This window comes from Bufo gargarizans, chromosome 10 (assembly GCF_014858855.1).
Source record: "Bufo gargarizans isolate SCDJY-AF-19 chromosome 10, ASM1485885v1, whole genome shotgun sequence".
Taxonomy (NCBI): Eukaryota; Metazoa; Chordata; class Amphibia; order Anura; family Bufonidae; genus Bufo; species Bufo gargarizans.
Genome location: NC_058089.1, coordinates 89,084,314 through 89,314,552, shown reverse-complemented (window position 1 = coordinate 89,314,552; position 230,239 = coordinate 89,084,314). Strand labels below are relative to the sequence as shown.

Genomic DNA, 230,239 nt, shown 5'->3' with positions numbered 1-230,239 from the left:
AATATAATAAGTTTCCTATGCAGCAGCTCCATTTTCCTACCTGCGCTGCTTACCAGGAGAAATTCAGAGGCTGACCATACATATTTATAGTCATAAGCAGAGGAGGATAAGCAGCAACAAGATCAACATGGCAACGTTTATCTCCTGCTGAAGGAAGAATCAAACCTAAGTCATAATGCTCAATCAATAGTTCCTACTTCAGTGCCCAACAACAGTGCCAGTGGCACTGCCTCCTAATCTCAAATACACCACATGGTGGTGGAGTGACTCGTGGGAGAGTGTGTAGAGAAAGATGGGAGTGGTAGTTATGGCGCTGAGGGTACAACCACACAGTCAGGTTTCTGCATGCAGTTTTGGAAGCCAGGACTAGGAGTGAATTCAGAAAAGCGAAGAAGTCATATCTGTCCTTTATACTTTCTCTCCTTTTATGATCCACTTCTCATTTTGGCTTCCAAAACGGCATCAAGAAACCTCACTGTGTAGTCATACCCTAAGGGTACTTGTAGTACTCACAGTACATAGTGGTAATTAACCCCCTCTGGCTCTCACTGGAGCGGAGTAGTGACAGGAGGGAACACCCCTTCTTCCCCCTGGGCGCTCCCAGCAGTTGGGGCTAGTTGGGGGTGCCCTTGATGTTAGATGTTTGGCAGGGTGTGCAAGGTAGGAGTGCCGATGCAGGCGCCGGTGGATGATGGAGTCAATAACCAGGCCCATTGCTTGCAATAAATAAAGTCTCTTTATTAAGGTTGAAGATAGGGCTTGTAGTACAAGTAGCAGCCAGGCCCAGTTCCAAAATATATCACAGAGCAATATTCTCTCAAAAGCAGTGTGTGGACAGCGCCAATGATGGAGGTTGTAGTACACCTCTCTTTTTTCTATCTAAAGTCACTTAGCAGAACCTCAGACATGCAATGAGGTTCTTGTTAAATCTTTGTGCAATTCCCAGACTTAGGGGTGCAGAAAACTTTAGATACGTGTGGTCAATCCCTCTCAAAGTGTGGGGGATGATTTAGCAATGTTCCTTCCACAGCAGTAAGGTCTTTCTACCATAAAGCAGGTAATGTGGATGAATGAAGTGGTGGGTCTTGCCAAAGCATGGCATGCATTAGGTAGGTGTCTGGTAGTGGCGTATTTCCTTCTCCCCATGCATGCTTGCCCCAAGTGTGCATGTGTATGGCGGAGTCAGGATGGATAGTCAGCGTGTTCAGTGTTAGGTCAACAGCTATCTAATATGGCTGCTTTAGGCTACTTTCACACTTGCGGCAGAGTGATCCGGCAAGCAGTTCCATCAAAACGTATGCCAACTGATGGCATTAGTAAGACTGATCAGGATTCTGATCAGTCTTAAAAATGCCCGATCAGTCAAAAAAATGCATTGAAATTCCGGATTCGTCTTTCCGGTCTCATCTGGCAAAACGGATCCAGCATTTATTTTTTTTCACCTTTTTTTTTCGTCTGCGCATGTGCAGACCAGAAGGACGGATCCGGCCTTACGGTATTTTGAATGCCGCATCCGGCGCTAATACATTCCGGCATTCAGGCAAGTCTTCCGTTTTTTTCGGTGGAGATAAAACCGGTTTTATCTTTTGCCTGATCAGTCAAAATGACTGAACTGAAGACATCCTGATGCATCCTGAACCGATTACTCTCTATTCAGAATGCATGGGGATCAAACTGATCAGCTATTTTCTGGCATTGAGCCCTTTTGACGGAACTCAGTGCCGGAAAAGAAAAACGCTAGTGTGAAAGTACCCTTAGCCTGATTCATCAATAAAGGCGGGAGCACTAAAAGTGCCTAGGGCAGCATGAACTCTGAATACCGCCCTGCTACTAAGCAGAGCAGGGAAAAACCTGCCTTGTAAGAAGACACCTGCCTCCTGAGGCCACAAATACTGGCCAGGTGGCAACTCTAGACACAGATGTCTCAGCTTTATCTTTAAAAGGAATCAGTCACCTGCGGCAAGCCCTGATAAGTACCAAAGAAGACCACAGACTCCAGATCAATAATTTGTATGTCAATACTTACCCCCATTCTCTGGCTATGCACCTACAAACAAGCCATGGAATGCATTGAGAGGGCTTCTACTGGAGCGTGTACATGCACAGTAGTCCTCTCAATGAACTTCATCGCTGGTTTGTAGGGGAATGAAGGTGAGCATCTCCATACAAATTACTTATCCGCAGTCAGTAGCAGGTGTTCGATACATGTATGACTCTACTCATTAGGACTTGATTGAGGTGACAGACAAGTCCCATTAAAGAAATCAACTTTGACAGTATTTATCTCAGTGTAGTAAGGCCCTTATACAAGAACCTTCTTGTACCCATCTTGGCCCATGCAGAGAAGACGCCGATCACCCCACAAACGAGTAAAAGGCTTGTCTGTCAGGTGATCACATCTTTTAGGTGACACATCATGTTTCTCCCTCACATCAAAAGGTATAAAAAAAGGATGTGCTGCCAACAATAAGCTAAGTGAATGGGGGGCAAATGATTGTAATTCATTGGGTAGTCTGAAAGGCACTTTCCAAGAGCGCCGATTGACTTGTTAATCACCAATTGGTGTTCATTATTGCCCCAGCATCGGCCCATGTAAGAGGACCTTAAATAGTGTAGGGTAATCTGATGAAAGTATTAACGTGATATTTATTTTACATGTATGGTGGAACACCTGCCAGATAACCCTCCCAGTAGTTATCCTGCAGATTAGCCACCTCTCCCAACACACAGGGACAACCGGGGAGGAAACCATAATAACCATTTTACCTGCAAATGCTACCAAAGATTCCAACATAAGCATGGAGGCTTCCATCACTGAACTGGAGAAGGACTCCTGCACGGACAACACCATCTACAATAATTTTGGGTGAAATTCTCCATATGTGGAATGTCATATTCAGTGGCCGGGTTTGGGACGCTGGGTCACCTGGACACCGTCAGGTTTTCACCACATGTTGCAGCTCTCCAGAAGGGATAGTAAGGTGTGGTGCACCCCAATGGGAAATATGTACATAGAGTAAAGGTCTGCAGTTAACCAGTGTGCTTCTTTACTGAAGGAACTCAAGTGCAAAGCACTGGGCTGGCTTCTCCAGTCTCCTTCCTGGTTCAGGGTTCAGTGCTGAGAAAAGGCCGCAGCTAGCTGTCCCTCTCTCTGTCTCAGAAGGTTGGTGCCCTGGCTAAAGGCTGGAGTCCCATGGTTTGTGGCTCAGCATCCTAATCTCTTCTTCACAGTCTTTTTCTGCTCACTCAAGCAGTCTGGCAGAGTCTCTTCTTTTAAGCACTGTTCCCCCTAACTGCAGAACACTAGGGCCTCTGACCGCTCTCCCTATATACAGTTTGTGGCTGAACTAGAACCTTCTAGTGGGAGGGGTGGAGTGGAGAAACGCAGCACAAACAGTTACAATTCTGGTCTCTCATAGACTTGCATTAGAGCTTCAAAGATACTCAATGGCAATGACACACCAATTGTTCCAGACAAAAACAGGTTTCCATACATAATAACAGAGCTAAACCAGACATTCAAAAGGTTGGTCTGTATGGTTTTGGTGGTAAACAAGTCTGTTTTTTTCCCTCCAAAACATTCTCTTCTACAACTCTTAAGGTAACTTTGGAAAATTACCAGCTTCTCATTATTAGCTAGAAAGTCCCAAAAGTCTCTCAGCATTCATTAACCCTTTACATAGTGTTGTGCAAATACAGTGCAAATGAACAGGATATATATCACAACATACATATAAAATGCAGTTACAGTATTAAACAGTATAACTCAGAGCAAGTTAACCCTTTAAAGTGAAATAAAGTAAGGAGTTGCATAGGGGAAACAGAGATGTCCACAAATGTCCAGACTTCATATACCCCTGCTCCAGGGCACTACACATATACAATAAACCTCTCCAGGCAACCACATTATAAAGAAGATAACCTCAAAATGCTACTGTGCCAATATGGATACCAGTGATGGGGGAAATAGTTTGTGCTGTCAATCAGGGCAAAGGAGGAGGAGCTGCTGAACTTGGGTAGAGCGCTTAGCTATCTCTGGAACTTACATAAAACTGAATAGAGTGGCCACAAGCATGTGCAACTGGAAGCTTTGATTATTTCAGGAGAGCAGCAGAGGGCCTGCAGGAGGTATGGGGCCCCTGTTATCGTGATCGGGCCCCCACCGATCTGGTAGTTATGTCCTATCCTATCGGAATAGCCCTTTAAGTAGGCATAAATCTTCTGACAGACTCCATAAAAAGAGGACCTGTCTATGCTCCTGACTTGTCTGGTTTAGTAACCACAGGCATTCTCCATGACAATTCTGAAGCATCTGTTCTTATAAATCTGCTTTGTTCCGTTCATTAGTTGTTTCTCCTAGCAATTTATGAACAAATTGACAACTAGGTGTTGCCGTTCCTCTTGTCATATGACTGTGTCCCTACACACTGACAATGTCAGCACTGATTGGACAGTGTCAGAGCGTGCAGGGACACACCCCAAACAGGTAACACCCAGTTGTACATTAATACATTTTCAGAGGGAAGAACAGAGACATGGCACAATGCAGACTTCTAGATAATGATGTTCTAGAATAGTTATATTGAGGGAAACATATATTTACTAGAACAGAAATGTAAGGAGAACTGGCAGCTCCTCTTGGAGCACAACCACAAACACGTGAGAACTAACAACTGAATGTTACCAATCACCTTGGCAAAAATGGCATGGCCCTTCACAGAACAATATTGTCAGTATTGGACATTGTCAGTCAGTTTAACAAAATCTTTATACCAAATGGAGCCAAAAAGGGAAAAAGTAGGACTGGTCCACCAAGTTCCAAGTGCACACTATCAAGCTCCACGGGAAACGAGGCGCAGTATAAAGACCAGGAAGAGGCTCTTGCATAGATCGCCGCTTCCTAGTCCTGCCTGGAGTCAGACCACCGCCGATCAGATATTGAAGACCTATCCTTATGATACGAGTGCTCGCACTGTGGGGAAGCACACCACGCATTATGCTGCTTTAAAAAAGTGAAATTGGCTGTACAAAAACTTGCTAGTGCTGCCAGTAGAGAGGAGAACAGCATGAAGCTGTGGCTCGCTCAATACCCCAGTAGATAGGAAGTGGCCATATTGTGCGACGATTTTTGTTGGGTTTTTGGATCCCCTTCAATCCTAGTGATTAAAAAACAAATATGTGAAAAATATAAAATCAGCCAACGAGCTACTCAAAGTGATAGCTGCAAAATTGGAACAGGAAATAATAACACAATGGCGGGACCCTCCATTCCATGATCTTAGAGTCTCTCTGCCTTTGGTGGCCATTCCCAAAAAAGAATGTAACAAACTATACTTGATCCACCCCCCGTCAGCTCCTAATGGTATTCAGTGAACGATGGGCTTGACAGGGTTCTCTACTCCTCCTTCGACAAGGTCTGAGTCCTATTAAGGGAGGCGGGCTTTTCACTTCTTCAAGTGCACCACAAATGTTTTCACGTGCTAGGCTGTTTTTTTGCAGGGTCACTACTACTACAATATGAATCTCCCCAAGGGTTGCTCCATATTTTGCTCCTGCTTTGAGCTTTTTAGCTTGTACCTCTATGGGGGTAGTGGTAGAATTAGGAGTTGTTTCGATACTGCATTACTTCGACATCTTCTTCTTCATGGGTCCAGCACACAAGGACTTACCCTGCATACACTTACCACCTTTCATAGCATTGTGGAAGAAAAAAAACACAGGGCCTGATCTCAGTTATGTCATTCCTTGGTATTGGAATGAAGCAGAATAGGAATATTGTAAACAGCAGGGAGTAACCACTTGATACAGCCACAGTCAGTCTTTGCCACAGAACCCTTCAATGCTGTGAACCCGGAAAATCCCTTTAAACCTTTTGGAAGCGAAATGCTTTCTAGTATGATCTTTTTCCCTTTGTGGTCATGCTAAGCTGCAATACAAAACTTTACCACTATGGGGCAGCAGCATCTCAATCATTCTTTAGTATGACTACCTAGTGCAGGGATCAGCAACCTTTGGCACTCCAGCTGCTGTGAAACTACAACTCCCAACATGCAAACTTACTGGGCTGTTCTTTTAACTCCCACAAAAGTGAAAGGAGGATTCTGGGAGTTGTACTTGTACAACAGCTGGAGTGCCGGAGGTTGCTGATCCCTGACCTAGTGTTTCATCCCATGCTCACAGTTCTGTGTGTGGACTGATAACACTCATAGATAAAATAGCTCAGGTCATCTTCACACAAACGTACTCAGTCCGGGAAACACTCTCCGTGTGGCGTTGCATTTCCTGGACCGAACACTGCTCACATTATCATAATAATTTATGATGCTCTGAATTCCCATCTGACCACGGTTCTACTGAGCTGTAGTCACAGCATTAGGGCTCATGCACACAAACATATTTGTCTTCCATTCCGGTTTTTGGGGTCCACAAAAAAATGGAAATTACTCAGTGTGTATTCCGTTTCCGTATGTCCGCATGTTCGTTCTGCAAAAAAATACATCATGTCCTATTCTTGTCCATTTTGCGGACAAGGACAGGCATTGTTACAATGGATGTGCAAAAAAACGGATGCAATACGGATGTCATCTGCTTTTTTTGCAGATCCGTGTTTTGCAGACCGCAAAATACAAACGGTGGTGTGCATATGCCCTTATGAATATAGTTGTATAAAACTTGCCTTAGGCCGCTTTCAGACGAGTGAATTGTACACTCCAGACTCGAAACGTGAGTATAACACAACTCCCGTCCTGAACTTCTAGCACTGCCAGGGTCGCATTGCATTATACTGATTTATGATGCTATGTAACCCTTAGGCCTCTTTCACACCGGCTTCCTGGATTTGCTCCGGATGCGTAGCGTGTGCATTGTGGGAAATCTACATGAGTGCGCACGCAATTTCAGTCAGTTTTGACTGCGATTGCGTTGGGTGGTTCAGTTTTTTCCATGCGAGTGCAGCGCATTTTGCACGCGCGTGATAAAAAACTGAATGTGGTACCCAGACCCGAACCTTGACTTCTTCACAGAATTTCGGGTTTGGGTTAGGTGTTCTATATATTTTATTATTTTCCCTTATAACATGGTTATAAAGGAAAATAATAGCATTCTTAATACAGAATGCTTACTAAAATGCTGCTTGAGGGGTTAAAAAATAAATAAATTAACTCACCTCATCCACTTGATCGCGCATCCGGTATCGTCTTCTTTCTTCTTCCTCTTTCAGGACCTGCAAAAGGACCTTTGATGATGTCAGCGCAGGTCCTGCTGAATAAAGATAGAAGATCCTGTGGTGGGTGTGCGACTCAGCTGATCCCATAGGTTTTCAATGGGATTCAGGTCTGGAGAAAGTGCAGGCCGCTCCATTTGAGGTACCCCAGCCTCCAGCAGCCGTTCCCTAATGATGTGACCTCGATGAGCTGGCGCATTGTCGTCCATGAAGATGAAATTAGGCCTGTGTTGTTCATGCAGAGGCACAATGACTGGACTAAAGGGAACCTGTCACCTAAAAAATGCACATTAAACTGCCAGCAGTACCTTATTGCAGCCTGTAGCATGTTTATAAAGGTGTTTGTGTCTTTTCTGTGCAATGCGGCAAAGGTCTAACTTTTATTCAACTGGCCACGCTATGTAAACGATTGTCTTGAAGTCAAGGGGACAGCGGCTTTCTCGCCTTAAGTCAAGCGCACCCTGCCCCCTTTACCTCCCCAAAGAGTTTGATTGATAGGATGCCCGATTCCTCTTGTGTGCCTGAGCATTGAGATCATAGAGGAGTGGAACAGGCACAGTGCAGGCTCCGGTATTGCAGTAGCACGGCGCACGCGCAAGACTAGGTTCATGCGTCCAGTAGTGAAGGAAATCCTATCAATCAAATGCTAAGGGGAGCAAAAGGGGGCGGGCGCACTTTACTTTAGGCGAGAAGGCCGCTGCCCCCTTGACTTCAAGACTATCGTTTACATAGCGTGGCCAGTTGAATAAAAGTCTTTTTTCAGACTTTTGGCGCATTATACAGAAAAGACACAAGACACCTGTATAGTCATGCTACAGGCGGCAATAAGGTACTTCTGGCGGTTTAATATGCATTTTCTAGGTGACAGGTTCCCTTTAATGATGTTATTCAAGTAGTATGGGCTTTTCACTGATTCCTCGTCCAGGGTAGATGCTCCCTGACCCATGCAAGACGATGACGTGGTTTGGTCAGGTACCGTTGCAGAACATCTAGCACGCAGACCACGCTGATGCAAACAGTTTGGAATGGTCTGAGGTGACACTTGGGTGCCTCTCACTTCCCTTAAATGTGCCTGGAGTTGTGTGGCATTCATCATCCGGTTCCACAGGGCATTGTTCACAATGAAGCGGTCATCAGTGTGGGATGTGGCTATAAGACATCCACTTCTATGCCTTTGTGTGACTCTTCCAGTCTTTCTGTTGCAACCTGCTGATGATACTCTGTCAGTGGCCACTTCTGTCTGAGAACATCCTGCTTGAAGCCTTGGTCTCATGATGTCAAAATGTGAACAGCATGATGAGGACTGTTTAAATACCAATTCTAACTTTTAGTGAATAGTTATATATACACATACAGTATATATATATATATATATATATAATTATATATTTTTTTACAGTAGTATGGACTGTGGCTGGTATTGCAGCTCTGTCTCATTTACATTAAGCATTTTGTCCCATTACAAGAACTTGTCCCCTATCCTCAGGATAGGGGATAAATGTCTGATCCATGTGGGTCCGACTGCTGGGGCCCAACAATGTCGTCCCGTGCTCCATTCAACTCTGTGTGGATTAGGATGCTCAGAAGATGTTTTTTTTTTAATAAAATAAAAACATGATTTATTTTTGATAAAACATTTTATACCAGTCCCCAGTGCAGCACCGTTGTTTTCCTGTTCTTCAGAGCGTTTTTCTCCACGTGTCTCATTCAGCGTCTACTGAGATGTTTCCGGCTAACGAGCGCAGCAGCCTGGCATTCTTCCTGTCCAGGGAGTCACTTTGCTTTCAACTAGTGTTGTGCCTAGCTATCTGCTAAGGTATACTTACCTACATACTGTAAGCAGTACACTAGTTCAGTATTCGGCGCAGGCGCGGTGAGGGAAGGACGCTGGCCGGCTGCCAGCTTCCTCACCGCGCCTGTGCCGAATACTGAACGGAGCGAGATTTCCCCAGCGTACAGGGTCGGCAGGAGGAGGCGAACGCTGCCTGGCCCTGTCAATCAAGAGTAGAAAAGCGTTGAAAGAGATGGGCAAATGGAGCCTCTAGGTCTAGAAGCAGGTGCAAAAAGATGAAACATTGAAGTCACATGGATATTATCCGTTTTATTTATTTTTTCAGATGTTTTGCAGACCACAAAATACATAAGGTCATGTGCATGAGCCCTAAGGACTCCTGCACACGACCGTAGGTGTCCCGTTGCCGTATTGCGGACCCACAATACATGAGCACCGTCCCGTGTGCATTCCGCATCACGGATGCGGACCCATTCACTTTAACGGGTCCGCAAATCCGGAGATGCGGAACGGAACCCTACGGAAGCACTACGGAGTGCTTCCGTGGGGTTTCGTCCCGTACATCCGTTCCGCAAAAAGATAAAACGCGTCCTATCTTTTGGCGATCGGCTGAGGCTGCCCCACGGACGGTGTTCGTGCACTGCAGCACGCATTTTGCAGGCCACAGCATGGCCACGGGTGCTAATAAAGCCTAAGGCCTGATGGAACAGTGTGATTTTTTTTTTTCCCTTTCTTCTGTCAGCTTTACAGTATATGATATCCAACGCGCTAAATCTCCATATTGAATCTGAGGCACACGATGGTAAAGATACCATGGGACAGATTTATCATAACCCAGTGTACGCCTCGCCATAAATTAGGTGCAGCATCTGGCAGTCCGTGCGCCTGAACTAAAAACTGGGGGCGTGAAACGTTTGCACCAGTGCCGTTGAAAAAACATCCCGTGCAGTTGTGACTATGATAAATCTGCTCCTATACCTTTCTACTGGCACCCAGGTATGTCTCCGTAAAAATGTATTCACTTTGCAGAATTAGGCCGTTTTCATGCCTCAGTATTTCAAATCCGTCCAGGAATGGGAGCTGCAGAGAAAAAAAATACGAGGCCTCTTGCACACAAGCTTATTCCGGTCTGCAAAACGCAGATCCCTTCAGTTTGCATTCCGTAGAAATGACTATTCTCATCTACAATGAGGACCAGAATAGGACATGTTCTATCATTTGCGGAACGGTTGCACTGAGCCACAAAAAATACGGATTATGTGCATGGCCCTATAGAAAGGAGTCAGTGCGTTCTCCTTGAAAAATATTGTCGTGAGGACTAAAAGAAATACTCGTACCTCTGCCAGGGCCTGGAATCACTCCTAGATGTGGGTTACAATTACTGGCCGGAATACTCCCATGGGAGAGCGGACTGAAGGGACAGCCACGCGTAGCAAGTCCGCAGTGGAAAATCTGCAGTTTTTCTGGACCAAAATCCACAGAGGCAAAATTTGAACCAAGCAGTGTGGCTTTTGATACAGAAATACTGTAGGTCTTCATTGCGAAGGGTGTAATACGCAACATAAACTGAAATGCTGCGGGTGTCAAGTTATGTCAGGATTTCTACACGGACGCATTTCGGAGCACATGGATGATATTTGCTAAAATTTCCTCTACTTTCCGCTGCAGAAAAGCTCAGCATTTACGCCATGTGACTGTATCCTAAAGGGTTTTTAGAGTTTATGAATAATACAGAAAAGTAGCTTTGACTGCTCGCCATGTCACCAGCACTCAGAGGCACAGTAGTTCTTTATCTTGCTTAGGTCTTGGCAGCACTGTTGTTCTGAGGTCATCAGGGATTGCTGTGGGTAGGATTACTAACATAAAGGACTATAATTCCCATGATTATTCTCATCCGCTAACCCCAGAGACATTGCTCATGCTCAACCATCGTTCAATCTCCTCCTCTCTGCAGTCACACAGCGAGGGCTCGGTAACGCTGTTCTAGTGATGAGTGAAGTCCCCCGTGATCAGACACGTATCACCGATCCTTGGGAGAAAACCTCTTTAAACGATTTGCACAAAACCTTGTTCTGATGTCCCAAAGTGCAGAACCTTAAAGGGGTTCTGCACTTTCAAATAACTGATGATCTATCCTCTGGATAGATCATCAGCTTCTGATCGGCTGGGTCCGACACCCGGGACCCCCGCCGATCAGCTGTTTGAGAAAGCAGCGGTGCCGCGGCCTTCTCACTGTTTACCGCCAGGCCGCCCGCCCACTGACATCACGACTTGTATCAACTAGAGTGGGTGCGGCTAAGCTCTGTTCACTTGAGTTCACGTTAGCCGCGCCCACTCTAGTTGATACAAGTCGTGACGTCAGTGGGCGGGCGGCCTGGCGGTAAACAGTGAGAAGGCCGCGGCGCTGCTGCCTTCTCAAACAGCTGATCGGCGGGGGTCCCGGGTGTCGGACCCCGGCCGATCAGAAGCTGATGATCTATCCAGAGGATAGATCATCAGTTAATTGAAAGTGCAGAACCCCTTTAACCCTAAGTTCACACCTGAGCGTTTTACAGCGCGTTCAAACGCGCTGTAAAACGCTCAACACATGAAAACCAATGCTTCCCTATGGGAATGGTTCTCACCTGGGCGTTTTACAGCGCGTACGATCGCGCTGTAAAACGCCCGACGCATAATCAAGTACTTGAGCTTCTTTGGGGCGTTTTGACGCGCGTTTGTGGCCATAGGACACTGCAGTCAATCACACAAACGCGCGTTTATTATTACAAAAAACGTGCACAAATCACAAAAACACGCGTTTGAGAAACGCTCAGGTGTGAAAGCAGGGTTAGGCCTCTTTCACACAGGCGTCATGTTTTTTTGCCCGGATAAGATGCGGGTGTGTTGCCGAAAATCACACCTCATGTGCACAGCCCCATAGAAATGAATGGGTCCGGATTCAGTGCGGGTGCAATGCGTTCACCTCACGCATTGCACCCGCGCGGAAAACTTGCCCGTGTGAAAGGGGCCTAAGGGAATCATGCACACAACCGTATGCATTTTGCAGTACACAAAACACGGATCCGTAAAAAAAAAAAAGATGACAACCGCGTGACATCCATTTTTTTTTTTTTTTGCAGATCCATTGTAACAATGCCTGCTCTTGTCCGCAAAACGGACAAGAATAGGGCATCTTATAATTTTTTTGTTTTGTGGAACAGACATGCAGACATAGGGACACGGACTTGTTTCCTTTTATTTTCAAGCCCCATTGAAATAAAAGGTTCCGCATACGGCCCTGTAAAAAAAAAAAACGGTGCGGAAACGGGAGAAAATTGCGTTCGTGTGCATGAGCCCTAAAGGAAATGTAAAAAAAAATATATAATATGTATGGAGATAGAGATATATATATATATATATACACACACACTGGTGGATCCGCACAATTGGGTAACCAATATACAAGAGTGGTGTTTTATATTTAAGAAAGCTCCCACCATCAAGGATAAGACGGTACATAGTTGTCTGCGTAAAGAACCGGACTTACTGCACGAAGCATTTACATGGTGCGGTTTTTGTAATGCATGTAAAAACAGGTCAAAAGAAGAAAAGAAACTCCATAAAAAAGAAACAGTCAAATCTAATGTTGGAGAGAAAGAATGTAAAATAAAAGGACATATTTCCTGTGAAAGTGCAGGTGTTATATACCTACAGTATGTGGGTAGGACTTTGAGAAAGTTTAAAAGTAAGAGTTGGAGAGCATATTCGTAACATAAAAAAAAAAAAAAAGGACTGGAAACCCATAGCTTATCAGCCCATTTCCAGAATCATCATCATCAGCGGAATCCAACAGGCCTAACCCTGGGTTCAGACCTGAGCGTTCTGAAACGAGCGCTCTGTATGCGCGATTGTACAGGCGTTTACAATCGCGCATACAGAGACAGGCGTGCACACATTGTCGCGCGTTCCCGAATATCTATGTGCGGGAACGCGCGACAAACCCCCCCAAAAAAAGCTCAAGAACTTGTTTGAGCGTCGGGCGTTTTACAGCGCGATCGTACGCGCTGTAAAACGCCCAGGTGAGAACCATTCCCATAGGGAAGCATTGGTTTCTCCTTGTTGAGCGTTTTACAGCGCGTAGGAACGCGCTGTAAAACGCTCAGGTGTGAACTTAGGGTTAAGTTTATGGGTGTTGAGCTTGTTCTCTACAGGTGGCGGGGGGGATCTAGTAGAGCACATCAATAAGAAGGAATCGGAGAGGATATACAAAATGCGTACCCTACCTACAACCTTCTGGTAAGAACATTGATTGGGACGTGAAAGCAGTGTCCATGTATTAATCCACTCCGCAATTTCTAAATATAGGGACGTTACCGCGATAGTTGTCCATACCTTATTAGCATCAGAGAATAGGACCTTTTTACATAGAAATCTAGCTTACACTCTACTACTAGCGATTTTCGTGCTAAACATACTGCAGCAGGAGGAGACATTTAAAGGCTGTATCTGCCGTGGGATAACAATTACATTATAGGATGGGAAGATAGTGCAGATAGAGACTGGGGGCGAGGTAGTGGGACTGGGGGAGGAATGGAAGGAGGGACTAGAACAGTTCAGAAGGAAAGGTGTAGGGTAAAAAATATACATAAACATCTTAATTGTACAGTCGTGGCCAAAAGTTTTGAGAATGACACAAATATTAGTTTTCACAAAGTTTGCTGCTAAACTGCTTTTAGATCTTTGTTTCTGTGATGTAGTGAAATATAATTACACGCACTGCTGCCATTCCTGAGCAAGCTCTGCACTGGTGGCACTCCGATCCCGCAGCTGAATCATCTTTAGGAGACGATCCTGGCGCTTGCTGGACTTTCTTGGACGCCCTGAAGCCTTTGTAACAAGAATTGAACCTTTTTCCTTGAAGTTCTTGATGATCCTATAAATTGTTGATTGAGGTGCAATCTTAGTAGCCACAATATCCTTGCCTGTGAAGCCATTTTTATGCAATGCAATGATGGCTGCACGCGTTTCTTTGCAGGTCACCATGGTTAACAATGGAAGAACAACGATTTCAAGCATCACCCTCCTTTTAACAGGTCAAGTCTGCCATTTTAACCCAATCAGCCTGACATAATGATCTCCAGCCTTGTGCTAGTCAACATTCTCACCTGAGTTAACAAGACGATTACTGAAATGATCTCAGCAGGTCCTTTAATAACAGCAATTAAAACAGTGGAAAGATTTTTTTGGGATTAAGTTAATTTTCATGGCAAAGAAGTACTATGCAATTCATCTTATCATTCTTCATAACATTCTGGAGTATATGCAAATTGCTATTAATAAAACTTAATCAGCAACTTTTCCAATTTTCAATATTTATGTAATTCTCAAAACTTTTGGCCACGACTGTATGTATACTAATGCCAGGAGCCTGACTAATAAAACTGGGGAGCTGGAATTAGTGATGTGTGAGGACGACTATGACATAGTGGGAATAACTGAGACATGGCTGGATGATAGCTATGACTGGGCAGATAATGTACAAGGTTACAGTCTGTTTAGAAAGAATCGCCAAAACCGGAGAGGGGGAGGGGTCTGCCTTTATGTAAAGTCCTGTCTAAAGCCCACAGTCCGAGAAGATATAAGTGAGGGACATGAACATGTGGAGTCACTGTGGGTAGAAATACATGGAGGCAAAAATAATAATAAAAATACTAATAGGAGTTTATTATAAACCACCTAATATACCACAGTCCACAGAAAATCTACTACTAAACGAGATAGACGAGGCGGCAAATCATAATGAGGTGGTTATTATGGGGGACTTCAACTACCCAGATATAGACTGGGAAACTGAAACTTGTATATCTCATAAGGGAAACAGGTTCTTGGCAATAACCAAAGACAATTACCTTTCCCAACTGGTTCAGGACCCGACTAGAGGGACGGCCATACTGGACTTAGTATTAACCAATAGGCCTGACAGAGCAACAGATGTGCAGGTTGGGGGACACCTGGGAAATGGTGACCACAAAGTAATAACCTTCCTATTACCCTTCAAACAAGCGTTTCTACAGGGAGGAACAAAAATACCAAACTTGAAAAAAGCAAACTTTAGCCAACTAAGAGGCCATATGCGTAACTAACTGGGACAAAGTCCTCAAAAATAAAAATACAGCCACAAAATGGGATATTTTTAAAAGCATCCTAAAATCTAATTGTGAGAGGTACATACCGTATGGGAAAAAAAGGTTAAGGAACAAGAAGAAACCAATGTGGATAAATAGAACTGTAAAGAAGGCCATAAATGACAAAAATAAATCATTTAAATCACTAAAACAGGAAAAAAATAGAATATGTAAAAAACAAATAAAAGACCGAGAGATTAATTGCCAAAGAGCAAAACTAACCCTAACATGTTCTTCAATTATATAAATGGCAAAAAGTATAAATCTGAAGGTGTCGGAGGGGGGAGTTGCAGAGAGCGACGAGGAGAAAGCAAAGCTATTAAATATTTTTTTCTCCACTGTATTCACAGAGGAAAATAAACTGTCAGATGAAATGCAGAATGTAAAAGTAAATTCCCCATTAAAAAAGTGCCCTGCCTGACCCAGGAAGAAGTACATCAGCGATTTAAAAAGATTTAAATAGACAAATCGCCAGGACCGGATGGCATACACCCCCGTATCCTAAGAGAATTAAGTAATGTCATAGCCAGACCCATATTTCTGATATTTACAGACTCTATACTGACAGGGAGTGTTCCACAGGATTGGCGCATAGCAAATGTGGTGCCAATATTCAAAAAGGGTGCAAAAACAGACCCCGGAAACTATAGGCCGGTAAGTTTAACATCTGTTGTGGGTAAACTGTTTGAAGGTTTTCTAAGAGATGCTATCTTGGAGGATCTCAATGAAAACAAGCAAATAACCTCAGGGGTCAGTATTGGGCCCTATTCTCTTCAATATATTTATTAATGATCTTGTAGAAGGCTTGCACAGTAAAATATAATTTTTTGCAGATGACACTAAACTGTGTAAAGTAATTAACACGGAAGAGGACAGTATACTACTACAGAGGGATCTGGATAGACTGGAGGCTTGGGCAGATAAGTGGCAGATGAGGTTTAACACTGACAAATGTAAGGTTATGCACATGGGAAGGAATAATGCAAGTCACCCGTACATACTAAATGGTAAAACACTGGGTAACACTGACATGGAAAAGGATCTAGGAATTTTAATCAACAGCAAACTAAGCAGTAAAAACCAGTGTCAGGCAGCTTCTGCCAAGGCCAATAAGCTAAAGGGTTGCATCAAAAGGGGTATAGATGCCAGTCATGAGAACATAGTCCTACCACTTTACAAATCGCTAGTCAGACCACACATGGAGTACTGTGTACAGTTCTGGGCTCCTGTGAACAAGGCAGACATAGCAGAGCTGGAGAGGGTTCAGAGGAGGGCAACTAAAGTAATAACTGGAATGGGGCAACTACAGTACCCTGAAAGATTATCAACATTAGGGTTATTCACTTTAGAAAAAAGACGACTGAGGGGAGATCTAATTACTATGAATAAATATATCAGGGGACAGTACAGAGATCTCTCCCATCATCTATTTATCCCCAGGACTGTGACTGTGACGAGGGGACATCCTCTGCGTCTGGAGGAAAGAAGGTTTGTACACAAACATAGAAGAGGATTCTTTACGGTAAGAGCAGTGAGAATATGGAACTCTCTGCCTGAGGAGGTGGTGATGGTGAGAACAATAAAGGAATTCAAGAGGGGCCTGGATGTATTTCTGGAGTGTAATAATATTACAGGCTATAGCTACTAGAGAGGAGTCGTTGATCCAGGGAGTTATCTGATTGCCTGAATGGAGTCGGGAAGGAATTTTTCCCCCATTAAGTGGGGAAAATTGGCTTCTACCTCACAGTTTTTTTTTTTTGCCTTCCTCTGGATCAACTTGCAGGATAATAGGTTGAACTGGATGGACAAATGTATTTTTTTCGGCCTTGTGTACTATGTTACTATGTGTATATATTCCTTTTTATGTAGTCGGACATTGTATTTTAGCAATAAGACTTTTAGTATGCAAATATGACATCCTATGACGGATCTCAATAGCAGAAAGGGAAAGCGTAAGTGTTTTTTTTTTTTTTTTTTTTAACAGAGTGGGCACAATGGGCATTTCGACTCTGGAGGGGGCACAGTACACTGAGGGCATTATTACTATAAAGTGGGCACAATGGGGATTATTACTATGAAGTGGGCACAATGGGGATTATTACTATGAAGTGGGCACAGAGAGGGCATTACAACTGTGAAGGGGCACTTAGGGCATTCATACTCTGTGGGGAGGAACTAAGGAGGCATCGCAATGCGGCAGGTGCATTAAGGAATCACCCTGCTGTGAGGATGCACTTAGGGATATACTCTGTGGAGCACTAAAGGGATATCATACTATTACACTGTCTGAGAGGCATCAATATTGTTAGGGGCACTGAAAGGACATTCTTACGATTTGATTACACACACACACATATATATATTATATTATATACACACACACCTATACACACACACATACATACAGCACTACACGACAATGGTGTTGTCCCTCCTTATTTTGCAGGTCAGACCTTCATTGTACAGCAGACTCGGGTATGTGGACCTTTACAAAAAGTACTTGAGTACCCCTGCTACAGACTGTCCCCTAACATGTGGATTTGGTGGACACAAAAAAAATTAAATAAAAAGCCATTAATAAATAGTGAGCCTTACTGCCACATTTAGCTTCACATTCTCAAAGGGCCCTATTACACCGCTGTTTATTCGGTCAGGATAAGAGACAATGGACAATAAACACATCTACTCTGCTCGTTTGCATCAGCCTATTACACAGTCCGACGCTAAGCGAGTATGAGAGGTTGCTCACATCTGTGCTTTTAAAAAGGTTTTCAAAGCCTTTACAACTGGTTATCTATCCTCAGGATAGGTAATCAGAATCTGACTGGTGGGGGTCTGACACCCAGGAACGATCAGCTGTTTGAGAAGGCACCAGCACACTCAGTAGCGCCATGGCCTATACAACGTACGGCGCCGTGGCCTTATCTGAGCTCACCAAGCACAGCTTGGTCCAATGTATAGCGGCTATGCTTGGTATCGCAGCTCAGTCACATTCACTTGAGTGCAGTGAGCTCCTATTCATTTCTATGGGGATTTTGAAATTGCCAAGTGTACCGCTCGGCTCTTTTCGGATGGCCAATAGGAAGGCTTGGCGGTGGCCGCAACCGGCACCGCCAGCCACCACTTTGCCAGCCTCGTGTAAGAGGCTTCATTTTAGAGATAGGTGCGGGTCCCACCTCTGGGACCCGCACCTATTAGACAGGGGGGCATATTCTAGTTTACATCTTTTAACTGTTCATCCACCGAAACAGACTGGCAGAGTTCACTGTATCTGGTATAGCTGGATACAACCGTGCACTGCTAGATCCCCATTCACTGTAATGTGACGCAGCCACTGTCCGGCACAGATGTCGGCTTTTGGCCGGACAAAAAAATGCTTCTGGATACAGTGAATTCTGTCAGTCTGGTCCTCCACTGGAACAGACTGCCGGAGTTATAAGTGCAGATGTGACCCCGGCCTAAGTCAGTTCTATTAATTATCGGCAGCACTTCCCTGACTACACAGGGACATGTGCTGCCTGATTATCTTTCATCCTTATGAAAGATGCAAATCAGCCGTCAAACAAGCGTTCGCTTATTCATTGGCTAATGGGCGACACAATTATATAGGCCAATTATCGGGAATGAGCGTTCCTGTGAACATTTGTTCCCAATAATTGGCCCAAAAATAAATAAATTAAAAAATATCAGAAATCACCAACCAATTCCCATAAAGCAGCCGTTTTACCACTAGTGAGATTTTAGTGCAGATCTACTGTCTGCACAGACAGCATCGTTGACGTGAATGGAAGAGATGACATCAACCCTTTCTTCACTGACAAAGAATAATTCGCACTAAAATAAGACTTGGTGTGGAAACGGCCTTTGTCGATCCATTGGAACTTAAGGAATATAAAAAAAATATATAAAATGCACCGACAAGCCGAGTCAATGGGGCCTTTTTTCTTTTATTTCCAATTTCTTTGGATCACTAAGTAAATGAACTTACATAAAAAGCAATCCAATTCAAAAGCCAAATGCTTGGACACTGGTAAATGCAAAACAACTCCGAAGGTCAGGCGTATGTGGCCAGTATACAATTAACAGCCGCTCTCCAGTAACTAGGCTGCATCAGGCTTAATACTTTCATGCCCAGTTGTAAAAGCTTTCAACTGCTAAACAGTGTATGGTGTTTGTATAGTTCTGTGGATATGGCAAATCCTTTGTAGACGTGAAAGAAAAAGGAAAAAAATTAAATAAAATGATAAAAAAAAAAAAAAAAAAAAAAAGGGCAAATAAGTATTATTCCGTCTCTTCTTGAGGTAATTCAGCCAAAGTTATGCAGCGCTAGCCGGAACATATCGTTTGTGCAGACCCAGGAATCTTGTACGTTCTTTAGTAGAAACATTTGATGAAATCCAATAACTGGGTCGTCATCGGCCTGCAAGAAAAGACAACAGATTAAGCATTGAAATGCGGGAGCCTACTGACGAGACAGAGGGGATATGATAGAAACTTTTAAATACATAAAGGGAATCAACAAGGTAAAAGAGGAAAGAATATTTAAAAGAAGAAAAACTGCTACAAGAGGACATAGTTTTAAATTAGAGGGGAAAAGGTTTAAAAGTAATATCAGGAAGTATTACTTTACTGAGAGAGTAGTGGATGCATGGAATAGCCTTCCTGCAGAAGTGGTAGCTGCAAATACAGTGAAGGAGTTTAAGCATGCATGGGATAGGCATAAGGCCATCCTTCATATAAGATAGGGCCAGGGGCTATCCATAGTATTCAGTATATTGGGCAGACTAGATGGGCCAAATGGTTCTCATCTGCCGACACATTCTATGTTTCTATGCGTCTTTGAAAGCAATAAGTCTTTTTCGGTTCTGTTATGCAAATCATTTTCCCACCTTTTTTGGTTATTTTTTTCATTTTAACACACACACTATATAGAGAGATAGATATATATATAATTTTTTAATAACCTGAAGGAAGAGAGCCATCTCGCTAGCGCCACCTCTTGGAAGTGGCTCCCTATGATTATAGCTAGGGTTGAACAAATCGGATTCGGATTGCTGTATCTTTCCAGACCCAATTCTTTTAAAAACTAGGTTAAGAATATTGGCTCTGTCCTACTGTAAAATGTATTGCCTTCACGGAGGTCTTTCTGAAGTTTCGGCAAATACCACAAGACTTATGTCGTATCGCCTCCATCACGTATAACTTTGCTTAATCGCATAAATTACCAATTAAAAAATACGAAGCGGAAATCGGCTTCCTTGAGGCCCGAAGCAGAGTTCGGCTTAGTATTTTGAATCAGTAATTTATGTGAATATACAAAGTGACACGTGATAGAGGCGAAGTAAGTCTCTCGATGTTTGCTGAAACTTTGGAAAGACCTCCTTGGAGGACATATATTTTAAAGGGGTTCTGCAGTTTGTTTAAACTGATGGTCTATCCTCTGGATAGATCATCAGCATCTGATCGGCGGGGGTCCGACACATGGGACCCCCACCAATCAGCTGTTTGAGAAGGAAGCGGCGCTCCAGCGACTAATATCAGTGGCCTGGGCGTGGCCAAGCTCCATTCACGTGAACAGAGCTTAGCCCCACCCAGGCCAGTGATACTAGTCATGATGTCACTGGGCCAGCAGTAAACAGTGAGAAGGCCGCGGCGCTGCCTTCTCAAACAGCTTATCGCCGGGGGGCCCGGGTGTCGGACCCCCACCGATCAGATGCTGATGATCTATCCAGAGGATAGACCATCAGTTTAAACAGGGAGCCACTTCCATGAGGTGGTGCCAGCGAGATGGTCCTCTTCCTTAGCAGATACCTCTTTGCATTTACGCTCCCCCATGGAACATTGCCAATCCTATGGAGTATTTCCAGTAAGTCTCCATACAAGACTGGTCACCTTAAGGAGAGTAACCACCCTACCCAAGCCTTTACAACCAGAAAATATGTAAAAGGCGAAAAAGTGTTTGCATGTCTTTATTTTTCGTTGCTTCCACAACAGTCTTTTTGATATATGGTATGAATGAGTTATGTTGGCTGGGGATGGGGCTAGAATATGCGGTGGCGTGGCTTTTATAATTTTTTTATTTTTTATTTTCTTCATTTTACACTTTGTACCCACCATTCAGTCAATTTCCCCTGTAACTGGGGCTGACATAGTAGACCGACCAGCTTGTGAAGACGCTAGGAACGGAGCAGGATGCAGGATTGCCGCTTACTGATCTGTATACACAGCGCTCAATGAGTGCTGTGTACAGGTCCTTCTAAAAAAATTAGCATATTGTGATAAAGTTCATTATTTTCTGTAATGTACTGATAAACATTAGACTTTCATATATTTTAGATGCATCACACACCAACTGAAGTAGTTCAAGCCTTTTATTGTTTTAATATTGATGATTTTGACATACAGCTCATGAAAATCAAAATTTCATATCTCAAAAAATTTGCATATTTCATCCGACCAATAAAAGAAAAGTGTTTTTAATGCAAAAAAGTCAACCTTCAAATAATTATGTTCAGTTATGCACTCAATACTTGGTCGGGAATCCTTTTGCAGAAATGACTGCTTCAATGCGGCGTGGCATGGAGGCAATCAGCCTGTGGCACTGCTGAGGTGTTATGGAGGCCCAGGATGCTTCGATAGCGGCCTTAAGCTCATCCAGAGTGTTGGGTCTTGCGTCTCTCAACTTTCTCTTCCCAATATCCCACAGATTCTCTATGGGGTTCAGGTCAGGAGAGTTGGCAGGCCAATTGAGCACAGTAATACCATGGTCAGTAAACCATTTACCAGTGGTTTTGGCACTGTGAGCAGGTGCCAGGTCGTGCTGAAAAATGAAATCTTCATCTCCATAAAGCTTTTCAGCAGATTGAAGCATGAAGTGCTCCAAAATCTCCTGATAGCTAGCTGCATTGACCCTGCCCTTGATAAAACACAGTGGACCAACACCAGCAGCTGACATGGCACCCCAGACCATCACTGACTGTGGGTACTTGACACTGGACTTCAGGCATTTTGGCATTTCCCTCTCCCCAGTCTTCCTCCAGACTCTGGCACCTTGATTTCCGAATGACATGCAACAGTCCAGTGCTGCTTCTCTGTAGCCCAGGTCAGGCGCTTCTGCCGCTGTTTCTGGTTCAAAAGTGGCTTGACCTGGGGAATGCGGCACCTGTAGCCCATTTCCTGCACACGCCTGTACACGGTGGCTCTGGATGTTTCTACTCCAGACTCAGTCCACTGCTTCCGCAGGTCCCCCAAGGTCTGGAATCGGTCCTTCTCCACATTCTTCCTCAGGGCCCGGTCGCCTCTTCTCGTTGTGCAGTGTTTTCTGCCACACTTTTTCCTTCCCACAGACTTCCCACTGAGGTGCCTTGATACAGCACTCTGGGAACAGCCTATTCGTTCAGAAATTTCTTTCTGTGTCTTACCCTCTTGCTTGAGGATGTCAATGATGGCCTTCTGGACAGCAGTCAGGTCGGCAGTCTTACCCATGATTGCGGTTTTGAGTAATGAACCAGGCTGGGAGTTTTTAAAAGCCTCAGGAATCTTTTGCAGGTGTTTAGAGTTAATTAGTTGATTCAGATGATTAGGTTAATAGCTCGTTTAGAGAACCTTTTCATGATATGCTAATTCTTTTAGATAGGAATTTTGGGTTTTCATGAGCTGTATGCCAAAATCATCAATATTAAAACAATAAAAGGCTTGAACTACTTCAGTTGGTGTGTAATGAATCTAAAATATATGAAAGTCTAATGTTTATCAGTACATTACAGAAAATAATGAACTTTATCACAATATGCTAATTTTTTTTTAGAAGGACCTGTATACTGTGACAGGGAAGGCAAGGATTGTCCCCGCTTTCCCTATGGCATGCTCCGAAGTCGCTGACAGCGGGGTCCCTGCCGCTGTGTGATCAGCATGCAGCTGCTGACTCTGCAAGGGTGTGCCTAAAGCGATGAGACTCCCGCTGGGTCCGGGCAGGAAGCGGCATGGCCACTTCCTGATCTCTATACACAGAATGTGCTGACCTCTTGGACGCATACAGTCAACGGGCAGTCGGCAAGAGATCAATCAATACGTGTATCATGTGAACACATGAAAATACAGCACTCCGGTTTATACAACTCTTTATCCATTACCTGCAAGAAGAGTTGAGCAAATCCATCTCCCACAGAATCCCTTCACCAGTCACCACACTGAACCAGTTCTCACTAACCAGCATTTATTCTGTAATGTCTTAAGGTGCTGCCACGTGCAGCAGATTGTGTTCTAGTAATTTCTGAAACTAAAAATCAGCTTCATTGATCTGCATGGGGCTCTCTGGGAGGCAGGCACAAGGATTTCTGCAAACCCCATTCAGATGAATGGAACCGGTTATCAGACATTTCTGCAACAAAATTTGCCTCATGTGAAGTAACCCTTAAAAGGCATCTGTCAGCAGATCTGTCCCTATGACACCAGCTGACCTGTTACATGTGCGCTTGGCAGCTGAAGGCATCTGTGTTGGTCCCATGTTCATGTGTGTCCGCATTGCTGAGAAAAGTGATGTTTTAGTGTATGCAAATGAGCCTCTAGGAGCAACGTGGGCGTTACCGTTACACCTAGAGACTCTGAGGCCCAGCCGCTGACTTTTTTACTGCCTTTCCCTATCAAAGGGCAGAGGATGTGACAAATGCAGAGAGCAAAGTCCCTAGGTGTAACGGTAACGCCCCCATTGCTCCTAGAGGCTCATTTGCATATATTAAAACATCATTTTTCTCAGCAATGCGGACACATAGGAACATGGGACCAACACAGATGCCTTCAGCTGCCAAGCACACATTTAACAGGTCAGTGTCATGGGTACAAATCTGCTGACAGATGCCCTTTAACTGTCCGCCTTGTTTTTTTGTTGCTTTTTCTTTTTCAGTTCCCTTAAAAGAATTACTTACATCCACTTCTGGGAAAAATAGATTTAAAGTGTTCCTCCAATGAAAACTAAAGGTTTTACAATGCTCTTAGAGACACTATCAATGTGGAGGCTTAGCCTTTTAAGCAGAGCTGTTTGTGCTACAGACCTCTCCTCCTTCCCTGTGTCTGCCTTCTTACAGATGCAGTGGAGCTGCCTCCCCGGTAACTGGTCCTCTAAACCTGCCAGCACATTATCCCTGCCGCCAGCTCTCCTCCTGCTCCCTGCCGCCAGCTCTCCTCCTGCTCCCTGCCGCCAGCTCTCCTCCTGCTCCCTGCCGCCAGCTCTCCTCCTGCTCCCTGCCGCCAGCTCTCCTCCTGCTCCCTGCCGCCAGCTCTCCTCCTGCTCCCTGCCGCCAGCTCTCCTCCTGCTCCCTGCCGCCAGCTCTCCTCCTGCTCCATGCCGCCAGCTCTCCTCCTGCTCCCTGCCGCCAGCTCTCCTCCTGCTCCCTGCCGCCAGCTCTCCTCCTGCTCCCTGGCAGGCTTTGTGGGTATAAATGTGGATATTTTGACACCAGTATGTATGCTTGAGAAAGACTGCAATGAGCAGTTGAAACGTTGCAGAGGGGAATAAAGTGGGCCACATCACCTTTACATTGGAGTGCTGCCTCTTTTTTGGAAAAATAATATATATATTTATTCTCCATCTATCTCTCTCTATATGTACTTCTATCAGTCTAGCCCTAGTCACTAGTACCCAGTACCGACAGACTGATCATAGGGTCAAAAGTCTAAAAGGCAGGTTACTTTTTTTATAAAAATAAAAAATGAGTTACAAAGTACATGAACATGAAGTTGTTCTCATCTCATACATTAAAGCGGTTATCCGGGACAAAAAAATGCCCCCCATATGCCTGGGCCCCTCACACTGAATCTACTTACCCGGCTCCCCGCGCCACTCCTGTTCCCCGCACTGACGCTTCTCCCTGTGCGCGGATTAAAAGATCCGGTGTCGGCACAAGGGGAGAAGCAGCAGCGGCAGTGCGGGGAGACGGGGGAGAAGCAGCAGCGGCAGTGCGGGGAGACAGGGGGAGAAGCAGCAGCGGCAGTGCGGGGAGACAGGGGGAGAAGCAGCAGCGGCAGTGCGGGGAGACAGGGGGAGAAGCAGCAGCGGCAGTGCGGGGAGACAGGGGGAGAAGCAGCAGCGGCAGTGCGGGGAGACAGGGGGAGAAGCAGCAGCGGCAGTGCGGGGAGACAGGTTAGTAGATTCAGTGTGAGGGGCCCAGGCATATGGGGGGGCATTTTTTTGTCTCAGATAACCCTTTTAAGCTACACCGTGGACATCTTAAAGGGCATCTGTCTGCAGATTTGCACCTATGAAACTGGCTGACCTGTTACATGTGCAATTTAGCAGCTGAAGACATCTGTGTTGGTCCCATGTTCATATGTGCCCGCATTGCTGAGAAAAATGATGTTTTAATGTATGCAAATGAGCCTCTAGGAGCAACGGGGGCGTTACCATTACACCTAGAGACTCTTCTCTCTCTGCAACTGCCGCACCCTCTGCACTCTGACAGGACCAGGTGTGATGACGTTTACATTGCCAGGCCCTGCCAATCTAGAAAGAGAAACAACCCCAACAGAAGTATTTTTTTAAAGTAAAGTAAAGTATAAAATAACATACTTCTCTCTTTTGTATCCACCCTGTGTTTGGCTCCAAAAACTGCATGAATCCAGTCATAAAAAGGGAACAGCCATCTTTGCAAACATTGCGTTTCATCGTTCCAATGCACTGAATACATTTTACTTCAGTTTGCAAAGCTGCTGTGTGTATACAGCTCCTGTGCAGACCTATTTCTCCTTGGGAACAAGCAAACCCTGCGTAGACAGTCCGCCTTAGGCCACATTCACATATGCGCTGTGAACTCCGGCAGTCTCTGCTGGTGGAGGAACAGACGGCTGGCTGCATACCAACATGCACCACCAGATCTCCATTCACTGTAACAGGATTCGGCCACTTTCTGGTATATATGCCAGCCTTAAAGAAAAAAATAAATGCTGCGTGTAGTATTTTTCATCTGGCTGAAAGCTGGCAGGTATGCCGGATACAGTAAATTCCGGCAGACTGTTTCACCGCCAGAGTTCAAAGTGCATATGTGAACCCAGCCTTACCTCTTCCCTCCACTTCACTCTAACCTACCAATCATATTTTAGTAGGGGACAGACATATAGCAGGATCAGGCAGGGTATGTTTTTGGACCGTTACCGCAGAGACATCTAGGCTTGCATAGCAGCTGTAGACAAAAAGCAATATAATATTATTAAGATTATGTGCAATTTCACTTATTTTATATATTTTTTTATTTCAGATACACTGAAGCCAGACAAATTAGATGCGGAGGTGGCTACAGCCTTAAGCCTCTTGCACACGAACGTATTTACTTTTCGTGTCCATTCAAGGTTTTTTTACGGACAGTATGTGGAACCATTCACTTCAACGGGCCCGCAAAAATAAAAAATGAAGTTACTCCGTGTGCATTCAGTTTCCGTATTTCCATTCCGAAAAAAAAAAGAGAACATGTCCTATTATTGTCCGCATTACTGTTCTATTAGCGGCCAGCTGTTCCATTCCGCGAAATACGGAATGCACGCGGATGTCATCTGTATTTTTTGTGGATCCATTTTTTTTTGCAGACCGCAAAATACATACGGTCGTGTGCAAGAGGCCTCAAACTAATGTTATCCCCTCAAGGCAAGTCACAAATCAACCAAAGCAAGCACACACCTCTCATCTGGAACAGGAATCACTTAAAGGTTGTGAAGGGCTAGCCTGAAGACCTCATTGGTACACACCCAAGCACCATTAAAACATTTCAATAAAAAGATTTGCTGAAATCCCAGGATTTGGTCATCATCTGCCTGAGCAGAAGGTATGAATGAAAAAAATACAAATAAAAAAAATACATTAAACAGAAATGAGAGAAGCAACAGGACAGAAGAAAAGAATGAAACGTTCATGTAAAGGGTAGTGGCTTCAATCAGCAGGACACAAGCAGTTGTACAGCCAAGACAGACGAGGGTTAATGTCCCACCACAAAAGCTGTAGATAAAAAAACTAGACAAATTCAGAAACATGCACGTACCAGTGATCCCTCAAGATACAATGGCCTCAGAATAACACATTTTCCATATACAATGGTCTTTTTTGACCCATCGTAAGTTGAAACCAGACTCTAGGGTTGTTTTGGGTATTAAATTTTTGATACCCAATCGATACTTTTTGTCTGGTATCGACCTCAATACCGGGATTTGTCTCTTTCCGGTACTAGGCTTCGCTATTGCGCAGTCTAGTATCAGAACATGGCGCGCGCTGCTCTCAGCACGCTCCATGTTCTCCTCAGCAGCACAGAGAAGGAAGCACTCTCTCCCTCCCCCCTGTGCCACTGCCACCAGTGAGGAGAGGGGGTGGCGCACTGCGCCACCAATGAAAGAAAACATTTAATACAAATCCAGGAGGCGGGTGCTGGAAGGGAGCTGTGATTAGCAGAAGGTAACCCCTCAGGTGCCGCACCGGCCTCCTGTATTAAATGTTAATTATCATTGGTGGTGCAGTGCACCCTCCCCCCTCCCCTCAACCCCCCAGTATTAAAATCATTGGTGGCAGTAGCAACAGGGACCCCTCCCCTCATCCTCATTGGTGGTACAGTGGAAGATTCTGATCGGAGCCCCAGCAGTGTAATCCTGGGGCTCCGATCGGTTACCATGGCAGCTAGGATGCTACTGAAGTACTGAAGCCCTGGCTGCCATGGTAATCTCTGCTGCTGTGTGTACTATGCACAGGGCAGCAGGGAGAGTGCGAAGTCCTATTCACCCTGATAGATCTCTGTCAGGGTGAATAGGACAAGGGATTAAAAGATCCAGGTTCTGGTTTTACTTTAACTAAATAAAAAGTAAAAATAAATAAAATTAAAAAAAAGTATAAATCCCCCCCCCCCTCTCCCAATGTTACATATAAAATATATAAATAAACATATTACATATCGCTACGTCCGAAAAGAAATGTCTTATGCGGTGAACAGAAAAATAAAATCGCGCAATTCGACATTTTTTTTAGTCACCTTGTGTCTCTCCTGATGCGTGGTATCAAATGGTTATCGAGTATCGCAACCAAATCAAAATGTTGGTATCAAAACAACCCTACCAGACTCAACATACAATTACTCAGTCAGATCCAACCAATCAAGGCCACTTCTCTGGTAAAATAGCTGTATTAACAGTCAGCTATTATATGTAAGGACTAGTTTTATCTGTTTTAGTTATCTGCTTATTTTTCTTAAATCTTCATTTTCTCTCATCTTTGATGACATTACGAGGCTTTGGAACAGATTAGATTAATACAGTATCTTGAGGGACCACTGTATATGTATAGTAAATGTATATGTATAGTAAAAGACAACTGCACCTCCTAGAGCTTCCCTCTATTCCAGCAAAATGCTGGTTTGAGAACAAAAACATAGTAGTCCCACGTACGGCCATGTTCACACCTGCCTCGAAGGGTCCTTTAGGGGCCTCAGTTACAGCTTTCAGCGGTCTGTCACAGCTGTGATGGCCAGCCAGTACTTTTAGGCCCCTTTCACACGGGTGAATTTTCCACGCGGGTGCAATGCGCGAGTTGAACGCATTGCACCCGCACTGAATCCAGACCCATTCATTTCTATGATGACGTCACTACGCTCATCACATGTGACATCAAAAGTCCTTTTCCTCAAAGATGAAGACAGAAGAGATGCCGGCTGTGTGAATAAGTGGATTAAGGAGAGTTCCCGCAATTTGACGTAATAAAACGTCATAGTGATCGCGCGGGCACCGGAGCGGTGCGTGCGCGATCACTGCAGGAGCTCAGCAGTCCATGGTAGCCGGGCCCCTGCTGTATCCGCCTCCATCGCTGTAAAAGCCGATGCCGGCAGATTAACCCCTTCTATGTCGCAGTCAGTGCGGACCGCGGCATAGAAGAGGTTTGTGTCGGGTGAAATTTAATCTCCATTTTCCATCAATTCTTGTGGAACACCTAAAGGGTTAAGAAAGTTAGTAAAAACGAGATTTTGTGAAACTCGCCTGTAAAATCTGTTTCTCGCTTGATTCATTGGGGGGACACAGACTATGGGTATAGCTGCTTGCTGCCACTAGGAGGCGACACTAGGCTGAAAACTGTTAGCTCCTCCCCCGCCAGCTATACCCCTCCGGCCAGGAGAGAGCCCTCAGTTTGTGCAAAAGCAGTAGGAGAAGCAGAAGATATGACAACATCAACAAACTCCACGGTCAACGGACCGGGGGTGGGTGCTGTGTCCCCCAAGAATTAAGCGAGAAACAGATTTTACAGGCGAGTTTCACAAAATCTCGTTTTCTCGCTTATATCATTGGGGGACACAGACCATGGGACGTCCCAAAGCAGTTCCTTGGGAGGAAATACAAGACAGAGTGAAGAAGGTAGAGAACCTCATGACAGTCATCACACTGCGGCCTGCAAGACCCAAGTGCCCTGGTAGAGCGGGCCGTGATCCCCGGAGGGGGCGTCCTGTCCCGAAAGCGGTAACATTCCCAAAATAGTGGAGCGAATCCACCGGGAGATCATCACCTTCGAAGCTGCCAATCCCTTCCTAGAACCCTCCGGAAGGACGAACAAGGCGTCCGAGTGCCGAAAAGGGGCCACGGCCAAAAGGTAAATCCGCAGAGGCCACACCACATCCAAATGGTGTAACGACACCTCTCTCGGATGGAAGGGCCCAGGACAAAAGGACGGCAGGACAATGTCCTTAGTGACGTGAAAAGAAGACACTACCTTGGGCAAAAAAGGAAGGGACCGGGCGGAGGACCACCTTGTCCTGATGAAAGACTAGGAATGGTTCACGGCATGACAGAGCTGTCAGCTCTGAAACTCTTCGTATGGATGTGATGGCCACCAGGAAGGCCACCTTCCAGGACAGCAGGCGGAGGGAAGCTTCCCGCAGTGGCTCGAAGGGAGAAGCTTGAAGAACCCCCAATACCAAGTTGAGGTCCCACGGATGTAGCGGGGGACGGTAGGGCAGAGCAGGGTGTGCAACGCCCTGAAGGAAGGTCTTAACAGGACCCATTCCCGCCAAAGATCGTTGAAAGAAAATAGAAAGGGCTGAGACCTGGCCCTTCAAGGAGCTGAGCGCCATGCCCAGTTCCAGACCGGACTGAAGGAAGGCCAGAACGACTGGCAGGGAGAAGTATCTGGGAGACAGGTCCTGCTCTTCACAGAACCGAAGGAAGGACTTCGAGGTTCTATAATAGATCCTGGAAGAGGTAGGTTTTCTAGCCCGAATGAGCGTCCGAACCACCGCATCGGAAAAACCCCGCTGCTTTAAAAGGAAGGTTTCAAGAGCCATGCCGTCAAACGTAGAGTATCTAAACTCAGGTGGAAGCCTGGCCCTTGCGACAGAAGATCGGGTCTGAGAGGGAGCGGGTACGGAGCGTCCCCTAGTAGGACAAGATCCGAATACCATGCTCAGCGCGGCCAGTCCGGAGCAACAGCAGGGTCTGAACGCCCTCCCGGCAACCTGCGGGATCCCTTGCGCGGGCGAAGTAGCACGGAAGCTTGTGATTGAGGCGGGAGGCCATCAGATCCACGTCCGGCCGTCCCCAGCGACGACAGAGGGCGTTGGATACTTCCGGATGGGGAGACCATTCCCTGGGGTCTATCATCGTCTGGCTCAGGAAGTCTGCCGTCCAATTGACAATGCTGGGAATGCGGACCGCCGACAGAGCCGAGACATGGGCCTCCGCCCACCTGAGGATCCTTGCCGCTTCCTACATGACTGTCAAGCTGCGAGTCCCTCCTGATGGTTGACATACGCCACAGCTGTGCTGTGGCATTGCCCGACTGGACCCGGAAATAAAGGAAAAAAAAAATAATAATAATAATCTCACGAAGCTCCAAGGACATTGATGGACAGTCTGGACTCCGGAGACCATACGCCCTGGATGTTCGAGTGCCGAAGACCCCTTCCCAACCCTGAAGACTGGCGTAGGTCGTAATGACCATCCACCTGATCAGAAGGAAGGACCTCTCCGCCTCCAGGTGAGTTGCAGAAGACAAAAAGGAAAAAATAGGAATGAGCAAGACATGGAGGGGCGCCAAAGAATGCCTGGGGGAAGGGGAAGGAGGAGATTCCGGGGGAGTTACAGAGTGGTGAATTGGATAAGTGTGGCTGCTTCACACCGAACAAGTATGCAAGATTGGCGAAGAGAAAAAAGGAAGAGTGGTGGAATGCAAAAGGTAAGTTGGAGAAGTAAAAGCTGTATAGATTGGACCAGTCAAAAAAAAAAAATAATAATAAAAAAAAATAAATAAAAAAAAGGGGGATCCCAAGTGTTAGAGAGAAACCATTAGAATTCCCAGGTTATACAATTATACTGGTAGGCGGTGCTTCTTATTATATGGTTATCAGATATCCACTATATAGTGATCATTTGTAAAATATTATCAATGATTAAATAAAGCGTATCAAATAAAGTGCATCAAATGAACAAATCAAAGTTGTTTGTGTATATAGACCCATACGGATCCCATACACTATCACAGGTACTCACTTCACCAGGGGGGGACGCAAGATAAGCTCAAGACATTTGACGCCGTACCCTCCCTGGCCGAGATCGTATGTAGATTTAAACTCCTTGGTGTCATCCAAACAGATGACCCGGTGGACTCAAGTTCTAACAAGGTAGTTCTTTTATTGTGTAGCTCAATGCGTTTCGGGGTGTTAAACCTCCATCAGGAGCAATGTATATCCAGGTGAGTTGGGGAGAGCCACCAATGGAGGTCCGACCGAACCTGTGGAGGAAGGGAAAACCGACGATCTAAGGACTCCTGGGACTTGTCGCTCGCTGAAAGGACCTGGTGTAAAATTGAGCGAATGCCACCGCCTCGAACGAGGCCACCATAACACCTAACACCCGCATACAAGCCCGGATGGAGACTGTGCGCTGCCGAATCAACCGGAGCACCGCGCTGCGAAGGTCCTTCACCTTGTCCGCTGGAAGGCGCACCTGGGCTGCCCTGGAGTCCAGAATAATACAGAGGAACCGAATCCGAATGGACGGGACCAGGGAGGACTTCCGAAGGTTCACAATCCACCCAAAGTGGGCGAGAGCGTCCAAGGTGATCTGCAGACTCTCCTCGCACTGCCGGAACGACGACGCTTTGATGAGAATGTCGTCCAGGTACGGAAGCCTCTGGAGCGAAGAAGGCCCATAAGCGGAGCGAGCACCTTGGTAAACACACGCGGCGCAGTCGCCAGACCGAACGGCAGGGCGACGAACTGGTAGTGGTCCGAGTGGACCGCGAAGTGCAAAAAACGCTGGTGGACGACCGCGATGGGGACGTGTAGGTAGGCGTTCTGGATATCCACGGAAGTAAGCCATTCCCCTTGCGCCAAGGAAGCTATCACTGAGCAAAGAGACTCAATGCGAAAACGGCGCACTCAAAGGTAACTGTTTACCATCTTGAGGTCCAACACCGGGCAGACCGCTCCCTCCTTCTTGGGCAGAATTAAGAGGTTGGAGTAAAAAAACGGATAACTGATCCCTCGCCGGAACCAGGGAGATAACTCCTCTAACCAGCAGATCGTGAACCGCCTGAAAGAAGGCCCTCGTCCGAGACGGCTCCCTAGGGGGACGGGACAAAAAAAAAAAAAAAACGGTTTGGAGGCATGGATTTGAACTCCAACTTGAAGGCCGAAGTGACCACCTCGAGCGCCCAGGCGTCTGAGATGTGGGCCTGCCAAAACCTCCCTGAAAATGAAGGAGCCGACCCCCCACCCAGGAAGGTGGGGGGCGCACCTTCATGCCGGGGACTGCTTGCCAGAGAAAGAGCGCTGAGGCTGCACTCGGGAACGCCAGGCGGGCTGTTGCTTGAACGAAGGCTTCCGCCTTTGTTCCTGGGTGGGCTGCCTCGCGGTCGAGGGAGCCGCCAGGCGGGTGCCATTGAGGCGAAAGGACTGGAGTTGCGCGGAAGGACGTAGGTCGAGAAGAACGCTTTGGTTTGGGCTGCAGGAAGATGGGTGCTTTTGCTACCCGTGGCCTCAGAAATTATTTAGTCAAGTTTGGGCCCAAAGAGACGAGAGCCAGCGAAAGGAAGAGATAGAAGGGAGCGCTTGGAAGAAGAATCGGCCTGCCAGGCCTTTAGCCAGAGTTCCCGCCGAATCGAGACGGCCATATAGTGCGCGTCCAGAGCCGCCTCGCAAAGGTACTTCCTCGCCTGGGATATCTGGACCGCCAGAGCCTGGAGTTCTGTGCAGGAAAGGGCTGAGTCCAAGTCCTGATGTAAGCGCAGGGCCCATTCAGAAACCGCCTTAGCCACCCACACCGAAGCGAAAATGGGATGGAGTGCCGAACCGGTGGCTGAAAAGACCAACTTCGCAAGCGATTTAACCCGTCGGTCCACCGGGTCCTGCAGAGAGGAGCCGTCCGCAACCAGAATAGTGGTATTCTTGGCCAAGCGAGCCACCGGCGGGTCCACCTTTGGAGGGGAAGACCACTTACCCACGCAATCCGGGGGGGAACGGATAAAAAAGATCCAGCTGCTTGGGGATCAGGAAACGTGAACCTGGCTGTTCCCATGCTTTAGTGGTGAGAAGGGAAAGGTTGTCGTGGACCGGGAAAGATTTGGGAGTCTGCTTGGTACGCAGGAAAGAAACTGCCTGGTGACTGGAGGCGAGGTCCTCCTCTTGAAGTTGGAAGGTGTCCCGGACTGCCGAGACCAGACTGTCCACCAAGGCAGCCATCAGGGACGAGCGGTCCGGATCCAGATCCGTATCAGACTCTGCGAGTTCCACTTCGGACAAAGGGTCCCCAACCAACGAGGACGCCTAAGACAGCGAACCAGGGGTAGGTGGCGAAGGCGATGCATCCGAGGAGGAGAGGCGTTCCTGCCTGGGACGCTTGCTGGGGTGTCTACTCCTGGATGGTGCGCCGTGAGAGAGCGCAGGTTGTGCAGGTGACGACGTCTCTACCAAGCGACCCACTAAGGAAAGGGTGGACTGGGAGATCTTGGATAGGTCAGTCACCGGCCGGGACAGGGATTTGGCCCATTTCGGTTCCATACTTCCAGCAGAAGGGTGCACGTCAGTGAGCTGCGACTGAGGCAGCACGCTCTGGGTGGCCTGGCATGAGGCACAGAGGGGGTTCATCTGACCCCTAGGAAACCACATTACATGAAGTGCAGGCATAATGGGTAGCCCTACTGAGGACCTGGGGCGCGGGATCTGCTGGGTCAGACATGACAGGAGTCAGGGAGCAGCGCTGGTCCTACCTAAGTGGAGCAGAGTTAACCCTTGCTGGACGTGTCCCCAGGAGCAGGATGCAGCGGGTTGAGGTGGTCTGCGGCGAGCTGGACAGTGTGGAGAGGAAGTCGACACTACCTTGGAGGGCTTTACACAACTGAGCCGCCGAGAAGATTCTCCTCAGGCTGGGAAACCACATGCACGGCCGGGCGCATGCAGATAGAGAGCAGGCAGGAAGAGAAGCACGGCGGGAAAAGAAGGCTCCGCTCCCCTCCAGCCACCCGACGGAAGAATCCCAGCACTGCCGGGATTCCGGAGAAGAAGGGGTCCCTATGTATATACGGGAGAACTCTCCCAAGACCGGAAAAAAAAGAGGGGAGGGCGGCGGTAAGCGCGGCACTGCCGCCCGCGAATCGCTGAGGCTGTAGAGGAAAACAGCCAAACATGCAGAGTTAACCCCCGCAACCCCGTGCCAGCGGTGCCTTGCAGACAGGAAGAGAGTCCAGCCCCTTGGCCCTGATCTTGACACACAGACATACTCACCTGCCTTCATCTGTGTTCTTCACCCTTCTAACATGGACCAGCAGAGCCACCTCTTCAGTCCCTGGCACAAGTGACAGGGACCGGGTTGAAGGGCAGAAACAGGTGGCCCTATGGCTGGGGCCCTCCTGGTCCACTTTGTCTTCTTGTGGGAGGCAGAGCGGTGGAATAAGCGTCCCCGGTCAGCCCCCCCCCCCCCCCCCTTCCCGGGATGCAGAGCTCTTAGAAGCCCTGGACCCCCAACCTAAAAGGAAAAATAAAAATAAAAAAATTAAGAAATAAAAAAAACAACAACCACCCTGCAAGCAGGGGGTCTGCCTCCTACGACACTAAGCTAAAAACTGAGGGCTCTCTCCTGGCCGGAGGGGGGAGCTAACAGTTTTCAGCCTAGTGTCGCCTCCTAGTGGCAGCAAGCAGCTATACCTATGGTCTGTGTCCCCCAATGATATAAGCGAGAAATCAGTTTTGTATACCTTGAGGGTGTAGTTTCTAAAATGGGTCATTTTTGGGTGGTTTCTATTATGTAAGCCTCACAAAGTGACTTCAGACCTGAACTGGTCCTTAAAAAGTGGGTTTTATAAACTACACCCCTCAAGGTATTAAAAACTGATTTTACAAACTTTGTTAACCCTTTAGGAAATCTACAAGATTAGGCAGAAAGAGGCCAAGCAAGTTATAAGAACTTCTAAAGCGCAGGCAGAAGAAAAACTAGCTCAGTCTTTGAAAAAAGGGGATAAGACATTCTTCAGATATATAAATGAAAAAAGGAAATTAAAACAAGGAATAACTAAATTAAAAACAAAGGACGGAAGGTATATAGAAGAGAATAAAAGGGCTAGCCGACTGCCTTAATGAATACTTCTGTTCAGTTTTTACAAAAGAAAAAGAAGGACCTCCACTAGAAAGGATGACTAATAAATCGTAACCAATCATTAGTAACAGCAGCCGTCCCGGAAGATTGGAAATTGGCAAATGTCGTGCCCATTCACAAGAAAGGTAGTAGGGAGGAATCGAGCAACTATAGACCAGTGAGTCTGACATCAATAGTAGGCAAATTAATGGAAACCCTATTAAAGGATAGGATTGTGGAACATCTAAAATCCCATGGATTGCAAGATGAAAAACAACATGGGTTTACTTCAGGGAGATCATGTCAAACAAATCTTATAGATTTTTTTGACTGGGTGACTAAAATAATAGACGGTGGAGGTGCAGTAGACATCGCATATCTAGATTTTAGTAAGGCTTTTGACACTGTCCCACACAGAAGACTTATCAATAAACTGCAGTCATTGAGCATGGACTCCCATATTGTTGAGTGGATTAGGCAGTGGCTGAGGGACAGACAACAGAGGGTTGTAGTCAATGGAGAACATTCAAAACAAGGTCATGTTACCAGTGGGGTTCCACAGGGATCTGTACTGGGACCAATTTTGTTTAATATCTTCATAAGTGATATTGCAAAAGGCCTTGATGGTAAGGTTTGTCTTTTTGCTGATGACACAAAGATATGTAACAGGGTTGATGTTCCTGGAAGGAAACGCCAAATGGAAAAGGATTTAGGAAAACTAGAAGAATGGTCAGAACTCTGGCAACTGAAATTTAATGTGGATAAGTGCAAGATAATGCACCTGTGGCGTAAAAACCCAAGGGCAGAATATAGAATATTTGACACAGTCCTGACCTCAGTATCTGAGGAAAGGGATTTAGGAGTAATTATTTCAGAAGACTTAAAGGTGGGAAGACAATGTAATAGAGCAGCACGAAATGCCAGCAGAATGCTTGGAGGTATAGGGAGAGGTATAAGCAGTAGAAAGAGTGAAGTGCTTATGCCGCTGTACAGAACATTGGTGAGACCTCACTTGGAGTATTGTGCGCAGTACTGGAGGCCATATCTCCACAAGGATATAAATACTCTAGAGAGTTCAGAGAAGAGCTACTAAACTAGTACATGGATTGCAGGATAAAACTTACCAGGAAAGGTTAAAGGACCTTAATATGTATAGCTTGGAAGAAAGAAGAGACAGAGGGGATATGATAGAAACTTTTAAATACATAAAGGGAATCAACTCGGTAAAGGAGGAGAGAATATTTAAAAGAAGAAGTTTTAAATTAGAGGGGCAAAGGTTTAAAAGTAATATCAGGAAGTATTACTTTACTGAGAGAGTAGTGGATGCATGGAATAGCCTTCCTGCAGAAGTGGTAGCTGCTAATACAGTGAAGGAGTTTAAGCATGCATGGGATAGGCATAAGGCCATCCTTCATATAAGATAGGGCCAGGGGCTATTCATAAGATTTAGATATATTGGGCAGACTAGATGGGCCAAATGGTTCTTATCTGCCGACACATTCTATGTTTCTATGTTTAGGTGTTCCACAAGAATTAAAGTAAAATGGAGATGGATTTTTTGCCAGATTTTCCATTTTAATCAATTTTTTTCATTAACAAAGAAAGGGTTAACAGCCAAACAAAACTAAATATTTATTGCCCCGATTCTGTAGTTTACAGTAACACCCCATATGCGGTCGTAAACTGCTGTTTGGGCACACGGCAGAAGAAGGAAAAGAACGCTATATGGCTTTTGGAGGGCAGATTTCGCTGGAATGATTTTCAGGTGCCATGTCACATTTTTAGCCACCCTCTGAGGTACCCCTACAGTGGAAAACCCCAAGAAGTGACCCCATTTTGGAAACTACACCCCCCCCCCAAGGAATTTTTCAAGAAAATGTCTCTTTAGGCCCACATTATTTTCACAAGGGGTAAGAGTAAATTACACCCACAATTTGTTACCCGTTTTCTCCTGAATCTGGCAACACTTCACGTGTGGTCGTAAACTGCTGTATGGGCACACTGTAAAGTTCAGTGTACTGATAAGCAATAGCTTAGGTAGTCGGTATCCTACAAAAATAAAAATATTTCCCAGCCTGCATTTGTGGGAGGGGCGTAGGGTATTTAGCCGGCTCACGCCCTCCCTCTGGTGTCGGCATCGCGCAGTGCCCGCTTGACGTTCGGGTCAAAGAGCAGTCCCTGGCTCTTTGACCAGTTCGCCCAAGCGCTCCATTGGCTCCTGGTCAACCATGCCCACTGCCTGAGGGTCATCCAGCTCATCGAGCAGGCCGAACACGCCCCGGACAGGTTGGACAGCCTCCTCAGCCTGTTCAGCCGTCTGAACGTTCCAGTGGCTCCAGCTAAAGTCGAGGACCCCTCCAGGGTGATCACCTTCCTGGGCATCACCCTGGACACCATCAGGATGGAGGCCAGCCTCCCCCTGGACAAACTAAACAGGTTAAAGGACTCTGTGGCCAGGCTCGTGGGCACCCGCACGGTGTCAAAGTTGGAACTCCAGTCACTATTGGGGTCCTTCAACTTTGCCGCCAGGATCATGCCCCAAGGCAGGTCTTTTACCGCCGGCTTGCTCAGACTCCTCCCAGCAGCCTCAGATCAACATGCCCTCATCCACCTCGGGCGCGATGCGCTGGCGGATCTGGCCATGTGGTCTCTATTTTTGTCCAGCTGGAATGGCATCTCTCTCTTTGTTCCTCAGTGGGACGAGGCCTCCCCCTTGGTGTTCTCCGATGCTGCTGCTTCCCTCGGTTTCGGGGCCATCTGCGGGGATCAATGGTTTGCGGGTCCTTGGCCCGCGCAGGTCTCCTCAGACCAGGAGGCTGCCAGGTCCTCCCCCCTGCTCGAGGTTTATCCCATCGTCGCAGCCGCTCTTGTCTGGGGGCAGTCATGGAGTAACAGGCCAGTGTGCTTCATGACTGACAACCAGGCGGTTGTTGACATCCTCGCCAGGGGCAGGTCCAGCTCCCCCAAGGTCATGCGTCTGGTGCGCAGGCTCACCTGGCTGTCTCTTCTAAATAACTTCCGTGTCATCTGCAGGCACATAGAGGGCAAGAAGAATACCGCAGCCGATGCTCTGTCCCGGTTAAACTTTAATTTGTTTTTTCAGGTCATGCCGGGAGCACGGAGAGTCGGGATCAACCCTCCGGGGTTCGAAGCCCTGATCATGGACTAGAGGAGTACATTTCCGCAGCCCACGGTCTCATCCGCAAGTCTCTCTCGGCTAATTCTGCCCGGAACTATTTAACAGGGTGGAACACCTTCAGGCGGTTTGCCCGCCTTCACCCCAGGGGGGACAGAGTCTCCTTCGTCCTGGCCTTCCTGGCATACTGCCACAAGGAGCTCCATTTGTCCCACAACACCATCAGACTTTATTTAGCGGGCATCCAGCACCACCACATGATCAGTCATCCCAGTCATACCTCCTTTTCCTCCCAGGCGGTCAAGGCGGTTCTGAGAGGCATCCAGAAGATCTCTTCCCCTTCCATCCCCACCCGACAACCAGTCACAGGGGAATTATTCCAAAACATTTCTGCCGCCCTAGATGGTAATCCCTTTGGCCCTTTCAGAAGTTTGATCCTCAAAGCCGCTCTCTACCTCAGCTTCTATGGGTTTCTCAGGCCGGGGGAATTCTGCTGCACCTCAGCCCGGAATCCAGGGCCAGTCATCAGCCAGCTCCACCATAGTTCAGACCACTTCACCTTCTCTCTACCTTCCTCCAAAACCTCCCAGGTCGGTCCACCGGTACAGATCGAATACTTTAATTTGTGCAATCTTTGGTGCCCAGTGTCCGTGTTCAGTCAGCTGCTCTCCTCTCTCCATGACAGTACTCCCGACAGCCCCCTACTGCCATTTCCCGTGCTGTCACTGACATCCGCGCAGTTCATCAGGCACATTCGTTCCATAGCTTCGGGTCTGGGGTTCCACGCTGCTTCCATTTCCGGACACTCCTTCCGAATCGGGGCCGCATCGGCAGCCTCCAAACATGGTGTCCCCGCTCACGTCATACGGAAGATGGGACGATGGCAATCTTCCTGTTTTTCCCGTTACATCCCTCATCCACAGGTCGAAATTGCCAAAGCCTTTTCCAGTCTGGTTCTGGAAACTCCCAACAATAAACTGCCTAAAATTCATGTTTTGCCCCCTTTTTTGGCTACCCGCGTCACGTGGCTAAAGGCACACCACTAGCCAAGTTCACACCACTAGCCAAGTCAGGTCCCACCGTGTCCGTTCACACTCCTCCCGGAGCCTTGACCACAAGTATAGCAGGCTGGATTCCCAGCCTGCATTTGTGGGAGGGGCGTAGGGTATTTAGCCGGCTCACGCCCTCCCTCTGGTGTCGGCATCGCGCAGTGCCCCACCCGACCCTCCCTCTTTTCCAGCTTCATTCAGCTCAGACTCCCTGGGTTAGCCCCCTTTTTTGGCTACCCGCGTCACGTGGCTAAAGGCACACCACTAGCCAAGTTCACACCACTAGCCAAGTCAGGTCCCACCGTGTCCGTTAACACCCTCTTCCCACACGCCTCCCGGAGCCTTGACCACAAAGTACCGTATTTTTCGCCGTATAAGACGCACCGGCGTATAAGACGCACCTAGGTTTTTGGGGAGGAAAATAAGAAAAAAAATATTTTTAACCAAAAGGTGTGCTGTGGGTTTGGAACTAGGTGGTCTGTGGATGGCACTATTACTGGGGATCTGTGGATGACGGACACTGTTATGGGGGGATCTGTGGATGACGGACACTGTTATGGGGGGATCTGTAGATGACGGACACTGTTATGGGGGGATCTGTGGATGACTGACACTGTTATGGGGGGATCTGTGGATGACGGACACTTATGGGGGGATCTGTGGATGATGGACACTGTTAGGGGGGAACTGTGGATGATGGACACTGTTAGGGGGGGAACTGTGGATGACAGACACTGTTATGGGGGGATCTGTGGCTTTCACTGTTACAGGGGGATCTGTGGCTGGCACTGTTACAGGGGGGGATCTGTGGATGGCACTGTTATACATGTGTCATCCACAGACCCTCCCAGCCCATAACTGTGCCATCCACAGATCCCCCGCCGCTCCTGTATACTAATATAATATGTCTTATTCAATTAATAGTTATTAAATATGCCTCTTTATTCCTAAAAGTACCTTAAATCCGAAGCGCTTCAGTACAATGCCGGCAGGCCGGGCAGCCGGAGCGGCGCGTCACTCACTGACGTCACTTGCCTGCGCCGCCTGCTTCATTCATAAAGTAGGCGGCGCAGGCACGTGACATCAGGGAGTTACGCTGCCGCCCGCCCAGCCTGCATACTACTGAAGCGCTAAGGATTTAAGGTACTATTAGGCATAAAGGGGCATATTTAATAACCATTCATTGAATATGACATATTTTATTAGTACACCGGAGCGGCGGGGCGGGCCTTTAGTACAGTGACTGCACCGCCCCGCCGCTATTGCCGGCCCCAGCTCCTCCTCCCAGTCCCTCCCCGAGTCCTCGCTCTCTTTACATCGCTGCCAGCGATGTAAAACTGACTGCATTCGCCGTATAAGACGCAGGGGCATTTCTCCCCCATTTTGGGGGAAGAAAAAGTGCGTCTTATACGGCGAAAAATACGGTATATATATTATATATATAAATCCAGAAAAAGGACGGCATTCCGGTCTTCGTAAGAAACGCCTTGATTTACCTGTTTCTAAACATTTTTCTGAGGCTGGGCACAGGGAGTGTGATCTGATGGTTTGGATCATCGACCATGTACCCCAGCCCAGACGTGGCGGTGACAGGTCTAAATTACTGAAATATAGGGAACTCCGCTGGATACATAGGCTTAATAGCCTTAAACCCAATGGACTGAACATTGAGTTTAATTTTGGGGAGGTGTTGTGAGGAGTGGCTTGCCCTCTGTGTCATGTGGATTATGCCTAGGTGTGTCTGTGTACACACAGAATGTACATTTATTCAAAAACTGTTGAATCAACAGTAAATTTGATTCTTCCTCTCATTTTTTTCTCTTCTTTTTTCACAGATCACCAGCACTTACCATGCGGAGGGGTTGAGTCTGAGAATGAAATTGACACGATTTTATACACAGGAGGTTAACACCTCTGAGAGCTATGCTTTTTTTCTTCTTCTTTTTCTTTTTTTGGTATTTCTCACTGTCCGATCAGGCACACACCAGGGGCACTACAATTGGGCCGATATGGTGTCACGGCTGTTCCCTCATCTATCTGGTTCAGATTTGCCCCCTGCAACACCTGGGTACAGACTGGAGGAGAACCCTCGTGGGTATGTAAGCGACCGGACACCAGTGATGGTAAACCCCCTACATACAACGGTTTTCGTTGTGATGGTGGGCTCCTATCCAGGCATGGCATGAGGACAATCTGTTTTCCGGGCTGTCTGTGTCGGTCTGGTTCGCTATACCCTGAAGTACCACAATATGTGTTAAGGGCGTCTTTCCAGTTTCCAAGATGGCGTCCCGGCATGAGACGTGAATGGGACATGCGCCGTGAAGCACCTAGGCCGGTTGTGATGATGCAGTGATGACGCAGCAGAGGGCGGCCTCTGATGACGCAAGGCGATTGACAACAGGCGATATCCCCTTCCTGGTGCCGGACCGGGATAACAGTGAGTCGGTAATGGGACCCAGCGATCGTACAGCTGCGGCGTTCAACTTATATAGGATCAAGTAATTGCATAGCCATAAGTTTTTGAAAGTGTCCTTTGATTCATTTCTCAGCTCCTCCCTCAGTATGTTTACACGCTTTGGACACATCCACCGGCTGTATACTAGTACAAGTACAGCCGATGGGTCTGCCCTCTTTTTTCTCTTATTCACCATAAGTTCACAAATGTCTGATACATGCACTTGAATGATGTTTCACATTGTAATAACATCAGATATATGTAACTGATGACATTTGTTTTTGCACTTGTATTTTTTGTAATTATGTTTATGCATTGGCTAGTTTCGAACACGCCCCTTGGGGTGGGACGTGTAGTGATCACATGATTTGTAACTTAATTGATTCACCTATTTAACTGCTCACACTTGATTTGTATTTGTGCTTGAGAAAGGCTCAGTATTGGAGCCGAAACGTTGTACCGCAAGGTTGATTAAAAACCACTTTCACCTTTTCAAGACCGGAGTGCCGTCCTTTTTCTGGATTTATTGATTGGGGTAAGAAGTCGATTCCCCTGGAACGTGCACCCTATTTTTCCTTCTTTGTAGTCAGTGCCGCCATTTTTCATATCTATATCTATATCTATATATATATATATATATATATATATATATATATATATATATATATATATATATATATATATATATATATATATATACACACACACACACACACATACACACACACACATACTGTAGGTAAACCTTTTTATGGTATGACATAGTCGCTAAATATAGCAGCTAAAAGAAACAAGGGTCTCAAATTATATCAAAAGAAATATGTTGTATAATATAGGTTACCACATTGCAGAGACTCTGAGCTACCAGAACATACAAAGTTCTAGTCCCTTTTATAAAACAACACCCGTCAAGGTATTAATCTAGGGGTGTAATGAGAATTTTTAGCTTCGTTATGGGTTTTATTAGAATGCCAATTGAAATGTGGAGAAAAGGGAAATTAGAATTTTTACCAGCATACAGTTTCAAGAGGGTGTTTTATAAAATGATCAAAGGGGGTTTAGTTAAAACTTTTAAAGTTAACAGAGGTGTGGTAGATTCTAAAACAATCTTTTATGCAAAGACCCGGCTTTGAGGGGCTCGTCTCACAATGATGAATTGTGTCTTTCCCGATTCCATTTCTGGAGCATAGCCGACACCTTTTTTTAATGCAGTCCTTATATTATTCTGCTCTCCCTTCCTGTTCCCCAAATAAAAAAGGTCTTTATGACTTTTTCTTGAAAGTGCAGGAATTTTCCTCTGTTTCCTGCACTTCTGTATATTACAAAAGCATTATAGAGGGCAATTTGCGTCAGGTGCAATGCCAATTTTTTATACCATGCCAGAGTTTTGCGGAGGGCAGTGTATGGTTGCAGTACCTGGTCTGACAGATCCACTCCTCCCATAAACTTATTATAGGATGCACACAGGTTTGGGGACTGAGTCTGTGGATTCATGAACTGGAACTGAGGTGGATCTGTCAGCATGTATGGTAGTAAGTACAGACATCATGTTGTTATCACTGCAAACCGCCCTGCTTCCCCTCACTCTTAGGCCTCTATGCACACGACCATATGGCTTTTTCAGTATTTTGCGTTGCGCAAAAAATACGGATGACGTCCGTGTGCATTCCATGCGCAGAAAAGAACAGCTGGCCCCTGATAGAACAGTACTATCCTTGTCCGCTATGCGGACAATAATAGGACATGTTCTTTGAACGGAACGGAAATACGGAAACGGAAGGCATACGGAGTACCTTCCATTTTATTTTATTTTTTGTGGATCCATTGAAATGAATGGTTCTGTATACGGAACGCAAAAAACGGAACGTAAACGATTGTGTGCAAGAGGCCTAATTTTTAGGCAGATGTTTTTGGTTTCGTCTGATAGCTCCTCATGCAACAGTGTCTCTGGGAAAACAGGTATGTCACTAGTGGGACACTTGTGTAGAAGTTGTACCCTTGACCTAGCAGGGGGTGAATCAAGTCTCATACTATTTTGCCTGCTATTCCAAGAACTGCTTTTCCCTCGTGAACTCTGAATTTATGTGTATAGCCACTTTGGCTTTCACATAGTTTGTAGATTTTGATGTCATATCTGGCCAGTTTGTTGGGCAGGTATTGGTGAAAATGCAGCCTGCCCTTGAAGTGCACAAGGGATTCATCAATGGCCAGATGCCTTTGGGGGGGGGGGGGTGTATACCTGGCAAAACTTTAATGGGACGAATTTTGCATAAACGATCATATCCAGGATGATGTGATTTAAAAGGTCATTACTCCAATATGACCGTAGTGATGTTTTTTTTTTAATTATCGGATAGCACACGGTGTTCTGTCCACATCTTTTACAGCTCCATTGATATAAATGGGTCCACAAAAAACACGTATCGGATTTGGACCAAACATTTGCTCGTGTGAATGTAGCCTAATCCCAATAGCTCCTATATCCCTGTCCTGATACATGCTTGCCAGGAAATAGCCCAGTTGTGTCACATCAAGAATAAAAACACGCTCATAAGTCACATGACCTAGGCGCAGCTCAGCCCCATAAAAGTGAACGAGGCCGAGCTGCAATATCAAGCACAGCCACTACACAATGTAAGGCGCTGTTCTTGGTGAACAGAGAAGGCTGTGGTGCTACTGCGAGTTCCGGTGCCTTCTTAAACAGCTGATCAGCGGGGGTCCTGAATATTATTATTGTTATTATTATTATTATGTGGGAAAACCCATTTAAAGGAATTAAGAAAAAAAACGTACAGCTCTTCTTCTGTAAATTAGAATTATTATTATTATAGGGGTTGTTCTAGCACTCACTGGGTGTCGGACCCAGGCAGTAGGACAAAGTGTTGTTATCCTACAGACATGCCTCCAGTGTTTCCGATGAGACAATACTTTAACCTTTTAAAATAGGTACTAAAATGTACTGAGTGTTTAAAGGGGCAACATTTATTGGAAAAGGTTTCAATGTGGGATAAAAATAAATAAAACATTAAATTAAAATAAGCCATACTCGCCTATCTCCCATGTTCAGAAATGGGAGATGGGAGTGACCATGGCTTTTTATTTTTTCTTTCCCACTTGTAGGCCTTTCCGAATAATTTTTACTCCCCATCCAACTTTTTTACCCAAGAAATGGCCACCACCCTACTATGTGCACTAGAGAGTCATTTGTCCATTAGCTCTCTGCATCGCTTCTGGTGGTCATATGTATACAAGTACTACTATCCAGTCGGCCCATATCCGTGCAGACTGCTGTTCTAGATGCCACCATCAGAGCGTGTACTTACACCATTTTCATAGAATCTTATAGCTGCCATTATGTTAGTTCCCTCTAACACCACAATTCCAGCAAGTGTTATAACCCACTTCACATCTGTACACAACCGTACGGCTGAAGTGACAACCACGAGTCATGCACAAAAAACACCACACTGCATGGACCACAATCTAGGTCTTGGAGGATTACCTTGAGCTGACCTACAACCATACTGATAATACAGTTGTCAGGTGTCGGCTGATGATCTTGTGAAGTAATGCTATGTTGGATCTTCTGAAAAGGAAGAGTCTAGAAAGAAAAAATAACTACAGTAAGATGTAACCAAGTTATTAGCCAAATGTCATGAAGATTCACAAGCTACTTACCATTGTAATTATAAATATGCAAATATATAAGAACACAAGCAAATGAACACGTGCAGCCTGGGAAGTACGGCCCATCTGACCCCAACACATGAAGATGTGAGTAAAGTACAGCAGACCCGCAAAGAGGAACTGACTGCATCACAAATCACTATGATCAAGTGAGTTTGCGTCAAATGAGCTGCTGTCAGTCCAGGAGAAACAGCCGACTCCCAGGCTGCACATGGTCGTGTGTATGGCCCCTAAACCATTTTTATTCCCACATCCAGAGGACTTGCTTGCCATTCTGTGGAGGAGCAGTAGCTCATCAGGTATCGGCATCTCTCAGGAAGCACTGCCGTTAGCTCTTGTTAACCCATCCCACCAGGCACAGAAAATATTTCCTCCCATATAGCCTCCGAGATGCAGATGGTATGTAATGCTCTCCAGCAGACCCATAGCAATGAATGAAGCATTGGAGCGTAGGGTTCGGAGATATATCAAAAATATTCCTATGATAATGATTTTAAGAAATGTACCGCATTAACAATATATATTGCGATAAATACTTATTTAGAAGTAAAAACACTTGGGACCCCTCAAGACATTATACTCTTTGGGGCATATACACATATACATATATGCACACACACACACACACTCTCCCCCTCTAGTTTAATGCCCCAACATATAATGCTCTTCTCCTGTAGTATAATGCCCCCACATATAATGCTCTCCCTCTCTAAAATAATGCCATATGTAATGCTCTATCCCCCTGGTATTTCTCCCAGTTGTGCCATGGATAAATGACAAAAAATAAAATAAAATAAAAATAAATAAATAAAAAACACACACGCACACACTATACTCGCCTGTGTCCGTCAATGCAGGCCACAGGTTTCTTCAGCCCACAGGGCCCGAGTTGCCTCTTCCCTGCACAAGCAGTTGCAATGACCTCATCGTAACCTCCTGCATCGGGTCACAGACGGCACATGAACATATCATGCCACCCGGGACCTGATGCAGGAGGTCGCAATGATGTCACCGCAACCGCCTGCGCTGTTCTACTGCCACAGCCTATGGGGCTCAAAGGCAGGGATGGGAGCCTGGGGCTACGGTGCTCCACGGCATATCTGCCGCACACCCCCACCCCATGGTAGAAGCGGGCATGATGTCACAAAAATGCCGAAGAAACGGTATATCACATATACTGGTATATTGCCCAGCACTATCAGTGCACATCAGTTAAATAAAGCTAAAAATACAAATTATACGGTTGCGATTACAGCCGTCACATGGATTACAATCCAGTTTACTTACATTCCTGAATGCTAAACGGTTATCCCAGGAAAATGTATTTATTATCCTCCCTTAGGCTCCATTCACACGTCCGCAATGTGTTTTGCGGATGCACGGAGACACGGATCCGCAAAACACGGAAAGCGGCAATTTTGCGGACCGCACATTGCAGACATAATAGAATATGCCTGTTCTTGTCCGCAATTGCGGACAAGAATAGGACATGTTCTATTTTTTTGCGGAAACGGAAGCATGGATGCGGAAGTGCGGATCCGCAAATGTGGATGCGGACAGCACATTCCGTCCCCATAGAGAATGAATGGGTCCGCACCCCTTCCGCAAAATTGCGGAAAGGATGCAGACCCATTTTGCGGACGTGTGAATGGAGCCTTATATAGCTCTATATTATATTCCAGCGCTTTACAATCTAACTATCAGTATATGTCTTTGCAGTGTGGGAGAAAACTGGAGAACCCGGAGGAAACCCACACAAACACGGGGAGAACATACATACTCCATGCAGATGTTGTCCTTAGCCAGATTTGAACCTAGGACGCCAGCGCTGGAAGAAATTGATTACTATGCAAAGAATAGGGAATTCTAATAAAGCATTATTGCAATATACACCCAATAAAAATACTGTAAGTTTTTTTTAATGTACATTTCTTCCCTGGTAGCGCCCCCTGCTGTTTCACCAGTGGCTGAAATTCTGGTTCAACTCCTACATTCAGAAGTGGACTAAAATGCTCAGCAACTTTCCTGCTCCCTTCCTCCACTCAGTGTCAAGGTTCGTTTACACTGCACGATGTTCGGGAAGATTATCGCTAACGAGCGTTAGTACAGACGCTCTCAGCAAAAGTCTGCCGGTGTAAAAGTGCCATCAATTACCCAATGAATGAATGAATGGTCCGTTATCATCGTGTAATAGAATAGTTAGTGCGGTCACCTAAAATAATCATTTGCCGTCAGCAGATCGTTCTGTTCAAACAGCCTCAGCTGCCGACAAACAATGATTCTGTACAGGGACGAGCAATGGCAGTGGTGATCACTGCTCCCCACACCGCAGAGGAGATCGCTGGGTATAAATGCAGTTGTCTCCTTAACGCTGGGTTCACACCTGAGCGTTCACGATGGAGCGCTCTGTATGTGCGATTGTACGGTCTTTTGCAATCGCGCATACAGAGACAAGCGAACGCCCATTGTCGCGCGTTCCCGAAAGTCTATGTACGGGAACGCGCGACAAGACGCCCCAAAGAAGCTCATGTACTTCTTGGGGCGTCGGGCGTTTTACAGCGCAATCGTACACGCTGTAAAACACCCAGGTGAGAACCATTCCCATAGGGAATCATTGGTTTCTCCTTGTTGAGCGTTTTACAGCGCGTAGAAACGCGCTGTAAAACGCTCAGGTGTGAACCCACAATTGTCTGCCTCCTCTGTCAGTGTAAAGGGGCCTTTATTGAGAAACTGCAGAAGTCCACTGCATCATACACTACTAAGGCCGGGTTCACATCTGTGTTGTCAACTCCAGCACTGTAATCCGGTCACTGAATCCAGCGAATATGTCGGAAAACAGACGGATCCCATTACATTGAATGGGGATCCTGCGGTATACGGTTGTATCCGGCCATGCCGGACACAGGGAACTCCAGCAATCTGTTCCTCCACCGGAACAGACTGCCGGAGTTTACAGCACAGATGTGAATGCGGCCTAATCCGTGGAAGCACACCCTTGAGCTATACTATTATTTACTTCCAGGTGAGTCAGTTTCAGGCAAAGATTGAATCAAGAGATGGCCGTGCATTCCCATAATTCCCTCTATTTAGGCCTACAGGAGCTATAGATACACAGTCTGACTCCCATAGACCTGGATAGAGAGCCAGAGACATATGCACCCACCCCAGGGCTCCAGATGGCGACCAAAATGGTCGCCAATGCGCCTTAAAATTTGCAGATGGCGACAAGACTTTTTAGTCTTGTCGCCATTTGCGACTGTACCGCCGCGATCCTGCGCAGCCCAAGTTCTCTTCAGTAGCACAGTCAGTGGAGAAGGAAGGAGTCCCTCCCTCTCCACTGTGACGCGGCCGCCACTACCACCAATGGGGAGATAGCAGGGAGGAGGAGGGGAGGAGCTGTCGCCACTGCGCCACCAATGAATGTAAAACATAAGTATAGGCAGCGGTATCACAGACCCGGCCTCCATAACAGGGCATGACGCGGCACCCCTCAGGTGCCACAGATCACATGCCCTGTTATTGAGGCCGGGTGCCGGGTCTGTGATATTGCTGCAGACAATTGTATAAAGGAGTTAAAGAGGACCAGGTTCTAGTCCCTAAGGGTAGAAATGGTTATTAAATACAAAGTTAAAAAAAACCTAAAAAATACCAAAATACTAAAAAGTTTAAATGGCCCCCTTCCCAGTTTTACATATAAAATTTACAAACAATAAAGAATAAACATATTACATATCGCCATGTCCCAAAAAGTGTGAGCTATTAAAATATAAAAAAATATTTCCGCTCGGTAAAGGCCGTAACAGAAAAAACAAAAAAAATAAACTCTAAACCACGCAATTCGCCATTTTTAGTCACCTTGTCCCCTAGAAGATGTCCCTGGATGTGAGAGCTCTGTGGTTTTCTCCTATATGTAGTGCTGGCTCACTACTGTGACCTGCGTCTCATCTTCTCAAAGTCCTTTTTTTTTAAAAAATTATATGCATTTTAAATTTGGCGACTAAAAAATGTAATTTGGCTCCTAAATTTTTAAGTTTAGGAGCCAATGGCTCCTGGTCATTTTTTTTTGTCTGGAGCACTGCACCCATCTGTTCAGTCTCCACCGTCGCCCACCATGCAGATCAGGAAACAAGAGATCCTAGGGGGTGTACTTACTGACAACTTCTCAATAATCATATCTTTGCCTTGATATTGCTGGCCTTCCCAGGTTAGACATGAAGCATCAGTCTGAAGAAGAAAAAAAGGGAAAATTCCTAAGTACCCAAGCACTTTTCTGCAAAACAGTACAGTATAGACAAAGCTTCTGCTCCAAATGTGCTTGTGTAATTAATAAAATACGTTTAAAGAATATTAAAGGGGTTGTGTCACTTCAGCTAGTGGCATTTATCATGTAGAGAAAGTGAATACAAGGCACTTGCTAATGTATCGTGATTGTCCATATTGCTTTCTTTACTGGCTGGATTCATTTTTCCCATCACAGTGCTCCAGACAAAAAAAAAAAAAATACCTAGTAGCCATTGGCTCCTGAACTGAAAAATTTAGAAGCCAAATTAAATTTTTAGTCGCCAAATCGAACAGTGCATAATGTGAAGGAACAATGAATCCAGCCAGTAATAGGAAGCAATATGGACAATCACAATACATTAGCAAGTGCCTGGTATTAACTTTCTGTACAGGATAAATGCAACTCGCTGATGGGAGACAACCCCGTAAACTGTGTAAGAAGATTTCAGCCATGAAGCTTAAGGGGACAAGCGGTGATCCCATAGGAATGAATAGGATTTCTTGCGACTGCGCGGCGAATCCATTCATTTCTATGGGATCACCGCTACTCTGCGATCCTAGCTGCTGCGTGTAGTCATGCCCTGAAAGGGTATTCCCACCTTGTTACGTTAGCCAGAAGATTTATGATGAGTGGACATCTAAGCTTTGGTACCCCCATCTCCGGTGAATTCAGGGGTGCCATCTGCATTTCAGATCGTCATGCAGGGCCTGACTGACACCCATCAGGAGGAGAGGGCAGGTTATGGCTATAAGCCATCATTTTCTGCTGTGGAAAACCCCTTTACAGATACCGCCCCTCTGTGCACATACTCACATATATAGCTTTTAATTGTGTTCTATCGCAGTCAAAGAGCCGATAATAATGTTCTACAAAGCTGCAGCCAATCTGTTCCCAAATCCGCTTGTCAGCCATTCTGAACGCTTACACAACTAAACCTGGAATGAAGAACACAAAGCAGTGAGTGACCACCTCACATGTACACAGCTCCCAAATATCACCACTCACCTGGAAAACCTGCAAAGGCTTCATGCACACGACCATTGTTTAAATCCCTGATCCGCATTTTTGGCAGATCGCACATGGACCCATTCTTTTCTATGGGGCCCCAAAAAACACAGACAGCACATGGAGGTCATCCGTGTGGCGGTTCCACAAATTATAAGACGTGTCCTGTTCTTGTGCATTTTGCAGACAGGAACAGGCAGTTCTATTAGGAACATGCGGCACGCACACGGCCGGTATCCTTACTTTGTGGAATGCAAAATACATACGGTCGTCTGCGCGACCCCTACGTCCAGAGCGTCGTTTTACAATATTAGGGCTCATGAACACAACAGTATTTTGCGGAATGAAGCAGCCGACCCCTAATAGAACAGTCCTGTCCTTGTCCGTAACGCAGAGAGTAATAGGACATGTTCTAATTTTTGGCGGAATGGACATACGGAAACGGAATGCACATGGAGTAATTTCCGGGGTTTTTTTGCGGACCCCTTGAAATGAATGGTTCTGCATACAATCCACAAAAAAAATAAAAATTATGGAAACGGAAAGAAAACACGTTCGTGTGCATGAGCCCCGAGTCATGTAGACGGATCACTTTTATTCCAGGATTTCCTCAGGATAGGCGATCGATACCAGACTGGCGAGGGTCAGACACCCCCAAAGATCGGCTGTTTAGTTTTGTTTTAGCTCCAGCGCAGCAACTACACAGCTCTGCCTGTAGCAGATGGAGCTTGTAACTGCAGCACTGCTCCCATTCACTTCAAAGGGGACAGTGCTGCAGTAAATAGCTCTGACCTCACAAAATGGACAAACTGTGTAGTTTCAGCACCGGATCGTGGGGGTGCAGTGTGTCGGACCCCTGCCAGCCTGATATGGATGGCCTATCCTCACGAAAGACCAGCCATCAATCTTAAAATCCTCAAATACCTCTTTAACCCCTAGGAGCCTTCTTTGCCCAGTGTCAAGGGGTTATCCCGAGATCTTAACATCCCCTACCTGCAGGACAGGTAGGTTCTGACCGCTGGGACCCCCCTCAATCTGTAGAACAGGGGTCCTGTGCCCCCACCCATACCAACCAGTGGTAGTCGTGCTGCTGCTCCGGCCATCTCAATCGGTATCCACGTGCTGTCTCCCGCAGAGGAGCGCATGCTGGGCCACGGCTTCATTCATAAATGCGGACACAGGACACCGTTCTGCCACTGCACGGACCGCGCAGTATAAAGAATATTAAACTTTTATCCAACAGTTATGGCGATATCAAAGATACACGTTTTAGTACTTTTGCTGAATAAAAACGCATTTTTTCGGAAAATTTTGGCACCACATCCTCTCCACTTTCTTTTGCAGCATTTTGGGGCAGATATAATATTTAGGCCATTTGCACACAAATGTTTTTTTTTCCCCCTTTTACATTCCGTTTTTTGTGTTCGGTGTATGGACCGTATACGGAACCATTCATTTTAATGGATCCGCAAAAAAAACAGGAAGGTACTCCGTATGCTTTCCTTTTTCGTATTTCCGGTTTCCCGTTCAAAGATAGAACATGTCCTATTATTTTCCGCATAACGGACTAGGATAGTACTGTTCTATCAGGGGCCAGCTGTTCCGTTCCGCAAAAAACGGAATGCACACGGACATCATCCGTATGTTTTGTGAATCCGTTTTTTGCAAACCGCTAAATACTGAAAACACCAGACGGTCGTGTGCGAGAGGCTTTACTGTTTGACTTTAATTTGCCTTCCCCTAAACCCCTCTAACAAAAATCCTGATTCACTCTAGAACAGTGATGCTCAACCTGCGGCCCTCCAGCTGTTGTAAAACTACAACTCCCAGCATGCCTGAACAGCCTACAGCAGGGCATGGTGGGAGTGGTAGTTTTACAACAGCTGGAGGGCCGCAGGTTGAGCACCCCTCCAGTGAGCCCCGTCCTGGGGTATTAGCAGCTGTACCCGTCCATCAACGTATCATCAAGGAGGCTAAATTTAAAAAGGTGATGTCACCACTTGACAACCCCTTTAATTGGGCGGCAACTGAAGCTGCATTCACAAGGGCTGATTCACAAGCAAGTATGGAGAAGGAAGCCAACATCCCCGGAAGCCTGGAGGTGAGAGCGGCCTTTACCTGACGCAAACACCCCCCAGGACGAGCGATGCCCCGCCATTGTCACAAGTCTGCATGAAAACACCCAAAGGGCTTCTAAACAGAAGAAGGTACATTTCTTAAAGGGGCTGAGCCATGACGGAAATGTAACCCCTATCCACAGGATCTGCGGTTGTCTGACTACTGGGGCCCCCACTTATCCTTAGATTGAGGGAGGGGGGTTCCTGTTTGACTGGCGTGTCCAACATATCCATCCCCCCTCCCTTTACTTCTGGCAGTCCCACAGAGTTGAACGCAGCACGCATGTCTGCCGCACCATTCTAACAGGGCCCCCCCATTCTAGTGATCGGCAGTGGCCCTCCGCTGATCACTCATCTCCTTGGGCAGGGATCAGCAGCCTTCAGCTGCTGTGAAACTACAATTCCCAGCATGCTCTACTCACTTCTATGGTAGTTTGGAGAAGTTGGGAGTTGTAGTTCCACAACAGCTGGAGTGCCGTAGGTTGCCCACCCCTGTCCTAGGGTATAAGTATCTGTCACGGGACAATCCCTTTAACCGCGCAGGTTGGGAGAAAATAAAACGCTTAACATATAACGTCTGCCACGGCCTTGGTCACTATTCACACCCCGTACGGCGCTAATCCCACGCGTGTCCATAAACGCAGTTTATACAGCGACTCCGGCTACGCGACGCCATTGTTTTTACGTTACAGCGCTCAAAAGTGAAAGCAACAAGAAAAATACAAATCCGACGCAGACCGCAAACGACTTCTCCATCATGGCGGCAGTTTATTCTTTTTAAGGCCTCGTGCACATGACTGTATTTTCAGATCCGCGGTTTTTTTTTGCAGACTGCACACGATGGACCCATTCATTTCTACGAGTTGGCAAAAAAAAACTGACCCCACACAGATGTCACCCGCAAAGGGCTAAAAAGGGTCCTATGAGGGCCACGAACCTATTGAATTCAATAGGACTGCCAAAAACGGACGTCACCGACCCGTGTATCCGCAAAACGGAGACTATGGTGGGCATGAGGCCTTAGCAGACAACGCGACCGCCCTGCGCCTACCAACGGTCACATGGCCGGCGCGGCAGCCAGTGATTGGTCAGAGAGGTGAAGCCCTTTGCAGGTAAAGCTGCCATTTTCCTGAAGCCCAGACAACCCCTCCTGACTCGTGCAGCCTCTAAGACGCAGGGCTGGAAAAAGTTTTTTTTTTTTTTTTTTAAATTTGTGAAAGCCATTCATTGACTTCCAGCCTCCCATCCCCCACACAGACAGCCCTGACAGGGGAAGTTCACTGCAGCGCCCCCCGTGACAGCGCGGCCGGGCCCAGAAACTTCCGTAGGACGCGCCGCTCTACTCGCCGGCTGCAAATTAAAAAAAAACTTTAAATTCCGGTCTGACACAGTAACCGGGGCACTGAGCTCCCCGCCCTCCACCGGCGCAGGCCCCGCCATGCTCTCCATACAATGACAGGAGACTGGCCTGGGGCCACACACGCGCCTACCGGGGGGGGGAGGGGGGGTACAGCTGTACGGGAGAAAGGCAGGCCTGAAGACCGGGAGCTGAGTTTCCGCTTACCCCTCACGAGGTCCTGCTCTGCAAGGTCCCGACGAGCGCGCTGCTCCCGCCACCACCCTCCTCCTCAGCGAGCAGCCGCCCCTCCCAGCACTGAGGGATGCCGGGACTTGTAGTCTCTTCCCACTGCTGGACGGACTCTGGGCAATACAGCAAGAGACGTCTGCTCACCGAGTGCACAGGAGAGACTGACCTCCTGACTGCGGTCACGTGACACGGCTCCTCATAGTAAAGGGGCGCTGCTAGGGAGTTACAATTGTATGTGCATACAAATGTCAGAGCGCTCCCTTAACCACTTCAGCCCCGCTAGGTGAAACCCCCTTCATGACCAGAGCACTTTTTACACTTCGGCATTACACTCCTTTCACCGTTTATCGCTCGGTCATGCAACTTACCACCCAAATGAATTTTACCTCCTTTTCTTCTCACTAATGGAGCTTTCATTTGGTGGTATTTCATTGCTGCTGACATTTTTACTTTTTTTGTTATTAATCAAAATGTAACGATTTTTTTGCAAAAAAAATGACATTTTTCACTTTCAGCTGTGAAATTTTGCAAAAAAAAACGACATCCATATATAAATTTTTCGCTAAATTTATAGTTCTACATGTCTTTGATAAAAAAAAAATGTTTGGGCAAAAAAAAAATGGTTTGGGTAAAAGTTATAGCATTTACAAACTATGGTACAAAAATGTGAATTTCCGCTTTTTGAAACGGCTCTGACTTTCTGAGCACCTGTCATGTTTCCTGAGGTTCTACAATACCCAGACAGTAGAAAACCCCCACAAATGACCCCATTTCGGAAAGTAGACACCCTAAGGTATTCGCTGATGGGCATAGTGAGTTCATAGAACTTTTTATTTTTTGTCACAAGTTAGCGGAAAATGATGATGTTTTTTTCTTTTTTTTTTTTTTCTTACAAAGTCTCATATTCCACTAACTTGCGACAAAAAATAAAAAATTCTAGGAACTCGCCATGCCCCTTACGGAATACCTTGGGGTGTCTTCTTTCCAAAATGGGGTCACTTGTGGCGTAGTTATACTGCCCTGGCAATCTAGGGGCCCATATGTGTGAGAAGTACTTTGCAATCAAAATGTGTAAGAAATGACCGGTGAAATCCGAAAGGTGCACTTTGGAATATGCGCCCCTTTGCCCACCTTGGCAGCAAAAAAGTGTCACACATCTGGTATCGCCGTACTCAGGAGAAGTTGGGGAATGTGTTTTGGGGTGTCATTTTACATATACCCATGCTGGGTGAGAGAAATATCTTGGCAAAAGATAACTTTTCCCATTTTTTTATACAAAGTTGGCATTTGACCAAGATATTTTTCTCACCCAGCATGGGTATATGTAAAATGACACCCCAAAACACATTCCCCAACTTTTCCTGAGTACGGCGATACCAGATGTGTCACACTTTTTTGCTGCCAAGGTGGGCAAAGGGGCACATATTCCAAAGTGCACCTTTCGGATTTTGCAGGGCATTTTTTACACATTTTGATTGCAAAGTTCTTCTCACACATTTGGGCCCCTAAATTGCCAGGGCAGTATAACTACGCCACAAGTGACCCCATTTTGGAAAGAAGACACCCCAAGGTATTCTGTGAGGGGCATGGCGAGTTCCTAGAATTTTTTATTTTTTGTCACAAGTTAGCGGAAAATGATGATTTTTTTTTTTTTCTCTTTTTTCCTTACAAAGTCTCATATTCCACTAACTTGCGACAAAAAATAAAAAATTCTAGGAACTCGCCATGCCCCTCACGGAATACCTTGGGGTGTCTTCTTTCCAAAATGGGGTCACTTGTGGCGTAGTTATACTGCCCTGGCAATTTAGGGGCCCAAATGTGTGAGAAGTACTTTGCAATCAAAATCTGTAAAAAATGACCGGTGAAATCCGAAAGGTGCACTTTGGAATATGTGCCCCTTTGCCCACCTTGGCATCAAAAAAGTGTGACACATCTGGTATCGCCGTACTCAGGAGAAGTTGGGGAATGTGTTTTGGGCTGTCATTTTACATATACCCATGCTGGGTGAGAGAAATATCTTGGCAAAAGACAACTTTTCCAATTTTTTTATACAAAGTTGGCATTTGACCAAGATATTTTTCTCACCCAGCATGGGTATATGTAAAATGACACCCCAAAACACATTGCCCAACTTCTCCTGAGTACGGCGATACCAGATGTGTCACACTTTTTTGCTGCCAAGGTGGGCAAAGGGGCACATATTCCAAAGTGCACCTTTCGGATTTTGCAGGGCATTTTTTACACATTTTGATTGCAAAGTACTTCTCACACATATGGGCCCCTAAATTGCCAGGGCAGTATAACTACGCCACAAGTGACCCCATTTTGGAAAGAAGACACCCCAAGGTATTCCGTGAGGGGCATGGCGAGTTCCTAGAATTTTTTATTTTTTGTCGCAAGTTAGTGGAATATGAGACTTTGTAAGGAAAAAAGAAAAAAAAAGAAAAATCATCATTTTCCGCTAAATTGTGACAAAAAATAAAAAATTCTAGGAACTCGCCGTGCCCCCCACGGAATACCTTGGGGTGTCTTCTTTCCAAAATGGGGTCACTTGTGGCGTAGTTATACTGCCCTGGCAATTTAGGGGCCCAAATGTGTAAGAAGTACCTTGAAATCAAAATGTGTAAAAAATGGCCGGTGAAATCCGAAAGGTGCACTTTGGAATATGTGCCCCTTTGCCCACCTTGGCTGCAAAAAAGTGTCACACATCTGGTATCGCCGTACTCAGGAGAAGTTGGGCAATGTGTTTTGGGGGGTCATTTTACATATACCCATGCTGGGTGAGAGAAATATCTTGGCAAAAGACAACTTTTCCCATTTTTTTATACAAAGTTGGCATTTGACCAAGATATTTCTCTCACCCAGCATGGGTATATGTAGAAAGACACCCCAAAACACATTCCCCAACTTCTCCTGAGTACGGCGATACCACATGTGTGACACTTTTTTGCAGCCTAGATGCGCAAAGGGCCCCAAATTCCTTTTAGGAGGGCATTTTTAGACATTTGGATCCCAGACTTCTTCTCACACTTTCGGGCCCCTAAAAAGCCAGGGCAGTATAAATACCCCACATGTGACCCCACTTTGGAAAGAAGACACCCCGAGGTATTCAATGAGGGGCATGGCGAGTTCCTAGAATTTTTTTTTTTTTTGCATAAGTTAGCGGATATTGATTTTTTTTTTTTTTTTCTCACAAAGTCTCACTTTCCGCTAACTTAGGACAAAAATTTCAATCTTTCATGGACTCAATATGCCCCTCACGGAATACCTTGGGGTGTCTTCTTTCCGAAATGGGGTCACATGTGGGGTATTTATACTGCCCTGGCTTTTTAGGGGCCCTAAAGCGTGAGAAGAAGTCTGGAATATAAATGTCTAAAAAATTTTACGCATTTGGATTCCGTGAGGGGTATGGTGCGTCCATGTGAGATTTTATTTTTTGACACAAGTTAGTGGAATATGAGACTTTGTAAGAAAAAACAAAAACAAACAAAAAATGTCCGCTAACGTGCCAAAAAAAATGGCTGAATGGAGCCTTACCAGGGGGCGAGTGATCAATGACAGGGGGGTGATCAATGACAGGGGAGTGATCAATGACAGGGGGGTGATCACCCATATAGACTCCCTGATCACCCCCCTGTCATTGATCACCCCCCCTGTAAGGCTCCATTCAGACGTCCGCATGATTTTTACGGATCCATGGATACATGGATCGGATCCACAGAACGCATGCGGACGTCTGAATGGAGCCTTACAGGGGGGTTATCAATGACAGGGGGTGATCACCCATATAGACTCCCTGATCACCCCCCTGTCACTGATCACCCCCCCTGTAAGGCTCCATTCAGACATCCGCATGATTTTTTACGGATCCATGGATACATGGATCGGATCCACAGAACGCATGCGGACGTCTGAATGGAGCCTTACAGGGGGGTTATCAATGACAGGGGGTGATCAGGGTAATCAGGGTGATCACCCCCCTGTCACTGATCACCCCCCCTGTAAGGCTCCATTCAGACATCCGCATGATTTTTTACGGATCCATGGATACATGGATCGGATCCACAGAACGCATGCGGACGTCTGAATGGAGCCTTACAGGGGGGTTATCAATGACAGGGGGTGATCAGGGTAATCAGGGTGATGACCCCCCTGTCACTGATCACCCCCCCTGTAAGGCTCCATTCAGACGTCCGCATGATTTTTTACGGATCCATGGATACATGGATCGGATCCACAGAACGCATGCGGACGTCTGAATGGAGCCTTACAGGGGGGTTATCAATGACAGGGGGTGATCAGGGTAATCAGGGTGATCACCCCCCTGTCACTGATCACCCCCCCCTGTAAGGCTCCATTCAGACATCCGCATGATTTTTTACGGATCCATGGATACATGGATCGGATCCACAGAACGCATGCGGACGTCTGAATGGAGCCTTACAGGGGGGTTATCAATGACAGGGGGTGATCAGGGTAATCAGGGTGATCACCCCCCTGTCACTGATCACCCCCCCTGTAAGGCTCCATTCAGACATCCGCATGATTTTTTACGGATCCATGGATACATGGATCGGATCCACAGAACGCATGCGGACGTCTGAATGGAGCCTTACAGGGGGGTGATCAATGACAGGGGGTGATCAGGGTAATCAGGGTGATCACCCCCCTGTCACTGATCACCCCCCCTGTAAGGCTCCATTCAGACGTCCGCATGATTTTTACGGATCCATGGATACATGGATCGGATCCGTAAAAATCATGCGGACGTCTGAATGGAGCCTGACAGGGGGGTGATCAATGACAGGGGGTGATCAGGGAGTGTATATGGGTGATCACCCGCCTGTCATTGATCACCCCCCTGTAAGGCTCCATTCAGACGTCCGCATGATTTTTACGGATCCATGGATACATGGATCGGATCCGTAAAAATCATGCAGACGTCTGAACGGAGCCTGACAGGGGGGTGATCAATGACAGGGCGGTGATCAATGACAGGGGGGTGATCAGGGAGTTTATATGGGGTGATCAGGGGTTTATAAGGGGTTAATAAGTGACGGGGGGGGGGTGTAGTGTAGTGTAGTGTGGTGTTTGGTGGGACTGTACTGACCTACCTGAGTCCTCTGGTGGTCGATCCTAACAAAAGGGACCACCAGAGGACCAGGTAGGAGGTATATTAGACGCTGTTATGAAAACAGCGTCTAATATACCTGTTAGGGGTTAAAAAATTCGGATCTCCAGCCTGCCAGCGAGCGATCGCCGCTGGCAGGCTGGAGATCCACTCGCTTACCTTCCGTTCCTGTGAGCGCGCGCGCCTGTGTGCGCGCGTTCACAGGAAATCCCGGCCCTTCGCGAGATGACGCGTATATGCGTCGTCGTGCGCAGGGCTGCCACCTCCGGACCGCACATCTGCGTTAGGCGGTCCGGAGGTGGTTAAAAAGGATTGAACCGCAAAAAATATTCTACATTTTTTTTAAAAACAGCGCCTGGATCTGAATACTTTTGTAATTGCATGTCATTAAAAATTAAAGGGAACCTGTCACCTGGATTTTGTGTACAGAGCTGAGGACATGGGTTGCTAGATGGCCGCTAGCACATCTGCAATATCCAGTCCCCATAGCTCTGTGTGCTATTATTGTGTCAAAAAAACGATTTGATACATATGCAAATTAACCAGAGATGAGTCCTGTCCCTGAGATGAGTCAAGGACAGGACTCATCTCAGGTTAATTTGCATATGTATCAAATCCCTTTTTTGACACAATAAAAGCACACAGAGCTATGGGAACTGGATATTGCGGATGTGCTAGCGGCGCTCTAGCAATCCATGTCCTCAGCTCTATACACAAAATCCAGGTGACAGGTTCCCTTTAAGTATAGGCACAGAGTTATAAAAAAAAAAAAATAATGTATCTGTATAGCGCCACCTGCTGTTTGTCCTTTTCTTTATTTCTCCGTCCCCTCAGTAAGGTGGTCGCACACGCTCAGATTAAATCTTCAACTGCCACCAGCTGTATCTTCTGTTAGAGCTATGGCTGTTACAGGGAGAGAGCTGCAGCAGTAAGGACACACACCCTGAGCTGTGATAGGGAGAGAGCTGCAGCAGAAAGGACACACACCCTGAGCTGTGATAGGGAAAGAGCTGCAGCAGAAAGGACACACACCCTGAGCTGTGATAGGGAGAGAGCTGCAGCAGAAAGGACACACCCCCTGAGCTGTGATAGGAAGAGAGCTGCAGCAGGAAGGACACACCCCCTGAGCTGTGATGGGGAGAGAGCTGCAGCAGAAAGGACACACACCCTTAGCTGTGACAGGGAGAGAGCTGCAGCAGAAAGGACACCCCCCCTGAGCTGTGATAGGGAGAGAGCTGCAACAGAAAGGACACACCCCCTGAGCTGTGATAGGGAGAGAGCTGCAGCAGAAAGGACACGCTTAATAAGCTGTCAGTTTAATATAAATCTAGCAGAGCAATGAGTGTGGAGCTCTCTGGATCTATGTGAGGTACAGGGCTGGTTCTAGCTTTGTTAGGAAGAGGTTGTCATGTACTCTATGATGTCTTTTCATTCTTTACATCAGTCAGGGGATAACCCGTTTAGGGGACCTGCACACAGTGCATGCTTACAGAGTTTCTGTGCGGATTTCTCTGCATCTCCAAGTCCACCCTAATATCCGCATGTGTTACTTGCGCATTTTGGTGCGGATTTGCCCCCTGAACTCATCTTTGGCATTGCAAAGGGTTAAATCCGCACTAAAAATCCATAGAAACAAGCGACACGCTTTGGAAATTTCCGCAGGTAATAAGAAGCGATATGTACATGAGATCTGGCCAATCCATGTCTGTAATTCGCTCAGGTGTTTCTGCATGAAAAACCCCCGCACATAATCTACATTGTGTGCATTTACCCATAAGAAGTTTTCCCGTTTTAACCATTTATGGCGTATCCACAGAATATAGCAAAAATGCCTGATGGGTTCTGGTCCCGCCTCTGGAGCTCTCACCTACCAGGACCCCCATTGGTTAATTGCCTTTCCAAGGCTTCTCCAGGAGTTTTTTAAATTCTTCCATCCCCAGCAACACCTGTGACCTATCTGATCCCCGCCTGTAACAGGGAGCCTGCGACGCCCTTCCTCTTCGCAGCGCCGCCGACATCCAGTGCATGTAGTGGAGCAGATCCCCTAAACAACGATCTGCAGGGGAGCTGAGCGCCGATATTGGTGAGTCAGCGCTCAGCTGTATTGAATTGTGTAACATGAGTCATGTGACGCTGGCCATGTCATGTGACTCACCTCTTAGGGCTATTTAAACAGGCAGCCTGCTGGCCAGAGGTTGCCTGTGATTGGCCTTGCTATGCTCACCAGCATTTTCGTATTGCCTTCTGTGTGTTTTTGACCTCGACCTTGTGAGGCTTCTGACTCCGGATCGTGTTTTGGCTTCTGACTCCGGATCGTGTTTTGGCTTCTGACTCCGGATCGTGTTTTGGCTTCTGACTCCGGATCGTGTTTTGGCTTCTGACTCCGGATCGTGTTTTGGCTTCTGACTCCGGATCGTGTTTTGGCTTCTGACTCCGGATCGTGTTTTGGCTTCTGACTCCGGATCGTGTTTTGGCTTCTGACTCCGGATCGTGTTTTGGCTTCTGACTCCGGATTATGTTTTGACTTCGTTATTGGCTTATTCTCTCCCCACGGATTCCCCATGCCTAGTTACCGTGAAGGCGTTTTTCCAGGCCTTAGGAGTACTCTATGATGAACCCGATAAGTCGGCTGTAGCAGAGAGTCAATTAAAGTCTCTTTGTCAGGGAGACAGACCGGTGGAGGAATATTGGACCAAATTCTGGAAATGGTGCGTCTACTCTGGTTGGAATGATCCCGCGCTTAGGTGTCAGTTCAGGTTAGGGCTCTTTGAAGACTTGAAAGATATGTTAGTCAATAGTAATGTTCGCGAACCGCGTGTTCGCAGCTGGCCCCATTGACTTTAATGGCAGGCAAACCTGAAAAACCTTCAGGTCATATTTGCAGCCTCCAAATACTTACTGGAAGTGCACCAATAGTCCCACAACATGGATAGTGGAACATACCAGAGGGGGATCACTGGCAAAAATTTCTACAAAAAATATGTATTTTAATCAGGGGCCATTTTTATGCGTCTTAAAGGGAAACTCTCAAAAATGTGCCCTGCTGGAGACTAGAAAGATTTTATTTTCAGTACACAAGGAATAGCAAGGATGGGTCAGAGTACAAGCCAAGGGTCAAACCTGGAGGTCACGTCAGTACACAAGGAATAGCAAGGACGGGTCAGAGTACAAGCCAAGGGTCAAACCTGGAGGTCACGTCAGTACACAAGGAATAGAAAGGACGGGTCAGAGTACAAGCCAGGGTCAAACCTGGAGGTCACGTCAGTACACAAGGGCAGGCGAGGTTGGGTCAGGAACAAAAGCCAAGGGTCCAAATCCAGAGTAGCAGAAGCACTGAGTAATAGCAGTAGGCACAGGACCAAAATCACAGGCAACCTGTGGCCAGCAGGCTGCCTGTATAAATAGTGAAAGGCTAAGGTCATGTGATGTGGCCACATGACCCGCTCAGACACAGAAGCCGAGCACCGAGTGGCCAGCTCGGTGCTCAGTCTGATACTGTTGCCAGGGGAACGGAGGATGCCGAACACACAGACAGCAGGAGCGCGGTCGGGTCCGCTCTGCCCCATGTTACCTGGGAGACGGGGACGCCGCATGCGTCGCCGCTCAGGGAGAGAGGCAGGACGCCGGCGGCGCAGTGTAGGAAGATCGTGTTGCCGGCGTCTTGTGACAGCTGGAATGAGAAAATTCAATTACACGTAGTAGTGTTGAATTCCTCGGAGATCCATGCCTCATTCATTTTTAGAAATGTGAGGTAGTACACACTGTCGTGAGCTAGGCGAGGGCGCCCACCAGTTTATATGGCAGTAGTTGGTGGGCTAGCAGTTCCGACAAGCCAGCGGTCAGCCATTGGGCAAGAGGGTTAACCGGCGCCATCAACTTTTTACACTCGGACATTTGGGCCACAGAAGCCTGCCTTTTGCCAGATGAATGCAACAACGGCACGGTGGAGTGGAGGAGAAGGAGAAGAGACAGGATGTGGAGCGCCAGGAGTGTGACTTTGTGGGTTCTGATGGCGTTGCTCCCACTGGGCTCGGTGATAGGAGGCCAGGTGCCTTCTTAATACATATAAAAGATACCTACAAACTTTTCTTCTAATACTCTTTAAAGCGATGCGTCCATAATTTTATCAGCAACCCCCGTTCCTAATATTTGGCCCCCAGAACGCTTTCCCGCTGTAATCCTCATTAGCATAATGCTTTCGATTTCATCAGAATGTCATAGCCTATTCCCCGCCCCCTATTCATAGAATCTTCAGTAGATCTCGCTGTTTCTTCTTAAATCTCACGCATGCTCTCTCCTCTCTTTTCCTTCCACCAATAAAATAGCTTTTATGTGTCCTACCCCTCACGCCACAACATCCTAGAAAGGTCCGAACAATACTGTCCCCCAGCCATAGTAGATACAGCGCTAGAGTTCTTACCTCACAGCGATCCACTGACTACTATTGGGCATGGGGAGTCAGGAAGGAATTTGAGACTGTGCAATTACGTTGGCCTTGACGTATATGACAAGGTTGCGCTCCCAAACCAGCACAACCTTATTTTCAGTATGCAGAGTAATGCGATTGCGCGGGATTACATGGCTGTGGGCGTTTCTAAGGCGGAGATGAAGAAGATGACTCTGGAAAGATATGACTCCTCTTGTCTGTGAGAGGTAAAATATGACTCTTTTGGGCACATTAGCATACAGTCATGTGAAAAAATTAGGACACCCTTTGAAAGCATGTGGTTTTTTGTAACATTTTTAATAAAAGGTTATTTCATCTCCGTTTCAACAATACAGAGAGATTAAAGTAATCCGACTAAACAAAGAAAACTGAAGAAAAGTCTTTTCAAGATCTTCTGTAAATGTCATTCTACAAAAATGCCTATTCTAACTGAGGAAAAAGATAGGACACCCTTGCCCCTAATAGCGAGTGTTACCTCCTTTGGCTGAAATAACTGCAGTGAGACGGTTCTTGTAGCCATCTACCAGTCTTCGACATCGGTCTGAGGAAATTTTACCCCACTCCTCAATGCAGAACTTTTTCAGCTGTGAGATGTTTGAGGGGTTTCTTGCACGTACAGCCCTTTTCAAGTCACCCCACAGCATCTCAATGGGATTCAAATCTGGACTTTGACTTGGCCATTCCAGGACTCTCCATTTCTTCTTTTTCAGCCAATCTTTGGTTGATTTACTAGTATGTTTTGGGTCATTGTCATGTTGCATGGTCCAGTTCCGCTTCAGCTTTAATTTTCTAACTGATGGTCTCACATGTTCTTCAAGCACCTTCTGATACACAGTAGAATTCATCGTGGATTCTATGATGGTGAGCTGACCAGGTCCTGCTGCAGCAAAGCAGCCCCAAACCATGACACTTCCACCTCCATGCTTCACAGTTGGTATGAGGTTCTTTTCTTGGAATGCTGTGTTTGGTTTACGCCAAACATGTCCTCTGCTGTTGTGTCCAAATAATTCAATTTTGGACTCATCTGTCCAAAGAACATTATTCCAGAAGTCCTGGTCTTTGTCAACTTTATCTCTGGCAAATGTCAGTCTGGCCTCGATGTTTCTCTTGGAAAGCAAAGGTTTCCTCCTTGCACACCTCCCATGCAAGTTAAACTTGTACAGTCTCTTTCTGATTGTAGAGGCATGTACTTCTACATCAACAGTAGCCAGAGCCTGCTGTAGTTCTCGAGATGACACTTTAGGGTTTTTGGAGACCTCTTTTAGCATCTTGCGGTCTGCTCTTGGGGTGAACTTGCTGGGGCGACCAGTCCTGGGCATGTTGGCAGTTGTTTTGAAAGCCCTCCACTTGTAGACTATCTTCCGGACAGTGGAATGGCTGATTTCAAAATCTTTTGAGATCTTTTTAAATCCCTTCCCAGACTCATAGGCTGCTACAATCTTTTTTCTGAAGTCCTCTGACAGCTCTTTTGCTCTCACCATGGTGCTCACTCTCACTTCAACAGTCAGGAGCACACCAAACTAAATGTCTGAGGTTTAAATAGGGCAAGCCTCATTCAACATGCAGAGTAACGATCTACTAATTATGTGCACCTGGTGTGATATACCTGTGTGAGATCTGAGCCAATTTAAGAGGGAATACATGTGAGGGTGTCCTATCTTTTTCCTCAGTTAGAATAGGCATTTTTGTAGAATGACATTTACAGAAGATCTTGAAAAGACTTTTCTTCAGTTTTCTTTGTTTAGTTGGATTACTTTAATCTCTCTGTATTGTTGAAACGGAGATGAAATAACCTTTTATTAAAAATGTTACAAAAAACCACATGCTTTCAAAGGGTGTCCTAATTTTTTCACATGACTGTATATGGCGGGAAATTTTAAAAAGATGATTAGATGGTCAAAAAGGCTGCAGATTGGAGTCTGGATAAGATATATATGACTGTGGAAACGCATTTATTAATTCTTAGGGCTGAGTTTAATAGGTCAATTAGAGATGATAGGTTCCCTTTAAGGCCGGACGTCCCTAGGTGAGTTTTGAGCTTACCGTGACTTATGTATTGACAGCACAGGCTGCAGATGTCAACACTATTGTCAGCAGCTGACATGTAAAAAAAAGCCCACACTGCAGAGCCATGTGCCGGCGTCCTGGGAGAACCAGAAGTGACCGTGCATGGTGGATGGCTCGCTCCAGATACATTTGCAGTCTGCTTTTTGCCTGCTGTGCCCTGCGACCTCTGCCTGCTTCTCCTCCCTCTCTGCTGCTCCATCTCTCCCTCTGAACTCCCCTCATCTTCCTCTCTTGTGGACATGATGTCCATCGACACGTCATCATCGTCACCTTGACCACCAATGACATTTAAGATCTCGGAGTAGGCAGCAACAGTGGGACCTCCCTCCATGGGCTGATCTTGGTACTGTTATCAGACCGCTGGGTGGCGGTGGCTCGTTGCTACCTACTCTTCCTCATCTGATGTCAAGAATGGCTGCGCATTGTTAAGGTCTGGGAATGGATGGGAAAATAATTCCTCTGACTCAAGTGGAGGGGATATGGTGGTGGTGTAATTGGGGGTGCACACAGCAGAGAGTGAGGAGGGTGCAGATAGAGAGGATGAGGAGGGTGCAGAAGCGGAAGGCTGAGTGACCCACTCAACCAACTCTGGTGCGCCCTTTGAAGTAATCGCACGCTCCTTCTCCAACTTCCCACTTAGGCACCCGCCTGGTGCACCTGCCCGACCCCTACCACCCCTGCGGAACTGCCTGCCTCTTCCTCTGCCTATCATTTAAAAAATTACCCTGTGCTTAAGTCCCTAGAGAAGAGCAGTATTTGTGGAAGCAGGTATATAGCAGGCTTTAATCAATATATGGTGGAAACCCTCCTCTCTTAAAGTGATACAACGCTGCTTAGGCTTTGCAAATTATTATCAGAAGTTTATTAAGAACTTCTCTACTATTGCCAAACCTCTTACTGATCTAAACAAGAAGGGGGCAGATCTAGTGAATTGGTCGCCAGAGGCCTTAGAGGCTTTTGAAACACTCAAGAGGTGCTTTGTTAACGCTGCAATATTAATTCAACTAGACCAAGAGAGGCCTTTTGTGGTGGAGGTTGATGCTTCTGAGGATGGGGTAGGAGCAGTACGCTCCTAGGGGTCATCAACTATCACTAACCTGAGGCCCTGTGCGTTCTTTTATCATAAGTTCTCTCCTACTGAGAGAAATTATGACATTGGTAATCGAGAGTTACTTGCTATTAAATGGGCTTTTGAGGAATGGCGTAATTTTTTTGGAGGGGGCTCAACATCATGTTTTAGTAATTACTGATCATAAGAATGTAATGTTTTTGGAATCTGCTAAACGTTTGAATCCCAGACAGGCTAGGTGGGCGTTATTCTTTACACACTTTAACTTTTGCATTACTTTCAGGCCAGGAAGTAAAAATGTCAAAGCGGATGCCCTATCCCGGAGTTTTTTTTGTGCCTTTCAGTCTCCTGATACTCCAGCAGAACCTATTTTGCCGGCAGGTATTATTGTGGCTTCAGTCTCCTCCGACTTGACGACCAAAATTACTGAAGAACAACATTTGGCTCCAGTACAGTCCCCTAAAGATAAGTTATTTGTTCCTGGTCATTTGCATCTCCGACTGCTAGGTGAGTGCCACAATTCTGTTTTTAGTGGGCATCCGGGCATTAACGCCACCAAGGAACTAGTGTCCAGATTCTATTGGTGGCCCACCTTGTCTAGAGATGTCAAGGCGTATGTATCCACGTGTGAGGTTTGCGCCAGGTCTAAGACTCCTACGTCTCGTCCTGCGGGTGAGTTGCAACCGCTGCCCATCCCTAATAGATCGTGGTCCCATATTTCCATGGACTTTATTACTCACCTACCAATGTCGTAGGGTAAGTCGGTGGTGTGGGTAGTTGTTGACAGATTTAGCAAAATGGTTCATTTCATCCCTCTGTCAAAATTGCCCAATGCTAAGACTTTGGCTTCCCTTTTTATGGATCATGGTATATGTCTACATGGTATTCCGCAGAATATAGTTTCGGATAGAGACGTTCAATTCATCTAAAAATTTTGGAGGGCTTTTTGTCTTAAATGTAACATCTCTGTCTTTTTCTTCGGCCTTTCATCTGGAAACCTCTAGAACAATATTTAAGGTGTTACGTCTCTGATAACCAACATCTTTGGGTGAAACATTTGTCCCTGGCTGAATTCGCCATTAATAATCAAGTGAACTCGTCTACTGGTATGTCTCCTTTCTTTTGTAATGTGGGATTTCATCCGCGGTTCAATTCATTTTCGCCATCTTCTTCTCAGATTCCTGAAGCTGATTCTGTAGTTAAAGAACTGTGCACAGTCTGGGCCCAGGTTCAGTCGAACCTGAAAAAAGCCCAGGAGGTTCAGAAAATTTATGCTGACAAAAGACTCTCTCTAGGGGTAGATTTTAGGTTGGGAGACAAAATGTGGTTATCTACAAAAGTGCCTTCGGGTAAATTTGCACCTAGATTCATTGAACCTTATGAAATTGTTGATATTATTAACCCAGTGTCTTTTAAGTTACGGTTACCCGACTCTTTTCGTATTCATAATGTTTTTCACAAGACTTTACTCAAAAAGTATGTGTCACCTGTATTTCCTGCACAGGAACCTCCGCCGCCAGTGGAGAATGCCGGTCAGCTTGAATTCGAATTTCTAGAATCCTAAAACTTCGGATGCCAGTTTTAAAGGATTTATTTCACCAGAATTAACCCTATTAAACTAGCTGACATTAGCGATGTGCTAATGTCAGCTGAACCTAACTAGCCCATTCCTACTTTTATCTATTCCCCTGTCACTCCAGAAATATAACTTTTATAATATGATAATTAGCCTCTAGGTGCAGGGAGGGGCGTTGCCCCTGCTCCTAGAGACTCCGTTCTCCCACCTCTTTCCACGCCCTGCTACACTAGATTGACAGGGCTAGGCAGCGTTGGTCACCTCCTGCCGGCCCTGTGCGCTGGAAAAATCTTGCGCCGTTCAGGCGCAGGTGCAGTAAGGAACCTGGCAGCCGGCAAGTGCCTTTCACTCACTGCGCCTGTGCCGAATACTGAACGGGACAGCGCAGATGCGAGATTTACACGGCAGACAGGGCCGGCAGTAGGAGACCAACGCTGCCTGGCCCTGTCAATCTAGTGTAGCAGGGCGTGGCCAGAGGTGGGAGAACGGAGCCTCTAGGAGCAGGGGAAACGCCCCCCTGCACCTAGAAGCTAATTAGCATATTATAAAAGTTTTATTTCTGGAGTAACTAGGGCATCGATAAAAGTAGGAATAAGCTAGTTAGGTTCAGCTGATATTAGCACATCGCTAATGTCAGCTAGTTTAATAGGGTTAATTCTGGTGACCCTTTAAAACTGGGATCCGAAGTTTTAGAATTGAAGACCGAAGTTCTTCACGACTTAACGAATTTCACCTCTTTTTTGCAGGACAAGTTCTTGTTTTTAATGTACCATTTTGGGTACATGTAATGATTGATTAAAGCCAGCTGTTTAGCTTAAAAAAAAAGCTATGTTTACGTCAGTAAAAAGGCGTATTAGTGGTCACTAAGGGGTTATGCCATTAATAATGTAAATAATGAAAATCAGACATCATATAGTACATGACAATTTCTTTCTAACAAAGCTAGAACCAGCGCTGTACCTTACATGGAGACAGATATATCTCCATTTATTGCTCTGCTAGATTTATATCAGGCTGACAGCTCAAGGGGAGTGTTTTTGTCTCTGCAGATAAAGGGGCTCTCCCTATCACAGCTCAGGGGGCGTGTCCATGCTCTCCCTATCACAGCTCAGGGGGCGTGTCCATGCTCTCCCTATCACAGCTCAGGGGGCGTGTGCATTCTGCTGTAGCTCTCTCCCTATGACAGCTCAGGAGGCAGTTGAAGGATGAAACTTAGCATGTCCAGCCAAGAAATAAGAAAAAGAACAAACAGCAGGTGGCGCTATACAGATACATTTTAATAAATAGCTCAGTGGCTATGCAAAATCTTTAATTACAAGCAATTACACAAGTATTCAGATTCAGCTGCTGGTTTGAAAACTGTAGTATATTTTTAGTGGGACAACCCCTTTTAAACAGAGCATTGTTGACTGTAGATGTTCTTCCAGCGGTTCTGCTGATTCTGCCACTTCCAGGAAGTCATCTAGATAGGGTGTGCCAGGACGGACCTCTGTCTGAGAGCTGCCACTACGGGCTTTTGCACATGACTGGATGTATTTTGTAGTCCACAAAAAAGCAGATTCGCAAACAATACGGACGACGTCCGCGTGCATTCCGTATTTTGCAGAACAGAACAGCTGGCCCCTAATAGAACAGTCCTATCCTTCTCTGTAATGCAGACAATAATAGGACATGTTCTATTCTATTTTTCTGCGGAACGGAAATACGGACATACGGAAACGGAATGCACGAAGAGTACCTTCAGGTTTTTTTTGTGGACCCATTGAAATTAATGGTTCTTATTACGATCCACAAAAAAAAAAATGAACTGACAGAAAAAAATACGTTTGTGTGCATGAGCCCTACCTCTGATATTATTTTGGGACTGAGGATATCCTGAGTGGAGAAGAAACAAACTGAAAGTGTTGAACCCCTTTGTTCTATGGGATCACAAATCCTAGGCCTCTTTCATACGAGCAAGTTTTCTGCGCAGGTGCGATGCATGAAGAGAACACTGAATCCTATGGATCTGTATACATGACCGCTGTTTTTCACGCATCATTTCTGCCTTACGTGAAAATTGCAGCATGTTCTACATTATGCGCTTTTCACACAGCCAAGTAAATGGGCTTCCGTGAAAAACGCATTGCATCTGGATACAATCCGGATACAATCTGGATGCAAAGCGTTTTTTGCTGATGGTTGGTAGGACATGTAGATAGGAATATGGTAATATGCATCCCTCAAATCTAACATTGCCGTTACGGTTTTTTTGTATTTGCTTTACAGTCTCCGTCCTGAATTTTTTGAATGTCACAAATTTGTTCAGAGGTTTTAAATTTATGATGGTCCTGTGTTTGCCATTTGGTTTTGACACCAGAGATGGAGGGGAAGTGCCCGATTCACTTCTATGGGGCTGAGCGGCTCCTAGGCCACGTGACCGATGAACGTAACGTCACTGGTCTAGGAAAAGCTGAGAGAAGGACGCTGCACTACTGTGACTGCCTTCTCAAACCGTTGATCAGCGGGCGTCCTGGGCGTCGGACCCCCATGATCAGGCATCAGTATAAGGACTCATGCACACAAACATATTTTCTTTTTCATGTCCATTATGTTTTTTTTAAACCTGTATGCGGAACCATTCACTTGAATGGGGCCGCAAAAAAAATTATGGAAATGATTCAGTGTGCATTCCGTGTCTGTATGTTCACATGTCCGTTCCGTAAAAAAAAATAGAATATGTCCTATTATTGTCCGCATCAATGTTCTATTAGGGGCCGGACGTTCCACAAAATGTGGAATGCACATGGCCAATATCCATGTTTTGCGGATTCGCAATTTGCGTACCGCAAAACAGCAACAGTCGTGTGCATGAGCCCTAAAACTCACAGAAAACCCTTTTAAAAATGATTTTTTCCTTAATCTCCCATTTGCGTAACTCCATCTTTTTGTTTTATGTTTTGGCTTTTTATCTGCCTGTTCATGCTTTCTAGGTCCCCGAAAAAACTGTTTTCTCTTATTAGACCTTTCCTCATGGAATCCCTTTTTCTTATCATATGCTTTTTCTAGGATTTTATCAAGATCAGGGCCAAAGACATATTGACCATGAAACGGCAGAAAAAACAAGCTTGACCATGGGTTGTCCCATAAAAAAAACATTCTACAGCCCCTCAATCGGAGGATTACTTTTGTAATTGCATGTCATTAAAAATGTGGCATAGCCGCTGAGTTATCCTCTGAACTCTATCTGTATAGCGCCACCTGCTGTTTCCCCTTTTTGTAATTTCTCTGTTCTGCTCACTGAGATGTGCGAAAACTCCCAGACTATTAAAATATAAAAAAACGTATCCCATACAGTGAATGGAGTAACAGAAAAAAAGAAAAATGATGATTTACTTTCCAAAAAAGGTGATCAAAAAGTCATTCACATCCCAAAATGGTATTACCAAAAACTACAGATCGTCCCGCAATAAAAATGAGCCCTCACCCATCTCCGTAGACATAACTATAAAAATAGTTATAGGGGTCAGAATATGGTGATGACAAGAAAAAAATATTTTTTTCCAAAGTTCATAAAAACTGCACATACGTGGTATCGCCGTAATCATACTGACCTGGAGAATGAAGAGCAGAAGTTAGTTTTACCTTAAAATGAACACCATAAGAATAAAACCCGTAAAACTGGCAGAATTGCATTTTATTTATTTATTTTCCACCAAATTTGGAATTTTCCCCCGCTTCCCACTACATTGTATGCAATATTCATTGGTGGTATTAGAAAGTAAAACTTGTCTCGCAAAAAAATAAAAATAAAAAATCTTTTTGAATGGAAAAATAAAAAAGTTATGGCTCCGGGAAGGCAGGGAGAGAAAAACAAAAAAGGAAAAGCGGAAAATCGCTGCTTCAGGAAAGGGTTAAAGGGAACCTGTCATCATGAAAATGCAGTGTAAGCTACAGGCAGTATGTTATAGAGCAGGAGGAGCTGAGCAGAGTGATATATAGTTTTATAGGAAAAGATTCAGTAAAACTTGTAATTTATCCATTTAAAGGGGTTGTTCATATTCAGGGTTGAACCTGGATATAAGCTCCCCTTCACTTCTTTACCATGTACGAGTCTCCAATGCTCCCCTTGCCGCGGGGTCTGTTTGTTGTGAGCCGGTGACATACCTGGTTTCACAACACTATGCTAGGTGGACACTTCCACCTAGCAGGGAGCCCGATGACCTCACAGGGACAAATGGGCTGTGTATAATGCTGTTTTGGGTGGTTTTAGAGGCCGATACTAGTGATACCGCCTCTGTAGCTGCCCAGAACAGCGCTATACACAGCCCATGCCGGTGACGTCAGCGGGCTCCCTTCTAGGCAGAAATCTAGCTGATACACAGGGGGTGGATTAAGTGCATGATAGGCCCGGGGCTGTCTACCCAACTTGGGCCCCTCCCTCCATTTTAGTTTAGTTTTTTTGTTGTATGAAGAGGCTGCGGTGCTTCATGAGCGCCACAGTCTCTTCCTAGGCCATATGACATCTTCAGACTAAAAAATAAATAAAAAATTAACCTAAATTGGGTCCTAAACTGAAAAATGTGGTCGCCAAATTTAAAATACAGTATATTCCGGCATATAAGACGACTGGGCGTATAAGACGACCCCCAACTTTTCCAGTTGAAATATAGGGTTTGGGCTATACTCGCCGTATAAGACTACCCCTCCAACAACATTTACTTTGGCATCAAGATCTGCAGGTAATTGTTGTGCAGTTTTCGTCTTTTGCCTCAGTACCATACTATGCCTTTCCAAGAATCTAGTACACCAGGATACACTGGCCTTAAATCTGTTGCTGTGATCTGGGTTAGATTTGGCCACTGAAGTGCAAACAAACGTATGTTATTTTGTGTCACTACATAACCGTTTTGGCGATGCTCATTCACCATGTCTGCTACATGTTTTTCGAGTTCTGGCCAATGTGGGGTGCCTCTCCTTAATGCACACTTACCCCTTGGCATACTCTTTAATGCTTTTAATTTGCTTTCCAGTCGCAAACCATCTTTTCTGTTACTCCATATTGTCTTGCAGCAGCGCAGTTATTATGTTCCATGGCAAAGTTTACAACTTTAAATTTGAAACTGGCTTCATATTTCTTTCTTCTTGCTGGTAGAGCCATGATGGGGTCTTGACTGTTAGCCATTTGTATACTGTACTGTATGTACTGGTGCTATACTGTATGAACCGATGCAGATACTGGTGCTGTACTGTATGTACAGGTACAGATACTGGTGCTGTACTGTATTCACCACCACATGTATCTGCTCCCCAGATAGACTCTTTTTTCACCACAGATAAGATGCACACCAAACTTCATTAGAGATCCGCCAACATTAGAATTGGCTGAAGTGCAGATGCTCCTGCTCCCCCCCTGCCTTCCCTCAGAATCGCCAATCCAACCCAGTATACAACAACCAGCCAATCACAGCAAGCGATGTACCGGTATTTTCTGTGCACACTGCATACAAAGCCTGCTTGGATTGGGTGGGTCAGCTCTCCCTGCCTGCCCAGCCCTCCCTGTCTTCAAGACGATCTGAGCGGTAGTACGCAATGTGATACTGCTGGCATGAGAAAACCACTGAGAGCAGGAAGAGGGGGCTGCTTCAGGAGCGGCTGGCCGGGATGCAGCACACGGTGGCTCAGCTAGAGGGCGCCTGTCCCTGAAGCTGGAGAAGGACAGCTTCTCCAGTCTTGCTAGGAAGTAAGTTTCAGCACGCTGTATACCGGCATATGAGACGACACCCGGCGTATAAGACGACCCCCGACTTTTGAGAAGATTTTCATGTGTTAAAAAGTAGTCTTATACGCAGGAATATACAGTACATATAATTATAATAAAAAAGACATGGAGGAGAATACAGCACCACATACCTGTTACATCCAGTGACATCTCCTGTCATGTAGACCTTCTCTTTCCTCTTCTCCTCTATTTGACCCAGACCACCATGGCAAATTCTTTCAGCCGCATCTCGTCTCTACAGTTTGTAACACAGACACGTTAGATTTCTCAATTTTTCCATCAACCTCCCCATCCTGGTGTCCCCACAGTGTCATCCTGCTGCCACCCCCAATACTGTGCCAGTTGTGCTCCCCAATGCCCCAAGTACTATACTGCTGAAAAAATAGTGACCCTAATAGACATAATTGGAGTCATTTATCAAACTGGTGTAAAGTAGAACTGGATTTCCAAAGGAGCTGTCAAATATGAATAGTGGAACCTGATTGGCTGCTATGGGCAACTAAGCCAGTTCTACTTTACACCAGTTTGATAAATTACCCCAAATGGATCATAGTTCCCCCAGTAATAATAACACCCTCTTTTGTGCTCCAGGCAATAATCCCTGTATAGTGTCCCCAAAAATAATAGAATTGCCCCTACAGTGCCTCCCCAATAGCAACAACCCCATATAGTAATTTGCCCCACACTGCCCCCACATAGTGATTTCTCTCATACTGCCCAATATAGCAATTCCCCCACACTGTCCCCACATAGCAATTCCCCCACACTGTCCTCACATAGCAATACCCCCACACTGTCCCCACATAGCAATTCCCCCACACTGTCCCCACATAGAAATTTCCCCCACACAATAGTTTCCCCCACACTGCCCCCACACAATAGTTTCCCCCACACTGCCCCCACATAGTAATTTGCCCCCACACTGCACCATATAGTAATTTGCCCCACATAGTAGTCCCTCCCATAATAACTTGCCCCCAAACAGTAATTTGCCCCCACACTGCCCGATATAGTAATTTGCCCCCACATAGTAGGGATTTCACTACCGCATAGGCCTGAAGCCTATGGCGGTGATCGGCGACGGGACAGGGAGCTATGCGCTCCCGTGCCCCGCCACAGTATGTGGGCGTTCGGATCGGCGTTGGGCCCCCAGCGGTGCTGGGCCCGGGGCTGCTTCGCTTGTGTTGGCAAAAATCCTTGCACCGGCCTTGCCTACGGTGTGGATTTTCCACAGGCAATCCTGATCGTGTGCATTTAGCCCTATGGTCCATCGGATCCCCCAATTGTGTTGCATCCTCAAAAGGTAAAGAGGTACGCTAGGAACTTTTGCAACTGGGACACCTACTCGTTCCAATCCATTTTATCAAAGCGATAACACGTTTTCAGACCTCTTGAAATAAAAGAACCTTTTTCCGGTCTACTCCACTGTGATTTAATCATCTTCTGCATATCGTCAGGTACTGGGAACACATGACCACGTCGTTCTCCGATCCCTCCAAAAATGTCATCCTGAACAGAGCAAGGTTTTTTGGAACCTCTATTTCAATTGTTGCTCTAATAGCTTTAACAGGCTCATCAGTATCCTCAGGGTTAGGCCTCTTTCACACGACCGTATAGCTTTTTCAGTATTTTGCGGTCCGTTTTTCACGGATCTGTTTTTTGTTTCCATTGTATTTCCGTTTCTGTTCTGTTTTTCCGTATGGCATATACAGTAGGCCACTTGCACACGACCGCATGGCTTTTTCAGTATTTAGCGGTCCGCAAAAAACGGATCCACCAAAAATACGGATGACGTCCGTGTGCATTCCATTTTTTGCAGAACAGAACAGCTGGCCCTTGATAGAACAGTACTATCCTTGTCCGTTATGCGGACAATAAGGCCTCTTTCACACGGGCGTCATGGATTTGTCCCGGATAAGATGCGGGTGCATCGCAGGAAAATGCGCAATTTTTCCGCGCGAGTGCAAAACATTTTTATGAGTTTTGCACGTGCGTGAGAAATTACAGCATGGTTGGTACCCAAACCCGAACTTCTTCACAGAAGTTCGGGTTTGGGTTAGGTGTTGTGTAGATTGTATTACTTTCCCTTATAAGATGGTTATAAAAGAAAATAATAGCATTCTTAATACAGAATGCATAGTACAATAGGGCTGGAGGGGTTAATAAAAAAATAAATAAAATTATTTAACTCACCTCATCCACTTGTTCACGCAGCCCGGCTTCTCTTCTGTCTTCTTCTTTGATGCCCAGGAGGAAAAGGACCTGTGGTGACATCACTGTGCTCATCACATGGTCTGTCACATGATCCATCGTGTGGATCATGTGATGAGCACAGTGACGTCACCACAGGTCCTTTTTTTTCTCCTGCACAGCAAAGAAGAAGACAGAAGAGATGCCGGCTGCGTGAACAAGTGGATTAAGGAGAGTTATATTATTTTTTACATTTTTTTTAACCCCTTCAGCCCTATTTTACTAAGCATTCTGTATTCAGAATGCTATTATTTTCCCTTATAACCATGTTATAAGGGAAAATAATAATGATCAGGTACCCATCCCAATCATCTCCTAGCAACGATGCGTGAAAATCGCACTGCATTCGCACTTGCTTGCGATTTTCACGCAGCCCCATTCACTTCTATGGGGCCTGCGTTGCGTGAAAAATGCACAAAATAGAGCATGCTGCGATTCTCACGCAACGCACAAGTGATGCGTGAATATCACCGCTCATGCACAGCCCCATAGAAATGAATGGGTCCAGATTCAGTGCTGGTGCAATGCGTTCACCTCATGCATTGCACCCGTGCGGAAAATTCGCCCGTGTGAAAGAGGCCTAATAGGGCATATTCTATCTTTGAACGGAACGGAAAAACAGAAACGGAAGGCATACGGAGTACCTTCTGTTTTTTTGCGGATCCACTGAAATAAATGGTTCCGTATACGGGATGCAAAAAACGGAACGGAAACTGAAAAAAAACGTTCGTGAGCAAGCGGCCGTATACAGTAATTACAAAAATTGGGCTGGGCATAAAATTTTCAATAGAATGCTCCGCAAAAACGGAACGGATACGGAAGACATACGGATGCATTTCCGTATGTGTTCTGTTTTTTTTTTGTGGACCCATTGACTTGATTGGAGCCACGGAACGTGATTTGCTGGCAAGAATAGGACAAGTTCTATCTTTCAACGGAACGGAAATACGGAAACGCATTCCGTTTTTTTTTTTTGCAGCACCATTGAAATGAATGGTCCCGTATACGAACTGTATATGGAACGCAAAAAAATGGGGAAAAAAAAAGGTCATGTGAAAGAGGCCTTAGGCCTCATGCACACAAACGTTGTTTGATTTATTGACTTCAGTGGGGCCGCAAAAGATGCGGACAGCACAACGTATGGCTGTTCCGCTACGCCACACAAATAAATTAAAATAGAACATGTCCTATTCTTGTCTGTATCACAGATAAGGATAGGACTGGTCTATTGAGGGCCACACCTTCCGTTCCACAAAATGTGGAACGCACGGCCGGTATCCGTGATTTGCAGACCCACGATTTGTGGACCACAAAACACGGTGCAGAAGCCGTAGGCTTCATTCACACAACCGCATTTTTTGTGGATTAGATGTGAACCCACTCGTTTCAATGGGGCTGCACAAAATGCAGTCCGCCTCCGTATCGCAGAACATGGTCACGGTTTGCAAGAATAGGCATTGATACGATGGGCCCGCATTATGCATACGGTCATGTGAATGCACACAAACATTTTTCCGTTTCCGTTCCGGTTTTGGAGATTCAGTTTGCAATCCATATGCGGAACAATTCGTTTCAATGGTTCTGCAAAAAAAAAACTCCGTATGCATTCCGTTTCTGTATTTCCGTATATCTGTTCCGCTGAAATATAGAACTTGTCCTATTATTGCCCGCAAATAACAATCCGTGGCTCCATTCAAGTCAATGGGGCCGCAAAAAAAATGGAATGCATACGGAACACATCCGTATGTCATCCGTTTTTTGCGGATCCATGCCAACTTTGCCCATGTGTATACTGTTAAGACACATTACTGTACATTACATTAATGATTAAAAACTGTATGTTTCTGTTTGCAAACAACGGATTGCATACTGAAACATTACAGAGTTTTTTAACGGAAGCGCTCCCTAGTGCTTCCGCTCCATGTCTCCGCTCTGCATCTTGCAGACCCAGTCAAGTGAATGGATCCACATCCATAATACAGAGTGCACACGGCCAGTTTCAACATCGCTCCAGCCTCAATTACCTCCCCGCATCAGAGCGGTCTAGACCGCCGCCAGGGGAATCTGCAGTGCCGTGCCCAGGCAGAGGCCCATTCAGGAGGGAAGTACTCTCTAGCCATGGACTCCGGAAGCTCACAATAATCCTGCCAGGAGCCCAGAAGTCTCCCTACACCTGTCTGGTCTGCCCGCCGTCTGACAGGACCTACACTGGAGAGGGGAGGAAGGGGTGGAAAGGATCCACAGCCATATGAGCGGCAGCGTGAACCCCCACTGCAGAGCTGCTGTAGAAATTTCTGTCCCATCTATGTGAGAAGTCCACACACGTGTTGCAGACGAAACCTCATTTGGATGTACTGAACTGATTTTCAGTCACAGAAACTTGTGCGCCAAACCTGCACCGTGTGAATTCACTCTAAGGCCCATTTCACACGGGCGAGTTTTCCGCGCGCGTGCAATGCGTGAGGTGAACGCATTGCACCCGCACTGAATCCGGACCTATTCACTTCAATGGGGCTGTGCAGATGAGCAGTGATGTGAAAATCGCTGCATGTTCTATAGTAAGCGTTTTTCACGCAACGCAGGCCCCATAGAAATGAATGGGGCTGCGTGAAAATAGCAAGCAGGTGCGGATGCGGTGCGATTTTCACGCAGGGTTGCTAGGGGATGATAGCATTCTTAATACAGAATGCTTACAAAAATATGGCTTGAGGGGTTAAAAAATAAATAAAATCTTAACTCACCTCATCCTCTTGATCGCGCAGCCGGCATCGTCTTTCTTCTTCTTTCAGGACCTGCAAAAGGACCATTGATGACCTTCTATCTTTATTCAGCAGGACCTGCGCTGACGTCACCGCGCTCACCACGCCAGTATAGTGTTCCTTCCCTGTGCTGGCATCAGCCTCAGGGAAAAAACTGTGCATGCGCGAGCTTGCGCATCGCGAGATTACAGCAATCTATCGTTGATGAAAGGAGGAGATTCGGAGGACATAGGCGGTGCTGGGCATGGCTGGGCACCAGGAAGGGTAGTACAGCCCCTTGGACACATACAAGACTAATTTACATATCTCTAAAATCTTTTTTTAAAGAAAATAAAAGCACACAACCCTATAGGACAGATATATTGCGGACATGCTAGCGGCGATCTAGCCGTGCATGTCCGCAGCTCTATAGCCTAAAACTTGGTTACAGAATCCCTTTAAACTTTAAAGGGATTCTGTCATCAGATTTGTGCCCTATAAGCTAAACATATGGCCATGTCGGTGCTAATCACATGAATCCTAAACTGCCCTTATTAAACCTGCTTGTGGCTCTATTAGCCCAAAAAACAGGTTTTTATAAGCTGTCACTCACCTACCTAAGGTGCCCAAGGGGTTTTGCGTTAATCCAGGATGCCCGCCTGCACCCCTCGCCGTCTGGTGCCCTGCGCCGCCTTCCTCACCTCAGCGCCGCCTCCTCAATTCACCCGTCCCTCTGCCAGATCCTGCGCCTGCGCTTGCGCACTAGGCTCAGCCTGATGCGCCACGGACTCCTGGCAGCGGCTTCGTTGAGCGAAGTGCGCATGCGCCGGCCTGATGCGCATGCGCACTTTGCTCAACGAAGCCGCTGCCAGGAGTCCGCGGCGCAAGGCTAGTGTGAAAGTACCCTAACAGGTTGCCTAGGAGACCAAGCCTGAGGCTGGATCTCCTCGGCACCCGTAGAAGGCAGGTCCCGATGCTGTGCAAGGCATTGGGCAGCCTCTGCACGGCATTGAGCTGCCTTTTCACACATCGGTTCCCCGCCACAGCAGTGCAGGGATCCGATGTGCTCCTTCACCCGCCGCAAACCACTTCTATGTCGCGGTCAGCGCAGACCGCGGCATAGAAGGGGTTAACCCAGCGGCATCAGCTTTTACAGCAATGACGGCGGATAGAGCAGGGGCCCGGCTATCAGGGACTGCTGGGCCCCTGCAGTGATCGGGCGAGCACCGCTCCGATGCGCGCCCGATCAGCCTGCCATGCATGTACGGCGGAATTCATTCTGACAATGCATCCCCCGCCGTACATGCACTGCGTTTTGCGTTAAGGGGTTAACGGGGTCCCCATTCATTACTATAGGGCCTGAGTTGCGTGAAAAACGCACAATATAGAGCATGCTGCGATTTTCACGCAATGCACAAGCGATACGTGGAAATCACTGCTCACCTGCTCAGCCCCATTGAAGTGAATAGGTCCGGATTCAGTGCGAGCACATTGCACCCGGGCGGAATTCTTGCCCGTGTGAAAGGGGCCTAAGAGTATTTGCAGATTTGTTCTGTTCATCCGCACTGGTTGCCCTCCAGCAAGCGCATGGACTTCTGCAAGCCCCACTTTAGCTTGGATAACCGCAAACATTTCTGGCGCTGGGGTGGTTATCTGCAGCATTATGACTGAAGCTGTGAACATTGTGTGCCGCCATACAGCTTCCTGCCCGCTGATCTGTGATCAATAAAGTGGGCAGCACGGTGGCTCAGTGGTTAGCACGGGGGTCTTGCAGCGCTGGGGTCCAAGGTTCGAATCCTTAATAAAGGGCTAAAGGGGTTTTTCAAGATTTTGATTTTGATTGGTGGGGGTCCGACACCCGGGAGCCCCACCGATCAGCTGTTTGAGAAGGCACTGGTGCTCCTGTGAGTGCCGTGGCCTTCTCGCTGCTTACCAAGCACAGCGCCTTAAATTGTTTAGCGTCTGTGCTTCCATTCTGCACCGCTCCGTATTTTGTGGATTGCGGACCTATTCAAGCATCTGCAATACGGGCTGCACATGTTCGTGTGCATGAGTCCTGAGCCATAGCACTGAGCCGCGCAGCGAGCCCCCTTCGAGGGCGCCACTACAGTCACAGGCCAACACAGAGAGGAGGGAAACTGCATTTTGTACTGGAACCAAACCAAAAGTGCAGCGGAAGAGGCGATCATGACGTTCATTGAGGCAATGACGTGCCCCTATGCTACATGTATGTCTGCAGCCAATCATTGGCCTCAGCGGTATACGTTGTGAGGCCGCTAGGGCCACTGATTGTTGTGGTCACTGACAGGCTTAACCTCTAGAGGATATGGCAACGTTTCAATTTTTTTTTATTCCCGAACATTTTTATTTTTCCATTCACATAGCCTTATGAGGGCTTGATTTTTGCAGGACAAGTTATACTTTATAACAGCACCATTTTATATACAGTTGCAAGAAAAAGTATGTGAACCCTGCACAAGTTGGTCATAAAATGTGATCTGATCTTCATCTAAGTCACAACAATAGACAATCACAGTCTGCTTAACCTAATAACACACAAAGAATTAAATGTTACCATGTTTTTATTGAACACACCATGTAAACATTCACAGTGCAGGTGGAAAAAGTATGTGAACCCCTAGCCTAATCATCTCCAAGAGCTAATTGGAGTAAGGTGTCAGCCAACTGGAGTCCAGTCAATGAGATGAGATTGGAGGTGTTGGTTACAGCTGCCCTGCCCTATAAAAAACACACACCAGTTCTGGGTTTGCTTTTCACAAGAAGCATTGCCTGATGTGAATGATGCCTCGCACAAAAGAGCTCTCAGAAGACCTACGATTAAGAATTGTTGACTTGCATAAAGCTGGAAAGAGTTATAAAAGTATCTCCAAAAGCCTTGCTGTTCATCAGTCCACGGTAAGACAAATTGTCTATAAATGGAGAAAGTTCAGCACTGCTGCTACTCTCCCTAGGAGTGGCCGTCCTGTAAAGATGACTGCAAGAGCACAGCGCAGACTGCTCAATGAGGTGAAGAAGAATCCTAGAGTGTCAGCTAAAGACTTACAAAAGTCTCTGGCATATGCTAACATCCCTGTTAGCGAATCTACGATACGTAAAGCACTAAACAAGAATGGATTTCATGGGAGGATACCACAGAGGAAGTCACTGCTGTCCAAAAAAAAACCCATTGCTGCACGTTTACAGTTTGCACAAGAGCACCTGGATGTTCCACAGCAGTACTGGCAAAATATTCTGTGGACAGATGAAACCAAAGTTAAGTAGTTTGGAAGAAACACACAACACTATGTGTGGAGAAAAAGAGGCACAGCACACCAACATCAAAACCTCATCCCAACTGTGAAGTATGGTGGTGGGGGCATCATGGTTTGGGGCTGCTTTGCTGCGTCAGGGCCTGAACGGATTGCTATCATCGAAGGAAAAATGAATTCCCAAGTTTATCAAGACATTTTGCAGGAGAACTTAAGGCCATCTGTCCACCAGCTGAAGCTCAACAGAAGATGGGTGATGCAACAGGACAATTACCCAAAGCATAGAAGTAAATCAACAACAGAATGGCTTAAACAGAAGAAAATACGCCTTCTGGAGTGGCCCAGTCAGAGTCCAGACCTCAAACCGATTGAGATGCTGTGGCAGGACCTCAAGAAAGCGATTCACACCAGACATCCCAAGAATATTGCTGGTGGTCAATGGTCAAGAATTACTCCTGACCGTTGTGCACGTCTGATCTGCAACTACAGGAAACGTTTGGTTGAAGTTATTGGTGCCAAAGGAGGTTCAACAATTTATTAAATCCAAGGGTTCACATACTTTTTCCACCTGCACTGTGAATGTTTACATGGTGTGTTCAATAAAAACATGGTAACATTTAATTCTTTGTGTGTTATTAGGTTAAGCAGACTGTGATTGTCTATTGTAGTGACTTAGATGAAGATCAAATCACATTTTATGACCAATTTGTGTAGAAATCCATATTATTCCAAAGGGTTCACATACTTTTTCTTGCAACTGTATACAATGTAGTGGAAAACTCTAAAAAAAAATCCAAATGGGGTGGAATTGGAAAACAAAACAGCAATTCTGCCACAGTTTTAAAGGTTTTGTTTTTATTAGGTTTCTTATGCTGTAAAACTGACCAGTCACCTTCATTCTTCGGGTCAGTAAGATTACAGCTTTACAACATTTTTATACTTTTTCTTGTGTTTTAATACGGGAAAAAAATAAAAACCTCTGGAAATGTTTTTTTCTTTTTATCGCCATATTCTGACCCCATAACTTTTTTATATTTCTATGGAGCTGTGTGATGGCTCGTTTTTTTGTGCGGCGATCTGTACTTTTTGGAGTGTGTATGACTTTTTTATCACTTTTTCTGAATTTTTTTTTTGTGGAGGTGAAGTGACAAAAATGGCGATTGGCCATTTTGATCTTTTTTTTTTTACATTACGTTGTTTGCCGTGTAGGATAAATATTTATATTTTTTCATAGTACAGGCGTTTTCAGATGCCATGATGCTTTTTTTTATTGTTTATTTTTGGGAAAGAGGGAGTTATTTGAACATATATATTTAAAAAAAAAAACTGTAACAGCTTCCCCGATCTCAGCCGGGGGAGGCTGTTACCGGTGTGGTGCTGTGGTCACTTTTGACCACAGCATCTAAGTGTCATGCCCTGCTCAGGTCATGTGCGGAGGTCTGCTAGGTTAGCAGCACATGTGTAGCCTTTTGTTATTGTTTTGGAGTTGAGCTGTATCCACCTCCCTTCAGTGGGTGGGGTCGTTGGTATGAGTTTAAATTACGCCCACTCCCAGTGTCCTGTGCGGGTTTTTGCTTCTGTCTTGTTCAGAGGAAGGAAGGATTGCTGTTCCTGCTCAGTACAAGATAAGTTGGTTTTGTTTTCTTGTGATTGTCTGTCTAAGCTGTTAGAGAGATGCCTGCCCCCCCCCCCCCCCCCCAGGTCCTGATGGAGCAGGCTGCCTCTTTCCCCCTTTCACCACCTTAGGGATTTTAGGGAATCTTCAGCCTAGGCACGAGGACACGTTCATTCCCTCCTTCAGGGTCTGAATGTGGGCATAGAAGTCTAGGGAGAGCTGGTAGGGATTTGTCAGGAGGTGACCTTTATCCACAGCTTCTTGCCTAAACATTTGTTTTGTTCTATTCTGTGTATCTTGTATCCTGTCCAGAGTGACACTAAGGGGTTAAACATCTGCGATCAGTGTTATCGCCGATCGCAGACATTAGCCCCAGGTGTCTTCTGTGTAAAACAGCAGAAAGCTGGTGGCTATGGAGCCCTATTAAAAAACCAAACTTCCGCCGTACACGTATGGTGGATGTCCTGAAGGGGTTAAGTGGTCACATTTGGTATATGGACACATGACTGCTGCAGCCATGCAAACAAAACCCAACCATGAGGATTTGAGTGATGACACTGGAACGCCCAGGTTTCATCCAGTGAGTATACATTTTTTTTTTTTATAATTTTAACACCATTCCTGTTTTTTCTAATAATCTTTTTCAATTTGGACAATCACTTTAAAGGGTCACTGAATTTTTATACAACTTTTGAGTGTCATAGAGACATATCAAAGGTTTTTATCAGTGGGGTCTGTGTACTAAGACCCCCACTGATCACAAGAACGAGGAAAGAGATGCGCTTGCTGCAGGAGTTCAAGGCTATGTACACCTTTGGGGGGCAATTTTTTTTATTATGGCATTGTACTCATTTTGAGCTAAAAATATATATTTTTTTTAAATTGGTCTTTATTAAAAATATGGAGTCCTTTTTTCTGTACAGAGCTGACATGCTCTAGTAGCAGCCTTTGGATTTTCTGTCTTTTCCACCCGACCAGGAGCTGACAGACTCCTTATCTCTGCTCTCTGACCTCCTAAACACTTATTAGAGCTCAGTTCTTATCTGATACGAATGTGGCTTAAATAAGTGTTTATGACCACTTAGTAGTATAGAGATAAGGTTTATTAGATGACCGGCACAAAGTGAAAGTACCATTCACACAGCTGGAAAAATAGTTAACCCTTTGTGACAGAACAGCTCAACATTTTTAATAAAGCCAATTGAAAAAATGATTTTTAAGCAAAAACGAGTGAGGCTACTTTCACACCAGCGTTTTTGCTGGATCCGGCAGGGTTCAGCAAAAACGCTTCCGTTCTGATAATACAACCGTCTGCATCCGTTATGAACGGATCCGGTTGTATTATCTTTAACATAGCCAAGACGGATCCGTCATGAACTGCATTGAAAGTCAATGGAGGATGGATCCGTTTTCTATTGTGTCAGAGAAAACAGATCCGTCCCCATTGACTTACATTGTGGGTCATGACGGATCCGTCTTGCTCTGCATCCCAGGACGAAAAGCAAACCGCAGCATGCTGCGGTTTGCTCTCCGGTATGAGAACAGAACAGAATGCATTTTGGAGCACTCCGTTCTGCTCAGTTACATTTTGTCCCGGGTATTGAGACCCTATGACGGAAAAAAAGCACCAGCCTATATGCGCTCCCATGGTCCCGGCCACCAGAGAGGCTGACGCTTTTTCCTATAGTGTTCAAGCACGACCACCACTGATGGATTACAGGGTGGTCTGCTGTAACCATGGAAACGAGTAGTGTATAATGTGATGGAAAAATGAATCCAGCCAGCAAAGGAGACAATATGGACAATCACAATACATTAGTAAGTGGCTTGTATTAACTTTCTCTACATGATAAATCCCACTAACTGAAGTGAGACAACCCCCTTTAACCCCTTAAGGACTTATGACGTACCGGTACGGCATGTCTCCCGAGTCCTTAAAGGGCTTCTGTCACCCCACTAAAGTGATTTTTTTTTTTTTGGGCTGGTGAAATTAGTTATATTGCGATATATCACAATATAATTGTGTCACTTACTTTGATCCAGCAAGTTTTATCATATGTAAATTCGGTCTCTAACAGCAAGTAGGGCGGCTACTTGCTGCTAGCTGCTGCAGAAATCCGCCCCCTCGCCGTGTTGATTGACAGGGCCAGCCGGGATCTCCTCCTCCGGCCAGCCCTGTCGGCATTTCAAAAATCGCGCGCCTCTGTGGATTCGGCGCAGGCGCTCTGAGATGAGGAGGCTCGTCTCCTCAGCACTCCCTCAGTGCGCCTGCGCGGATGACGTCTTCTATTTCGGTGATGTCATCGGCGCAGGCGCACTGAGGGAGTTCTGAGGAGACGAGCCTCCTCATCTCAGAGCGCCTGCGCCGAATCAACAGAGGCGCGCGATTTTTGAAATGCCGATAGGGCTGGCCGGAGGAGGAGATCCCGGCTGGCCCTGTCAATCAACACGACGAGGGGGCGGATTTCTGCAGCAGCTACCAGCAAGTAGCCGCCCTACTTGCTGTTAGAGACCGAATTTACATATGATAAAACTTCGTTTTTTGAAGAAACTGCTGGATCAAAGTAAGTGACACAATTATATTGTGATATATCGCAATATAACTAATTTCACCAGCCCAAAAAAAAAAAATCACTTTAGTGGGGTGACAGAAGCCCTTTAAGGACCCATGACGTACCGGTACGTCATAACTTTAAAACTAAATTGCGGTGCGGCGGGGGTTAATAGGAACAGGATGTCCGCTGAAATCATTCAGCGGGCATCCTTTCTCAACGTCGGGGGGGGGGGGGGGGTCCCTGTGTCGGCGATCGCTGCAAACCGCAGGTCAATTCAGACCAGCGGTTTGCGGCGGCGCCATCGGGTCCCCATGCGGCTGTAGGGGGTACCCGATGGCATGGAAGGCATTACTCATACAGCCAATGCATTCCAATACAGAAGTATTGGAATGCATTGTAAAGGATTAGACCCCCAAAAGTTCAAAGTCCCAAAAACTGTGCTAAATAAACAATTTTTTGTCACCTTACATTGCAAAAAGTTTAATAGCAAGCGATCAAAAAGTCATATGCACCCCAAAATAGTGCCAATCAAACCGTCATCTCATCCCGCAAAAAATGAGACCCTACCTAAGATAATCGCCCCAAAAACTGAAAAAACTATGGCTCTCAGAATATGGAGACACTAAAACATGATTATTTTTTTTTGCTTCAAAAATGAAATCATTGTGTAAAACTTACATAAATAAAAAAAAAGTATACATATTAGGTATCGCCGCATTCGTAACAACATGGTCTATATAAATATCACATGATCTAACCTGTAAGATGAATGTTTTAAATAATAAAAACGGTGCCAAAACAGCAATTTCTTGTTACCTTGCCTCACAAAAAGTGTAATATAGGGCAACCAAAAATCATATGTAACCTAATCTAGTACCAACAATACTGCCACCCTATTTTCTAAAATGGGGTCACTCTTTTGGAGTTTTTACTCTAGGGGTGCATCAGGGGGGCTTCAATTGGGACCAGGTGTCAAAAAAAACAGTCCAGCAAAACCTGCCTTCCAAAAACCGTATGGCATTCCTTTCCTTCTGCGCCCTGGCGTGTGCCTGTAAAGCGATTTACGACCACATATGGGGTGTTTCTGTAAACTACAGAATCAGGGCCATAAATATTGAGTTTGGTTTGGCTGTTAACCCTTGCTTTGTAACTGGAAAAAAATTATTAAAATGGAAAATCTGCCCAAAAAGTGAAATTTTGAAAATGTCTCTCTATTTTCCATTAATTCTTGTGGAACACCTAAAGGGTTAACGACGTTTGTAAAATCAGTTTAGAATATTTAATAGTTTATAGAATGGGGTCATTTGGGTGGTTTCTATTATGTAAGCCTCGCAAAGTGACTTCAGACCTGAACTGGTCCCTAAAAATTGGGTTTTTGAAAATTTCTGAAAAATTTCAAGATTTGCTTCTAAACTTCTAAACCTTGTAACATCCCCCAAAAATAAAATATCATTCCAAAATGATCCAAACATGAAGTAGACATATGGGGAATGTAAAGTAATAACTATTTTTGGAGGTATTACTATGTATTATAGAAGTAGAGAAATTGAAACTTCTTGGTAATTTTTGGTAAATTTGGTATTTTTTTATAAATAAAAATGATATTTTTTTTTATATCATTTTAGCAGTGTCATGAAGTACAATATGTGACGAAAAAAACAATCTCAGAATGGCCTGGATAAGTCAAAGCGTTTTAAAGTTATCACCACTTAAAGTGACACTGGTCAGATTTGCAAAAAATGGCCAAGTCCAGGGCTGAGTCCTTAAAGGGAACCTGTCACCGGGATTTTGTGTATAGAGCTGAGGACATGGGTTGCTAGATGGGCGCTAGCACATCCGCAATACCCAGTCCCCATAGCTCTGTGTGCTTTTATTGTGTATAAAATCTGATTTGATACATATGCAAATTAACCTGAGATGAGTCCTGTTCCTGAGATGAGTCACGGACAGGACTCATCTCAGGTTAATTTGCATATGTATCAAATAGTTTTTTTTTACACAATAAAAGCACACAGAGCTATGGGGACTGGATATTGTGGATGTGCTAGTGGCCATCTAGCAACCCATGTCCTCAGCTCTATACACAAAATCCCAGTGATAGGTTCCCTTTAAGGGGTTGAAGGGTTAACAACATTCCTAACATTTCCAGTTTTTAATAGTTTGAGGGGTGTAGTTTCTAAAATGGGGTCTTTTATGGGTGGTTTCTATTATGTGAGCTCCTAAAAGTTACTTTAGAACTGATCTGGTCCTTCAAAAAAGTTGATTTTGGAAATTTTCTTGAAATTGTCAAAAATTGCTTCTAAAATTCTAAACCTTCTAACGTCCTTAAAAAAATTTAATTACATTAACAATATGATGCCAACATAAAGTAGACATTTGGGGAATGTAAATTAAGTATTTTATGAGGTGTCGCTATCGGTCTTAAAAGCAGAGAAATTAAAATTTTGAAAAATTGAATTTTTTAAAAATTTTCGGTAACTTTTGGGATTTTTATATATTTTATAAATAAAAGTAAAACATATTGACTCAAATTCACCATTAACATGAAGTACAATGTGTCACGAGAAAACAGTCTCAGATGGCTTGGATAAGTAAAAAGCGTTCCAAAGTTATTACCACAAAGTGACACGTGTCAGATTTGTAAAATTAGGCCCGGTCTGGAAGTGGTTAAGCTCCACAGAAGTCTAGGAGCGCATCTCGATACCATCCACTGCAGGAAGAGGAGTATGCTATGCGATTGCTCCTCTCTCATTATTCTAGGGATCGGTGGGGGTCTCAGCACTTAGACCCCCACCGATCAAATCCACTAATGTGTCTCTCTGTCATATCAAAAGTTTTATGAACACTCAGTGACCCTTTAAATCTATGTTCACCATCCATTTATACTAGAAGCCACAATGCCTGGACGTAGGGGTGGGCGATATATATTGCAATATAATTTTAAGCATATGCGATATATATTGCGATATATTGTTTTCTATATTGGGGGGGGGGGGGGGTTAAACTTTTTTTTTTATTACTTTTTATTTAATAACTATTAGCCCCCAAAGGGCTAGAACCCTTGTCATATTCACCCTAATAGAGATCTATTAGGGTGAATAGGACTTTACACTCTCCCTGCTGCCCTGTGCTTTGTGCACACAACAGCAGGGAGCGGACCATGGCAGCCAGCCTCTCATGTGCCCCCCAACCTCTGATCTGCCCTCCAGCCTCTCCCTCTTATCAGCCCCCTCTGGTAACTCAACCCCCCCCCCCTCCCCAGTATTAATCATTGGTGGCAGTGGCCACAGGGTCCCCCCCTCAGTATTGATCATTGGTGGCAGGGGCCCCCTTCCCCCCCACATCATTGGTGGCAGCAGCAGTTCCGATCGGAGTCCCAGCAGTGTAATGCTGGGGCTTTGATCGGTTACCATGGCAGCCAGGAGTCACGCTACTGAAGTCCTGGCTGCCATGGTATGTCAGTGAGCAGCTTTATACTCACGTGCGCCGTGGCTGCCGGGCGCTCCTTTTTCTGTCTGTGCAGCGCATTGCTAATGCTTATAGCTCACGTGCGCCGTGGCCACCCCTTCTTCTGTCTGTGCGGCGCATTGCTAATGCTTATAGCATTAGCAATGTGCCACACAGACCTGAGAAGAAGGAGCGCCCGGCGGCCACGGCGCACGTGAGCTATAAGCATTAGCAATGCGCCGCAGACAGGAGTGGCCACGGCGCACCTGAGCTATAAGCATTAGCAATGTGCCGCACAGACAGAAGGAGCGGCCACGGCGCACGTGAGCTATAAGCATTAGCAATGCGCCGCAGACAGAAGGAGCGCTCACTAGCATACCATACCATGGCAGCCAGGACTTCAGTAGCGTCCTGGCTGCCATGGTAACCGATCGGAGCCCCAGCATTACACTGCTGGGACTCCGATCGGAATTGCCGCTCTGTGGTCATATCGCAGTCCGGCGATATGCACAAAATCCATATCGTGACACAAATTTATATCGCCTACCCCTACCTGGACGCATCAGTCATAGGATGGATACCTTCAGTGCCCAACTTATAATGGGGTGTGTTGGGTTCTGAAGTTGACTGGAACAATAGCACGGTTCTTTCCATCATATCTACCAACGTCTGAGGGCAGTGTGAACAAAGCCCAAGCCTGTCACAACCCCCCCCCCCCCCCCACGAAATAATCATTATTCTCCCTATCAGTAAATATCCCTGTGATTGGCCATCTTCTTTTATAGAAAACAATTGCCATATGTGATAAACCAGTCATGCTGAGAACTTACTCCCAAACACATTCTACCATCAAAATAAAGTTTTATTAAAAAAAGAAGAAAAAAAAAACACATGAATTCTGATTATCAGACCAGTTTGCCCATGGTTCCATATACCAGAATACACTGCATCTGTCCGTAGTGCCTTTCTAGTCTGACAGCGGCAGAGCCAGACATGAGCTATTCCTCAGTAAGTCCGTTTGACCCGTTCCTTCTTTTGCGGATGTGATAAATCAACCTATTCGGGGATCCCCTTAAGAAATACTTTGGGGTCACCTCTTGGCAAATTTTTCTTTTCGTTCTTAAAGACAAATAGTACACAAAACAATATTGTTTTTTTTTCTAAGTATGAATAAGTGCATGGCAAGGTGTGAGGTTCACCTGTGTCTTAAAGGGCACCTGTCAGCAGATCTGTCCCTATGACACCGGCTGACCTGTTACATGTGCACTTGGCAGCTGAAGGCATCTGTGTTGGTCCCATATTAATATGTGCCCGCATTGCTGAGAAAAATTATGATTTAATATATGCAAATCAGCCTCTAGGAGCAATGGGGGCGTTGCCGTTACACCTAGAGGCTCCGCTCTCTCTGCAACTGCCGCACCCTCTGCATTTTGATTGACAGGGTCAGGTGTGATGACTCTTTCACCACTTGGCCTTGTCAAACTGCAGAAGGTGCAGCAGTTACAGAGAGAACAGAGCCTCTAGGTGTAACGGCAACGCCCCCGTTGCTCCTAGAGGCTCATTTGCATATATTTAAACATTTTTTTCTCAGCAATGCGGGCACATATGAACATGGGACCAACACAGATGTCTTCAGCTGCCAAGTGCACATGTAACAGGTCAGACAGTGTCATAGGTACAGATCTGCTGACAGGTGCTCTTTAAAGACCATCTGGCAGCATGATCAACCCTATTAAGCCAGACACACCCTGCCTGATAGGGGTGACTAAAATGAGCCCTTTCTCTCTGCAATTAGTTACATGCAAATTAGGTGCTCTGAGCACCTAGCCCCTTGGAGCACCGCTCCCCCTCCGAGTGAGATCGGCAGGAACAGGCATCACCGCTCCAATGCCTTGGCCTGAAACCTTGCATGTGCCGGCAAGGTGAGATCTTCCCTGCACGTGCATAGATAGTACTGCCACCGGGACACATGTGAGATTTCAGGGCGAGGCATCGGAGCAGTGAGGATGCTTGGCAGTGGTGGCCAACCCCTTGGTGCTCCAAGGACCGCATTCACATATCACTAAAAACAACTATTTCTCTACCTTGGTAACACTGATTGGAGACAGAAAGGTCTAATTTTAGTCCCCAGTAAGCCTGGTTTGATAGGGTTGATCATGGGGACAGATGCTCTATAAAAGTTGCACCATTAGTCTATAAAAAAAGAGGACTGAAATGGACGATTTAAACCACAACGAATATTAATCAGGTGGAATTTAACAACCAAGGTTCGTTTTGGATGACCGACGATAGACTTCATCTGTAAAGAAGTCGGCCGTGTTTAAAATTTGCTTTGGCGAGTCCACAAACCATTTTCCCAAAAAGTCCTGCGACCTTCTCCAGGTGTCATCCAACATCTACCACCAGTTTGGAGGACAGTACCGGCCGACACAGACTAAATCGCGTGTGGCTTCATCAACGTAACGATCGTTTAACCATCAACCTACTTTCATCTAATGTGTATGGCCACCTTACAATTCTCCTCTCTCTACGGGTTCTGAAGAAAACCTCTAAGGAAAATGAAAATACATTTCCAAGCTTCGTCCGGTGTACAGAATTCAACACACATGCAAGAGTTAAAAATGTAGCAACGAAACTCATGTTTTTTTTTTTACATTTTTGTACCACGACGGAATTTTCTGTACATTTGCCGTAGAAAGGAACCATCTACCACGGCTCGGAGACCAAGGTGTTTATCTCTGGTGGACGAGAACACACCTTCTCGGTTCCACCCGACCATGGCAGCGAGTGAAAGTTTTAGCGGCAGCGACTTAAGCCATCTTAGTTGAAGTTGCCTTCAAGTTTTTTCTTGGCAGCGTTCATAGACAAGACCTTATCCTTCTGGCGGATCTCCTCTCTCAGCTTCACCTCGGTGAGTCTTAAATGTCTAATGCTGGACTTCATCTCCTTCATCTTCACCTCCATAAGGGCGATGATATCCCTCTGCTCGTTGAGCTTCCTCAGCAGCTCTTCCGTGGTGGTCCCCGAAGACATGGAGTAGGAGTGGTCGGAGAACTGAGGGGACGGGTAGTACTCCGGGATGGGGTAGGTTTCTTCTCCCACCACCACCACTTGGAGCTGCTGATGAGAAGAGGACGATGAGAAATGTGGACTCAGTCCTGGTCCTCCACCTCCGGAGTCCAGCTTCACGGTCAGGTTGACGGGGTTCGTTTCCGAACTTATGGATTCTCCGGCGCCCAAGGATCTTGCCATCGCTGCCGAAGCCTCCACGCTGCTCATGTCTGCCCCCATGCCAGGTGTGGTGCCAAGCAGCATCATCTCAGCGCCCCCTGCTGTCAGCTCCAGCACCTCCTGCTCCTGCCCTGGCATAGCCGTTACCAGCACCGTTGTGGACACCGGGGAGTAACCCGACTGGTGATGCCTCTTCTTGGACCTGTCCCCAGCATTGCCCCTGCGGGTTTTCCTTTCGTTTACCCCCCTGAGGGGAAATATGGTGGGAACCTTAATGCTGTAGGACTTGCGCCCCCCGTGAAAGTGCAGGCTGCACACCCGGTGCCCGTTGGTGGGCTGAAAAGTGTTGAAGCAACCGGTGACTCCAGCCCGCGACACGTTCTTCAGCCATAAGTGTCTCAGCTCCGGATCTTTCGGGAACGTGTAGAAGTGCAGCCCTTTGTCCCGGTGAGAATTGCTGTAGCAGCCCGGCACGCAGCAGGTGAAGCCAGGCATCACTGCAAGTAACTCGCAAACATGAGAGATGCTGGGCACGGAAAGCGGACAGCGGAAACTACATATCCCATGAAACCTCTCACTTCCGGTACACGGAAAGGGCCTTTGCCGAGAGGACTACGTTTCCCACAATGCAATGCGGTCGGTTTCCTGTGCGAGATAGCGAGATATCGCGTGATCACGAAACTCAGAGCGGGAGCATTTGTGTTTTTTCTTTCTGGACAAGAGAGGAGGACGAGGTAACCGTATAAGTGTAGTGAGAGGTGCGTAGTGTCATGTGCTGTGCTAATACCAAGAGGGAAAAGACGAACCGTGGCAGACGTACATGAAACTAGGGTTGTCCCTAGCAACCAATCACATGCGCAGGTTTAACTTCATGCCCTTGTCATTGAAAAATGAAAGCTGTGTGGTGATTGGTTGCTGTGAGCAAAGCTTTCATTTCTTACTTCTGCGCTTGAAAAATGAAAGCTGTTTTGTGATTGGTTGCTGTGACCAATATGAACAGCTGACAGTGACAGGCAGTGTTTGTCATGGCAGCAACAGCTGCAGCCCCCCCAGGGTTATTGGCAGCAGGGGTCCTCTTTAACTAACGTCCTGGACCGGCTATATATGATGCTGATTTTCAATTTTTGATGTGTGTGGGTGGAAAATCTGCAACGCTTTGCAGCTTCTTCCCCCCCCCTTGAAGTAAATGGTATGAACAGCTGTAAGTACACTGAGTGCAGGTTATTATAAAAGGGGTTATCCAGTACCTATAATGACCCCCAGAACGGGGGCCGCCGCTGCATCTCCCTGTCACGCTGATCAAAACGGGAATGGGAAGAAAGATGGGCCAAGGAGACAAGAACCATGACACCTCAAATAAATCTTTAGCAGGCATACTCTCCGAGCACAGTAGCATTGATCTAAATTGAGATTAGGTGGGATTATCATTATTTTCTATGGAATGACAAGAATGCCCATAGACTATAATGGGAAGTAAAATATGATTTAATTTGTAGGTTAATCTGTGTTATTTAACAATATTTTGCCCATAGACTATATAGGGAAGTAAAACGTGACTTGGTGTCTGAACCATTCAACATAGTGTTGTTGCTGGTATCGAAATTTCGATACCCAATCGATACTTTTGTCCCTGGTATCGTTACAATACCGGGATTTCCATTTTTTCGATACTGGCCTGCGCTTCTGCGCAGTCTAGTATCTCTGAACATGAGCGCGCTGCTCTCGGCGCGCTCATGTTCCCTCAGCAGCACAGGGGAGAAGGAAGCAGTCTCTTCCCTCCCCTGTGCTGCTGCTGCCGCCACCAGTGGGGAGAGAGGGGTGGAGGAGGGGCGGGCGCACTGCGCCACCAATGATAGGACTTTTCATTGGTCCGGACTTTAAGTATTAGGCTACACAGAGTGGCGCCCAGGGATGTCCCAGCACTTACTATTATTCCTGGGCGCCGCTCCATTCGCCTGCTGTGCGCCTGTGCCCCATTACTGTCTCCTCTCCTGCTCCATATGCTAATTACTATCGGAGCAATGGGGAGGAGACAGCAGCTTCTCTAGTGGGCGTTCCTTCTCCCCTGGTTGTAGTGCTGTCCAATCGCAGCGCAGGGAGAAGGAACGCCCACTAGAGAAGCTGCTGTTTCCTCCTGAACCTGGTCTGCTGCCAGTACCCGCCTCCTGTATTAAGGGTTAATTGGTTAATTATCATTGGTGGCGCATTGCGCCCGCCCCCCTCAACCTCTCCCAGTATTATGATAATTGGTGGCAATGGCCACAGGGTCCCCTCCCCTCCTGCTCATTGGTGGCAGTGGCAGCTTCTGATCGGAGCCCCATCAGTGTAATCCTGGGGCTCCGATCAGTTACCATGGCAGCCAGGGCTTCAGTAGCGTCCTGGCTGCCATGGTAATCTCCCTGCTGCTGTGTGCACAGGGCAGCAGGGAGAGTGTGAAGTCCTATTCACCCTAATAGACCTCTATCAGGGTGAATAGGACAAGGGATGAAAAGATCCCAGGATAGTTATTAAATAAACTGTAAAAAATAAACTAAAAAGTAAAAAAAAACACACCAAAATATTAAGTATAAATCACCCCCTTTGCCAATTTTACATATAAAATATATAAACAATAAATAAATAAACATCGCCACTGTCTGAAAAGTCCAAACGATTAAAATATAAAAAAATCTGCGCGATTCACCATTTTTTAAAATGCGGAATGCACGTGGCTTTTTTGTTAGATTTTTTTCGCGTGGTATCGAATAATATCGAGTATCGCAATGCTTTTTTATAGTATCGAAACTGAATCTAAATTTTGGTATCGCAACAACTCCAATTCAACACATCAAATAAATCTTTACCCGACTTACTCTTCAAGTTCAGTGGGATTATTATAATTAGGGATGTGTGGGTTTAACCCTAGGGATTAGGGTTTTACCGATATTATCGGCCGATATTGAGGATTTTGACCGCTATCGGTATCGGCATCTATTTTGCCGATATTCCGATAGCGTATGGGGAATACAGATCGCGCTGCTGACAGCGCTCTCAGTTTTCCCCTTAGCAGCACAGGGGAGAAGGAAGCAGTGTCTCCTCCCCCTGTGCTGCCGCTGCCGCTGCCGCCAATGAAAGGACAGGGGACAAGAGAAGGGGAGGAGCTATGGCCACTGCGCCACCAATGAAGATTAATCTCTCATTCATTCATATACAGGAGGCGGGAGCTGCAGAATCACATAGCCGGCTGCCGACCTCTATGAGCTGTAGCTGCGATCTGTAGTTAACCCCTCAGGTGCCGCGGATCGCAGCTACTGCTCATAGAGGTCGGGAGCCGGCTATGTCATTCTACAGCTCCCGCCTCCTGTATATGAATAAATGAGAGATTAATCTTCATTGGTGGCGCAGTTCCCCCCCCCCAACCCCAGTATTAGACATTGGTGGTGCAGTTCCCCCCCCAACCCCAGTATTAGACATTGGTGGCGCAGTGCGCTCCCCCCAAGCCCCCCCAGTATTAAGCATTGGTGGCGCAGTGCGCCCCCCACCCCAGTATTAAAAACATCGGTGGCGCAGTGCGCCCCTCCACAGGATCCCCTCTCCCCTGCTCCTCCGATTGGAGCTCCAGCAGTGTAATGCTGGGGCTCCGATCGGTTACCATGGCAGCCAGGACGCTATTGAAGCCCTGGCTGCCATGATAAGCTCCATGCTGCTATGTGCACAAAGCACAGAGCAGCAGGGACAGTGTGAGCTCCTATTCACCCTGATAGATCTCTATCAGGGTGAATAGGACAAGGGTTCTAGTCCCTAAGGGGGCTAAAAGTTAGTAAAAAAAAAAAAAAAAGTTACAAAAATAAAACACCAAAATATTAAGTATAAATGAAAAAGAAAGATTTACAAAAAAAAACCTACACATTAACAATAAACATTAATTTTCAGCAGATTTGTGTAGGAATTTTTTATTTTTTTTCAAAAATGAAAATTCCCAGAATATCGGTATAAATTATCGGCTATCGGCCTGAAAGTTCACAAATTATCTATATCGGTCGATCCCTAATTAAAATTGAGATTAAGTGGGATTATCATTGGTTTCTATGAAATGACAAGGGGAATGACACAATGGAATGCCCATAGACTATAATGGGAAGTAAACTATGAGCTCATTTGCAGGTAAATCTGTGTTAGGCCTCTTTCACACGGGCGTTGCGGGAACACGCACGATTTTTCCGCGCGAGTGCAAAACATTGTAATGCGTTTTGCACTCGCGTGAGAAAAATCGTGCATGTTTGGTACCCGAACTTCTTCACGGAAGTTCGGACTTGGGATCGGTGTTCTGTAGATTGTATTGATTTCCCTTATAACATGGTTATAAGGGAAAATAATGGCATTCTGAATACAGAATACATAGTAAAATAGCGCTGGAGGGGTTAAAAATAAATAAATAAATTGAACTCACCTTAATACACTTGATTGTGAAGCCGGCATCTCCTTCTGTCTTCATCTTAGCTGTGTGGAGGAATAGAACCTGTGGTAATGTCACTTCAGTCATCACATGATCTTTTACCATGGTGATGGATCATGTGATGACCGGAGTGACGTCACCACAGGTCCTGTTGCTGCACACAGCACAGAAGACAGACAGAAGAGATTTTCACGCAACCCCATTCATTTCTGTAGGGCCTGCGTTACGTGAAAAACGCACAAAATAGAGCATGCTGCGATTTTCACGCAACGCACAAGTGATGCGTGAAAATCACCGCTCATGTGAACAGCCCCATAGAAATGAATGGGTCGGGATTCAGTGCGGGTGCAATGCGTTCAACTCGCGCATCGCATCCGCAGCGCGGAAATCTCGCCCGTGTGAAAAGGGCCTTATGTAGGACATTAACCTTTATCGCAAGTGTTCCCTGGGTAGAGTAGCACATTGTAAATTTTAAATTATCTGGGATTTAAGTAGTTTTCTATGGAATAACATGTGAATGACAGAATGGACTGCCCATACAGTATAATGGGAAGTAAAATTTGATATGGAGTAGGGCTGCAACGATTAATCAACGTTATCGATAATATTTCGATAACGGGATTCGTTATCAACGAATCCCATTATTGAAAAATCGGCTGATTCGTTGCTATGCGGGCAGGAGGTTCAGACCTGAGCGTTTTACAGCGCGTACGATCGCGCTGTAAAATGCCCGACGCCCCAAGAAGTACATGAGCTTCTTTGGGGCGTCTTGTCGCGCGTTCCCGTACATAGACTTCAGCGGGAACGCGCGACAATGGGTGTTCGCTTGTCTCTGTATGCGCGATTGCAAACACCCGTACAATCGCGCATACAGAGCGCATACAGAGCGCTCCATCGCGAACGCTCAGGTCTGAACTTAGTGTAAATCAGCGCATCTTTATTACCATACAATGAAGCTGCGGTAACAGGCAGAGCGGGCAGCGGAGTAACGTCACTTAATCACGTGACGCGCATGCTCTGCCTGCTTCATTCATAAAGTGGGTGGAGCATGCGCGTCACGTGAGTAAGTAAGTACTGATTTAAAGTAAGTTACTGCCGGTTAAGGAATACTGCTGTGAGCGGCGGGGCCGGGGCTGTTATGGGGAGGGGGATCTGTGGATGACACTGTTATGGGGAGGAGGATCTGTGGATGACACTGTTATGGGGAGGAGGATCTGTGGATGACACTGTTTTATTTTATTTTAAACTTTTCTTATTTAAAGGGGTAATCCAGTATTAGAAAAATGACAGTTTTTTTTCCAAAAACAGCACCACACCTGTCCTCAGGTTGTGTGTGGTATTGCAGCTCTGCCAAGTGAATACCACCCACAACCTGAGGGCAGGTGTGGTGCTTTTTTGGAAGAAATAAGCTCTGTTTTTTTTATTCCTGAATAACCTTCTTTAATTTTTATTTTTTTTGCGTTCAACAGAACTTTTATTGAAATTTTTATTTTTTTGTAGAACAGGAATCAAAAATAGGAGGGAGGCAAAAACAAAGAAGGGATGGGAAGTGGGGGAGGGGTCAAAATAAAAAGTATACAAATAAACATTGACATTTCTGTCCCAGCAGGAAAAACGTGACACTCCGAGACAAAAAAGAACGCCGTGGTAAACAATGGCAGCGCCATAGGGGGGGTGTATGAAGTAGCAAAGTTTTTACAAATTAAGGCTAGGGTCACATTGAGCGCATATGCAGCATATTTGACGCTGTGAGAAATGTGCCGGGCAGCAGAAAATACGCTGTGTATGCGCTCGGCCAAACTCCGAACCTTACCGCACACACAGGGCCGCAGAGGGAAAGCCCTGTGTGTCTGCTCCTAGCGCATACGCAGTGTACGCTGCGTATGCGCTCAGTGTGACCCTACCCTAAGGGTGTATTCAAACGTACTGTATCCTGCACATATTTGACGACGTGTTCAGTCATTCTATAGAAAACTGTTATATTCCAAGGTAATTTTCATTTTACAATGTGCTACTCTACCCAGGGAACGCTTGCGGTAAAGGTTAATGTCCTACATAACACAGATTCACCTGCAAATGGGCTCATAGTTTACTTTCCATCATAGTCTATGGGCATTCCATTGTGTCATTCCCCTTGTCATTTCATAGAAACCAATTATAATCCCACTTAATCTGAATTTTAATAATCCCACTGAACTTGAAGAGTAAGTTTGCTAAAGATTTACTTGATATGTTAAATGGTTCAGAGTCAGACTCCAAATGAAATGTTGCCCCCCATTATAGTCTATGAGCATTCCTTTATGTCATTTGCATTCTATAGAAAACGTTAAATTCCAAGGTAATTTTCATTTTACAATGTGCTACTCTACCCAGGGAACGCTTGCGGTAAAGGTTAATTTCCTACAAGACACAGATTTACCTGCAAATGAGCGCATAGTTTACTTCCCATTATAGCGGGTTGCCGGGAGTTGGATGTCCCCCTAACAATAGGTAATCAGTATCTTTGGCCAAGACATTTAAAATGCCTCAGGGGAAATCTGTATAAGGGGCCTCATGCACACGACCGTGGCCGTAATGCGGCCCGCAAACAGCGGGTGCCTGCAATATGCGGGCACCGGCCGTGTGCTCCCTGCATCACTGATGCGGACCCGTTCTCTTGAACTACAAAGCACTTCTGAGTTTCTGTCCGTGACTCCGCACCTAAAAAAAAATAGAACATGTTTGATTTTTTTGCGGTGCGGATGGACCCATTTAAATTGAATGGGTCTCGATCTGTCCCGGCCGCCGCACGGATGAGGCCTTACTGGTGAATTTTAACACCGGTTGGTTTGGGATTTTCTGCAGCAGAATATATTATGTGTAGACCTTCAGGACCCTGCAATTTTCTTTTTTTGCATTTTCGTTTTTTCGTGATTTTTCCATTCACATAGCAGTATGGTTTGATTTTTGCAGGAGAAGCTGCACTTTCCAATAGAACCATTTAATCCCTTGTACATGTACGGCGGAAGTCCAGTCTTTAAAGATGGTGCCTGCTTGTGAGTGCTCTGACCCACCATAACCACCGAGTTTCTGCTGTTTTAAACAGCAGAGACGTGGGACTAATGTCTACGATCGGCAATAATGCCGATTGCAGACATTTAATCCCTCAGATTTGACCACGGCATCGGAGAGCACCAAAACCGGGAGCTGCATCCTTCCCAGCATGGGGAGCTTTCACCTAGCTGAGATTGGGGAAGGCGTTCTGTAGTAGTAATAGACCTGAGCCTGTACAAGGCTTCCAGGCCGATTACTAGTATATTCCGATACTGGCCTGCAGGTGGCAGCACTGCATTGGAATATACCAGGCATGCTCAACCTGTGGCCCTCCAGCTGTTGTAAAACTACAACTCCCATAATGCCTTGTATGCTGATAGCTGTAGGCTGTCCAGGCATGCTGGGAGTTGTAGTTTTGCAACAGCTGAAGGGCTGCAGGTTGGGCATCCCTGGAATATACTGAATCCAGTATTCTGTAATGGATATCTATTACAGATTACAAATGGCAATCTAATGATTGCATGTTATAGTCACCTAGGGTGACTTAAAAAAAAGTAAAAATAAGTTTAAAAAAAACAAACAAACAAAAAAAATATTCTAATCGCCCCTTGATATACATCATGGGCATTGCCGTGTCTGTACTATTAAAATATAAAAATATTTATTCTATATGGCCTAATGGAAAAAATCCTCAAAATGGTCAATTCATATTTATTATTTATTTTTTTAATTTTAATATATTTATTTTTAATAGCGATAGGCTATCATAATTCTGTTTCTGGCTTATTCACATATAAAAAAAACCCTTTTTTTATTGTTCAATCTTTAAAACAAATATAGAACAAAAAAGTGCTCTTTGTGCTATGAAAAGACTAAATTTAAAGATTGCACTTAGTTATTTTTTATATGATTATTGTATCTTCGGAGTTTGAGACTAGAGATTGTTACTGAGATATAGTGAGGGTATTTGTTCTCATACCATTTCCACTAATTCAGTTTCTAGCTTTTTGTAGCTTTCTATTTCATAAGAAACAGTGATCATAGATTGTTTCAAACGGGAAGTTGTTTGTGTCTTGCCATTTGTAACTTTTGGACTGTTAACATCTTACAGTCCCTATTGCTGGCTAAGGCTACTTTCACACTAGCGTTTTTACTGGATCGGTCTCCAATTTGTACTGGCTGCACAAACCATTTAATATTGCATGCAATGTAGTGGTAAGGTGGGAAAAAAATTCCAAATGAAGTGAAATTGGAAATAATTGGATTTGTTTTTACAGCGTTTCCTATGCGGTAAAACTGACCTAATGCCGTCATTCTCTGTGTCAGTACAATTTCAGCGATACCACATTTATATGCTTTCTCTTGCATTTTGGAATGCATAGGACTTTATCAGTTTTTATTCAAATTTTTGGGGGGTAAAACGACGGCTAATCATCCATTTCGATAATTTTTTTTTCCATTACTGCGTTCTCCATACCGGATAATACGTTTACATTTTAATAATACAGACATTTTGGGATACAGTGATACCTATAATTTTTTCTGTTGACTACCGTATTTTTCACCCTATAAGACGCACCTAGGTTTTAGAGGAGGACAATAAGGAAAAAATATTTTTCCCTTTCGCCCATGACAGCACCACGAGAGAGAGGATGGATCCGCCCCCACAGACCTGCAGAATAAAAGGGCGGACACTCTCCTCCCAATTCAGTGTGGTTTCCTGTCTCTGGGGAAGCCTGCAGTTTTTTCCTTTTCAGGTTCCCTCCCTCTGGTGGTGCTCCTACGCTGACTCCTATAGTGGGCTGGATTTCAACCTGCCGTTCCCGGGATTATATTGCGGCATCTCTGGTGCGCTGAAAGGGACAGGCAGAGGCACAGCAAAACTCCGGAGGGAGTACTTTGTGTGCTGGAGCATACACTGTAGGCATCGGTGATGCGCTAGAGGCACTGACTCCTGGACCCCAGGCCGGGGAGAGCGGTATGTGTCACGTGACCGGCGCGCAGTGTCGAGAGTGACATCATCACAGAAGCGCCTATGAGAAAGGCGCATTGTGGATGGATAGCCGGCGTCCTAGCAGCGCTGGAGCAGTAACAGAAGCAGCATGGCGGAGGACAAGCACATGGAAGAGTCTGCAGTCCCTCCAGCCTTGGTACCTCTGAGGGGGTGAGTGCTCTGGGCATAATGTTGTGCTTCTCTCTGCTGATGTACTTATACTAATGTGTTACAGACAAAACCTAGGAAAGTGGTGACAAAAAGGAAGAATAAAGAATGTGTTCTTTGTAAAACTGGGTTGTCCTCTGAATGGGAGAAGAGGATGTGTCAGCCATGTATTGATAAAACAGTAGCTGAGGAATCTCCATCTTTTTAGGCTACTTTCACACTAGCGGCAGGACGGATCTGACAGGCCGTTCACCCTGTCGGATACGTCCTGACGCTATTTCGCCGGACCACTGCTCGGGGACGCGGGGCGGAGCTCCGGTGCAGCACGGCAGTGCATGGTGAGAGGCCGCCGGACTAAAAGTACTGCATGTCCGACATGGCATGGCACTAGTCAAATTGGAAGTTAATTCTACCTTATCTAAAAAAAATAATCTAGAATTAGACGACAAGATCCTATACAGGAACATAATTCATCTGATTCTGATGAAGGTGACATACATTCCTCATTATATATCCAGTCGGATGATTCATCCCTAGCGTCTTCTGAAGAAGGTGAAATTAGTGGTAGACCCTGTTTCCCTATAGAAGACACAGAGAAACTCCTAAAAGCTGTACGTTCAACTATGGGCATTGAAGAGACAAAAGAAACCAGGTCCATCCAGGATATTATGTTTGGGGGGCTCGAATCTAGACACCATAGAACCTTTCCGGTTCATAAAAATGTTTCAGCTTTAATCAAAGGAGAATGGAAAAAACCTAACAGAAAAGTTTACATATCTAAAAATCTTAGGCTACTTTCACACTAGCGTTCGTCGGTCCACTCGTGAGCTCCGTTTGAAGGGGCTCACGAGCGGACCCGAACGCTTCCGTCCAGCCCTGATGCAGTCTGAATGGATGCGGATCCGCTCAGACTGCATCAGTCTGGCGGCGTTCAGCCTCCGCTCCGCTCGCCTCCGCACGGACAGGCGGACAGCTGAACGCTGCTTGCAGCGTTCGGGTGTCCGCCTGGCCGTGCGGAGGCGTGCGGATCCGTCCAGACTTACAATGTAAGTCAATGGGGACGGATCCGTTTGAAGATGCCACAATATGGCTCAATCTTCAGGCGGATCCGTCCCCCATTGACTTTACATTGAAAGTCTGGACGGATCCGTACGAGGCTATTTTCACACTTAGCTGTTATATGCTAAAATAATGCAGACGGATCCGTTCTGAACGGAGCCTCCGTCTGCATTATTATGATCGGATCCGTTCAGAACGGATCCGATCGAACGCTAGTGTGAAAGTAGACTTAAACGTAAATATCCCTTCAAAGAGGAAGATTGTGCCACATGGGATAAAGCACCGAGAATAGACGTGGCCATTTCTAAAGTATCTAGGAAGACGGCTCTTCCCTTGGATTATATGGGGATATTAAAGGACCCACTGGATAAAAAGGCTGATACCTTTTTAAAAGGGGCAGGGGAAGCATCTACTTCTTCGTTCAGACCAAGCATTGCCTCTACTTGTACGGCCCAGTCTCTGATAGTATGGCTCTCTGAATTAGAAAATCAATTAAGAAATAGATGCCCCAGGGAAGAGATTTGGTCAGCATTGCCAACTATAAATAAAGCAGCTGATTGCTTGGCAGATGCCTCAGCTGACTCTGTTAGGCCTCTTTCACGCGATTGGGTTTTCCGCGCGGGTGCAATGCGTGATGTGAATGCATTGCACCCGCACTGAATCCGGACCCATTCATTTCTATGGAGCTTTTCTATGGAGCTGTGCACATGAGCAGTGATTTTCACGCATCACTTGTGCGTTGCGTGAAAATCGCAAGCAAGTGTGGATGCGGTGCGATTTTCACGCATGGTTGCTAGGAGACGATTGGGATGGGGACCCGATCTTTATTATAGTTATAAGGGAAAATAATAGCATTCTTAATACAGAATGCTAAGTAAATTAGAGATGGAGGGGTTAAAAAAATATAAATATTAAACTCTCCTCATCCACTTGTTCGCACAGCCCAGCTTGCCTTCTTTCTTCTTTGATGACCTGGGGTGGACCATGTGATGAGCGCAGTGACGTCACCAAAGGTCCTTTTCCTCCCAGGTCATCAAAGAAGAAAGAAGGCAAGCCGGGCTGCGCGAACAAGTGGATGAGGTGAGTTTAATAATTTATTTATTTATTTTTTAACCCCTGCATCTCTAATTTACTTAGCATTCTGTATTAAGAATGCTATTATTTTCCCTTATAACCATGTTATAAGGGAAAATAATAAAATCTACACAACACCTAGCCCAAACCCAAACTTCTGTGAAGAAGTCCGGATTCGGGTCTGGGTACCAAAGATGCCGATTTTTCTCACGCGCGTGCAAAACGCATTAAAACGCTTTGCACTCACGCACATTTTCCCCGCAACACACCCGCATCTTGTCCGGCCCTCAGACGCGACGCCCGTGTGAAAGAGGCCTTGGACTGGCGTCCAGTTCTGCCGCTTTGTCTAACTTAGGCCGTAGAGCACTCTGGCTAAAAGATTGGGTGGGAGATTTCCCATCAAAAAATAAAAAAATATGTGGGGTTCCTTGTGAAGGGGAGTATCTTTTTGGACAAACACTAGATGACTGACTATATAAAGCGGCCGACACGAAAAATAGGTTCATCTGCCCTTTTTGTCCTTTTTAGAAGTAATCAAGGAGACAAAAAATCCAGGGAGGACAGATTTCAGAACCAAAGGAGAGGTAGAAATTACTTTTTCAACCAATCCCTTGGAGACAAAAAGAAACCAGACCAGCAAGGACGCCAGAAGTTAGGTAGGGGGCAGATAAAAAAAAATTATTTCCTGCCTGGTCCCAGATTTGTTCAAGTTAATGAATACTAGACACTATCCACAACTGATTAAAACTAGAATTTCGTTTGTCCCCGCCAGCAAGATTCGTAATTACAAAAGATCAGGCCTTGACTATAGGAAATTCGGCCATGGAAAACGAGGTGCTAAAATTAGTAGAAAAATCGGTCTTAGTGCCAGTAACAAAAGCGGAAGAAGGGGGTTTTACTCTCCCCTGTTTTTAGTGAAAAAAAACAAAAACGGATGGGTTCTTCAGGACAATAATAAACCTAAAAAGATTGAACCGTTTTTTTACAAATAAAAAAGTTCAAAATGGAAACTATAAAATCAGCTATAAACCTTCCTCCTCACTGTTTCATGGCAGTACTCGATCTCAAAGATGCATATTATTATGTTCCAATCTTTCCAGAGCATCAAAAATTCCTAAGAGTCGCAGTGAGAATAGGGGGTCACCTTCGACATTTTCAGTTCCAGGCTCTCCCGTTTGGCCTGTCCATGGCTCCAAGAGTATTTTCGAAAATAATTGTAGAAATGGCAACTCACATAAGGGAAAAAGATTTTCTCTTCATACCATATCTGGATGATTTTCTGATAATAGGGGGAACAGAAGAAGCTTGCAGAACTGCAGTATTGACAGTATCAGAAATTCTGAGCAAGTTGGGCTGGATTTTGAATTTGAAAGAGTCATGACCAGATCCCACCAGAAGACAGTCTTTTCTGGGACTGATATTAGATTCCTCCTGCCACAAATGTTTTTTACCACAGGAAAAAGTTATCCTTGTCAAGAAAAAAATCAAAGATCTGATCAGGAACCCTGTGATTACAATGAGGAAGGGAATGTCTATTTTGGGGTCTCTCACATCATGCATTCCGGCAATAAGATGGGTGCAACTCCACTCGAGGGTTCTCCAGTGTGAAATCCTGTCATTCTGGGAGAACATCGACTCCCTAGAGGCAAAAATAAGATGATCAGACCTTACTCTTCAGAGCTTGAGGTGGTGGATGGAGGAGAAAAATCTGATTCAGGGGGGTTCCATGGAAGCTGGAAGACCTGATATGTGTAACTACAGACGCAAGCCCCTGGGGGTGGGGTGCTCACATCTAAGAGATCTCCCTTTAGGGTCCTTGGAGGGATATCCAGGAAAGAGGCTCCTCCAACCTAAAAGAACTAGCTGCGGTATGCATTGCAATGACCTCTGTCCTCCCAAGAATAAGAGGAAAAGATCTAAATCATGGCAGACAACAAGACAGTAGTCTCATATCTGAACAAGCAGGGGGTCACAAGGTGCAGAACTCTGATGTAGGAAGCCCAGAAAATCCTCCTATTAGCAGAAAAAGAGTGTGCCTTGATCTCTGCAGTACATATCAGAGGCGTAGAAAATGGACAGGCAGACTTTCTGAGTCGCCATTTTTCTCTCAGGGCAAATGGACTCTAGACCAATCCATTTTCAAGAAAATAATGGCCCTCTGGGGACAACCAGACATCGACCTCTTTGCTACTTACCAGAACAGGAAGGTAAAGAGATTCTTCTCCCTAGACCCGGCGGGATCCACTTGTGGAATAGATGCTTTCCTTCAAAAATGGGATTTTCCCCTAGCTTACTCCTTTTCTCCTCTTCCCTTGATTCCTTGTGTTTTGCGGAAAATCAGGGACGATGGGATGAGGGTTGTGCTCATTGCCCCATTTTGGCCAAGAAGATCTTGGTTCACGTGGCTCCGAATCATGTCCATCTCGGATCCCTGGGTTCTTCCAGAGAACTGGAATCTATTGAGCCAAGGCCCAGTTTTTTACCCCAGCATAACAAAAAAAATCTCCATTTAATGGCCTGGAACTTAAAAGGTACTTGTTAGGTAAGAAGGGATTGTCTGACGCCCTAATCTCTACCCTTCTTAAGAGTAGCTGTTTATGCTAGGGTTTGGCAAAAATTTCTAGACTTTGCTCAGATCCAGATTAATGACAATCCCTCTTCTGCTCCTATTCATCAAATTTTAGAGTTCCTTCAGAAGGGACTGGATTTAGGGCTAGAAAGTAGTACTTTGAAGGTACACATTTCAGCTCTGTCAGCTTTGTTTAATCAGGACATAGCAGGGATCCCATGGGTATACAGATTCTTTTCAGCAGTAGCCAGATCCACCCCAACAACTTCCACTAGACCTCCTCCTTGGGATTTAAACCTAGTGTTAAAGGCTTTAACTCAACCTTCATTTGAGCCTTTAGAGACCATCTCCATTAAATGTCTCACCTTGAAGTTGTGCCTTCTAATGGCTTTAACATCTGCTCGCAGGATTAATGAGATTCAGGCCATCTCCAGTAATCCTCCATATACCACTATTTTAGAGGATAAAGTTTTGATTCGGCCAGACACTGCTTTTTTTTTCCAAAAGTCGTTTCCAAATGTCATAGATCTCAGGAGATTGTTCTCCCTACACTGCTCAGTAACCCTGGGTCAGAAAAAGAAAAATCTCTTCACTGCCTAGACGTTAGAAGGACCTTGATTAATTGCCTATCTCGCACTAGAGACTGGCGCAGATCTTCTTCACTCTTCATACTCTTCCAAGGATTGAATAAGGGAAAGGCGGCCACAAAAAGTTTTATAGCTAGGTGGATTGTCTCTGCTATATCTTTCCCTTATCTTGCTTCCGGGTTGTCTCCTCCGGTGGGTCTTAAGGCACATTCTACAAGGGCAGTTGCTACTTCCTAGGCAGAAAGATCCTCTGTTCCCATAGAGGATTTTTGCAGAGCGGCTACCTGGTCTTCTTCTTCAAATTTTTTGAAACGCTATCGGCTTGATTTAAATTCCTCTCCTTCGGTGTCGTCCTTTGGGGAAAAGGTGCTTCTTTCTACTCTCCCACCCTGATATTTCCTTAGTAAATCTCTTGTGGTGCTGTCATAGGCGAAAGGGAAAAATGAAGATTACTTACCGGTAATTCGGTTTTCCAGAGACCATGACAGCACCCTTATATTCCCTCCCTATTGTGTTCTCTTGATTCTCCTATATTCACACGGGTGTTGCATAAAAAAAAAAAATGTTTTAAAATGTATGATTAATCATCTAACACTATGTTGGCGGACTTCCTGCGATGCTTGGATATCACACTGAATTGGGAGGAGAGTGTCCGCCCTTTTATTCTGCAGGTTTCCTGTCTGTGGGGGCGGATCCTCTCTCTCGTGGTGCTGTCATGGGCTCTGGAAAATCAAATTACCGGTAAGTAATCATCATTTTTCATTAGCCCCCAGGTCAGACCACCAGTCAGACCCCCAATGTTAATCGGACCCTAGCTCACAGCCCCAATCAGACCCCCAATGTTAATAAGACCCCAACAATCCTCAGCTCATACCCCAATGTGAATGACCCCCATTCAGACCTCAGATAAGAGCCCTATGCCTTTTATCAGCCCCCATATGCCTCATGTTATCCCCCAGCAGCCTGCATTGCCTCTCATATTAGCCTCCAGCAGCCCCATTGCCTCAGATCAGCCCCAGCATTCCCATTACCTCAGATCAGCCCCCAGCGGCCCCGAGGAGTAATGGTAACACCCCCGTTGCTCCTAGAGGCAAATTTGAATATATTAAAACATAAAACAGAATATATTAAAACATAATTGTTCTCAGCAATGCGGGCACATATGAACATGGGACCAACACAGATGTCTTCAGCTGCCAAGTACACATGTAACAGGTCAGCCAGCGTCATAGGGACAAATCTGTTCATAGAGGTCCTTTTATATGTCTGTTTTTTCCTTTCCAGCTGATTTTAATATAAAAATTTGCTTTTAGGAGACATGGAGGACTCCACAGAAGATAACCTTACCACACGTTCTTTACTGAAGGGAATACTGGCCACGGAGCTAGTTCGTAGACAAGTGACGCGCAGTACTATACAAAGGTAAATTATTCCAACACATTCCCTTGAAGGGTGCTGCCACATGTCGCGGCAGTGTTGTGTTTTGGGTGCTGCAAAAAAAGCATTTATTTTATTATTTTTATATAAAACAAACTTCTTCCAGCAAAGGGAAATAAAGGTAAAGCAAATCACATGCTGCACAGGGGTGCGGGTAGATTGCAGAAAAGGGTGAAATCCACCCCAAAAATGGCACAAACAATTGACATGCTGCAGTTTTCAAAATCCAAACGGCAGGTGAATTTCTGAACAAAAGTTAAAAGCAAATTGTCCCCGAGATTTTTCATTCAGTTTACAGGTACTGTATTACGCTGCAGTAATCCGCATTGTGTGCAGGTAGTCTAAGGGCTCATGCACACGACTGTTGGGTGTTTTATGGTCTGCAAATTTCATATCCACAAAACACAGATACTGGCCGTGTGCATTCCACATTTTGCGGATCGTCCGACCCCTAATAGAACAGTCCTATTCTTGTCCGTAATGTGGACAATAATAGGACATGTTCTATTTTTTGGCGGAACGGACAAGGAATGCACACGTTCAATGGCTTTTGAATGTGGTGAACTCCTTAAACCCGTTAAGGACCCTCTCCGTACATGTATGGTCTGGTGGACATGACTTAAGGACTAGAGCTGTACATGCACGGCAGGCTGATCGGGCGGGTGCAGGCGCTGCGCCCACCCCATCAGCGGCACGGACCCAGCAGTCACTGACAGCCGGGGCCCCTGCTGCATACGCCAGCATCGGTGAAGACACCGATGCCGGCGTATTAACCCCTTGTATGCCTCGGTCAAAGCTGGTTGCGGCTTGCAGATGGTACGGGTGCCCTCCCCTTCCCCATCGGGTCCCCGCTCTGCAGGAGAGAAGGCAGAAAAGGCAGCTTGATGCCTTCCATAGGCATCGGGGCTTGCCTTCTACGGAAGCCTGAGAGATCCAGCCCTTAGGCTGGGTCTCACAGGCAGGATGTCAGCATACATGCTGACATGCAATGTATTACAATACAGAATGTATTGTAATGCATTGCAGAGGAGATCAGACCCCAGAAGTTGAAGTCCCATAGTAATAAAAAAATATATATAAAGTTTCAAGTAAAAAAAAAAATTTTGGGAAAATAAAACACATACAATTTAAAAAAAAAAATAGAAAAAACAAACAGACAGACATATTGGGTATTGCCACGTCAACTGTTCTAAAACAACAATTTTTTTTGTCACCTTACATCACAAAAAGTGCAACACCAAGTGATCAAAAAGGCGTATGCCCTCAAAATAGTACCAATCAAATCGTCACCTCATTCCGCAAAAAATGAGCCCCTACATAAAACAATCAGGCAAAAAATAAAAAATTCTATGGCACTCTGAACATGGAGACACTAAAAACATGTTTTTTTTGTTTCAAAAATGCTGTTATTGTGTAAAACTTAAAATAAAAAGTATACATATTAGGTATTGCCACGTCCGTAACAACCTGCTGTATAAAAATATCACATGATCTAACCCTCAGGTGTTCACTGTAAAAAATAATAATAATATTTAAACAGTGTAAAAAAGCAATTTTTTTTTTGTCACCTTACATCACAAAAAGTGTAATACCAAGCGATGAAAAAGTCATGCACCCTAAAATAGTACAAATCAAACCGTCATCTCATACCGAAAAAATGAGCCCCTACATAAGACAGTCACCCAAAACAAAAAATAAAAAAAACTATGGCTTTCAAAATAAGGAGACGCTAAAAAAGATATTTGGTATTGTCGCGTCTGTAACTACCTGCTCTATAAAAATACCACATGATATAACCTGTCAGCTGAACATTGTAAATAAAAACAGTGCCAAAACAGCTATTTTTTGTTACCTTGCCTAACAAAAAGTGTAATATAGAGCAACGAAAAATTATATGTATCCTAAAATAGTACCAACAGAAATGCCACCTTATCCCATAGTTTCCAAAATGGAGTCTATTTTTGGAGTTTCTACTCTAGGGGTGCATCAGGGGGTCTTCAAATGTGACATTATAATTATCCCAGTAAAATCTGCCTTCCAAAAACCATATGGCGCTCCTTGCCCTGCCGTGTGCCCGTACAGTAGTTTACAACCACATATGGGGTGTTTCTGTAAACTACAGAATTGGGGTAATAAATATTGAGTTTTGTTTGGCTGTTAACCCTTGCTTTGTTACTGGAAAAAAATGTATTAAAATGTAAAATCTGCCAGAAAAGTGAGATTCTGAAATGTCATCTACATTTTCCTTCAATTCTTGTTGAACACCTAAAGGGTTAACAGAGTCTATAGTGACAATTTTTTTTGGTTATTTGTTTCAGTTTTATGGCTTTTTTTTAATTTTTGTACGGTGTTCACCTGAGGGGTTAGTTCATGTGATATTTTTATAGAGCAGGTTCTTACAGACGCGGCGATACCTAATATGTATACTTTTTTTTATTTACGTACGGTAAGTTTTACCCAATACCAGCATTTTTTAAACAAAAAAAATAGTTTTAGTGTCTCCATATTCTGAGCTATAGTTTTTTTTTTTTTCTTTTTTTGGGCGATTGGCTTAGGTAGGGGCTCATTTTTTGCGGGATGAGGTGACTGTTAGATTGGTACTATTTTGGGCATACGCCTTTTTGATCACTAGGTGTTGCACTTTTTGTGAGGTACGGTGACAAAAATTGCATTTTTTTTTTATGGTATTTATCGGACAGGGTGGAAGGTTAGATCATGTGATATATTTATAGAGACTGTCATTACGGATGCGGCGATACCTAATATGTGTGTGTTTGTTTGTTTTCTGTTTTTTACTATAAAATAAGGGTAAAGGGGGCGTTTTTTTTTCTTTTTTTGCTTTATTAATTGTATTTAAAACATTTATTTTTTTAACTTTTTTTTTCTTTACTTTACATTATTTCTGATGTTCACTTTTGGGGGTCTGATCCCCTCTGCAATGAATTATAATACATTTGTATTGTAATGCATTGCCTGTTCGTGTACTACAGTGAGTAGTACACAAACAGGTTGCCTAGGAGACCCAGCCTGAGGCTGGATCTCCTCGGCTCCCATAGAAGGCAGGTCCCGATGCCATGTAAGGCATTGGGCAGCCTCTGCACGGCATCGGGCTGCCTTCTGAGACATCGAGTCCCCGCCACAGCAGCGCGGGGACTAGATGAGCTCCCTCAAACACATACCCCTTCTATGCTGCGATAGCGGCATAGAAGGGGTTAATCCGCAGCCATCGCCGATCCGGGGGAATGGGGGGGGGGGTCACAGGACCCCCCTCGGCATTGACCCAGGGTGCCTGCTGATTGATTTCAGCAGGCACCCAGTTCTGATCACCGCCCTCCGCGGTGATTGGAAATACCTGTACGCCCTGTGTATTTCCAATCACCGCCGCGCGGAGGGCGGTGATCAGAACTGATCTTAAGTACCGGGACATCAGGGCGTACCTGTACGCCCTGTGTCCTTAAAGAGGACCTTTCACTACTCTAAAAACTAACTAGATCAGTGGGCAGAGTGGCGCCCAGGGGTCCCCCTGCACTTACTAGTAAGTCTGGGCACGGCTCCGTTCGCCCGGTATAGGCTCCGGTGTCTGCGCTCTCTCTGACTGATTTCTTGTAGGAGGCGTGTCCCTTGCTGCAGCACTGGCCAATCGCAGCGCACAGCTCATAGCCAGGCTATGAGCTGTGCGCTGCGATTGGCCAGCACTACAGCAAGGGACACGCCTCCTACAAAAAATCAGTCAGAGGGAGCGCAGACACCGGAGCCTATACCGGGCGAACGGAGCGGCGCCCAGACTTACTAGTAAGTGCAGGGGGACCCCTGGGCGCCGCTCTGCCCACTGATCTAGTTAGTTTTTAGTTTGTAGAGTAGTGAAAGGTCCTCTTTAAGAGGTTAAAAGCAAAGAAATTGAAATTTTGAAAATTGAGAATTTTTTATTTATTTATTTTTATAAATAAAAATGAAATGTTTTAACTCAAAATTACCGCTGTGATGAAGTACAATGTGTGACGAGAAAAGAATCTCAGAATGGCTTGGATAAGTAAAAGCATTTTAAAGTTATCACCACAATGGACACATATCAGATTTGCAAAAAATGGCCTGGTCCTTATGGTGAAAAATCGCAGGGTCCTGTAGGGGTTAATTCTTCCTCACCTTAAAGAGTTACTTGACAGTAATGTAGAGAGGCTTTTTCTTAATTTTTTTTTTTCCCAGTTCCATTTCCTTTATGCATTCACAAAGACGTTAAACTTGGGGCAGAGGCCTAGCTGTTTCCTGAAATGCCGTGGTGCGGACACAGTTGTTTTTTCTGGCAGACCCATAATGTGGACATTGTTACAGCGCATGGTTTTTAAGGTTATAAACCCGTCCCTCAGACGCTCGTACTTTGCTGTTCTTTGCTCTCTTCATTTAATCGTCGATATCTTCTGACTTTTTCTTATTTTCTGGGAAAGTGTTTTTCAAATATACCGTATGTAACACATCTGTTCTTTAATTTACAGCTTTTGGTTATACTTTCTATATGCAAACAGTTAAAATGTATTTAAAGGGGACCAATCGCCTCCCCTGACTGTCTGTTTTAACAACTACGTGCATTCCCATTGTAATAACAATTCTAGAACCTTTATCTTTATGACTGTAGGTTGTGCCATTACTTTATTATTCCTGCTAGAAGTTGCAATGAAGGTCCAGTTGGGGGGGGGGGGGGGGGGGGGGGGGTCACTGCACAGTCTGACACTATTTAATGAGTGCTGTCAGACTTTGCAGAGACACACCCACTGCTGGTAACACCCATCTGGACCTTCATTGCAGTCTGCTAGTAATTCATTCATAACTTCTAGCAGGAATAATAAAGGAATGGTACAACATAGAGCCATAATAACAGATGCTCCAGAATGGTTATTTCACGGGAAATGCAGGTAGTTACTAAAACAGACATGTCAGGAGAGGGGACAGGTCCCCTTAAATTATTGGTGATCGACCTGGATTTCAGCCGCTTTCGGTGCTGGTCTGTTGGTAGAGAGTATATAGATATCACTAGGGGCTCTCTAGTACCAAGGTTCTCAGAGACAACCACTTATCTTGTTTGAAGGACCTCATCGAAGAACCCTCTCATTGAGTGTAAAGCCACATTTTATTAAAGGGGTTATCCAACTTCTGAAATAATAAAACAAAACAGCAGCAAATGTGATAAAATAAAAATAAAATAAAACATTCTTCAACTCCCCAGAACTCCGATAGAAGTGAATTTGGAGCACGCCGCACATGTGTGTTGCGCTCTCCTTCACTTAGCGGCCCCGTTCTAGAGAGAGGCGTGGGTTCCGCAGGTTTACTGTGCCATTTCTAATCCCTCCTTATGTTTTCAGGTTGAGTCAGCAATCATCTACATCTTATGTCCATCAAGATGAGAGTTCATCATCCCCATCTATGAATTTGCGTAGTAAAATGCGAGCGAGAGCGAGACGTTCACTTGGAAAATCGGTATATCAGTTTTATTTGAAGCATTTGGTTATTTTAAAGGACAACATTATGATAATTTTTTTTTCTGTCTGTAGGCACTGGAAGTTTCAGTTCTTAAAAAAAATGTGGCGACTAATTCCAATAGTAAGAAAAAGTCAGCAAAGAAAGGATCTCATCCTATTATGGAAGATTTAGATACCATCACTCCAAGGACCTTGTTAAAAAAAATTATTCAAAATGGTAAGTTTTTTGCCTTTTTGGTTTTATTTTTTTATTCGTAAGGCTTTTGGAAAGATGGCAAGGTGTGAAGGAGCCCTATTAGTTCATTAAAGGGGTTATATTGTAATTAATATTGATCAATGATTACTGATCAGTTGTAAGAACAGGTCGGTGTTCCGTGAGCACTTCTGCATCTTCTTAGGTCATGTGACATCACTGTACATCAGTCATATGGCCTAGTTGCAGCCCAGCCCCGTTCAAGTCAATGGAGCTGAGCTGCAATACCAAGCACAGCCACTAAACAACATACGGTGCTGTGCTCGGTGAGCGCAGCGGCTCCGTGAAACAACAGGTTCTCAATGTGAAAATGATGACCTATCAATTCCTGGATAATCCCTTTAAAGAGATTGCCAAATCTGGGAGATTAATGGCATATCGCTAGGAACACTAGTACTTTTGCCTTGTAGCACTGGGGTCTTAGATTCAAAGGCTTATGTGCACCTTTGGGGGCATTTTTTATTATTTCATTGTACTCACTTTGAGCTAAAACATTTTTTTTCAATTGGTCTTTAGTGCAAATTTTGAGCCCCTTTCTCTGTGCAGCCGTAAAAGGGTAACTGTCATTTAAAAAAAAAAAATTAGTTTATTAGAGCTAGGCATGTATACCTGAGTTAGTCTGTCAATGATTGTCAAAAGATCTGTAATTACCTTATAATAGCAGCCTTCATTAATTTCCTATGTCCCTTTCCACTGCTCCCTTAAAAGACCGTTGCTAGGGCTTGTCTGTCTTCCTTTTAGTGTAAACAGAAGACAGAGGGGTGGTCCTCCACACTGCATGCCTGGTGAGGTAAAGCAGTTTTGGCCTCAGAGAACTGGCAGAGGAGTCATCTTGAGAAGGTCCTCATATTGTAGAGGTTAAAACAGCAGTAACTAAGGAAAAAACTCTAGGAAAACAGTGGTATGTGAAGAAACTAAATATTGCTTTATGCATAATGCTGCTGCAGCAGTAACATATGCTAAAATAGATTTTTTTGATGAAAACATGACGGTTACCCTTTAAGATTCTCTAGTAGAAGGCTCTGAATTTTTACTTTGTTCCATCAGGCAGCTCAGCTACTGACTCCTTATCTCTGCTCTCTGACCTCCTAAACACTCATTTATAACTCAGTTTTTATCTTACTGATAAGAATGTGGCTTAAAGATTTTTTTTGTGCTGATGACCTACGCTTTGGATAGATCATCAGTATCTGATCGGTGGGGGTCCTACACCTGGGACGGGACCTTTGCCGATCAGTGTCGGTGCGGGGAGCCAGGTAAGTATATTCATTGTGAGGGGCCAGGGCATATGGGGGACATTTTTATAGTCTTGGATAGCCCCTGTAAGTCTCCTCGGTTATGTGAGCAAAACTTTCACACTTAGCGGCACATCATCTTACAGTATAATTTCCCTTTTTGTCCTCAGAGGATGAAGTTTCGATACTTGTTTCTCAGAGGTCACAAGCAGCTGCTGATGATGATAAACCACAGGAAGACTCTCCTACTGAAAGATTAAGCAGGTAAGTTATTTTACAGCTATACCTACCGCCATTACCTGGCACAAAATGTCGATTCAAGGTTTGTACACACCAGCACATTACAGCTCTGAGGGACTAGGCACTGAAGCCCTTGTGTGCAGAGCTGCGGTATCGTACTGAAGACTTCTTTCAGCCCCTTCTGCACATTCACATTTCTGTATGAAAATATGGATACGCAATACAGATTTTTATTTATTTATTTTTTACCATTTGTTCTTTTTTATTTTCGCATTGTCTTCGGAGTTCTCAATTTTTTTCATATATATTTGTTCAGTTTTTTTGCTAAAGGATTCAACTAATTTTGTGCTGCATTTCTCATTTCTGCCATTGGGGGACACAGGACCATAGGTGTCGCTGCTGCCACTAGGAGGCAGACACGGGGTCAAAAATTGTTGCCCCCCATTAGGGAGAGAGTCGGCTTCCCTCACCATTCTACCACCACTCCCAGAAAAGCCCAGCTGCTCTGTTATCACCTTACCACCAAGGTCGGCCATTGATTGGCTGATGAGTCAAAGTTCTCTGGTCCGTGGGCGGAGTCCTAGTGAAGTGAAGGAGTAAGGGTACTTTCACACTTGCGGCACAGGATTCCGGCAGGCAGTTCCATTGCCGGAACTACCTGCCGGATCCGTAAAAACGTATGCAAACTGATGGCATTTGTCAGACGGATCAGGATCCTGAGTCTGACAAATCCATGAGTAATACATGCTGAGCATCAATAGTATAACAGATCAATTAAGGCGAGGTTACATTAAGATTACGGAGGAGAAAAGGACATTGCATCCGGCACACTACTGTGATCAGAGAGAGCTGACTAAAGATTAGCTGGAGTATCAGGCCTAATCATCGGCCGCTGAGTACATACAGTATGTGTTGCGCGCAGAGTTAATGGAGATGAGCACCACTCACCCCATAACTTATGAAACTTCTGTGGGCACCCTCTGTGTTTAAAAACAAAGTTCTCCATAGAGAATGTGTGATTTACCAGAGATATCCATTGCCCTAGCGTAGGATGTCTATCCCCCATCCAACGTATAGCTATGGCTTTCCTGGCGAGAAACAAAGCCTCCCCGAGAAAGATTCTATGGTAATGCGACCAAGACAATTGTCGCACATAAGGGTACTGTTACAGGAACCATGGTAGAGAGAACCTCTAACACCAAAGTCCAGAATTGACGAATTAGGTCACATTCCCAGATCATGTGCCAGAAATTAGCACTTTCTTTCTCGCACCTGTGGCACCTGTTATGGGTGAGACGTCACATTTTGTGTAGCCTGAAGGGAGTGAGGTAGCTGCGGTGCAATATGAATAATTGCACCAGTTTATTTTTAATAGAAGGCGATACCTTCGTTGGGGTCGACAGAGCCTCGCACCAATCCTCAGAAGATAAAGAAGGTATAGACAATCTCCACCTAGTCTCAAGCATCAATGGGGACACAGTCATGCGATAGTTGAGCAGGTGCGTGTACAGCGCAGAAATAATGCCCTTCGGCCGTTGAGACCTTAACACTCCAATGATGGGATAATTAGATATACCTCTCCCCGCACCCTGGAACTGCGCTTGCAGTGCATGTCTTAATTGAAGATACCTATAGAATAGCATGCGAGGTACAGTCATGTGAAAAAATTAGGACACCCTTTGAAAGCATGTGGTTTTTTGTAACATTTTTAATAAAAGGTTATTTCATCTCCGTTTCAACAATACAGAGAGATTAAAGTAATCCAACTAAACAAAGAAAACTGAAGAAAAGTCTTTTCAAGATCTTCTGTAAATGTCATTCTACAAAAATGCCTATTCTAACTGAGGAAAAAGATAGGACACCCTCACATGTATTCCCTCTTAAATTGGCTCAGATCTCACACAGGTATATCACACCAGGTGCACATAATTAGTAGATCGTTACTCTGCATGTTGAATGAGGCTTGCCCTATTTAAACCTCAGACATTTAGTTTGGTGTGCTCCTGACTGTTGAAGTGAGAGTGAGCACCATGGTGAGAGCAAAAGAGCTGTCAGAGGACTTCAGAAAAAAGATTGTAGCAGCCTATGAGTCTGGGAAGGGATTTAAAAAGATCTCAAAAGATTTTGAAATCAGCCATTCCACTGTCCGGAAGATAGTCTACAAGTGGAGGGCTTTCAAAACAACTGCCAACATGCCCAGGACTGGTCGCCCCAGCAAGTTCACCCCAAGAGCAGACCGCAAGATGCTAAAAGAGGTCTCCAAAAACCCTAAAGTGTCATCTCTAGAACTACAGCAGGCTCTGGCTACTGTTGATGTAGAAGTACATGCCTCTACAATCAGAAAGAGACTGTACAAGTTTAACTTGCATGGGAGGTGTGCAAGGAGGAAACCTTTGCTTTCCAAGAGAAACATCGAGGCCAGACTGACATTTGCCAGAGATAAAGTTGACAAAGACCAGGACTTCTGGAATAATGTTCTTTGGACAGATGAGTCCAAAATTGAATTATTTGGACACAACAGCAGAGGACATGTTTGGCGTAAACCAAACACAGCATTCCAAGAAAAGAACCTCATACCAACTGTGAAGCATGGAGGTGGAAGTGTCATGGTTTGGGGCTGCTTTGCTGCAGCAGGACCTGGTCAGCTCACCATCATAGAATCCACGATGAATTCTACTGTGTATCAGAAGGTGCTTGAAGAACATGTGAGACCATCAGTTAGAAAATTAAAGCTGAAGCGGAACTGGACCATGCAACATGACAATGACCCAAAACATACTAGTAAATCAACCAAAGATTGGCTGAAAAAGAAGAAATGGAGAGTCCTGGAATGGCCAAGTCAAAGTCCAGATTTGAATCCCATTGAGATGCTGTGGGGTGACTTGAAAAGGGCTGTACGTGCAAGAAACCCCTCAAACATCTCACAGCTGAAAAAGTTCTGCATTGAGGAGTGGGGTAAAATTTCCTCAGACCGATGTCGAAGACTGGTAGATGGCTACAAGAACCGTCTCACTGCAGTTATTTCAGCCAAAGGAGGTAACACTCGCTATTAGGGGCAAGGGTGTCCTATCTTTTTCCTCAGTTAGAATAGGCATTTTTGTAGAATGACATTTACAGAAGATCTTGAAAAGACTTTTCTTCAGTTTTCTTTGTTTAGTCGGATTACTTTAATCTCTCTGTATTGTTGAAACGGAGATGAAATAACCTTTTATTAAAAATGTTACAAAAAACCACATGCTTTCAAAGGGTGTCCTAATTTTTTCACATGACTGTACCTCAAATTTCTCTTGGATTTGTGAAAAGGAGCGCAGCTGACCCCCCCCCCCCTCATACACATCTCCCAGGGTCAGAACTCTGTGGCGTCTTCAGTCAGCAACCCCCTCCAGCAATGCCAAGTGGGGAAACCTAGAGTTGTCCCATATGGGGACTGCGTCAGGCAGATCTTTATATGTATTCAGCTTAGAGTCCTTCCAAGCTTGGTGTGCCAATCTCAGTAGTGGTAGAAGGCGTGTACACGGAGAGCTGGAGCCCTCCAGAACAGGCCACAGCGTGGTCATTCTTAAATGATCATGCAAGTAAAACTCAGCATTGGGCAGTGAGGCATTTGTAATCCAGTGCTTCAAGAACTGCAATTGGCCAGCTATGAAATAGAGGAAGAAGTCCTGGAGGGAGGCTCCTCCCTGCTGCTTCGATCTCTGTAGCACCGAGAGTGAAAGTTTCCTTCTAGCCTTGCCCCAAACAAAAGAGGCGATCAGGGCATGAATGCGATTAAAAAAGCCCTGGGGTACTGGAGTGCAAGCATGAGACAGAAGGTATAGACCTTTGGGTAATAACACCATTTTCCCTAAATTCAGTCTTCCCATGATGGACAGTGGGAGGGCTCCCCAGGTTTTTATCTTATCCTGAAATACAGATTCTAGGGACTCAGTATTCAGTGTATAAGACAAATGCGGCTCTTTCGTAATTATTACCCCTAGGTACTTGAAACCCGGCAGGTTATGGCAATGTGAAGGCCAATCGTGAGACCAGAGAGGCATGATGGCTGACTTGGCCCAGTTTATGTGTAGCCCAGAATATTGACTGAACTGTTCAATAATCAATATTGCTCTAAGTAGAGTCCCCTCCGGGTCAGACATAAAGAGGATTAGATCATCCGCATATAATCCTATTCTGTCCTCCCTGCCTCCCATACTGATACCCACATATACCTGGTCCTGTCTAAGTCTAAGGGCTAGATGTTCTATCGGTACCGCAAATAGTAAAGGCGACAGAGGGCAACCCTGCCTTGTGCCTCTGTGGAGGGGGAACATGTCAGAGTAGTTACCATTAGGTTTAATATTGGCTGTGGGGCTCTTGTACAATATCTCTATCCAGTTAATGAACCTGGGGCCAAAGCCAAAGCTCCTAAGCACGGTCAATAAGAATGACCATTCTAATGAGTCAAATGCCTTGGCAGTATCTAAAGAAGCCATAGCCCACCGTGCCTTCTCAGACGCCCCAATCTGTGCAATTACCTGCGCTCTCCATATGTTATCGGAAGTGGATCTGCCTGGGATAAAGCCGGATTGGTCTGTGTGGACCACTGACGTGCTCACTTTATTTAAGCGATTAGGCAAAATTCTGGTCAGGATTTTAAAATCCAAGTTCAGAAGAGAAATTGGATGATAAGATCCACAATCCAACGGGTTCTTGTCAGGCTTCAGAATCACCACTATTGTGGCATCATACATAGAGTCCGACAAGGATCTGCGAGAGTGCGCGGCATTGTACAAATTCAGCAGCTGTGGTCCCAGAACATCCACATATTTAGAATAGACCTCCATCGGAATGCCATCCGGGCCTGCCGCTTTCCCTACCGGGAGGTCACTTATCGTTTGCTTAATCTCCTCCAGCATCCTCCTCCATTAGACCTTTGTCCAGGTCTCCTAGCCAAGGATGAGACACCTCTTGGAGATATGCCTCCAGATCGTGCTCAGTATATGTTGCTGCAGACCTATATAAATCCTGATAAAAGTTACGGAAACACGTCAGTATGCCATCCACCGACTCAGCCACATACCCATCAGCATCTCGTATGCGGAGTACAGGGGGGGGACATAGTGTTACCACGCGCAATATGTGCAAGCAACTTGCCAGCCTGATTAACCGTCTCAAACGCCTGTTGTTTAAGGAAGAAGAGTTTGCGTTTACTCTTCTCTTCCAACTGCATCATATACAATTTCCCCCTAGAAAGCCATCCTAGCCTATTCTCCTGGGAGGGATTCTTCGTAAAAAGTCCTTTTCGGCTTCCTTGCATCTAGCATATAGGTCATTTTCTTTACGTTGTGAGTCCTTCTTAACGTAAGAGATGGACAATTTAAGACATCCTCTAAGGTAGGCCTTCATAGTTTCCCAGAGCAGTAGGGCGTCTGTAGAATCGTCCTGAACCTCCAAGAACATCCTCAGCTGATCTGGGACCCTATAGTTCAGGCCAAAGAGAGACAACCAGAAAGGATGAATACACATCCTGCATCCCGGAACGGCAGGATCAGATAAAGCGAGCACTACAAGCAACATGGCATGGTCCGATGGTCCCTGAGGTCCATAACTTATCTCCACCAGATCAGTATATACCGGGGCATTCCCAAACATATAGTCTATTCTAGACAGGGCACCTCTAGCCGGGGTGAAGCAAGAGTACTCCCGCGTTTGCGGGTTCCTGGCCCTCCACATGTCAATCCATCCCATTTCCAGAGAACGGTGCCACCAGAACTAGACCTATTCCCGCTACCCCCAGTGCGATATCTATCCATATCCTCGTTCATGACCTGGGTAAAGTCTCCCATGCAGAGTAGGCGAGCAGTGGGATATTGAGCTACGAAGCCTGTCAGGGAAAGAGAGGCAGAGGATTATACACATTAATGATTACAAATGGGGCGCAATTAATGTACACATCCAGAAAGATATATTGTCCCTCTGGATCCACAACAGAGTGACAGACCCCCCACCTAAGACTTCTGTGGACCATCAAGGCGACCCCCCTGGAATGAGAGCTACCGTACACGTTGATAAGGTGTTGAACCCAGGGTTTCCTGAGCTTGTTACCCGTTTCTGGAGTCAGATGGGTTTCCTGGAGGCCTATAATGTGTGGATTAAGGGAGCGTATATGAGAGAACACAGTGATTCTTTTCTTAGGGTCACCTAGGCCTAGGCCATGCACATTCCAAGACAGGACCCTCATGGAGGCCATGTGTGCACTAACAGAAATTCAGCAGAAAGTGCGCTCAGCCAAGGTGCAGATATTGAGCACCCGGAGCCGTAATCCCTACTCAACCGCGCCCCCCATGCAATTAGTGTGAAGTGGTGTAACCATACTTGAGTTAAGTAAACTTGAGCAGTTTCGAACATAATGCAAAGAAATAACAAGATAAACATAATATCGTCGAAACCAAAGCCGACTAACATAGTGGCTAATGACTCGGGGACCTGCATAGCGTAATCGGGTGTAATAACTATGCAGGCAGTGTAATGTTATACTGCCAACAATAATAGATAACTGTATATCTCACAGGCAAACGAGCATCAAGTCTCAACAAAACGGATGTGATAATAGAGACAAGCTCAAGAGCCGTCAGCCACGGCTCGGTAAGAGAAATACTTGCAGGTGATGCTCAGTTACCTCCTCAGCGCGGTTCAGGGTGTCCTGGTTTCCTGGAGACCCAGTCCTCAGCCTCTCTAGGATCGGTGAAGAAGACGGTTTTGTCGCCGCCAACAACCCGGAGCCGCTCTGGGTACGCCATGGAGTATTGAAGGTTTAACTCACGGAGGCGATGCTTGACTGATACGAATGTGGCTCTCCTCTTCTAAAGGTCGGCAGCGAAGTCCGGGAACAGTGAGAAGCGCGCGTTGTCATGTCTGACTTCCTGCTTGTTCCTGGCATGACTGAGGATGAGATCCCTGTCCCTCCCATTAAACATTCTTAATACAAGTACGGGCAGTTTGCAGGAAAATGTCTCTCATCGGGCAAGACCTCAGGAAGGTGAACAAGAGGATCAAAGAAGTGGAAGAGAGAGTGAGCACCATTGAAGATCAGATACCCCCGGTGAAGAGAGATATTGATGGCCAAAACAGATGACTTCGAAAATAGGTTGCGCAGAAATAATCTCAGGGTGATTGGGGTGCCCGAAAAGGCTGAAGGGTCTGACCCAGTGGTGTTTTTTGAAGATTGGCTAACTCTTAAGTTTGCCATTGAAAGAGCACATAGGGTGCCATTCTGTGCTCCGCCACCGGGGCCCCCCATCGTCCACTTTTTATGAAACTGCTACACTTTAGGGACAGAGACATTATCCTCAAAAAAGCAAGGGATCACCCTGATCTTTTAATCAAAGTAAAGTATCCATCTTCCCGGATTTTTCCACAGAAGAGTAAAGTTCCAGGATGTGAAATGCCGACTGCGGGACCTACAGATTTCCTACTCTATGATGTATCTGGCCAAGCTACGAGTGGTAGCACATGGAGAGGTCTACATATTTGAAACACCATTTGCTGCGGCGCAGTGGGTGGAAACCAATGAACGTTCCCTTAAAGCGTCAGCGAACACTGGTTGACTACATATCCTGCAAGATTATGGGACTCTTATGGATCCAGCTAGGGTCGAGGAAAGACCCTGCAAAGTGCAATATATTGTTTCAGTTATCTGCTTTTCTATATAGTCTTACCAATATGGTTTATTTTCGTATTCATATGACTATGATAGCATTGTACTAATGGTTCACAGGAGGTAGGATACTTCTGCCAGAGTTTATATGTTTACACTAGGTTATTTAGTAGAGGAAGTAGGTACATGGAGTGCAATTGGCTCCAATATTACCCACTACAGACCGTATTCTATAGGAGGCAGGACGGAGCAGCGACCTTGTTTAATGTATACTTTAAATGTGTCTCTCAATGTTTTTTAATATGTTGATGTCTGGTTACAGGAAGGTTTTTCGCCTCAGAAGTATGTTTTAAGTTATTTTTTCTATGGAACATATCTTTGAAAAAGGACTCTATGTTGTTTTTGTGGGATTTTGGGTTTGGGTGGGTCCAGCGATGGGTGGGTACATTAATATAAAAAATTAATATATTGGCCTTGGGGGGGTTGTGACCGAGACATCTGATTTCTCAAACTTTTTCTTTTTGCATAATACAGGCAGAAAATGGCAGATAAACTTAAAATTATAGGATGGAATGTGAGGGGAATGGGAGAAGCGGCAAAACGGCGGTATTCCTAGCGTTACAGCATTATCGGCCTGCGCACATTTTTCCCACGCATTCCAGGGGGGTGAGTGTTCTTGTACATAAATCCTTACCATTTATATGTCACTCGTATAGATCCTATGGGTAGATATGCCTGCATTGTACCTGTTACCACTCCTCTTTTGTCTTGGCCGTGGTATATATCCCTCCCCCTATGGTGGTGAAGTACTGAAAGAGATAATGGCCTTTGTTGAGAAGCTTTAATAATTGTACGTCCACGAGCTTGGACAGGTTGAAAGTGTCGGGGGCTCATAGAGAAAATAATTTTGCCACAGTATTACGAGAGCTGGACTTGCATGATATTTGGTGGGTGAGGAATCGGGATATACGCCGATTCCCCTGTTTCTCCAGCTCTCACCATTCTTTATCTAGGATCGACCTGGCTATTGGATCCCCGGATATGTTGTCTTTGGTGGTGGACGCTGAATACTTGTCGAGGGGCCTGTCTGACCATTCCCCTATGCATGTAGTTCTTAAGTTAGGTGTGAAGGGACCTTTTGGTGTTGGTACATGGAGGCTCAAACCTTTTTGGCTGCAGCTGGTGGATGGTGGAGGGGATATCACGGGGGAACTCCGGAAGTTCTTTACTAATGATACTGGGTCGGCACTGGTGGGTGTGGTGTGGGATACATGTAAGGCTACTTTCACACTTGCGTTCGGAGCGGATACATCTGGTATCTGCACAGACAGATCCGCTCCTATAATGCAAACGATGGTATCCGTTCAGAACGGATCCGTCTGCATTATATTTCAGAAAAAAGTCTAATTGTTAGTCAGACGGATCCGTCCTGACTTTGCATTGAAAGTCAATGGGGGACGGATCCGTTTGAAATTGCACCATATTGTGTCAACGTCAAACGGATCCGTCCCTATTGACTTGCATTGTAAGTCTGGACGGATCCGTTTGGCTCCGCACGGCCAGGCGGACACGAAAACACTGCAAGCAGCGTTCGGGTGTCCGCCTGCTGAGCGGAACGGAGGCGAAACGGAGCCAAACTGATGCATTCTGAGCGGATCCTTATCCACTCAAAATGCATTGGGGCTGTACGGATCAGTTTCGGGGCCGCTTGTGAGAGCCTTTAAACGGAACTCACAAGCGGAACCCCGAATGCAAGTGTGAAAGTAGCCTAAGCCATTTGCCCGCGGATTATATATCCAGCGGATTAGCCGCCATAAAACGAAGACTAGAGACAAATTAAAACAGCTCCAAGATCTAGTCAGGGAAACTGAACAGAGATATGTTTCCAACCCCTCACGTAAGCATGATCAATCGCTGGTGACTGCGCAGGCAAACTTAAAAGAGCATCTACTTCACACCGCTGATAATAGACGCCTCTTTCTTAACCAGAAATACTTTGAGGCTGGGGAGAGTTCTGGCAAACTACTAGCTAGGATTGTTCAGGCACAAGATGGCCCATTAAAAATTCTGTCCATCCAGCGATCTGACCGATCCTTGGTCACGGCGGACTCGGATATATTGGCAGTATTCCACATGTACTAGAAGACTTTATATCCATCTAAATCAACAATGGATCCCCAGGGTATTGCAGACAACCTCACTAGTATTGTTACCCCACGACTTTCGGCATGTCATTAATCTCCTTCTGGACACAGCCTAATTTTGCAAATCTAACATACCAATTTATGTGGTAATAACTTTAAAACTCTTACTTATCCAGGCCACTCTGAGATTGTCTTCTCGTCACATATTGTACTTCATGACAGTGGCAAAATTGAGTCAAAATATTTCATTTTTATTTCTAAAAAAAATACCAAATTTACCCCAAATTTTGAAAAATTAGCAAATTTCAATTTGTCTACTTTTAAAATAGATAGCAATACCTCCTAAAATAGTTATTACTTTGCATTTCCCATATGTCTACTTCATGTTTGGATCATTTTGAAAATGACATTTTATTTTTTTGGGACGTTAGAAGGCTTAGAAGTTTAGAAGCAAATCTTAAAATTTTTAATAAAATTTCCAAAACCCAATTTTTTCAGGACCAGTTCAGTTATGAAGTCACTTTCTGGGGCTTACATATTAGAAACCACCCATCCATTTTAATAATTTTTTTCCGTTAACAAAGTAAGGGTTAACAGCCACACAAAACTCAATATTTATTACCCTGATTCTGTAGTTTACAGAAACACCCCGTACGGGCACACGGCAGGGCGCAGAAAGAAACACCATATGGTTTTCGGAAGGCAGATTTCACTGGGATAATTTTAATTTGCCATGTCACATTTGAAAACCCCCTGATGCACCCAGAGATTAGAAACTCCAAGAAAAGACCCAATTTTGGAAACCACGGGATAAGGTGGCAGTTTTGTTGGTACTATTTTAGGGTACATATGATTTTTGGTTGCTCTATATTACACTTTTTGTGAGGCAAGGTAACAAAAAATAGCTGTTTTGGCACCAATTTAATTTTTTGTTATTTACAATGTTCATCTGACAGGTTAGATCATGTGGTACTTTTATAGAGCAGGTTGTTACGGACGGGACAATACCAAATATGGGTTGTTTGTTTCAGTTTTACATAATAATAAAGCATTTTAGAAAAAAATCATGTTTTATTGTCTCCATATTCTGAGAGCCATAGTTTATTTTTTATTTTTTGAGCGATTGTCTAGGGAGGGGCTAATTTTTTGCGTCATGAGATGACTGTTTGGTATGATTTTGGGGTGCATATGACTTTTTGATCGCTGGGTATTACAATTTTTGTGATGTGAGGTGACAAAAAAAATGCTTTTTTTTTTTTTTCTGTTCATCTGAGGGGTGGATACAGATACCTAATATGTATACTTTTTTATTTAAGTTTTACACAATAACAGCATTTTCTAAACAAAAAAATTCATGTTTTAGTGTCTCCATAGTCTGAGAGCCATATTTTTTTATTTTTTTTGGCGATTGTCTTAGGTAGGGGCTCATTTTTTGCGGGATGAGGTGATGGTTAGATTGGTACTATTCTCTGGGGCATTCGCCTTTTTGATCGCTCGGGGTTGCACTTTTAGTGATGTAAGGTGACAAAAAAAATGTTTTTTTTTTTAGCACAGCTTTTATTTTATTTTTTTGACAGTGTTCACCTAAAGGGTTAGGTTATGTGATATTTTTATAGAGCCGGTCCTTAAGGACTTGGCAATACCTAATATGTATACTTTTTTTTATTTAAGTTTTACACCATAATATCATTTTTGAAACAAAAAAAAAAATCATGTTTTAGTGTCCGCATAGCATGAGAGCCAAAGTTTTTTTTATTTTTTTAGGCGATTGTCTTATGTAGGGTATCCGTTTTGGGGGATGAGATGACGGTTTGATTGGCACTATTTTTGGGTGCATATGACTTTTTGATCGCTTGCTATTACACTTTTTGTGATGTAAGGTGACAAAAAAAATGGCTTTTTTGACACCGTTTTTATCTTATATCATTTACGGTGTTCACCTAAGGGATTAGGTCATGTGGTATTTTTATAGAGCAGGTTGTTACGGACATGGCGATACCTAGTGTTATTATTTTTTTTACATTTTTTTTACATTTTTACATTTTTTTTTTAACATTTAACACCATAAAAGCATTTTTGAAACAAAAAAAATCATGTTTTATTGTCTCCATAGTCTGAGAGAAATATTTTTTGGGCGGTATCCTTTTTGCGGGATAAGATGACGGTTTGGCACTATTTTGGGGTGCATGCGCCTTTTTGATTGCTTGGTGTTGCACTTTTAGTAATGTAAGGTGACAAAAAATGTTTTTATTTAATTTTTTTGATGATCAGCTGAGGGGTTAGGCCATGTTATATTTTTATATAGCTGGTCGATATGGACGCGGCGATACCTAATATGTCTACTTTTCTTATTTTTCCACAACTTTTTTTTTTTTTACTTTATTTTGGAAAAAGGACACTTTTTTTTATACTTGAAACTTTTTTTTTATTATTAAACACTTTTTTTCACCTTTTTTTTTTTTTACTTTTTATATTTGTCCCACTGTGGGACTTCACATTTTCAGGGCTTGATCCCTGTTTCAATCAAGTACAATACATTATGTATTGTACTGAATTGAACTGTCAGCGTCTTACACAGGCTGGATCTCCTGGGCTTCCGTAGCTGGCAGGCTCCGATGCTGCCTTGGCAACCATCGACCCCTTGCCAGCGCAGAGCGGGGGGCGGATGGAATCAGAGGCAGCCCCCTCCCTCTGTAAACTCTGCACGTGCCGCGATCAGCGCTGACAGCGACATGTGAAAGGGTTAATCCGCCAGCATCACCGCATACAGCAATAACGGCGGATGCAGCAGGGGCTATCAGTAACAGCCGGACTCGTGCTGCTGATCGAGCGGGCGCCCGATCCCATCACGTGCATGCACGTGGGAATGCGATAAGGCACCACATTCCCCCGCGTACATGATTTTGTGGGAAGGGGTTAAACGAATTAGAGGTGGCGCTTAGCTCATTTCCGAATAAAAAAGCTCCTGGGCTAGATGGTTTACCAGCGGAGTTTTAAAAAAAATATAGCACTCTACTATTACTGCAGTTATTATCAGTGTTTAATGACTCCCTTCAGAGAAGAGATCTACCCGCCTCTATGAAAGAAGCAATAATGGTTGTGTTGCCAAAGCCCAGGAAGGACCCGACTCTCCCCGATTCATACAGTCCGATTTCTTTATTAACATCTGATGTTAACTGAACCGGTTACAAGCAGTTATCTCGACCTTCATACATAGTGACCAAGCGGGTTTTATGCCTGATAAATCTACCTCGATTAACCGTAGACGATTATTTCTCAATATTCAGAGGCGGTGGGATCGGCAGGGAAACGAGCCAAACTATCCCTCGATGCTGCCAAAGCCTTAGACAGTGTGCAATGGCTATGGGAGGTATTAAGAGTCATGGGATTTAGGAATACTTCTATCCCATGGGTTCAGATACTATATTGCGGCCCCAAAACAAGGATTAGAGTAAACGGAGCCACATCGGAAGTCTTTGAGCTGGGAAGAGGTAGACATCAGGGTTGTCCATTGTCCCCCCCTTCTTTTCGCCATAGCAATTGAGCCACTTGCATGCCTGCTTTGATCCGCCAATAGAATTGTGGGGTTTCCTGTAGGAGCTAGTGAGGAACGCGTGTCACTATATGCAGACGACATGCTCATATACGTGGGAGATGTAGAAAGATGAATGGATCCCATAATGTCTCGTATACAGGACTTTGGTGACAGGTCTGGCCTTCGTATAAACTGGGATAAGTCCACTCTGTTCCTGTTGGACCTTGGCCCTGGTGGTCTCTCTCTCCTGTCCACTCGGCTGCAGGTTGCTCATAAATTTAAATATTTGGGAATAATGGTCTCTTCAAATATTAGACAATATGTAAAAAAATAACTTGGATCCACTTCTGAACAGCATGGCCGAAAAACTCAATGCGTGGTGTAAACTGCCAATGTCTGAAATAGGTAGAAAGCAATCTCCTGAAAATGATACTTATGCCGAAACTTATGTATGTCTTACAGAGCTCTCTTGTATGGATTCCACAATGGATCTTTTTTAGAATACAAAGGTTGTTCAGAAGCTTGATCCGGCTGGACACATTACAAAGAGGGTCGGACGCAGGGGGTCTATCTGTCCTTAAACCATGGCTATAATTTATCTCCTCGCAGATGCAGCAGCTGAGGGGTTGGGGGGGGGGGGGGGGGGGTGGGACCCCTGGGGATAAGACATTGGCACGGCTGATAGCATGCATGATGGAGAGTGATTCCCCTGTGGTTCTACTGGACATAGTGGTCTGTCTGATCTTGTGGTGGGATGTCCTACCCTTAATCTGATATATAAGGTTTGGTATAAGTGTCGTGACTTGCTGTCTGTAAAGGACTTTACTCAGGTCACTTCTCTGTGGAGGATTCCCCAGCTGCATGGAAGGGTTCTCCCCATGGGACCGGAAGGGTGTGAGATTTCTATATCAACTGCAAAGAGGTGGAGTGTTTAAATCATCGGACTCCATCCTTTCTGTTCAAGATCGGGGTTAGGAATGATGCTTCCTGCCCTAGATGTGGGAAGAGTCCTGCATCCCTGATGCACATGTTTTGGGAATGTACGGAGCTTCGTAATTTTTGGACAGGTGTGCTAACTTGTATTGAAGAAGCATATCAAACTGCGGTCCCGCCTGGTCAGAGGACGTGTGTGTTGGGAATATTGGACAGTATAAAACGTAAGTTACCTCTGGGGGTGCAGCGTCTGCTCTTCCAGGCCAAATTAATTGCTAAATACTGGCTTAGTCCTCAGTCCCATCTAGGGGCCGAATTTTTGAACAGAATGGACGAGATCATCCGTATGGAAAAGAGTGTATATATTAAAAAGGCAGTGTTTAGCCAAGTTCTCCAAAATATGGGACAAGTGGCTATCTTTTAGGACCACCGGGATGTGACATGGTGTAGGAGTTTCTGAGCTAGGTTGGAAAGAGTGGGCTTAGTGACTCAAAAGACTCTAGAGTCTAGATCATACATATACGAGACTGGAACAGGGAAAAGAAACCAGAGTGGGTGATGTGGAGAAGATTGGTGAATGGCTCCACATGGCAGGGATGAGAGATGGGCCTGCACATCAGGTGTTGGCTATGTCTTACTTGGGGCCAAGAGGCAATACAATTATAATAGTGAGGGAGTGCTCGTCTCATCGCTGGAGGGGGAGTAGTGAATATTGTTTTTCTTTTGTTTCTTTTTATTCTTTGGCTATCACAAATGAAGAGGTATATCTGCAGATGAAGTGCCTTTAAGGGTCCCATTCACATGTCCGCATCCATTCCGCAATTTTGCTGAATAGGTGCAGACCCATTTATTTTCAATGGGGCCGGAATGTGCTGTCCGCATCCGCATTTGCGGATCCGCACTTCCGTTCTATAAAAAAAACAGAACCTGTCCTATTCTTGTCCGCAATTGCGGACAAGAAAAGGCTTTTTCTATGAGACTGCCGGCGATGTGCGGTCCGCAAAATGCGGAACACACATTGCCGGTGTCCGTGTTTTGCGGATCCGCAAAACACATACGGACGCGTGAATGGACCCTAATTTTGTAAACTGGTTGTCATGTATGAACTGTCTGAACGACCAACTGTAATGTATATACCCAATTCTATGCTTGCTGAAGGATTCTGCTTTCCTATGTGTTTGTAATTTAAAAAAAATGTTAATAAAAATTATCGGATAAAAAAAAAGTGCTCCGTAGTGGTTCCGTAGGCTTCCGCTCCGTGCCTCTGTTTCGCACCGCTCCATATTTTGCTGATTACTGACACATTCAAGTGAATGAGTCCGCATCTATGGCACAGTCGGCAAACGGCTGTTTGCAGGCCCCAATACAGGCACGGGCCGCAAACATTTGTGTGCATGAGCCCGAAGACAGTGCTCCGTCTTGTGCCTTCCTTCCTCCCCAAAGTGGTTTCCTTTTTACAGGTGAGTAAGGCTACTTTCACACTTGTGGCAGGACGGATCCGGCAGGCTGTTCACCCTGTCGGATCCGTCCTTCCACTGTTTTGCCGTGCCGCCGCTCCGTCCCCATTGACTATAATGGGGACGGGGGCGGCGCTCTGGTGCAGTACGGCAGTGCACGGCAAAAGGCCGGGAACTGCTGTACTGCGCCGCCCCGTCCCCATTATAGTCAATGGGGACGGAGCGGCGGCACGGCAAAACAGTGGAAGGACGGATCCGACAGGGTGAACAGCCTCCCACCCAGTTTTCAGTTGATTGTTTTGTTTAAGTAGCCATTCCATTGCTTGTTATTTGAACAGGTCTTTTTTTCCCCCTAGTTTCCGACCCGTCCTTGTTAGATTTTCCTGGCTGATCCTTTTGCTTGTTGTTCAGACTGATTAGCTGCCTACAGGAGAAGGTATAGCAAGTAGAAGCGGCTAACTCCGTTTTTCAGCAGTTATACCCACGGTCAGTGCCCCCGCCAATAAATTCATTGAGAAAGAGGTTTTTCCACCAGATGAGCAACACACAAAAAATCTCCTTTTTGTATTGTTGCTGAAATACAGATCATAAAAAAGTAACAAACACTCATCATGATATCATAATGGAACATGTGTTTCTAAATTCAGCACATTTTTCTTCATGAAAAAACAAAAGCACAAATTGTATCTATAACAAATATAGATCCGTAATACTCAGACTCGTTTTACATTCTTTATTCTGTTTGAATCTGTCGAAAAAATGGTGGCATGTCGTGATACAGTGCTGTTCTCTCCTGGAAGCAGCTCTCCCGCCGCCGCACATCCCCTTCCTTTAAATGAAGTCTATCAGCTGTATTTTGTATAAACCTAAGTACAGAGGCCAGTGGGGCTTTTCCACAGACCGTGGGTCCTTGTTTACACCACAGGAGCGTGCCCCATTTTTATCCGTGATTACGGATTCCTCGTTATAATCTATGGGTTCATGAAAACCACGGAGGCTACATGGATCTCATCCGTGTTTGGGCTGCAGTTTTCACGGATCATTGCTAGGAGATGCTCTGGAAAATAATTTTCTAGCCTAGCAGTGTCTATGGAAGACTGACGACACATGGAAGACATAAAACCGGACGCACGATTCTTCACGGATGAAACAAAGATGTGTGAAACCGCCTTATTATTCACCTCCTGTGCCCACTGCTGATGTGTGGCAAGTAAATCCCTAGCCACATTCCCCTGCATGCTACCTGCGTCTCTTCACGTTCAATATCACATATCATCATATTTATAAACATTTGCATAAAGTTGCTCCGCCGTCCCTTTGCTGTAGACCTGTTGGTTGTCGGCCCTTCCAATAAGTTGTCATATATAAGTCATCCTCATACGTGGCCAGGACAATTTCAGCAAAATTCACTTTTTCTTCATTTGAATGGCACATGATCATTGAATGACCTACATAATGTAAAATAAATGATACACCGTATTACATATTTTTTCCTGAAATGATTGAAAATAAAACACAATCTGTATAAATGCATTTCCTCCTTTGCAGTTTGGGCAGTGTAAATCTGAGTCTGCCGGATCTGCAAGACACCGAACACGTTACAGTGTTTAAAACATCCAGAAAAAAGAGGAAAATGAGGGTTTCCGAATTTGAGAGAGAAGTTGACGAAAGACTGCCTAAAAACAAAGGTATTCGTTGTCCTTAAATCATGTCTATAGGAAAAATTATTCATCAAAGAAATACAAATCTCTACCCCATGAGGCGCTCATCATGCCTTTGCTATTTGATGGCTTTATGTCCAAACTTCCAGTATCCTATTGCACTCCAGCTATGTTGAATCTACAACTCCCAACGTGTTTCATTCACTTCTATGGGAGCCAAGTGTGCATGCTGGGAGTTGCAGCTGGAGTGCCGGAGGTTGCTGACCCCTGGTATAGATCATAAAAAATCTATAATGTTTGCCATTTACATGCTGATAAAATATGATCCAGTTAGGAGTTTACTTACGTTAGCCGTGGTGTATCACCAAGGTGGTGTCAGCTAGATTATAAAAAGGGCTTCTGTTCATGAGACGACCTCTGTAAAGAGCATCTGTCACCATGATCAACCCTATATACCCAGGTATACTGTGGTGGATCATGGTGAATTACATGAGCCTTCTATGGCTGTGTGTCTGTGAAGAATCCTATTCATCCAGGTCATGGTATAGCAGTACAATTTTTTTGTGTGAAGATATTTCACTAGTCATACGACCGGCTTTCTTAATTCTGATTGAGCCGGTGAAATGTCTTCAAGGAAAAAATACAAGACCAGTTGCTCTGACTTATTAGTCCTGATATACCTCTATGACTTCAATGTGATACACTGTTGCAGTGGAACTCACACTTCTATTCCTACGTCAGTGAGGTGCTTGGAGCACCGACGGGCGGGCCTAGCCCCTTTGAGCACCACTTCACCTCCTTCAGTCCCCCTCATGTTCTGATTGACAGGACCAGGCATCCTCCCTGTTGGGATGCTTGGCCCTGATATCTCGCACATGCAGTTCATGAGGCTCTGCCCTGCCCTGAGATCTGAAAATCTCGCCAGCACATGTGCGTGATTTCAGGGCCAAGCATCTGAACAGTGAGGATGCTGATCCTCTCAAACGAGACATTAGGGGAAGTGGAGATGGGGAATAGTCGGAGATGAAGCAGTGCACCGAGCCGCTAGGCCAGCCCCTTGGTGCTCTGAGCATTGAATTTGCATAAGAATAAATGTCAGCGGTGTGTCACTCATCAGCTAATAGTATGATGTTGCCGAGAACCAGCATCATAATCATTGCAGCCCAGGCCTTGGAAAGAGTCAAATCTACCTGAGAAGAGTCCTGGTTATTCCTAATCTCCTGCTCTCCGGCCCATCTGCTGATGATTGGCAGTTCTCTCCTAGAGAGAAAGGGAGAAAACTAGGTAGAAGCCGGTCAGCCATCAGCCAGGGGCAGGAGAGCAGGAATTCATGAATAACCAGGACTCTTCTTAGGAGGCCGGGACTCTCTCTTCCAGGCCCAGTCTGCAAGGATTGTGATGTTGGTTCTTGGCAACCACTTACTTATAAATGACAGAGTGCTGAAATCAACTTGCCTGTCTCTACTTTATTCTGCCGTTAGTATGGGCAAAAAGTTGATGACTGGTTCCCTTTAAGGGGAGATGTTGTAAAGTACATAGCTACATGTATAACCTGTCTTGACATGGTCTCTTTGGTTGCTTTAATCTCTTATTTTATTTTTTTCTCTCCTAGACAAGCAGAACATTTCAAATGATCCACATGATAATTTTGATGTCCCGTCTTTATTTGTGAGCTCCTACACAATATCAGGGTAAGATGTATTGTGTAAGTTAAATAATTAAAGGGGTCTGTCACCAGGAAATTCACTGTTAACCCTTTCGCTGCCCGAGGTGCACCTCTGGTAGCCAGGGCAATTTTCGCAAGTTTATTTTACGGAATTTATTTGACTCGCTTATATAGCGCAGACATATTCCGCTGCGCTTTACAGACATTTTAATCACTTGCTGCCCCCATTGGAGCACTCAATGTTCCCTATCAGTATGTTTTTGGAGTGTGGGAGGAAACCGGAGTACCCGGAGGAAACCCACGCAAACATACAAACTCCATGCAGATGTTGTCCTTGGTCGCATTCGAACCTAGGACCCCAGCGCTGCACGGCACCAGTGCTAACCACTGAGCCACCGTTCTGACATGTACAAATAAAACCTAAGTTACAAAGTAAAATAAAATCATTGTACATTGTCAAATTTTGCGTCATAATATAATTTTTCAGAAAAATTGCACAGACTTTGATATTAGTAGTAAAAGTGAAAGTGTGACCCAAGCAGGAAGTCTTATGGACCATGCCTCCTGTCATACGTGCGGCACGTGACAGGTTACCGCTGTGGCCACTGATTGGCTTCAGCAGTCATGTGATGCCCATCACCTAGATGTTGATTCCAGCTAAGTATGAACCCCACCGCGGGTCCAGCCACTCTGAAGAGGTCTATTAGAAAAGTTTAGTCTTGGATAACCTTCTCCTCTCCTTCCACCTCCATACTCAATAGTCTCATTCGCATGAATGATGCGGCACTGAACCCATCGTATTTTCTTTATTTTAGGTCAACAGACAATAAACTGGACATTTCAGCTGCACCAGAATCTACTTTCAAGAGAGGCTTACTGCGCAGGCCCAACAAAGTATGCTTGGTGTCGTTAGATGACTTCGAGCAAGGAGTAGAAGACAAATACCAGCAATTAAAAGGTGGTTTCCTTTATACACTTTTGCCATTAGTTGATAGGAGGAGACCAGCGGGCTCACCCTCCGTCTATACAGAACATGCCTGCCCCCCTTTTTAATTGTAGAAGGAAGTGTGGCCGACACACGCAGAGTTGCACGCCGCACGGGATAGGATGATTACCACATATAGTAGAAAGAAAATCCCAGCAGACGTGTCTTCAATGCTAATAGAATTTATTTTGCAAGTAGCAATATGTCCATGAATAGGACGCGTTTCGGCTCAGTAGCCTTTCTCAACAGATAAGTATACAGGGTCAACAGCTCATATATATACACAAACATTAATGATGAGAGCCTCCCAGTAGTGAAAACGCCCAGGAAGGGGCGGTACATATGTGATCATGTGATAACGTAATCAAAATAATCAATCAAGGAATCAAAAAGCGCAGCGGGTGTCTGAATACATGTCAGTAATAATGTTATTAAATATTATGATTAAATACCGATACGCTTGAGGGACTCCTTCGTTTATGTAATCGATGTCTAGAAAAAATATATAATAAAAGAAGTTACAACCATAGAATAAAACAGTGAACAGGAAATAACATTAATAGAAGTCAAATGTGCATAATTTCATAGTCGCGGTTCAGTCCTCTTGGATGAAGGGTATCAAGGGTGTGAATCCAGTAAGCCTCCCGACGTAAAAGAAGTTTTTTAATGTCGCCTCCTCGCCTAGGTCTAGAAATTTGTTCTATGACCTGGAACTTTAATTGGGCAATTGTATGGTTAAATTTATCAAAGTGGGAGGGAACTGGTAAAAGTAAATTTTTTGTCCTAATCGTGGATTTGTGTTTTCCGATCCTGTCTTTCACACTCTGCATGGTTTCCCCAATGTATAGCAACCCACAGGGACATTTTATTAAATAAATGACATTTGCTGATTCGCATGTAAAAAAGCCATTAACTGCGTATGTCCGTCCAGTATGTGGGTGGTATACACTGGGGCCTTTGATGACATTAGAACATTGGAAACAATGGAGACACGGAAAGGTGCCCTTCCGTTGTGTAGCCAGTACCCCCTGTTTGAGAGTACCACGGGTGCTCCCAATATCCGCTCGTACTAACTTATCTCTATAACTAGAGTTTTTTTTGTTACAAATAAGGGGCGGATTTTGGAATTCCCTAATTTGGGGGTATGCTTTACCCAACAAACACCAGTGTTTCTTCACCACATTATCTAATTTAGAATTAAATGGGTGGTACTTATGGACCAATGCCACTCGTGGGCTTTTATCATGTTCTTTTCTAGAACTCTGAGAGGTCTCTAACTCGTTCAAGGTGTTAGTTAGGATAGATGGTGGATACCCTCTTTCCTCAAACCTTGTAGTCATCTCTTCTATTCTAGGTCCCAGTACTGATGGACTAGAAACAATGCGTCTAATCCTCTGGTACTGGGACTTTGGAATAGCTTTTTTGAGAGCAGGTGGATGGGCGCTAGTGAAGTGGAGGATACTGTTTCTGTCTGTCTCCTTCCGGAATAGATCCGTTGAAAGGTTACCATGCAGATCCTTGATGACCCTTGTGTCCAAGAAGCTGACCGTCTGACTATCACTTGTAACTGTGAATTCTAGACCGATGCGTGCATGGTTCAGGTGTGAAATAAATATCGTTAGGGTCTCCTGTGGCCCCGCCATACGGCGATCGCTGAACTGCAAACACAGAATGCAGCTACCGAACAACAGCTGAGGGACTCTTTAACCTCAGAAGAATTTGGGACATTGAAGGAGTCCGTGGACAACTATATTTCGACATACCGGAAGGAAACGGAGATAAAGAAGAGATCCAAATTCTTGCGGGACAACGAGGATTACCATCTAAATCGTGTCTACAAATGGCAAGATCCTGCTTGGCACCAAAGATCAAGTTACAGACGCCCGACAAGACCTGGATCCTTTACCTCCAGTTCCGGAAGTGAAGACACCCGCTCTGCTCCCCTTTTTCGGAAAGGCAGTCAGCGTCCACGAGGAGGAGGAGGCGCGCGGGGCGCAAACACCGCCGCCGCCGCATCGAAACCGGGACCGAGTCAGACAGTTCAAACCCGTTCACAGGTAAGGAACAGTCGCTCCTGATTAACCTGTCTTCACACATACTGAGTCCCGTACAGATGTCGGCCCTCCAGAAAGGACTCTCGTTCAGTCCCTCTAGTCATTTCGACACTTTTCAATTTGATATTGACTTGCATCAATTTTTCCGGAAATTACGTTTAAAGGCCCACTTCATAGATAAAAGTGACAGGATTACTGGTCCGGGTGATAGTGAAATACCTAGTTTATGCTTGAGCGATCTAGGTTTAAAAAACCCTAGCAAATTTATGCCCCCCAAATTTTATCATCCCGTTGAGACCTATATTGAACTGGTCTGTAAGGACATAAAGATACATATGGATAGTATCAAGAGGGGTGAGATGCGGTTCACATCCAATGTAACATCAGAGGAAAAGATGGCTATCAAATCACTAATGGAAGACAAGAGGATCGTTTTGAAGCCTGCAGACAAAGGGGGCGCTATTGTTCTCATGGATAGGGCCAAATATGTAGCGGAGGTGAACAGACAACTTTCAGATCGTACCACATATGAATTATTGAATACTGATCCAGTTTTCTGTATAAAACACAAAATATTGAAGGTGGTGGATCACTTTGCTACATTGGGGGTCTGTGATAGTCATTTGCGTACCTTTTTGGTCAATCAAACACCGATAACACCTGTTTTTTATGTGCTCCCTAAAGTACATAAAACCTTAATTGATCCTCCAGGTCGACCGATCGTGGCCTCGGTTGGATCCATCTTGTCTCCTTTGGCAATAGTGCTCGAGAAGGTCCTTACACCTTTGATAAAAAATATTCCTTCATATCTGGTAGACACACAGGACTTCTTAAACACTATTGCACAATTGGGTCCAGTTCCATCGGACAGCTTACTGGTAACGATTGACGTGGTCAGCCTGTACACTTCCATAGAACACAGTGGAGGTGAGCAGGCTGTCAAGTCGTTCCTAGAGAGGAGTGATTATTCCCCTATACAGCGGGAATTTTTTGTAGAGCTGCTTCACCTCGTCTTATATGAGAACTACTTCATGTTTGAGGATTCTTATTACTTACAGAAGCGGGGGACCGCGATGGGGTCTAATGTGGCCCCGCCCTATGCAAATGCATATATGTCGCAATTTGAGGACAATTTTGTTTATAACAGCCAATGGTACTGTAATCACATCTTGTTGTGGAAGAGATTTATTGACGAAATTTTTTGCATATGGGCGGGGCCACAGGAGACCCTAACAATATTTATTTCACACCTGAACCATGCACGCATCGGTCTAGAATTCACAGTTACAAGTGATAGTCAGACGGTCAGCTTCTTGGACACAAGGGTCATCAAGGATCTGCATGGTAACCTTTCAACGGATCTATTCCGGAAGGAGACAGACAGAAACAGTATCCTCCACTTCACTAGCGCCCATCCACCTGCTCTCAAAAAAGCTATTCCAAAGTCCCAGTACCAGAGGATTAGACGCATTGTTTCTAGTCCATCAGTACTGGGACCTAGAATAGAAGAGATGACTACAAGGTTTGAGGAAAGAGGGTATCCACCATCTATCCTAACTAACACCTTGAACGAGTTAGAGACCTCTCAGAGTTCTAGAAAAGAACATGATAAAAGCCCACGAGTGGCATTGGTCCATAAGTACCACCCATTTAATTCTAAATTAGATAATGTGGTGAAGAAACACTGGTGTTTGTTGGGTAAAGCATACCCCCAAATTAGGGAATTCCAAAATCCGCCCCTTATTTGTAACAAAAAAAACTCTAGTTATAGAGATAAGTTAGTACGAGCGGATATTGGGAGCACCCGTGGTACTCTCAAACAGGGGGTACTGGCTACACAACGGAAGGGCACCTTTCCGTGTCTCCATTGTTTCCAATGTTCTAATGTCATCAAAGGCCCCAGTGTATACCACCCACATACTGGACGGACATACGCAGTTAATGGCTTTTTTACATGCGAATCAGCAAATGTCATTTATTTAATAAAATGTCCCTGTGGGTTGCTATACATTGGGGAAACCATGCAGAGTGTGAAAGACAGGATCGGAAAACACAAATCCACGATTAGGACAAAAAATTTACTTTTACCAGTTCCCTCCCACTTTGATAAATTTAACCATACAATTGCCCAATTAAAGTTCCAGGTCATAGAACAAATTTCTAGACCTAGGCGAGGAGGCGACATTAAAAAACTTCTTTTACGTCGGGAGGCTTACTGGATTCACACCCTTGATACCCTTCATCCAAGAGGACTGAACCGCGACTATGAAATTATGCACATTTGACTTCTATTAATGTTATTTCCTGTTCACTGTTTTATTCTATGGTTGTAACTTCTTTTATTATATATTTTTTCTAGACATCGATTACATAAACGAAGGAGTCCCTCAAGCGTATCGGTATTTAATCATAATATTTAATAACATTATTACTGACATGTATTCAGACACCCGCTGCGCTTTTTGATTCCTTGATTGATTATTTTGATTACGTTATCACATGATCACATATGTACCGCCCCTTCCTGGGCGTTTTCACTACTGGGAGGCTCTCATCATTAATGTTTGTGTATATATATGAGCTGTTGACCCTGTATACTTATCTGTTGAGAAAGGCTACTGAGCCGAAACGCGTCCTATTCATGGACATATTGCTACTTGCAAAATAAATTCTATTAGCATTGAAGACACGTCTGCTGGGATTTTCTTTCTACCCCTTTTTAATTGTGTCTAATAGGTTATTAAACAGCCTGTAGAAAATAGACCCCAGTGGCAAGTGACTGGCTCCAACGTTGTTATAGGGCAAGGATCAGCAACCTCCAGCACTCCAGCTGTTCTGAAACTACAACTCCCAGAATCCTCCTTTCACTTCTGTGGGAGTTACGAGAACAGCCAAGTAAGTTTGCATGCTGGGAGTTGTGGTTTCACAGCAGCTGGAGTACCGAAGGTTGCTGATACCTGTTATAGGGTGTATTCCCATCTGTTGATCAGGTTTTGTTAGGCAGTGTTTGAAGCCAAAGACTTTGATCTCATGTGGTTGTTGCTCGCAGTTTAAATCGCAATACCCACTGCTGATGGCATAGGCACAGCTCCTGAGCTACATACCACCAGCGCCTGCGATATGCAGTGTAGGAAAGGGTTAAGGGCTAAACATCTTACAAGCATATCTAAAAAAAATTACCTACTTGTCGTGTACCATGTTGTCAATATACTTGCACCACACTACCGCTAGGGGTACCCTAAAGTTAAAAAGGAGGGGCTGAAATCACAAACATATTGAAATGTACACATGAAATACTTTTACATTATTTCTTCTTACGTCGCTGTTCCTTTAGGCTCCCAGGAATGCTTCATTGAACCTCCTGAAGGGGACAAATCGGATGCAAATGAAATGGCTCTGCTGAACACCGTGCTGTACGCTCAGTCTTTACGTAAAGAGGCAAATGTCTCAAAGTCTGACAGAGAACAAAAAGGAAAGAGGAAACACATTTCATCCTATGAGGAGATAAAAGAAGCAAATGAACTTTTGGAGCCCGAAACTAAAAATCTAAATGCAAATGTTCACCCTATACTTAATGCACAGACTCCAAAAGATAAGGCTAATGATGGCTTTAGAGGAGTCCATGGTAAAGTTATTGTTGACGGTGATAAAGGAGAAGCTAATGAAGATGGTGAAGAAGTTGAAGCTGGTGGTGACAGTGATGAAGAAGCTAGAGGTGAAGAAGTGGAAGCTGGTGGTGACAGTGATGAAGAAGCTAGTGGTGAAGAAGTTGAAGCTGGTGGTGATATTGGTGAAGAAGATGAAGCTAGTGGTGAAGAAGTTGAAGCTGGTGGTGATATTGGTGAAGAAGATGAAGCTAGTGGTGAAGAAGTTGAAGCTGGTGGTGATATTGGTGAAGAAGATGAAGCTAGTGGTGAAGAAGTTGAAGCTGGTGGTGATATTGGTGAAGAAGATGAAGCTAGTGGTGAAGAAGTTGAAGCTGGTGGTGATATTGGTGAAGAAGATGAAGCTAGTGGTGAAGAAGTTGAAGCTGGTGGTGATATTGGTGAAGAAGATGAAGCTAGTGGTGAAGAAGTTGAAGCTAGTAGTGACAGTGGTGAAGAAGATGAAGCTAGCGGTGACAGTGGGGAAGTTGAAGCTGGTGGTGACATTGGTGAAGAAGTGGAAGCTGGTGGTGATGGTGCTGAAGTTGAAGCTGGTGGTGAAGAAGCTGCTGGTGATAGTGGTGAAGAAGATGAAGGTGATAGTGGTGAAGAAGATGAAAGTGATAGTGGTGAAGAAGATGTAGCTGCTGGTGACAGTGGAAAAGGTGAAGCTGGTGATGATCTCAACGATGTTCAAAGTAGCATGCGACAAAATAAATCCAGCCTGTTTAACCCCACTAGAAAGTCAGCAGGTGTCAATGAATATTCTCACCGCATGCAACGGACAAGGCTTGACGAAGAAAATGGCATGCAAACAGCAGAATCTATTTATGTGCATACGGTATCCAGACCAGAGGAAACTTCTGAACCTTTAGAAAGCAGTGGTGGTGAAAACTTGGATGTTGCCATAAACCGTGGTAAGATTTATGTTTTAGTGTAATGTTATCCTGGGTATGGATCCGACAGTTTTGGCATTTGTCACTGTACTACATTTAAAGGGGTGTTCTCATAACGGCAGATCCTGTACCTATGCCCTGTTAGGGTATATGAACATAGAGGGACTCCCACGTGCTAGACTAGGGAGCTGCTGTATATAAACGTCTTCCATTCTGGTAGACTCAAGCCGTCCTTGTATTTCATGGATGGCCCTTCATCTGAAGGGCCACAATGTGCTTTTTCTTGGCTGCGACTGCTGCAGGGGAAATGGCTGGCTGCGGCTTCACATGACATAATTAGATTTTTGCTGTGAAGCACTTGCATTTTGAAAGGTTTACGCTGATGAGAAAGCCCTATACATTAAAGGGGTTGTCTCTCTTCAGTAAATGGCATTTATCCTGTAGAGAAAGTGAATACAAGGCACTTACTAATGTATTGTGATTGTCCATATTGCTTCCTTTGCTGGCTTGATTCATTTTTCCATCACATTATACACTCCTCATATCCAGGGGTTACAACCACCGCTGAAGAGCAGATACGAGATGACTGGGACGGGAGCTGCTGTGCATGGCGCTTTTTCCTGTAGTGTGCAAGCACGACCACCACTGCTGGATTTCAGGGTGGTCGTAATCATGCAAACGAGCAGTGTATAATGAGATGGAAAAATAAATCCAGCCGGCAAAGGAAGCAATATGGACAATCACAATACATTAGTAAGAGCCTTGTATAACCTTTCTCTACATGATAAATACCTTTGCTGAAGTAACACAACCCCTTTAATGTATAGGGCTGACCATATACTTAAGGCCCCATGCACACAACCGTATCTATTTTGTGGTCTGCAAAACGCAGATACCGGCCATGTGAGTGACACATTTTTCCATTTCTCTTGTTCTGCCCTATGTTAAAAATGCCTATTGTTATCTGCAAAATGGACAAGAATAGGACGTGTTCTATCTTTTTTACAGGACAGCGGAACAAATATACGGATGCATTTTTGCTGCCTTTGAAATGAATGGGTCCATATCCGATCCGCAAGAAATGCAGATCACATACAGACCAAAAGTACGGTCACGTGCATGGGGCCTTGGATAGCTTTTGGCAGAACAATTGTATGGCCAGTTGCTATTCCTCCTGAATACACATGGCTGATTTCAGGGCGGAGAGAGGAATGAGCTGCTGCTAGGACCCTCTGGCAGTGGCTTGTCTCCTGTGGGCACAAGGGATCTGGTATGCAGCCCCCATGCACATTCGATAGCGGGCAGGTTCAGCAACTTTTATCCAATGCTTATGGGTATCTTAATATAAGAAAACTGCATAGCATGTGTAGCTACCATCACCAATGAGCTTTCTTTTTTATTTTCAGGAATGGCCAAGAAGAAAGAAACTAACAAGCTGATCCTATCAGAATTGCCAGAGACGCCAGCTTATATTAAGTTTGCTCGCTTTGTGTGAGTTTTTAGAACCTATTTCAAGGGGTTGTGTCAAGTTTTAAAGTTATCCGCTAACCACAGGATAGGGTAAAACTAACTGATCAATGGCTGAGGGGATTGAAGCTGCAGTTCTTATTTTGGCCACCAGGTGGCCAACATAAGAAATGAGCAATAGTCAGTAATAAATGTATTTTAAAAACCCATGATTGTTCAAAATAAAAAATTTTATTTTGTACGCTCAAATACGAGCTTCAAAATCATTACAAGAAAGTAAAAAAAAAATTATAATAAAAAATAATATAAAAATATAAATGTTTAAATCGCCCCCCTTTCTGTATAATAAAAAATATAAACATCATGAGTATCACCGCGACTGAAAATACCCGTACTATTAAAATATGAAAATATTTTTCCAATACAGAGAATGGCGTAATGGAAAAAAGGGTCAGATAGCCAATTTGCCATTTTTTTCATTGCTTCTCCTACCCAAAAAAATGCAACAAAATGTGATCAAAAAGTCACACACACTCCAAAATGGTATCGATAAAAACTACAGATTATTCCGCAAATGAACCCTCACACAGCTCAGTAGAAATAACTCAAAAAAAATGGGGTCAGAATATGGTGATGTCAAAAAATATATATATAGAAAATAAATTTTTGACACTATTTAGACATTAAAAAACATGTACATATGGGGTATCGTTGTAATCGTATTGACCCAGAGAATGAAGGGCCTGGGTCAGTCTTGCCGCAAACGGAACACCACCTGTAAAACGGTGGAGAAATTGCATTTTATTTTTCCCAATTCCACCCCATTTGGAATTTCTTTACCGCTTCCCCCTACATTGTGTGCCATAATTAATGATGCCATTAGAAAGTACAACTTGTTCTACAAAAAGTAAGCCCTCATACAGCTATGTGAACGGAAATATAAAAATGTTATGGCTCAAGGAAAATGGGCAAGAAAAATGAAAACGCAAAAATGAAAAAAACTCTGGTATCCTAAGGGTTAATAATTCATTGGATAATATTATAGTTTTCCATTAGCTAGGCTGTTTATTGAGCCCCTCGTCAATCACCCTGTCAAACGAGAGCGACTTTCTGTTTTGTCCTTCCATTCGGTGCTAGGACCACAAGGCAGTGCATGATAATGATGCAGATGCTGTCGTTGAGCTCCTCCATGCTGACTTACTTATTTTCTAATTGGTGATGGGGGGTATAAGTAATCATGATTTGAGACTGTCTGAAGAGTTTGTCCACGTTTTAACAAAACAGTAGAAAATTATTAATATTCTCAAGAAATTACTGGCGTTTTCGGACCCCACGATACTTAGAATGTAGGACCCCAACACTAGTTAATGAATTTCCCTGCCGAGTGGCAGTCGCTTCTAACCACTGTGTAGGCATCTGTAACAGCCCAGTGAAATTTATGAAATGAAGCTAGGAAAGCTGCAGTGAAGGGAGAATCGGACACTTATTCCCTATGGATAGGGATGTGCTATTAGGTTACGTCCACATCTGCGTTTTAGCATTCCGGTACTGTGTTCTGACAGAGGAGCAGTGTACTGGAATTGCTGTATCCGGCTTAGCTGGACACTTCAGGGGCCCGCTGGATCCTTGTTCACTATAATGGGATCAGTTGGGTGTTCGGCAAGAATGCCGGCTTTGTGCCAGAAAGAAAACACTGCATTCAGCGATATTTTTCCAGGCAGAACGCGGACATTCATGCCAGAAACCCGATGGATCCCATTATAGTCAGTGTGAATCTAGCGGGCCTCGCTGGTGTCCTGTTATTCCACATACAGTAATTCCAGTACACTGCTTCTCTGCCGGGACATAATACCAGTATACCGTAACACAGATGTGAACCTGGCCTTAGTGGGAGAACCTTTTAAGGTTATTTAGACTTAGGACCAGATTTATCATTACACTTACATCTTAGGCTGAGTTCACATCAGCGTTCTGCCTTGCCGTTCTCCTGCTCGTTATAGGAGCAGGAGAACGGAAAGGACGGATTGGGCACATAACTGAGGCGAACGCAGCCTAAGGACCCCATAGACTATAATGGGGTCCGTTAGGTTTACGCTCAGAAGATGATTTTGAAGCGGAGACGAAAGTACTGCATGCAGGATTTTTGTCTCCGCTCCAAAATCATCTTCTGAGCGTAAACCTAACGGACCCCATTATAGTCTATGAGGTCTGTAGGCTCCGTTCGGCTCAGTTATGTGCCGAATCTGTCCTTTCCGTTCTCCTGCTCCTATAACGGAGCAGGAGAACGGAAAGGCAGAACGCTGGTGTGAACGAAGCCTTACTCCACTTTTACATATGTCCAAAGTCAGATTTATTAATGGTCCTTTTAATACTGTGATAAATGTGGTTTGACGGTAGCAGTTTATCCTTCAGTAAGCGTCTTTACAAAAGTCGCACGTCTTTACAAAAAAGTTGCACAACTTTACAAAAAAGTCGCACGTCTTTACAAAAAAGTCACACGTCTTTACAAAAAAGTCGCATGATCCATTAAAAAGTCCCAAGATATTTATGGTCCTCACTGGTGTGAAATTTTTTCTGACTTTTTAAATTGTCGCAATAGTAAATCTGTCTAGAGATTAATTTACATAAGAAAACACGCCCACTTTCAGAAAACCGACGAGCATGGCGCAGAGCCAATAAAAGTCGCAAATTTTTGCGCAGTTTTCACGCTTGCGCAAAAATGTGCAACTTTTTCACTCTATTATTTTCACTTGAGCTAATAAATAAGATAAATCTTGACCTTAGTATTTCTTGTGTTTTTTAGAAGCACAACTAAACCTGCTGTTAGCAAGAAGATCCAAAGGAAAAGAAGCCCAAAGGCTAAGAAAACGGGAACGGTGTTCTCCAGCAGCCAAATAAAGCAGATATTTACTCATCACTCTCAAGTGCGAGTCTCTAAGGACGCTTTGGAAGATGTGGAAAAATGGTAATCTTTAGGTTCTAGCCTTTAGGTGTCGACGGGACAGTTACAGATTTGCTCCTTTTTATTATGAATGTAAAATGTCTACATGACTACATATTGCATTTTGTGCACTCTTTGGCTTTTGTCCGTTGGGACTCTATAATTGGCACTCAGTCCACGATGTGCCACAGTAATCACACGTACCTTTCACCTGAGCTTTGTGACGTCCACTGTGTAAATATCCCATGGCCGCCACGTCCATGGCCACCAAAATGCCATGATTTAATAAAGTGACTGCTTTCCTATCCATCCATGGGTGCAAGCTCTTCTGTACAGGCACCAGACAGTCGTTAAAATGGTCCAGCAACTGCTCAGAAGTGGACAGGTAGTAGAGGGTCACGTGATTAAACCACGTGGCTGCTGCCTTTTGGGTTCCCCATGGACGCAACAGTGGGCTGGGAGCCCTGTGACATGTTCCTCAGGTGAGCTGAAAGATAGGTGTGATCACCGTGGCACAGCATGGACTGCCCATTTAGCCTGGATTCTTTTAAAGTGACCACCCCCTTTAATTCCTATGCTTTATTTGAATGAAGCTTCCAGTGAATGATGAAAGTAGAGATGATCTGATCTCACCCCACTGTCCTTGTGCAGAAGTTTCAGTCTTGGAGATATTCTGTACAGAACAAAGGAGTTCCTTTCCTTCTTATCTGTTCCATTTTTGGCATGGATCTCTATCATACAAGCATAAAATTAAATGGGTATTTGCATCTCAGACAATGGGGGCATATCGCTAGGATATGCCCCCATTGTCTGATAGGTGCGCACTGGCTTGGCTATATCCGTTGGCCCGATAGAAATGTATGGGCGCAAGAGCTGCGTTTACATGCACTGATGACCTCCACAGTATGAGAGCGAGCAATCTCTGTTGCCCTGATTCTGAAGGTGGCAATCAGGGCCCGCCATTTTGTTTCAATTGTTATCTCATGCCTTCTGTGCCGAATGTGTCTGGAAGACTGACCTCTTCATTACACAAAACCCCCTATGCACAGGAACAATGCAAATACATTATTTTCCTAGAATAATGATTGTATATTTTTCTATCCCCACAGTTTAGATCTGTATGTGAACCAGCTTGCCGTTGATCTGTCTACATACACTGCTCATGCCAACAGGAAAACAGTAACACGTGCTGACTTGGAGCTTCTCATGAAAAGGTGAGGGAAAGCTATACCCTTCTGTTACCAACGCCGTCATGCCTTGGCTTAAGAGACTTGGCCTGTCTCCTGGAGTTTCTCTGACCTCACCAACCAAACATTCAGTGTCTCCCACTTACACACCACACCCTCATCCTGCCCGCTCTGTCTGTGCCCATCAAGGCTCTGTCCTGGGACCCCTATCCTTCCCCATTTAAACCTCCAGCCTGGGATAGCTAATGGAATCCCTCGGCTTTCAGTACCACGTCTGTGCTAATGACACTCAAATTTACTGCCCTGCCCAGATGTCACTAGCTTGCTGTCCAAAATCCCAGCTTGTCTATCAGCTCTTCTTCCATGTGCTTTCTAAACCTCAAGATGGAGAAAACTGACCATCATTTTTTTCATCTTATTCATGACATCCCAACAGGACCTATCAATGACAGTTAATGTCTCCATGCTTTCCCCAGGCTTACAGGTCCACTAACTTGAGATAACATTAGATTCTGCCCTATCCTTCAAACCACACATCCAAGCACTTGCAAAAATATATCTCGCAGCCATATCCTCATCTGGAGCCTCCAGTCTAACACTCCTCCACCTCTGGAGTTCATCCTCAGCTCCTCTGCTTGTCCCTCCACTGGCTCCACATTATCAAGCAAATTCAGTTCCAAATATTAACAACTTACAAGGTTATCCGCAGCCTGTCCCCTCTATACATCTGTGACCTAATCTCCCAATACATCCCCACAAGTAATCTCCAATCATCACAAGACATCCTTCTATGCTCTCCTCTTGCCAACTCCTCACACAATCATCTCCAAGATTTTCTTATGTGCTTCTCCCATACTCTAGAACTCACTTCCCCAGTACATCACACACTCCCCCACCATCCCAAAAACAAATCTCTTCTGGAAAGTTACACACTACAGTACTACCACCTGAGCAGCTTCTGCCCTTGGCTACTGTTTCGTTCCCTTGTAGATTGAAAGCCCTTGCAGGTCCTCTCCCTCTCTGTACCATGCTTATTGTACATGTTATGTGTGTACAATGCATCCAGAAAGTCTTTAGACTCCTTCGATATTTTCACATTTTGTTATCTTGCGGCTTTGTGCTAAAATAAAAAATAAAGCTTTTCGCCATCATTCTGCACTTAATACCTCATAATGAGTTAAAACAGAACTTTCAAAATCTTTAATTTATTGAAAAGGAGAACTGAAATCTTGCATTGAAATAAGTATTTACACCCTTTACTCAGGACTTAGTTGAGGCACCTCTGTCAGTGATCATAGCCTCCAGTCTTCTTGGGTGTGATGCTACAAGGTTTGCAAACTTGGATTTGGGGATAGTTCAAGCTCTGTCAGGTTGAATAGGGACCATAGATGGACAGCCATTTTCAGATCTTTCCAGAGATGTCTGATTGGGTTCAGGTGAGGGTTCTGGCTGGGGCCACTCAAGGACATTCACAGAGTTGCCCCTAAGTCATGGTCTTGTTGGAAGGTGAACCTTCAGCCAAAACTGTCCAGAACACTCTGGGTAATATTTTCATTAAGAATATCTCTGTACTTTTCTCCATTCAGCTTTCCCTTAACCCTGACCAGTCTCCCTGTCCCAGCCACTGAAAAAAAAAAAAAAACAGTATAATGCTGCCACCATCATGCTTCACTGTAGGGATGGTATTGGACAGATAAGCAGTGGCTGGTTTCCTCCAGACTTAGAATTGAGGCCAGAAAAGTTCAATCTTGGTTTTATCAGACTGGAGAATTCTGGTTCTCACAGTCTTAAGGCTGTATTACACTGGCAGATTTTCTGTCAGATGATCGCTACCAAGCGTTCATAGTAATGCTCATTAGCGATCATCTGGTAGTGTAATACTGCTGCCGTTCATCAGGAAATTGGGATCTTTCAGTATGCTAAAAGATCATGATTGTTGTGTCTAATCACGATCTGCTGCTGGCAAACATCTAGACAGCATGGGGACAGGCAATGGCATAATGATCGCTTCTCCCCATGCTGTTGAGGAGAACGTCGCATGTAATAGCAGCGGTCTCCTCCACTAGCGAGCACGCGATTGCTGGAAAGGAACGCTTCCCTCCTGACAATCGCCTGTATGATCGCTAGGTCTAATACAGGCTTAATTCCTTTTCGGTGCTTTTTTTGCAAACTCCAGAGGGGGCTTTCATGGAAAGGCTTCTTTTTGGCCACTCTGCCATAAAGGCCAGATTACTGCTGCAGTGATGGTTTACCTTCTGTAAGTTTCTTCCAATGTGCTCACAGGATCTTTGAAGTTCAGACACTGGGTTCTTGGTCATCTTTCTAACCAAGGTCCTTCTCCCCTGATTACTTACCTTTAGTGGGGCAGCCAGCTTTAAGGATGAGTCCTGGTTGTTCCAAACTTCTTCCATTTAAGAATTATGGAGGCCAATATGCTCTGGCGAACTTCCAGCGCAGCAGACATTTTTTTGCAGCCTTCTCCAGATTTGCCTCCACGCAATCCTGTCTGTGACCTCTACAGTCAGTTCTTTCTTCCTCATGGCTTGTTTTTTGATGAATGTCAAGAAAAATAAAAATAAAAAAAATGGAGACAGCACGTCCAAAAAGTGGAGTTTATTCACGATGCAATGTTTCGGCTATGTGGTAGCCTTTTTCAAGCATGCTTGAAAAAGGCTACCACATAGCCGAAACGTTGTATCTGGAATAAATTCCACTTTTTGGACGTGCTGTCTCCATTTTTTTTTTTTTCTTGACATTCATCAGTTGCTTATTTGGGGGCTTTTTACCACCCCTCCCGGAGACGAGCATCCGAAGCATCATCACTAAGGAGTGCTGTCCACCCGTATTTTCACTATTGGCTTGTTTTTTGCTCTGATATGCATTATCAGCTGTGAGACCTTAGGCTACTTTCACACTTGCGTTTGGTGCGGATCCGTCATGGATCTGCACAGACGGATCCGTTCAGATAATACAACCGTCTGCATCCGTTCAGAACAGATGCATTTGCATTATCTTTAACATAGCCAAGACGGATCCATCTTGAACACCATTTAAAGTCAATGGAGGACGGATTTCTATTGTGCCAGATTGGCTCAGTTTCGGCAGACTGACACCAAAACGCTGCAAGCAGTGTTTTCGTATCCGCCTCCAAAGCGGAATAGAGACGGAACGGAGGCAAACTGATGCATTCTGAGCGGATCCTTTTCCATTCAGAATGCATTAGGGCAAAACTGATCCGTTTTGGAACGCTTGTGAGAGCCCTGAACGGATCTCAGAAACAGAAAGCCAAAACGCCAGTGTGAAAGTAGCCTTATATAGACAGGTCTGTGTCTTTCCAAATCATGTTATCAACTGAATTTACCACAGGTGGACTCCAGTCAAGGTGATCAAGATAAATAGGAGATCCCAGAAACTAAAATTCAAGTGTCATAGCAAAGGGTCTGAATACTTACGTCCATGAGAAATTAAAGTTTTTCCTTTTAGAGAAATTAGCAAAACTTTCTAAGATTCTGTTTTCACTTTCTTATGTTGTATTGAGTGCAGATTGATGGCGGAAAACTTTTTATTTTTTTATTTTAGCACACAACATAAAATATGAAAAAAAGTGATAGGGTCTGAGGATTTTCCGAATGTACTGTATATCCCTTTTCATATGTACAGCACCCTATCATGATAATAATACTGACCCGTGTACGAGCATGTGAATATTATACATGTAACATTTAGATCTAGCAAAATGTATGGTGGTAGGCCTATGTTGCTATTATTATTCTATTTTTCCAATTATGTGCCTCTATGTCCATCTCTATCATCTAATATATATAATTACAGTCCTGATCAAAGTTTAAGACCACTTGAAAAATGGCCAAAAAAAATCATATTTTACATTGTTGGATCTTAACGAGGTTCCAAGTAGAGCTTCAAAATGCAACAAGAAGAAATGGGAGTGAGACAAAACATTTTTTGAGCATTCAATTAATTGAAAATAACGATTAAACTGAAACAGGCAGTTTTTCAGCTGATCCAAATTTTAGGACCACATCCCTTTAAAAGGCCAAATCTGTGCAAAGATGTGGATTCCTTTTCTGTCAGGTAGTCACACGTTGTGATGGTAAAGGCAAAACAAAACTCTCCCTTTTTGAACGTGGTTGGGTTGTTGAACTGCATAAGCAGGGTCTCTCACAGTGCGCCATCGCTGCTGAGGTGGGACGCAGTAAGACAGTCATTTGGAATTTCTTAAATGATCCTGAGGGTTACGGAACAAAAAAAGTCAAGTGGAAGACCTAAAAAAATTGAATCAGCACTGAGCCAGAGGATCCAATTGGCTGTCCGTTAAGACACTGGACGATCCTCGACCCAAATTAAGGCCCTTACTGGTGCTGACTGCCGCCCCATAACCATCAGACGGCATCTGAGACTGAAGGGCTTCAAAAACAAAAAACGTCTTCAAAGACCTCGTCTCCTTGAACACCACAGAACTGCTTGTTTGGACTTTGCAAGAGAGCACCAAACATGGGACATTCAAAGGTGATGAGAAAAATATAACCTTGATAGTCCTGATGGTTTCCAACGTTACTGGCATGACAAGCAGATCCCACCTGAGATGCTTTCTACGCGCCACAGTGGAGGGGGCGCCATAATGGTCTGGGGTGCTTTTTCCTTCAGTGGAACATTGGAGCTTCTGGTAGTGCAGGGGCATCAGACGGCCGCTGGCTATGTCCAGATGTTGCAGAGAGCATTCCTCATGACTGAGGGCCCTCGTCTGTGTGGTAACAACTGGGTTTTTCAACAGGACAACGCTACAGTACACAATGCCCGCAGGACAAGGGACTTCTTCCAGGAGAATAACATTACTCTTTTGGCCCATCCTGCATGTTCCCCTGATCTAAATCCAATTGAGAACCTTTGGGGATGGATGGCAAGGGAAGTTTACAAAAATGGACAACAGTTCCAGACAGTAGATGACCTTCGTGCAGCCGTCTTCACCACTTGGAGAAATGTTCCCACTCACCTCATGGAAACGCTTGCAGCAAGCATGCCGAAACTAATTTTGGAAGTGATAAACAATAACGGCGGAGCTACTCATTACTGAGTTCATGTTTGGAAGTTGGATTTCTGTTTTGAGGTGGTTTAGTTTTTTGGGGAGGTGTGGTCCTAAACTTTTGATCAGCTGAAAAACAGCCTGTTTCAGTTTATTCGTTGTTTTCATTAAATTGAATGCTCAAAAAATGTTATGTCTCACTCCCATTTTTTCTTGTTGCATGTTGAAGATCTACTTGGAACCTAGTTAAGATCCAGCCATGCTAAATAGAATTTTTTACCATTTTTCAAGTGGTCTTAAACTTTTGATGAGGACTGTGTGTGTGTGTGTGTGTGTGTGTGTGTGTGTGTGTGTGTGTATATATATATATATATATATATATATATATATATATATATATATATATAATGTATACACAATCTAACTACCCTGTTTTCCCGAAAATAAGACAGTGTCTTATATAAATTTTTGCTCCCAAAGATGCGCTAGGTCTTATTTTCAGGGATGTCTTATTTTCCATGACACAGGAGGATCAGAGGGGGGAATCAAAATGGCACCATAGAATCAGAGGGGGGGGGGCCATCAGACCCACTGGATCTTCAAGAACCAAGTGGGTCTGGGTCAAATAAATGTAAAAAAAAGTGAAAAAAGTTAAGATAAAAAAAAACAAAAAACATTTATCACTGAATAAAAATAAAATACACTACACATATTAGGTATCGCCGCGTCCGTAACGACCTGATCTATAAAACGGTCATGTTACTTTCCCCGCACGGTGAACGCCATAAAAATAAAAAAATAAAAACTGAGAAAATTGAAATTTTGCCCACCTTACTTCCCAAAAAAGGTAATAAAAGTGATCAAAAAAGTCGCATGTACGCCAAAATAGTACCAATCAAACCGTCATCTCATCCCGCAAAAAATGAGACCCTACTCAAGATAATCGCCCAAAAACTGAAAAAACTATGGCTCTTAGACTATGGAGACACTAAAACATTATTTTTAAATAAAAATAAAGTATACATATTAGGTATCGCCGCGTCCGTATCGACCGGCTCTATAAAAATATCACATGACCTAACCCCTCAGGTGACCACCATAAAAAAAAAAAAAAGAAGCAATTTTTTGCCATCTTAAGTCACAAAAAGTGTAATAGCAAGCGATCAAAAAGTCATATGCACCCCAAAATAGTGCCAATCAAACCGTCATCTCATCCCGCAAAAAATTAGACCCTACTCAAGATAATCGCCCAAAAACTGAAAAAACTATGGCTCTTAGACTATGGAGACACTAAACAATTTTTTGGTTTTAAAAATGAAGTTATTGTATAAAACTTACATAAATAAAAAAAATTGTATACATATTAGGTAGTGACAACCTGCTCTATAAAATTACCACATGATCTAACCTGTCAGATGAATGTTGTAAATAACAAAAAAAAGTGCCAAAAAAGCTATTTCTTGTTACCTTGCCGCACAAAAAGTGTAATATAGAGCAACCAAAAATCATATGTACCCTAAACTAGTACCAACAATACTGCCACCCTATTCCGTACTTTCTAAAATGGGGCCACTTTTTTTGGAGTTTCTACTCTAGGGGTGCATCAGGGGGGCTTCAAATGGGACATGGTGTCAAAAAAACAGTCCAGCAAAATCTGCCTGCCAAAAACCATATGGCATTCCTTTCCTTCTGCGCCCTGCCGTGTGCCCGTACAGCAGTTTACGACCACATATGGGGTGTTTCTGTAAACAGCAGAATCAGGGCCATAAATAATGAGTTTTGTTTGGCTGTTAACCCTTGCTTTGTAACTGGAAAAAAAATATTAAAATGGAAAATCTGCCAAAAAAGTGAAATTTTGTAATTGTATCTCTATATTCCATTAAACCATTAAATCATGTGCAACACCTAAAGGGTTAACAAAGTTTGTAAAAATCAGTTTTAAATACCTTGAGGGGTGTAGTTTCTTAGATGGGGTCACTTTTATGGAGTTTCTACTTTAGGGGTGCATCAGGGGGGCTTCAAATGGGACATGGTGTCAAAAAAACTGTCCAGCAAAATCTGGCTTCCAAAAACCATACGGCGCACCTTTCACTCTACGCCCCGCTGTGTGGCCGTACAGTAGTTTACGGCCACATTTGGGGTGTTTCTGTAAACAGCAGAGTCAGGGCAATAACTATACAGTCTTGTTTGGCTGTTAACCTATGCTTTGTTAGTGGAAAAAATGGGTTAAAATGGAAAATTAGGCAAAAAAATGAAATTCTCAAATTTCATCCCCATTTGCCAATAACTCTTGTGCAACACCTAAAGGGTTAACGAAGTTTGTAAAATCAGTTTTGAATACCTTGAGGGGTGTAGTTTATAGAATGGGGTCATTTTTGGGCCGTTTCTATTATGTAAGCCTCGCAAAGTGACTTCAGAGCTGTAGTGGTCCCTAAAAATTTGGTTTTTGTAAATTTCTGAAAAATTTCAAGATTTGCTTCTAAACTTCTAAGCCTTGTAACATCCCCAAAAAATAAAATATCATTCCCAAAATAATTTAAACATGAAGTAGACATATGGGGAATGTTAAGTCATCACAATTTTTGGGGGTATTACTATGTATTACAGAAGTAGAGAAACTGAAACTTTGAAATTTGCTAATCTTTCAAAATTTTGGGTAAATTAGGTATTTTATTATGCAAAAAAATTTATTTTTTTGACTTTATTTTATCAGTGTCATGAAGTACAATATGTGACGAAAAAACAATCTGAGAATGGCCTGGATAAGTCAAAGTGTTTTAAAGTTATCAGCACTTAAAGTGACACTGGTCAGATTTGCAAAAAATGGCCTGGTCCTTAAGGTGAAAATGAGCCTGGTCCTTAAGGGGTTAATATGAGCGCTGATTGTCCTTCGTTGCCTATAGCAACTATTTTTAGTATGAGACAGCTTATGTGCTTGCGTTGTTCTAGAGGCTGATGTAACTCACGTGACCTACTATTTCTGTGGGGTTTATATACTGTCAATTAAGGACCATAATCCCCCGCTGTGGAGGTCTTTGTAAGGGGGGCGGGTGGGGTGTTGTGGAGGTCACTGTTAAAGGAGCGGGCTGCTGTGAAGGTCAAAGTTAAGGGGGTGGGCTGCTGTGGAGATCACATTTTAAGGAGGTGGGGCACTGGGGGGGGGGGTTTATTGTTAAGGGGTGGGGGCTGTAGAGGTCACTGTTATGGGGGATACTGTCTATCTTTTAACGACACACAGACATTAAATGAAATACCTGAAGTATACCTGTGCGAAGCTGGGTCCTTCTGCTACTGTGTAATATTAAAATATACACATCTGTTTTCCTTTATATATCTCTCCATCCCGTACTTAACCTTTTGCATTAATCAGTAGTACAGTCTGTGTGCATGAGGAAGAACGCTATATCTGGTCACCATATCACTTTTATCTGCCATTTTTAGCAGTTCTCTTCCTTAGGCCTCTTGCACATGAGCGTAAGGGCTCCGTGCCTGTGCTGCGGGCCGCATACGGTGGTTCCGCAATACACGGGTCACCGGCCGTGTGCATTCCGCATCACCAATGCGGACACATTCACTTGAATGGGTCCGCAAATCCCGAGATGCGGTGTGTAACCCCACGGAAGCACTATGGAGTGCTTCTGTGGTGTTCCGTTCCGACAAAAAGATAGAACTTTTTCTATCTTTTTGAGGAACGGGCGGATCGCAGACCCCAATCAAGTTAATGGGTCTGAGATCCGCATGCGGCTGCCCCGCGGTCGGTACCCACGCATTGCAGACCGCAATTTGGAACGGAGCTCTTACGATCGTGGGCAAGAGGCCTTAGTCTAGGGCAGGGATCAGCAACCTCCGGCACTCCAGCTGTGGTGAAACTACGACTCCCAGCATGCTTCATTCACTTCTCTGTGAGTTCTGAGAACAGCCAAGGAGGTGTGCATGCTGGGAGTTGTAGTTTCACCACAGCTGGAGTGCCGAAGGTTGCTGATCCCTGGTCTAGGGATTGTGGGGATCTCAGCACTCAGATCCCTACCGATCTAAACTTTTGATAAGTCTTTGAAGTTTTTTGAAAAGTTAAGTGACCCGTTAATTCACTTGTGTCTTTGCAATATCACACTGACGCTTTGTATTTTCCACTTGTAGGCAACGTTTGGTGACCGATGTCACTTCTCTCAATGTTCTCATTGAAAAACATTTACCGTTGGAATGCAGGGCACTCCTAATTCCATGTGCAATGAGTGGAAACAAGGTGTTTCCAAAAATGTGACCTCCTCCGCCTAAAATATGGTATTCTTATAATATATTGTAAATAGTAATGTCTGATGTAAAATTTTAAAGACCTTTTGTATGTAATAAAATATCTGAGATGTGCCCCTTTCTGTTACTGTGATTATGTTTGATGCTTTCCTTTAAAAAAAAGAAAAAAATGATAGTGGATTTCCACTTTAGACAGTTAATTTTATGCTATGGATCCTCCAATGATAAGTTGGGTTTTACATTACATAACAGGAGAAGGGATGCTCAATATTCCAGCAGATTCCTCCTCTCTGACCCTGTAGAGTACTTCTTAGCACTGGGAGACAGTGTGTTCCTATTTTGTGATTTTTTACGTCTCCTATATACACTTTGTGACAGTATCATAAATGTGACATTCTGAAGTAACGATGGCTGTGCTCGTCACTGTGTCACCAGCTAAAACAGACCCCAAAAGCAATTATTAATATCTTTAAAAGATAACACAAGCGTCCTATTATTTTTTACCTGTTTATTGCCCATGTCTTACAAAGGTCAGGTTAGGCTCTGCTCACATTTGTGTAAAGAGTTTCTGTGTGTCCCCCCCCCCCCCCAGTATTTTTGACAGTATACAGCAGTCTGCAGTGCTATTCTTACCATACAAAAATACTGAAATCCCATAGGATCCGTTTAGTCGGGAGGACAGATCCGCCACCCCAGTCATAGCGAGGCCACAGGTAAACAGAGACTTATCACGGGTGTTAGGTAGGTGGTGTCCGACTGCTCAGACCTCCGACCCTCTTACCCCTTTGACTGTCAGTACCATTGTTTTTGAGTGGAGTGACAAAGCAGATGCTAGACCACCACTCCACTCAAACCTCTAGCTGTGCTGGGAGTGATTGGGGACCCCCTGTTCTAGCTATAAGTGGGTTCCTAGCGGACAAACACTTTTTTTTTCTAATCTTCTATGACCCTTTTAAAGGAGAATAACACCAATAAATTGTATTTAAACAGTCATATCAAAATCCTTCACATAACCCATATATCATTGATTTGGTAAATAGTCATTTGTCATTTAAAGTGGTTGTTTAGTGCTACATTATTGATGACCTAGCCTCAGGAGGTGACAGCTGGAGAGAGGCTGAAGACCTCAGTCTTAAGCTAATATAACATAGACTTTGTTCCAGAATCTTCTAGCTCCCATGTGTAGCATCTTTACACTTGAGCCGCAGGTCCGGCTTTCCTTATGTTTACTGCCTCCAAATTTTGAAATAATTGTTTAAGAGACAGTGACTTAGTTGTTTCCAGCTGTTCCTTGTTCACTTGAAAGGCTCGAGACAGATATCTCTCTAGTGTCTTGTCCTCAATGTCAGGATCCAGGGACAAAAATGCAGCTTTGAGGTCTTCAGGTTTAACAAGACTAAAAATAAAAAATAAATGTATGTAAGTATATTTTATATTCATCTTGAAGGGATTGTGCCCCGACACACACACACACACTTCCCCACTCCTCCTCTGGGCTCCCTCACTGAAAACATCTAGTTTAAAGGGAACCTGTCATCAACGTTATGCTGACCTCACTGAGGGCGGCGTAAATTAGTGACAGAAATGCTGATGTCAGCGGGGTGTCACTCAGGAGCTAAAAGTCAGTGGTTGCTGAGAACCTGCATCATAACCATTGCAGCCCAGGCCTTGAAAAGAGTCAAATCTACCTGAGAAGAGTCCTGGTTATCCATAATCTCCTGCTCTCCCGTCCATCTGCTAATGATTGGCAGTTCTCGCCTAGAGAGAAAGGGAGAAAACTAGGTAGAAGCCGGTCAGTCATCAGCAGGTGGCGGGAGAGCAGGAATTCATGAATAACCAGGACTCTTCTCAGGAGGCCGGGACTCTTTTCCAGGCCCAGTCTGCAAGGATTGTGATGTTGCTTCTCGGCAACCACTTACTTTTTACTTATAAATGACAGACAGCTGAAATCAACTCGCCTGTCTCTACTTTATACTGCCGTTAGTATGGGCGGCATAAAGGTGATGACAGGTTCCCTTTAACATCGGTGCAGCCAATCACTGGCCATGGAGGTGACCGGCTCCCTTTATATCATGACAAATGGTCATATGATGCAAAGGGAGCCAGTGATTGGCTGCAAGCGATGTCAATTCGGATGATTTCAGCAAGGGAGCCCAGAGGAGCATCGTAGGCTGGAAGGGGGAGAGGAGAGGCAAGAAGCTTCCCTTTACAGGTCTGGACAAGTGTGTCCAGACCCCCCTCAAAAGATTAATACATGACAGTAGATATACCATATATTCAGTGTTACCCTTTATACAGTCATAAGTGTTGTGGGTGGACAAGTGGCTGTGGTTAGCCTCTCGAGTTGATTGAAGCCAGATTTATCAAATGCAACTTTTTAAAAAGTCGCAAAAATGTACCCAATGTACACTCCTGTAATGGGTGGCATGGAAAGCAGAGTAACTTCTCAATTTGGCGCAAAAAAATAAATAAAAATAAAAAACTTAAAAAATTCCCCTCATAATAAATCTCTCCCATAGTCTGAAGCCAGTGCTTTTATGAGGAGATGACGGACAGACTACACAGATCCGCTTTGCTAGCCTCTGACTGTGATAATCAAGCACACATCAGGTCACATTGACGACAGATTACAGAATTGTTAATATGTAATAGGCACGTACTTGCTTCCAAGTTTATTTCTCAACTCCTGCAGATACTGCTTTCTCTCAGCAGAAAATTGGTTTCTGAGGATCGTGATAAAATTACATGGATTTCCCTCTTCATCCTGTTTGGGGGGAAAAATAAATGCTTGAGTGTCAGAATTAACGTACATTATGTCAGTGATTGTACCCCTTTGTGGACAGAACAGATGTATCATTCACACTTCAGTGTGTTGGTCAGTGATTGTGAGCCAAAACCAGGAGGTTAGGCTACACAGACTTGAGGAATAAAGGGAATATCTGCTCTGTGTTTAGAGCCGCACCTGGTTTTGGCTCAAAATCACTGACGTGTGAATGAGGCATTATACTTTAGTTTTTTCTTCCCCTTTGGCGGTCTTTTAAAAATTTTTTACATAGCTATATAAAGGGTTCTACTTTATGTAGGTGCCATTTTTAGTACATATACCTAACATTTAATTTATTGTTCTTTTCAAAGCAGGGTTTTTTTTTATTTATTTTTTATTACAGCATACACTGATCATCAGAAATTATTATAGATTTATTCTACAGGTGGTTACGGTCATGACAATACCAAATATGTGTGTATTACTTTGTTTGGTACATGTATTTAATAAATTTATTTATTGTATAAAAAAAGTTTCGTTTTTTGACTTTTTTTTATTAGCTTTTTGACATTCCATATGGTGATTTTTTAAATTTTTATTTTTCGCCCGTTTCCTTGGGGGACACAGGAGACCTTGGGTATTGCTCAACTCCCTAGGAGGCTTGACACCAAGTGAAAACTGTTAAGCCCCTCCTCCAGCAGCTATACCCTCAGCCTGGAGAGAGAGACTACCAGTTTTTGCTTAGTGTCCAAGGAGGCAAGACAGTCCCTGCTCTGCAGGGCTGTTATTTCTCCTTTTTTTTTTATAATCCATTCTTAATCTGGATTTTTTATTTTTTCAGGGACAACAGAGACGCCCGTACTGCTCTGTTTCTCCCGTGGTCGAGTTGCGCCAGTGCCAGTCATCCGCATTGCTGCCTCCCCCACAGAGGGAGAAACACGAGGTGGACCAGGGCAGCCCAGCTCCCCTGCATCCCGCCAGCACAAGGGTCGCCCGCACGCCAAGACCCTCTCCCAGCGTCCTGCAACTGCGGTGCCAGTCGCTGAAGGGGCGACCCTGCTGGAATGGACCGAGGGTGAAGACAGCAAGATGGTGAGAGGGTGGCTGCTCCAGCCTATTTCCCCCCCCCCCCCCCTCCCCTCACTGGCTACTTAGGCTAAATCTCCCGGCATTCTCAGGATCCTGCAGGGCTTTCCATTTCCCCTTTTTTATCCTTTGGGTCCTCCCAACTATCTGTGAGACCCTCCCAGCTCTCCCCCACTCTTGCGCTAACCTTGGCTATCGGCGCTGTATTACAAGGGCCTGCGTGTGTCCTCAGCGCTTATACTCCCGGCTGGCACCCAGGCATTGCGGTCCTTTTTTCATGCATCCGATCCGGTCCATCCAGCGCACATCCCCTCCAGCGCTGCCGGCTTCCTGGGGGAACCAGCGCGGCACGTCAGAAGTTAATTTGGTCCGCGCGCGGCAAATTCCAGCAGCGGGGGGGTGGGGCTTACCTTCCCGCACGCCGCTTCTTCCCGCCGCTCTGCCAACCACCGCAGTCTGAGCAAGGAGCCTGCTAGCCACCGCTACTGCCTCCACATCTGTTGGCCTCAATTCGGCAAGATCTGCATTCCTACTACTGCTGCTCCTCGCTTCCTGAGGCTCTCCTGGTAGGACTGTTAACCCCCTTCTAGCGCCACCGACGCCACTCTGCAGGGTTGGGGGTGGGTGTTTCCTCCCCGGTCCGTCCAGGGCACTTGGTCTGCATCGGAGTCCAAGCTTCAGATCAACGTCCTGGAATTGAGGGCGATCTTCTTGTCGCTCCGACACTGGACTCCCCTGCTAAACAGCCATCCCGTCCGCGTCCAATCGGACAATGTCATGGCCGTGGCATACATAAACCACCAGGGGGCACTTGCAGCGCCACGGCGATGCGAGTAGCTTCCCACATTCTCCTCTGGGTGGAAGCTCATATTCCGGCCCTGTCAGCGATTTATAATCCAGGGGTGGAGAACTGGTCGGCGGACTTCCTCAACCGGACCACCATCGACCCGGGCGAATGGTCGCTACACCCGGACGTGTTCGAGTCCATTTGCCTTCGTTGGGGTCGTCCGGACGTGGACCTCATGGCCTCCAGGTTCAACCACAAGCTTCCCACCTTTCTGGCCAGGGCAAGGGACCCGAGGGCGTACAGTGCTGACGCCCTTGTTCTTCCATGGCTGAAATTATCCCTTCTGTGTTTCCTCCCATTTCCCTACTGCCTCGGGTTCTGCGGAAGATCGCTGCAGAAGGCATAACCACGATCCTGGTCGCTCCAGATTGGCCTCGCCGGTCTTGGTACGCCGATCTGATGCTGCTCCTGGGAAACACGCCTTGGCCGCTACATTTGACGGCGTGGCTGTTGAGACCGCAGTTTTGAGGCAACGGGGGGTTTCCGCGGATGTGGTTCGCACCATGATCCGCGCCCGGAAGCCTGCCTCGTCCAAGATCTATTATCGGACTTGGAGGTCTTATTCGGGTTTCTGTGAGAATCTGGGTGTTCCCCCTCTCCGTTTTTCTCTCCCCACGGTACTGTCCTTCCTCCAGTCTGGCCTGGACCTGGGGCTAGGTCTTAGTTCCTTGAGGGGTCAGGTTTCGGCGCCGTCCATCCTCTCTCAGCGTCCCCTGGCTCCTCTCGGACCTGTCAAGACCTTTATCCAAGGAGTGGATCACTCGGTTCCTCCATACCGTTCCCCGATTCCACCCTGGGATCTGAATATTGTGCTCTCGGCGCTACAAGCTTCCCCCTTTGAGCCGTTTCGGAAGATCTCCCTACGACTTTTGTCTTGTAAAGTCGTGTTCCTTGTGGCCATCACGTCTCTCCAACGGGTGTCTGAATTGGCGGCCCTTTCTTGTTCCGAGCCTTTTCTGGTCTTTCTCCAAGATAAGGCTATGCTCCATCTCGTCCCTTCCTTCCTTCCGAAGGTGGTCTCCGCCTTTCATCTTAATGAGGACATCGTCCTCCCCTCTCTGTGCCCATCCCCTTCCCACCCCCGGGAACGGGAACTTCACTGTTTGGACGTTGTTAGGGCCTTGAGGATTTACTTGGAGATCACCGGCCCCTTTCGTCGCACAGACTCTCTTTTTGTAGTTCCGGAGGGTCCGCACAAGGGGCTGGCGGCCTCCAAGGTGGCTATTGCCCGTTTCATCAAATTAGCTATTGCTGAGGCTTACCGCACTAAGGTTCCGCCCTTCGGTATCACTGCTCATTCCACCAGAGAGGTTGGTGCCTCTTGGGCTCAGAGACATCGGGAATCGGCTGAACAATTGTGCAAGGCGGCCACTTGGTCTTCCTTGCACACCTTTACCAAGTTTTACAAGGTGCACACTCGTGCATCGGCAGATGCTGCTTTGGGCCGCCTGGTCTTGCAGGCGGCGGTTTCATGATGCCTACGGTGGCTTTTTGCGGGGCCGCGGAACGGAAGTACAGATGTGGACAGTACACGGTGTGCTGTCCTCATCTTTTGCGGCCTCATTAAAATGAACGGGCCCGCATCAGTTTCACAAAATTGCTAAACGGATGAGGACTGAAGTATACAGTCATGTGAATGAGCCTTAATGCTGAAAATCACTATGAGAGTATGGAGAAAATGGAGATTTACCTCACTGAATAAAGACTTGTAATTCATATTTTCATCTTCTGGCATCAGTTGAGAATCTGCAGTGTCTAAAAGTTCTTGAATTTCATCCGAACTTTTTGATGGAAAGGATTTTGTGAGTTGGAGACTGTGGAAAATAAATAAAAACCTAAAGCTAACGAGAAAAGCACTAACTACAAATCTGCTGTAGTGAGAAAGTACAAATCTTCATACTGAGCAGAGACTTAAACATTAGACGATGGCCTCTTTCACACAGCCATGACATGATGATGTCTGTGTCTCATCCACAATCCATGGACACTGCTAGAATGAAAATTCGATTCCAGAGGACCTCCTACCAATGGTCCGTGAAAACCACAGACCAAAAACGGATGGCATCTGTGGCTACTTTCAGACTGGCGGTTTTTTTGTTTTTGTTTTTTTTCTGGATCCGGCAGGGTTTAGCAAAAACGCTTCCGTTATATATAGTACAACCGTCATGAACGGTTGTATTATCTGTAACATACCCACAACGGATCCGTCATGAACTCCATTGAAAGTCAATGGGGGACGGATCTGTTTTCTATTGCGTCAGAGAAAACTGATCCGTCCCCATTGACTTACATTGTGGGTCATGACCAATCCGTCTTGCTCCGCGTCCCAGGGCAGAAAGCAAACCGCAGTATGCTGCGGTTTGCTCTCCGGTATGAGATTACGTTTTGTCCCCATTGACAGTAAATTCTTAATTCTTTTTCCGGTATTGAGTCCCTATGACTGATCTAAATACCGGAAAATAGAAACGCTAGTGTGAAAGTAGCCTGTGTTGTGTCTATGGTTTTCATGGATCCATAGACTATAATGTGCATGAGGGATCCGTAATCACGGACTAGGGCATGTTTCCATGGTGTCGCCACAGACCCACGGTCCATGGAAAACCACTGTGAATACACACATTAAAAATCAATAGACTGCATGACGAGCTAAGACATTTACCTCCCTGAATTAAAGGGGTATTACGGTAGGTAAAGGACCCCCACTGATCACGAGAACGGTGCCCTGTAGCCCCTGCTGGAGAGTTACCAGGAACGCTAATTCCTGATAACTGCCCTGTGTAAAGTTGCTGCCGATCACCCAATTAACTCGTTCACCGGGAGAGTGCATCGCAGTCATATGAGTCATTTCTAGGCAGCATGCTCACAGCTGGGATCTACGATTTGCAGACCGCAAAATACGGCCGTGTGCTGTCACAGCTTCTAATAGTAGATGAAGGTGGTAGCTAAAACCAATATCTCACAACCGTAACAGTAAGCTAAAGAAGTAACTCATTTTATTATGCTGAATTATATTAAAATAACATTTCAGGGTGGCACAGCCCCTTCACGATCGTGTCAACACCTGTAAGGTCATAGCTGTGAATGGAGCAAAAGGGAGTATTTAAAATCACTCGCCAGCATCTGCCAACAACAGCTCTTATATATAGTTGGCTTTAGCGTGACCTAAGAATATTTCTGTTGCGAGTTTGATAAGAAAAAAAAAATGCTAATTCATATAAATTAGGTATTTTTGGAGGATCCAGGAGTTGGGCAGAACTCCATATACACTGCATTTATCATAAAACATATTTCCTATGATTTTGGTACTTTTCACTATTTTTACATTATTTAGCTAGGTTTAAGTACCATACCTGAACTGCTCCCGTGTCAGTGACCCAACATCTGAGCCGTCAGCAGTGGTGAGCTCCTTCAGAAGGTGTGAGTGCACATGAAACAAGGCATCATACAAATCTTCATCCATCTGTAAACCAAACTATCCATGTTAATATACATATTTATTATATGGATCGTAAACAAAATGAATATTTTTACATTTTACCATTCAGAAAGGCTTTATTTTTTTTTTGTCATTGCTGATGTACAGAACAATACATGTCTATACTTCTAGTACATGTTGTGACAGTTATTGGGATACCAAATATGTGAGCGGTATACCAGTAATATGATATTTTTATATATATAAGTTTCTGTCTGTACTTTATGCGCGACCAGACCAAACAACTGGACCGATCTGTGGAGGCCACTATTAACCACTTCAGCCCCGCTAGCTGAAACCCCCTTCATGGCCAGAGCACTTTTTACACTTCGGCACTACACTACTTTCACCGTTTATCGCTCGGTCATGCAACTTACCACCCAAATGAATTTTACCTCCTTTTCTTCTCACTAATAGAGCTTTCATTGGGTGGTATTTTATTGCTGCTGACATTTTTACTTTTTTTGTTATTATTCGAAATGTAACGATTTTTTTGCAAAAAAATGTCATTTTTCACTTTCAGCTGTAAAATTTTGCAAAAAAAACGACATCCATATATAAATTTTTCGCAAAATTTATAGTTCTACATGTCTTTGATAAAAAAAAATGTTTGGGCAAAAAAAAAATGGTTTGGGTAAAAGTTATAGCGTTTACAAACTATAGTACAAAAATGTGAATTTCCGCTTTTTGAAGCAGCTCTGACTTTCTGAGCACCTGTCATGATTCCTGAGGTTCTACAATGCCCAAACAGTAGAAAAACCCCACAAATGACCCCATTTCGGAAAGTAGACACCCTAAGGTATTCGCTGATGGGCATAGTGAGTTCATAGAACTTTTTATTTTTTGTCACAAGTTAGCGGAAAATCGTTTTTTTTTTTATACAAAGTTGGCATTTGACCAAGATATTTTTCTCACCCAGCATGGGTATATGTAAAATGACACCCCAAAACACATTCCCCAACTTCTCCTGAGTACGGCGATACCAGATGTGTCACACTTTTTTGCTGCCAAGGTGGGCAAAGGGGCACATATTCCAAAGTGCACCTTTCGGATTTCGCAGGCCATTTTTTACACATTTTGATTGCAAAGTTCTTCTCACACATTTGGGCCCCTAAATTGCCAGGGCAGTATAACTACGCCACAAGTGACCCCATTTTGGAAAGAAGACACCCCAAGGTATTCCGTGAGGGGCATGGCGAGTTCCTAGAATTTTTTATTTTTTGTCGCAAGTTAGTGGAATATGAGACTTTGTAAGGAAAAAAGAAAAAAAAAGAAAAATCATCATTTTCCGCTAACTTGTGACAAAAAAGAAAAAATTCTAGGAACTCGCCGTGCCCCTCACGGAATACCTTGGGGTGTCTTCTTTCCAAAATGGGGTCACTTGTGGCGTAGTTATACTGCCCTGGCAATTTAGGGGCCCAAATGTGTAAGAAGTACTCAGGAGAAGTTGGGGAATGTGTTTTGGGGTGTCATTTTACATATACCCATGCTGGGTGAGAGAAATATCTTGGCAAAAGATAACTTTTCCCATTTTTTTATACAAAGTTGGCATTTGACCAAGATATTTTTCTCACCCAGCATGGGTATATGTAAAATGACACCCCAAAACACATTGCCCAACTTCTCCTGAGTACGGCTGATACCAGATGTGTGACACTTTTTTGCAGCCTAGATGCGCAAAGGGGCCCAAATTCCTTTTAGGAGGGCATTTTTAGACATTTGGATCCCAGACTTCTTCTCACACTTTCGGGCCCCTAAAAAGCCTGGGCAGTATAAATACCCCACATGTGACCCCACTTTGGAAAGAAGACACCCCAAGGTATTCAATGAGGGGCATGGCGAGTTCATAGAAATTTTTTTTTTTTTGCATAAGTTAGCGGAAATTGATTTTTTTTTGGTTTTTTTCTCACAAAGTCTCACTTTCCGCTAACTTAGGACAAAAATTTCAATCTTTCATGGACTCAATATGCCCCTCACGGAATACTTTGGGGTGTCTTCTTTCCGAAATGGGGTCACATGTGGGGTATTTATACTGCCCTGGCTTTTTAGGGGCCCTAAAGCGTGAGAAGAAGTCTGGAATATAAATGTCTAAAAATGTTTACGCATTTGGATTCCGTGAGGGGTATGGTGAGTTCATGTGAGATTTTATTTTTTGACACAAGTTAGTGGAATATGAGACTTTGTAAGAAAAAACAAACAAAAAAATATATATATTTCCGCTAACTTGGGCCAAAAAAATGTCTGAATGGAGCCTTACGGGGGGGGGGGGGGGGGGGGGTGATTAATGACAGGGGGGTGATCACCCATATAGACTCCCTGATCACCCCCCTGTCATTGATCACCCCCCTGGTAAGGCTCCATTCAGACGTCCGTATGATTTTTACGGATCCATGGATCGGATCCGCAAAACACATGCGGACGTCTGAATGGAGCCTTACAGGGGGGTGATCAATGACAGGGGGTGATCAGGGTGATCACCCCCCCTGTAAGGCTCCATTCAGACGTCCGTATGATTTTTACGGATCCATGGATACATGGATCGGATCCGCAAAACACATGCGGACGTCTGAATGGAGCCTTACAGGGGGGTGATCAATGACAGGGGGGTGATCAATGACAGGGGGGTGATCAGGGAGTGTATATGGGTGATCACCCGCCTGTCATTGATCACCCCCCTGTAAGGCTCCATTCAGACGTCCGCATGTGTTTTGCGGATCCGATCCATGTATCCATGGATCCGTAAAAATCATGCGGACGTCTGAATGGAGCCTTACATGGGGGTGATCAGGGAGTGTATATGGGTGATCACCCCCCTGTAAGGCTCCATTCAGACGTCCGTATGATTTTTACGGATCCATGGATACATGGATCGGATCCGCAAAACACATGCGGACGTCTGAATGGAGCCTTACAGGGGGGTGATCAATGACAGGGGGTGATCAGGGAGTGTATATGCGTGATCACCCGCCTGTCATTGATCACCCCCCTGTAAGGCTCCCGTTCAGACGTCCGCATGTGTTTTGCGGATCCGATCCATGTATCCGTAGATCCGTAAAAATCATACGGACGTCTGAACGGAGCCTGACAGGGGGGGTGATCAGGGAGTTTATATGGGGTGATCATGGGTTCATAAAGGGTTAATAAGTGACGGGGGGGGGGGGGGGTGTAGTGTAGTGTAGTGTTTGGTGCGACTTTACTGACCTACCTGTGTCCTCTCGCTTACCTTCCGTTCCTGTGAGCGCGCGCGTCTGTGTGCGCGCGTTCACAGGAAATCTCGGCTCTCGCGGGAGGACGCGTATATGCGTCCACCCAGAAGAGCAGGGCCGCCGGCAGGACGCAATCCTGCGTACGGCGGTCCTGAGGAGGTTAAAGGGGCAGCTGCTGTGGAGGTCACTGTTAAAGGGGTGTGCGCTGTTGATGTTACTGTTAAGGGGGCAGGCCTCTGTGGAAGTCTCTGTTAAGGGCGCAGGGAACAGTGGAGGTCACAGTTAAGGGGACGGTCCACTATGGAGGTCAGTGTTAAGGTGCGGGGTGCTGTATAGGTCACTGTTAAGGGGGCAGGATGCTGTAGAGGTCACCATATAGGGGGCGTTCGCTGTGGATGTTACTGTTAAATGGTCAGACTACTGTGGAGGCCACTATTAAAGGGGCAACTGCTGTGGAGGTCACTGTTAAGACAGTGGGGTACTGTGAGGTCACTTAAGGAAGCGGGGTACTGTGGAGGTCACTGTTAAGGGAGCAGGGTACTGTGGAAGTCACTGTTAAAGGGGCGGGATACTGTGGAGGTCACTGATCAAGAATACTGTGGGTATCTTTTAACCTCACACGCAAACATTAAATGAAATATACCCGTGCGAAGACGGGTCCTTCTGCTAGTCTCTTATATTATAAAAACAAGTTTCTGTCTAGATGCCTGTCTGGACGTTCTTTATGCGCGACCAAACGACTGGACCGATCTTCTCCAAATTTGGCACACATGTACATCAGGTGTCCGGGAAGGTTTTAGACCAGGTCTCAGCTCTCTAGGACTTACCGTTCCTGAGATTTTCCCAAATAATTACCCGCATTAGCCAATACAAGCCAGCAAGCCTTTCACTTAAATCCGAACGCCCATTTACACGGTCACATGGCCCTTATCAGCCAATAGAAGCTCGCAGTCTACTCCAGGTTGCCATAACAACTGATCACAGGTTTTAGCAGTTTGCAGGTCCTTAAAGGGGTTCTGCACTTTGTTTTAACTGATTATCTATCATCAGCTTCTGATCGGCCGGGGTCCGACACCTGGGATCACTGTTAAAGAGGTGGGCACTGTGGAGGTCACTGTTTAAGGAGCGGCCACTGTGGAAGTCAATGTTTAAGGGACGGGCACTGTGGAGATCATTATTAAAGAGGCGGGTATTGTAGAGGTCTCTGTTATGGGGGAAACTGTTGATATCTTTTTTACGACACATAGAAATATAAAATGAAATAGATGAAGTATACCCGTGCGAAGCCGGGTCCTTCTGCTAGTCTCATATATATAAAAATGAGTTTCTGTCTGTCTGGACGTCTGTCAGTTCTTTTTTGCGCGACCAAACGACTGGACCAATCTTCACCAAATTTGGCACTCAGGTACAGCAGGTGTCTCAGCTCTCTAGGACGTACCGTTTCTGAGATGTTCCCAAAAAATGACCTGCCTTAGCCAATACAAGCACCCAACTGCCATGCACACGGTCACATGTCCCTTATCAGCCAATAGAAGCTCGCAGGCTCTTAGTCTCCACATACACACAGTTTTACTCCAGGTTTCCATAACAACCCAGCTATTTTTCTTCACTGCTGTAAGTCAGCTTTAGGCTAGGGCTACACAGCTCAGAAGACAGTATCACACAATAGACTTAGATACACAGCAGACAGTATCACATGATAGGATTAGATACACAGCTCAGCAGACAGTATCACATAGGATTAGATACACAGCTCAGCAGACAGTATCATGCAGGATAGGATTAGATACACAGCTCAGCAGACAGTATCATACAGGATGGAATTAGATACAAAGCTCAGCAGACAGTATCACACAGGATAGGATTAGATACACAGCTCAGCAGACAGTATCATCAGTGGCGTGTTCAGGGCCCCTTCACAGCAGCCGCTAGTATGATCTAATCTTACTGTCTGCTAAAGTCTCCTGGTCTGGGATTCGAACCCACAACCTCCAATCTATCAGTGAATCAGTGGCAAAGCATTTACCCTCACAGCCATAAAGGCTGCATTACAACTGATTGGGGGAAAAAAAAAAAAAAAATGTACATCTATACACATGACAGCTGCCCAAACACACCTAGCACTGCTATATCTGTATATGACAGCTGTCCCTGCACACTCAGCTCTGCTATATCTCTATATATGACAGCTGCCCCAGCAAACCCAGCTCTACTACATCTATACACATGACAGCTGCCGAAACACAGTCAGCTCTGCTACATCTATACACATGACAGCTGCCCCCAACACACCCAGCACTGCTATATCTCTATATGACAGCTGTCCCAGCACACTCAGCTCTGCTATATCTCTATATATGACAGCTGCCCCAGCAAACCCAGCTCTACTACATCTATACACATGACAGCTGCCCCCAACACACCAGCACTGCTATATCTCTATATGACAGCTGTCCCAGCACACTCAGCTCTGCTATATCTCTATATATGACAGCTGCCCCAGCAAACCCAGCTCTACTACATCTATACACATGACAGATGCCTAAACACACCCAGCTCTGCTACATCTATACACATGACAGCTGCACCAGCACACTCAGCTCTGCTATATCTCTATGTAGTAGAGCTGGGTTTGCTAGGGCAGCTGTCATATATCTATACATGACAGATGCCCAAACACACCCAGCTCTGCTACATCTATACACATGACAGCTGCACCAGCACACTCAGCTCTACTATATCTCTATATATGACAACTGCCCCAGCAAACCCAGCTCTACTACATCTATACACATGACAGCTGCCGAAACACAGCCAGCTCTGCTACATCTATACACATGACAGCTGCCCCAGCACACTCAGCTCTGCTATATCTCTATATATCTATCTACTGTATAGCAATACTTAGAGATATATAGATGTAGCAGAGCTGGGTGTGCTGGAGCAGCTATCATATCTATAGATATAGCAGAGCTAAGTGTGCTGGGACAGCTGTCATATAGGGATATAGCAGTGCTGGGTGTGTTTGGGCAGCTGTCATATGCATAGATGTAGCAGTGCTGGGTTTGCTGGGGCAGCTATCATATATAGAGATATAGCAGAGCTGAGTGTGCTGGAACAGCTGTCATATAGAGATATATCTGAGATACTGCTATATCTGTATATGACAGCAGTCTCAGCACATTCAGCTCTGCTATATCTCTATATATGAGCAGCTGTAATGTGTAAAGATGTACACTTAGCCAGCTATAACAGTAGAAGTCTCATATTTTTTCAGTCAGCCGCAAGGCAGCTGGTATGGTCTAGTGGTTAGCTGCTCTGCCTCTGAAGCAGAAGGTCGTGGGTTCGAATCCCAGCAGAATCTTTTCTCAAATACAAGCACTGACTCCATATAAGGACATACAGGGCGGGACCCAATACAAGGCGGGACACAGGAAGAGGCTGCATCGCTGACATGGAGGTAAGTAGAAGTGTTTATTATTATTTTTTTAATACCCGACAGTTACTGCCATGGGGGAGCGGGAGGCACCTGATACTGGCACATGGGGGGAGGGGGGTTGGCACCTGATACTGGCACCTGGGGGGGGGAGGGGGGTTGGCACCTGATACTGGCACATGGGGGGGGGGGGAAGAGGCACCTGATACTGGCACATGGGGGGGGAGAGGGGTTGGCACCTGATACTGGCATATGGGGGGGGGAGAGTGGCACCTGATACTGGCATATGGGGGAGGGGAGGGAGAGTGGCACCTGATACTGGCATATGGGGGGGGAGGGGGGGTTGGCACCTGATACTGGCACATGGGGGGAGAGGGGTTGGCACCTGATACTGGCATATGGGGTGGGGGGGGAGAGAGGCACTTGATACTGGCACTTTTTTTGTGGGGGGGGGGAGATGGCACTATGATACTGGGACATGGGGGGGGGGAGAGGCACCTGATACTGGCACCTGGAGGGGAGAGGGGGGGTTGGCACTTGATACTGGCACATGGGGGGGGGGGGAGAGAGGAACCTGATACTGGCACATGGGGAGGGGGAGGGAGAGAGGCACTTGATATTGGCACTTTTTTTGTGGGGGGGGGGGGAGATGGCACTATGATACTGGGACATGGGGGGGGGAGGAGAGAGGCACTTGATACTGGCATGTGGGGGGGGGGTTGGCACTATGATACTGGCACATGGGGGGGGAGAGGCACTTAATACTGGCACTTTTTTGGGGGGGAGATGGCACTATGATAATGGGACATGGGGGGGAAGAGAGAGGCACTTGATACTGGCACATGGGGGGGTTTGGCACTATGATACTGGCACATGGGGGGTGGGAAGGAGAGAGGCACTTGATACTGGCACATGGGGGGAGATGGCACTATAATACTGGGACATGTGGGGGGGGAGGCACTTGATACTGGCACATGGTGGGGGGGGGCATCTATGGGGACACTTACTGGCACATTATTGGGGGGCATTATGGGGGACACTAGGCCGGCAGCCTATCAGAGGCCGGACACTGAGGGGCATCTACTGGGGCACTATATATGGGGCATTTTATACTGGTACATTATGGGGGGCACTAGCAGGAAGGGGGAGAGGAGCACTATGGGGGAATTTACTGGGGGCACTATATAGGGGTATTTTATACTGGCACATTATGGGGGCACTATGGGGACATTAGCTCAACTGGGGGCATTACAAGGGGGTATTTTTGCACTGTCACATTATAAGGAGAATTATTACTACTGGGGGGCATTATGGTGGGCTTTATTACTCCCCCATGGTATGACCCCTAGTAGCAGCACCAGCCTCTCCCTGCTCTGTGACCCCTCTGCCCCTTCTCCAAATCCTTATTATGAAATCTTTCTCATTAGGATAAAGCACCTCATCAGCTCCGCCGAGCCCCCGGCCAAAGTGTGGAAGTGGCGTCCGAGATCCCCAAGGGCCAAGCCAAGTAATTGTAAGTTTTCATATGAAATATGTTTATGTTATACACACATAGCCTACACTGTGCCCCACAATATACAGTATACCGCTACACTGTGCCACACAATATACAGTATACTGCTACACTGTGCCCCACAATATACAGTATACCGCTACACTGTGCCACACAATATACAGTATACCTCTACACTGTGCCACACAATATACAGTATACCTCTACACTGTGCCTCACAATATACCTCTACACTGTGCTACACAATATACAGTATACCTCTACACTGTGCCAAAGGAGTGGGGTTTACACAGGAGGAGGGAGATGCGAAGCGCGCTGAGGGGGGCCCTTACAAATATTTGCTGTGGGGCCCAGTCACTTCTAGTTACGCCCCTGAGTATCATACAGGATGGGATTAGATACAAAGCTCAGCAGACAGTATCACACAGGATAAGATTAGATACACAGCTCAGCAGACAATATCACACAGGATAGGATTAGATGCTCAGCAGACAGTGGGGCGGGGTGCTGTAGAGGTCACTGTTATGGGGCATACTGTGGATATCTTTTAACGACACACAGAAACATTAAATGAAATAGATGAAATATACCCGTGCAAAGCCCGGTTCTGCTGCTAGTATATATCTAATATAAATCTGAGTGTATGTATGTAGGTCTGCTAAAGGAATCCACACCGTTGCATTTACAATCACAAACACAGGTACATCAGGTGTCTGGGAAGGTTTTACACCAGGTCTCAGCTCTTTAGCACGTACCGTTCCCAAATTAGAGATATTCCCCAAAAAATGCAAATATGGCACATCACATGACCTACATTAGCCAATAGTAGCCTGCAGGTCTTTCTTTTCATATCCCAACTGCCATACACACGGTCACATGTCCTTTATCAGCCAATAGAAGCTCGCAGGTCCTTAGTCTTCACATACACACACAGTTTTACACCAGATTTCCATAACAACCCAGACATTTTGATTCACTGCTGTAGGTCAGCTTTAACCCCTTCCCGCAATACCACGTACATGTACGTGGGGGAATGTGGTGCCTTACCGCATTCCCATGTGCATGTACGTGATGTGATCGGGCGGGTGCACCCGCCCGATACGCAGCACTGGCCCGGCTGTTACTGATAGCCGGGCCCCTGCTGCATCCACAGGCATCGCTGTATGCAGTGATGCCAGCGGATTAACCCTTTCATGTGCCGCGGTCAGCGCTGACCGCGGCACGTGCGGGGTTTACACAGGCATCGGAGCCTCCCAGCTACGGAAGCCCAGGAATCCAGCCTGAGGGCTGGGTCTTCTAGGCAACTGTCAGCATCTTACTGTGTATTCCAAACAGATTTTACAAACTTTCGCTGTTCCACAAGAATTAAAGGAAAATGTAGATGAAATTTCAGAATTTCACTTTTTTGGCAGATTTTCCATTTTAATCAATTTTTTCCAGTAACCAAGCAAGGGTTAACAACCAAACAAAACTCAATATTTATTGCCCTGATTCTGTAGTTTACAGAAACACCCCATATGTGGTCGTAAACTGCTGTACGGGCACACGGCAGGGCACAGAAGGAAAGAAACGCCATATGGTTTTTGGAAGGCAGACTTCACTGGGATAATTTTAAGTTGCCATGTCACATTTGAAGACCCCCTGATGCACCCCTAGAGTACAAACTCCAAAAAAGTGACCCCATTTTGGAAAATACACCCGTCAAGGTATTCAAAACTGATTTTACAAACATTGTTAACCCTTTAGGTGTTCCACAAGAATTAATGGAAAATGTAGATAATATTACAGAATTTCACTTTTTTGGCAGATTTTCCATTTTAATAAAAAAAAATTCCCGCTAACAAAGCAAGGGTTAACAGCCAAACAAAACTCAACATTTATTGCCTTTAATCTGTAGTTTACAGAAGCACCCCACCCCATATCTGGTCGTAAACTGCTGTACGGGCACACAGCAGGGCGCAGAAGGAAAGGAACGCCATATGGTTTTTGGAAGGCAGATTTCACTGGAATAATTTTAAGTTGCCATGTCACATTTAAAGACCCCTTGATGCACCCCTAGAGTAGAAACTCCAAAAAAAGACCCCATTTTGGAAACTACGGGGTAAGGTGGCAGTTTTGTTGGTAATATTTTAGGGTACATATGATTTTTGGTTGCTCTATATTAAACTTTTTGTGAGGCAAGGTAACAAAAAATAGCTGTTTTGGCACTGTTTTAATTTTTTGTTATTTACACTGTTCATTTGACAGGTTAGATCACATGGTATTTTTATAGAGCAGGTTGTTACGGACGAGACAATACCAGATATGACTACTTTTTTGGTTGTTTGTTTCAGTTTTACATAATAAAGCATTTTTGAAAAAAAAGATTTTTTTAGTGTCTCCATATTCTGAAAGCCAGATTTTTTAAATTTTGGGCGACTGTCTGTCTTATGTAAGGGCTAATTTTTTTCGGTATGAGATTACGGTTTGATTGGTATTATTTTAGGGTGCATATGACTTTTTGATCGCTTGGTATTAAACTTTTTGAGATGTAAGGTGACCAAAAAGTTTTTTTTTAGTTTTTTGACACACTTAATTTTTTTTACGGTGTTCATATGAGGGGTTATACAGCAGGTTCTTACGGACACGGCGATATCTAATATGTATACTTTTTTATTTAATTTAAGTTTTACACAATAATATCATTTTTGAAACAAAAGAAAATAATTTTTTATTTTTTTTTGGGCGATTGTCTTAGGTAGGATATCATTTTTGCGGGATGAGATTACGGTTTGATTGCCACTATTTTGGGGTGCCTATGACTTTTTGATGGCTTTTTTGGCACCGTTTTTATTTTATCTTTTTTACGGTGTTCATCTGAGGGGTTAGATCATGTGGTATTTTTATAGATCAGGTTGTTACGGACACGGCGATACCTAATATGTCTACTTTTTTTTTCCCCTAGTTAAAAAAAAATAATGTTTATTTTTTTACTTGAAACTTAAATTTTTTTTGTAACACTATTTTTTTAACACTTTAATTTTTTAACACTTTATTTTTTTAACACTTTATTTTTTTGTCCTACTTTGCGACTTCAACTTTTGGGGGTCTGATCCCATTTACAATGCATTACAATACTTCTGTATTGTGATACGTCGTCTGTAAGTGTATTACAGACTGTAATACACTTACAGCCTTCTTGCCTGTTAGATCCAGGGGGCTGGATCTCACAGGCTTACAGGAAGGCAGCCACGGTGCCTAAGGAAGGCATCGGGGTGCCTAAGGAAGGCATCGGGAAGGCATCGGGTGCCTAAGGAAGGCACCCCCTCCCGACCAGCGCCGTAATAGTACGGCGCAGCGGGACGTGACTTGCCGTACTGTTACGGCGCGCTGATCGGGCAGGTGCAGCATCTGCACCTGCCCGATCAGCGCGCCGTAACAGTACGGCAAGTCACGTCCCGCTGCGCCGTACTATTACGGCGCTGGTCGGGAGGGGGTTAATGCGTTTTACACACAAGTAAAGATAAACACTCAACATCTCCTAGCAACCATTAGTGAAAACCACATTGCATCCAGATGCCTTCTGTTTTTTGCACAAGCAGGGTCGGACGGCGTTCCTTGGTCCCACCAGAGTAAATTATTCTCGGGGCCTAACTCCCATATCATCAATAATGTATAATAAATTTTGATTCAAAGAAATAGACCCTAGTGGCAATTTACTGTCTCCAAAGGCCACTCCAAATGTATTTTTTGTTCTGGACTTTTGGGGCCCACTATGGGATCACAGACTGAGCCCACTGAAGGATCCTCAGGTACTCTGGTCCGACACTGCACGCAAAGCCTATTAAATTTCTATGGGGGCCAGGGCTGCATGAAAAACAATCGAACATGCTGCAATTTTTCCTAAACGCTAAGATGACTCATGAAAAATTACGCTCATGTACACAGACCAACTGAAATGATAGGGTCAGGATTCAGTCCGGATGCTATGTGTTCGTTACACGCATCTAATCCGGAAGGAAAACTCGCTTGTGTGAAATTAGCCTTAAGCCCTACCACAGGCCGGGACAGAAGCTCAGCTATGTAGGTCTGAGACAGAATGCTTCTGGCCGCCATTGCTACCAAATGGCTCTAGTGCCATCTAAGGGGTTAAAAGTCTATGATCAGAGCTGTTTTCCATCCCTGGCAGATGCATGCTGTGTAAAACAACAGGAACCCGCTGGCTATGGCGCCCGCGCGGCTCTTGAGCGGGCGCCAGGTTTAACCGCTCGACATCCATCGTACATGCCGGGATGTGGTTAAAACAATATGTAATTTTTTCCATATGTTCCCTTGAAAGTATATTTTAGCAGATGCACATATAGAAATAGAGGAATCTCTACAGACAAGCAGTGAGATAGTCTGTCTACTCACCTGACCCATAAGGACTCTGTAAAATGAATACATTTGCTCATTTATCAATTGAATCCGACATGTCTGGTGCAAAGAATATGACCATTCAATGGAAGCCTCTCCGAACTTTTTCTGTAGATGGTTCATCATAAACTCTGAGAGAGATGACTGTCTGCCCTTCTACAGGAAAGACAAGGTGGATAAGAGCATCATGTCATGGGTGTGCAACTGTGCAAGACAAGCACAGGACTAAGGAATACAACTGGCAAGATTTTCCCCAGGCATTTAAGGGGTTATCTAAGGTCTAAAACACATCCCCAAATGCCTGGGCCCCTCATGAAGATTATACTTACACCGCTCCCCGACACCTGCGTCTTTTCTGATCCCCGCACGGCCACTGCTGCATCTTCCCATGACGTGGACGAGCCTCCCTAGCGTCACCCGCGATGCTAGGGAGGCTCGTCCCCATCGCAGTCTGCCATTGGCTGCTCACCCCCCTGTGGCCAGATGTTTTGATCCGCACGACGGGGAAATGCATCGGCGGTGCATGGATCAGGAGCGACGTGGGTGCCGGAGAGCAGGGTAAGCCTAATCTATATGAGGGGCCAGGCATTTGGGGACATGTTTTAGGCCTCATGCACACGACCGTTGTGTGCATCCGTGTCCGTTGTTCTGACTTTCAATGGGTCAGTTGAAAACTCTGAAAATGCACCGTTTGTCATCCGCGTCCGTGATCCGTGTTTCCTGTCCGTCAAAAAAATATAACCTGTCCTATTTTTTTGACGGACAACGGTTTGCGGACCCATTAAAGTCAATGGGTCCGTGAAAAAACACGGAGGCACACAAGATTGTCATCCGCGTCCATGATCCGTGTCCGTTTTTTTCCTATCATTTTCAAGGCAAACTTGACTTAGATTTTTTTTTTCACTTTTCTGGTCTGGTGATCCTCCAAAAATCAAGGAATACACACGGAAGAAAAAACGTACACGGAACCCCGTTTTGCGGACCGTGAAAAAATACTGTCGTGTGCATGAGGCCTAAGACATATAGTTTTGTAGTAAGCCCCATAGAAGTGAATGGAGCGGTGGCCGCACTTCCCATTAATTTCACTGCTCGGCTATTTTCGGCGCTCCCATAGAAATCCTAGCGATATAACCCCAATGTCCGAGATGAGACAATGGTGTTTTATAATATGTAAAGCGCTCTTTGCAACGGCCATGCCCTCTGCACTTTGGCTGACAGGTCCTGATGTGATCACGTTTACACTGCCTGGTCCTGTCAATCAAAGTGCAGGAGGAGCAGCAGTTGCAGAGAAAGTGTAACCTCTAGGTAGTAATGGCAACGCCCCTGTTGCTCCTAGAGGCTCATTTGCATATAATAAAACATCATTATTCTCAGCAGTGCGGACACATATGAACATGGGACCAACACAGATGCCTTCAGCTGCCAAGCGCACATCTAACAGGTCAGCCGGTGTCATAGGGAGAGATCTGCTGACAGATGCCCTTTAATTTATATGCAATATTTTATATGAAAACATTTTTTAGAAAGGCCTTTTGCCACATATATGGAGTATAATACTACAAATGATGTGTGATAGCCAGGGGGGCCTGTTACATTCAAAAGCCCCATTAAAAGCTGAGGTGCTACTAATATGCATATGCAAACTGCAAAAAAAATACAAATAAAGGGGTTCTCCGGGAATTTAGAGTAAATATATTCCCAAATACCTTTCAATATTTATAATGTCTTATTTTGTTTAGGGAGCAATCATTAAAGGGAACCTGTCATCAACTTTATGCTGACCGTACTAAGGGAGGTATAAAGTAGTGACAGAAATGCTGATGTCAGCGGGGTGTCACTCATCAGCTAATAGTAAGTGGTTGCCGAGAACCAGCATCTTAATCGTTGCAGCCCAGGACCTTGAGAAGAGTCAAATCTACCTGAGAAGAGTCCTGGTTATTCATGACTTCCTGCTCTCCTGCCCACCCGCTGATGATTGCCAGTCTTCTACCTAGTTTTATCCCAACTGCCAATCATCAGCAGATGGGCCGGAGAGCAGGAGATTAGGAATAACCAGGACTCTTCTCAGGTAGATTTGACTCTTCTCAAGGTCTGGGCTGCAATGATTATGATGCTGGTTCTCAGCAACCACTTACTATTAGCTGATGAGTGACACATTGGTGACATTAGCATTTCTGTCACTATTTTATACTGCCCTCAGTACGGTCAGCATAAAGTTGATGACGGGTTTCCTTTAAGAGAAACAAAATGCCCGCCTGTCCTATTAATATACACAAAACCTGTCCTAATCATACAGGAGGACATGTTACTTCTGAGCACTGAGGTAAAGAGCTGCCTCATCCTCCTCTCCTACTTGTCAGGGGTTATGATCCTGATTACAGATAAGATCTTCAGCTGAATCTCTGTAGGAATGGAGTTCATGAGGAGACGTGAAGTACAGAGAGGACGGACAGGACAGACTGTGGTAATGGAGACTGCTGCTTATTATCCACATCACCCCCACCCTCCTCCCTGTACTTCATGTCTCCTCATGAACTCCGTTTCTACAGAGATTTAGCTGAAGATCATATTAAACTATATTCAGGATCACAGAAGATGAGGCAGCTCTTTGGCTCACTGCTCTGAAGTAACTTGTCCTCCTGTGAGATTAGGACAGGTTTTGTGTGTACTAATAGGACAGCGGCCATTTTATTTCTCCTAAATATTGCTCCCTGGACAAAACAAGCCATTATAACGAATAAAAGGTATTTGAGAATATGTTTTATAATAAAGTAATATTTAGGTATTTTCATTTTCCTAATTCCTTTAGAAACCCTTTATTAAGAAATTAAGATAAGAAATATACTTTATGTAGAGATACTGTACAGCAACAAATGCAATAACAAGAATGCTTGTTACCTGCTGGTCAATGGCACATTTTTCTTTCCAGATTTCCTTCATCATGCTGTACACTTCTTTTAGACTTAATCGTAGGTTTTTGACTGGTCCTTCATGGCGTAGATGGATGGGAACGTTATCTCCTATTCCCTGGAATGAATGACACCAAGACTAATTTCACCAAATATCAGCTCACAAGTTGTAAAGAACCATAATACAACAGCTACACATTTCTAACAGTCCTCGAGGCACCGCTTTCTGACTTCATACAGAGACATTAAACGTTTATTTCTGTTGGATTTTTGATGAAGTATGGCTTCCAGAGAAAAGAAAATATATATATGAAGGTGTCGCACCTTGGTCCTACAGAATGCCTGCATGTCTTTAGCCATTGTTGAGCAACAAGGCCCAAGATGAATACGTTTCTAGATTCTATGTCATAAGACTTGCAAAGTAGACTGCTAATATACAGCAATCAAACAATGCACCCGAGTATACATTAGTGCGACACATTCCTGCCTGCCGGTTGAGGTAGGTAGGACTGTGGAAGCTTCATCACTTGCATGCAATGGTTTTTGTTTAGCCGAAACCCGTCATCCCAGAAAGTGGCCGGATCACCACAAGACCCAATCGTAGTCAATGGGGATCCAGTGGTGAACTGTAGAATCCGGCAATGCCGATGCGGTGAACTCTAGCAGGCTGTTCTTTGCCATAACAGCCTGTAGGATATGTTTACCAGGGATATGAATGTCGCCTAAATCAGCCACTTCATGGTAATCACAAGTGTGAAGCTATGGAGTTCTAACCTTAGGCTCTCTTCACTTATGGTAGGCTCCCTACAAGTTTCTATAGCTTTTCAAGGGGAAGAATAATGGAGTCTGCAATAGTAATAAACAAACCCATTTTAACCCTTAAGGATACCAGAGTTTTTTTTCGTTTCTGCGTTTTCATTTTTATTCCCCATCTATCTTGACCCATAACTTTTTTATATTTCCATTCACATAGGGGCTTATTTTTTGCAGGACAAGTTGTACTTTATAATGTCACCATTAATTATGGCATATAGTGTAGTGGGTAGCGGTCAAAAAAATTCTAAATGAGGTGGAATTGGAAAAAAACACAACTCCTCCACCGGTTTACGGGTTTTGTTCGCACGGCGTTCCGTTTACGGCAAAACTGCCCAATGCCCTTCATTCTCTGGGTCATTACAATTACAACGATACCCCATATGTATATATTTTTTTTTTTTATGCCTAAATAGTGTAAAAATAAATTTAAACTTTGAACTTTTTTACATCACCATATTCTGACGTGCATTTTTAGATTTATATCTACTGAGCTGTGTGTGTGTGGGGGGATGGGGGTGATTTTTTGCAGGACGATCTGTAGTTTTTATTGGTACCATTTTGGAGTGTGTGTGACTTTTTGATCACATTTAATTAAAAAAAATTTGGTAAGAGAAGCAATGAAAAAATGGCAAATTGGCAATTTTTTCCGTTACGCCATTCGCTGTATTGGAAAAATATTTTTTGATTTTAATAGTAAGGGCGTTTCTAGTCGCGGTGATACCCATGGAAAGGGGGGCGATTTAAACTTTAATATTTTTTTAATATATATATATATATATATATATATTTTATATTTTTTGTAATGATTTTGAAGCTCATATATGAGCCTACAAAATCTATTTTTTTTAATTTTAAACAATCATGTATTTTTAAACTGGACTTATTATTGAGAATTGCGCATTTCTTATGTTGGCCTGCCATCTGGTGGCAGAAAAAAGAATTGCAGTTTGAATGTTCTCGGCCTCTTCAGTGAGGCTGAGCCCATGCAAACCAATTACGGCATACCCATTGGCCGCAGGGGATGCCAGTAGGATGCCCGGAAGCACAAACTTCCGGGTTTTTGTGCATTTAGATGCCGTGATATCACTTGATCACAGTAATTAGCCGCAGAGACCCGCTGGCCATGACGCCCGCTGCACGGGCGAGCGGGCACCATGCTTGCCTATTGCTCCAGCGCCGTACATGTACAGCGCTGGTAGCGAAAGGGTTAAAAAGAGTAACTGTCACCTCTCCAGACATGTCTGTATTAGTAACTACTTGCATTTCCCATGTTATAACAATGAAGGAGCATCTGTTCTTTCTTATAACTCTAGGTTGTGCCATGAATGAATTATTAGCAGTTTGCAATGAAGGTCCAGATGGGTGTTACCAGTTGGGGGTGTCAGAGTCTGACACTGGCAACACTGTCTGGATAGTATCAGATTGCGCAGGGACACACCCCCATGTGGTAACACCCATCAGGAGCTTCATTGCAAACTGATGGCAATTCATTCATAAACTTCTAGCAGTAATAATAAAGGTACAGTATGGTACAACATAGAGCTTCTGATACTCCAGAATTGTTATTACATGGGGGATGCAAGTAGCTACCAAAAAGACATGTCAGGTGAGAGGTCCTGTAAGCCAGATCTGTCACGACCATCATAGTGATTATGGAAGCCATGATGTCAGTGTGAACAAAGCCGTAATTACAGCAGAGAGAATATTATACTAAGCATGAAGACCTCTAATAAGGAACCAGATAACAGATTTTTCCACTGCAGCCAGATATAAAATATCACCAATCAAGTATTACTTTACTGAGAGAGTAGGATGCATGGAATAGCCTTCCTGCAGAAGTGGTAGCTGCAAATACAGTGGAGGAGTTTAAGCATGCATGGGATAGGCATAAGGCCATCCTTCATATAAGATAGGGCCAGGGGCTATCCATAGTATTCAGTATATTGGGCAGACTAGATGGGCCAATTGGTTCTTATCTGCCGACACATTCTAGGTTTCTATAAGTCCCTGGAGAACATCTGCCAGTCTTTGATATACTCTAGAGATATGCCTCACAACACGTCATACCATGCCTGGAAAGAAATCCTTTTCTTTGAGAATTTTCGTGCCCAGTTCTGTCAGTAACACATCCACCAGCTGATCACTGCTCTTTCCCTCAGATACTTCTGACCATCGTTGAAAGACTTCAGGAAAAATATCTGCAGAAAGGACACCGACTTTTTAATAAACTGTTATACACACACACATATATATATATATATGTACACATACAGTGACGTACACAGATCTCATTGGGCCCCATCGCAAAAAAAAGTCTCACGTTGTACGATAATTTTGGTGCACAGACAGACGCTTTTGTCTAACTCTACACCAATTACTGGTCAGCGCTTTTGTATTATCTTTAACGTAGCCAAGACGAATCCGTCTTCTATTGTGCCAGATTATGTCAGTGAAAAACGAATCCGTCCCCATTGACTTACATTGTTCCGTTTGGCTCAGTTTCATCAGACGGACACCAAAGCGGAATGGAGACTGAACTGATGCATTCTGAGCGGATCCTTTTCCATTCAGAATGCAAACTGATCCGTTTTGGAACGCTTGTGAAAGCCCTGAACGGATCTCACAAACGGAAAGCCAAAACGCCAGTGTGAAAGTAGACTTAGTGTCAGACAGCATTTTATTCCAAATTCGTGGTGCAAATTTGTCTCAAAATGTTGCATATTGTACCACACCTATTTCCCACAAAGCCACATCCCATTTTCAATAAACCCCACCCCCATGTTGTACTAGGCTAACTAGGCCGCGTCGGGTCGACGGCAAGAAGAAGGAGAGCGCTGGAGGTGAGGAGCAGGAGAGGTAAGTAGATTTTTTATTTTATGTGCTCATTGGCTGGGGGCTGATGATATGAGGCATGGGGGTCTGATATGATATATCGTCTGAGGTCTTATTTATATTCAGGGCTCTTATCTCAGGTCTGATTGGGGGGCATTCACATTGGGGGTCTGATTGAGGGTCTTATTAATATGGGTCTGACTGGTGATCTGATCTGAGGTCTAACTGAAAAACTTTTTTTCTTATTGGTCTCTTATAAAACCTAGGTGCGTCTTATAGGGCGAAAAATATGGTAGTTGCTGGCAGAAGACATTGCTGCTGACTTTCTATCTCACCCAAGTGCAGGATTAACAGCTACACTACTCAGTAATGCTGTATAATGTCCTCCATGCTGCTGCATCTGAGGATGTGAGACATAGGGGAGAAGGATTTCCTCTTCTGTATGTGTGCTGTGTATGGGAAACATCATAGCAGCTGTTCTCCAGCTCCTCCTCCGCTCTCCATGGGTAGCATGAAACCTGATCCCTTAGAGAACCCGAAGAGCGGCCTCCTCTCTGGAGACCTCTTACAGATTCGATCAGTAAATGCAGAGTTAGTGAGCAATTTAGGAAGCAGGCTGTAGGAGGGAAGAACCCTGATAGGCAGAAAGAGAGGCTTTTTCCTCTAATAAGATATACTACAAATTTCCTATCTTCACTTGTACTATTGATCTATGCAAAGTTGTCTATAATTGAAGGTACACTTTTAATTACAAGGAGAGAAAGAATGATACAAAGAGTATACTTACCAACACATTTCTCCCAGGCTGGCCTAGGAGTTCTATTTCCCTGAAGATCGGCCACCTCCCTGCAGAAAGAATCGCGTTCCTGTACAACCTGTTGGTTGATCTCTAGAAGTGACTGGTGTTCTCCCTGTAGCTGGGAGAGGTCCTTCTGAAGATGTTCTATCTGCACCGATAAAGATGATTCAACTTTTAACTGCTAAATACTGCAGATCATAGGTTTTAAACACGCAGTCCGTGAACCTCGGGAGTAACCAGGGGTGCACCACCAATGAGGCCAGGTGATCGCCTCAGGAAGCACCAGGTAGGGGCACGTTGGGGGCAGTGGAAGGGCCATGGGCAAGGAGCGCTTTAATTGTGGCCAAAGGGTTAGGTTAAGAAAATTGGCATGGGGGGGGGGGCGCCGTTTCAGTTTTCGCCTCAGACAGCAGAAAGGCTAGGTGCACCCCTGGGAGTAACACGCCATCTCTATAGGGAATTTGTATTTCATGCTGTGCTTTTAATAGATTCAGCAGTGTATGATCATAGGCTTAGGGATACTGTGTTAATCCATTTGACTTGACTCAGGGGTGGGCAACCTACAGCACTCCAGCTGATGTTAAACTACAACTCCTAGCATGCATACTTGCTCTGCTCTTCTCAGAACTCTCACAGAAATAAATGGAACATGCTGGGAATTGTAGTTCCACAACAGATGGAGTGCCCCAAGTTGCCCACTACGGAAATAGGGAATACTTGGTTTAGCATCCTTTTAAAAGACCAGATGAAGTGCCCATAATGAGCGCAATCAACAACACAGGAAGTCAGTCGCAGCTCGTTGACTTCATTATCACTTTCGTGGGAGCGCTCGTTAGCGATGCTGCAGCCAATTATCCGATGAACGAGCAAACGCTCACTTATCGGTTAATAAAACTGTAAAACCCAGACAACCACTTTAATAGTAAAAATAAAAAACACTATACATGAATGTTGCACTATACATGTACATGGACTCACCTTTTCTTCATATGCAGCTACTTTTTTTTCCTGATTCTCAAAGTCTCTTCTGGGAACAACATCTCCATAATCAGCTTTTAATGTATTCAGGAGAACTTGGGTTTTTGTGAGATCACTGCGGGCCACTCTTAACGCCACGGCTAAAGTCACCGGGTCTTCTCCCTGTTCTTCTGCAATACAAAAGATTGAATTTTTTTTGTATGTTTTACTTATTTTGTATATAGGGCTGGGACATAACTATATGGAGTGGAAAGGCAGTGGTCAGACTTATGGAGACTGAGAGGTTCCTTCTTCCTCGTATGAGGAAATTTCAGCTAAAGCGTGCAGAATTGTGAATGCAGCTCTGGAGTAAAATACAGGCTGTGCTCAGGATCAGTACAGGATATGTAATGCAATGCATTTCCAAAGTTACTCACCTTTTTATAAAGAGGATAAATCAAATGGATAGGGTTAATCCAGCTTTTATATAAAGCCAAAGAAGAGCATGCCGGCAGATATAACGTGGTAAAGAGCTGAAGTAACAGTCCAACTGTTCTTTTAATACTTTATAACTTCGAGCGAATCGAAGCCATACAAATTGACAAATCGATTCGCTGCGAAGCCGAATTTCCCCGCGCTTCGTGGTAACGAATCTATCTTTCCTGAAATAGTGGCAAAAAACCCCCCAAAAAACATAGTCACCGTAGCCATTTGCTCGCAGCTGTCGTGGCCATCTTGATTAAAGATACCGAGCAGAATCTCACGTGGGACGACGTATGACGTCACCACGCCAGCTGGGCACAGTGACATAATCAGTGTTCATCATCGTCTTCAATCAAGATGGCCGCGACGGTCTCTCTGCCAACAAATGGATAAGGCAGAGAGACCGTCTGACCCCCTGAAAGTCTGCACTTGCAGCAACAGATGCCGCAATCAGCAATAAATGTGGCATCTGAGGGGTTCAATGAGTGGGGACGGCGCAATTGTCGTTCCCCGTTATTGCGCCCGCTACATACAAAGGAATGCGGTTCATGACAAAATAATTCGTCAAAAAACGGATTTCTTTGTTTCTTTGTGTAATTCGGCAAAGCAGCAGAATCAAATTTTTCGGAACTGCGCTCATCACTACTTACTATGATCCTGGGAAAGCCTAAGGTCTTCTTGCTGATACTTCAGCTCATTTATATCCGATATAAGAAGTTTACGAGCGTCACACTCATCCCTGTACATTAGGTATACCTTTTCCATCTCTTCCTGCAGTTTGGAGACCTGAGGGCAAAACCATCACTGGCACAGTTATATAAGGGTTAAGCAGCATAAGGACTCCTACAAGTCAATAGTGCAAATCACATGGAGCACGGATCCGTGCAGTGAAACTAAGGGCCAGCAAACCAAAGACAACTGTCTCTACATAGATGATGTTTAATGTAGCTGTCTGAAAAGGGGTTGTCCCACACAAAAAAAAAAAAAAATTCAAATTTTTCAAACCAGCACCTAGATCTGAATACTTTTGTAATTGCATATAATTAAAAATGTTGTACAAGCCACTGAGTTATTCAATAAAATGTAGCTGTATAGCGCCACCTGCTGTTTTTTCCTTTCCTTTATTTCTCTGTCCACCTGAGTAAACGCTGTGGAGGACTCATATGCTCAGCTCCATCCTTCAGCTGCCATCAGTCGTATCTACTGTTAGAAGCTGTGACAGGTACAGGGAGAAAGCTGAAGCAGGAAGGACACGCCCCCCGAGCTGTGGTTGGGAGGGAGCTGCCACAGAAAGGACACGCCCCCTGAGCTGTGATTGGGAGATAGCTGCCACAGAAAGGACACCCCCCCGAGCTGTGATTGGAAGAGAGCTGAAGCAGGAAGGACACCCCCCTGAGCTGTGATTGGGAGATAGCTGCCACAGAAAGGACACGCCCCCTGAGCTAGAAAAACAATTAGAACAAATGAATGGTGTAGCGATCTCATTAAAGGATTTCTGTCACCTGAAAAATGGGTGATATAAGTGATCTGCTAATGTCAGCTGAACATAACTATATTAGCGCCATCTCACTGCCTAAAGCCGCTGTTATTGAGAAAAACAAACTGTTATAATATGCTAATTAGCCTGTAGGAGCAGGAGGGGCCCACCTCTGGCTACGCCCTGCTATACTAGATTGACAGGTCCAGGCAGCGTTGCTCTCCTCCCGCCGGCCATGTCTGCAGTGTAAATCTTGCGCCGTTCAATATTCGGCACAGGCGCAGTAAGGAAGCGTCCCACTGCAGACATGGCCGGCGGGAGGAGAGCAGCGCTGCCTGGACCTGTCAATCAAGAGAAGAAGGGTGTGAAAAGAGGTGGGCAAACGGAGCCTCTAGGAGCAGGTGCAGCGCGCTCCCCCCCCCCCGGCCCCGAGATGCTAATTAGCATATTATAAACTTTGTTTTTCTCAATAACGGCGGCAGGCAGTGAGATGGCTCTAATATAGTTATGTTCAGCTGACATTAGCACATCGCTTATATCAGACAGCTTAAAGGGACACTGACAGGCCCAAAAAGCATATTATGGAGTATATATGACAGTACAGGTCTTATAAAGGGTATTAGAATCATCTAAGTATCCCCCCTGTCCACCTCATAAATACAGTAATCTGAAGTTTTATAACCTGCTTTCATCGTGTTCAATCTGCCCAAGGGGCGGTGCTTCATATCAACTTGCGCCCAGCCAGCCTCGCCACAACTGCCGTTTGAAGCGCCGCCCAGCTCATCAATATTCACTGAGCTGGGCGGCTACTCTGAAGCGCTGTACTAGTGTCCCCGGCCATCTTCAGCGCATGCGCCCAGCACCCTCACTGGCCGGGATCGCATCGCGCCGCTGCTTTATGCGCATGCGGGGCGCTGCTGTGCCCGGCGCATGCGCATAAAGCAGATGCACGATGCGATCCAGGCCAGTGAGGGTGCCGGGTGCATGCGCATAAAGCAGACGGCGCGATGCGATCCCGGCCAGTGAGGGTGCCGGGCGCATGCGCTGAAGATGGCCGGGGACACTAGTACAGCGCTTCAGAGTAGCCGCCCAGCTCAGTGAATATTGAGGAGCTGGGCGGCGCTTCAAACGGCAGATGTGGCGAGGCTGGCTGGGCGCAAGTTGATATGAAGCACCGCCCCTTGGGCAGATTGAACGCCAGGAAAGCAGGTTATAAAACTTCAGATTACTGTATTTATGAGGCGGACAGGGGGGATACTTAGATGATTCTAATACCCTTTATAAGACCTATACTGTCATATATACCCCTAAATATGCTTTTTGGGCCTGTCAGTGTCCCTTTAATACCCATTTTTCAGGTGACAGAAACCCTGGGATAACCCCTTTAAGGGTGGTTTCACACACAATATTTACTGTATTTGGAGAAATACCACTGCAGTTTTTGATGCAGTTTTTTTAACCACAGTCAGAAGTGGATCCAACAAGGAGAAATATAAATCCTTCCTTTTTAACCCTTAGGCCTGGTTCACACTTCAGTGTTTGGTCAGTGATTTCCATCAGTGATTTGTGAGCCAAAACCAGAAGTGGAGCCTCCATAGACATTAGGTAGAAGGGAAAGATCTGCTCCTGTTCTATGTTTAGAGCTGCACCTGGTTTTGGCTCACAAATCACTGATGGAAATCACTGACCAAACACTGAAGTGTGAACGAGGCCTAAGAGGTCCCTGAAATTTTCCATTTTTGCGTTTTTGTTTTTCACTCCCAGCCTTCCCATAGTCCTAACTTTTGTATTTTTCCGTTCACATAGCCTTTTGAGGGCTTATTTTTTTGCGGTACAAGTTTTACTTTTTAATGGCATTATTTACGGTTGCATACCATGTAGTGGGAAGCGGAATATTTTTTTTTTTACACCATACACTATGCAGTAAAAATTGACCTGTTATCTTCATTCTCTAGGTCAGTAAAGTTACAAAGATACCACACTTGTATAATTTTTCTTGCGTTTTAATACTGAAAAAAATTTAAAACCTTTGAGAAAAAAAGTTTTTTTCAACATATTCTGACCCCTATAACTTTTTTGTAGTTATGTGTACGGGGCTGTGTGAGGGCTCATTTTCTGCGGGGCAATCTGTACTTTTTAATGATACCAATTTGAAGTGTGTGCGATTTTTTGATCACTTTTTATAAAAAAAATATTGGGTAGTTGAAGTGAGAAAAAAATGGCAAATTAGCAGTTTTTATTTTTTTCCCCGTTACACTATTATTTTTGTTATATTTTAATTGTATGGACATTTTTGCACGCGGCGATGCCCATCATGTTTATTTTTTCTATTGGTTAAGTATTTTTATTTTAAGGAAAGGATTTGAACTTTTATATATTTTTTTTTTTACTTTTTTAAGTCACCCTGGGTGACTATAACTGGCAATCATTAACCACTTAAGGACCACAGGTTTATACCCCCCTAGTGACCAGGCCCTTTTTTACAAATCGGCACTCCACAACTTTAGCGGTTTATTGCTCGGTCATGCAACTTACCACCCAAATGAATTTTACCTCCTTTTCTTCTCACTAATAGAGCTTTCATTTGGTGGTATTTCATTGCCGCTGACATTTTTACTTTTTTTGTTATTAATCGAAATTTAACGATTTTTTTTGCAAAAAAATGACATTTTTCACTTTCAGCTGTAAAATTTTGCAAAAAAAACGACATCCATATATACATTTTTCGCCAAATTTATTGTTCTACATGTCTTTGATAAAAAAAAAATGTTTGGGCAAAAAAAAAAATGGTTTGGGTAAAAGTTATAGCGTTTACAAACTATGGTACAAAAATGTGAATTTCCGCTTTTTGAAACAGCTCTGACTTTCTGAGCACCTGTCATGATTCCTGAGGTTCTACAATGCCCAAACAGTAGAAAACCCCCACAAATGACCCCATTTCGGAAAGTAGACACCCTAAGGTATTCGCTGATGGGCATAGTGAGTTCATAGAACTTTTTATTTTTTGTCACAAGTTAGTGGAAAATGATGATGATTTTATTTTTTTTATTTTTTCTTACAAAGTCTCATATTCCACTAACTTGCGACAAAAAATAAAAAATTCTAAAAACTTGCCATGCCCCTCACGGAATACCTTGGGGTGTCTTCTTTCCAAAATGGGGTCACTTGTGGGGTAGTTATACTGCCCTGGCAATTTAGGGGCCCAAATGTGTGAGAAGAACTTTGCAATCAAAATGTGTAAAAAATGGCCTGCAAAATCCGAAAGGTGCACTTTGGAATATGTGCCCCTTTGCCCACCTTGGCAGCAAAAAAGTGTGACACATCTGGTATCGCCGTACTCAGGAGAAGTTGGGGAATGTGTTTTGGGGTGTCATTTTACATATACCCATGCTGGGTGAGAGAAATATCTTGGCAAAAGACAACTTTTCCCATTTTTTTATACAAAGTTGGCATTTGACCAAGATATTTTCTCACCCAGCATGGGTATATGTAAAATGACACCCCAAAACACATTCCCCAACTTCTCCTGAGTACGGCGATACCAGATGTGTCACACTTTTTTGCTGCCAAGGTGGGCAAAGGGGCACATATTCCAAAGTGCACCTTTCGGATTTTGCAGGCCATTTTTTACACATTTTGATTGCAAAGTTCTTCTCACACATTTGGGCCCCTAAATTGCCAGGGCAGTATAACTACCCCACAAGTGACCCCATTTTGGAAAGAAGACACCCCAAGGTATTTCGTGAGGGGCATGGCGAGTTCCTAGAATTTTTTATTTTTTGTCGCAAGTTAGTGGAATATGAGACTTTGTAAGGAAAAAAGAAAAAAAAAGAAAAATCATCATTTTCCGCTAACTTGTGACAAAAAATAAAACATTCTAGGAACTCGCCGTGCCCCTCACGGAATACCTTGGGGTGTCTTCTTTCCAAAATGGGGTAACTTGTGGCGTAGTTATACTGCCCTGGCAATTTAGGGGCCCAAATGTGTGAGAAGAACTTTGCAATCAAAATGTGTAAAAAATGGCCGGTGAAATCCGAAAGGTGCACTTTGGAATATGTGCCCCTTTGCCCACCTTGGCTGCAAAAAAGTGTCACACATCTGGTATCGCCGTACTCGGGAGAAGTTGGGGAATGTGTTTTGGGGTGTCATTTTACATATACCCATGCTGGGTGAGAGAAATATCTTGGCAAAAGACAACTTTTCCCATTTTTTTATACAAAGTTGGCATTTGACCAAGATATTTTTCTCACCCAGCATGGGTATATGTAAAATGACACCCCAAAACACATTGCCCAACTTCTCCTGAGTACGGCGATACCAGATGTGTGACACTTTTTTGCAGCCTAGATGCGCAAAGGGGCCCAAATTCCTTTTAGGAGGGCATTTTTAGACATTTGGATCCCAGACTTCTTCTCACACTTTCAGGCCCCTAAAAAGCCAGGGCAGTATAAATACCCCACATGTGACCCCACTTTGGAAAGAAGACACCCCAAGGTATTCAATGAGGGGCCTGGCAAGTTCCTAGAATTTTTTTTTTTTTTGCATAAGTTAGCGGATATTGATTTTTTTTTGTTTTTTTCTCACAAAGTCTCACTTTCCGCTAACTTAGGACAAAAATTTCAATCTTTCATGGACTCAATACGCCCCTCACGGAATACCTTGGGGTGTCTTCTTTCCGAAATGGGGTCACATGTGGGGTATTTATACTGCCCTGGCTTTTTAGGGGCCCTAAAGCGTGAGAAGAAGTCTGGAATATAAATGTCTAAAAATGTTTACGCATTTGGATTCCGTGAGGGGTATGGTGCGTCCATGTGAGATTTTATTTTTTGACACAAGTTAGTGGAATATGAGACTTAGTAAGAAAAAACAAAAACAAAAACAAACAAAAAATTTCCGCTAACTTGTGCCCAAAAAAATGTCTGAATGGAGCCTTACCAGGGGGGGGGGTGATCAATGACAGGGGGGTGATCAATGACAGGGGGGTGATCACCCATATAGACTCCCGGATCACCCCCCTGTCATTGATCACCCCCCCTGTAAGGCTCCATTCAGACATCCGCATGATTTTTTACGGATCCATGGATACATGTATCGGATCCACAGAACGCATGCGGACGTCTGAATGGAGCCTTACAGGGGGGTTATCAATGACAGGGGGTGATCAGGGTAATCAGGGTGATCACCCCCCTGTCACTGATCACCCCCTCTGTAAGGCTCCATTCAGACATCCGCATGATTTTTTACGGATCCATGGATACATGTATCGGATCCACAAAACGCATGCGGACGTCTGAATGGAGCCTTACAGGGGGGTTATCAATGACAGGGGGTGATCAGGGTAATCACCCCCCTGTCACTGATCACCCCCCCTGTAAGGCTCCATTCAGACATCCGCATGATTTTTTACGGATCCATGGATACATGGATCGGATCCACAAAACGCATGCTGACGTCTGAATGGAGCCTTACAGGGGGGTTATCAATGACAGGGGGGTGATCAGGGAGTGTATATGGGTGATCACCCGCCTGTCATTGATCACCCCCTGTAAGGCTCCATTCAGACGTCCGCATGTATTTTGCGGATCCGATCCATGTATCCATGGATCCGTAAAAATCATGCGGACGTCTGAATGGAGCCTTACAGGGGAGTGATCAATGACAGGGGGGTGATCAATGACAGGGGGTGATCAGGGAGTGTATATGGGTGATCACCCGCCTGTCATTGATCACCCCCCTGTAAGGCTCCATTCAGACGTCCGTATGATTTTTTACGGATCCATGGATACATGGATCGGATCCACAAAACGCATGCGGACGTCTGAATGGAGCCTTACAGGGGGGTTATCAATGACAGGGGTGATCAGGGTAATCAGGGTGATCACCCCCCTGTCACTGATCACCCCCCCTGTAAGGCTCCATTCAGACATCCGCATGATTTTTTACGGATCCATGGATACATGGATCGGATCCACAAAACGCATGCGGACGTCTGAATGGAGCCTTACAGGGGGGTTATCAATGACAGGGGTGATCAGGGTAATCAGGGTGATCACCCCCCTGTCACTGATCACCCCCCCTGTAAGGCTCCATTCAGACATCCGCATGATTTTTTACGGATCCATGGATACATGGATCGGATCCACAAAACGCATGCGGACGTCTGAATGGAGCCTTACAGGGGGGTTATCAATGACAGGGGTGATCAGGGTAATCAGGGTGATCACCCCCCTGTCACTGATCACCCCCCCTGTAAGGCTCCATTCAGACATCCGCATGATTTTTTACGGATCCATGGATACATGGATCGGATCCACAAAACGCATGCTGACGTCTGAATGGAGCCTTACAGGGGGGTTATCAATGACAGGGGGGTGATCAGGGAGTGTATATGGGTGATCACCCGCCTGTCATTGATCACCCCCCTGTAAGGCTCCATTCAGACGTCCGTATGCTTTTTGCGGATCCGATCCATGTATCCGTGGATCCGTAAAAATCATACGGACGTCTGAACGGAGCCTGACAGGGGGGTGATCAATGACAGGGCGGTGATCAATGACAGGGGGGTGATCAGGGAGTTTATATGGGGTGATCATGGGTGATCAGGGGTTTATAAGGGGTTAATAAGTGACGGGGGGGTGTAGTGTAGTGTAGTGTGGTGTTTGGTGCGACTGTACTGACCTACCTGAGTCCTCTGGTGGTCGATCCTAACAAAAGGGACCACCAGAGGACCAGGTAGGAGGTATATTAGACGCTGTTATGAAAACAGCGTCTAATATACCTGTTAGGGGTTAAAAAATTCGGATCTCCAGCCTGCCAGCGAGCGATCGCCGCTGGCAGGCTGGAGATCCACTCGCTTACCTTCCGTTCCTGTGAGCGCGCGCGCCTGTGTGCGCGCGTTCACAGGAAATCTCGGCTCACGCGAGATGACGCCAATCGGCGTTAGCGTAGCCTGGGAGCGCCGCGGAGATGACGCCTTTCGGCGTTAGCTTAGCGGTAAGTGGTTAAATTGCCCATTGTGTTCCATCATATATAGCCATCATTGAGCACTTAATTTTCAATATAATAATAAAGTGCTGCCACCTAGTGGCCTGTATTGGTATATTAATCTAATAGACTCCGAAGCCTGCTTAAGGCTTTGGTCTATTAGATCAATGTAACAGGTGCCCCCCGATCTCAGCCGGGGAACACGGTCACAGGAGCGGAAGCGCGTAGCTTCCGCTTCCGGACTGATCAGATGCCATGGCCACATCTGAAAGAGAAAATGTATGCGATCAGCCTTATGGCTGATCGCATACATGTGCCGCGGGTCTCTGCTATTTAAAATAGCAGGAACCCGGCAGCTATGGCGCCCGCTGCACGTGCGAGCAGGCACCATGTTTAGAGACCGGACTTCCGCCATGCATGTACGGCGGAAGTCCTCAAGGGGGTTAATCCTCTTCTGGCTTTGGCAAAAAAAAACTGCAGCATAAAAATATGCTGTGCATGAAACCACCCTACAGGTAAATCCTCAGAAAATAGGTTTACTCTTTTCCAAAAACAGCGCCACTCTTGTCCACTGGCTGTGTACGGTACTGCAGCTCATCCCCATACAAGTGAATAGGAATGAGCTGCTATACCAGACACAGCTCAGGGTAAAGAGTGGTAAAGGGGGATATTTTCTTATCCTGGACATCCTTGAAATGTTTTATTACACTATAACAAGAAAAGAAAACTAAAATTACCTGAGCCTGTAAAGAGATTTTCTCTTCTTTCAACTTATCAATCACTTTCAAAAGATTGTGTTTTTCCATTTTCAGAGTTTTTACTTCGAGTCTTTCTTTTTCATAAATGTCTTGAATCTTCTTATCACAACGTTCAGATACGGAAACAAGCATGGTCCTTAGGGGTCCCAGGGCTCGGATCTGTTCTCTCTGGTGAGCTGTAAAACAGTTTATAAATGAAGAACCCAATTATCTCAAGCAACTCGGACAAATTCAGGTTCAGGCTGTCATCACTGCACTTCCAGTCCCCACATGTAAACTTCCTGCAGGAATAAGGTCACGTGTGCCACTGCAGCCAATGACTGGCCTCAGCGGTGACATGTCCCAAAGTAACGTGTCACTGCTAGGTCATGGTGAGCTTGGGGACACGTCACCTCTGAGGCCAGTCATTGGCTGCAGCACAGCATGTAACCCCATCCATACAGAAGGTATTCTTGTGGGGTTAATGATCGATCAATATCAGATTGGTGGGGGTCCGAAACCCAACACCCCCACCAATCAGCCACTGGAGCCAGACCTACAGCTAAGAATGGAGCCAAAAGCAAACTACTCCATTCTAAGGCCCCTTGCAGACGAGCGTGTCCGGATTAGGCAAACCCGCGTAAGTAGGTACACAATTGCAGTCAGTTTTGACTGAGATTGCGTTCTGTTGTTCAGTTTTTATCGCACGGGTGCAATACGTTTTGCACGAGCGTGATAAAAAACTGAATGTGGGTTCAAGGTTATGTAGATTGTATTATTTATCCTTATAACATGGGTATAAGGGAAAATAATAGCATTCTGAATACAAAATGCATAGTACAATAGCGCTAGAGGGGTTAAAAAAAAATAATAATAATAATTTAACTCACCTTAGTCCACTTGTTCGTGCAGCCAGCATCTCTTCTGTCTTCTTTTGTGAGGAATAGGACCTTTGATGACGTCACTACGCTCATCACATGGTCTGTCACATGATCCATCACCATAGTGCGTTACGTGAAAAATGCACAAAGAGGAGCATGCTGCGATTTTCACACAACGCACAAGTGATGCGTGAAAATCACCGCTCATGTGCACAGCCCCATAGAAATAAATGGGTCCGGATTCAGTGCGGGTGCAATGCGTTCACCTCACGCATCGCACCCGCGCGGAAATCTCGCCCGTGTGAAAGGGGCCTAAGGGTGGTGCCTGTACTGGGTTACCGCAGGTCAGCTCCCATTCAAGTGCTAAGGGCTGCATTTATGTAGCTAGACAGTTTCCATCAATGCCATAGACCAGGGATACCCAACCTGCGGCCCTCCAGCTGTTGCCAAACTACAACTCCCAGTGTGCCTAGACAGCCTACAGCTATTAGGGCATGCTGGGAATTGTAGTTTTGCAACAGTTGGATGGCCGCAGGTTGAGCATCCCTGACATAGACTTTAAAGAGGCCCTGTCACCGCTCCTGACATGCCTGTTTTAATAGCGTACACTCCCCCAACTGGTTACCTCCCCTCTGTACCCTTACTGCAGACTGCTAGCATTTAATTTGTAACTTCTAGTATAAATAATAAAGGAACGGCACAACATACAGACATAAGAACAGATGCTCCAGAATTGTTCTTACATGGGGAATGGATGAGGTTATTAAAACAGGCATGTCAGGAGAGGTGAGAGGTCCTCTTTAAAGGGGTTGCCCAGCTTTTATTAAGTGATGGTCTATCATCAGGATAGGCCATCACTAGCTGATCAGCAGGGTCCAACAACCTGCAACCCCACCGATCAGTTGTAGCTCTGGTGCCGGCAGCTGACGCTGGAACTACACAGCTCCATCAACTGTGTAGCTCATTACCAGGGTTACCAACCAGAATTTTTCTTTTTCTGGACAACTGATCCTAAAATCACAGACAGCCAACCACATTTTTATGGACAAATTGGGAAAATCTAAATTAATAATAAAGATTAGTGTTGAGCGAATCGAGCTTCGGATCCAAGATCCGACGAGGGAAATTCGTTATCACCGAAGTCTTACAGGACTTCATTAAATGACTTTGGACTTCGATTTTTAAAATTGGTTCAGAAGTCGGCTTCAGTACCGAGGTACCAGCCAGCACCAACGCCGACTTTGGATCCAAGTTTTAAAATTGTTTTCAAGTTTTAAAATCGAAGTCCAAAGTTAAACACCGAAGTCTCGCGCAAATTTCACCTCACCCGAGCCCATACATTTTAATGCTGTACGGAGACGGATCTCTGTACAGCATCAGAACAAAGTTTTGAACGAATTGACTAGGATTCGCTCAACACTAATAAAGGTAATAAGTAATCCATGTCTACAGCTCAACATCCTGATAAAAACCATCACTGTGAGCTGTCAAATGATGATAATTACCACTAAAATAATCTAGTCAAGAACCACCAGCCTCAAAAAAAAATCACGGATGCATCATTTTTTTTTTTATGGATACAGGAAAAAAAAGTCACCTATCTTTATGGACTGTCCAGAAATTTCTGGACTGCTGGTAACCCTGCTCGTTACTACAGTAATGTTCCCATTAAAGTCAATGGCAGCAGCGATGAGCTCTGTCCACTATACAGTTGAGGAAGGTTTGTACAGTAGTTCTGGCACCAACTTCAGGCAATAGAGCTACACCCGAACAGGATAGGGGATAACTATCAAATTGGTGGGGGTCCTTTCTATGGGAGTTCCAGAGATAGTGGAGCCCTGTACTCGTCAATCTCCGGAAATCCCATAAAAATGAAGTGAGCGTCCGTCACATGTGCAACCGGCTGCTTCAGTCATTAGGGGAGCATCAGGGGGTACAGGGCCTCCGTTCTCGTGATCGGTGGGGGTCCTAGTGGTAGGATCCCATCGATCTGATAGTTATCCCCTATCCTGTGGATAGGAAAAAACGTTTACCTATCGGAATACCCCTTTAAGTGATGGATTGTCAGAGAACCCTGAAAATGGGGTTTGGCTACCTAATCACATCGCTGCCTTCTTCTGGGACTCTTTTCTAAATATTAAACGATTTCTGCAAGAAAAAATAAGATAATCTCACAGAAAATATATTTTAATTCTGGACTAAAATAGACAAGGGCCTCTCAACAGAAGGGAATCGTGTTTTTTGGGTGTGTTTAAGTCTTTAAATAGCTTTTAAATAAAAATGTAGAATTTTAAATAAAAATTTAGTTTGGAATGATTATACTCACCAAGAGTGACTTCATACTCATTTTTAATGGCACAGAGCAACGGTTTGTAGGTCTTAAAATCCTCCATAAAATAATCAAAGACATCTCTGTAAGGCTAAGGAGAAACAGAAGGGGTGAGACGATTTCTTGTCCATGCCGCATCTACGGACCTTCACAGAGGGCACATATGGCATTGAAAAGTCAAATCTGTAGGACTGCGTCCAGGTGTATTTACAATACAGAGAGTTAAAGAGGACCTCTCACTGCTCCTGACATGTCTGGTTTAGTAACTACCTGCACCCCCCATGTAATAACAATTCTGGGGCATCTGTTCTTATGACTATGTTGTGCCATTCCTATATTATTCCTCCTAGATACTATGAATGAATTGCCAGCAGTCTGCAATGAAGGTCCAGATCTGCACCAAAAACCCACAGACTTAGGCCTCATGCACACAGCCGTTGTTTTGGCCTGCATCCGAGCCACAGTTTTGGCGGCTCGGATGCGGACCCATTCACTACAATGGGGCCGCAAAAGATGCGGACAGCACTCAGTGTGCTGTCCGCATCCGTTGCTCCGTTCCGTGGCCCCGCAAAAAAAATAGAACCTGTCCTATTATTGTCCGTTTTGCAGACAAGAATAGGCAGTTATATCAATGGCTGTCCGTGCCATTCCGCAAATTGTGGAGCGCACACAGACGCCATCCGTGTTTTGCGGATCCGCAATTTGCGGACCGCAAAACACACAACGGTCGTGTGCATGTAGCCTTACTAGGGAGCAGTTTTTTTCTACTTCTTATTCATTAGAATGGGAGATTCAGCTCTGATTCTGCCCCAAGAAAGGACATCTTGGGTGGATTCTTTTGCGACTGTCATATCGCAGTTGAAGCATGTCGCATTGTGACAGCATAGACTAGCATTAAAAAAATATGTGAGACAAAATGTCACGCAATACATGTTTTCGTGTAGCCCTAGCCTAAAAACCATAGATCACAGTCAAAAAGCCTTTTTGCATGGACCAATTATCCTATAAAAGTTCCGGTAGTTTCTGATAACTGGTCCATGTGGATGTGCCACTGAGCACCCGACAAACAGGCAAAACCGTCGTATGCCGGGTGACCTGATCGCTTGCCCTTGTTTGTCAGCAGCACATGGCTCTGAGTAAATAGGGATGTGCTGCTAACAATGAATCTGTATGAGAATGAATGATCGCACTAACGATCATTCTTTCCCTATACACAGGGGATAGGTTCTGCATGTAAATGAAGCTCACAAGAGCGGGCAAAGATCAGGAATGAAAGGTACATGTGCATCAGTCCATATAAATGAGCCCTAAGGCCCCTTTCACACGGGCGAGATTTCCGCGCGGGTGCGATGCGTGAGTTGAACGCATTGCACCCGCACTGAATCCTGACCCATTCATTTCTATGGGGCTGTTCACATGAGCAGTGATTTTCACGCATCACTTATGCGTTGCGTGAAAATCGCAGCATGTTCTATATTCAGCGTTTTTCACGTAACGCAGGCCCCATAGAAATGAATAGGGTTGCGTGAAAATCGCAAGCATCCGCAAGCAAGTGCGGATGCGGTGCGATTTCCACGCATGGGTTCTAGGTGACAGTCTATTCACTGTATTATTTTACCTTATAACATGGTTATAAGGGAAATTAATAGCATTCTGACTACAGAATGCTTAGTATAATAGTGCTGGAAGGGTTAAAAAAAAAAAAAAAAAGTTAACTCACCTTATCCCCATGATCGCCTAGTTCCCGGTCGGTCTGTTCTTTAGCTGTGGCTAAAGGACCTGTGGTGATGTCAGATCACATGCTCCATCACCATGGTGATGGACCATGTGATTGGAGCATGTGATCTGACATCACCAAAGGTCATTCAGCCCACAGCTAAAGAACAGACCGGGATCTACACGATCATGGGGATAAGGTGAGTTAACGTTTTTATTTTTTTAACCCTTCCAGCACTATTATACTAAGCATTCTGTATTCAGAATGCTATTATTTTCCCTTATAACCATGTTATAAGGGAAAATAATACAATCTTCAGAACATCAATCCCAAGCCCGAACTTCTGTGAAGAAGTTCGGGTTTGGGTACCAAACATGCACGATTTTTCTCACGCGAGTGCAAAACGCATTACAATGTTTTGCACTCGCGCGGAAAAATCGCGGGTGTTTCCGCAACGCACCCGCACATTTTTCCGCAACGCCCGTGTGAAACCAGCCGAAGGGTTTAACCAGCAATGTCAATGACAACCGCACTGACTCTGTAACCTGATGTGTAACTGACCTGTAACCTTAGTTCTTGAGAGATTACTTTGGCTGAATCCAGAGATTGTAGTTCTCTTCTCAAATAGGACTCAAGTTTTTCCAGATATCGTGGCTTGGACACAGTGCTGGCGTTTTCTTTGCCTGACCTGTTACATGGGACATAAGAATAATCCGAATTATGTACGGTTGACCTGTTACATGTGCGCTTGGCAGCTGAAGGCATCTGTGTTGGTCCCATGTTCATATGTGTCCGGATTGTGAGAAAAATGATGTTTTAATAGATGCAAATGAGCTTCTAGGAGCAACGGGGGCGTTACCATTACACCTAGAGGCTCCGTTTTCTCTGCAACTGGCACACCCTCTCCACTCTGATTGACAGGGCCAGGCATGATGACATTTTCACTGCCTGGTCCTTTCAATCAAAGTGCAGAGGGCGCGGCAGTTGCAGAGAGAGCAGAGCCTCTAAGTGTAACGGCAACTCCCCTGTTGCTCCTAGAGGCTCATTTGCATATATTAGAAGTTTAGAAAAGGAGAGGAGAGAAAACACCTAGCTGATAACTATAGAATAAGCATTTTTCTCTGATAAGATATATTACGAAGTTTCTTATATTCGCCTGTAGTATTCATTTATGCAAAGCTGTCTGAAAGTACAGTGACCATATAAACACTGATGTCTCCCGTTAGAAAAGGCCATCAATGTGGTGGGTGTCCAACCTGGGAGCTGCAGCAAAGGACCACAGAACATTCAGTCATTGTTTACAGAGACACAGCCATTCATCTGTACAGATGGCTGCGCCTCGGACTGCGGCTGAAAAAACTTAAGTCAGCACTTCCTAACAAAGTGAAATAAATGGGCAGGTGCAAATCTGCTGTGACTGCAATGAAAAGCAAACACAAAAGAAGCCGCATGACTGTGAGCGATATAAGCAAGCATTGAATATAAGCATTAATGTGAGGTCCTTAGTACACAATTTTATCAAGCCGTATGAGGAGCCCACCTGACACATAAGGTAAACTCATACAGATGGGGCCCTACACTGAACACACTCGCCTCTCTCTATGTATTGGAGCCTTAATGTCAGTCTCATAGGAATCAATAGAGAAGTAATTAACTTCCTGTCCTGTGTCAGTTGGAGAACGTTGGTGTTGGTCACATGACACAGCTGAGGATCAGAAGGGAGATTAAACTTCACTATAGTTTACATCATGTACCTTTGTAACAGGTCAGAGAATAAAACATTTTTATTTTCTTTAAAGGGGTTATCCCATCTCAGACAATAGGGGCATATCGCTAGGATATGCCCCCATTGTCTGATAGGTGCGGGTCCCACCTCTGGGACCCGTACCTACAAGGAGAACAGAGCGGAGAAACTTGAGGAGGGCGCACTGCGCATGCGCAGCCGCCCTTCATTCATTTCTTCGGAGCCGCCGAAAATAGCCGAGCCAGCCCCATAGAAATGAATAGGAGTGGTGGCTGCGCATGCGTAGTGCGCTTGCATCCACTTCAATGGGAGAGGCGCGGAGCTGCGCCTGGTGGTGGACGGACCCCGGGAAACCCGGGGTCCTTCAGCCACAACTCTCCCGGCTCTGTTCTCCTTGTAGGTGCAGGTCCCAGAGGTGGGACCCGCACCTATCAGACAATGGGGGCATATCCTAGCGATGTGCCCCCATTGTCTAAGATGGGATAACCCCTTTAAGCCCTGGAATACCCTAAGGCTGGGTTATCATGAGGTAGCTGGAGTCCGGACGCTAATGGGCGTACAAATTGGCAGGTTAACATTACCTTCAAATGTATGCGTCCTCTGGAAACCCGGCCTAATGCTCCATCAGAACAACCAGAGGGGGCATAATATGGACGAGCTATTCTACTAACCTGGTACAACGCAGATCTGACTCTGCACATGGTTTGTGCTTTTGGGTGATGGTCTGTCCTGCTCCATATGCCGGCCAGGTAGAAAGATTACCAATTGCTGAACTTACAAGACTCTATAAGAAAGTCCATTTAAAACCAAATCATAAATTTCATTATAAGAGTATTACTACAAAAAAAAAAAAGTTTATGCTGAATGTGCAGTGCTTTAAAGCGCACCTGTACTTTTAAATAACTTTTCTCCTGCGTACATGTCCGGATGATTTTGTTCATATACTGTATGTTATAGGGACATATTAAATAAAGGCCTCTGTCAGCAGATCTGTCCCTATGACACTGGCTGACCTGTTACATGTCCGCTTGGCAGCTGAAGGCATCTGTGTGGGTCCCATGTTCATATGTGCCCGCATTGCTGAGAAAAAGTATGTTTTAATATATGCAAATAAAGCTCTAGGAGCAACGGGGGCGTTACCGTTACTCCTAGAGGCTCTGCTCTCTTTGCAACTGCCGCTCCCTCTGCACTTTGATTGACAGGGTCAGGGCAGTGTAAACATCATCATGTCACGCCCTTGTCAATCAAAATGGAGAGGGCACAGAAGTTACAGAGAGATCTGAGCCTCTAGGTGTAACATCAACGCCCCCGTTGCTTCTAGAGCCTCATTTGCATATATTAAAACTTTATTGTTCTCAGCAATGTGGGCACATATGAACATGGGACCCACACAGATGCCTTCAGCTGCCCAGTGCACATGTAACAGGTCGGTAGCACATCCCTGTTTACAAAGGTCAATGTGCTACATGGAAGCTACAATCATCCCACAATAAAGTCTTTGCTCATATGTCAAATGATCCAAGGTAGCTTAAAGGGTTATTCCCATCAGACAATGGGGGCATATCGCTAGGATATGCCTCCATTGTTTGATAGGTGCGCTCCCATTCACTTGTATGTGGAAAGAGCTTGGCGGTGGCCGGACCATGGGAAAACCCACGGTCCTCCAGCCACCATTCTCCCCGCTCCGTTCTTGGCGTAGGTGCACCTATCAGACAATGGGAACATATCCAAGCGATATGCCCCCATTGTCTGTGATGGGAATACCCCTTTAAGGTTGGGACTACACGGCGACAGCAAGTTGCGGAAAACTTGTGTGACTTGTCTGTAACTGGTTGTCACAACTATTTTAGGCCTGGGATTTGGCTGTGAGAACACACTGGTGTATATATATATACGACTTACATTGAAGTCAATGGAGTAAGGCTACATAGCGACACTGGTAGCGCAACAGCTGTCACCTCCAGGATCCCAGGTACATTGTGGTATAGAGGTGGTCCCATAGAAATGAATGGGTTTGCAGTGCGAGTTGCACATGTGCCGTGACTGCAACTGCTGAATCGCAAAAAATCCAACACTGCTGCGATTCAGGGCTTGCAGTCCTGCCACAAATGAGACCCTCGCTTCGACCCCATTCATTTCTATGGGATCACCTTACACGGTGATGCCCCTGTGATCCTGCCCGCGACTAGTGCCAACATGAAGCCCTACCCTAAAAGTAGCGCATCACATGTGACACAAAATCCGGCAGAGTTGGATTTTATGCGACTGTCGCGTCGCAGCATGTCGTGTTTCGCACCGTAACACCATTGACATATATTATACAAAATGTCACTTGACACATGTCGCCGTCTAGTCGTAGCCCTACACAGGGCAATTAAAGGGAACAAACAGTTGTACTGATGTTAGCTTCCAATAACTGGCTCAGACCTTGGCCCAGGAAGACTGGCTGCAGCGGTAGCCGCTTACAGGTATGTCACTACTGCAGCCTGTAAACACCAGTGTCGGAGGTTATTTTAACACAGGGGAGATTTGCATCTCAGCCAGACAACCCCTTTAAGATACTTACTGTGTTAATCTTGGGTTGGACAACATAATATACATCAGATATTTCTCCTCCTTGATCACTTCTTAATGTGGGAATCGCAGGAAACTGCAATCTTTGAAAAATGAAAGAATGAATAAATATATGAATAGGTAAACTTGCATATAGCACAATCAAATCGTTCCCCAAGCTAGGAGGTAGAGGTGGGCCCGGTATGGATCAAATCAAGTTCACAGATCAAGGCGACATTAATTCCAGGACACAGTACATATGAAAAAAAACCGACATAGATAAACATACAAAAAAGTATAAAATACAAAAAGGTCCAATAAACATGACCTGAGTGACAGCCTGGTACAACTGAGGAGAGGACTCGCGAAGGCATTTAAAAAGCCAATGTCAGGAGTGGATGGTAAGGGGATGGGAAATATATGGCTAAACACAAATCCAGTCTTTGATCTAAGGCCAGAAATGGTTTCAGCAGGAAGGAGGAGTAGAAGTCCTTCCTTTACTGTATATCTCTCATTCCCTTTGTATCCACTTCTGGATTTAGCTAAAAAACTACATGGGTGTTTCCAGCCTCGAGGAAAGATTTTACTATTTTAAATTCACTCCTAGACTATAAAAACTGCATAATAAACTGCACCAAAAAGGCACAAAAGAATGCACCTTTAGATCCCGTTCACACAGGAATTTTGGCTGGCAGAATTTAGGGGTGCTGGCAGCCGTGCTAAAACTGCTTCCGGCTGTTTTCAATGAGAGGCAGCGACTGCACTCAGTGTGGCCTGGTTTATTGTCCATTCTTGGTGTGGTGTTCACGTGTAGCTTTTAGTGCAGTTTTTGAGGCAACGCCAGATCTCTCTTTTGTATCCACTGCTGTGATTGGCTAAAAATGCATAAAAAACTGCATCAAAACTACATGTGTGATTTCAGCCTCTCTCCAAAAAAAAGAGAGGGAGATATATGCTACTCACAAAATGTTAGGGATATTTGGCTTGTGGGTGAAATTTCAGGATGACCCAAAATGCACTCTAATCTTTACAGGTGAACTTAATGTAACCTTCTCCAAATTTTGAATGCACGTGTCCAACTGTTCAATGTTTCAGTACTTTTTGCACAACTTGCTGTTCTCTAACAAGGAGCTTAACCCAAAGTTCACAACAGATGAATACATTTCCTGGTTCAATTAGAATTGGTATTTAAACAGTCCTCCTCATCATGCTGTTCGCATTTTGACATCATGAGACCAAGATGACACCTAACAATTTATCAACAGCACCTTGTTATTGCGAGGCTTCAAGCAGGATGTTCTCAGACGGAACTGGCCACTGAGCTTAGAGCGTCAGAGTGTCATCAACAGGTTGAAACCTACAGGTTTCAACCTGTTGATGACCAGGGAGCATCTACGCCGGACCAGAGACCAGTAGGCCTCAGTGCTGTTCACTGATAAAAGTCAATTCACGCTGAGCAGAAATGATGGCCACCAATGATGTTGGAGACGTCAAGGAGAGCGCTATGCATCAGCCATTGCTTTCACCAGACGAGCCTTTGGTGGTGGTGGTGTTAAGGCTAGGTTCACACCTGAGCGTATCCGATAAGCGCTTTTTACAGGCGTTTTTATTGGGCGTTTTTGAGGCGTATTTTGGGGCGTTTTTGGAAACGTTTGTGTGATTAACCACAGAGGCATCCAATGAAAAACTGCCACAATACGAGCGACAATACGCCCAAAAGAAGCTCCTGTACTTCTTGGGGCGTAGGGCATTTTACAGCGCGTTCGTACACATTTGCATTACAATGTATGGGAGAGGTGGAAGATTGATTATTGGGGTAAATAATACTGACCGAAACAACTTTTTCTTTTTTTGTAATTCCCCCCGCCCAGTTTATGACCAAAATAAAATGATATAAAAATCCTGCAAGAAAATTATGTTTGCAAGTATGTTTAACCTCTTCCCAACATCTGCTGTACATGTGTCAGATGTTGGGTCATGAAAGATGATGCCCGCTCAGGCGCTGGGCACATGTCATAGCCGCCGGGTGCCTGCTGTCTTACACAGCAGACACCTACTCGTAGAGTCCGCGATTGGAGACAATTCCGATCACAGACTTTTAACTCCTCAGATGTCATGGTCAATTGTATCCATGGCATTTGAGCAGTCATTTACTAGGAATGTACTGTTCCCAGTGACTGAGCTCATCCCTCCCACGACAAGATCTCTGGAGATCTTCAGTTATTATAGCAGCCTGAGTGTCACGGATGTACCGAGACATACGGACATTCCAGCGACAGGTGGCCGGAGATCTGTGAGACTGGCAACACGTGGTTTGATCGGACGTGTTTTTCTTTTGGATCAAATGACGGGAATGTGTTGTTTCTGGTGCTTGCCTTCTTTGCCCAGGTGTGGCTATTGTGGTCATTTTACCTTCTCTATTTATTTTTGTTTCTCCCACTAAGCTATGCGGTTTATAGCTTCTGTTGGACTTGTGGTTAGCTTGTGTTTGGTTCTCGGCTGAGTTCCTGGTGCTACCAAAGCTTCACTGAAGATAAGTGTTTCCTTTCTCTTTTGTATTTTGTTTATATATCATATGAAATCCGGCAGCACTCACTTTAGAGGTTATCAGGTGCAAGCGTCTCGCCTTTGACCATAGGCTTGTATATTCAAGGAAAAAATCAACGCAGTGTCTTTATTCACACATGTGACACAAAAATAGGCAACGTTTCAATCCCCTTCCGGGATCCTTTTCAAGCCAATTGGCACTTGGCTTGAGAAGGATTGGCACTTGGCTTGAGAAGGATCCCGGAAGGGGATTGAAACGTTGCCTATTTTTGTGTCACGTGTGAATAAAGACACTGCGTTTTTTTTTTTTACAAGAAGAGTGCTGCGTTGATTTTTCCTTGAAGATATATATACACATGTGTGTGTTGCCTTTCCCTGGTGTTTCTCATTAGGCTTGAGGGAGACTCCTGTTCGTCCTTCCCTTTGGAGGAACAGGTAGACTCAGTCCTGATATTAGTTCCAGGGTTCTATAGGGTGAGATAGGATTCTAAGTATCTGGTGTATGAACTTGCCTACCTTTGGGGCCTGTTCATACTGGTAGTCTGTCAGTTAGGGTTTTCTCTAGGGGGTGTCCATCTTTCTTCCCTAGTTTCCAGGCCTTATTCCGGTATCCCCTTTCCCTCCTATGCTCGGTTTGGTGTTTTCCTCCCACACACGAGCGTGACACTGAGGCCTTGTGAAGACTCCCAGGTGCCATAGTTAGGCCTTATTCGCACAGTCAGTGTTTGGTCAGTGATTTTCATCAGTGATTTTGAGCCAAAACCAAGTGCGGGTCCAAAACACAGAACAGGTGCAGATCTTTCCCTTCTACCTTATGTCTATGGAGGCTCCAATCCTGGTTTTGGCTCACAATCACTAATGGAAATCACTGACCAAACACTGACTGTGTGAATGAAGCCTTAAGGGGCCACTCAGCACTCAGACCCCCACCGATCAAAACCTTTGATATGCTGCTATGACATATCAAAAATCAATTACAAGTAGTTAATGTGGCGCACAGGCGTAACTAATAACCAGTAGAGGTGCACTCAGTAAAGCGGACTCACCCTGTCCACTCCGAAATAGAAACTGAGTATATCTAAAAGGAACTGGGCGCTCTCAGGATATCTGAACCATACGGAAATGTATTTACACATATTAAAATATATAGTACAATGGCGCAATAAATAAAATATAAATATATAAATCAATAACAATTAATAGAATAGTGGCATATATACAACCTAAGATGTACAACTAGTGGTTATACCCTGAAGCAGTGATCAATCAAAGAATCAGCATAAAAAGGACTAATGTAGGTGCACTGTATAAATGGAAGGTCGATATCACAGTCTATTAGACTCGCATCAACTAAAGTGGATGGTGTTCATAAATTCCATTGCGAAATAGTTCCGAAGACAAACAGTAGCAACAATATTAGCAATGTCTTGAAATATGCCCAATACGATATATTGGTAAATGGAGATCGAATGTTCCTTTTCACACAACCCTATTCACTTCTATGGGGCCTGCGTTACGTGAAAAATGCAGAATATAGAGCATGATGCGATTTTCACTCAACGCACAAGTGATGCGTGAAAATCACCGCTCATGTGAACAGCCCCATAGAAATGAATGGGTCGGTATTCAGTGCGGGTGCAATGCGTTCACCTCACGCATCGCATCCGCGCGGAAATCTCGCCCGTGTGAAAGGGGCCTTAGAGTAATGAATGTGGAGATCTCTGGATCCATGTGAGGTACAGGGCTGGTTCTAGCTTTGTTAGAAAGAGATGGTCATGTACTGTATGATGTCTGAGTTTCAGTTTTGACATTAATCACGGGATAACCCCTTTAAAAAAGAAAAGTATTTCTCTCGTATGGAGAACAGCGTAACAAAAAAATCAAAAAAAAATCAAACTGAATTGCCATTTTTTTGTTGCTTTATTTTCCCCCCAAAAAGTCATAATAAAAGTGATCAAACTAACCCAAAATGGTATCAATTCAAACTACAGATCACCCCGTACATCTACATAGATGGAAATATAAAAAACATAGGGGTGTCAGAATATGGTAGAGCAATGGAGAGAAAAAAATAAAATAAATGGCTGCATCATGAAAGGATTAAAAAAACTTTCAAATGCTGCCTTCCAAAATATTGCTTCTGCACCCCCAGTTATGACAGGGTTAATCCTTCTAGAGTTGCTGTTTGGCTGGCACATTACAATATAATACCCCCATGTTATATCTCGGCAGTAGGTCGCCGGTTCCCTCCGCACAGTCCTTCCTCTCACTCGGCCATTACTTACACTGATTTCGCTGTTATTTTTCCCCCTACATTAGGAAGTTGAAATGTAGAAATCCGTCCCCCCCCCCCCCCCCCCCCCCAATGTCTCCTTTCCACTGACAGATGGATTGTAGGTCACTGACGGATTATTCAAGATTATATCTACAAAGAATAGGCCAGGCTTAAGTCCTCCCAACGCAGTACACGTTTTCAGTGAAACTGAAAATAACGTTTATTGTAGTAAAATGTCCTTCGTCCTTCAGCGTCGCTAATTTATAACCTAAGCGCAAGGATGCGAGAGTGACGGTAATGAGGATAACGGTCTAATCGTCCGTGCATCATTTACTAATGAAAGGGTTAATCCCTAAAGCGATGGTATCAGTGTCATCAGTGAGGGTCCGACCTCTGGGACCCCTACGGATCTTGAGAATGAGGCTTCCTGCGCATTTTTTGCAGTTCGAATGTAGACTCATTCATTTCTATGAGGCACACAGATGTCATACGCATCCGCGCAGCAAATTATAGAACATGTCCTATTCTTGCCCTTTTTGCGGACAACAGGCATTTCTACAATGAGGCCTGCCAAACGTGCGGGATGCACAAGGGCTGCATCCGTATTTCGCGGATCCGTGATTTGCAGACCGAAAAAGGGATACGGTGGTGTGCAGGAGTGCTAGCTTACGCCTCATGCACATGACTATATGTATTTTGCGGTCCGAAAAACGCAGATCTGCAAAATATGAAAGACGTCCGTGTGAGATCCCTGTTGCATCCATTTTATTTTTTTAATTTTTTTTTGCGGACCCTTTGACTTCAATGGAGTTACAGCATGGATGAAACACGTAGCTTTTGCGTTTTATCCATGAAGAATCCGTGGTTGGTCTGTGTGTCCGTTTTTTGCCCTCCGTGTGTCATCCATATACCACGGACACTGCTCATCTGACAATCAATATCCAGAGCATCTCCTACCAGTGGTCCGTGAAAACCACTGACAGAACACATAAGCCATCCGAGTTGTCCAAATATTTTTTCACGGACCCTTAAACCTCATGCAGACATCCGTGGAACACGGTCCGTGAGATACCGCACGGCGTCATTAGTTGCCATGACGCTGTGTGCTTCGTGCCGTCGCTGCTGTACAGTAATACACTCGTATAGATCATACAAGTGTATTACTATACTGTGGCGGCGGCACAATGCGCGCGGCGTCATAGCTACCAATGACGCCGTGCGCTCCTGCAACGCCAGTCCGGTATCTCACGGACCGTGTTCCACGGACGTCTGAATAAGGCTTTAGACTTTAATGGGCGTGTTTGGTCTGCATCATGGACTAACGTAGTGCACGTCTCTGTGATATTTCCACTGTCACCACCGATGTGTGAACAATCAATATACAGTATCTCAGAAAACTAAATACACCCCTCACATTTTTGTAAATATTTTATTCTATCTTTTAATTTGACAAGACTTGAAGATCTGACCCTGTGATACAATGTACAGTAGTCAGTGTACGGCTTGTATGACAGTGTATACATGGTGTGCCCTCAAAATAACTACTCAACACACAGCCACTGATGTCTAAACAGAGGGCAAGAAAAGTGAGTACACCCCTAAGTGAAAATGGCCAAATTGTGCCCATTTAGCCATTTTCCCTTCCCGGTGATGTGTGACTGCAAGGTCTCAGGTGTGAATGGGGACAAGGTGTGTCAAATTTGGAGTTATGTCTCTCACATTCTCTCTTACTGGTCACTGGAAGTTCAACATGGCTCCTCAGGGTAAAGAACTCTCTGAGGATCTGAAAAAAAAAAAGATGGTTTCTCTACATAAAGATGGCCTAGGCCTGTGATGGCTAACCTCCGGCACTCCAGCTGTGGTGAAACTACGACTCCCAAGATGTGCACTTGCTTGGCTGTTCTCAGAACCCCATAGAAATGAATGGAGCATGCTGAGAGTCGTAATTTCACCACAGCTGGAGCGCCGGAGGTTAGCCATCACTGGTAGGCTATGAGAAGATTGCCAACACCCTAAAACTGATGGTGTCCAAGACCGTACAGCGGTTTAACAAGACAGGTTACAATCAGAAAAGGCCAAAGAAGTTGAGTGCACGTGCTCAGTGTCATATCCAGAGGTTGTCTTTTCAAAATAGACGTATGAGTGCGGCCAGCATTGCTGCAGAGGTTAAAGCGGTGGTGGGGGGTCCGCCTGTCTGTGCTCAGACCAGACGCAGCACACTGCATCCAATTGGTCTGCCTGGCTGTCGTCCCAGAAGGAGGCCTCTTCTGAAGATGATGCACAAGAAAACCCGTAAACAGTCTGCTGAAGACAAGCAGCCTAAGGACATGGATTACCAGAACCATGTCCTGTGGTCTGATGAGACCATTATAAACTTATTTGGTTCAGATGGTGTCAAGTGTGTGTGGCGGCAATCATGTGAGGAGTACAAGGACAAGTGTGTCTTGTCTACAGTCAAGCATGGTGGTGGAAGTGTCATGGTTTGGGGCTGTATGAGTGCTGCCGGCTGTGAGGAGCTACAGTTCATTGAGGGAACCATAATGCCAACATGTACTGTGACATACTGAAGCAGAGCATCATTCCCTCCCTTCGGAAACTGGTCCACAGGGCAGTATTCCAACATGATAACCCCAAACACCTCCAGGACGACCACTGCCTTGCTAAAAAAAAAAACTAAGGGTAAAGGTGCTGGACTGACCAAGAATGTCTCCAGACCTAAACCCTACTGAGCATCTGTGGGGCCTCCTCAAACGGAAGGTGGAGGAGCGCAAGGTCTCTAACATCCACCAGCTCCGTGATGTAAGAGGATTCCAGTGGCAACCTGTGAAGCTCTAGTGAACTCCATGCCCAGTGCTGGAAAATAATGGTGACCACACAAAATATTGGCACTTTGGGCACAATTTGGTCATTTTCACTTAGGGGTGTACTTACTTTTGTTCACGCTATTTAGACATTTATGGAGTTATTTTGAGGGAACTTAAAACTGTTATACAAGCCTGTACACTGACTACTTTACATTGTATCAGAGTGTCAGATCTTCAAGTGTTGTCCCATGAAAAGGTAGAATAAAATATTTACAAAAATGTGAGCGGTGTACTCACTTTTGTGAGATACTGTATATGACACCCCAACTCCTTGTACACATGTTGGCAGCACGGCACAATACTACTACATGTGAACCAGTGAGCTCCCTCTAGTGGTAGCTAGTATGAGATCATTTATTTAAAGAGGACCCAACACCTGTCTTGACTAGGGATCGACCTATTATCGGTTTTACCGATATTCAGGATTTTGATCGGTATCGGCATCTATTTTGCCGATATTCCGATAGCTTATGGGGAACAAGGATCTCGCTGCTCTCAGCGCTCTCCGTGTTCCCCTTAGCAGCACAGGGGAGAAGGAAGCAGTGTCTCCCTCCCCCTGTGCTGCTGCTGCCGCCAATAAGAGGAGGGAGGACAAGAGAAGGGGAGGGGCTGTGGCCACTGCGCCACCAATGAAGAGAAATCTCTCATTCATTCAAATTGAACAGGAGGCGGGAGCTGCAGAATCACATAGCCGGCTCCCGACCTCTATGAGCTGTAGCTGCGATCTGCGGTAGTTAACCCCTCAGGTGCCGCGGATCGCAGCTACCGCTCATAGAGGTCGGGAGCCGGCTATGTGATTCAGCACCCAGCTCCCGCCTCCTGTTCAATTTGAATAAATGAGAGATTTATCATCATTGGTAGCGCAGTGCACCCCCCCCCCCAAGCCCCCTAGTATTAATCATTGGTGGCGCATTGCGCCCCCCACCCTCACATTAAAAACATTGGTGCGCAGTGCGCCCCCCCCCCCCACCCAAGCCCTCCCCCCCAGTATTAATCATTGGTGGCAGTGGCCACAGGATCCCCTCTCCCCTCCTCCTCCTGGAGCTCCGATCGGTTACCATGGAGCTCATGGGTGTTACCAGTTTTGGGGGGTGAGCACAGTCTGACACTGGCAGCAGTGATTGGACACTGTCAGACTTCTCAGGGACCCCCCCCCCCCCCTAAGCTGGTGCCAACCCGATGGACCTTTATTGTAAATCATTCATGTATTCCTACTAGAAATAATAGAGAAATGTCACATAAAATTATGTGAATAGATGCTCCAAAATCGTTATTACAGGGGGAATACAAGTAGTTACTAAAACAGACATGTCGGGAGAGGTGAGAGGTCCTCTTTAATTACAGGTCAATTGGCTTCCTAGAAATCTGTCCTATGTCAGCCTCATGGGGGACCGAGCTGAGGGCCAGGTCTTCGTTACTGCTTTGCATATGCAGAGAATTTGTAGCGTTTTAGAATAAAGGGAGCTCTGACGCCTATAAAAATTTACGAAAAAAATTCATCATAATTAATAAATCCCCTTGGAGATCCATGACATATATATATACACACCATGGATTGCCTTGCCGGAGGCTACATGACGTACTCTCACATCTGGAGGATTGCATGGGCTGTAATCAACGGTGGTGAATGGCCGAGGTCGGCTTTAGCCCTTTAGTTGCTGCTGTCAATACTGACTGAGAAATCTAAGGAGTCTGATAAAGGGAGGGCTCCTTCCACCCATCGCCGCCCCATGACACGATCACAATGGCAGCTTGGCACCTAACAAGAGCCTCAGGTCAGGCGATACGCTGACTGGCAATGAAGCTTTGGAATACTAAGCATTCAACTGGTGGTAGCTTAGGATCCTTTCACACCGCTTTCCCCCTGCGTGTCTTCCATAGGCACCGGAAAAGCTCCCACCACATATGTTAAATGTAACATCAGGCAACATCCCAGGATTCCATCAGTTAATCCTCAAGACAAAAACCTTGGATGGACACCTGTCTATAGAAAAGCTGAGTGACAACCGCTGCGGCCACCATTACAGCTCCCGACACCTGACTAGTCATCTGGCCGAAGGTGGCACTGATTGACGTGCCTGGAATCTGGTGCCAGCTCTCTCGGGAAGAAAGGCATGACTACAGTCCAAATGGTGCAAGCCTAGAATGCGGTTATACAGCAGCTTGGTGGTGATTTAGAGTAGGTTCTAGGCACTTTGGATGCTTCAACTGAAGTCAATTCGCAAAAAACGTAGTTTTAATACTGTACGAAGCGAGCGCTCCATACAGTATTAGAATGTATTGGCTCCGATGAGCTGTACAGTACTAGAATGTATTGGCTCCGATGAGCCGAAGTTATTACTTCGCGAAGTCTCGCGAGACTTCGTGTAATAACTTCGGAAATTAATTTGTAAAAAACCTTTGTATCGAACTCGGGTTTGGTTCCAAGTGTTACCATGGAATCGAACCTGAGTTCGATACAAAGGTTTTTTACAGTAGAAATAATTTTTCAAAGTTATTACACAAAGTTTCGCGAGACTTTGCGAAGTAATAACTTCGGCTCATCGTAGCCAATACATTCTAATACTTTACGAAGCGCTCGCTCTGTACAGTATTATAACAAAGTTTTATGCAAATCGACTTCTGATGAAGCATCCGAAGTCGATTCGCTCATCCCTAGTAGGTTCACATCTCCACTATGGTAATTTGGTAGCTTGTTCCGGCAGAGGAGCAGACCACTGGAGTTACTGAATCTGGCATAGCCGCAAACCACCGATTCCCCATTGACTATAATGGAATCCCAACCGGAACAGTCTACCAGATATCCTTATCGGTGATGTGAATGTAGCCTTATTCCCATCTCAGACAATGGGGGCATATCGCTAAAATATGCCCCCATTGTCTGATAGTTGTGGGTCCCAGAGGTGAGACCCGCACCTATTATGTAAATGCAGACGAAAACTAAGCCGGCAAAGCGGTAGCCAGCAGTGCTTTGTCAGACCACCACCAAGCGTTCCTACTGGCCTGCCGAAAACTGCTGAGCGCTGACGCGCTCTGCTATTTTCGGAAGCCCCATATAAATTAATGGGAGCACACCACGCTTGCGCAACCACCTCAGCGGCCCCATATGAATGAATAGGAGGGCGGCCCCGCATGCGCGGTGCGCCCTTTGGCACTTTCCGAGCTCCGTTCTAAGTACAAGTTCCGGTCCAAGAGGTGGGACCCGCACCTATCAGACATTGGGGGCACATCCTACCAATATTGCCCCAATGTCCAAGATGGGAATAACCCTTTAAGGCTACTTTCACACTTGCGTTCGAACGCATCCGTACTGCCCCAATAATTTCTGAGTGGATGCGGATCCGCTCAGAATGCATCAGTCTGGCACCGTTTGGCCTCCGCTCCGCTCAGCAGGCGGACACCCGAACGCTGCTTGCAGCGTTCGGGTGTCCGCCTGGCCGTGCGGAGGCAAATGGATCCGTCCAGAGTTACAATGGAAGTCAATGGGGACGGATCCGTTTGACGTTGACACACTGTGGCTCAATTTTCAAACGGATCCGTCCCCCATTGACTTTCAATGTAAAGTCTGAACGGATCCGTCTGAGCAACTTTCACACTTAGAGTTTTTTCTGAAATATAATGCAGACGGATACGTTCTGAACGGATCCCATCGTCTGCATTATAGGAGCGGATCTGTCTGTGCAGATACCAGACGGATCCGCTCCGAACGCAGGTGTGAAAGTAGCCTAAGCCATATTCTTATCAGTTTGATAAGCATTGAGCTATAATGAATGTTTATGAGGTCAGGAGATCAGAGATAAGAGATACACATGAGCCATCATGACAGATGACAGAATTCAAAGAAACAAAAAGTGAGACTGATTTTTAACCCCTGTTTGTCAGAAATGGTTGAACATTTTTAGTAAAGACCAATGATTTTTAGCGGTGGTCTGACTGTTGGGACTTTGCCGCTGCATCCATGAATAGATATGCTCGCCTATCTCCGGGCCCAAAGGACTGAATGAAATGGCACCCCGCATACTACAAACAGGGGAACACAGGGCCCCCATTCTCATGATCGGCAGGGGCCCCAGAGGTCAGACGACTGCCAATCAGACACATCCTCTATAGACAGGGGGATAAGTTGTAATGGGACATCCCCTTTAGGCCTCATGCACATGAACGTATTTTTATTCTGTGGAGAGTGAAAAAACGGACACAAAATGGATGCAACACGTGTTTGGCCGGCGTCATGGACCAAAGTAGTGCACGTCTCCGTGATTTTTTCACTGACCTATGGTCAGTACAAAAATACTGACATGTGAACAGACACAATAAAATAAATGGGTACGTGTGATATCCGCGGACAGCACGCCTGTGAAAAATGGTAATGTGAACGAGGCCTAAGGGAGTTTATGGCGCAGCTGTTTCTACGGCTCCCATAGTCTTCAGTGCAGAGGGCCTTGCACATGTACATGTCTCCTACATATTATAATATGGGGGGGGGGGGGGCTCCAATATTTGGCCTAGGGGCCGCACAACCTTGTCACTATAGATCTGGGGTGATGGCAGCAGTCCCATGAGGGGAAACACAAGTGCCACATGATGCACAGAAGAATAGTAAACGTATAAAAATAGTAATAAAATAGTAAAAACTGATAAACAATAATAAAACATATGATACAATTAGTAATATATAAAGACAGTAAGCATCTGAATACAGGGCAGCCCCAATGTCGCGCCCCCTCCACACAGACCCAGGTGACCCCAGAGGCGGGACCGGACCCGCCACAGCCGTTCACACACATGCAGCCGGTACCTGGCCCGCGGCAGCACCGTCACCCCGCCAGGCTCCATGGCTCCACCGTGCAGGCAGCTCCGGAGAGTGTACCGCCTGTTACCTGGCAACCGGGGACGCGCTCAGTGGGCGGAGCCTGGGACTGCAGCTAGGAGCACGTGGTGGGCGGGGCTGTGTCCTCACCCCTGTCGCAGGTGAACCGCACCGACCTGTAGCGCCAGGGAAACTGTTCAGACCTATGCCGTTACCGCACTGCCAGCCTAATGCCCCCATAACAGTGACAACTACAATGTCCCCTTGATAGTGACACCCATTCATGACTCCAGTGATGACAGCAGGGGCTGGTGTTTGTAGGACTTTGTCCACCCCTGGCAGATTTTCACAGTGTCACATGTGCAGATTTTAGATCTATAGGACCTGCATTTCTGCTGTGGACTTTTTGCAATTCCTAGGGTCGGGGTGTCCCAGCGCCTCCAGTGTTGTGGTCGCAGACTATCCAACTATCACCATTCTCAGGTCAGAGATATCAGGCCTCAGACCAAAAGAAGGGGAGCATGCTGCAGAGGTGGGGGGCACTATGACTACAAGGGGGCTCTATGAGTACTATGGACAATACAGGGGGTGCTATCAGTTCTGAAGGCATTATACCTACTGGGGGTACTAGAAGGGGGCACACACTGGGGGTACTATATGGGGCATTATACCTACTGTGGTTACTACAGGGGTCCCCTATAATTATTGTGGGCACTATAGGGGGCAGTAAATCTACTAAGGGTACCAGAGGGGGCATTTTAAAGAGACACTCTGAAGGGTAATTATCACTATAGGGGGCACTATCACTAATGAGGGCACAGAATTATTACTATTGGTGGGACTTTTGGGAGCCCTATTAGTATGGGGCGGACTATCTGTATGGCACTATTTTTTAAAGTATAGTATTTGGGGGCGTTGGGGAGTACAGCGGGCACAGTACTGGTGGTAGCAGCAGGATAATACTGTTGGGACACCAGGAGGAGGAGGAAGATAGGAAAGTGAGGAATCTAAGGGTACTTTCACACTAGCGGCAGTGGACTCCGGCAGGCTGTTCCAGCGGATGAACAGCCTGTCGGATTCGTCCTGACGCTAGTTCACGTGTGCCCCTGGACTGCATGTCGTACTTTTAGTCCGGCCGCCTCTCGACGTGCGTTGCCATGCTGCCACCAGAACTCCGCCCCCATTATAGTCAATGGGGACGGAGCGGCAGTCCGGGGGCACACATGAACTAGCGGCAGGACGGATCCGACAGGCTGTTCACCCGCTAGAACAGCCTGCCGGAGTCCACTGCCGCTAGTGTAAAACTAGACTAAGATGTCCGTGTGGCAAACGTCTGAGCCGAATGAAGAAGATGAGGAAAGGGAACGTCTACATCAGAGGAGACATCACTGGATGTAATAGGTATGGGGCGCTGTATTCCCTGTCCAAATATGCCTTTAGCACTGGAGCTGGGGGGGTATGGGCCGCAAATCTTTAAGACCCTAGAAACGCCACTAGCAAATCTACATCATTTTCAACAGGCGGCCGTGCCCCAGGGCCCTCTATGTCGCGTCTGAGGTATAGGAAATGCAGAGTGGTGTGGTGCGGCCTAAATGTCTCTTTATGTGTGTCACGGTGCTCCTACCTGGATACGGCTGGACCCCAGGCTTTGCTCCGAAGCAATAAATAGGGAGAATAATTGAGGGATTTAAATAAATAACTTGAGTCCAGACCTTGAGATGAAGTTCTATGACAGCTTTACTTGAATAAACGTTTCTCCAAACAGTTTCAAGCTTTGTCTTGGTTCCAGCAGGCTTTAGCATTAAACTGGCAGGCAAACTCAACTCTGCTATATCTTTGTTGCTCTCTGACTCTGCTGTACTGACAGGCTTGCTGTATAACTCAGCTCCTTCTGTGTGCTGCACTTCTCCTCTGTAGTCTGACTCTAGGTTATGCCAGGGAACTTTCCTCCTGGCTCTTGAGGCTTCAAGCGTTGGCCTCCATGGCCAGCAGAGCTTAAGGTGCAGCACACCCTTTCCCTGTTTAGGGAAGACCTAAACTAACTAGAACTGGTCCCCACCCTTCTTGCAGTCACTAGGACTAGCCCACTTCTCTCCAGAGGGGGGTTAGAATGGAATAGTAAGTTCCATTCTATCTACATACAGCTCTGCCATGTTTGCTGCCACCTGCTGGTGGACCAGGCATATTACATGTGAACAGTATCGGCAGGGGATCAGCAAAAACGCTTCCGTTATGATAATATAATTGGCTGCATCCGTTACGAACAGATTCATTTGTATTATCTCTAAAATGACCACCGTTTTCTTTTGGGTCCGAGAAAACAGATCCAGCACCATTGACTTATCGTACATTGTGTGTCTTCCTCCGCATCCCAGGACGCACACAAAAACGCTGCCTGCTGGGAGCGCAACCCAACGGAATGGGACGCCTTCTGGTGCACTTTGTTCCCTCCAGTTCAGTTTTATCCCCATTGACAAAGAATGGGGACAAAACTGAAGCGTTTTCCTCCGGTTTTGAGATTCTATAATAGATCTCAATAGCGGAAAGGGAAACGCTGATGTGAAAGTAGCCTTAAAAAGATTTGGCTGCGCATGTGTCAAAATCTGCATCATAAATTGAAATGCTGCAGATTTACATTTCTCGCTGCACATCGAGTTATGTGCAGAACCTCTTGTGGACATTTTTTCAAATGTCATCCACTTTGATGTTACTGTATTCTCCAAGGATCTTCCGCATGCAGCTCCATGACCTAAGGCTACGCCACACACGGCAGATTCTCTGTAGTGGAATTGCACTTTAGAGAGTGGATGAGATATTTTTTTTTTTATCTCATCTATACAAAAAAAAAATCCCCAGGTGGAAATTTACCTGCAGAATCTAAACTCCTTACAGGGCATCTGGTAGTAGATTTGTCCCTATGACACTGGTCCCATGTTCATATGTGCCCGCATTGCTGAGAAACATGATGTTTTGATATATGCAAAGGAGCAACGGGGGCGTTGTCGTTACACCTAGAGGCTCAGCTCTCTCTACAACTGTTGAGTCCTCTCCACTTTGATTGACAAGGCCAGGTGTTATGATATTTTTACTGCCTGGCCCTGTCAAAATGCAGAGGATACAGCAGTTGCAGAGAGAGCTGAGCCTCTAGGAGTAATGGTAACGCCCCTGTTGCTCCTAGAGGCTCATTTGCATATATCAAAACATCCTTTTTCTCACAATGCGGACACATATGAACATGGGACCAACACAGATGCCTTCAGCTGCCAAGTGCACATGGAACAGGTCAGCCAGTGCCATAGGTACAGATCTGCTGACAGATGCCCTTTAAGGAGACCTCTTCTGCTGCCTTACCTGTGACATTAGATATGCACACTTGCATGTTATATGATATGTTGTTTTCCTGTACTTTTACATCACAGAGTGCATTGTGTCCTTTTTGTTTGCATCATTCTTGCACTGTGATTCCAGGGCATTATAACTGTATGGTGACTGTGGGCTGTACATTCTTTTACACGGTAAGATTACCTCTTGCATGGCCTTGTACCTTGTGACATCACTGTTTGCACAATTCCTATGGTACAATGTCATTGAGTAGATTATCCCTGCAGTGTGACATCACTGTGTGTACTGTTCATGTTGTACTGTGACATCACTGTGTGTACTGTTCATGTTGTACTGTGACATCACTGTGTGTACTGTTCATGTTGTACTGTGGCATCACTGTGTGTACTGTTCATGTTGTACTGTGACATCACTGTGTGTACTGTTCATGTTGTACTGTGGCATCACTGTGTGTACTGTTCATGTTGTACTGTGACATCACTGTGTGTACTGTTCATGTTGTACTGTGACATCACTGTGTGTACTGTTCATGTTGTACTGTGGCATCACTGTGTGTACTGTTCATGTTGTACTGTGACATCACTGTGTGTACTGTTCATGTTGTACTGTGACATCACTGTGTGCACTGTTCATGTTGTACTGTGACATCACTGTGTGTACTGTTCATGTTGTACTGTGACATCACTGTGTGTACTGTTCATGTTGTACTGTGACACCACTGTGTGTACTGTTCATGTTGTACTGTGACACCACTGTGTGTACTGTTCATGTTGTACTGTGACATCACTGTGTGTACTGTTCATGTTGTACTGTGGCATCACTGTGTGTACTGGTTATGTTGTACTGTGACACCACTGTGTGTACTGTTCATATTGTACTGTGACATGACTGTGTGTACTGTTCATGTTGTACTGTGGCATCACTGTGTGTACTGTGACATGACTGTGTGTACTGTTCATGTTGTACTGTGGCATCACTGTGTGTACTGTTCATGTTGTACTGTGACATCACTGTGTGCACTGTTCATGTTGTACTGTGACATCACTGTGTGCACTGTTCATGTTGTACTGTGACATCACTGTGTGCACTGTTCATGTTGTACTGTGACATCACTGTGTGCACTGTTCATGTTGTACTGTGACATCACTGTGTGCACTGTTCATGTTGTACTGTGACATCACTGTGTGCACTGTTCATGTTGTACTGTGACATCACTGTGTGTACTGTTCATGTTGTACTGTGACATCACTGTGTGTACTGTTCATGTTGTACTGTGACATCACTGTGTGTACTGTTCATGCTGTACTGTGACATCACTGTGTGTATGATCGTTCGCTGTGAAATTGCTGTGTGTACTGTCTTTATGTTGTCACTCACTGTGTGCATTATTATGACATCACCAAGCAGATTATCCCACTTCTCTGACATCACTGTGTGCATTATTCCTCTACTGTGACACCGCTTTGTGCAAAATCCTGTGTTCATTTTCATGTTCTATGTTCAATGTGGTCATGGTAAAGAATTCCCATGGGGCTCTATGGTTGTTATGCACCTGGTCCCACAAAGGAGATTGGGTATAAGCGTTTACAGTTATCGCTGTCCAAGGTGGTTAGATGTGTGGTGGCATCAACCAGTGGTAGATGGAGCTACAGTACCTCTTCTCTATGTATGCCCCTGGTGCGATATCTGATAGACAAACTGATTTTAAGTCGGCACATAGACTTACTTCAGCTTTACCACAACCTTCTCCGTTCATCAACAGAATGCAGGGAAATATTCAATTACTGCCTTAAAGGGGTTCTCCGGGCTTTGGTGAAAATCTTTCTGCGTGCTTACCTGTGGAGGGAAGAGCCTGCTCAGTACTTACCCCTCCATTATGCTACCAATTCTGCCGACTCTGCTGCACCCCCGTGACTGCTGGTGTTCCACTGCAGAGCAACTGTACACTGCAAAGGGGTTAAAGATGTACTTTTGTGGGGTACATGCATTTCATCGCTGATCAAGGAGTTACTGTAATTATACACCACCAGTCACTAGGTGGGGTGTGTTTTTCTCATAGGGAAGAGGGAATCAGCAAAAGAGCTAGAGTACTCTGATTTTAGACTTTGAGGAGTAAGCACATGTTAAGTGTGCCAGCTGACGGAAGACCCAGTCCTGGGTTAGACATCAACCAGGGCCAGAACCAACAACAACTTTACATACTTAGAAAGCAGGCCAGATGTAGAAGAGGCGGTGTAGAGAGAAGTTCTTTGGAGAATTGCTGCCTGGAAAGGACCACTGAGTCTCCATTGCCTCATGTTGAGGAGTTTGAAGGGCCTACTACGGCTTCAGAGGCTGGGTCTGCCTCTGCTACGCTGGTGGGCCAGTCCAACCAACTGCCTATGCAGCTGTGAAATCTGTAGCATCTGTAGAAAGTGCATTTCTGTACCAACTGCCAGTCCATTGCTGAGAACTGTAACTAAACTTAATTCTTCAGTAAAGAACTTGCTTCATTATTTCCGGCACCACTACACTGCACCGACATCCAAAGCTACAGCAAGGAACCCTGCCTTCCACCTCAAAACCACCAACACCAAGGGCAACCCAACCTACACCAGGCAGGAGACGTCAAGAACCAGAGTGTGCCCCGAAGGAATGAACAAGTGCGTCCTTCCCATCTATGTAAGGCCAAGGGGAGCATCAGAGTGCGTTCCAACTACAACCACCATTCTTGCTACTATCACCCCTGTCTTCTCCTCTGCTCTCCTCCTCCTGGGTCACTGCACTGGGACTGGATATGAGCTCTTTTGCTCAGGTCCCAACCAGATGTGTTCCTGAGTTTTCCCATTCAGATGCATACTATAGATACATCTGGACTGGAAAACTCAGGAACACATCCAGTCAGGACCCCATATCCAGTCTTGGCGGTCACGTGAGTGCAATGGAATGGCGCAATCGGTGGCGCAACGTAGGGGTAAGTACTGAGCAGTCTTTCTTCCGCCCACAGGTCAGCACACAGCAAGGTTTTCAAGAAAGGCTGGTGAACCTCTTTAACATCAGTCAGGAATGCATTTCAGTGGAGACAGGGGAATAAGACACTTCTGACCGCAGCATCTCTCCATGTGAGCAACGGATCAGGCATTTTGAGATCCAACATGCCCAATCACTGTTTCCCTTGACTTATGACATTAGGGAAAAGTTGAGAGAAGAGGTAAACCATGCAAACTCCAAAGGGTTGTAAAAATTGCCCCTCTTCTGTTGTATCGCTCACTAAATTGTTCGGAAATGGAAGCAACATCACCGCAAGAACGGTGTGCAAGTTCCATGTAATCAGTTTACACGGTGAAGCCGCTGCACAATGCCTAGCGTCGGCTGGAGTGGTGTAAAGTACGTCACCACTGAAAGAATCATGTCTTACCATCTGATTGAAGATGCCTGCAGGATACTACTCAGATTTACGAGGACTGTACGCCAATTCCCTGGGGGTACAAAAGTAGCAACATTTTGTGCAAATGGATTTTTGCGCAAATAATTTAGACTTTTTATCTTTCTCTTAATTTTTTTTTTTTAAAGTTGGAAGAGCTTAGCAGAAGGGAGTGCCCACCATGGCCCTACACATTTTCTATAATTTATGCCAGAAAACTGGTGTAAATTATAACTGAGAGGCCTGCACCTCTTAATAAGTACCGGTCAGTCAGATTACCCAGCTGGCTTTTTAGTATATCAGCCCCTACGCCTAATGCTTCCCTGCTGTACATGATAAGACTGGCTGCTTACATCCCCCAATCGAAAGAGCACTTTGCATTTGAATTTATACAGTTACCATTGAATTCAATGTAAGCTGTAAAAAAAAAAAAACTCTTTGCACTGAGCTCCCTCTAGTGATGACTGCAGGTAAATGCCCAAAAATGCTGTGGATTTATGTTGGGAAGCAGGCGGAGTTCAGTGCTGACCCCCTCTCACCCTGGTCCCCATAGAAGTTGCATAGTCTAGGGCAGTGGTGGTGAACCTATGGCACGGGTGCCAGAGGCGGCACTCATGGCCCTCTCTGTGGGCACTCGCACCCTGGAAAAAGTCTATGGTGTACCAATATGCCTTAGACTTTTCCTGCCATTCATCAGCGCAGGGCGCACTATGAACAGCGCAGGCAGCGCACTGAATGTAGGCAGGCTATTATAGAGAAATGATAAATTACATTGAAGATATACTATATTGGTATTCATTGCCATTGCAGTCTTGGCACTTTGCGATAAATAAGTGGGTGGTAGGGTTGCAGTTTGGGCACTTGGTCTCTAAAAGGTTCACCATCACTGGTCTAGGGCCTAGACCCCTCATTTCCAGTGAAGAGGATGATGTTTTTTTTGTAAAGTGCTTTAAATAATAAAATACTAGATAACTCTTCAAGCCGGTCCAGCGGCGCCGTTGACATGCTTTTATTTTTCATCTGTTATAATGGGGGGGATAAAGTGACAATGAAAGTTTTTTTTTTCCATTCATAAACTTCCAAATTGTCACGAAAATGATGAACTTGATTGGAGAAAACAGGAGCATCTCTATCCCCCCGGTTACTATAACCTCTCACGTCTGACCAAGAATGAATCATTGGAGTCTATTTGGAGCCATTTCACTGATCACTAAGGTGGAGTTTGGTTTTCAGGTTTGCACACTTGCCATGTTGTGCCTAGGGATGTGTTGCTAGGTCCTCATGCATGAATGGGTTAATCGGCTTTAGGTTGCGTTGCTTATTAAAGCTGCAGGGCGACGGCAGGAGAGAATGGTTTATTCCGCTGAGATTTAGCAGCTGTTGTGTTGTTTTCCCCCATTACGGTTAAAAATCATCCGGCTTTTTCTTTCTGCTGAACTGTTAAATAGATGAACAAGAGTCGTGAATACGGCAGCGTTTCTGGAGAAGACGCACGAAGCCCTCTCGGTTCTCCTGCCTCTTGCAGGAGAAGAACAAACAAAGTTCCGAAATATTAATTTTATTTTAACATGACCTGCTTATCATGGACACTCCAATTAGTTATTGTGCCCTTAGCTCTCCAACTAGGTAAGTTCTATATCATCTATGTATTATCTATCTATCTCATATCTATCATATATGTATTATCTATAAATCTTATATCTATCTATCTCATATCTATCTCATATCTTTCTATCTCTATTATCTATGTATTATCTATTATCTATCATCTATGTATCATCTATGTATTATCTATCTATATATCTCATATCTATCTATGTATTATCTATCGATCTCATATATGTCTATCATCTATGTATTATCTATCATCTATGTATTATCTATGTATCATCTATCTATATATCTCATATCTATCTATGTATTATCTATAAATCTTATATCATCTATGTATTATCTCATATATCTATCTATCATCTATGTATTATCTATCATCTATCTCTATATCTATCATCTATCTCATATCTATCATATATGTATTATCTATATATCTATGTATTATCTATCTATTGTCTGTCTAAAAATCTTTTATTGTGATATCAATGTCTAATATCCATTTGCTTTGTATTCTTTATTGCACAAACTACAACTTGTGTTTTTTTGGTAATTTGATTGATAGAGTTCGCCACTTCTAACTTACAATTGTTTATGCAGCTGTATTTGTTTCATAACTTTATATCTTTTTGTTTTATAACTTTATTTTATTCTGTCTCTCTCATATCTATGTATTCCATATCAAGCTTAAATCTATTCTTTCTAATCTATCTCTCATCAATCAAAATATCAATATCTATTATGTCTATTGTATCTATCTACCCATCCATGTTCTATCTATCTATTGATCGATCTCATATCTATTATCTGTTGACCCTGCTTTGAGAATACTTTAATGGTAATTGAAATTTTTTGCGTCTGTGATTTCTTCACATTCTACTCAGTTCTGAAATGAGAACTCTTTGGGGTCGGTCGGACGTTGCTGTTGGTCTCATACTGTCCCCCTGGTAAATCTACGACAATATCTTTATATAATAAGCCATCAAAATGATCATTTCATTTAAAGGACAGCTACATTTAGTAATGCATCAGAGTCGCTACGAGGGCCTAAATGTATTATAATTCCCCAGAAAATAAGCTCCCAAATGCAGTGTCCCAGTTCTTGTGCAGGCTTAGTCCAGGCATAGGAATGCTTTATGTATATGTCATCCTGTCAGAAAGCTTTTGTCTGTCCTTACATCTCACGGGGCTGGTACTTGTGTTACATGCTGCTTCTTTCAGGTTATTGTGTGACCGCAGAGTTGCTGATGGTTGTGATTTGTGATGTTAATTTTTTTTGTTTATAAGGGTCAAATAGTTCTTATTTTCCCTCTATTTATCCCCCGCAGAACAGGATGATTGCTGATAATTCACATAGCTAGTTTATGCCAGCTCTCCTGACTTGTCTGTGTTACTACATACTTGTATTCCCCATGAAACAATGATTATGGAAAATCTTTTCTTAGAAGCCCGTGTTGTGTCACTCCTCTGTTATTCCTCCTGGAAAATTAGGAATAAATTAACAATTGGGTGTTAGCATTCGCCTTGTTAAAGAAGTGTGTTCTTACACAGTCTGGCAGCGCTGATTGGACAGTTTGAGCATGCGCAGGGACATTCCCTCAACTAGTATCACCCAGTTGTCAATTTATTTATACCTTTCTCGGAGGAATAAGGCTACTTTCACACTCACGTTTTTCTTTTCCGGCATAGAGTTCCGTCAAAGGGGCTCTATACCGGAAAATAACTGACCAGGCATATCCCCATGCATTCTGAATGGAGAGTTAGGCTAGTTTCACACTAGCGGCAGGACGGATCCGACAGGCTGTTCACCATGTCGGATCCGTCCTGCGGCTATTTCGCCGTGCCCGCGGACCGCCGCTCCGTCCCCATTGACTACAATGGGGACGGGGGCGGAGCTCCGGCGCAGCACGGCGGTGCACGGAGAAAGCCGCCGGACTAAAAAGCCTGACATGCAGTAATTTTAGTCCGGCGGCCTTTCTCCGTGCAGCGCCGTGCTGCGCCGGAGCTCCGCCCCCGCCCCCATTGTAGTCAATGGGGACGGAGCAGCGGTCCGCGGGCACGGCGAAATTGCCGCAGGACGGATCTGACATGGTGAACAGCCTGTTGGATCCGTCCTGCCGCAAGTGTGAAAGTACCCTAATCCGTTCAGTTTGCATCAGGATGTCTTC

The 230,239-nt window shown here is 45.0% G+C and overlaps 4 protein-coding genes across 8 annotated transcripts; 1 reads left to right on the top strand and 3 right to left on the bottom strand.

The window, feature by feature from the left end:
* Nucleotides 1–19,105: 19,105 nt before the first annotated feature.
* NUTF2 (nuclear transport factor 2) lies at nt 19,106–55,203 on the bottom strand. 2 transcript variants are annotated; one of them, XM_044269626.1, is made up of 5 exons: nt 55,048–55,203; nt 51,175–51,296; nt 50,232–50,303; nt 45,895–45,993; nt 19,106–19,598 (listed from the first exon to the last, which is right to left on the bottom strand). In XM_044269626.1, the coding sequence occupies exons 2-5, from the start codon at nt 51,271–51,273 to the stop codon at nt 19,485–19,487; spliced, it is 384 nt and encodes a 127-aa protein (XP_044125561.1). In that variant the 5' UTR covers nt 51,274–51,296; nt 55,048–55,203; the 3' UTR covers nt 19,106–19,484. The 2 variants fall into 2 exon arrangements, with proteins under 2 accessions (XP_044125561.1, XP_044125562.1); XM_044269627.1 differs by lacking the exon at nt 19,106–19,598 and adding an exon at nt 26,852–26,977.
* CENPT (centromere protein T) lies at nt 52,604–159,802 on the top strand. Of its 4 annotated transcripts, XM_044269620.1 has the most exons (14): nt 52,604–53,573; nt 68,069–68,292; nt 110,459–110,567; nt 115,937–116,051; nt 116,126–116,270; nt 117,712–117,805; nt 135,035–135,174; nt 136,760–136,838; nt 137,629–137,771; nt 143,187–144,413; nt 145,799–145,883; nt 148,663–148,824; nt 149,910–150,014; nt 159,166–159,802. In XM_044269620.1, exons 1-14 carry the CDS (start codon nt 53,539–53,541, stop codon nt 159,287–159,289), a joined length of 2,787 nt encoding a protein of 928 aa, XP_044125555.1. In that variant the 5' UTR covers nt 52,604–53,538; the 3' UTR covers nt 159,290–159,802. The 4 variants fall into 4 exon arrangements, with proteins under 4 accessions (XP_044125555.1, XP_044125559.1, XP_044125558.1 ...); XM_044269624.1 differs by lacking the exon at nt 68,069–68,292 and having other exon boundaries at nt 53,555–53,573; nt 159,166–159,800; XM_044269623.1 differs by lacking the exons at nt 52,604–53,573; nt 68,069–68,292 and adding an exon at nt 94,864–94,961 and having other exon boundaries at nt 159,166–159,800.
* THAP11 (THAP domain containing 11) lies at nt 92,648–94,800 on the bottom strand. The gene has a single exon (XM_044269625.1). It carries the CDS (start codon nt 94,720–94,722, stop codon nt 93,817–93,819), a length of 906 nt encoding a protein of 301 aa, XP_044125560.1. The 5' UTR covers nt 94,723–94,800; the 3' UTR covers nt 92,648–93,816.
* Nucleotides 159,803–159,893: 91 nt separating the features above from the next.
* On the bottom strand, nt 159,894–219,754 carry TSNAXIP1 (translin associated factor X interacting protein 1). The gene is made up of 16 exons (XM_044270634.1): nt 219,704–219,754; nt 207,233–207,323; nt 205,338–205,450; nt 203,484–203,610; nt 201,203–201,296; nt 197,996–198,192; nt 189,448–189,583; nt 188,336–188,505; nt 187,346–187,505; nt 185,794–185,924; nt 182,900–183,028; nt 179,999–180,157; nt 167,327–167,436; nt 165,667–165,790; nt 161,940–162,043; nt 159,894–160,675 (listed from the first exon to the last, which is right to left on the bottom strand). The coding sequence occupies exons 1-16, from the start codon at nt 219,739–219,741 to the stop codon at nt 160,471–160,473; spliced, it is 2,088 nt and encodes a 695-aa protein (XP_044126569.1). The 5' UTR covers nt 219,742–219,754; the 3' UTR covers nt 159,894–160,470.
* Nucleotides 219,755–230,239: the final 10,485 nt, after the last annotated feature.

Coding starts and splice junctions, on each gene's coding strand:
- THAP11 (XM_044269625.1), bottom strand. CDS start 94,722: ATGCCTGGCTTCACCTGCTGCGTGCCGGGCTGCTACAGCAATTCTCAC.
- CENPT (XM_044269620.1), top strand. CDS start 53,539: ATGAAAACACCCAAAGGGCTTCTAAACAGAAGAAG. Junction 144,414..145,798: donor GGATGTTGCCATAAACCGTG/GTAAGATTTATG, acceptor TTTTATTTTCAG/GAATGGCCAAGAAGAAAGAA. Junction 145,884..148,662: donor ATTAAGTTTGCTCGCTTTGT/GTGAGTTTTTAG, acceptor TGTGTTTTTTAG/AAGCACAACTAAACCTGCTG.
- TSNAXIP1 (XM_044270634.1), bottom strand. CDS start 219,741: ATGGAGCCTGGCGGGGTGACGGTGCTGCCGCGGGCCAG. Junction 201,297..203,483: donor CTCAAGAACTAAGGTTACAG/GTCAGTTACACA, acceptor GTTTCTCCTTAG/CCTTACAGAGATGTCTTTGA. Junction 198,193..201,202: donor TGAGTATGAAGTCACTCTTG/GTGAGTATAATC, acceptor ACTGTTTTACAG/CTCACCAGAGAGAACAGATC.
- NUTF2 (XM_044269626.1), bottom strand. CDS start 51,273: ATGGCTGACAAGCGGATTTGGGAACAGATTGGCTGCAGCTTTGTAGAA. Junction 50,304..51,174: donor CACAATTAAAAGCTATATAT/GTGAGTATGTGC, acceptor TTTCTTCTTCAG/ACTGATGCTTCATGTCTAAC. Junction 19,599..45,894: donor TGGTTGTAGGTCAGCTCAAG/GTAATCCTCCAA, acceptor CTTTTCTTGCAG/GCCGATGACGACCCAGTTAT.